The sequence below is a fragment of the Esox lucius genome, chromosome 3 (genome assembly GCF_011004845.1).
Source record: "Esox lucius isolate fEsoLuc1 chromosome 3, fEsoLuc1.pri, whole genome shotgun sequence".
Classification (NCBI taxonomy): Eukaryota; Metazoa; Chordata; class Actinopteri; order Esociformes; family Esocidae; genus Esox; species Esox lucius.
In genome coordinates, this window is record NC_047571.1 from 3,835,163 (window position 1) to 4,085,489 (window position 250,327).

Consider the following 250,327-nt stretch of genomic DNA (forward strand, 5'->3'; position numbering starts at 1 on the left):
TCTCAAAAGCAATGTTTACTAAGCCGTGGCTTTATTTACAATATTAATACAGTGCCAACAGACTTGAAATGAGTGAGTGGGGTCACCCTGGTTGTAGATGTGTTTTATGAGATACCCATAACCAGTCAGAGGTGGTTTGGCTATTAAGACATTAGCTTTGGCAATTTAGGGGTAACAGGGCTATTTGGCTAGTTTAGTTTGTATATATTCAGCATCTGGATGCTTTTTGCTGCTCTACTACAATGCTAGCTCTTTTACTTTGGCATGCTATGGCTTGACAGACAAAAAAAAAAGTACTTGGTGTTGTATTGGCACTATGGGTGGTTCAGAGGATCAAAGAAGAAAAATGCTTTAACCACAACAAAAAAGTTTGAAAGCTCTAGTCATAAATTGGTTGAATTGAGCCCTTACCTCTGTTCTCTTTGCACTGGGTTGTCTGACTTTATTCTAAGTTTAGGTTTGGGGGCCTCCATAGCTCACTGGAAATGGGGCGCCATGGAGTTTGGAGCCCAGAGCAAAGAGCCTTGCATGCCTATCAATTGGAAGACAGGAAGATAAATTAAGATTTTACCAAACAAATGTTCTGTAAGAAAATAGAAATCACTATTCAAAATAATAATTATCATTTGTGTGCGCTCCCTTGCGGTCCTTGGACCTCCATTGTGCTGCTCTGCATTGCGGTAGGTTCGTATTATCTTACTGGTTACTGGAAAAGGTTACTGGTTCGCTCTATTCAATATGTATGGCGTGATCTTGCTCATTCACTAACAACAATCTCTTATCAATCAAATCAATCAAATGTATTTATAAAGCCCTTTTTACAACAGCAGTTGTCACAAAGTGCTTTACAGAGACACCCGGCCTTAAACCCCAAGGAGCAAACAACAGTAGTGTTGGATTTCAGTGGCTAGGAAAAACTCCCTAAGAAGGCCGAATTTTAGGAAGAAACCTAGAGAGGACCCAGGCTCAGAGGGGTGACCAGTCCTCTTCTGGCTGTGCCGGGTCATGTGAGTTATTCCTCACTGTCTATAAGTGAAACCTATTCTCTACATACCTTCAACCCAGTGTGTATTCTATTTCATGACTCTTTTCTGTAAAGAGAACAAGGGAAGGGGGTGGTCCATGTAAACGCAGCTGCCCTTATAAAACATTCCTGTCATTCCCTAAGTCACATGCCACATGGAGCCAAGTCAAACATCATATAACATTAATTACATGTACAGTATATAATAGATGATTGACGTAACAAACTGAAAAAGCTCAACTGTTAGTTATTTCTGAACTTTTTGAAGAGCCATTTGTGGCTTGTCATGAAATTATTGATTAGTAATCTGTTATGCCTGGGATATGGGATATGGTTTGACCAGCGGTGTCGATTATGAATTGCAATCATGTAAAAAACATCCCAATGTGACAGTTTTCATTTGTCTAACAGAGGAGAGAGGGGGGCAGAGAGGAGCAGAGATGGAAAGAGAAAGAGAAAGGCGAGAGGGAGAGAGAGAGAGAGAGAGAATAAAGCATACAATACAGTGCTATTTGTGTGCTGGAGATATTTCAGGAACTTGGAAACAATAACATGGTCATGCTAATCAGTGCCAGCATGAAGTTTCCCCTGTTCTATCCTACAAATGAATCCACTTCCATCAACTAAAAATCCTATCGATATAATTGAAAAGAAAAAGATCAAAACGATCTCCATTTGTTCTACTTTGGAAAAAAAATCCTTGTTCATAATGGCACAAGTCCAAATGTCTGAAACATGGAACCTACACATTGATAACAGTGGTTCACTGTGCTAGTGTACCATTAGCTTTTTTACAGTAGTGTGACTTGTGCTAATGGTTAGCTCAGCAGCATTGATGGGAACAGTTTATTATTTCTCATAGCAGGCAATGTTCCGTGCAGTCTAGGCTTAACAGTTAACCTATACAGAAGGCTTTTTGTTCAAGTCCCGCAGGACCAATCTTATTCTATACTATATCCTTTTCTGACAGCAAAAGTCGGTAGTACACCACCTCAGTGCAAACAAAATCAGCTTAAAACAATATTATTACATATGAACAAAATGAAACTAGACGACCAAAGCAATCTATTTCTCAGAGGTTTACTGCCTCATCATTTTCACCTTTTCTGTTATTAAATCGTTCATTTTTCCCCTTTCTTTGCTTCTCTTAAACTGTGATTTGATATCTCAACGCAGAGTCATTTCCATGTTTATTGACTGTGGCACAAGTACAAAAACTCAAGCAGTGGAGCGTGGGATTCACTTGGGAGGACTACTGTGACCATTACGAACATACAGTAAAAGCTAGTTTCCACAACAGAACACAAAGATTAGTTCTATTGGCAAGATTACAACAGATAGTAACAGATAACATCACCTTAAGCACACTGCATTTGGAAAGAGTATTTTGGAACTGATGATTTTCATGTAGATCTGTGGAAAATGTTGGCACAGTTGATAGTACTTCCATTACAGTAATCGCAGTGACGACTACAGACCCACGGTTGCCTGTATCTGGAAATTGGAGGTTCTAACTGTGGTCAAGTGGTTTTTTGCTATCAATGCACATTGCCCAAATGGAAGGAACACTCATTCTGCAACCCATTATCATTCAGCCAGGAGATTCTTTCTGATCAAATGTGGTCGTGTTTCGTCTTGCATCCTACTCATTTCCGTGCCTAAGCAGTCTCTGTTAAAGACCAAAGTCTATGATGAAAACAGGTTGTATTTTTAAGTCTGTGATTTTGCCGTAATAACTTTGGCTTTTCTATCAGCTGCCAGTGTGAGAGAAATAAACCTAATAAACCTTCACAGTGTTGCATGGAAACATCACGGGCAAATTAAGGCCTATTTGACCTGCCTGCAGCCAGCCTCTTCCCAGGGTCATTACCAAACAACCTCCACATCAAACCCAATCGATCCCCTGATTTGTCTCTGAAAAATTCCCCTCACGAAAAGAACAGAATTGAGCTTATATTAAGAAATGATGGATAGCGACAATTTCACATTAATTACAGTAGAGGGGAAAGGAGAAAGACAGAGAGACAGAAAAGGAATGAAAGAAAAGAAAGAAAAAGAAAGATGGCGACGGATGGCGGTAAGGTTTTTCAGAAAATGTTTTCCGGGGAAATATTAGTGTAAGCTAGGGCCTGAATACTGCCTTTGAGAGATTGTTGGGGGGTGGACTTTGTCTCTGGCATGAGTCCTAGAATCACAGAGGCAGTGGAGAGGCTGGTGAGGTCATGTGGTCGTCCGCAGTAATTGCTGGGTTCACAGAGGTATGCAGCCAGGCCTTTTACTTTGAGCTCTATGACAGATGGAAGCAGAGCCATGGCTTGTGGTTTTGCCAGTGCACTTTACCATTGGGAGTCCTGTAGTTGGACCTATTGCAAATTGGCATGGGTATGGAGTATGTAATTACACAATGTTGCCTATATATGGACAAATGCTAACTTGAGACACTAATGGGAAACGCAGTTCGTCCATGAAAATCTTTCATTGACATCAATTACAATTAAGTTGAGGCTGCACTCACAGCTCAAGATAAGATCTGAACACAATGTACATTCATATGTTGCAACCTTTGTTTGTGCTTGACTATTTGGCTCTCCTATGGTAAGAGACTGATACTGTAAACCTCTTGGCAATCTACTTTAGACGCTCTTGGCTGTATATTTTTTATTTAATCCCATTTTTCTGCATACACATTTATTTAACTATTGTTTTATTACATTAATTGATCTTTTAACCCTTAATTTGTCAATGGAAATTGTATATTTACCTAGAAATGTTTTGTGTTTCATGTATTCTCAATATTCCTTTTCTTTTTTGACATTTCATTTGATAAGCATCTTTAAATGTATTTATGCTTTATAAATAATGTATGATTTATGATTGACCAAGGCATATTTTAACTTACATTTTAAATGGAGCTATAAACTTTGTGAACTTTATGGAAAGCATGAGAGCTCTTCCAAGAAGCTACATAACATGTTCATAATCAAATTAACAAAACACATTGATGAACAATGCATAATGTCATTGCCCTTTCACTTAAAACCTTTGTGTCTTGCACTGTCCTACCAATCCACCATTAAAACTCAAGGACTTTTTAACATTTATACTGAGATTATTTCTCATGGCTTGATGAAGCACTGAAGGTCAGAGCTGTACAGTAGTGCAGAATCCAAAGCCAAGAAGCCATTTTGTAATTACGGAGCTATCATAACTCATTCTGGAGCCAGATTTAAGGACCATAAAGATAATACAGAAAAGAAAATATTTCTTAGGGGTTTTAAACCTTTAAAACAGAAATCATTTTGGGGAAAAGGCATTGTTATAACAGCAACCCCCTACCAAAACACAACCCAATCCATTATTTATTAATTTAGATTCCCCCTGCCGTCGATGGTCCTTTTTGTTGAAGACACTCATCACATTGACAGTTGAGCATTAATAAAACATCACTTCTTTGCATGATGTTGTCTTTACATCCAAACATCCTCCATCAGAATGCCAGAATAGTATCCTCTCCTTTTTCTCTGTCACAAGATTATCTCAGGAAAGAAAGAGAACGAGAGACACTGGTGATGACTGCTTTCCACAAAAGAAGACCTGCATAAGCACCTCAAGTCCTTTTTCATCTAGGTACTATGTAGTGAAAGTGGGATTAACCTTTTGACCAAATTTGATAATTATCTAAAACATGCAGTTGTTTTTTTCCCAGCAATATAAAATGTATATTATTATCAATGTTTTATTGAAATTATTGCATAACACATTTTGTATTTATTATTATTATTATACAAAAATTTGATTCATTTAAACATGAGGATCAATTATCTGAAGCTGTACACTTAACATATGTACATGTATTTTTGATATAAATTTGTCTCCCAATTTTACACTGTTTGCCTCCCAATTTCCCTTCCCAAAGTATAATACACGCTTATCGTCTTGCCTCATGGCAGCAACTCACTGCGGATTTATTAGAGTTGAAGATTGAGACGTGTCCTGGGAAGAGCATCTCGCTAAGCCGTTCTGCTTCTTTTCACACTGCCAGTTTACCAAGGAATTCCTTACTAGCACCTATGCACTCAGAGGAGAATGCATTCACTGGACAAAAACAATGATGGAGTTTACACTAGTCATGTCTACCGCAAGGAGTCAGTCTTGCGGGACGAGGCAAGGCATCCTTGTCGGACACCAACCCTGAGCCAATTTGCACCGCAACAAGCAAGTATTTTCAAGGCACGCCGTGACAGGATTCAAACTCCTAGCTGCAACAACGCGTCTGTAAACCAAGGTGTAGTGACACTTCTGCTGCAGAAATCAAGAGTAAAGAAATATGATGACTATTACTTTAGCAAAAAATTATATGTATAAAAGTATACTTTTAGGTTGACATCAGACCATAGAACTGAATAAATTATTCCAATATATTCTAGTCATGGATTACACAATGTTTGAAGGTGTGTTCTCAGTGTTTGGAGGAAACAGCTGCAGCCACACACACAGACAAAGAATTTTAACCAAACCACTTTCCATGTACCCTCATATGGTTGACAGCCCTGAGGTTGAAGAGATAAAATGATTAAGAATAGTGTACTTGGTTGCCATGGTACCGTAAATTTCCTCATCTCATGGAAGTGTAATCACTACAGTTTCAATGACGCCCAATCACAAGGTATGATAATAAGAAGCAGAGACATGGAGATAGTGGTGCTTTTGTGGAGGAGATTGAGGAATGTTTCCATGGCAACAGCAATAATAATAATCCGGATGATTGATGTGCCATTCTGCTTTTTCCTGTTTTGGCTGTTTCATTCAAAAGGTATTTTTCTCTCTCTTTTTTGTTCTCTCTCACTCTCTACTTTCAGCGAGGCTTCATATAGTTTATTAGTCTGTCATGCTAGTTTATGAGATGCTATTGAGAATGCAATAACCTTGTTCCCTGCCATAATGACATGCCATATTCAGTGTTTACACAGTCCATGTTTATAAAACAAACATCAGCAAATTCATCACTCTTAAATGCATTTTTCTATTGCATCTTGGGTAAACAAACTGTTCATTACTGTAGTATAGCTAGGCTGTATGAAAGGAATGAAGTAGGATGTTGATGTTTATTTAGAATTGTCCCATCATGTGTTCTGGTAATTACATTGATTTGAATTGAAAAATGTAATGTTATTTTTAGTAGGTACATTATGTGTGTGTGTGTGTGCGTGTATCAGTGTGTGTTAACATATGTGGATGGGGGCAGTAGTGGAATTTGTGAAGTCAAATTAACAAGTGAACTCTTAAGTTCACAGTTGCAAAATCTCTGTTCATGCCCTGTATCTCCCATAGCAAACCAGGTTTGTATGTATGGACGTGCATGGACATGTAAATGCATGTAGATCAGGGCTTGTGTTGATTACGAGTTTGCCTGAGCTGAATACCAGCGCCTCATAATTTCAACCGCTTGAGCTCCTGTTCCTCTTATGGAATATTTGCTTTAAAGTATTGTGGAGCTACTGCATCTCAATATAAACAGGATAGGCAACCATAATGAATACAGACACCTATTTCATTCTAAGTCAAGCCCTGTTATAGATGCAGAAAACTGCTCTGCAGCTGAAGATGAACCGGACATGGGTAGTCCTTTTCTGACTTTTTATACCAGTGTATCTGCCTTTTCATGCAGTATGGTGTGTGTGTTTGTGTGTCTGTCTGTGAATGCATGTATGAAAATGTAATTAAATGCAGGTAAGTCAACTGAGAACTAATTGTCATTTTTAATTGTCATTTTCAAAAATGACCTAGCAAAAGGCATACATTTATAGAATGAAGAATACACAGAACAACATGCATAATTAACAATACAGATACACACAATATACAGTGGTGTAGTGGTGTATAGGATGTAGGTATACTGTAATCGGGGGGCGTGGAATTAGGGGGGTCATGACCCCCCCAATATTACAGACAGGTCAATGTGACCATCCTGGAAAAGAATGAAAATCTTGTGATTTTGCTAATGACTCATAATTGTATCCTAATTTAGTTACTTGGTATATGGTAATGAATGGCCTTCTTTGCATCAGCAACATTGACTCAATGACAAACAAGTCATTCATAAGAATACAACTGATAGCACCTTTATTCATATCAACTAGTTTCTAAGTAATTAATAATTTGATTGTTAATCATACATATAATAATAAATTATGTGTCAGACAGTCATTAATGTAATGGTATGCAAAATCATGATCCTATTAAAACAGCTACTTCAACTAGGGTACAATCATTTAGCAATCAATTATTTATTAATCAATAATTGGACACATATTTGGAAGTTGAAAACAAACATTTCAGCACTTTGTCAACAATTATTAAGTGATCAATATGTTTTGAGTTTAAATGTAGCAAGAAACATAATCAGAAAGTAGCAACAGAAATTGTCAAGGAGTATTAACCCAACTCCAACCACTGAATATATTGATAGATGCAGAATATAACTTTAGAGGACACATACACATTAATAGTGTAGTAAGAACATTTACTTAAATTCCAATAGAGAAGACTACAATAGGGAATACAACAGACCAGGTATTCCAAATCAGTTCAAAGGTTCTACCAAAAACAGTCAAACTTTTGCATGAGTGTGAGTCAGAAAGTAAGCATGTGATTGAGTGAGTGTGTGTGAGAGAGGGAGTGTATTGAATGAGAGTGTGTGCACTGTGGCCTACATTGCAGATGTCCCTTTAGTTACTGATGGCTTTAAGCACAACTAACTTTTCAAAAGGTGTGGCATACAGACGTTGTTGATGGGGCCGGTTGATCAATCCAGCAAAGGAAAATAAACACTCTACTGGAGCTGAGGATGGGATGAGGTTTAAAAAGGTTTAATACAATTTCTCACCTTGACCTTGTTCTTCGGGTATGGATGCCTTTTCTGTTTTGATATCAACAAGTTTGGGTAAATTACTGAGTAGGCACCAATCAGAGGCAGCATTTTTATGATGTCATCATGTAGACTTTTCACAAACTATTTTACAGTATTTTTAAGCTACAAAATACCAAACACTAAAGTATTTTGACACAGTATATGAAGCCATTTTCATCAAATAAAAATGACAAAATTCTATTTTGTATTTGAAATACATCTTTGAAATACATCATAAATACTGACCACCCCTGTCTAGCACCATGTAGATACATTGGAAACCAAGTCTTAGAACTACCCTAACCTACCCAGTTTCTTGCATCCTAACCAGAGGTTTTTGGACTTTATAGTAAATATTTCACTTTACTGTCTATAGTTCTGGCCAATCATTGGTGTCTATGAAGAACAAAAAAGAATACAGTATACTCAGTAATTTACAGTGAAAGTGCAAAGAAGATGACCGATATACACCACAACAAGATTGCAATATTGTATTAAAATAGCAAAATATGTATGATCCACTCTTGGCCATGTGAAAGCTGAAATGTTTTAAATAAGAAATCTAGCTAACTAGCTACCAGTCCTGATGTCAGTTTCCCTACCCGCATTTTCCAACTGAACTAGCTACCATTTCTAAAACCAAAAAATTGTCAACAGTAAAGTTAACATTGAAAAATTGATTTAAGGCATAAATATGAAATTTACCAATGTAGGTACCAAGTCCTTACCATGGAGGACTTAGGTGTTGCTAGGATCACAATACATTCAGGGCTTACCCCCCGCTCCCCGGGACAGAAAGTGGATGCATTCATTAATTATTACAATTTGTACTCTTAATATGTTCACCCGGCACAGCCATCAGAGGACTGGTCACCCCTCTGAGCCTGGGTCCTCTCTAGGTTTCTTCTTAAAATTTGGCCTTCTCAGGGAGTTATTCCTAACCCCTGAAATTCAACACTACTCTGGTTTGCTCCTTGGGGTTTAAGGCCAGGTGATTTGTAAAAGCACTTTGCTACAACTGTTGATGTAAAGGGCTTTATAAACAAATTTGATTGATTGAAAGTTCAGGGTTTTGAATGTACATTAGGAACATCGTCCCACCCCTCCGGGTGTGGCAGCAGGAACCCCTCCTCTAGCCAATCTGGTGGCGGTTGTGGCAGTGGCTCCTCGGGGGCCACCTGAGGCTCAGGCCACCTCAGAGGGACCCAAAAAAATATATTTGGGGAGGAATCAGGGCAGCAGCAGGCCGCAGAGTAGGGAGCGTGGCGTGCCTAAGGGCCAGCCTACAGCCTGGCCAGCCCACACAAGGTCGGGGAGGCTGAGGAACAGAGCCTGGAGCGGGCCAGGAAGGACTCAGGGCGAGTCGTCGTCAACGGTGGCGTCGCCTTGGTTGTCCCTGGCCAGGGCTCAGGGGTGGCCACTGGGGAAGCCAGCGCTGTAGTGGGTGACGGTAGAGGTCCTCCTCCTCGGAGTCGGAATCTGGCCATCCGAGGAGTTTCCCCTACCATCCACCTCTGCTGCCTTCATTCGGTTTGGTCGGTCATTCTGTAATGATCCATAGGGAGACGGAGACAAAGGCAGAGTTTGAAGAAACGGAGATTTTAATAAACGCAAAGGAACAACCAAAACTGAGTGCCGTGCACTGAGATATAAAACAAAACAAACACTGGAACGTGGCATTGGCATACACAACAGAATGACTGACAAGGACAGGGAGAAAATGGATAAACTAAATACATAGACTAACAAGAAGAACAGAAAAAGGTGGGGGCAAAATACAGGTGAAAGGAATAGATCGATTAACTGAAACGAGAACAGGAAAGAACAAACAAGGACATGACAAACCAAGGACACACAGAAAACACGAAGCGGAACAGTCCTGTCCGGCTGGGATCGTTACACAAAACAGTGGGTAGAAAGCGTATACCTCCGTATACCCTCCACTAAACCACTGGTAAGAAGTGAATGTACGCAATGGCAGCTGACAAAAAAGTGGGTATAGGGCATATACCTGCGTATACCCTGCACTACACCACTGACTATATACAAGATAGACAATCAATTTACACTTCATAGCGAGATACATATACAGTTGGTGATCAGATTGCAGCTCAGTTTGTTTGTCTTTAAAGAAGATAGATGTGATTGAAGAATCAAGTTTAAGGGTCTTTTGCTTGTTACAATCATTGTCTGGTGTCTACTGACGGCAATTGGAAGTGTGGGCTCTAGGATTGTTCAAGGTGAGATACAGCTCTGGAAAAAATTAAGTGACCACTCCTAATTTTTCTTAAATCAGCATCTTTACATGTATGGCAGCCATTCCATTCCAGTGTCTGTTACATTCCAACACAGGCACACCTCATTCTACTTAATGAGGTACTGATTAGGTGATTACATGAACCAAATTTAATTCAACAACGAAAAGTATAAAAACCACTGCTGTGGTCATCACTATCCTCTTGCTATAGGACCAACTGGATTTCAAAAACAGTGCAAGTAGTACCTCAAAGGTAATTTGAATAAAAAAAATACTATTCAGCATGACAAGAGTTGAAAACAAAAGCTTTGAGTGAGGAAAAGAAGGGTTCAATTCTGGCTTTACTGGCAGAGGGATACAGTGAGCGTCAGGTTGCTTCCATCCTGAAAATTTCAAAGACGGTGGTTCCCTAGAACAAGGTCAAGCAACAGACATTGGGAACAACAAAGCTACAGACTGGCAGAGGGCGAAAACGACTGTCTACTGACCGAGATGACCATCAATTCATTCGAATGTCACTCAAAAACCGTAGGATTAAATCAAGAGACCTATAAAAAAAAATGTCAAACAGCAGCTGAGGAGAAGTGCACGGCGAGGACGGTTCGAAGCTGTATATACCAGAATGCAGAATACTACTGGTATAGCAGATGAGGTAGAGAAGGATTTGCTTTTGAGGTTTTTGGTAAATTAATATCAGTATATGTCTAGCATTGTGTATTTAGCCCGGACCATTTAAAAAGAGTAAAATATGGGACAATGATGAGTGTACATGAAGATGCTTTTGAAAATGTTGGAAGGAGTTTGGTAAATTACACCACATTTATTGCATAAATTAGGAAATATATCATTTGAATTAATCATTTGAATAATACAATTCTAATTTAGAGAATGTTTGGTCAATTTATTGCAATCCTATCGTAGAATGATACAGCTCTGGAAAAAATTGAGATCACTGCAAAATTCAGTTTCTCTGGTTTTACTATACATAAGTACAGTGGATATAAAGTCTACACACCCCTTTTACAATGCCAGGTTCCTGTGAAGAATAAAAGAATGAGACAAAGAAATCATGTCAGAACTTTTTCTATAACGTGACAAATTCATTTGAAAAACAAACTGAAATTTGGAGGGGGAAAAAATTAAGAAATTCAAAATAACCTGGTTGCATAAGTGTGAACACCCTTAAAATAATAATTTGTTGAAGCACCTTTTGTTTTTATTACAACACTCAGTCTTTTTGGGTAGCAGTCAATTAGCATGGCACATCTTGACGTGGCAAAATCTTCCCACTCTTCTTTGCAAACGCGCTCCAAATCTGTCAGATTGCGAGGACATCTCCTGTGCACAGCCCTCTTCAGATCACCCCACAGATGTTCAATTGGATTGAGGTCTGGGCTCTGGCTGGGCAATTCCAAAATGTTAATCTTCTGGTGAAGCCATCCTTTTGTGGATTTGGATGTGTGCTTTGGGACATTGTTGTGCTGAAAGGTGAACTTCATCTTCAAGCTTTCTAACGGACGCCTGAAGGTTTTGTGCCAAAAACTGTTCATAATACCCTCCACACTGACCAAGACCCCGGTTCCAGCTGAAGGAAAACAGCCCCAAAGCAGGATTCTGCCACCACTATGCTTTGGTGTTCTTTGGGTGATTTTGCGCCAAACATACCTTTTGGAATTATGGCCAAAAAGTTCAACCTTGGTTTCATCAGACCATAACACATTTTCTCATGTGCTTTTGGGGGACTTGTTTTTGCAAACTTCAACCAGGCTTGGATGTTTTTCTTTGTAAGAAAAGGTTTCCGTCTTGCCATCCTACCCCATAGTCCATTCATATGAAGAATACGGGAGATTGTTGTCACATTGTAGCACACAGCCAGTACTTGCCAGAAATTCCTGCAGTTTCTTTAATGTTGCTGTAGTCCTCTTGGAAGCCTCCCTGATCAGTTTTCTTGTCTTTTCATAAATTTCCAGTTCTTGGTAATGTATCTGTTGTACCATATTTTCTCCACTTGATGATGACTGTCTTCACTGTGTTTCATGGCATAGCTAACGCTTTGGGGAATTATTTTTTTAACCTTCTCTGACTGATATCTTTCAACAATGAGATCCTTCTGATTATTTGGAAGCTCTCTGTGGACCATGGCTTTTGTTATGAGATGCAACTAAGACAATGTCAGGAAGATCCTACTAGAACAGCTGAACTTTATTTGTGATTAATCAGAGTCACTTTAAATGATGGCAGGTGTGCAATGACTTCTATTTAACATGAGTTTGAATGTGATATTCTGAACACAGCCACATCCCCAGTTATAAGAGGGTGTGCTGACTTATGCAACCTGGGACATGTTCTTCGTACGTCGCTTATTACGTCCGAGATCAAATGACACATCCAAGATGATATCATCGTGCTAATCATGATCCGGCTAATTGGGTCCTTCAAACACACCTGTTGTGTATGATTAGTATCGCTGGATTGAGTTATCTGAGATAATTGCGCGTTCATGTATTGGCTTGAAAGGGGATATGTATCGACAGTAGAAACATTGATCAGCAATGCTGCTATTGGCTGTTCAGCATGGCCAAAGAACGTGCCCAATTTTTCTCCCAAGCAAGACAAGAGCTTTTAATGGAAGGTTATGCCGAATTTGAGTCGTTCATTAAAACGATGGAACACCTCAAAGTCTGCAAAAGCCAGGAGAGAGGGCTGGCAAAAAGTAGCAGAAAAATTAAAAGCGTAAGTGCTGTCCATAGTAGATGTTTCTATCATTTTCTACAGTATGTATTTTTGCATTTTAATAATTTAATATTTACTCTCTTTAATGTCAGAGCCACCACTGGACAAACTAGAACATGGGAACAAGTAAAAGTGAAATACAAGAATATTCTACAAAATGGTAGCCTTTAATTCATTCTGTCTTTATTTTAAAAAGCCACTTTTTTTCCTTCTTTTTAAAAGCCACTGTTAAATAATGTGTTTATCTGTTTATAACAGCCACCAAGAAAAAGGCTGAAAAAAAAAACAGGTGGTGGTCCTGCACCACCACAATATACCCCAGCAGAGGAGCTGGCCCTTGGATTGAATGAAAACCGAACCATTGTGGAGGGCATCCCTGGGGGCAGCTCTTCCTCAGACCCAAAGACAGGGACCAGTAGCAGCAACACCTTCATTACTGGTAGGCTAAATGAGCTTTCAATTCTCTTAGTACACTGTAAAATTATTTGTTGCTGCATTAAATGAAGTATAATCCAAATGGCTGGTACAATCATTTCAACTCTTTGTGAAAGTGAAAACTTCTAAACCTTTAGTTAATACAAAATATGTTGCCATGAGTTATTGATCACATTATATTTTTTACAGTGTCGTTAATTGTAATGACAATCCCCCCCCCTCTTTTGTGCAGTTTTACATAATACACCAACACTTTTACCTGTTCCCATGCAAGTGGTGGCTGAAGTATATGCAGTAAGTTGTGTACTTCTTCTAACTTGCATAAAGGGAAGAAAGTGCAACACTCTGTAATATCCATTTATTTCCATTGCACAGGACAGTGAAGAAACCCTCTCAGAAGACTGTCCTTTGGAGGAAGAACCTGTAAGTGCATAAATTACTTTACACTAATTTGTATATAGCCTACTTGTGTACCTATTCTTTCTGTCTGCAATTTGAGTTGCAGGAGTCCACACCTAGAGAAAGGCCTACAGAAAGGCTTGCAGAAGAGTCTGCACAAAGAACTAATACAGAGGTGGACAGTGTTGTACTTTTACTTTTTACTTTTGTTGCATGAGGCATGTTTTGACCTTTTTTTTTTATTTTACAAAATGACAGGGTGACATCCATTCCCTCTATAAATGGCATCTTCAACAAAAAATTTAGTATTTTGAGCTGAACAAACGCAAATTAAGAGGAGAAATTGAACTTGACAACTTGAAAAAGAGAAATTGCTCTAGAGATAGGGTTGCTTCAAAAGGACCTTCAGAGTAAGTGCTAATACACCATTTGACACATAGTAGTATTGCTGACTTTACATAACTATCTCTTATTGCAGGCAAAAGATGACTTGCTGGCTTTTGTTTATAAAGAATTGTTTAAATAAAACTCTGGGAACTAAGCATATTTGTCATCTTTTATTACACATTCAAAAATGGTGTTCCACAATTCTGTCCCATGCAGCTCTGCCACTAGGTTGGTCCAAGTGCACTGGCTGGAGGTCATCATCAGGCTGCACCCCCCACCACAGGGATCCTCTCCTTTCTGATAGTGGCGATGTTATGCAATATGGCACATGCAACAATTATGTCACAGGCCCTGTCAGGTGCAACCCTCAGACTTTTCAGACACTGAAATCTTTTCTTTAGTTGTCCAAAGGTCATTTCAATGCGTGCCCTTGTCCTGGCTAGAGCTGCCTTGTAACGGGTTTGTGGTCCAGGGTTTGGGTCAGGGAAGGGTGTCATAAAATACTGCCTGCAGGCATAGCCCCTGTCTCCAAGCAGGATCCCATCAAAATCCCCTGTATAATGGAAAAATGCAGTTTTGTTAGGCTCAGCATAAGTGTGTGTAATACTGTGAGCTTGACATTTATGTTCCCTTATCACGTTCAAATAATGTGCATAAATGTGACTCTCTGAAAATTCTTGAGTCATGCACTGATCCTGGCCATTTTGCTTCCACATTTGTAATATGGAACATAGAGTCACACACCATCTGAGAGATTTTAGTCAGTCATACTTTTTGATTTCATTCCTTTTTTTTAATGTAATATATTGCTAATCTGGAATATTATAAATTGTAATAGTAACTTACCTGCACATTTACACTGTGAACCCCCTTTTGGTTCACAAAATCTCCTTCATTTGGGCCAGGTGGGGCCTTGATGGGGATGTGTGTGCAGTCTATGGCACCAATCACGTTAGGGAAGCCTGAATGACACATACTGTTAGTCATACTTTTTGGCATGGTCATGATTGCATGTCATTAACAATTATAAATTTACCTGCAATAGCAAAAAAATTCTGCTTTACAACCTGGGGTCTTGAGTGGCTTGGGAATACCACAAAAACCCCTAAAAACTGCTTGAGTGCCAGGTAAACTTTGCGAATGGCACGACAGACAGCACTTTTCTCTGCGTCTCCAATAGTATAAAGGAAAGTGCCACTTGCAAAGAATCTCAGGGCAATGCACACAGTATGTGCAGTTGTTAAAGCCCGACTCCTCCGTGTTGAACACTTAATGTGTGGTTCCAACAAATTAATGATGTAAATGACACCCTCACGAGAAAAACGGTATCTGGGCTGGGCTAAAGGATCCTGTCTATCCCGCAATACCCGATTAATTTGAAAAGCTCTGCGAATTATTCTCGCACCTTCCGCAACAGGTTGCTCGCGTAAAAATGGACAAGACATGGCTGCAACAGACTTCCCTATCTCCTCCGCTTATAAAGCCTCAATCTAATCCTGTTTACATGAAATAAGCCTGCTCCCGAGCAGGTTTAAGCTTACGGACCTGCTATGACAGCAAGTCTAGGATGAGCTTCGAAGAACCAAACGATCCAAGATCATGCCAAATCGTCAACAATCAAATCCAGCTAACTGAGTTAGCGACGTACGAAGAACGGGCCCCTGGTTATTGTAAAGTTTTTATTTTTAATTTTCCCCCTCAATTATTTCAGTTTGTTTATCAATTGAATTGTTTACATTATAGGTCACATTAAAAGTGGAAAAAGTTCTGACATTATTTATCTTTTGTCTCATTCTTTTACATCACTGAAACCTGGCATTTTAACAGGGGTGTGTAGACTTTTTATATCCACTGTACCTGATGATGTATTTCTCAAGGTACCAGAGATTTCCCCAGTTTGGCTAAATGGGTCTGGTGAAGAAGTTATTAGTGAGACTCATCAAAATGTCCTTGTTGAACAGCCCCAATCAATTAATGATGATGTAAAACAAACTCAGGGTATTGAAACTATTTCCGTTGTTCTCTTAGGCACCCTAAGAGAACAAGCAGTCCCTTACTATCTGTGTTACATTGCTTCTTCCAAGGTTTAAGTGAAGCATTCTTTAAGTCTCTAGAGGGGTTTGATTATGATGCCGAGAAACAACCAGAAGAAACATGAGTTTGAATGTGATAGGTTAATTACGAACACAGCCACATCCTCAGTTATAAAAGGGTGTGCACACTTATGCAACCAGGTTTTTCAATTGAATTGTACACATTATAGGTCACATTAAAAGTGGAAAAGGTTCTGACATGATTTATCTTTGTCTCATTCTTTAACATGACAAAAACCTGGCATTTTTAGGGGTGTGTAGACCTTTTAGATCCACTGGATGTGTTTGCCTAAAATGCACAGTTTTATTTTATTCTATAAACTACTGAAAAAATAACCAAAAATAGATTTTCAGACCTCAATGCTAATGTTTTAACTTAGTAAGAGTTCAGAAATCAATATTTGGTGGAATTAGCCTGATTTGTATTCACAACTTTCATGTGTATTGGCATGCTCTCCACCAGTCTGTCACATTGCTATTGGGTGACTTTATGCCACTCCTGGCACAAAAATTCAAGTAACTCAGCTTTGTTTCATGGCTTGTGACCATCCATCTTCCTCTTGATCAAATTCCAGAGGTTTTCAGTGGGGTTCAGGTCTGGAGATTGGGCTGGCCATTATAGGGTCTTGATCTGGTGGTCCTCTATCCACGCCTTGATTGACCTGGCTGTGTGGCATGGAGTATTGTCCTGCTGGAAAAACCAATTCTCAGAGCAGAAGGAGAAGGAGAACCTTGTACTTGGCTTGATCCATGCATCCTTCACAAAGACAAATTTGCCCGATTCCAGCCTTGCTGAAGCATCCCTGGATCATCACTGATCCTCCCCCAAATTTCACAGTGGGTTGTAGGCGTCTCCAGGTCTCTGTCTATCCATTAAATGACCAGGTGTTGGGCAAAGCTGACATTTTTACTCGTCAGAAGATGACCTCACTCCATTCCTCTACAATCCAATCCTTATGGTCTTTTGCAAACTTCAGCCTGGCTCTTCTTTGCTTCTCATTGATGAGAAGTTGGTCCTCTAGCAAGAGGATAGAGATGACCACAGCAGTGGTTTTTATACTTTTCCTCGTTGAATTAGATTTGGAATGTAACAGACACTGGAATGGAATGCCTGCCATACGTGTAGGGATACTGAGTTAAGAAAAATTAGGAGTGGTCTCTTAATCTTCTCCAGAGCTGTATATTGAAACCCAATTTCAAAACTTTAAATACAATTGTCATGAATGAACACCATACTTAAGTGTTTTGTTCACAGGTCTTCAACATGTTTTTTTCAACCGAAGAGGTTGCAAAAGTGTTTCTAGGCAACAGACACATTATTAATTAATTTGTAGACATTTTCATTCAATCTTATTTTGAAAATATGACAGAGATCACAAAATGTGCAGCTACAGCCTGGGATATAGTTAGAGAAAGCCACCAATGTTAAGATGGACACGAGGAAATCCCATGACAAAGGTTAAAACCCCTACTTTTCTGATATGTGCCATGGGAGTTTAAGTAACGAAAACAGAGTTAAGACACCTTTCAAATGTTCCACCTGGGCATGTTTTGGAACTTTTGTTGCTGAATCTCTTTAGAACAAGTGAAACTAATGTGTTTGAGTTCATGATTCCTAAAACTGTGTTCAATCAAGAGATGGTAAAAAAGGGGGTAAGTGGCAATATTACTATTGGACAGTATAGGGCGATGTGCTTAGATGCAATCTCCCAACCCAGTCCCAAGACAAAGAACTGGACGTAGCCAAATGAACAAGGAAAAACACCAAACAAGGGGAAAAAACTGCTATTGTTTGAGTCTTTGGGTTTCAAACTTAACAAGTTAATAACATTATTTCATGCGTCAAATACATTTATTCAGCAATTGAATATGAACATTGTCATGTAATTCTTTAATGTTTACATAATTTATGTAGTGTATACACTATCAGTTAGACTACTAGTTAGATCCAGGAAATGTTTTGCTTAGCTGGGAAAGCTGGCCAGAAGAAAAGCTAGACGATTGATACAAACAATGTTCTTCCCTGGCAAAAAAACCCCCATAAAAATCTGTTTGAGTTACATAACTAGCAAGGTGTTATCATGTCATCATTTCTAAACAAAGACCATTTTCATTGTAGATTGTTTGAACCCGGCCCATTCAAGTAACCTGAGGCCAGCTGCTATAATAACAATAGTTACATTTGGGGCAATAACAGGACTTGTATGTATGTATGTTCACTTGTTTAGTTTGTATCTACACGTTTGTTCTCAAGTTCAACAGTTTTAGTAAAGCAACTTAATATAGTCACATTAATCAAAATCATTGCTTACTGCAGTTGTTGGTCATTGATTTCATGATAGTTCCATAATATATTATTTTTCCATAATATTTATTTTATGCTTCAATCAGTGTTTCTAACATGGACATTTGTAGATGCAAACACCCAAACGGCATTCCATAAGCATCCATCTTGAATCAATGAATACACAATGTATTCATATCACTACTTAAAATGACACATCACTGATAAAAGGGACATACACATGCACCAGCCATAACATTATGACCACCTGCCTAATATTGTGTAGGTCCCCCTTTTGCTGTCAAAACAGCCCTGACCTGTCGAAGCATGAACTCCACTAGATCTCTGAAGGTGTGCCATGGTATCTGGCACCAAGAAATCAGCAGGCAGATCCTATAAGTCCAGTAAGTTGCGAGGTGCGGCCTACATGGATCGGACTTGTTTGTCCAGCACATCCCACAAATGCTCGACTGGATTGAGATCTGAGGAATTTGGAGGCCAAGGGTCAACTCCTTGAACTTGTTTTTTTGTTCCTCAAACCATTTCTGAACCATTTTTGCTTTGTGTCAGGGCGCATTATCCTGCTGGCATTAGAGTCTAATGCCATCAGGGAATACAGTTCTCATGAAAGGGTGCACATGGTCTGCAACAATGTTCAGGTGTGTCATATTATGTGAAAAGTATCAAAGTAACAACATTATATCAAAGTAACATCCTCATGAATGACAGGACCCAAGGTATCCCAGCAGAACATTACCCAAAGTATCACACTACCTCAGCCGGCTTACCTTCTTCCCATAGTGCATCCTGGTGCCATGGGTTCTCCAGGTAAGTGATGCACACGCACCCAGCCATCCACATGATGTAAAAGAAAACATGATTCAGCAGACCAGGCCACCTTCTTCCATTGCTCCGTGGTCTAGTTGGCATTTTTCACTGTTGAACTTGACAGGAAAGTGTGCGCATCCCTAAGCAAATTTCATCCCATGCATATGCACAGCCTAGCGGTTGAATTTGAGAAATGTTTGCAAAAGCTGGTAAAGGAATGCCAACTAAAACACATGGGAAAAATCATATCAGTAGAAATATGAATAAACTACAGGAATGCGCAAACTGTTTCCTGCAACATTGTAGGCTTATAGGCTACGGATGTAGCAAGTGTCAAAATCCTACAGCCTGTTCCAACAAGAAACCTGGAAAGCCTAATTCAGCCGGTCCACAATAAAAAGCAATAATCGTTGTCGCACACCCTGGATTTGAACCTGGGTCATTTTGTCACGCATTAACTTCTCACTGAGTGTGAATGTCGTTAGACACCATTAAGCATTGAGCTAAACTGACTAACATTTCATATTAAGTTTACCTCCACCACAAATAGCATTTATGAACTGTATGGCTTTTGCTACTTGTCGTTTTTACAGCTAATATGCCATTCATGAATGACATTGATACAATAACTATCAATATAGGTGACGATAACTGACTTTTTCGTCAAGTGAAAAGACGAGAGAATCGTGTAGCCAGCGAAGGTTTTGTCTATCCTGAACAAATCCAAATATCCACCAGAACTATTTTATTTTAGGCTTCCTATAAAATAGCTACTGAAGGTTGTAGCTAGCAATGTTTTTGTCTGTCCTTAACAAATCCTCAGGCATAAAGAGTTTCAACTAAGACGGGGATCGAACGCAGGACCGGTTGTATCATTGTCCGCATCTCTAACCACTATCCCAGCAAGCAACACGCCAGTGACCCACTGGCGGCCCACTAACTTTTTGCCACTGCGACCGGCGAGCATTTCTGCAAAGCATCCGGCCAGCGGGCCGTCGGTGGCAGACGTTTTTTTTAATGGCGAGACGTGTTTACTGTACACGTCTACACAAAGTTCCTTTAAACAAGCAATAGCGCAATAGTCAAAGTCTATTTTATTTATTAACTATCAATGTTGACCAAAATTCTGTACACTAAGATTTTACAATATTAAAATAAATCAAATAATCAGTACAAGAATAAAAGGGGTACAGCAGACTAAAGCGCACGCCCTCTTTTCAGAGGCTAGCCGCCAGCGTAATGCAGTCGGGTCGGTGGTGGAAAGCCGCCTGAGATGCAAATTGAGATCAGGAGAAAAGCGGCAAAAGCTGGTGGCCCGCTGGCTGTACGACATTATCGGTGGCCCGCTGGCTGTACGACAGCGATTGCTCACTGGGATGCTATTTAACAAAGGGCAGTTAGTCAGTTAGTCAGGCACTCACAAGGCAACACCTTGATGCTGTTCATAGAAATGTAATTGTATTCGTCCGAGGGAGCAGACACGCCAGAACAGTGGACATCCACTGTTGGTCGCTTTTATAAGTTAGCTCTGTGTTGTTAAATGTGCCGTGATTATTTAGCATTGAGTTGTTTGTTTTATATGGCAGCACCACAGAACTACTTTGCCTGCTAGCATAGTGCTCATTATAATGTGTGTTTTTATTTTGCCCATGAGTGAGAAAAATACTTTTGGTCGGTTTCATGTTAAATAAAAAAAAGATCATGAAGGGATGTCAACACAGTCCTCCCCCGCCGAAAAACAAACACCCATAGCAGATACACCCATAAGCGGCCATTTGGGGCAAGGTAGCGTGTTTGGAGGTGAATTTGTGCCGGAACAGTGGACAACCACCATAGGACTAATAGGTTAAACATAGCACTTTCAGTGAGAAGCCACTGACTGCAGTATGCAATTCGGGGCTGGGCTCAATGTGGGCGGAGTCAAACACGTTTAACCCGATCCCATCCCGTCTCCTTCAAGGTCACTCAAGCTGAGGTTCACAAAGGTATCCACGTCAACGAAAGCGAATCGTAACCTAACCTATCCTACATAGATACAAATATAAACCTAGTTGCTTAAGCTTTCATGAAGTTCACTCAAAAATTTAATAAAGAAACTGATAACCCATTGGTGCAAAATAAAGGTAACTTACAAAAATTTGGAGAATCAAGAACATGCAGGAGAGGGAGTGCGGTGATGAAGTAGCCACAACTAATAAATAATTATGGAAAACGTGTGCATGCTATCAGAAAGGAATGAAGTGGGTACCTACATTGTAGCTAAGGATTAAATGTAGCTCATTTTAGTTGTATTTGTCTACTTACATTTTAATTTGGTATTTTTGTTTCAATCCCGAAGGTACTAGTCGGACTTTTAGAGTAAGTTTCCATTTTGAGATGATTATTCATCTTATATGCCTATAGAATATTATACATGCACACATAAAATGTGGTAGTAGTTGTATTATCTGTTAAAAGGTATAACATTTTTGAAGAATAACACAATAAAAAAAAGATCCACTCATTACATGTGGTACTCTTAAGATAAGCATCTCGTCCCAGCTACTTGGATCGAAGATTTTAAACCGAGTGGGTAATAAGGGATGATCAGGTGTGTAACCAGTATAGAAACAAACGTGACCGCTTGTACTTTACACTTGTAGAGAAGTATAGAAATGATGCACCCGTCTTTCCAAAAGTGGTTTCCAAGTTACTAGACAGACATTTAGCTAAATGTTTTTATTTAATTTCAAGTCAGTTTTAGAGTTTCGCTTTTACAGCCAATATACACAATGTACACTCACCTAAAGGATTATTAGGAACACCATACTAATACTGTGTTTGATCCCCTTTCGCCTTCAGAACTGCCTAAATTCTACATGGCATTGATTCAACAAGGTGCTGAAAGCATTCTTTAGAAATAGTGGCCCCTATTGATAGGATAGCGTCTTGCAGTTGATGGAGATTTGTGGGATGCACATCCAGGGCACGAAGCTCCCGTTCCACAACATCCCAAAGAAGCTCTATTGGGTTGAGATCTGGTGACTGTGGGGGCCATTTCAGTACAGTGAACTCATTGTCATGTTCAAGAAACCAATTTGAAATGATTCGAGCTTTGTCACATGGTGCATTATCCTGCTGGAAGTAGCCATCAGAGGATGGGTACATGGTGGTCATAAAGGGATGGACATGGTCAGAAACAATGCTCAGGTAGGCCGTGGCTTTTAAACGATGCCCAATTGGCACTAAGGGGCCTAAAGTGTGTCAAGAAAACATCCCCCACACCATTACAACACCACCAGCAGCCTGCACAGTGGTAACAAGGCATGATGGATCCATGTTCTCATTCTGTTTACGCAAAATTCTGACTCTACCATCTGAATGTCTCAACAGAAATTGAGACTCATCAGACCAGGTAACATTCTTCCAATCTTCAACTGTCCAATTTTGGTGAGTTTGTTGTAACGAGTGGTTATTTCAGTCAAAGTTGCTCTTCTATCAGCTTGAATCAGTCGGCCCATTCTCCTCTGACCTCTAGCATCAACAAGGCATTTTCGCCCACAGGACTGCCGCATACTGGATGTTTTTCCCTTTTCACACCATTCTATGTAAACCCTAGAAATGGTTGTGCGTGAAAATCCAAGTAACTGAGCAGATTTTGAAATACTCAGACCGGCCCGTCTGGCACCAACAACCATGCCACGCTCAAAATTGCTTAAATCACCTTTCTTTCCCATTCTGACATTCAGTTTGGAGTTCAGGAGATTGTCTTGACCAGGACCACACCCCTAAATGCATTGAAGCAACTGCCATGTGATTGGTTGATTAGATAATTGCATTAATGAGAAATTGAACAGGTGTTCCTAATAATCCTTTAGGTGAGTATATATGCTAGTTAAATGCTGAGCACTAAATATTTGAAAACATGTGATTTGCGATGTAACATGTAGCCCCCCAGTGAGCAATCGCTGGCGGGCCACTGGCGTTTTGCCGCTTTTCTCCTGATATCAATTTGCATAAGCTAATTTGCATCTCAGGCGGCTTTCCACCAGCGGCCTGACTGCATTACGCTGGCAGCTAGCCACCAAAAAGAGGGCCTGCGCTTTAATCTGCTGTATCTGCTTGTGTTGCCATTTTCTTCCAGCAGAAAAGCTATTGTACCCCTTTTTTTCTTGTACTGATTATTTGATTTATTTTAATATTATTAAATTAGTGTACAGAATTTTGGTCAACATTGGTTGTTTATAAATAAAATAGATTTTGACTATTGCACTATTGCTTGTGTAAAGGACCTTTGTGTAGACAAGTACTCGCCGTTGCTTAGCAATATATTTTCCCAAACTAATGGCCATTTTCCACTGCATGATACCGGCTCAACTACTCGTCTATAGCCTCAACTTTAATGCTTCATGGGGGACAGTTCTTCACTGTGTTTAAACACCGCCGTGTCCGTAGATGGCGCTATAGCGAATTGCACATGTGTAAGGCAAGACAATCGCCATTGGGATTGCACGCTGTAATGCCGTGAAAAGTAGACGGAACATTCATTTTAGCGACTTAGTTCTCTCGTCAACTCTTGTTCAAAGTGTATAAGGTATAAGCTATATGCTCTGAATTGGACAATACAACATGTGGATTATCATGTTGTTTTACTACAATTTGATGAACTCCCGGATTTTTTGGACATCAGACCGAAAATTGTGGAACGCCGAGTCACCTACATAGCTATGGTGAGTTCTGTTCTGGGCTATTATAAATAACTAGCGTTAAGTGTTGTTAGGTTACTGAGAACGTAATGACTGTTTTGTATTAAACAATGACTGTTTGCAATATTCTATTAACATTCAAGTTCTTTAGTGAAGTTACTGGTAGCTGAACGCTAGTTCTAAACCATTGGCGGGAAAACAAGTTATAGAAACTGAGCTTGAAGATTAAATACTTACAGTATCCCTTGTTAATTCGTGTGCCAACAAGTTTGGTTGCTTACTATATTTTGTTTCTTCGTTTATCCTCAAGTTTCAGATGTTTTGTGCTTCTTCTCATATCAACAGTTGAACAGGTATGATAACATTGTGTTTCTTAGGGTATCAACAAGTTAGAATTTCCTTATATGTGCTTACTCCTTGTAACTTTTGTAACAGATACGTAACGTTGGCTAAATCATGTTTCTTTGTGTAACGTTATCCACATCATGTGGATAACGTTACTCTTGGCAGTAAATTTAGATAGACTAGCTAAACCTAGAGTTGTTGCAATTTCGTTACTGAGGTGTCTGTATATCCACATTGTGTCTTGTGCTGCCATGTCATCTTCTTCCGCTTATCCGGGGCCGGGTCGCGGGGGCAGCAGTCTAAGCAGGGATGCCCAGACTTCCCTCTCCCCAGACACTTCCTCTAGCTCTTCCGGGGGGACACCGAGGCGTTCCCAGGCCAGCCGGGAGACATAGTCCCTCCAGCGAGTCCTAGGTCTTCCCCGGGGTCTCCTCCCGGTGGGACGGGACCGGAACACCTTCCCAGGAAGGCGTTCCGGAGGCATCCGAAAAAGATGCCCAAGCCACCTCAGCTGACCCCTCTCGATGTGGAGGAGCAGCGGCTCTACTCTGAGCTCCTCCCGGGTGACCGAGCTTCTCACCCTATCTCTAAGGGATCGCCCGGCCACCCTGCGGAGAAAGCTCATTTCGGCCGCCTGTATCCGGGATCTTGTCCTTTCGGTAATGACCCAAAGCTCATGACCATAGGTGAGAGTAGGAACGTAGATTGACTGGTAAATCGAGAGCTTCGCCTTGCGGCTCAGCTCTTTCTTCACCACGACAGACCGATACATCGACTGCATTACTGCAGAAGCTGCACCGATCCGTCTGTCAATCTCCCGTTCCATCCTTCCCTCACTCGTGAACAAGACCCCTAGATACTTAAACTCCTCCACTTGAGGCAGGCACTCTCCACCAACCTGAAGCGGGCAAGCCACCCTTTTCCGACTGAGGACCATGGCCTCTGATTTGGAGGTACTGATTCTCATCCCCACCGCTTCACACTCGGCTGCAAACCGTCCCAGCGCATGCTGAAGGTCCTGGTTAGAAGGGGCCAACACGACAACATCATCTGCAAAAAGCAGAGACGAAATTGTGTGGTCCCCAAACCTGACACCCTCCGGCCCCTGGCTGCGCCTAGAAATTCTGTCCATAAAAATTACGAACAGAACCGGTGACAAAGGGCAGCCCTGCCGGAGTCCAACATGCACTGGGAACAAGTCTGACTTACTGCCGGCAATGCGGACCAAGCTCCTGCTTCGGTTGTACAGGGACCTGACAGCCCTTAGCAAAGGACCCAGGACCCCATATTCCCCAAGCACCCTCCACAAGATGCCGCGAGGTACACAGTCGAATGCCTTTTCCAAATCCACAAAACACATGTGGATTGGTTGGGCAAACTCCCATGAACCCTCCAACACCCCGTAGAGGGTATAGAGCTGGTCCAGTGTTCCACGGCCCGGACGAAAACCACACTGTTCCTCCTGAATCCGAGGTTCTACTTGTGCTGCCGTTTTTTTTAACTTATTTTCTAAACATCACTTTCAGGTGATGATGTTTTCTGTAGTTTTGTTCCCGGAGGAGGATGACTGTGGCAGCAGTTCCACGCCTGTGGCTCAAAGGAGGACTTTGCTACTGGCCACCTAACAGCATCACCAGCAGGAACACTTTCAGCCAAGACAAGTTTGCCAGAACTTGTTCACCACCTGAAGACACATGGGCGGCTGTCCCTTATAAGCTCATCAAGCATGCAGGTGAATTTGAAAACATAATAACAATTTGAAACTTGGAATGAAAATATGTTTTGCAGGGTAAATGCTTACAAAACTTTAACTTTTCCTAGACACGTGAGAGACTGGATGTGTGTATCGCCAGAGGAGTGAAAATCGTTCCAGCATGGGCCCCTACCACCCCAAGGACGTACATCTACACCACAACACCCTGTGGATTGCAGCCCTGGAGATATGTGAATCACATTTTGATATCGTAATTGCTGCAATGTTTACTTGGTTTCACCATATTTACATGTTCACCAACTTTTGTTTATTTTTAGGATGGAGCAAGCACAGTACTCCAAGGCACCAGAGAGTTACTCCACACCACCATGTAGAGGATGGCTACATGGGTAAGTGTGTGTTCATTCACTTAACCCAGATGCTTAACTTATTAAAGCATGTTGCTTCACATTTTATTTGTCAATTTCAATTTATTTTTAAGTGCAAGAAGGCAGAGGTAGGGGGAAGTTTTAGCCTCTGCACAAGGTAAGAACGAACATTTTGGCAGACACTGCGATTTGAGTTCTGATTGTAAAATAACCAGATATTTAGGACTGAATAATTAACCGTCTGTCTTTACTTTCAGAACATTTGGAGAAGATCAAGCGGCTGACTGAAGAGAAGGTCGAGCTGAGGGCACAGCTGGCTCTACAATCACGTAAAAACAAGACTATATTTACACTAGCATCTTGTCTTAATGAAACTGCATTTGTCTGAACGTGTGCCCTTTACTGAAATGCAATACTGTACAGCCTTTGTGATGGCAATTTCTAAACACAAAACGATTCACGAAATTGGGGTAAGACAGAGGAAAACTCGTTAATTAATTCTGCTTATCCGGGGCCGGGTCGTGGGGGCAGCAGTCTAAGCAGAGATGCCCAGACTTCCCTCTCCTAGACACTTCCTCTAGCTCTTCCGGGGGACACCGAGGCGTTCCCAGGCCAGCCGGGAGACATAGTCCCTCCAGCGTGTCCTAGGTCTTCCCCGGGGTCTCCTCCCGGTGGGATGGGCCAGGAACACCTTCCCAGGAAGGCGTTCAGGAGGCATCCGGAACAGATGCCCAAGCCACCTCAGCTGACCCCTCTCGATGTGGAGGAGCAGCGGCTCTACTCTGAGCTCCTCTCGGGTGACTGAGCTTCTCACCCTATCTCTAAGGGATCGCCCAGCCACCCTGCGGAGAAAGCTCATTTCGGCTGCCTGTATCCGGGATCTTGTCTTTTCGGTCATGACCCAAAGCTCATGACCATAGGTGAGAGTAGGAACGTAGATTGACCGGTAAATCGAGAGCTTCGCCTTGCGGCTCAGCTCTTTCTTCACCACGACAGACCGATACATCGACCACATTACTGCAGAAGCTGCACCGATCTGTCTGTCAATCTCCCATTCCATCCTTCCCTCACTCGTGAACAAGACCCCTAGATACTTAAACCCCTCCACTTGAGGCAAGCACTCTCCACCAACCTGAAGTGGGCAAGCCACCCTTTTCCGACTGAGGACCATGGCCTCGGATTTGGAGGAAAACTCAAATGCACAATAAACAGTTAATTCTTGCAAGGAGAGAATATACAGGTTACAAAGTAACAATGAATAATCTCTAAATTAGTACAGGAAAATCATGAGTATATAAGGAGGGAAAAAGGGGTGTGTTAAGATGTTTTCCATCTGTCCTATGTCAATAAAACACATTCACATGGTTAACCTTTTCAACCTTTTAGGAGCCACAATGTCTGGACACCCAAGGATAGACACTAAAAGGGTTATACAGATTTACTAATTTACGAGTAACCATCTAATCCACTGGTGCCGGTCAAGGATGCCTCCCCAGGCAAACACCAGATCCCCCTCTAACTACATTCCTTTACTTATCTAAACATGGGGACTCAGTCCTTTAATCAGTAAGAATACATCAGTTTAAGAAATTTCCCTGACACCTTTCTGAAATTACATGTATTTGGCAGTTTTTTTTATTCCACAGTTAAGCTATTGACATTTCATTGTGCTTTTTAGCTTCTGATAAACGTCTGACTGAAAAGAAAGTCAAGCCGAGGCACAGCTGGCTCTACAATCAGGTAAAAACAAGATTATAGTTGCGCTAGCATGAAGCATTTCATTTGTCTTGAACGTCATGCAATTCTCAAAATCATGTCAGACCATTTAAGTACAATATCTGATTACTGTATTACAGGAGCCATAAGGAAGAATCTTTCCAACCGGGATGCCACTGATGAGGCTGTCCAGAACCAGGTCCCCAGGTACCAGAAAGGGGCAGCTGACCGTGCAGGTGGGAGATGTCGCGGTGGTACAAGGGACCTGCCGTGAATCTGAATTCAATATTGCTGCTAAGCTGCAGGACTGTATTATTATTATTTTTTTTACTGCTGCTATGTACAGTGTTATATATATGATCGCATTATCCTCTTAATATATTTATAGCTCTGTGTGAATGTACTGTAGTTGTAGTGTTATGCCACCATTCATAAGCATATTGCACTGATGTATCGATGATATTCAATAACAATTGATTGCTGCTAGGTCATACTTATGTATATTACTGCCATTCTAGCCCTTGTTTATTTTGTATTGTATTATGTTTATTTTATATTTTCACATTCAAATACTGTAATTTTACTTTCTGTTGCTGGACACGTTTTCTTGCACTATTTGATTTAGTAAAATTTTTATTTCAATTAATTTGCACATTTTGTATGCTTGCTGTATAATGCATGTTTTTCTTGCACTTAATAAATTGTTGAGATTTTATTCAGTTCATTGTCATGTGTGATATGACCAAAATTATTATAAAGGATTATTATAAATAAAACCTAATATTGGGGCGTGAGGCATCCCGCTGGGTTTGTTACATAAAAGCGGCAAGCTGCCGTTGGGCCGCTGGTGAGCCGCTGATCAGGGTACTGTTAGAAGGCATTGTCATGAAAGCGGCCCATCCGCGGCCCAACTTCGATGCGTGTTATATAAAAAAAAAAGCAGCTGCTGCTGGCCGGACGATTTGCAGAAACACTCAGCGGCCGCAGCGCCAAAAAGCTAATGGGCCCCCGGTGGGCCACTGGCGTGTTGCTTGCTGGGCCATTGATAGAATATATTTTTTGTTCCTTTTGGCTGCATGCCGATACAGTTTTTTTTGTTTCAATTTAATTGAATTCAAAGCAGGTAAATGTACTATTTTATTTTATACATTCTATAAGCAAAATGTTTAAAAATGCTGAGCATCTGATTTTCTTGCTAGCCGATAGTGTATTGGAAATGCTTTACTATTTCGTTGTTGTATAAAATTAATAATAAACTAATAATATATTGGTACTGTGACGGTGAGGTGACGGACAGCCCCGTCATCTCCCACTTTTCTTTTCATCCATGAACACATCCCGGACTTGTCATGTGTCTCGTCTTCCATTATCACTCACACTAGGTCCCAATTCGGTCATTAGTATGTGTTCAAATTTTGCTCCTCTGCTCCCCTCATTTGTCGGTCATTGTTCCATGTCTCCGTTCGTCTGTGGTGAGTTAAGTTTTGCTGCATAGCCAGCACTTTGCTCTGTGCTTTGTGTTATTTTGATTAAATTCACAAACATCGACTGCCACTCTGCCTACGCCTGGTTCCTTCCTCTCCACCACTGTCACATTTACGAATCTAAATTAGGAATGCAACCAAGCTCAGAACAAATGTGTCTACAGGGCCATACGTGAACAGCAATGAGCTCAACACCACTGAAGGCCACAACGAAATGGAAAGACAACTTTTTAGGGATACCAATCCATTCTATGATGGACACACTGACATTCATCATCATCTATATCAATCGATCCAGCACAAAAATGTGACCAATGCACAGACCAGCACCATAAAATATGCTTTCAATCTAGGTTCTTCCTCTGGGCAAACTTTTCGATGACTTTAGTAATTAAGTCAAGTAGCTGCTGAATCAGCTGGCTTTCGAAGGACAACATGGCCAATACGTTGAGTCGCAGCTGTCCCATGGTATTGCGAGTCAAGGTTTTTACCCTCTTCAAGGTAGAAAAGTTCCTCTCTGACTCAGATGTCGTCATAGGTGTTGTTATAGTAATTTTCAGCAGAGTGAAGGTCTCAGCAAAAGCCTCCTCTAGGTTGTTCTCATGGATGGATCTTAACAGAGACAGGGCTGTCTTACCAGTGGGAAGCTCAGTGTGGCTGTACAGAGTGGTCAGCTCAGACTTTTCCTCGTTTCCTAGAGGCCATAGTTTCACCGCACAGTCAAGCTCAGATGTAAGGAATGACAGGGCAAATTATGGGAAGAGCGAGCTGTCAACCAGCTTGGCAGCGATCAGGTGGTCACTTTGTGAAAACCTCTACTCCAACTGGGAGATGACTCTGTTGGTTACTCATTTGGCCTGACTGTTCCAACGTGAACGGCAGCAGCCCATTCATCAGTTTGCTTCCGCATATTCTGGACATTCTCCTTGAAATGGGTGAACACACTGCTAATCCCACATGCATCGATGCTCCGTTTTTGCAGAGTGTTGTATAAAACAAACTTCTGGCATAAGGAAGAAACAAAATTCTAGCAGTAGCAGAAAGGCTCTGTCCCTGAGTTTCTTTGACAGGCTGTATTCCTCACTTGTGGTGGCCTCAAACTGCATTGACAATTCTAGTTCCATGGTACAGCGAGTGGTCTTGGAATGCGTCTCTGTGTTGCCTCAGCAAGTGCTGCAACAGGTTTTGGAGCGCCAGAGAAAAAGTTGGCAAAAGCAGTTAAATCTGCATAAAACACCTTCAGGATGCTCATCCTTGCTGAACAAAGTTGCTGCAAGGTCAGCTTCAGTTGGTGAGCATAGCAGTGAACAAACTGGACATGTGGGTATGTATCTTTCATTAGCGTCTGTACCCCTTGGACGTTTCCACTCATTACAGCCGCACCATCATAAGTACGAGCGATAAGCCTTTCTCACAGTTTCAGTGGTTCTAGCACACCCTTGATGCTGTTAGAGAGGCCAAGTCCAGTTTTATCTTTGACTTCCACAAACTCCAAAAACCTCTGTCACTGTATTGTCAGGCAACATGTATCGCAACACAATCACCATTTGTGATTTACAGGAGACATCAGTTGTCTCATCTGCCTATATGGCAACAAATTATTTCTCGTCCACTTGCTTTGCTATCTCCTCCCTGTACAATTCATAAATACAGTCTAACAGTTCGTTTTGTACCGTGCTGGATGTCCCTTTGAAGATGGGCTGAGTGTCATAGTGCCTCTGAAGTCTCGAATCGCCCTCACACAGTCTCAAATTCATCTGAATATTCCAGAATTCAGGGAGTCAACTGGGTCGTCGTGCCCCCGCAGTGCGGTTTCACATTTTCCACACAGTTTAATACATGTTATGATCCGACTGAGAAAGTACCTGTTTTCCTCCACCTGTTTGTTATGCTGCTCAATGGAGCACCTGTATGCACTGTCAAACTGGCGTGCAACATTTACCCTTACAAGTACGCCCAATTTCACACCATTGACCAGATGACTCCCACTGCTCATGTTTTGCAATCCTCTCAAATCTTTGTAACCCATACTTGACCAAGTACCATCTCCACCAAATAGCAGAAATGGAAAACAGAAGAGTGCCTTCTTTTGTATGATAACCGTTAGCCACTTTTTCTGCAAAAACCACTCCACATTAAACCTGCGGTTACTTTTACCAGCAGTTTGAGTGATGACAATATCCCATGGCTGATGGGCACCAAGTCACTTTACTTCAAGTTTCTCCTCCAAATTAAGGGTTTCACACTGGTGCTCAAGTACGAAATCCACTGTATTAATTTTCTCATGTTATCTGGCGTTTGTGAAGCTAACAAGCTAGCTAAGACAATCTACCCTCCTCACTCTTCTTGCAGACTAGTGTTGGCGCCCGACAGACAGCCAATCAGGTCTGAAACAAAAAGCAAATAATTACTTACAAAAAGTATCAAATGTCAACAACACGTACAGGGAGGGCAGGCACCATCCACTCATCTCTGATCACCAAAGCAGAATATGAGAGGAGAGATGGAAAACGAGGGAACAGGAGCATTAAGGGGGAGCTTAAAATACATTAGAATCATGTGTCTACTACTAGTAGGCTATATATGTATGTGTGTGTGTGTGTGTGTATATATGTGTATATGAGTAGGTTATTTATGCTTGTTTTTTGTTAGAAACTGTAATAATAGATTCTGCTTTGTAGTATCTCCACAGAGCTTTACTGTCATCACAGACCACTTTATGTACACAGTATTTGTTGTACTTTTTGCCATACTTGGACCACTTTGTTGGCGGGATCGTTTGTGGAACTGTATCTAGTGCTATGCCATCTAATGTCATGAATGATGACTCATCATCACTGCTGTACTATAGTGTATATAATATGGGTGAGGTCAAACGTTTGACTCCACCCACATTGATCCACGCCCCGAACGGCACACTGCAGTCAGAGGTACTTGCTTTCAGTGGGGAAATCCATAGTTTGAAAACGAGACAAGAACAATAGCTCCATGTGTGTAAAGCATTGCATATTTTACCATACACTACAATATCTCACTTTTACAACCTAGAGGTTATTTGTGTTTTTGAAAGAGCTACAGGGTTATAGCATGTTGGCTTACAATTATTAATTTGACAAAACTGACAATACATTTCAGAAATTACTTTTCTCAATGAATGAAAATGAATAGAACATAGGTACGCTTATTCACCACAAATTGAATAAAACAGCCAATAGGCCTACTCAAAATAAAAGTTATAGGCTATTGCTATGCAGTACTAAATGAAAAATGCATTTCACTAAGATGGAAGAATAATTTGAACCCAAGGTCTTTCCAAGAGTCATTGATCTTAAACATTTCTTGAACTGGTTATGTCTGTATTGATGCTTCTTGAAAGTGAAGTTGAAATGTTATGATTAGCCTAATTGCAAATGATAATTTACTGCAACTGCCCCACAGCAACATGTCGGTCCCCATCTACAGCAGGACTTTTCCACTCAGATCTCCCAAATGATTCCAGCAATGTGCTAGTCAGTCGGAGAAATATCTGTCACACTTTGCCCACCACCATGTAGTTTAGACATAGATCAGTGTCTACCTTGACTGATCTATGACCACTATTTACAACAACAGCTTTGTCTTGCAATGCAGAATATTTCTGACTGCTTTTTGGGCTACTTGATACGTTTTGAGCTGTTTTTAGATTAGATATCAGATTATTTTGAAGTTCACTTAATGGGATATTTATTTTCTTTTTTTTCTTACCGGTCTCCACCTTGATTTGTGTATCAACTGAAATTACATGGTCAATAGGGCTAATTTGGATACCTTATGGATAATTGTAAGCGTTCTTTGGGCAGACCATAAACTTGTTCACATACGCAAACATTTAGTATGGGTCTGAGTTTGATAAATCCCAATAATTTTGTGCATGTGCAAATCGTAGGATTTCCACATACACCAGAATTTTGTTAGAATCATACGCAAGATTTTTACATGAGGCCCCTGATGCTCACATGCCCATTGTAGGCACTTTCAGCAGTGGACAGGGGTCAGCATGGGCACCCTGACTCAAGAAAAACAGAAATGATTGTTGTAGGACCCAAGAAACAAAGAGTATTGTTAGCAGATCTCACTGTGAACCTCGACGGCTGCATGGTCGTATCCCAAAAAACTGTAAGAAACCTCGGCGTTTCTGATCTCTCCTTTGAAGAACATATAAAATATGTCTCAAGAGTTGCTTATTTTCATATTCGATACATTGCAAAAATCAGAAACTTTACTTCTAGACTAGATTACTGCAATGCTCTTCTTTGCGGTTTCCCTGACAAATCAATAAACTTCAATTAGTGCTGCACGCGGCTGCTAGAATCCTAACTAGAACAAAAAAAGTTGAACACATTACTCCTGTACTAGCGTCCTTACACTGGCTGCCTGTTAGGGTTAGGGCTGATTTTAAGGTATTATTGTTAACCTATAAATCAATACATGGACTTGCTCCTACTTACCTTGCTGAAATGATCCAGCCATATATACCTACACGTAACCTACAATCACAAAATGCAGGCCTTTTAATTGTACCTAGAATTTCTAAACAAACATCTGGAGGCAGGGCCTTTTCTCATAGAGCTCCACTACTGTGGAATGATCTGCCAATTAAGGTTAGAAATGCAAACTCAGTGCAAACTTTCAAGTGTCTACGAAAAACTCATCTCTACAGCATGGTTTATGTTTAGGTGTAGCCTGGCCCGGGGGCGTGAAGGTGACCAGAAGGATTGATACTGTCCACCCTTGCCGTCTTGCCAGGTGGGCTCTCGTCGCCACTGGGATGACCTCCATCCAATGCCTTTCGGGGGAAGAGTCACTGGCTTATTGTTGTCTCTCTACTGCGCACTTGTGCAATTGGGCTGTACTCTGCTGGCAATACTTGGCCCTCATTCAGGGTGGTTGCGGTTGGTGGGTGTCTCTTTGGTTGATGCCTGTTGGGCCCTGTCCTGTGCCTCCTCCGGGTAGGGCCACAGTGTTGTCAGACCCCTCCTGTCTCAGTCCCAAGGTCTTATGCTATACTATTGTGCTGGGGGATTGGGTCAGTTCTCCTTCCCCACTATAAATCGTTGTTCATATGAGGAATGCATTTTCTGAATTTTCCCAGTCTCCTCCAGTTTTAAACTTTAGGAGGACATGAGGTCCTGGTCCACATCTGCGGAGTACCTGGTTTGGGGGCCAGTTGCTGTCCCTGTCCTTGTCCATCTGGTCATGCTTCTGACCTAGTTTAAATTTAAATAGAATCTGCATATATCCCACATGCATTTATTAATTATTCCAGTTGGACTCTTAATATCTCACCCGGCACAGCCAGAAGAGGACTGGTCACCCTGGGCCTGGGTCCTCTCTAGGTTTCTTCCTAAATTTCGGCCTTATTAGGGAGTTTTTCCTAGCCACTGAAATTCAACACTACTGTTGTTTGCTCCTTGGGGTTTAAGGCCGGGTGTTTCTGTAAAAGCACTTTGTGACAACTGCTGTTGTAAAAAGGGCTTTATAAATAAATTGACTGATTGATCTGCGACTACGCAGCCCAAAATGCGACAAATTGCGATGCACTTTGTGTTCTGACACCTTTCTGTCAGTACCAGCATTTTTCAGCAATTTGAGTTACAGTAGCTCGTCTGTTGGATCAGTTCACACGGGCCAGCCTTCGCTCCCCACGTGCATTAATGAGCCTTGGCCATCCATGATCCTGTCGCTAGTTCACCACTTTTCCTTCCTTGGACCACTTTTGATAGGTACTGACCACCGCAGACTGTGAATACCCCACAAGGGCTGCAGTTTTGGAGATGCTCTCACCCAATCGTCTAGCCATCACAATTTTGCCCTTGTTAAAATTGATCAGATCCTTAATGCTTGCCTATTTTTCCTGCTTCTAACATATCAACTTTGAGGAGAGAAGGTTCACTTCCTGCCTAATATATCCCACCCACTGACAGGTGCCTTGATGATGAGATTAACCATGTTATTCACTTCACCTGTCAGTGGTCATAATGTTATGGCTGGTCGGTGTAGAGTTCAGTTTGTAGAGTTCAAATTGTATTAAGAAAATACGTTGTGCACACAAACACCTGAAAATAAGACCGAAATGACCCAATTCACCACAAATTGATGTTGAAATCCATTCAGGCAGTGTCGTGATTGTGAAGCATGGTCGGACGTTAAGACGGCCTCGTACACAAGGCAATGTCCCCAATTAGTGTCATGGGATCTCTTTAGACCAAAAAAAAGAGCGCCTTCTATTGGAATAATTTTTTTTCATTGATGAGATGCTCTTATCCAGAGTGACTTATAAGGAACAATTATGGTTAACAGCATTTCTCAAGGTGAGAACAACACATTTTTCATCTTGCTGGCTTGGGGATTCAAACTAGCCATGTTTCTGTACTAAATCAAATAGTCTAAACACTTGGCTAACTGCCACCCATCAAGTTGAGCATAATCTGGACCCCTATCCAGGGACCATCCAGCACCATGCTTAGCATCAGATGTAAGTGCCCCTGACCAACATCTGAAGTAGACTTAGTTTTCTTACACATGAAATGCGTGATTGGAATGTGGCCTCGAAATACCATGATTAACAATATAACACAGATCTAATGTCTCTCTTCAACACTTCTCCACTGTGTTTTGATTTTATGGATTGGTACACACTACAGTACCTCATTGATATTAATCTCTTTGGAGGGTTGTATGGCCTGTCTGGTCAGATCTGGCCTGCTGCTTTGATGGGTGCACTGGTTGACTAGAAAAGTGCACTCGGACTGTGTGTTTGTGTGTTTGTATGTGGGCAAGACCTGTGTGGTTCCTCAGCATAGAATGACATTTCACCACATTGGTTCATTCCCTTCTATAAAACTGGTAATGACTCTACACTGCAGTGAACCACACAGGTACTCCATTATTCACCTCAACAAACAACCTCATCCATTGGCTACATCGCTGGACTTGGATAAAGTTATTCCACTATTTAAGGAACTTGTTTACAAAATAAGTGTTCTTTAGCTTTTTGATGGGCGTCTCATTTAGTTTTATTCACTGAACTTCAGTTATTCCACTGGTCACTGGTGCACAGTATTATGCCCAAACAAAATGTCATGTTTTTCTACCAACCAAATCAGCCAGTGGAATTCTAGTTTCTTCCTGTTAATGTTTTAGCCAGTCAGTTGATTGATGGTCAATGTTGAATTCAATCATCCTACTACGACATCATCCTACTACAACTGATTGCATCCATCTAAGTCCAACACAGTCACGACGTAGTAATTCTTTCTGCAAATCAATATTTGATTCAACTGGGATAAGTGGACCACATTTGATCAGAAAATCTCAGATATATTGCTTTATTGCACATGAAATTATGACATTTATAAGAAAAGGGGTTTGCACAACTTGTATCTTTCCATAATGTGAGCCTGGTCTTCCTTTAATACTTGAGATTCCTTAATTGTTTATACAGTTTATAGGCATATTGCTTGGGCACATATAAAAGTAACCTTTCTGCCCAGTGCATAAACTCAGGCTGAATCTCAAATCGCATACTTGTACACTATATAGTATGCAAGTATATTGTGGGTATTTTAGTATGTGAGAAGATTAGTATTTCTCAAACCATAGTTTGCTGAAAATAGTATGACAAAGGTTCCCGGATGGTCTACTATTTCTGGTGTATTTTCAAAGTATGTATCTGTGCCATAGACTGTAAAAAAAATGGACGACGCCCTTTCGCTCTTTTCCATTGGTGAAAACTGAAGCCGCCAGTGCCCCGATACGGCGCTGACATCTTGGACTTGCGTCTGCGCAGATAGCGATCTTGGGACCAGTTCTGCGCAGTAGTTATGCGCAGTAGCGAGCAGGAAGTAAAGCCGTAAAGCCGCGAAATCAACGGGTCCACCCCTGTGCCCCGCCCTCAATCTCCCTCGCAGAATGCGCATACCGTAATCAATCGCAAGTCCAAGTACAGTACAACCTTTGCTTGTTAAACCTAGACGATATGTTATAGCCTAACTTACATCATGTTTAACCTTAATTTAGAATAGGCCTAATACAAAAATAATTGGTAACTTCTAGCTAACGATCACCTGCTAGCTATTAACGGGGCTTGTTGTCTTTTAGCTAACGTTAGCTAGCCCATTACATTTATTTACCAATTAATTAGCTTATAAACTTAACTTACCGAAAAAAATTCAAAGATCGATTAGAAATGTCAGATCGGTTAGCACAATGTACTGCAGAACAACCCATTATGTCTGTGTGAAATTATATCAATTATAGAAATTTAGAGATTAAATGTAAAGTTCCAATCTCCTCAGTTCTCCGAAGATTCAGTGGCTCCTCGGCTCAGATAGCTGTCAATCACAGCTGTGAATCACGACGTCACACCACCGTTTTTAGAGCATTAAATAACTAACTAAAAACCAACTTATTTTAAAAACAAACTCTTGAATTTACATTAGCGTGATACAAACTACAGTAAATGACAGAAACCAGCTTCGGAAAAAAGATATTTGAAGGGTAATTTAATTGTTTAGTTGGTCTCGCGTCCCATTGAATAACATGGGGAGGGCGGGGTTTATGACCTATACTGGGACCACCAGGGGGCGATCGAGACGTTTTGGCTTCACTTTTCAGGGCTTGTACGGCACGCTTGATCTGTGCATGTTTTTTGTGGTAATATAGACCACAACCACTTGTGCAGTAAAAGGGGTCTCCATGATTCTCATCTTTTCACTTGACGAAAAAGTCAGTTATCATCACCTAGGCCTATATTTGTTATTGCATCAGTGTCATTCATGTATGAAAGAAAAACAAATGTTGTTGTCCCATGAAATGAAATAGCTTTGACAGTGTAAAGTACGCTGTCTTCAGTCTTGCTAGCAATTGCTCACTTTTGACTATTCCAAGTAGTAAGATACAATGCTTAATGGTGTCTAGCTAAATATTCAAACTTGGCGTGATGTTAATGTGTGACAAAATGATCTAATAGACGCATTTTTATGACAAGGTAGTATGCCCTAATCGGTCCCAAAACAGCATACTAGCTTACTATATACTAAACAGTAGGTACTTAGGCATCATCCGCGAAGTACGTACTTGTAGTACCCTATAGTATGCGATTCCCCACTGGGCGCGTTGCGTGCGCGAGCATTTCAAAATACAATATTAAAATGTATCTACATAGCTCGTGGACGTCAACAAGCATCTGTGACTTCCTGCGCTCAAATAGAACCTGGCAAGTCCCACTCTCATTGGTTGACCCCACATGGACACTAAAATATGAACCCATAAAAATTAGCAAAAGTTAGTTACAAAAACGATATTGGTTTCCCTTTTAATCTATTTTAATCATTGTAGTACAGAAACACATTATTTTGTATGCCTCCGAGTCAACATTCTAAAGATCCATAAATTCTTCCATTTATTTTAACCGAAAGTAATCGCGTCAAATTGGCCTGCCTCTCAAATCTACTCATTGGTTCTCACAAACAGCATATTTCTTGTTATGCAGCAAGCAAACGTGAGTGCTGAAGATGGACAAGGAAAGTTTAATTATGGAAGTTGAGAAATACACAGTATTTTGAAACCCAGCTTCAAAATACTGCAGAAAAATATTATGTCTGGAGAAATATTGCATGCACTTGTTCTAGGTCTTACGCATGTTAATAATCATGAAGGAAGATGACGTTTCAACTTTCACAATGGTGGAAAAAGGAGCAAAACCCATCTTCCCGCCCGCAAAATAAACGATTGGTTCAGTGTTTGTTTGATGTTTAAATTGATCGCATCTAGTGGAGACGGAAAAAGATTGCTTGCGCACGATGGCGCACACACAGACGCTCACGCGCGTCTACCATAATGCATGTAGTCTAATGTCCCGGCGCACCCACTCCCAATGTCCCCCACTAAACCCTAAGCCCTGAACCCTCACAGACTTAACTGATCTCACCTGGTAAGTGATTTAGAGCAAGAGTCTGCAAGGGCTCTAAATACTAGAAATAGTCATAGGACAGAACTTTGCGACTTTCTGTTGTTACCTTGATGATGTTGAAACATGTTGCACACTATTGTGGGTTTTGGACTTTTTTTGAGACAGTGCTCATTATAACATGTGTTTTTATTTTGCCCATGAGTGAGAAATTACTTTGGTTGGTTTCATGTTAAATAAAAAACAACTTCATAAAGGAATGTCACCACAGACAAGAACTGCCACCTTAACGTGGTGGAGGGGTTTGAGTACCCGAGTGACCCTAGGAGCTATGTTGTCTGGGGCTATATGCCCCTGGTAGGGTCTCCCAAGGCAAACAGGTCTTAGGCGACGGGTCAGACTAAGAGCGGTTCAAAACCCCTTAATGAAGAATTCAATTTTGAGTACCGTGACGTCGCCCGGTATGGCGCAGCCGGGGCCCCACCCCGGAGCCAGGCCCGGGGTTGGGGCTCGAATGTGAGCGCCTGGTGGCCGGGCCTTCCCCCATGGGGCCCGGCCGGGCTCAGCCCGAACGGGTGACGTGGGGCCGCCCTCCCGTGGGCTCACCACCCACAGGAGGGACCATAAGGGGCCGGTGCAAAGAGGATCGGGCGGCAGTCGAAGGCAGGGGCCTAGACAACCCGATCTCTGGACACGGAAACTGTCGGGATCACCTCTACGCACGGCTTGGGCTCTGGAACCACACTCCTTGAGAGAGGATGGACTCTTCACCACTCTGGAGTTGCCCATGGTGAGAGGCGGCGGGCTGGTGTGGGTTTGCTCATAGCTCCCCAGCTCTGCCGCCATGTGTTGGAGTTTACCCCGGTGAACGAGAGGGTCGTTTCCCTGCGCCTACGGGTCGGGGATAGGTCTCTCACTGTTGTTTGTGCCTACGGGCCGAACGGCAGTGCAGAGTACCCGACCTTCTTGGAGTCTCTGGGAGGGGTGCTGGAAAGTGCTCCGACTGGGGACTCTATTGTTCTACTGGGGGACTTCAACGCCCACGTGGGCAACGACAGTGACACCTGGAGGGGCGTGATTGGGAGGAACGGCCCCCCTGATCTGAACCCGAGTGGTGTTCAGTTATTGGACTTCTGTGCTAGTCACAGTTTGTCCATAACGAACACCATGTTCAAACATAAGGGTGTCCATCAGTGCACGTGGCACCAGGACACCCTAGGCCGCAGGTCGATGATCGACTTTGTTGTCGTCTCATCTGACCTGCGGCCGTATGTCTTGGACACTCGGGTGAAGAGAGGGGCGGAGCTGTCAACTGATCACCACCTGGTGGTGAGTTGGATCCGATGGCGGGGGAGGAAGCTGGACAGACTCGGCAGGCCCAAGCGTACTGTAAGGGTCTGCTGGGAACGTCTGGCCGAGTCTCCTGTCAGAGAGATCTTTAACTCCCACCTCCGGCAGAGCTTCGACTGGATCCCGAGGGAGGTTGGAGATATTGAGTCCGAGTGGACCATGTTCTCCACCGCCATTGTCGAAGCGGCCGCTCGGAGCTGTGGCCGTAAGGTCTCCGGTGCCTGTCGAGGCGGCAATCCCCGAACCCGGTGGTGGACACCGGAAGTAAGGGATGCCGTCAAGCTGAAGAAGGAGTCCTATCAGGCCTGGTTGGCTTGTGGGACTCCTGAGGCAGCTGACGGGTACCGACAGGCCAAGCGGGCTGCAGCCCGGGTGGTTGTGGAGGCAAAAACTCGGGCCTGGGAGGAGTTCGGTGAGGCCATGGAGAAGGACTATCGGCTGGCCTCGAAGAGATTCTGGCAAAACCATCCGGCGCCTCAGGAGAGGGAAACAGTGCCCTACCAACGCTGTTTACAGTAGAGGTGGACAGCTGTTGACCTCAACTGAGGATGTCGTCGGGCGGTGGAAGGAGTACTTCGAGGATCTCCTCAATCCTGCTGACATGTCTTCCATTGAGGAAGCAGAGGATGAGGGCTCAGAGGTGGGCTCGTCCATCACCCGGGCTGAAGTCACAGAGGTGGTCAAGAAACTCCTCGGTGGCAAGGCACCGGGGGTGGATGAGATCCGCCCTGAGTACCTCAAGTCTCTGGATGTTGTGGGGCTGTCTTGGTTGACACGCCTGTGCAACATCGCGTGGCGGTCGGGGACAGTGCCTCTGGGATGGCAGACCGGGGTGGTGGTCCCTCTTTTTAAGAAGGGGGACCGGAGGGTGTGTTCCAACTATAGGGGGATCACACTTCTCAGCCTGCCCGGGAAAGTCTATGCCAGGGTTCTGGAGAGGAGAATACGGCCGATAGTAGAACCTCGGATTCAGGAGGAACAGTGTGGTTTTCGTCCGGGCCGTGGAACACTGGACCAGCTCTATACCCTCTACGGGGTGTTGGAGGGTTCATGGGAGTTTGCCCAACCAATCCACATGTGTTTTGTGGATTTGGAGAAGGCATTCGACTGTGTCCCTCGCGGCATCTTGTGGAGGGTGCTTGGGGAATATGGGGTCCTGGGTCCTTTGCTAAGGGCTGTCAGGTCCCTATACAACCGAAGCAGGAGCTTGGTCCGCATTGCCGGCAGTAAGTCAGACTTGTTCCCAGTGCATGTTGGACTCCGGCAGGGCTGCCCTTTGTCACCGGTTCTGTTTGTAATTTTTATGGACAGAATTTCAAGGCGCAGCCACGGGCCGGAGGGTGTCAGGTTTGGGGACCACACGATTTCGTCTCTGCTCTTTGCAGATGATGTTGTCGTGTTGGCCCCTTCTAACCAGGACCTTCAGCATGCACTGGGACGGTTTGCAGCCGAGTGTGAAGCGGTGGGGATGAAAATCAGTACCTCCAAATCCGAGGCCATGGTCCTCAGTCGGAAAAGGGTGGCTTGCCCACTTCTGGTTGGTGGAGAGTGCCTGCCTCAAGTGGAGGAGTTTAAGTATCTAGGGGTCTTGTTCACGAGTGAGGGAAGGATGGAACGGGAGATTGACAGACGGATCGGTGCAGCTTCTGCAGTAATGCAGTCGATGTATCGGTCTGTCGTGGTGAAGAAAGAGCTGAGCCGCAAGGCGAAGCTCTCGATTTACCAGTCAATCTACGTTCCTACTCTCACCTATGGTCATGAGCTTTGGGTCATGACCGAAAGGACAAGATCCCGGATACAGGCGGCCGAAATGAGTTTTCTCCGCAGGGTGGCTGGGCGATCCCTTAGAGATAGGGTGAGAAGCTCGGTCACCCGGGAGGAGCTCAGAGTAGAGCCACTGCTCCTCCACATCGAGAGGGGTCAGCTGAGGTGGCTTGGGCATCTTTTTCGGATGCCTCCGGAACGCCTTCCTGGGAAGGTGTTCCGGTCCCGTCCCACCGGGAGGAGACCCCGGGGAAGACCTAGGACACGCTGGAGGGACTATGTCTCCCGGCTGGCCTGGGAACGCCTCGGTGTCCCCCCGGAAGAGCTAGAGGAAGTGTCTGGGGAGAGGGAAGTCTGGGCATCCCTGCTTAGACTGCTGCCCCCGCGACCCGGCCCCGGATAAGCGGAAGAAGATGGATGGACCACAGACCTCCCCTGCCGAAAAACAATCCCCCATAGCGGTTACGCTCATAAGCAGCCATCCGGGGCAAGTCAGCGCATTTGCAGGCGAATTCAATAAGGTATATCTGCAGACTGCAAGTCGGGGACATTACTTAAAATGGGGGAACCTGAATATTAAGTTACGACCCACTGATGTTTGCCATTGGTCAGTTTAAATAGGGGTTCCTGAATATGAAGTTAAGCCCACTGATGTTCACCACTGGAGGAAGAAGAGTTAACTAACTTTACAAATTTATCTCAGAGACCATGTGATTTCATTCAATATCTTTTGTCAAGATATAACACTGGATTCAAGCGGTTCAAGCATTGATATAGAATTGTATTTTCCAATACCATTCAATTGTTTTTTGTTTCAGGATTAAAATTTAACAACCGACCAACTCTTTACTCTTGCAAGGATCCTGGAGGGGGCCTGGGAATATGCCCATCCAATATACATGTGTTTTGTGGACCTGAAAAAGGCGTAAGACAGGGTCCCCCGGGAGATACTGTGGGAGGTGCTGCGGGAGTATGGGGTGAGGAGGTCCCTTCTGAGGGCTATCCAATCCCTGTACGTCCAAAGTGAGAGCTGTGTTCGGGTTCTCTGTAGTAAGTCGGACTCGTTCCAGGTGGGGGTTGGCCTCCGCCAGGGCTGCGCTTTGTCACCAATCCTGTTTGTAACTTTTATGGACAGGATATCGAGGCGTAGTCGGGGTGGGGAGGGGTTGCAGTTCGGTGGGCTGGGGATCTTATTGCTGCTTTTTGTGGATGATGTGGTCCTGATTGCATAATCAGTCGTTGACCTTCAGCCCTCACTGGACCGGATCGCAGCTGAGTGCGAAGCGGTTGGGATGAGGATTAGCAACTCTAAATCTGAGGCCATGGTTCTCAGCAGGAAACCGATGGAGTGCCTCCTCCGAGTAGGGAATGAGGCGTTACCCCAAGTAAAGGAGTTCAAGTATCTCATGGTCTTGTTCGCCAGTGAGGGGACAATGGAGCAGGAGATTGGCCGGAGAATCGGAGCAGCGGGGGCGGTATTGCATTCGCTTTACCGCACCGTTGTGATGAAAAGAGAGCTGAGCCAGAAGGCAAAGCTCTCGATATACCGGTCAATTTTCCTTCCTACCCTCACCTATGGTCATGAAGGCTGGGTCATGACCGAAAGAACTAGATTGCGAGTACAAGCGGCTGAAATGGGTTTTCTCAGAAGGGTGGCTGGCTTCTCCCTTAGGGATAGGGTGAGAAGCTCAGCCATCCATGAGGAACTCGGAGTAGAGCCGCTGCTCCTTTGCATCGAAAGGAGCCAGTTGAGGTGGTTCGGGCATCTGGTAAGGATGCCCCCAGGACGTCTCCCTAGTGAGGTGTTCCAGGCATGTCCAGCTGGGAGGAGACCTCGGGGTAGGCCCAGGACTAGGTGGAGAGATTATATTTCGACACTCGCCTGGGAATGCCTCGGGATCCCCCAGTCAGAGCTGCCAAATGTGGCTTGGGAAAGGGAAGTTTGGGGTCCCCTGCTGGAGCTGCTATCCCCGCGACCCGATACCGGATAAGCGGATGAAGAGGAGATGAGATGAAATACATTACTTTGAAGACTGAAGTGCCTCTAAAAATAGTTTTAAATGTTTTGGTTACAGTCAAGAATGAGACACTGCTGAGTGCAGTTATAATACAGACACATGTACAGTCATACTCCTTATGCCTGCCATGATCAGTTTGTTTTTCTTTGAGTAGCCATTGCTTGGTTATATGTGATTCAGTAGTGGGTCATCATTGGAAGGTTGATGTTTGAGAATGCTGCTTATTGCAGTTACAATATAATTGATCTAAGCTTTACATGTTACAAAGTGAAACAGGCCTCCCTTTTGCACAAGTTTAAACAGGATTACCATTTATGCATTTTCCATAGATTCAACATATTACACAAATGTGAACATGCTGTGTAAGGAACATTGTGCAGTGGACCTGTGAGCAACAACTTCATTGTCAGCTAAACTGTTCTGAAGGTCCTTTGCCGAGACCTGTGGGTTCTGCTGTGTAGATGTGACCAGTTTTCATACACATTCCTTTGACTTGCACTGTTCAATTTAACAGCATTGTTCTAGAAAGCTGAAATTGGTAACTAGAAGTGTTAAATTTTCGATAGCTTGTTGCAGAAAGGTAGCAAGTTTCAATTTGCATCATGTAGAGGTCAGGTCAACATCTGTTTACAGAAATATAAATTTTTCCAGGGGTGCCTGGAACAAGCACATGTTTAATTCTAGAGTAATGACGTGTTTGTGGACTTTGTTGGGAGGAATATAAGTGTTATATGTCTTGGAATTGATTATCTGAGGTCTAATTTAACCCTTGTCCTAAAAATTGATTCAATAACATAAATTACAAGTAGAACCGGTCCAAAAGAGCACAACAGACATTTCTGAAAGTCAATTAATGTTGTCTTAAAGTTAATGGCATAACCAACAAATACAAAATTAAATGATATGCCAGTTAGACAATTAAACATTTAATCACCTGATCAAATATTCAAAACATTAAATTCCAACACTGACAAAATGAACTGTTTGCATTTACCCAGGCAACAGCATCCCCAAGGTCAACAACGCATCTTGGCAACTGAAATGAAAGATCACAACAATCGCATAGAAGTAGAGGTGTACCAAGTAAAAGTACTCAACTGGGTTTGGCTGTGTTCACCATCTAAGTAAGCAGGTAAAGGGAGTTCAAAACTAACCAGTGATCAATACAATAAAAAGTGTAAATGATCAATTAAGGTCATTGGTTAGTTATGAACTGTTTAAGTAATACACATCATCCTCAGCAACTTCCCAAAACTGGTGAACACAGTGTATATGAAGCTAAATAGTTAATGGATCTTACCTGCTTGCATATAGTGACAGGAATAGGTGTCATTTACACTGGGGACGCTGGGGACATGTCCCCACCACTTTTTGAAATGGCTGATTTTGTCCCCACCACTTTTTGAAAGCATTTGGTTAAAATGTTCTGAAAAATCAAGCAAACCAATAAATGTTAAAGGTTTATTTGCACAAAATAAAACATTTAATGCAGTTTAGATACAGAAAGAAATGATGTACATTGTCCAAAAAAAGTTACTTAAACAAAATAAACTATTACTGATTCTAAAATGACCCAAAAACATGCAAATTCTTGACACAGTTTCTGACACAGTCCAAGTTATACATTCTCTCTCTGTTAACATGACAAACAGCCACACTGTTGAGTCGGGTTTGTGACATTGAAGAGCGCAGCCAGGTCTTCAGGCGTCTCAAGGCACTGAAGCTTCTCTCTGCTTCAGCAGATGAGGAAGGAACAACGAGCAACAAACGCAGAAGTGCCTCAACTTGACTGAAGAGACCACAGACCTCGGGAACCATGTTCCTCATGATTTCTGTCACTTCTGAGCAGGTTTTTTAGGAGTAATTGGCAGTGAACATGGCCAGCTGTACCTTTAGGGACTGGAACTGTAGCTCTGGATACAGGTCAACCACGTCATCAACTTGACCAGAGAGTAGGACTTTCTCCAGCTTGACCAGGTGCTCTAGCCCTTCCTTTTCAAACTGCTTTGTCAGGAAAAAATATTTTTTATTCAAAATATTCACAAACTTGCTTACCATGTCATCAACTATCTGATATTCTGATTCTCAAATACATGTAAGTGATGAGTGTGTTTGGTCTTTTAAAAACCTTTAAAAATAATCTTGATCTATAACGTGAGATGGATGCTGCAATGTTGTCCTGTCAGTCGGATTTAGAGCAAGTAATTCATCAGTTTCTCCCGAAATACATACAAGAAAGTGGCCAGTGAACTGTGAGAAGAATAGAGTAAACTTAATAGTTACTTCCACCTATGTTTGTCTGATATAAATAACACTTCTGCAAATTATATTTGAATAGATTGTTATTGCTGCTTCCACAGCCATCAATGTGTATTTGACAAACACCAAATGTATTATTTTACTCATGCTTATGTGTATTGAAATGTCTGAAACCTAAAATAAACATTATGAGGTTGAAAACACTGCATAGTTGTGATATACAATCACCTAAAGGATTATTAGGAACACCTGTTCAATTTCTCATTAATGCAGTTATCTAATCAACCAATCACATGGCAGTTGCTTCAATGCATTCAAGGGTGTGGTCCTGGTCAAGACAATCTCCTAAACTCCAAACTGAATGTCAGAATGGAAAAGAAAGGTGATTTAGGCAATTTTGAGCGTGGCATGGTTGTTGGTGCCAGACGGGCCGGTCTGAGTATTTCACAATCTGCTCAGTTACTGGGATTTTCACGCACAACCATTTCTAGGGTTTACAAAGAATGGTGTGAAAAGGGAAAAACATCCAGTATGCGGCAGTCCTGTGGGCGACAATGCCTTGTTGATGCTAGAGGTCAGAGGAGAATGGGCCGACTGATTCAAGCTGATAGAAGAGCAACTTTGACTGAAATAACCACTCGTTACACCCGAGGTATGCAGCAAAGCATTTGTAAAGCCACAACACGCACAACCTTGAGGCGGATGGGCTACAACAGCAGAAGACCCCACCGGGTACCACTCATCTCCACTACAAATAGGAAAAAGAGGCTACAATTTGCACGAGCTCACCAAAATTGGACAGTTGAAGACTGGAAGAATGTTGCCTGGTCTGATGAGTCTCGATTTCTGTTGAGACATTCAGATGGTCAGAGTCAGAATTTGGCGTAAACAGAATGAGAACATGGATCCATCATGCCTTGTTACCACTGTGCAGGCTGTTGGTGGTGGTGTAATGGTGTGGGGGATGTTTTCTTGGCACACTTTAGGCCCCTTAGTGCCAATTGGGCATCATTTAAATGCCACGGCCTACCTGAGCATTGTTTCTGACCATGTCCATCCCTTTATGACCACCATGTATCCATCCTCTGATGGCTACTTCCAGCAGGATAATGCACCATGTCACAAAGCTTGAATCATTTCAAATTGGTTTCTTGAACATGACAATGAGTTCACTGTACTGAAATGGCCCCCACAGTCACCAGATCTCAACCTAATAGAGCATCTTTGGGATGTGGTGGAACGGGAGCTTCGTGCCCTGGATGTGCATCCCACAAATCTCCATCAACTGCAAGATGCTATCTTATCAATATGGGCCAACATTTCTAAAGCACCTTGTTGAATCAATGCCACGTAGAATTAAGGCAGTTCTGAAGGCGAAAGGGGGTCAAACACAGTATTAGTATGGTGTTCCTAATAATCCTTTAGGTGAGTGTATGACAGCACTGAACGCGTCCGACCCTGGCCAGCCCACATGCGAAAGCACAGTTTGAATCTGGCAGTTAAGCGACATCACTGAACATTCTAAATACAATGTAGGACCGTACTCTCAGGGGCAAAGAAGTAAAAATCCCACATATGCGACCATAACGGTAATTTTTTAGTATTGAGTATTTTCGTGTTGTTGACTGGCCTACGCTATGCCCATTTTTGATGCGCGGCGCCGTTACTCAATATTTTTCCCGTCCTGCTGTAATGTTTTTTTCATCTGATCTTTTGTCCCCACCACTTTTCAACACAAACTGACGCCCCTGGTGACAGGTGCATCTTGCATCTTTAGTTAGTTATAACGTACCCTAATTGACTAGAGCTGGCTAACAAGTAGCCTACCTCGTCGCATTGCTAGCTATCTTTTAACGTAGCTATAGGGTTGTCCTGTTTTCTATTTTCAAGCAATTAAAATCTCAGATTCAAATAGATTTAGTAGATAAGCGATCTTAGTGAAGGTGTTAACTATCCCTAAATATATAGCTAGAGGTTGTGGAAGCACTTACCGAAATCTTTGTAATTTACCCTATAATTCTTCCTTCATAAACGCATTCACTAAATCAAAAACACCAAACTAATGGAAACCGTCAATGGGCGTAACTTAATATTAAGGAAAAGCCATATTAAGTAATGCCCCCGACTTGCGGTCTGCAGATATACCCTCCTCGGCGAATTCGTGCCGGACCAGCGGACGTGCACGCAAAATTTTGCATAGCCAACGCTAGCATCGCCCACAGTGCTTCGCCTGTAGCATACTTGTGGGTGTGTCTTTGGGCGAACTAGCAGGTAAACTGTGTATTAAGGTTTGAGAATAGCACATTTGTATGAAGGAACGTCAGATTATTGCAATGGTTAAAATTGGAATAGAAACATATTTTAATACGTTTTGACATTTTATACATCTCTACTCAATTCATATGCGTCATTGATGTAATTATTACAACCTGCAATGCTAGCTAGCAAACGAGATTGCTAGAATTAGATGGCCACCAGTCAGCTAAGGTATATTGACACCAGAAGCACCAACTATCTTGGCCACCTGTCTCCACACTGCATTTTCTTTTGTTTGCGTCTCTGTAGGCAAATAGCGTGCAATCTTACAGCTTAGGGAATCCCATCACTGCTACTAAAAGTCATCCGTCTATTTAAAAAGGCCTGCAAAAAATTTATAATTTTTATTGTATGGGGAGCATTTCACAACCACCTACGCAAAATGACGTAATTGGTCAGTACCCAGCGATAGTCGTGATTTGCATAAAGTTGGAAAATCAGAACTTTTTCTTCACCTCTCATGGATCCCACGCATTGCACTGTGATGGTGCATTCACACTATTAGCGATGGGGGCCATTCATTTAAATGAATGGAGGGGTGGCTAGCGAAGGGCTTGTGGGGCAATGCGTGGGAAAATTGCCATTTTAATCTGTGTGGGTCACCTTGTGTGTCTGTAACAAGGCCAAACATTCAAGGCTATGTACATTTTTTGATCAGGCCATTTGGGTGAGTTCTGTTATCATTATGATTTTAATAGTGGGACCCACACCTGTGGTTTTTAAATGTGCAATTAGAGTCTGTATAAATAGTCAATGAGTTTGCTTGCTCTCACGTGGATGCACTGAGCAGGCTAGATACTGAGCCATGGGGAGCAGAAAATAACTGTCAAAAGGCCTGCGTAACAAGGTAATGGAACTTTATAAAGATGGAAAAGGATACAAAAAAATATCCAAAGCCTTGCAAATGCCAGTCAGTACTATTCAATCACTTATTAAGAAGTGGAAAATTCAGAGCCTCATAGACAACGATTACAAAAAACTGCACGCTGTCATTGATTCTAAAGGGGGCAATACACAGTATTAAGAACTAAGGTTATGCAGACTTCTGAACCGGGGTCAGTTAATTTGTTTCTTCATTACCATGTTTTGTTTTGTGATTGTGCAATTCTGTTATAACCTACAGTTGAATGTGAATCCCATAAAAAACAAAAGACGTGTTTTGCCTGTTCACTCATGTTTTCTTTACAAATATATTAACAATTCTCCAATGGTATTCAAACTTTTGAGCACCACTCTGGCTACTTCATTTTTAATTTAACAAAATATGTTTTTACGAGACAGTCATGTGACATCTTGGTCACCATAGCAACAGTTCACAGTAACATACGGAGACACATCGAACTGGTACATCCGGCAACTTGAAATATATTATTTCAAGTCAATAGACCCATTTGGATTGGACGTCACGGTTTGCTGGTGTGGATACATTGAATGTATAGGCTGTTGAACTGTTGTGAGCATTGAGGCAAAATGTTAAATGTCTGTAGCATAGCTGGAACTGAAAGTTGCAAGTAGAAAACAGGAAATGTTATTTAGGCTGTTACTGGGGAACAAGAGCAGACTGAGCTTGTGTGTCAGACTACAGGAAGCAGAGGGGGACTGTTGAAGTCAACACTTCCCCGAGTTGGTTTGTTGGAAAGGAGAATAAAACATCAGGAGTCAGGTCAATTATTGTATCGTATATCCATTTATTACAGAAGCTTCCGGAGACATGTGACACCGCACAATGTCTAAGGATCAACGGTCAAAACAGCATTTATACTTCAACTACGCCCAAAAGATAGAGACGTTAAGTTAACAAAGCAAGTGTGCCATTGGCCCAATCCCAGTTCTATGCCTTATAAGGATAATGCAAACATCTTCTTGCCCCCTTCTGGTTTCTGTCTTGTCTGTCAGACTATGTGTGTGTGTGTCTCTAACCTGTGTCCTGTTTCTCAAAAGACAGATATACTAAATATTTATCTCCCCGGCAACCGCTTGAACAGGGTTTCCTGTTCTCCTACTAGCACCTTCAGTTTCAACACAGTTACAAACACTTAATATTTTGTTTCATTTCTTACAACAGCTTACAACAGTTCACTAACTTATACAATCAATATATCTACAGGACAGATTAACAACACACACACATAGTCTGGGCAGGGCTGAATTAAGAATAGACAAGACAGAAACCACAAAGGGCAAGATGACGTTTGTGCTGCATTTATACATATAAGGTATAGAACATTAGCTGGACCAATGGCACACATGCTTGGTTACCTCAACCCCCCACAGACGTGTTTGAAGTATAAATAATACTGGTGTGACTGCTAAATCTTTAGACATTGTGCGGCGACACTCTGTCTCCAAAAGCTTTTGTAATAAACGGAATATACGGTACGGTAATTGACCTGACTCCTGGTGTGTTATTCTCCTTAAACCAACTTGGGGAAGTGTTAGACTAAAGGAGAAGTAATTCGATCCGGTCCAGCTAACCTACACGGGATTCACAGGTTCCAGCGCCGGCGCATCAAAAAGGTAAGCAGAGCCTGTTATCTAAATCTGCGTATTGGCTGTGAACCAAATTGTGAACCTGTGAATAACGTAGTGGGACTGGTTTAAATTCAGGAGGGCGAGGCAATTGGTAATTGTTTTCCGGGGTTGACTACCCCCCCCCCCACTTCCTGACGGGGACGGTGGAGATTGTAAGTAAGGGACTTGACAATCAGTCCGATGATCGGCCCGAGGAGATAGGGACACCTCAAACAAAACGGGTGAGTTAGGATCTCACACATAAACACTAGTAAGGAAATGGAGTTTGAGAGAGAAGTAGATTACGGTGGGTGAAAAGAGGAAGAAAAGAGGAAGTTGAGTAGAACCACAAAGTCAGAGAGCGAGACAGACACTGAGGAGGAAGGGAAGCCGTTTAAGGCAAGAGCAGAGAGAGAGTACGGGAGGTATGAGGAGAGAGAGTACGGGAGGTATGAGGAGAGAGAGTACGGGAGGTATGAGGAGAGGAGTGAAAAAGCTAACAAAGTAGGAAAGTGAAAAAACAGAGTGAGGTTAAAGGAACCAGGAAGAAAAGGTCAGGCAGTGCTAAAGGCAGTTAGGTGAGGACACAGGGTCGGGGTCTGAGGGGAGTGACACAGTGAGAAAGACAAAAAATAAGCAGAAAAAGGGAAATTCACACAAGGGATGACGTAGATGTAGATCTTCCGCCGCATTCGCCCCCACCAGAACAAAAACTACACCATGACGCAGTAGAATCGGCTCAAAAGACTGAAAAAATAAAATGTATACGCGATCACAAGCAGGAGAAGGTAGTTGCGCTGGGTTTCAGCTGCCTCTCTTTAGAGTGGGAGGTGATGAACCGCGGTATAAACCACTGGGGCTGGGAGACGTACAGGCGCTGGTAGATAAATGGGAGAGGGAGGTGGACTATGGTTGGCACAATTTGATAAACTCACAGCTGGTCAAATGTTGGCACTGGGGGACTGGAGGGCAGTAGCCGCCCGAGCCATGTCCGCCCAGGCTATGACTGAGATAGAAAAAGGGGCCGCCACTAGGCGGAGCCCTGATGACACCCCTTTCAGTCAGGTGGTCGGGCGCATAGCCACGGCCCTGAGAGAATGATTTCCCTTGCCCGCTGGGGGCCCGATGCCCAAGTTACCTTGGGAAAAAGAGCAACACCCTAGACAGTATCTAGAAGCATGTAAAGAAACATGGACCAAACACACAGGGCACCACCCGGGGAAGGGAGGTCTGCAGCAGGAGTGGTTTAGAAGGGCGGTCTTAGAGGGACCAGAGAAATTAAAAGAGGCAATGATGGCAAATCCTGACTTGCCGGGGAGTGAATCCCACGAATGGGAAAGACATGTAGTGCATCATTTACAGAGGGCTAAAGACGAGGAGACAGAGAAAGACAAACAGGTACAGGAACTGAAAGAGAAACTGCTGCGCTTACAGCTGGGCGAAGCCAAAGTGAGGGTCAATGAAGGGAAAAAGAAACAGACAGATTGCAGCCCTAGGCTCAGGAGAACCTGACACACCCGATTTATACCCTGTTCCCACATGGGCACCCCAACCTCACGGTGGCCGGGGGGCATTCACCACACCCTATCGACCAGGGACTCCGAGGGGAGGTTACGGTAGGGGGAGGGGGCGGGGTAGAGGCAGAGGTGCTCCAGGAGCCCAAATCCCATACGGAGCCTGTTTTACGTGTGGGGACCCGAACCACTGGTCCAAAGAGTGCCCACAGAACGCTGGGAGGGGCAGAGGATACCCAAACCAAGGGGCAGCTCCAGTTCCCAACCCACACGCCCTCCCACCACCTAGTGCACCTGGCCAGTACCCACTCTCTTATGACGGAGGGTGGGACCAGGAATGACGGTCTACAGGGAGGGGAGGGGACATCGGGGGAAAGGCAGACCCTATGCTGTCCCTGAATGACGACAGGAGGAACTACCCCTTTCTGGTTGATACAGGTGCCACTTTTTCCACCATCACCGCCCCTCCCGCCACAGGAGTACTATCCTCCAAGACAATGGAAGTTGTGGGGTTTGAAGGAGTGGGACAGACTTTGCCAGTGACATTTCCTCTTATAACGATACTGGGTAAACAGGCCCTCAGCCATCCGTATGTGGTGTCGACAAACACACCAGTGAACTTATTGGGGAGAGACTTGTTGATAAAACTGGGGGCTAATATCTTATGTTCTCCAGATGGACTAACTGTCACGTTACCAGACGGGACGTCGGCGGTGTGCGGACCTGAAACCATAAGCAAAGGGCAGTACCCGGTACAACTGGTGAAGGGTGAAATAGCGGAAATATATTGCCGGAAGAGCCGGACAAACAGGGCATTTTGTACCAGTACTTCAAGTGGAGGCCGTGGATCTCCCTCCTCGAGCCGTACTTTCCTCCGCCAGACCCCACACATGTAACCCTATTTTATGATCGGCAGGGCGATGAGGTGTATAGAGAGGGGTTTGGGGATGTAGTGTGTGGGGACACGTGGCAGGTCGGGTCTAAATTCATATATGTAGGCCGTGAGGGTGTAGCGGCAGATGTATAGTTGAAAGACGAGCAGGATCAGTGGTACATGATGGCGGAGGAGTCCGTCTCGCATGTGTCACTGGCCCTGCATCCTAAACACCAAGCAAAAGATCTGGCGCCCATGGTTAAAAGGGCGGTCAAATGTACTGATTGGACACTCACTCAGGCGCCAAACGTATGGTACTCACCTAACTGTAAGACGTATCGGTTAGAGGCACCAGGGACGGATTGGGTATATTTAGAGCAAAGGGAGATAACTCGGGATCATGGGAGGGAAAAGATGGATCACCCTGTAGCCACGGCAAGACTTAATGAGTTTCCGGACTCACTTTGGTCCAAGGGCCCCACGCACGTGGAGCTAGGACAGTGGTTAAAAGCTGGGTTTAGAACAGCAGGAGACAAACCGATTAAACACGAGGCAGAGATGAGAGAACTAGCTGAGGCCCTAGACCTGCCCGAAAAGGTAGCCATCATAAAATGCAAAGGACACGATAACTCAAATAGTGCCGTAGCTCAGGGAAATCAAGCGGCAGACGCAGCAGCAAAACAGGCAGCAGGGTACACTCCACGAGTGATGGTGGTAAGAGCAGAAGAGGAAGTGGGGTGGGGAGAAGGCCCTGAGAGAGACGAACTAGTGAGACATCAAAAGGGGGCGTCCCCACAAGAGAAAACAATTTGGCGACAGAGAGAAGCAACAGAGACGAGAGGGCTCTGGAGAGGGCCAGACGGTAGAGTAATACTGCCACCAGCCATGCGAGGAGATAAATTTGCAGAAGCCCATGGGCTGGGCCATGTAGGGCCGGCTCAAATGTTGAGGAATTTGTCCCATTGGTGGCACCTGTTTATGGTAGACATGGTACGTAACTACACTAGGACATGCACCATCTGCACTCACCACAATCCAAAACCGACGATTAAACCTGAGATGGGGGCGTTCCCCATGACGACGAGACCTGGACAAGAGATAGTGATAGACTACACGGACATGGGGGAAACAGTACGGGGGTGCCGTTACATGTTAGTGTGTGTGGACATGTTCACAGGGTGGCCAGAAGCCTGGCCGGCAAGAAGGGAGGACAGTCAGACAGTGATCAAGTGTTTTGTGAACCAGTACATTCCCAGACACGGCTTCCCAGAGAAAATCAGGTCAGACAACAGGACGCACTTTAAGAACAGTGACTTACAGAAGGTAGAGAGCTTATTTGGCCTAAAACATGCTTTTGGCACAGTATTCCACCCACAGTCTCAGGGAATTTAAAGAACAAGTTGGTTAAGATATGTGCACAGACCAAATTGAACTGGGTAGATGCACTGCCACTGGCACTCATGATGATTCTATGCTTGTTAAACCAGACCACTGGGTTCACCCCATACGAGCTGCTGACGGGGAGACAGTTTCCAGGACCAGCCGCGGGGCCTGCGGTCCCGGAAGGGGAAAAGTGGCCCAAAGATCACAGAGTGTATTTTGATGAATTGTGAGCTCTCGTTTCAGAATTCACCAACAGAGTCGGAGAACAGAGGAACCTGCACCCGCTGGACCAGAACCTGCCCCAGGCGGAGTGGGTGCTGCTGAAGGTCATCAAGCGAAAGTGGTCGGAGCCAAGGTGGACGGGTCCTCATCAGGTGGTGGAGAGAACGAGCCATGCGGTCCGCCTGAGGGACAAAGGAGAGACGTGGTACCATTGGAGCCAGTGTACACCAGCGCATGAGCCAGAGAGATCACTGACGGACCTCATCCAAACCGGGAAGGAGGAGCTTGCCCCAGTGTGGACGGAAGGAGGACCAAAACCAGCTGGACCGGTGCCAGGAGCGGACCCCAGGACACTGCGGGACTACGAGCCAGAGAAAGATACAAAGGACGGTGCCAGGGGAATAGACTTTTAGGGGAAGGAACTGAAGAATACTGTAACAAAAGGGGGTATAGGACACCGAGTGGCGCCTATCACTCGTACCAAAATGATGTGTGTTGTATGTTGTTACAGGTTTCCCAGGTTGGCATCGGTTCTTCATTCCCCCAGCGAAGAGGTTCGCGACCCCACCTGAGGACACCTGTTTGAGGATATTTGGGGGCATTGAATAATCCGCTGGAGGAATGGATGACCTCGATGTTCGGCCAGTGGAAAGGTTTGATAATGTCTGTTCTTTTATTGTTTGCTACATTTTGTGCTATAATGGTTACTTGTGGGTGTTGTTGTATCCCATGCATAAGAGGGCTCGCAATGAGAGTGATCTCTACAGCCATTGAGAAGGCTCCAGGACCGCCACCAGGTATGCTGATGCCTCTACTGGAGTAGCAGGACCTGGGAGAACTGGAGCTTGGCGAATAGGGGTGATCTCTCTGGGGAGAGATCAAAAGGGGGAATTGTGGATATACTGATTGTATAAGTTGTTGAACTGTTGTGAGCAATGAAGCCAAATAGTAAGTGTCTGTAGCATGAGCTGAAACTGAAAGTGCAAGTAGAAGAACAGGAAATCTTATTTAGGCTGTTGCTGGGCAGAGAAAGATTTAGCATGTCTGTCTTTGACAAACAGGAAACAGATTAACAACACACACATAGTCTGGAACAGGGCTGAATTAAGAATAGACACAAGACAGAAACCACAAAGGGCAAGATGATGCCTGTGCTGCATTTATACATATAAGGTATAGAACATAAATTGGACCAATGGCACACATGCTTGGCATATTCAACCCCCCACTTTTTAGGCGTGTTTGAAGTATAAATAATGCTGATGTGACTGTTGAATTTCAGACATTGTGCGGCGACACTTGTCTCCAAAAGCTTTTGTAATGAACGGAATATGCGGTACGGTAATTGACCTGACTCCTGGTGTTTTATTCTCCTTTCCAACAAACCAACTCGGGGAAGTGTTAGACTTCAACACAAAGAAGCACAAAATATCCGAACTTGAGGATAAACAAAGAAGAAAAAAATTGTAAGCAACCAAACTTGTGGACACACGAAGAAACAAGAGTTACTGTAGTTATTTAATCTCAGGCCAACGCAGTTTTTTTTCAAGGTCAGTTTCTATAACTTGTTTTCCCGCCAATGGTTTAGAACTGGCGTTCAGCTACCAGTGACTTGACTAAAGAATTTGAATGTAAATAGAATATTGCAAACAGTCATTGTTTAATACGAAACAGTAATTACGTTCTTATTCAGTAACCTAACCCTTAACGCTAGTTATATATAATATCGCAGAACAGAACTCACCATAGCTATATAGATGACTCAGCGTTTAATAACTTTCAGTCCGATGTCCAAAAATATCTTGATCTTTGTTTCGGGAGTTCATCAAATTGTAGTAAAACAATGTGATAATCCACATGTTGTATTGTCCAATTCAAAGCATATAGCTTGTACCTTACAAACCTTACAAAAAAGAATTGTTCCTGTTCCTGAACGAAAGAACCAAATGATCCAACTAGTTTTCACGGTACTACAGCGTGGGATTCCTGGCTTTGAAAATGGCGATTGTCTTGCCTTATGTGCAATTCACATTAGTTTTAGTGCCATCTACGGACACAGCGTTGTTTAAACACAGTAAAGAACTGTCCCCCATGAGGCATTAAGACAAGGCTACAGTCGAGTAGTTGAGCCAGTACCATGCAGTGGAAAATGGCCATTAGTTTGGGAGAATATTATGGTAAGCAATCGTAAGAGACAGTGTTTACTGTACATATCTACACACAGGTCCTTTACACAAGCAATAGTGCAAAAGTCAAAGACCATTTTATTTATAAACTATCAATGTTGACCAAGATTCTGTACACTAAGTTTAACAATATTAAAATAAAGTGAATACAAATAATCAGTACAAGAATAAAATGGGTACAATAGCCTCTCTGCTGGAAAAAAATGACAACACAAGCAGATACAGCAAATCAGAGCGCCAGCGTAACGCAGTCGGGCCGCTGGTGGAAAGCCGCCTGAGATGCAAATTAGCTTGTGCAAATTGAGATCAAGAGAAAAGCGGCAAAAGCTGGTGGCTGGTGGCTGTAGGACATTATAGCCGGCGGGCCGCCATCGATTGCTCACTGGGTAGCTTCAGGGTCCTATTTCTAAACATCTTAATCTGTTTTGAGCTGGACTTTACCAGAGATGTCAATGACCTCTTCCTCGGCATACATCATCAGTGAGCAAGCATCAAGACCTTCCTCTCCATCCATCTCTACCTACATATACAAAATATATAACAATATACTGTGATTAGTTGCATTGTTTCATAAATCCATAACACATAATATGAAAAAAAGGACTTTCAGAAAAATCTTTCACATGTTGCTTGTGTCTAGATAGGCGTGTCTATTACATGGGCACAAGCATCAAAGAAAGTGATACAGTAGTGGACAAAAACATAATGTCATCTTTATAGGCACAATTTGGATTTAGCAATGAATAAACAATCCAAGTACAGTAACAGTCTTACTGTGGTACTTAGAAATATATATGCCAGAATAGAAAACCACATCAGTCTTTAGATGACTGTAACTGTTGCCAATTTTGTAGATTTATTTTACATTAATGGTAGTTAGGTATTATCAGTATTATATTGCTTTTTCTAAAATAATATTTACATACATAGAGACATCAAACAGGTGCCATTTATACAGATAACGGAGGACAGAGGAGCCTCTTAAAGAAGAAGTGACAGGTCTGTGAGAGCCAGAAATCTTGCTTGTTTGTAGGTGACCAAATACTTATTTTACCGAGGAATTGACCAATAAAAAAAAATCCTGCAATGTGATTTTCTGGATTTCTTTCCATACTTTTGTCTCTCATAGTTGAAGTGTACCTATGATGAATTACAGGCCTCTCTCATCTTTTTAATTGGGAGAACTTGCACAATTGGTGGCTGACTAAATACTTTTTTGCCCCACTTTATACAGTGGATATAAAAAGTCTACATACCCCTGTGAAAATGCCAGGTTTTTGTGATGTAAAAGAATAAGACAAAGAACTTTTTCCACTTTTAATGTGACCTACAATGTGAACAATTCAATTGAAATACAAACTGAAATCTTCGAGGGGGAAAAATAAAAACCTTACAATAACCTATTTATTTTATTATAAAAATAAAAACCTTTTAGAAACATTGGTGCATCGTTCAGGGAATGTTCCTACAAACAATATTTGTATTCAAAGGACAATTGACTTTTCTGAACTAGGTAATAAATGTATTAACCTCACCTCCAGAGCAGCAGATATTGTGAATGTAATTGGACAATTGACTATAAAAGCTTTTTCATGGACAGTTGTGGGCTATTTCTTTCTTATTTCTTCATCAATTAAGCAGGTAAAAGGTCTGGAGTTGATTCCAGGTGTGGCTTTCACATTTGGAAGCTGTTGATGTGAACCCACAACATGTGGTCAAAGGAGCTTTCAAAGCAAGTGAAACAGGCCATCCTTAGTCAGCAAAAAAAATCCATCAGAGGAATAGCAGGAACAATAGGAGTGTTTGTTACATTCTGAGAAAATTGATAGCACTAGTGTGCTCTGCAACACAAAAATACCTGGACATCCACAGAAGACAACAGTGCTGGATGGTCGTAGGATCCTTTCCATGGTAAAGAAAAACCCCACAACATCCAGCCAAGTGAAGAACATGCTCCTGGAGATAGGCATGTAATTATCCAAGTCTACCATAAAGAGAAGACTTCACGAGAGCAAATACAGAGGGTTCCCCACAAGGTGCAAACCTTGGGCAAAAAACATGATTCTGGAACAGAATTCTTTGGACAGATGAAACTAAGCTCAATCTGTACCAGAATGAAGGGAAGAAAAAAGTATGGAGAAGGCTTGTAACGGCTCATGAACCGAAGCATACCAAATCATCTGTATAACACGGTGGAGGTAGTGTGATGGCATGGCCATTAATGGCTTTCAATGGGACTGGATCACTAGGGTTTATTGATGATGTGACAAAAGACAAAACAGCCAGATGATTTCTGAAGTGTATAGGGATACATTGTCTGCTCAGATTAAGTTGATTGGACAGCGCTTCACTTTATAGATGGACACTTTACACCTTGATGGACAAAAACATATGGCAAAAGCAACCCAGGTTTTTTTAAGGCTAAGCAGTGAGCATTCTGCAATGGCAGAGTCAATCACCTGATCCCAACCCAATCAAGCATGCATTTCACCTGCTGAAGACAGAAATTAAGGCAGAAAAACCCATGAATAAACAACAATTGCACACAGCTGCAGTAAAGCCTGGCAAAGCATCACAATGGAGGAAACCCAGCATTTGGTGATGTCCATGTGTTCCAGACTTCCAGCAGTCATTGCCTGCAAAGGATTCTTAACAAAGTATTAAAAATGAAAATGTTACTTATGATTGTGTTCATTTGTCCAATTATGTTTGAGCCCCTGAAATAAGGGGATAGTGTATGAAAATGGTTGCATTTTCTTAACGTTTTCATACAACCCCTTGAATTAAAGCTGAAAGACTGCACTTCAATAGAATATTGTTTATTTCATTTCAAATCTTTTGCGATAGCATACCGACCCAATATTATGAAAATTGTGTCCGTTTTCAAATATTTCCAGACCTAACTGTATATTACATTTTTCCCCAATTCCTTTCTAACAGTCCTCTATAACCCTTACCATCATATCTCTGTGTCAAAATGGATAGTCTTCTGATCCCACATATCCAGTGGAAATGTCAAAAAATATGCTTCTAGAAAATGTCTTCCTTTCACAAACTGATGTCCAGAGTTGCAGGAAACAGCCAGTTGAAAGAATTTAGCATTTGGTTTATGAAAGTTCGCTATAGCACAAGAGATACTGTATTAATACTTAAATAATCTGTCCTGACCAAACTACGATGTGTAGCAAATGTGACTGTGGAGAATATTTCATTTCATTTGGACATTTGGATTTGAATACAATATCAGATTGAGGGTCATTATTTCACAATGGAATCCACACTTCATCTGATTCACTTAGAAGCAAGGAATGAATCTTGGATATTTTCTTTTGTGAAGACCTGCAATTTAAGCTGTGTTTAATGCATACATATAATTACACATGGAAAGATGGATTGGTGGTGAGCTTTTTCCTATTTGGTAAGCCAATGAAGGGGGTATTGTTTTGATTAACTAAGTAACAAGCTAAAATTAACCTCCAACTAGCTAATGTTAACTTGCTTGCATCTGTATCATTCTGATACCTGCCTACTGAAAGTTAGCTAGTTAAGACACAGGCAAAGAAATTCAAATATATTATGTTATTTTTTACACAAATTGCTTCAGAAATAACAAAGCTAGCTAGAGCCAGCAATCAAAAGCTGGCCATAAATTCAAGTTGGCTAACACAACCCAGCATCCACCTTACTCATAATCCCACATAGTTCCATAAAATAATTCAGAGTCAGAGAGAAGAATTAACATGTGTTGATTAGGTAATATCCGAAAGTGGAAGTTGCATTGCAGGCTCTCATTCAATTTCAACTAAATAAACAAACATGCGATTGTGGGTGACTCTACAGAGAGCGCCTCTTCATTACGATTGACAACTCAATGCTGTCACCCTCCCAGAGTGCAAATAACCTTTTCATAACACTAGAAAAACACCCTGTCATTCTCTGCAAATATCAGAGTAGTGACCCCTGTGCAGGTTTGTGCTATACAACATTTGTAGTGTTCAACCTTAGTTCAAGCAGCAAGCGGTGCAGGTATGAATCCAGGCATTTCATATGCTGTCTGGACTACTGCAGCTCACTGTTGGCAGGGCTCCCTGCATATGCTATGAAACCCCTGCAACTCTTCCACAAGATTGCAGCCACCCTGGTGTTCAATCTTCCAAAGTTCTCCTGTATCACCATTTTCCTTAACACAGTGCACAAACTACAAGTTGAGGTTTGCAATCAGTACAAGACCATGGTTCTTGCCTACAGAGCAGCAAAGGGAACTGTCTGTGTCTACCTTTAGGCTATGCTCAAACACTACATCCCTTCCCAAGTAATTTGTCCTGCCAAGAGGAGGGTAGCTCACATTCAGACCAGTCAAAGCTATTCTCTGTCCTTCCATCTCAGTGATTGAAAAGGCATCTCCTCAAAGCTAGGACAGAAAAGTCCATGGCCAGTTTCTGAAGAAATCTTTATTATGGAGTATCAAAAATAATTTCCATACATCAATTTACACTCACCTAAAGGATAATTAGGAACACCTGTTCAATTTCTCATTAATGCAATTATCTAATCAACCAATCACATGGCAGTTACTTCAATGCATTTAGAGGTGTGGTCCTGGTCAAGACAATCTCCTGAACTCCAAACTGAATGTCAGAATGGGAAAGAAAGGTGATTTAAGCAATTTTGAGCATGGCATGGTTGTTGGTGCCAGACGGGCCGGTCTGAGTATTTCAAAATCTGCTCAGTTACTTGGATTTTCACACACAACCATTTCTAGGGTTTACATAGAATGGTGTAAAAGGGAAAAACATCCAGTATGCGGCAGTCCTAATGGGCCGACTGATTCAAGCTGATTGACTGAAATAACCACTTGTTACAACCGAGGTATGCTGCAAAGCATTTGTGAAGCCACAACACGCACAACCTTGAGGCGGATGGGCTACAACAGCAGAAGACCCCACCGGGTATTACTCATCTCCACTACAAATAGGTAAGAGGCTACAATTTGCACAAGCTCACCAAAATTGGACAGTTGAAGACTGGAAGAATGTTGCCTGGTCTGATGAGTCTCGATTTCTGTTGAGACATTCAGATGGTAGAGTCAGAATTTGGCGTAAACAGAATGAGAACATGGATCCATCATGCTTTGTTACCACTGTGCAGGCTGGTGGTGGTGGTGTAATGGTGTGGGGGATGTTTTCTTGGCACACTTTAGGCCCCTTAGTGCCAATTGGGCATCGTTTAAATGCCACGGCCTACCTGAGCATTGTTTCTGACCATGTCCATCCCTTTATGACCACCATGTACTCCTCCTTTGATGGCTGCTTCCAGCAGGATAATGCACCATGTCACAAAGCTTGAATCATTTCAAATTGCTTTCTTGAACATGATAATGAGTTCACTGTACTGAAATGGCCCCCACAGTCACCAGATCTCAACCCAATAGAGCATCTTTGGGATGTGGTGGAACGGGAGCTTCGTGCCCTGGATGTGCATCCCACAAATCTCTAGAATTAAGGCAGTTCTGAAGGCGAAAGGGGGTCAAACACAGTATTAGTATGGCGTTCCTAATAATCCTTTAGGTGATTGTATGTTTAAATGTTTGGCTATCCCAGTTAAAACATTTGAAACAATAATTAGGTTGTGGATGCTGCATCACACGATCCAGTCCCTGCCATGTCCATCATTACTTAGTGCACAAACAAAAAGGAAACTTGTAAGAGAAACCTTCTATAGGTCAACAATTACATTGAATGCCCTCAAGTGTCTTGTAAGTATTCAGACCTTTTTAACTTTCCTGACATTTTATAGTGTTACAGAATTATTTTATAATTGATTACATATATTATTTCCACCAATATACACACACTACCCCATAATGGCAAAGTGAAAACACTGGGTCAACTGATTCAACATAAAAAAAAAATATGTATGCCACTTAAGTTGTTCAATAAACACAGTAAATGTAATAACTTGCAAGTGAACTCAAAATGTTGAATAGTAAATGAAAAAAATTACTTTCCTCCATTGAATGAACATACTTCCATCCACAGTCAGAACAGAAATACCATACAGTAATATTTACTGAGATTCAAGCACACATTGCAAAATATACATGTACATTTATAGACACACATACACAGACACCATTTGAAACACATTAAATGTGCAGGCAAAAAAAAGCTGACACCTGCACACAGACACGCAGACTCCATTGAGTTGTTTGGGGTTAATTTGTGACTAACCTTATCCTTGGGCTATTGTGCAAGGCACAATCAAGTTGGCCTTGAGGGAGGGACTTCACTAAGTAACCCTTTTGTCACCATTTCATTTTAGCAAATACTGCGAGGTATGGCTCCCAATGTAGACAGGAATCTGATAGGAACTTGCAGTATTTACTCACAAATAACATTCTCAGTGAATTACAACTGAGAAGAAATATTTCCTACTTTCCAGCTACTTAATTTTCAAATAACATTACTCAATGAATGGTCATGGGTATAGACAAAAGACTGGCAATAAAAATATGGTTTACTGTTCAATGTTTTTTATACTCATTTTTTTATACTTGTGATGTTCTGAAACAATATACCCCAGCTTTCAGCCAACCAGCATTCAGGACTGGATCCACCCAAAAACATTCAGAAGTAACTTAATCACTTTAATATAGAAACAGACTCAGTACTTTAGTTGGCAAAGTAATCCATGTGGACCAGACTGGCATCACACTCAATCATAATTGGTTTTTCAAATTACTTCTCAAGACTACCTAATGTGGCTCTTGCTATTGTTTGTCACGATACAGAAACATCTTTCAACCAAGTGGATTTGCCTTACCTGTATGCAGTTGTACATAAATTCAAATCATAAAATTAATTTAAGTCCAGGAATCTATGTGCTAGAATATTCACCAATCAATACCCCAATCTTACCCTACTTTAATCTCCACAGAAGGACGAGACAGGGTTGCTCTCACTCTCCACTGCATTTTGCTCTGGCCATCCAGGCTCTTACACAAACTATACAGTCCCAAGTAGCAACTTTGACTGAAATAACCACTTGTTACAACCGAGGTATGCAGCAAAGCATTTGTGAAGCCACAACACGCACAACCTTGAGGCGGATGGGCTACAACAGCAGAAGACCCCACCGGGTACCATACATTGCTAAAAACACTAAGGATGCTCAAAATAATATCTCCATGTAGGCAACATTCTCTGTTAACTAACGGATTTCCAATCCATTATCCCAGCCTAATCCAGTATCCTGTCCTTTGATCTGATAAACTTATTAGATACTGTGTTTTTTTTTCTCTCTAAAAGCTCCTTTACTTTTTCTAGTCAGGAGATACTGAACAACACTGGGCTGATTCTAAACTAAGAAGAATGTTATATAAACAAAGACTGAGACTCTAGTTTCTTGTTGTATGATTCATTTATTTTGCCTCTGGCCTGCTTGGTTTTCTGTTTGGTTGACCTCCAACCTTTTGACCTCCAATTGTACTTCCTCTGGATATAGAATGGAATAAATTTTTTTACAACATTTCCCCAAGACACTCTTAGCCCACGTCACTCTGGAAAAAAATTACAAGCTGTCAGAGGATGGAATATTTGAGATACTGCAGAGTATCTCCAGCCTGGTTGGTGAGTATGGGTAGAGCACAAATAGTTGCACCTTTTGCTCATCTTGCTATTATGCTTCTGACCTTATAAAAAGGCTGGAGAAAAGGGGAGGCTGGGAAATGTGATGAGAAAAGGGAGAATACGAAGTGAGGAGAAAATCACCCAGTTTGGTGATGTAGCAGTTATGTACTTAGCAGCAACGATACATACATACATACATACATACATCTTCTTACACTTCATCCGGGGCCGGGTCGTGGGGGCAGCAGTCTAAGCAGAGATGCCCAGACTTCCCTCTCACCGGATGAGGGGAGCTGAGAAGTGTGATCCCCCTGTAGTTGGAACACACCCTCTGGTCCCCCTTCTTAAAAAGAGGGACCACCACCCCGGTCTGCCATCCCAGAGGCACTGTCCCCGACCGCCACGCGATATTGCACAGTCGTGTCAACCAAGACAGCCCCACAACATCCAGAGACTTGAGGTACTCAGGGCGGATCTCATCCACCCCCGGTGCCTTGCCACAGAGGAGTTTCTTGACTACCTCTGTGACTTCAGCCCGGGTGATGGACAAGTCCACCTCTGAGCCCTCATCCTCTGCTTCCTCAATGGAAGACGTGAAGGCAGGATTGAGGAGATCCTCGAAGTACTCCTTCCACCGCCTGACGACATCCCCAGTTGAGTTCAACAGCTGCCCACCTCTACTGTAAATAGCGTTGGTAGGGCACTGTTTCCCTCTCCTGAGGCGCCGGAAGGTTTGGCAGAATCTCTTTGAGGCCAGCCGATAGTCCTTCTCCATGGCCTCACCGAACTCCTCCCAGGCCCGAGTTTTTGCCTCCACAACCACCCTGACTGCAGTCCGCTTGGCCTGCCAGTACCCGTCAGCTGCCTCAGTAGTCCCACAAGCTAACCAGGCCTTCTTCAGCTTGACGGCATCCCTTACTTCCGGTGTCCACCACCGGGTTCGGGGACTGCCGCCTCGACAGGCACCGGAGACCTTACAGCCACAGCTTAGAGTGGCCGCTTCGACAATGGCGGTGGAGAACACGGTCCACTCGGACTCAATATCTCCAGCCTCCCTTGGGATCCAGTCGAAGCTCTGCCGGAGGTTGGAGTTAAAGATCTCTCTGACAGGAGACTCGGCCAGACGTTCCCAGCAGCCCCTTACAGTACGCAGACCCTTAGAGTCTGTCCAGCTTCCTCCCCCGCCATCGGATCCAACTCACCACCAGGTGGTGATCAGATGACAGCTTCGCCCCTCTCTTCACCCGAATGTCCAAGACATATGGCCGCAGGTCAGATGAAACTACAACAAAGTCGATCATCGACCTACGGCCTAAGGTGTCCTGGTGCCACGTGTACTGATGGACACCCTTCTGCTTGAACATGTTGTTCGTTATGGACAAACTGTGACTAGCACAGAAGTCCAATAACTGAACACCGCTCGGGTTCAGATCAGGTTGGCCGTTCCTCCCAATCACGCCCCTCCAGGTGTCACTGTCATTGCCCACGTGGGCGTTGAAGTCCCCCAGTAGAACGATAGAGTCCCCAGTCGGAGCACTTTCCAGCACCCCTCCCAGAGACTCCAAGAAGGTCGGGTACTCTGCACTGCCGTTCGGCCCGTAGGCACAAACAACAGTGAGAGACCTATCCACGACCCGTAGGCGCAGGGAAACGACCCTCTCGTTCACCGGGGTAAACTCCAACACATGGCAGCAGAGCTGGGGAGCTATAAGCAAACCCACACCAGCCCGCCGCCTCTCACAATGGACAACTCCAAAGTGGTGAAGAGTCCATCCTCTCTCAAGGAGTGTGGTTCCAGAGCCCAAGCCATGCGTAGAGGTGATCCCGACTATCTCTAGTCGGAACCTCTCAACCTCACGCACGATCTCAGGCTCCTTCCCTGCCAGCGAGGTGACGTTCCACGTCCCTAGAGCTAGTTACCGTGTCCAGGGATCGGGTTGTCGAGGCCCCCGCCTTCAACTGCTGCCCGATCCTCTCCGCACCGACCCCTTATGGTCCCTCCTGTAGGTGGTGAGCCCACAGGAAGGCGGCCCCACGTCGCTTGTTCGGGCTGAGCCCGGTCGGGCCGCATGGGGAAAGGCCTGGCCACCAGGCGCTCACATACGAGCCCCAACCCCGGGCCTGGCTCCAGGGTGGGGCCCCGGCTGCGCCATACCGGGCGACGTCACGGTGCTCGAAATGTTACTCATCATTAAAGGGTTTTGAACCGCTCTTAGTCTGACCCGTCGCCCAGGACCTGTTGGCCTTGGGAGACCCTACCAGGGGCATATAGCCCCAGACAACATAGGTCCTAGGGTCACTCGGGTACTCAAACCCCTCCACCACGTTAAGGTGGCAGTTCATGGAAGGGAGCAGCAACGATAACATCGTTAATTTTCCACATACCATCCTATTTTCTTCATATGTGTCCGTAACCCCAACTTGTGATTACAAATCCTAAATGCGTTTAACATAGCGCTCTACCTATCTGGAAACACATCAATATTAGCCCAATGTCATTTTTGCTCTCAATGGGCCTCATACACCAATATGTTCTTATACTTGAGGCGACTCAAGAAGTTTGGCATCTCTGTAAAAACTCTCACCAACTTCTACAGGTGCACGGTTGAAAGTATCCCCTCAGGCTACATTATTGTATGGTACAGCAACTGCAACGCTGCGGATCGCATATCCCTCTAGAGCAGAGGTCTCAAACCGGTTGCACGGAGGGCCATGTGTCTGCAGGTTTTTGGGTATTCCTTTAAATTGGTTCTCAGTTCAGACCTAAACAACCAGGTGGGGGTAGAAACAAACCAATTAGTGACCGAATTAGTCAAGTAAGTATAAGGTGAGAGCGAAAACCTGCAGACACTCGGCCCTCCGTGGAACCGGTTTGAGACCTCTGCTCTAAAGGGTGAAGTCTGCAGAGCGCAACATTGCCTGCCTTCTCCACTCTGTGCAAGGCATCTACAATACACAATGCCTTAGGAAAGCACGAAACATCATCAAAGACTACAGCTACCCAGGCTATTGTCTGTTCACACTGCTGCTGTCTGGTAGACGCTACCAGAGCATCGGGGCACGTACTCCCAGACTTACAAATAGTTTTTTTCCTCAGGCCACAACTTCTGATATTTTTTTGTCGTTGTTGTAGATTTCCTAAATACTATTCACTTGATATTGAAGTGATAAACATCTCTTTTTGTTTTATGATTCCATAATGATTCCATTTGTATTATCAACCAGTATGTTGCCCCACTGATGTTTAACATTTAATACCTCTACCCATAGTGTTCATACTCTTAAAGTTGCTGTCAGTTTACATTGTTATATATATTATTGTTATATTTTTGCTATATTTCTTTGCTTTACATAACTCTTAATTCTTACTACATAAGTTCTTACACCACAAAATTGTTTGCACCTTTGTTCTTATAATGATGAGTCCCATTTCCTCGTAAATTGAAAGCGTGTGCCAGTTGTTCCTTATTAGCATCTAGGTAAATGCCCCACCAATCCCCATAAAAGGGAATTCGACATCAGGGCCGTGTGCACACAGAAATCACAGAGGCTAAATCTGAAATTGCGTACGTACATACTATATCATATGCAAGATTAGTATGCAAGAACAAATAGTATGTCCAAATCCATAGTATGCTGAAAATAGTATGCCACATAGTCATGGATGATTACTATTTCTGATTGACTATTTCATACTTTTCCAAGTATGCATCTGTGCATGCTTTTTGGGGTAATATAGACCACAACCCCTTGCACAGTAAAAGAAGAGGGGTTTCCACAATTCTTTCGTCTTCGCTTGACAGATAAGTCAGTTAATGTTACCTATATTGATAGTTATTGCATCAATGTCATTCTCTTATGAAATAAAAACAAACATTATTGCGCCATGAAAGTAAATAGCTCAGGTTCGTCTTCATTCTCTCTAGCATGGGCTAAATTCTTATGACTATTCCAAGTAGTAAGATACTAGTATTACTGGCTTTTAAGCTATTAAAACGGCCAGCGGCAAAAGCCATACAGTTTATACATGCTATTTGTGGGAGAAGTAAACATCATAAGAAATATTCAGTTTAACACAATGCTTAGTGGTGTCTAGCTAAATATTCAAACTTGGCATGATGTTAATGCACAAAAAATCATTATTACTTTGAGATGCAATTTTATGATGAAGTAGTATATCCCAAATGGTCCCAATACGGATATACTAGCTTACACTAAACAATACATACTTCATCATCACTAGCAAAGTACGTACTTGCAGTGTGTAGTATGAGATTCAGACAGAAATTCAAAAATAAATTTGAGAGAAAGGTCAAGAATACCCAAAACTAAATCTAATGACAGTAGAACACTGGAATCCAATTGTAAAAACTTGGAAACTTCCTGGAAAAAATCCAGTAGTTCTGAATTGGAGGTACTGCTGCAGGAAGTGAACAGCAAATGAGCAGTCATATTCAGAACTGTCAGTAGAGGACATAAAATACAAATAAAAATGCTTGGGATGCTATTAGAAGGGCACAACGAAGGGAGTAAAAATATTGCCACGACCTACCCACTGGTCTACACCAGGGCTTGGCGCCTCGACCCGGCCAAACCCGCCATCGCCAGGGTGGAATTTGACAACATGGAGCACCTCTGCATCATTTGCCGCTCTAACAGCCCGTGGGCTTCGCCCCTCTACATCGCCCCAAAGCCTGGTGGCTGATGTCGCCCGTTTGGCGATTGCCACCAACTAAACGAAGCGGCAATGCTGGACCGTTTGCCAATGTTTTATCTCCTGGGCTGCTCATCTCATGTGGCCCTTGTACACTGACTTGAAAGGCAGGACCCCAACCAAACTTCTACGCCAGGATCGGCTTCACATGCGTATACACCGCATTGCAGAGGAGTTGGAAATAATTGAGATCAAACAACTTCTCTCCTTGACACATAAATTCGTATGTCATCAGCGGACGGAGACAAGGTGTTTGTGGACGTTAAGGCGGTTCTGGCTAACGTAACCATGCTGGCGCAACCCAGGCCCGAAGCCCTGATCGCCATCACCACGGACACTTAGGATTTTGCTGTCGGCGCAGTGCATGAGCAGTGGGTGAATGGAGCCTGGGAACTGCTTGCTTTCTTCAGCTGGCACTTGCGCCCATGTAAATGGAAGTAACCGCACCTTAGATTGTGAGCTCCTCTGTGTTTTTCTCACTGTTCATTCCCTGTTGTGTCCCACCCGCCAGCAACACCACCTCTCCTACATATCAGAGTTTACCACTGACATTCAGCATGTCACTGGCAAGTTCAACCCAGTCGCAAGCTATCTCTCCCGGTCCGTTGCGGGGGCCGTTGCGGGGGTGGCGAGTGAGTTAGCCTTGCTTTTCCTGTATTGGGCATTCAGTTTTTGGTTTGGATTAAATGACATACGAATTTATGTGTCAAGGAGAGAAGTTGTTTGATCTCAATTATTTCCAACTCCTCTGCAATGCGGTGTATACGCATGTGAAGCCGATCCTGGCGTAGAATTACCTCACAGCCGACGTCTAAGATAGCCACATAGAACAACACAACATAAATAAATTAAAGCTACGAGCAGCGTTTCAGGGGGCCAAGCGGTGCACAGGAAGCATCTCAGTACATGCTCTCACTAGAGAAATAATTTTTGCTTTTTAAAAATGCCCAATGCCGCTAGTAGTCAGGATGTCCAATCGAAGAAGAGGAAATCAAAACAAATCCAAACACGAAGACCTTGAAGGAACAATGTATGTATAGAGTGGAAAATGTGTGTGTTGTGTGTAAAGATACGGACATAGTGTTTGGGGGCGGGGGGCGTTTCTTGGATGAAAAGAAGGATTTGTCTGTATGCTGACAGGAGAATGTGTGTGTGATTTTATGTGGAGATATTAGAGTGTGTAAAGAGAGACAAGGGAAAGTGTACAGAAGTTGCTCATTTAATTCCAGACCTAAGGGGGCGGTCCGCGAAGAGGTATGCCTTGGTATGCCTCGTAAATACAGCGGCAAGTTGCAGTGCCGTGCGGCATGGACAAAAACATAAAATAAAAAATAAGAATTGCAACCAGGAGGCATCTGTGAGAATGTCGACACCTGCCTGAAACTGCTGTTGTTCAAGCCTGCTTCTATATTTATATGGCCAGAATATTGGAGGAATATTGTCTACTCTAATCCTATTCATGGATTGCTATGTTACTGTGTTTGATTCCATGTTGCTGTGTTGCTTTGCTTGATTAACTGTTATTTCTGAGAACTGAGAATGTATATTTAATTATAGGTCTACACACATTAATATTTTTTTTGTTAATTGTAATTATTTTAACTGAAATACAAATACAGCAGTTGATTACAACGATTAAGTTAACAGTTATGTAGGCTAATTGCAAACTTTTACCAAGCCAACATAACTTATTGTGTCATTGATGCTACTTTTTTGCACCAATATTTCCTGAAGACTGCATCATTTTCTATCAATAAAAACTTCTTAAAATATAAAAAGAAATTACTTTTCCCACCAGATTTCTTTGATAAATTACAATATGCCACACTAGACCCAAACAAACATATAATTATAAGTGTTTATCATAGTGAGTTTACATGAAGGACATTTAGTTAGTTTAATTGGCAATAAGCTACACTTTCAACCCATCATTGTTTCATAACTTTAGTGCGCCAGGCCACCGTCCCGCAGATGGTCACATGGGTGTCTGGGAAGGTGTGTTCTGGTTTCGCTGAGTGCCACCATGGTGGAAAGTCCAGACAGTGCCTTCGACATTCCTATTCCTATTGAGCCTCTAAATGACCACCACATCGGCCATGGGATTGTGCTATAGACCTCCTACCGGGTTCCATGCTGCCCAGGGGTCATGTGTATCCCCTGCCGCATGTGGAGACAGAGGCAAGTTTTTTTTTTGTGAAGAAGAAGGACGGTGGTCTATGCCCGTGCTTAGATTACCATGCCCTTAACAAGATCACTGTCCACTATACCTATCCCCTCCCTCTCATTGCCGCAGTGGTGGAATCTATGCACGGTACACACTTCTTCACGAAACTGGATCTCAGGAGCCCATACAATCTTGTGTATATCTGATAGGGAGACGAGCATAAGACGGCGTTTAGCACTACGACTGGCCACTACGAGTACCTGTTCATGCCGTATGGTCTTATGAATCGGTCTTCCAAGCCTTTGTTGACGAGACCTTCAGGAACATGATTGGTCGTGGTGTTGTAGTGTACATCGATTACATCTTGGTGTACACCGCCACGTGCGATCAGCATGTCACACTGGTCCGTCGGGTGATTGAACGGCTGCTGGAGGATGACTTATACGCCAAAGCTGAAAAGTGTCTTTTCTTCCAGCAGTCCATTTCCTTTGTGGGATACCGTGTTTCTGAATCTGGCATGAAAATGGAAGAGGACCGCATTGACGCAGTGCTTAATTGGCCGACCCCAACCATGGTAAAGGCAGTACAGTGCTTCCTTGGTTTCGCCAATTTTTACCGGAGGTTCATTCGCAGTTTTGGTAAAGTCGCCGTTCCGATCACCTCTCTACTAAAAGGGGGGCCTTCCAGGCTGCGCTGGACACCCGAGGCGGACAGGGCATTCATCTCACTGAAAGCCCTATTCTCCTCAGCATCTGTGTAGAACAGCACCCTGACCCGTCGTTGCTGTTCGTGGTGGAAGTGGATGCATCTGAGAACGGGGTGGGAGAGGTTCTGTCGCAACGGTCTGGCACGCCGGCCAAGCTCCGCCCCTGTGCGTTCATCTCAAGGAAACTGACACCTGCTGAACGCAATTACAACTTTGGTGATCTTGAGCTGTTGGACATCGTCGAGGCCCTTATGACATGGAGGCATTGGCTCAAGGGGGCTAAACACCCTTTCCGTGTTTGGACTGACCAGAATACATCTGGGCGGCAAGGAGACTGAACCCTTGCCACGCGAGGTGGTCCCTGTTCCTTGCCAGATTCACCTTTATCCTGTCGTACATTCCGGGCAGTAAGAATGTGAAGGCTGATGCGTTGTCCCGCCAGCGCAACGCGGGGGAGAGGACGATGGAGAACGGTCCCATACTACCGGAAACCGGCATCGTGGCGCCTATAGTGTGGGGCCTCGACACCGAGCGCAGTGCCCAGCCGGTCGCCAGTACCTGCATGTCTCTGTGCAGGACAGGCTGCTGTGCTGGGCTCACTCCTCTTCCTCCTCTGGTCATCCCGGTGTCGGCACCACGATCCACTGTCTGGAGGGCAAGTACTGGTGGCCATCCATGGCCAAGGACGTGAGGGTTTATGTCTCCTCTTGCTCTGTGTGCGTCCAGTGTAAAGCGCCAAGGCACCTTTTTGCAAGGAAATTAATGACTCTCCCGGTTCCACAACGGCGTTGGTCACATCTGTCCATCGATTTCGTTACCGATCTTCCCCGCTCCAAGGGGAATACCACGATCTTGGTCATTGTGGACCGGTTCTCGAAGGCTTGCCGCTTCCTACCTCTCCCCGATACTCCCACGGCCCTACAGACCGCAGAGGCCTTGTTTACCAATTATATTGAATATTACACCACTAGTTAGTACCCAGTAACATTTAAGTTTGGGGAAAAAAAATCTTACTGAGCTTTTCCATAACTCCACCCAAGTTCCTCCATGTCATGGTACGGTGAGCAGCAGCGCCACCATTCCATACACCCTCAGTTCCCAACACATACGAACACATCCCGGACTTGTTTTGTCACGTCTTAATAGTGCACACCAGGTCCCTATCTACTCGTTTGTCAGTGTTTAAATGTTTCCCCTCTGCTCCCCACAGTGTGGATCATTGTTGTTGTCTTGTTTGCCGTTGTGTGTTGCTGTTGAATGTATGTCTTTGAGAACCTTTATGTACTGCCGTTTTGCTGCTTTAGTCAGCCATTTGCTTTTATGTGTTTTGTTGTGCCTGGTGTTTGTTTGTTTCAATCATTAAAGAACCACACCGACTACCTCTGCCTGTACCTGGTTCCTTGCTCCTACAACACCGCAAATCATTACACTCCAGTTGTCTTCTGATTGTGATAACAGCGTTGTTGATGTTATGCCTTGATGAAAGCAGATCATTTTCACTCATTAGGAAATCAATGGCTTGAATGGTATTGCTGAAAACAATACAAAAGCAATAACAAAATATGTACCATAAAACCCAACAGTTTAGATGTTACATTTCTCCAAAGATATTTGTTAATATTAATAAGGCTATAACTGTAGCATAGGACTGTAGCCTACTGTACTTGGTAATTCTTCTTAGCTTCCGTGTTTGCCGTTTGACTGGAGTGTGATGATATTGTTGTTGAATAGTAGGATCTTTCACCGTAATTCCCATGTCTAACATTATTTTTGAAATGGCTTTAGTAATTCTTCCATATTTTTAAGCATTAATCTGTTCACATAACTCAATCGAAATCAAGGTCATGGTGCAAAGTAGCCAAAAGTGCAATGTTTAAGACTCTAACAGAGTCTTAAAACATTGAGGGGTTGAGGGGAATCCTGTATTTATGGCATATTCAAACTTTTGATCCCTCCCCTTCTGCCCAAAACCCCACCTTAACACAATTTCATTTATAAAGGGGTTGTTTAAGTTTAGAGGTTAAAAGGATCTTGTACTTCTGGACTTGATCAATATTGATCAACAGTGGCGTCGTTAGGCCTGGGCGTTCAGGGCTATAGCCTCAGATCTTTTATGAATAGCCCGGGAACTCAAATTGTTAAGTTAATTTGCATTTAACAACAAAAAGCATGGATGGATGGTGATGCTACTGAGGAGAATGTCCATGCTAATTGGGACGATTGGTATGCTAATTATGCCAAACGGCGTTCAGCTCTGGTGGACAGTGGGGGTAAAAAAGTCTTGGCGGTTCTAGTGTTAATCGGCCAATAGCCCGTGCCACTTAGCGTTGGTACTCAGGCAGCCGCTAATGGTACCCAGATGCTAATCACCCCTCACTGAATGCATGAGGTCAATGGATGAATGTGTGATACACCCATGTGAATGATAGACCCTCGGTTGAATTAACTTACAATTTAAATGCAAGATTTCCATATGTCACAAACTAATGTAGGCCTAATATTAAAAAAACCTTAAGGCTGTGGTTAGAACAACACGTGGAATCATAAACTTATTTCAGCACATGGGACACTTTGTTAGGTAAAGTGGGACACTACATTATGATTAAAATTAACTATTAGACACATGAGAAAAAGTTTTAACTGAATTAATGTGTACAGTAAATATATAATTACATACAGATAGCATATAATCACAAATATATGGTATTAAAAGATTAGTGTTTGTGAGTAGCATAAAGGCAATATGTCTTCAAATAAAAATAAACCTGGGCCCGGTTTCCTGATAGTGAAGCACTTACGATCAAACAATAGTAGCAGTACTTTTGTTTCAGATACGTGAACGGTTAATTTAGAAGACTTTCTTAATTAGCCTATTTCTTGTTTAAGTACATTTATCTTTATCCTCAGTTGACCAATTGCATTCAGTTACATTTACATCCAGTCACACACTTATTATCTAATTTGTCTAAATAAATGTGTCTACGTTTTATTCGTTCTGTTGCCTTGATATTAACTGTTTGCGATTATTCCTCTCATGTTGAAGGAGCCGCTATTTCACAAAAACAGTGAAGTGCCTGTTAAGATCGGTTAAGATGGACTAACAAGTGGTCTGGAGCACTAATTAACGAGGAGTGTTACGTGCCTCTTAAGTTAAGTCTTGTCTCCACCCCCCCACCAGGTGTTCCCGCTTCCCCTCTGTGTATTTCATCCCTGTTCTCTGTTCTGGCAGTTGCCAGATCATCTTTTCCCGTACAGCATTCCTTGTTTCCAGTGTTTTCCCGTTACCCATAACGTCTTTCTGCCTTCCTGGTTCTTTGATCTCCACCTGTCATTCCCCGGCTAACGAGCATGTCTGCCCCCTGTACCTCTGCCGTTCTGCCCCTGTCGCCAACCACCGCCTGTCCACCGACCAACGAGCCTGCCCACCCCAGTGTTCCTCTGCCGTTCTGCCCCTGTCGCCAACCACCGCCTGTCCACCAACCAACGAGCCTGCCCACCCCAGCGGTGGTTGCCCCTGTCGCTAACCACCGTCTGTCCACCGACCAACGAGCCTGCCCACCCCAGTGTTCCTCTGCTGTTCTGCCCCTGTTGCCAACCACCGCCTTTCCACCGACCAACGAGCCTGCCCACCCCAGTGTTCCTCTGCTGTTCTGCCCCTGTTGCCAACCACCGCCTTTCCACTGACCAACGAGCCTGCCCACCCCAGTGAACCTCAGCCTTTCTGCACTGTTGTTAACCTTCGCTAACGCACTGACTACGAGATTGCCTTTTCCTGGTTCTATCATAAAATTCTTTGTACGGATCCTGTCCTGCCTCTGTGTCCGCATTTGGGTCCACGTGTCTGCCTTTTGTCACATCCCCCAGGTGGGGATCCTCTTCCCCTTCTTTAGAGCAAGCCCTACTCCGCACTGTTCTTTCGCAGTGGGCTCAATGCCGCATCTTCATCTTTCGGACTGGTTAATTTGATGTTCAGACTACCAGCACAGCTAGCATCTTTCCCCGACCCGCAGATGTTGTTACTTTATAGGGTTGTGGATATTTCGTTAGTTAAAGAGCCCTCACAGAATTGGGATGTTTTAAGAAAACTCACTTTTAATAAATTGGGACGAGTAAGAGGCATGAACCGAACAATGTGTTGTATAGTTTGACCGATTTGAGACATATAGCTGGACATTTCAATTGTAAAATTTGATCGTAACAAATAATTCTGCTTTCTATTTTATTATTTCTTAAGATAATTCAAATGCTTAAACAAATAGCCTTTATTTCTGTGTAGGCTATTGGTGTATTTCTTTATTATAAAATATCAGTGATGAAGTTGCAACTAGAAACATTTCACTTTTAAAATCGTTATAACCTGTTATGTTAGGAGAACATTCTGAACATTGTGTGTACTGTCGTTTAGAAAATGGGTACAAATAGCATGTTCAGCGTTCTAGCTCCCCCATTTGTTTGGAATAGTGCAATCACAGTTTGACGCAATCTACCTGATCTTACCGCGGTCAGAAAACTCTGGAATTAAATTAGTGACATCTGTATTTGGAGGGAGGGAGTAGAGGGTAGGGATGTGTGTGTGGTGCAAGGAGAGTGTGTCTTGGCAAGCAGTGTGGGGAGTAGAGTGTGGATTGTGTGAAGAGAGACTATAATGTGTGTGTGATAGTGTGGAGGGAAGAGAGCATATGGGGGTAAATGAGAATGTGTTTGGGAGTTTGTGGAGACAGAGGAGATGATGGAAATCAAGTGTCTAAAACACACTGATGTGATTTTTTTATGTTAAAAGAGAAAATAATGTGTGTGGGGGGTATAGAGGGTAGGGGAGGAAGTGGTGATGTTTACATTAAATATCAAATATACATCATGTACTGATTAAGTAAATTTTGTCTCAAACATGTATAGGAGAATTTCGGTGAATATCTTATTATCAGTGACATTTTTAGCTGCTGTGGCGGCATTAGGATGCGTATAGGTGCGAAGTGTCAAAGTCATTAGTCACCTTGTGTTAGGTACCTAGTGTTAGCCACCCTTGCATTAGACGCCTTGCGTTAGCCTCTTATTGTTAGCCACATAGCGTTAGACACTCTGCGTTACCCACCTAGCCTTCAGCTTGCTAGCCAACTCAATGACAGCTAAAATCCTCTTCCTCTACAGACTAATCAGATGGAAAATCGGAAGTAGCGTCATGCCCATGCCAAAATGATCTGATTCCTAATACCACTGACTTTGAATGGGATAGTGTTTAGCTCAAGAATCCCTGGCTCCATCAATAAAACAATTGCGAACAATGAGTGTCTCAGTTACATCTAAAGCGCCACCATGAGTGTGCACTTTTCAGGGTTCATTCCTGACCTTGGGGTCTGTAAAGCAAGTAGCAACTTTCTTAGGTAATCCTTTTAGTATTTATAGCCTTATAAAAATAGTGCCACAACTATGTCAAATTCAATTGCAGATTGCGGCCACATCATTTGAGTTATCAACTTTCTTTATAGACTTAAAGATAATGGTCCACAGGTTCTTCACAGCAACCGGCATTCCAATCCATTCAACGGTCTCAGAGATGTCATTTAAGAGTTTATTCTACTACAAAATATTGCAAAACATTGATGAGGTTTATAGTGCCCCCTTAAGGTATTTCTGTACTTGACTTCTTCTGTCCCTTCCTGGCAGAGATTTTATTGGGTATTTATTTGTTTTGTAGCTGTCGGATATTCCCATGGGGATTTATGGCCTTAAAATCAGCGCACTGCTCACCTCAATAACATTCGCTGATTGCAGCCATATTGTTTGAGATATCAACTACCCTTATGTAACTTTTAAAGATACTAGTCCCCAGGTCCATCACACCAAACACCAAGCTAATCCGTTCCACGGTCCCGGAGGAGATGTTGTTTTGGTGTTTTTCTCACAGATCAAAATAGTTTGAGATATCAACATTTATTATATAACTTTTAAAGACAACGGTCGAATGGTCTTACACACCAATTGTAATCCAAATCTGTTCAGGGGATTCAAAGGAGATGTTGTTTAAGTGTGTTTTTATTAACGAAAAAAACGTGAGTGATGTTTATAGTGCCCCCAAGACGTATTTCTGTATGGGACTTTTTCTGTCCATTCCTGGCAGACACATTTATGGTTATTTTTCATTTCGTAGCTGTTTGATATTCCATTTCATATTAATAGACTTCTAAAGTCATAGACCCGACCACCTCAATTTAATTTACTAATTTCGGCCGTATTGTTTGAGATATCAATTTTCTTTATATAACTTTTAAAGATAATTCTTCACACCAAATGGCATGCATATCCGTTCAGCGGTCATTAATTAGCTTTTCACCAAATTCAAAATGGAGGACAATCCAAGGGATGGATTTGAATGACTTGAGGGACGTTTTTGGTCAGCATGAGAAGGGGCATATTAGGAACTTGGTTGCTTCACTCTACGATTTGGTTCATGAGATATGAGTAAAAAATATATATATTCAACTGAGTTCTACAGCGCCACCCTGAGGAGTATCGGTACCATGATGGTCCTTTAGACCTTGGCTGTCTACAATTGGGCAAAGTTTAATGTGTTTTGAACCAGAGGGCACCGAACTATGGGCATTTGAAAATGGCCCTGGAGAAGAATAATAATAATTAAAGCTGCAAGTAGCATTTAGCAGGTTTCAGCATTAAGCTATTTTTTTTCCAAAAGGACACATATCCAACTCATTTCCATAGCTTTTAACAATATAACATACAAATGTTTTTTCCTTTTCACTAGTATCCCTGTGTGGCCAAATTGATTTTTTTTTAATAGAAACTAAACTCACAACCCTGATCATGTGAACAAAATGTAATCACATTTGACATCGGTCATTTGACGATGTAGAAGTAGCGTTTAAAGCATTTTTCACATTCAGAATTGCTTAAAAACATTTCACCCGACTTAATGAGTCCAAATTGCAAATATGTTCCTTGGGAGGAGATCAACTTATCTCTTTTCAAGATTTTATTTTAAACAGGTTGAGCATGGTAAGCTTGCAAATGTGGGAAACATCAGTAGCACCACATAATGTATAATGTATATTATACATTATGTGGATGTATATTTTGAATGTATATTTTTACATTTTTGTATCCTCTTTGTTAAAATATGCACCAAGTATAATTCTAATACCATTATCCATGTAGAAAATGTGTCTATATATGTGCAAAACCATGCCCTGCACATGTTCATCTGTCAATAGCGACCATGTTTTTCAACATGCTGGCCTGACTGATATAACTTTTGAAGAGCATCGTCCATACATGCCAAATATGAAGGTACGTGAAGATTGGTCCTTAGGTGCCAGAGGAGATGCTTTTCAAGTGTTTTACACAAATTCAAAATGGCCGCCAAACCATTACAGCGAAGTTAAAGAGTCCCAATGGAAAATATGTTCCTTGTGAGAAGGTGGACTTATCTACCTCTATTCCAGAGGTTCCCAACTATGGTCCTCAAGTACCCCCAACAGTACACATTTTCATTGTAGCCCCAGCCAAGCACAGCTAATTCAACTTGTCAACTAATTATCAGGCTCTCATTGAGTTGATTTGGGTGCGCTTGTCCAGGGCTACAACAAAAATCTGTGCTGTTAGGGGTACTCTAGGACCGGAGTTGGGAACCACTACTCTATTCAATGTTGTAACTCAAATATGGTTAACTTGCTAATGTGAAAAACCTCAATAGCGCCACCGTGTGGTTGATAAAAATATCTGTGCATTTTTTCCGTATCATCATTCTCAATGTATGTACCATTATCCATTATCATATGTAGTATTATACCATTATCCTTGTAGGAGATGTGTGCATCAATGTGCAAATTCAAGCCCCTGCACATGTTCATTGTTCGATACCAGCCATGTTTTTGACATACTGGCCTGGTTGATATAGCTTTTGAGGATCTTGGTCCTTAGATTCCAAATGTCAAAGTACGTGAAGATCAGATATTTTGTGTCATAGGAATACATTTTTTTGTGTTTCTCTAAAAATCCTAAATGGCGGAAAATCCATTTTGACGGACCTTATGTGTCCCAGTGGCAAACATTTTCATCATGAGGAGATACACCTATGTACACATTTTCAAGACTGTAGGTCACAAGGGGTGGGAGTCCCCGCAAGCAACACGCCAGCAGCCCACTAGCTTTTAGATGCTGTGGCCATCAAACTTTTCTGCAAAGTGTCTGGCCAGCAGGACGCCAGCTCCGGGACGCTATTTTTTATATCATGTGCCGCAGTCAGGCTTCTTGTGGGCCGCTTGCATTACAATGCCTTCGAACAACACCCTGATCAACGCCTCGCCAGTGGCTCAACAGTGGCTAGCCGTTTTTTTGCACTAAACCCTACAGGATTGCTCATGCCCCAATTTTAAGTTTTATTCATAATAATCAGATTTTGTTCATATCACATGATGACAATGATCTGAATTTAATTGAAACAATTTATTTTAAATAGTGTAAGTGCAAGACGGATACAACAAAACTTGCATAAAAAGGCAAGCATACAAAATAAACATGCAAATGAACTGAATGAAATAAAAATACAGAAAGAAGAATTAAAAGGTTTTACACTTAACAGCTCATGTTTCTAAGTTTAAAACATTTTTATGAAAAGAACTTGCTTGCCAGTTTGTCCTGACAAATTACACAATATTCAAGACAAATTGTTTTACGTAGACACACAATGCTAGCATAACTATAGTCTTGTTTTTACCTGATTGTACAGCCAGCAGTCCTCCGCATGGTCCTCCACATGGTGCCGTGGAGTACTGTGCTTGCTCCATCCTAAAAATATAAAAGTTGGTGAATAGATAAATATGGTGAAACCAAGTAAACATTGCAGCAATTACCAGATCAACATGTAATACACATACCCCAGGGCTGCAATCCACATGTGTTGTGGTGTAGATGTGCATCCTTGGGGTGGTAGGGCCCACGTCGGAACGATATTCGCTCCTCTGACAATACCCATGTGCAGTCTCCCACTTATCTAGGAAAAATGAAGGTTTTGTAATCATTTACCCTGCAAAACACATTTTCATTCCAAGTTTCAAATTATTGCGTTTTCAAATTGATCTGCATGCTTCATGAGTTTATAAGGGACTGCCTCCCAGGTGTCTTCAGATGGTGAACAAGTTCTGGCAAACTTCCTGATGGTGATGCTGTGTGGTGGCCAATAGCAAAGTCCACCTTTGATCCACAGGCATGGAACTACTGCCACAGTCATCCTCCTCTGGGAACAAAACTACAGAAAACATCATGATCTAAAAGCAATGTTTAGAAAATAGGTTTACAACAAAGGCCAATTGCAAGTGTTACAGCAGCATAAGACATACAGGCTAGCTAAGTAGCACTGTGGATACACAAAGATACACACAATATACCTTAGTAAATTTTATTGTAACAAGTGCAGGTTTAGCTAGTCTAGCTAAAAACAGATAATGTTACCGCCAAGAGTTAGCTATCACACATGTGGATAACATTACACAAAGAAACACAATTTAACTAACGTTACGCACCAGTTGATATAAGTTACGAGGAATAAACAATAAATAGTACGCTTCAGAACTTGTGGACACAGGAAGAACACAAGGTTTAGGGTTTTCATCTCAGGCCAACGCAGTTTTTTTCACTGTTTTCACCAAGCTCACATTCTATTACTTGTTTTACCCACCTTTGTTTAGAGCTTCCAGTCAGCTACCAGTGATTTGAACTAAAGAATTAAAATGTTTATAAAATATTGCAAACATTCATTGTTTAATACGAAACAGTCATTATGTTCTTAATCAGTAGCCTAACAACACTTAACGTTAGTAATTTATAATAACACTATGTATGTGACTCGGCATTCAGCGCCATCTACGGACACGGCTGTGTTTAAACACAGTGAAGAACTGTGCCCCTTGAAACCAGTTTGGGAAATCAAATTATGGTAAGCAACAGTGAGAGATGGCTGTTTCTAACCTGTGTATGTGTCGTAAAAAACAAAATGTGAAAATCTCTTTAAAAGCTTGTGTTTAACACAGACTTTTTTTCAAGCATCTAGACTGACCAAAAACCAGCTAAAAATACATCCATGTGTTGCTTTTTTGAAAGGGTGTGAACATACTAGTTCTGAAAATGCTAGCTAATGCAAAGTAGGATGGAGTGTCTGTTTTACATTCAAGCCATTTCCTAATTCTTTACACAAGCAATAGTGCGTAAGTCAAAGTCTATTTTATTTGTAAACTACCATTGTTGACCAAAATCCTGTACACTAAGATTTAACAATATTGAAATAAAGTGAATACAAATAAAATCAGTACAAGAATAAAAGGGGTACAATAGCATCTCTGGTGGAAGAAAATGGCAAGACTACACACGAGCAGATAGGCACAACAGGTCACAGCGCATGCCCTCACCAGCCACCAGCGTAAAGCAGTTGGGCCACTGGTTGAAAGCCGCCAGAGATTCAGCAAATTAGCTGATGACAATTTTGGAGAACAGCGACAAAAGCCAGTGCACCGCCATCGATTGCTCACTGGGGTGAGCAATCTTTTAATTATATTATGTACTGTAGATTATGAGATCCCAAAACTCTTTGCAATTTTACGTTGAGAAACTTTACTCTTAAATTGTAGCATTATTTGCATGCACAGTCTTTTACAGAGTGGTGAAAACCTCCCCATCTTTTATTCTGAAAGACTCATCCTCTCTGGGATGCTGTTTTTATAGTCATGTTTGAAACGTTTCTCATTAAGTTAACCTCCATCACAAAAGCATCTATGAAATGTATGGCTTTTGCCACTGGTCGTTTTAATAGCTTATTAGCCAGTAATAGACTAGTATCTAACTTACTACTTGGAATTGTCATAAGATTTGAGCAACTTCTAGCAAGACTGAATGTGAACTTAACAGAGCCAAAACTATTTCATGCACAAAAACGTTTTCTTTCATTCGTGAATGACATTGATACAATAAATATCAATATAAGTGACGATAACTGATTTTTCGTCAAGTGAAAAGACGAGAGAATCGTGGAAACCCCTTTTGTTTTACTGCACAAGGAGTTGTGGTCTATATTACCTCAAAAAATATGCATGGATGCGTACTTTGAAAACCTAGTCAATATTAACCTGGAGTCTTTCCGTTTTATTATTTCAGGAAGAAAATCATAGCCTAATGTTTTGGGGAAAATAAAGAACTTCCATGTGTTGGTCTATGGCTTTACATTTGGAAGTAATTTGACACATGCTAAGTAACAATTAATTCCAATTTGATAGGCTCTATGTATCTTATTGTAGTGTGCTTTGTAGCGCAGAGTATTTAAAATGTTGTGTGTGGCCTCAGCATCAGTGTGACGGCCTCCATCCAAGCAATGGTGAGAGGAAGGGATCTGTAACATGGGGACAGGGAGGTAATGTTGTTTCTCTGGTGTTTTTGGAGTATATTTGTATTATATTGTATTTCTTTTTTTTAGTATTACAAAAAAATTGAAAGAACACAACAGTTATTTTTGCAGTGTGTCGTGTTTCTTCCCTTTTCTGTGTTAAAAAACCTATTTAAAACAAAGAAACAGATTACATGTACAAATAATTAATAAATAATTCAGACAGCAAAAAACAGAATACATGCCTATGGGACCATAGCAGATTGGCCCCTTCTACAACTCTAAAAGTTATATAATTTGCTTCAACTGGCCAAACATTGTATTTTACTGTAATGTAATGATAAGGGCAGGTGTAAGTCAAACATCTTAAGAAAAATGTGATTAGGGCAGCTCTTTGGGACACTTTCCTACCACAGTTCTCTGAAATATATAACATATCTTGCAAATATGGCTTGTTTTATTTGATCTTTATATACACTCAACTAAAGGATTATTAGGAACATCATACTAATACTGTGTTTGACCCCCTTTCGCCTTCAGAACTGCTTTAATTCTACGTGGCATTGATTCAACAAGGTGCTGATAGCCTTCTTTAGAAATGTTGGCCCATATTGATAGGATAGCATCTTGCAGTTGATGGAGATTTGTGGGATGCACATCCAGGGCACGAAGCTCCCGTTCCACCACATCCCAAAGATGGTCTATTGGGTTGAGATCTGGTGACTGTGGGGGCCATTTCAGTACAGTGAACTCATTGTCATGTTCAAGAAACCAATTTGAAATGATTCAAGCTTTGTCACATGGTGCATTATCCTGCTGGAAGTAGCCATCAGAGGATGGGTACATGGTGGTCATAAAGGGATGGACATGGTCAGAAACAATGCTCAGGTAGGCCGTGGCATTTAAACGATGCCCAATTGGCACTAAGGGGCCTAAAGTGTGCCAAGAAAACATCCCCCACACCATTACATCACCACCACCAGCCTGCACAGTGGTAACAAGGCATGATGGATCCATGTTCTCATTCTGTTTACGCCAAATTCTGACTCTACCATCTGAATGTCTCAACAGAAATCGAGACTCATCAGACCAGGCAACATTCTTCCAGTCTTCAACTGTCCAATTTTGGTGAGCTCGTGCAAATTGTAGCCTATTTTTCCTATTTGTAGTGGAGATGAGTGGTACCCGGTGGGGTCTTCTGCTGTTGTAGCCCATCCGCCTCAAGGTTGTGCGTGTTGTGGCATCAAAAATGCTTTGCTGCATACCTCGGTTGTAACGAGTGGTTATTTCAGTCAAATTTGCTCTTCTATCAGCTTGAATCAGTCGGCCCATTCTCCTCTCACCTCTAGCATCAACAAGGCATTTTCGCCCACAGGACTGCCGCATTCTGATGTTTTTCCCTTTTCACACCATTCTATGTAAACCCTAGAAATGGTTGTGCGTGAAAATCCCAGTAACTGGGCAGATTTTGAAATGCTCAGACTGGCCCGTCTGGCACCAACAACCATGCCACGCTCAAAATTGCTTAAATCACCTTTCTTGCCCATTCTGACATTCAATTTGGAGTTCAGGAGATTGTCTTGACCAGGACCACACCCCTAAATGCATTGAAGCAACTGCCATGTGATTGGTTGATTAGATAATTGCATTAATGAGAAATTGAACCGGTGTTCCTAATAATCCTTTAGGTGAGTGTATATCATTATTTAAAATATATATATATTGAGTTTACCATAGTAATATTCTTTATGCAGATTTGGTCATGCAATATTTTCCAATGAAACCCCTTTGAGTTGGCTGGAAGTAATGGGAAAAAATGCTTCTGTTGGGTTAATTTGCTGATTATGTGATTGTACCTAAAAAAAAAAAAAAATCTAATCCTGTTATTTATTTGTGCATTTTTTTTTGTGCAATCTCACAGTAAAGTTACAATACATAAATACAGCTGTGTGACAAACATAAAACTGACTAGGTTTCCAACATTCTAAAGGTAATTACACAATGTGGCAATTTCTTAACAATAGAAAAGTTGGTTATATTATATAACATTTGAAAAGTAATGTCTAGATTTTTCTTAATTCCTTCTTAAGGAAGGTTTCACATGTATCAGGGTTTACTTAAAGCTATTTATACAGCCAATTCTGATATGTTTTCTAGAGGTCAAAGGTTTTGTTGACCTGAACATTGTGAAAATATGCTTGAATCCAAGATTACCAATGACATATGATCAAAGGGCATTAACATGAGCAATAACTTTTTATCTACTGCCACTGTCAGAGAGTAAAATTCCTATGGGAAAATGTTATGGGATGGATGAAAGTAAGAGTGAAAACCCCTTTGGCTTGACTGCTTTCATACATTTTCCAACTGTCCAACTAGGGACATGGATCTTCAGAAAATCCCTCTGTGACATTATTATCCCAACGTGAGCCTGACTGACCCACCTGGCTCATGAACTAAGTGTGCTACTTGATCAATATGAGAAAACAAAACCTATTTAACCCGTTACAATACTTAACATAAAATGAAGAGTTTCTGTTAGGAGGAGAATATGAGTTGGAGGCAGATGAGAAGAGCAGGGAGGGTGGAGATGTCTCTTCAGCCTGAACCCATGTGACATTATTCAATCTGATGGTGATGTGCCCCATTTAAGAGACTGAATCAATCTCACTGTGTCATTGTGTTAGAGCACTCAGGCGATGGCTTATACTGTGTATGTGTGGGTGTGTGGGTGTGTGGGTGTGTGGGTGTGTGTGGGTGGGTTGCGTTTGTTTGATGGAATAAAGACAAATTGCAAAAAAATATACCCTCCACTCATGAATTCCACCAGGGCTACATATCTATCTATATTGATATGGTTACATTATCACAAAGTCCATATATACTGTATATAGCAAGTGTTTTACAGATTGTCACTCTACATAAAGGACATCGAATTAAGAACAATATTGCATTATTTATAATCAGGTCAGGCATGATTTGTCTCATAACTATGTCAGGCTGCAATGAGCTATTTAAAAAATGGTAACATATTAATCTGTGAGATAGATAAAGAAAGATTAGTGGAAGAGACGGAGCGATGGATGAACCTTCAGAGAACTCTAATGAGAATTAATGAGCCAGTGACAATCTCTGTCTCCTCTGGACTGAAAGCCTCACATCATATGAGAAGCTTTTCTGTAGCTCCTCTTTACTGTGGTAAGCTGACTGCAGGAATGATCGGGTAAAGACTACGGGGGAAAAGAGAGTCTATTACAAGTCAAGAATATAACATTTATGTAAAGTTTTTGTTGGGCACATATTGCTATTCTTGAATGGGTATATTTTTCTTTTCACTTGTACTGTATATGAAACGGCAAGAGTTTGCAAAAAGGTTTAAAACAAACAAATATCTATTGAATTCTCTTTTAAATCAAAACTGACAAAACAGAAAATGTGTCTTTCAAAAAGGTTAAGGTCTATCAAAAATGTCAAAAAGATTTTCTATGTAGTAAATAAATCACAAAGATAAATTTTAGAAAATAAAAATATAAAATCATGTAGAATTATGGGTAATTACTGTATTTTTGTACATATTTCACCCCACAATACACATAAAATAATAAAAAAATAAGGTTGTGTGCATGTTTCATTCACTGGTGTCATCTCTGTACAATTCCATATTCAATACAAACGTTTGTCTGCTCAAAGGTTTGTAAACATTCAAATGAAACCAAAACCCAAATAGAAATAACAAAAGGTAAATACAGTAGAGGATAGAAATTTGTGTTGTTTATACTCTTAGAATTAAAGTAGAACCAGGAATGTGAGGAAGGCTTTGGAACCTCCTTTTAAGAGTTTTTACCATTTTATATTTAGAAGGGTTCTTCCTAGAACAGTCTGACCAGCCTTATTATCCTTTGAAATGTAATTATTCATAACAAATAAACTATCAAACAACACTGCAATAAGCATTTCTTCTTGGATTCACAAAAAATTATTAAAATACCCTTTCTTCCAAAAAAAGTTCTTAAGAGGTTAAATGTTCTATGTAGAACCCTTTGTGGTCTCCTAAAATGGGGTCTTCAGATCAAAGTGGATCTTTGAAGAAGCCTATGATCCTGCAAAGAACCATTTTGGAAGCTGCATGAATCACTTTGCTAATCACTGTAAATATGCTGAATTTGAATGACTGTTAGCCACAGACCACAGTATAAAAACAATGGCAGTATTTTGGATCCTAATATGTATTTTCATACAGATGCCTTGCCATATCTCAGTACCATGGTGTAGATGGTGTAGAAATGAAATTGGCTTTTTCAAACCTTTTATCTCCAACGGTGTAATCCATTTTGTGAGAGTCAAGAATATTTTCATAAAGCTACCCTACCCGTTATTATTCACCTTGTTTTGTTTTCTTTCAAACTGTAGAACCAGTGGCGGACTCAGGCAGTCTGAGAGGCATGGGTGAAAAAATGTTAAGGGCACGAGCTGCATGTGGTGGGGCACCAGCATGCAGAAATTTCTGATGCATTTATGGTGAAACAGTTCAAAACCCTGGTTAAGATTAAAATTGTTTTAATATGTGACTCCAATTTTCACACACACACACACACACACACACACACGATATCACTGAGAAAGAGCTGCACAGTTGAAGTTGGAAGTTTACATAAACTTAGGCTGAAAACTGTTTTTTTTTACCACTCGACAGATTTCATGTTAACAAACTATAGTTTTGGCAAGTCGGTTAAGACATCTACTTTGTGCATAACACAAGTAATTTTTCTAACAATATTTCACCTGTAATTCACTATATCACAATTCCAGTGGGTCAGAAGTTTACATACACTATGTTGACTATGCGTTAGGCTAATTGACATAATTTGAGTCAACTGGAGGTGTACCTTAGGATGTATTTCAAGGCCTACCTTCAAACTCTGTGCCTCTTTGCTTGACATCATGAGAAAATCTAAAGAAATCATCCAAGACCACAGAAACAAGGCTCATCCTTGGGAGCAAGTTCCAATCGCCTGAAGGTACAACATTCATCAATAGTACGTTCATCAAAAGTATAAACCCTATGGGACTATGGCTCAAAAGTACAACAAAGTCGAGGTATCGGAATGGCCATCACAAAGCCCTTACCTCAATCCTATAGAAAATTTTTGGGCAGAACTGAAAAAGCGTGTGCGAACAAGAGGGCTACAAACCTGACTCGGTTACACCAGTTCTGTCAGGAGGAACAGGCCAAAAATCACCAAACTTGTTGTGGGAAGCTTGTAGAAGGCTATTCAAAATGTATGACCCAAGTTAAACAGTTTAAAGGCAATTCTACCAAATATTAATTGAGTGTATGTAGACTTCTGACCCACTGGGAATGGGATGAAATAAAACTGACATAAATACTACTATTATTATTCTTCAAATAAAGTGGTCATCTTAACTGGCCTAAGACAGGGAATTGTACTAGGATTAAATGTCAGGAATTGTGATAAACTGAATTTAAATGTATTTGGCTAAGGTCAATAAAGTATCTCACAAAAGTGAGTACACCCCTCACATTTTTGTAAATATTTGATTATATCTTTTCATGTGACAACACTGAAGAAATTACACTTTGCTACAATGTAAAGTAGTGAGTGTACAGCTTGTATAGCAGTGTACATTTGCTGTCCCTTCAAAATAACACAACACACAGCCATTAATGTCTAAACCGGTGGCAACAAAAGTGAGTACACCCCTAAGTGAAAATTTCCAAATTGGGCCCAAAGTGTCAATATTTTGTGTGGCCACCATCATTTTCCAGCACTGCCTTAACCCTCTTGGGCATGGAGTTCACCTGAGCTTGACAGGTTGCCACTGGAGTCTGCTTCCACTCCTCCATGATGACATCACGGAGCTGGTGGATGTTAGAGACCTTGCACTCCTCCACCTTCCGTTTGAGGATGCCCCACAGAAGCTCAATAGGGTTTAGGTCTGGAGACATGCTTGGCCAGTCCATCACCTTTACCCTTAGCTTATTTAGCAAGGCAGTGGTCGTCTTGGAGGTGTGTTTGGGGTCGTTATCATGTTGGAATACTGCCCTGCCGCCCAGTCTCCGAAGGGAGGGGATCATGCTGTGCTTCAGTGTGTCACAGTACATTTTGGCATTCATGGTTCCATCAAAGAACTGAAGCTCCCCAGTGCCGGCAGCACTCATGCAGCCCCAGACCATGACACTCCCACCAGCATGCTTGACTGTAGGAAAGACACACTTGTCTTTGTACTCCTCACCTGGTTGCCACCACACATGCTTGACACCATCTGAACCAAATAAGTTTATCTTGGTCTCATCAAACCACTGGACATGGTTCCAGTAATCCCTGTCCTTAGTCTGCTTGTCTTCAGCAAACAATTTTATCCCTGATGTCCTTACACAGCTCTCTTGTCTTGGCCATTGTGGAGAGGTTGGAGTCTGTTTGATTGAGTGTGTGGACAGGTGTCTTTTATACAGGTAACGAGTTCAAACAGGTGCAGTTAATACAGGTAATGAGTGGAGAACAGGAGGGCTTCTTAAAGAAAAACTAACAGGTCGGTGAGAGCCGGAATTCTTACTACTTGGTAGGTGATCAAATACTTATGTCATGCAATAAAATGCAAATTATTATTTAAAAATCACAGTTGAAATGTAGCTATGATAAAAATTACAGACCTCTACATGCTTTGTAAGTTGGAAAACCTGCAAAATCGGCAGTGCATCAAATACTTATTCTCCCCACTATAACTCTGATTCCCCCACCCTGACAATCCCCCTACCCTGACTATGTTCCTCAATATACAGAGGTTTATATACAGTATCTCACAAAAGTGAGTACACCCCTCACATTTTTGTAAATATTTGATTATATCTTTTCATGTGACAACACTGAAGAAATTACACTTTGCTACAACGTAAAGTAGTGAGTGTACAGCTTGTATAACAGTGTAGATTTGCTGTCCCCTCAAAATAACTCAACACACAGCCATTAATGTCCAAACCGGTGGCAACAAAAGTGAGTACACCCCTAAGTGAAAATGTCCAAATTGGGCCCAATTAGCCACTTTCCCTCCCCTGTTTCATGTGACTGGTGTTACAAGGTCTCAGGTGTGAATGGGGAGCAAGTGTGTTAAATTTGGTCTAATCGCCTTCACACTCCCTCATACTGGTCAGTGGATGTTTAACATGGCACCTCATGGCAAAGAACTCTCTGAGGACCTGAAAAAAAGAATGGTTGAGCTACATAAAGATGGCCTAGGCTATAAGAAGATTGCTAAGACCCTGAAACTGAGCTGAAACACAGTGGCCAAGACCATACAGCAGTTTAACAGGACAGGTTCCACTCAGAACAGGCCTCGCCGTGGTCGACCAAAGAAGTTGAGTGCACTTGCTCAGCATCATATCCAGAGGTTGTCTTTTGGGACGTATGAGTGCTGGCAGCATTGCTGCAGTGGTTGAAGGGGTGGGGAGTCAGCCTGTCAGTGCTCAGACCATACGCATCACACTGCATCAAATTGGTCTGGATGGCTGTCATCCCAGAAGGAAGCCTCTTCCAAAGATAATACACAAGACTGCAAACAGTTTGCTGAAGACAAGCAGACTAAGGATATGGATTACTGGAACCATGTCCTGTGGTTTGATGAGACTAAGATAAACTTATTTGGTTTAGATGGTGTCAAGCGTGTGTGGTGGCAACCAGGTGAGGAGTGTGTCTTTCCTACAGTCAAGCATGGTGGTGGGAGTGTGATAAAAATGTCAGACCTCTACATGCTTTGTAAGTAGGAAAACCTGCAAAATCGGCAGTTTATCAAATACTTGTTCTCCCCACTGTATGTAAGTTCCACACTTTAGCATACAGAACAGGAATAGCAGAATTTTTAACTCTAGATAGCCTTTGCAGCTAACTAGATGACAACTAGCTAAGTAATTTCTTTTGTGTGAAATTCAGATTTGTATAGCCTATCATGCTATAACTGAGCAAACAATTTTTTTTCTATGTGTCCTAGTCTAGAGGCACAGGACAAACAGAACTTTCTATGTTTAGCCATAAATTCTATTTAGCTAGGAATCATGGCAATTCTATCTAACGTTATGTAACATGTTGCCTTATTTGCCCATGGTGTAACTAACTAAGGGAACAAATGTTTTTTGTATACGTGTCGTAGGCTAGTAGTGCTGGACATATATGGGTAGCTTACATGCCAGGTTGCTAGCTTGCTACTTAAATAGATGGATGCTTGCATGGACAAAAGCTAATTTTCAGGTCAATATCAGACAGTTTTTTCCTCTATCACTTGAAAATGGTGCCTATATTTATTTATTTCCTGAACTTACACATTTATTTAAGACAGGCAGTGTTACACAACACCCAGACCAAAATAAACAAGTGAAGCACATTTATTTATGTTACTTTGGACAATCAGTCAGGACGATATACAGTGTTAAGTAAATGGGATATTATCAGAGGAAGTATTTTAACCAAATATATTTGGTTAAAATAATAACAAGGACAGCCCCTCATTTAGCAAATACGTTTTCAAGGATGTCATGTTGTACATGAGCATAGATATTTCAAAAACATGGTTTTGGGAATGATAAATTGTAAAGATTAGAAATTGCTTTTTGAAAGTTGTGACATACTACCTTTTGATTGAGAAAGGTAAATTACTAATTTCATATAGTGGTGGTCTTTATTATGCAATCACAGAGAAGTCTCCTAAACACTGGACTTGTTCTTAGGTAACTTTTGGAAATTCAGAACTACAAAAACACAGATTTATGTATCATTTTTACCCACCTGACCATCATTTCCCTTAAATTAACCATGACATAACAACCAGACTCATTAGAAGACTAACTAATGTTTTATTGAATACCTAGTAGTGGACTTATTAATTCAATGCTATTATTAGGGCTATCATCAATACTCTTTCCAAAAAGCTTTGCTTGCAAATGTTACTCAACACAACATTCAGGGTGGTTGGAGTTGGTGGGTGTCCCTTTGGTTGATGCTTGGCAATGTGGGTGGATTGATTTCCTGCCTGTTGGGCCCTGTCTGGGCCTCCCCCAGATAGGGCCACAGTGTTGCCGGACCCCCCTCTCTCAGTCCCAAGGTCTTACGCTGCTATATTATTGTGCTGAGGGAATAGGGTCAGTTCTACTTTTCCACTAAGTTCTCCTTCTCCACTATAAATCCTTGTTGATATGAGGAATTCATTTTCTGAATTTTCCCAGTCTCCTCCCATTTTGAACTTAGGAGGGCATGAGGTCCTGGCCCACATCTGCGGAGTACCTGGCTTGGGGGACCAGTTGCTGTCCCTGTCCAGAGTTCTGGTTGTGTTGCAGATCGAGACGATGCCTGACAATTTCAGCTGCCACTGTGCTGACACCTCCCCCTCCCCGTGTTGTCCCTTTCCTTGTCCATCTGGTCATGCTTCCGACCTGGACTAAGTTTAAATAGACTCTAGACTCAGCCCACACACATTTATTAATTATTACAATTATAATCTTAATATGTTCACCTGGCACAGCCAGAAGAGGACTGGTCACCCCTCTGAGCCTGGGTCCTCTCTGGGTTTCTTCCTAAATTTTGGCATTCTTAGGGAGTTTTTCCTAGCAATTGAAATTCAACACTACTGTTGTTTGCTCCTTGGGGTTTAAGGCCAGGTGTTTTGTAAAAGCACTTTGTGACATCTGCTGATGGAAAAAGGGCTTTATAAATACAATTGATTGATTGATTGACAACTTGGAAATGTAGTACTCATTTTTATCATATGACATTGCGGTCAAGCTTGCCTTTTTTATGCACTGTAGCAATTTATGATATACTTACAAATCAAGATCTTAAGCAAGGCTAGCTTGAAAGAAAATAAAATGTGAATGTTGCACAGTAATAAACCTATTTTTATTATATAATATATCTATGGTCCAAGATGATGGATAATTGTTTTTTGCGACCAGTTGTTGATTAGCCTTTTTACACATACTATGGATCTTGATGTGTCTACAGAAGATTGCTTATCCTAAATGCGGATTGCCTGATAGCCGTGATTTATGAAAAATGTTTACTGTTCAAATTATGCCTAACAACAGCTCTTACCAATGGTATATTGGCCATATACCAGACCACCTCGTGTCTTTTTGTTTTTAGAATTTACCATTGTTGAAGTTGAATTCAACTTCAAAGGCATAACATTTATCTTAGAATTAGTGTATTTTATTAACATAATAATAATAGCAATTAAAGATAAATATTTAATAAGATCAATAAGACTGTAGATTGCAGGACAAAACTGTTTCATGTGTATAAAATTTTATTTGACCACACTCCCATAAAAATATACTTTTATTGTGTCCCCTCAGATTCATTGGATGATGGGAGACATCAACAGAGTAAATGGGGAATGACTCTTCTCCGTTGCCATTAATGACAGTTTCCAACAGTTTTTTTATTCCCTGTATACGACTGAATCAGACCATAATCCTTTAAACATGCAGAACATTTTGGATGATCATAATCTTTAAGTAATGAGCTATGTAACATAGTTAAGCGGGTACTGTAAGCTCACACACAAACAATACTACAGTGACCAGTAAAGTCATGGTAGAAGACTGCAGGGGTGTACCTGGTGAGTGTGTTAGTGATAATAGTATCTATGAGAGCTGCATTGCCAAAGACTTGGGATTGAACTGAGTCGGGGTCTCAACAGTTTGGGAAAGATTTTAAGGTTCCAATTGGAACTAACATATTTTAGCGGGTTGAGTAAACGCCAGTTAAAATTTGTTTAGTTACACAAACACTAAGTAGAGATGAAGGGCTTTACATTCAGTTAATCAGCAAACTTCACACTGTTATCAACCGGCATAAAATAATTGTGAAAAGAAGAAGAATTGGATCATTGATTTTTATGTACATTACCAGGATAAAACCAATAACAGTAATTATAAGAATCTATAAACTCTGTGCATAGGAGGCAGAGCACATGAGAGAGATATTAATAATAATAGGCTTAAAGACTTGCATTTTTGTAAAACTGCTTTAATATCAGACAAGTAGATAGGGAAGTGGGATAGTGAATATCCAGCAGAGGCTCTGGTGGGCAAATAATAGAGATGATAAAGCGGAAGGTATTAGTCCAATTGGCCAAGTTTCCTTTGCAGACCTTTTCTGGTCCGATTCAGGAGTTTTTGCTGATTTCCCAGTTGAGCATGAAGTAATTCCTATGGCTGGCTCTGGAGGCATTTGAGTAGGGGGCGGTATGATAGGCAACCGCCAGTTCTGCTCTTACATAGTGTTGAATTGTTGGGAAGTAGTGGTGGCTTTTTGGGGGAGGTCAGGCTTTACTGATATCTCTGCAGGGGAAGTGTCTGTCTAGGGAAGTGCATGCTGGCAACTGTAGTTTGCCCACATTTAACAATAAATTCAGTATGTGCTTCTGGGCCTGGCATGTTCCTATCGATCCTATTTTATTAATCCAGTTTTCTGTTTTGGGGATTCTGTTGATTTTACTTATTTTATTAAATGTCCTCCCAGTGAATGTGTTCTGCCTATGATTTCAATGTTACACCTGCCTCTTGGGGAGTCCCACTGTTGTTACTGTGTGCTGTCCTATTGTGTGAAATTTTGCGTCTACACAATGACACTAGGTCATAGAAATTACCTTGAGCTCCTACCTATCATTGCAACTCTCCAGTGATTCCAATGGACCCTGCAAAACAGACAGTGCATTAGTTTTGGTGTCAGTAGGCAAAGCAGGATGCATTCCTACTCCCTGTTGCTGGTGGTGTGCTTCCCGTGGGTGAAAGCAATCGCCCTGTGGGTTAAAGCAATGTGCTTCTCTCCCCAGGTTTATCAATCCACTCGCAAATCTCTCAGTGGAGGGTCCTTCATCCTGAAGAGGTAGCTCCATCCGTCGATAGAGGTTGGGATCTGGGGGAAATTAGGCCCATGTAGATCTTTTTGACCAAACAGCGTGCACTGTTTTTTCTTGATGGCACTGAAGTGCTCGGGTCTGGGTGGAAGCATTCATGCACATGTGGTTTCAGATCCTCCCATTACTTAATTACCTTAACTCAAGGGCGGTCCATAATGTACAATATAATGACTTCTTTAAAACAGAATTTATTTTTATTTGCGTCAGATTTGAAATGTGATTAATCACTACATTTACATTGCAGTCATTTAGCTGATGCTCTTATCCAGAGCGACATACAATTAATGCATGTATTTTAAGTAGGAAAGGGGTAATTTACATTACTAGAGAGTGATTCTAGTGATTCATAGTGTTTCAATTTACACTGACATGATCGAGGCAAACCAAACTGGAAAATGTTGCGAAATCGGTGCCCAAATTTGATACACTTACAACCTATTTGTCTTCTCACTTACAAATCTCTGGAGGGGCTCAATCAAAAATGTGGTGCACACTACCTTGGAAGGTGATGTCTGGTTGTGTCTCGATATCTGGAAGTTTATGTAACAAAATAATCTAGCATATCAAGACTGCTCTGATATCTTGGAAACATTTTCAAAATGTAGTAGTAAGTAAACAAGTGTCACCTAGTTTTCAATAGGGAGGAAAGAGACAAATAGTTTTGTGTCATCTGCATAACAATGATAGGAGAGAACATGAGGATATGACAAAGCCAGGTGACTTTTGACTTGTATAAAGTGAAGAGCAGGGATATAACTGAGCCTTGGGGAACACCAGTAGTAAATGACCACAAGGGAGACCACTGATGCAACAGTCTGAGCCAGGCGCCCAGACCCAAGAGGGTCAAGAATAGGATCTGATTATCACAGTATTGGCAGTGGATGGATATAGGACAATGAGAACAGAGAGAGTTAGTTGAACATTGCAAAGAGCTTCTGTTACATAGAGGAGAGCAGTCTCGGTCGAGTGGCACATCTTGAAGCCTAATTGGTCAAGGTCAAGGAGATCGTTCTGAGAGAGCTAACAGGAGAGTTGGTTGGAGACAGCTCACTCAAGTATCTTGGAAAGGAAAGACAAAATGTAGTTTTTGACGTCAGAGGGGTATTGTTGATTTCTTTAGGACGGGAGTGACTCTAGCCATAATGCAAAGATTATTTGCAATTGATTGTGATTCATTATTGTTATCGTTTGACAGCACATATACAGCTCCGGGAAACAATTAAGAGACCACTATCCCTTTTTCTTTCCTTTTTAAAAAGTTGAAAAGAAATGTTTTGAGTGAGGAACAAAAGCATTCAATTTGCAATAATCTCTTAATTTAAACCTTTCTGTTCCTCACTCAAAACCTTCCTTTTTGACTTTTTTGGAAAGGAAATTAATGAATTATTTCCAGAGCTGTATAACAATACCAGTCACTGGTTTTAGAACAGGTCAGTTTTCCCAGTTTTTATTGAAATTCACACATTTTGTCTTAATGTACTCTGAATTAAAGAATAGAACAAATATATAATAGGAGTCAAAAAAGAAACCATGGAATAATTGTATCTTTGAATTTTTGACTCATGTAAGTTGCTACTTTTTGCAGATATAACAGCTGAACACACTTGTGGCATTCTTTCTACAATGAAAGTTGTTCCTAACACTGTTGCAGAAGATCCCACAAATGTGTTGCACTTGTAGGTTTATTTGCTTTCATCCTCCTACCCATTTCATTCCAAACTAGCCTGATGGGGTTTAGGTCTTGAGACTGTGCTGGCCATTCCATGATTTGAAGCCTACTATCTTGTTCTGTTTTTTTGGTTTTGGTTCAGTGTGCCACTCAGTCTGTGCAAGTCGCCACTCTGGATCCAGCAAAAGGGCCACAGACCATCACGCTTCCTCCTACATGTTTGACGGTTGGTGTCACAGACTGAGGAACCATCCTTTCGCCTACTCGATGGGGTACAAAAACCCTGTGTGGTGAACCGAAGATTTCAGATTTTTATTAATCAGTCCATAAGACCTTATTCCAGTCTTTAGTAGTCCACTGGCAGTGCTGCATGTCCCAGGCCTCTTTTTCTTATTTTGCCATCTTATCAATGGCTTTTTTACTGCCACTCGACCTGTCAAATCTGCAGCTAGAAGTCTTCTCTTCACAACTGAAACTGAGACATGCTTACTTTGACCAGTGTTAAGGTGCTTTTGAAGCAGTGGTCTTGTAAACCACACAATCACACAAGCTTTTGACTCTCAGAAACTTGTCTTCTGATTCTTTTGGGTCTTTCGTTCTGCCAGACCTCTTCCTGTCAGAGTTTCCTCCAGTTTCCAAATACCTTTTGATAGTGTAGAAAACTCTACTCACTGACACCTCCTGCAGTGCAATAATGTCCAAAAAATCCTAAAGAATAACACAATCTGTTCCAACATTGCTTTTATACAGACAGAAGGTTTGTCAGTAATCAACAAAAGTTGGGACACCTGTAGGGACTGTCAACTCTTAAACCTTAATTTACATCCTTTACTGCAGAACAGTTGCACGTTTCTGACCCATTACTTGTTCCCTAAAAAAGGCCTTTTTTATAACTCTAAAATGTACTCTATTTTTAAATTTTTTGGAACCTAAATGGGTTTTTTTCACCTCTAGCAGTTAAACACTTTATACAATTTCAGGTTATTCCCTGGATTTGAATTTAATAAAAAAACTGGAACAATTGGGGTCGGGTAAAACTTTTGACCAGTAGTGTATGTACAATATATATTCATTTTAATGTTCAAAAGTCGGTGAATTGACTTCCTTTTGGGAACAAGTTGTTCTTTAACTGACCGCATTCGACAGCGTAATGCAAATAAAAACCTGTTTACCCTGTGTGTTTCGGTCAAATTGCCTGTCTATGTGCTAACATTAGCATATTTTTAATAATCATGATTTGAATTTAATGGCAGTTGATGTTATTGTAGATAAATGAAGTCATGAAGGTGTTAAGACCATGTTTTTTTTTTACATTTCCTGAACTAGCTGAATACTATGAAAAAGTCAAGAAACAATATGACAATTCTATGTCAGTTTTTATGAAATAGCTGAAAAGATTTCATGAAAATATCCATTAGCATTATGATTGTCCTGTGTCACTATTCTTGGAATAGTTAAATACACATTATGACAATGTCAGTAAACATGATTTCTGATATCATTAATAAGCTGTCATCCCTGCATTGCTCCCAGTCATCAGCATTAACATGTGGTAGGTACATGTGTGACATCAGTGACTGCAGCATTACAATGGTAACAATATGGTAATTCCAGGATATCCATACCTATTTGAATGTATGGTGTAATTGAATTTGCAGTTAACCATTGCTTTTCTGTAATAGGTTAGTTTCGTCAAAGTTACAAAAATACTAACAAAAATATATATAAGCAAACCGTAATTGCTGCAATGCATAATGGTCTTGTGGAAGGTGTGTGATTGTAGTTTTGTGTACTCTGTGCATGTGGGTGAATACACACCTGCATTTACATGCATGTATTTATGTGAATGAACTCTATGACTGTCTATGTACGTCTGCCTGCCTGCCTGTCTGTCTGTTTGTCTGTATGTGAGGGGCAGACACCCTGTCAGATCATGTTGTCTGCAGACAGAGTGCACCTAAGGTCTGCTCCTTTTTGACAGGCTGTGCACTCCACATTGGAGAATCACAAGCCAAATTGGATTTGATCCGATTGATTCAAAATAATCCTCTCCTTGGAAGACCTGCATGGTTGTCAAGGTGACACGGGGGAAACCAGAACTGTGCTATCAGAATGAGCTGATGGTTTTGATCAATTGAGTGCACTAGATGTGTCATACCATGGAACCAGGAACAAACAAACAGATTTAAACAACCAAACAATAACAACATTACCATGTTCAATAGCATAATAACAGTGGGCCAATGCCATATTTTATGTAAGTACCTTTTAATAAAAGTTGTACTGTATAAATACACTGTTATTAAATATTATGCCATGTTAGAGCTCCCAAACACAGAACTATGTGCCTGTTAAAAGTACCTTAAGAGGATTGCTATTCTATAGTATTTCAGTTCAACGTTTTTAACTTATTATATATGTATATTTATAGATTGTTATGTTTAATTTGAAGTAGCCCCATAGCTACAGGTTGTAACAGGCTTGTACAGTTGGAGCAGCATTATAGCTCACTATTAGTATTCCAGTATGGATCAATGTGATGTAAATGTGTCTCACTTCTCTCTGCAGCACAGTACTGGTAATAAATAGCCCGGCATGAAATAATGATGAGATATGTGATAAAAAGCACCAGAAAAAATACCGTTGAATGATGCATGGGCCTCTGGCTAAAAATGTGCAAATGAATTCCATGTACTTGACATTCATCTATGAAGAGATTGTCAGATCACAGGATTTGGGTGTATGTGTGTGTGCGCGTGCACACGTGCATGTGTGTGAGTGTGTCAGAAAGAAAGGGTGAAAGTGTGAGGGTCATAGCAGTCAATAATGAATATATTTTCACAATGTTTGCTTGGGGTGAATTGCACTGTATGAAAACAAGGGAAAGAGATCCTCAGGAACAGGAATGCTAGCCAATGACCTATTGTGCGCCAGACTCCACACTGTATTGATTTAAAGGCTAATACCCTATCTCTTAATAAAATTGTCTGTCTTTGTCTCCCAAAGTAGAAACGTTGTGGCGTGCTTGAAATCATTCGGTCCTATCTATGACAAGTTCATGTTTAAAATATAGAAAGTATATATTAGTAAAGTATAGTAAATTGCAGTCATGGGAAATGCCAGGGATCTAGCGACACAATATTATCAGGTTAATAAGGTGCTTATACATGTGATTCTCACAATTCTCACTATTCTACTGTATATTCTGTATATTGCAATTTGATACTGGGATTATAATGTAATTTCTTGTTTTGTACATACTCACCATATGTCTGTTGCAGAAGGACATGAAAGAGCCATGAGAAAACTCATAGAAATACTTGCTGAAAACCAATTGGCTGCCAATTTAAAAAGAATCAGGGGAACCAGCTATGAAGGAATAAACCTAGAGTTTCAGTGCAGGTTCAGCCAACTAGCGAAAAAATTGTAATGCACTACTGTTTAAGCAATACGATATCATCAAAAATGATATCATGATATGTAACTGTATATATTTTTCACTAAATTAATGTACGTATCTGCTTAAGCAGGGACGTGTTGCATTGTTCTACAGTGAGAGTCAGCACTAAGTAGAATAAACATGAGAGGACCGTGCTGAAGGGCAGTTGGTTTGGTATCATTCGTAGCTAATGAGAAAAAAGTATTACAATACACAAAATGTTTCTAAGGACAGACCAGTTTTCCTTTCATTATGTTTCGTAGTGCACAAGGGCTAGCTTTCAAATGCAATGTCAGAGCTATGACACAGATCATTCAAAATCAAATCAGGATCTCATGAAAGAACTGCAGCAAACCCATTTATTGTGTGTGTGTGAGTGTGTGTGTGTGTGTGTGTGTGTGTGTGTGTGTATGTGTGTGTGTGAGAAAGAGAGAGAGAGAGAGAGTTAGAGAAAGACAGTTTATGAGAGAATATGTGGTTTTGTGGTGTGTGGGGGAGGGGTAGGCGCTGGTACATTTATACTATTTCGGTGGGGGGAGGGGTGTATGCGGGGGGATGGGTGAATGTGAGACTATGTATGTGTATGTATACTAAGTATATGGCTGTATGTGTGTGAGAGAGAAGGGATTACATGTATAAGTCTGAAAGGCCCTTGCCCATCTGGCAAGTCAGGAGTATATTTTGGTTGTCTGTCCCAAAGGATATGATTATTTGCCTAAATTGTAACAATTTACAGTATAGGCAGAAGGGCCATATATTGTCTGCCTTTACTTCAAGAGAGGAATCAGAAACATAGGTATTAGAATTCTTTGGATTTTCTGGCATATTGGTTTATAACAGTAAATAAAATTTAAGATCAGTTTAGCCGTCAATTGTGTGGAACTCTTCATTTGCATACATTAGATTATTGTTTTTAGATTTGCTTTATTTGTTTTTTAAATGAGCTTTTCTTATCATCTATCCAATTGGACAACCTCAGTGCAGGCTCAATTTACTCAACTGCTCAGTTCTATTGCCTCTGGCATAGGGGTACCCCTTAATGTAATCCCTTATGTGTGTATCTGTGAATGTGTTTGTGTATGTGCATGCATGTGTGCCTACGTCCAAAGATGCAAACAATGACCTTGATCCACAGAAAACTAGGATTAGAAAATGTGATTGTCTTACTGGATGTAAGAAATGGCAGGGATCCTATAGAATTTCTCCTCACCCACGCTTATGCACTTATGTATGTATGTGCATGTGCACGACTAAGTGAGTGTGCGACCGCATAACTGTGTGAGTATGAGCCCACGTAGTGGTGCGTGTGTGTGTGTGCTTCCATATAAGTGTGTTAGTGTGTAACACTAAACCCTGTAATATTAGTCTGCAGCCTCATGCTTTGAATGCCAGTTCATATTCTAAAAGGTTAATGGAACAGAGAATTCATTGTGCGTTTTGTTCACTGGATGTGTGCATTGTATTGTTCCTTAACCAAATGTCAGGGTAGCTCCAAATGTTAATGATTTCAACTGTTTCTAGAGCTTGGGGTGTGTGCAGGGTGCTTGGCCAGTCAGTAGTTCATAGGTTGATGGGGATGATTGAGTCTCTTATTCAAAGATCTGTGACTTGGGATGATTCGTGTTCTTAAATACTGTGTCCAGGCTGAAACTCTCTCTGTTGTTTACTTAAATGCTGATGGATTAACTGAAAGTAAATAAATAATAAGAGAAGACTTAACTAAAATGTAGCCTATAGCCATCAACCCCTGTAGGTTGTATTTCTTTATTTGTGTTTAATGGATTACATAAGGGATAATCAATGTGGGCAATGCGTACTACAGCAAAAGATGTTGGAAGTATCCCGTTTAACCATTTGACATGATCATATACCACAAAATAATTAGTGGACTCTAAAGTTCAATCAAGTGAATCAATGCTTTTCGCCGTTCTAGGTTTGATTAGGATGCCAAAATGGCAAGAGAGATTTCCCACACAAGAATGTGATAGCCCACAGCCGAAGCATTTTAGAGGCTTGGTTTGTCATATTGTATAGAGATTAACAGTCATTGAATGAAAAGGTGCTGACAAGACATGAATCGGACTGCTGCTTTGAGCAAGCATTCCACATTGCCTCCACTGCACAACACCCGTATCTAAACTCACAGGGGTCAGTTGTTCTATATACACACATTTACCCTGCACAGATATAGGTGCTATGTGAATCCAAATCAGATCAATGTAATGTAATATCACAGCAATGTCTGATTAATTAAACTAAACATTTTTATTTGTATCAGTCCTATTTTGTGTTATAATGCATTGGCTATAAGATATTTCAAGAAATCTTCTCAAATCCTCTGACCTGGGAGTCATTGACCAATTTCATAACCTCCATTTGTCTTCTCAGATCTCACTATGTAGTTCACTGTCTGTGCAACTTCCAATGTAGTGCCGGTTTGTGTCTTCAGAAAGTTATAAGGACATTAAATGACAAATGGAATAACAATTACACAACACAATACTTAGTAAGATAATGCATTATGGGTAAAATCAAAGAGATACATAGGTCAGATTGACCTCTTTGCCTCTTCACTTGGTTTTTGCAATGACATTTCACAAAAGAGAAAAAATTGCATTATCATGTCTTCTAGGAAAGCCTGAGAGATATGTTCTCTGGATTTTACAATCCAGACCTGGAATGGCAAACGAAAAACAAGTTATCTGTAATAGTTAGTGGTTATATCACTCACTACTAAGAGATTCCTTGAATTTAAGGCCAGAGGCTACCTGGCTATCCACCCTTACAACCTCCCGTAGATCCCACTCTTTGCCTTGCCTGGCTAACCATCCACATGGTTACCATCAGATGGAAGGCACATTAACATTTATTCCCCAAGATGATTCTGGATTTGCATTCCTCCTTGGCGACTTCTAGGATGAGAACACATTTTGATCATTGTGATTAGTCCCTGTTACTGGGGTTAGACCAGAGGCTGGGTGGTGATTCTGACGACATGAATATATTGAAGCCACAGTTGCTTCATTGGCATGCTAAGAAAATCAGCTAAAGTGTATGCAAAACGGAGCCACATTTTTTAGCAATACTTTTAAAGGCCTTAAGTATTGCTAGGTAAAAGCAGCATCATATGAAATAGAGGAAATAAGGAATTAAACTGTGTTTTACACCTACATTATACGTTTCTTCTAGGATTCAGCAATGGATATTTATATGTCCCCAGTGTAAATGTGTGGGACAAAAAAGCATGCTACAGTCATTACGGACTATTTTTAACAACTATTCTTTTTTTACTTTTCTAAATAATTTCATAGTTCAAATTCATGTTTTTCCCTTATCTCTGAACCAGACCTTTGAAATTCTACTATTTATTTTATAAGGAAGATAATTCCCATAATTATGAATAATTAAATGTTATATATTAAAGAAAGAGTCAAATAAATCAACTCTATATTACTATTTAATGTGAGTATGCTTTTTATATTGTTCTTTACACAAAATATATCTATCCCTAGGTAGTGGTGTCATTTCTACCGAAGAGGACACATTTCTCATTTATAAAGTTTTTTTTCAACAGAATATTTACTTACCGAAGCCATAGGCATAGAGAAAAAAGATAAAAAGTATCCAATAATATACCAGAAACATCTTAAGAAAAAATCTAAGTGAAAAATGAATTGCACACATGCTGTAAGGCAAAGTGTTGGAAGAGGTCACCCCAAAACATCCTGGGATCTTTGCATGACAAATACCAAAAATCATGATGCTTTACGTAAAGCTGAGAAATACAACAAAAAGTATGATTTAAGGATTAAGAAAATTCACCAAAGAGAGACAGGATTCACCAAAGACAAAACGACAAATACAGGGAATACCAAAGACCTTAAAAATAACCTTATTGTTTAAAAATACCATAATTGCAGAGTTAAAGCAAATGTATCAACATGCATTGTGTCACAGAAAAACTATTGGCTTCCAAAATGCAACATCTCTTAGTCATGGTACACTGGCAATATAACACATCCCCTTGTGCCTTATTGATTACATATACCATGGTAATCAGTCAATCAGCATTCAGGATTCAAACCACCCAGTTTTTATATACAACTGGGTATACTGTGTATACAGTTCAAATGTTTGGGGTCACTACTTTTTGAAACTAAAGCTAAATGTTTTCCATTAATATATTTTGATAATATATTATCAAATTGATCTGAAGTACAGTGTTGACATTGTCAATGTGTTAAATGACTATTGTAGCTGGAAATGGTTGATTGTCAATGGGATATGTACACATGGGCACAGAGGCCCATTATAAGCAACCACCAGTCCAGTGTTCCAATGGCACATTGTGTTTACTAACACAAGTTAATAATAAAAGGCTAATTGATCATTTAAAAACACTTCTGCAATGATGTTAGCACAGGTGAAAACTGTTCTGCTGATTAAAGAAGCAATAAAACTGGCCTTCTATGTACTAGTTGAGAATCTCGAGCATCAGCAATTGTGGATTCAATTACAGGCTCAATAGCCAGAAACAAAGAACTTCCTTCTGAAAGTCATCAGTCTATTCTTGTTCTGAGAAATTAAGGCTATTCCATGAGAGAAATTGCCAAGAAACTGAAGATATTCTACCACGCTGTGTACTACTCCCTTCACAGAACAGCGCAAACTGGCTCTCACCAGAATAGAAAGAAGAGTGGGAGGCCCAGGTGCACAACTGAACAAGATGACAAATATATTAGAGTATCTAGTTTGAGAAATGGCAGCTTCATTAAATATTACTGGCAAAACACCAGTCTCAATGTCAACAGCGAAGAAGCAATTCCAGGATACTGGCCTTCTAGGCAGAGGTGCAAAGAAAAAGCCATATCTCAGACAGACCAATAAAAAGAAAATGGACAAAAGAACACAGACACTGGACAGAGAATATTGGAAAAAAATTGACAGACAAATCTAACTTTGAGGTGTTCGGATCACAAAGAAGAACATTTGTGAGATGGAGACCAATTGAAAAGATGCTGGAGGAGTGCTTGACGCCATCTGTCAAGTATGGTGAAGATGATGTGATAGTCTGGAGGTGCGTTGGTGGTGGGAAAGTCTGAGATTTGTACAGGGTAAAAGGGATTTGGAAGAAGGAAGGCTATCACTCCATTTTTCAATGCCATGTCTTACTCTATGGATGGCACTTGATTGGAGCCAATTTTCTGTCACAAACAGGACTATGATCCAAAGCACAGCTCCAAACTATGCAAGAACTATTTAGGGAAGAAGCAGTCAGCTGGTATTCTGTCTATAATGGAGTGGCCAGCACAGTCACCGGATCTCAACCCTATTGAGCTGTTGTGGGAGCAGGTTGACCATATGGCATCTAAGAAGTGCCCATCAAGCCAATACAACTTGTGGGAGGTGCTTCAGGAAGCATGGAGTGAAATTTCTTCACATTATCTCAACAAATTGTTAATGAGTATGGCAAAGGTCTACAAGGCTGTAATTGCTGCGAATGGAGGATTCTTTGATGGAAGTTTAAAGGACAATAATAATTTCAATTAAAAATAATAATTTCCAACCTTGTCAATTAATTTTGTTATATGTCCTACTAAAAACAATTTAATGTGTTTTCTTGGAAAACAAGGACATTTCTTCATGACAAACTTTTGAACAGTAGTGTATATATGTATTTATACCATTTTATATAGGAGTGTATATTTTATACTGTAGATTCTTGAAAGTGGCTACCCTTTGCCTTGATGAAAGCTTTGCACACTCTGCATCCAACCAGCTACAGCAGGCAATCACCTAGAATGCATTTCAGTAAACTGGTGAGCATTGTTAAAAGTTATTTTGTGGAATTTCTTTCTTTAATGTGTTTGAGCCAGTCAGTTGTTGTGACAAAGTAGAGCTGGTATACAGAAGAACATCATTATGCCTGTACTGTAGTAATCCATATTATGTCAAGAACAGCTCAAATAAGCAAATAGAAAGTACAGTCCATCATTGCTTTAAGCCATGAAGGTCAACAATCAAGAACGTAGAAATCTGCCTCAAGTGCCTGCATATACAAACATCCAACGCTATGGTTAAACTGGTTCTCGTGGGGACTTCCACGGGAAAGGAAGACCCAGAGTTATCTCGCTTGAAGAGGATAAGTTCATTATCAGCCTTAGAAATCTGTGATTACCTGAAGTCCAGATAAATGCTTCACAGAGTTCAAATAACAGACACATCTTAAACATCAGCTGTTCAGATGAGACTGCATGAATCAGGCCTTTATAATTGAATTTCTGTAAAGAACACTACTGAAGGAAACCAATAAGGAGAGATTGGTTTGGTTTAAGAAACAGTAGAAATGGACATTAGACTAGTTTACATCTGTCCTTTGGTCTGATGAGTTCACATTTTTGATTTTTGCTGTGTCTTTGTGAGATGCAGCATGGGTGAAAGGAAGATCTCTCAATGTGTGGTTCCCACTGTGAAGCATGGAAGAGGTGTGATGGTGTGGGGGGTGTTTTTCAGGTGACACTGCCTGTGATTTATTAAGAACTCAAGGCACACAACCACCATGGCTGTCACAGCATTCTGCAGCTATACGCCATCCCATCTGGTTTCCGCTTAGTGCAGTTTATTTTTTAACAGGATAATGACCAAAAACACAACTACAACCTGAACTGAATTGAGATGGTTTGGGATGAGTTGGACCTCAAAGTGAAGGAAAAGCTAAGAAATGCTACCCATACGTGGGAACTCCTTCAAGACTTTTGGAAAAGCATTCTAAGAGCATTCCAGGAGACTATGTCATGAGCTGGTTGAGAGTTAATAGGTGGCTACCTTGAAGAATATAAAATGTAAATTAATTTTGATTTCTTTAACACTTTTTTTGGTTGCTTCATGTGTTATTTCATGGTTTTGATGTCTGCACAATTACCCTTGAATGGGAAGGAGTGTCAAAACTTTTGACTGGTAAATATGTAAAACTACTTTCATTATACATTTATTTCAGTGTATACATTATTTTAGTCCATAGACGCAGCACATATACACCAATCAGCCATAACATTATGACCACCTGCTTAATATTGTGTAGGTCACCCTTTTGCCGCCCAAACAGCCCTGACCCGTCGAGGCATGGACTCCACTAGACCTCTGAAGGTGTGTAGTGGTATCTGGCACGAAGACGTTAGCAGGAGATCCTTCAAGTCCTGTAAGTTGTGAGGTGGGGCCTCCATGGATTGGACTTGTTTGTCCAGCACATCCCAAAGATGCTCGATTGGTTTGAGATCTGGGGAATTTGGAGGCCAAGCCAACACCTTGAACTCAATGTTGTGTTCCTCAAATCATTCCTGAACCATTTTTGCTTTGTGGCAGTGTGGATTATCCTACTGAAAGAGGCCAAAGCCATCAGGGAATACCATTGCCCTGAAAGGGTGCACATGGTCTGCAACAATGCTCAGATAGGTGGTACGTATCACAGTAACATCCACATGAAAGGCAGGACACAGTGTTTCCCTGCAGAACATTGTCCAAAGCATCACACTGCCTCTGCCGGCTTGCGTTCTTCCCATAGTGCATCCTGGTGTCATGTGTTCTCCAGGTGAGTGACGCACACGCACCCTGCCATCCACGTGATGTAAAAGAAAATATGATTCATCAGACCAGGCCACCTTCATCCATTGCTCCGTGTTCCAGTTCTAATGCTCATATGCCCATTGTAGGCGCTTTCGGCAGTGGACAGGGGTCAGCATGGGCACCCTGACAGGTCTGCGGCTACGCAGCCTCATGCGCAACAAACAGCATTTTGTGTTCTGACACCTTTCTATCAGTACCAGCAGTAGCTTTTCAGCAATTTGAGCTACAGTAGCTCGTCTGTTGGATTAAACCACACGGGCCAGCCTTCGCTCCCCACGTGCATCAGTGAGCCTTGGCCATCCATGACCCTGTTGCTGGTTCACCGCTTTTCCTTCCTTAGACCACTTTTGATAGGTACTGACCACTGCAGACCAGGGACAACCCACAAGGGCTGCGGTTTTTGAGAATCTCTGAACCAGTCGTCTAGCCATCACAATCTGGCCCTTGTCAGAGTCGCTCAGATCCTTACACTTGCTTCTAACACATCAACTTTGAGGACAGAATGTTCTCTTGCTGCCTAATATATCCCACCCACTGACAGATGCCATGATGACGAGATAATCAGTGGTATTCACTTCACCTGTCAGTGGTCATAATGTTATGGCTGATCGGTGTACAGTATACTGTATGTAGGCAACGTCAGTGTATACATAATTTTTTCCCACAATGAGTTGCTCCAAGCAGACGCTGCATTCTCCAGTGCGCCCCCTAGGTGGAGTATATCGCCCTAGCTGCGCTCTTGCCCCTGCCCGGTCTGTGAAGTCCTTTGTATGAATTGCGAGCGAACAGGCAATCCCACCGTGCCTAATTCGCTTGCAGATGACTGTAAAGCCGCTGGATAGAAACAACTACTGTCGCTGCAAATGCATCTGTCAGATAAAGAAGGACACGCAATAACTTCTTTAACAATCGAGTGATAGTCTATAGATTTCACTGTTTTACCTACGTTTACAAAGTCTGCTGTTTATAGTGCGTTGCTAAGTTTTTTTTCTTTCTCCAGAAAAACCACGACCGCATGTGATAGCATTAAAGTTTGCCATTTTCGAAATCCAATCATACACTTTTCCCGATTTCGGTCACCGGTTTTTGTTCAACCTTCAACTTTTAAGGACTCGAAAGTAGAAGCCGGACTGGAAAAGCTTTTTTGGAGATTGATGTTTTACTGAAATGGACGTGAGAGTATATCCACCTCCACCACAGTCATTATCAGCAACAGATTCTTCCCGACTGGGACCCTTGCAGTATACCGATTCTCCGTACTGCAATAAGGTAAGTCGCATCTGGACTAGGCTGTACACTATAGGCCATATTACTATTTGTTTCATTACGCACAGTGTTATGGAGATGCGTAAAAACGCTGTTCGTAATGTGGACTCCAGCCGTTACGCACTGCCCTGAATGAAACATACTTTACCTTCTTAAAACAATGAAAACAGGAAGAAACATTCATGCACACAATAGTGACTTATTTAATGTCATAGGTGTAATCGAAATTATTGCTTGCTTACCCTCCTTTGCTTAATTGGATATCGATGTCAATGTGTAAACCTGGTGATAGCGCATCACTATCACTGAAGTTGCTTCTTGGGGGATTAGTTTTTTGCTCAGTTAATGTCATGAAAGAGGCATTTGTTTCTATGTCATTGCGTCACTTAAATTATTTAGAATATAATAAAATCATCAAACAGGACCTATAAAACCTCTACCTTTGCTTTTATTGACTAATTTCACCTATATAAAGCAGTTAACTCAATCCGTGTTTAAACACATGTACCCTTACTATAATAAAATCGTTGTAATTTTCACTCTGATTTCAAACCCACAGTTAAATTGACTGTCACATTCAAAATGTCTGAACAGGGCCTGTCCTGCATAATAATAATGTTCTCTCTGTGTATGCGTGTGTGCGAGCAGGCGCGGTTGTGTGTGCAAGTGCGCTTGTGTGTGTGCGCCTATGTGTGTGTGTGTGTGTGTGAGAGAGAGAGAGAGAGAGGGAGAATGGGGGTAGGGATGTTGAAGGGAGGGAGGGGTAGAGTAGAGTGGGGGTTGGGGGTTGTACTATTTCTTCCTATGCCTTTTGATTCACTGCTCTGTCTTTTTTATATAAGATCTCATAAGTCTCTGCAATGAAAATGTAAGGGAGAGTGAGCAAGAGAGAGCTAGAGATGGAGATGGAGGAGGGGCATGTGTCCTATAGATATAATCTAACAGATGAAATTGTACTGGTTGAGTCCATGTAGTATAAACACTATCTTAGATTTTCCATTTCAGCATTCAGTGTAATGAGACAGAGGTTAGGGGGTTATTCCTATACTCTAGAGAGACAGGGAAGAAAGAGAGAGAGAGAGAGTCTGAATGACAGAAAATGAGAGAATGTGTGCATTGAAGATACAGGGAAAGATAGAGAAAAAGTGTGTGGTGGAGGGAGATAGAAACATAGAAACATAAGAGTGAGATAGAAATGTGTGGTAGAGATAGAAAGAGAGAGAGAGGGGGAGAAGCTCTAATGCAAACACGTGCAATTGTGAGAGAGGAGTGAGGTATTTCTAGTGCAAACAGGCAGATATGGCCTGTATGCTGCTCTACAAGCACTCTGTATGTGTGAAAAACCTGGTGATAGAGCCAGTCCCATAATGACCCTGCTGTTATCGACAACAATTCATGGGTCTCACTGTTGTGACTGCTGCTATGTCAGAGCAGAGAGTCTGTTCACTACTGGTTTCATTCAGAAGGAAGGTTTGTTCTAGGCCCATTTCGTTTTGCAAAGCGTAAGCTGTTTGTCCTTTCCATTCATCTTTTCCACCAATTCAATGTTTTTTCCCCATCATGAGCATCAGTTCATGATCACTTGTCATTTAGTTGATGCAAAGAAAGGCCATTCCATAATTTCATTTTATGTTATTATTTTGATATTTTCTGTAATAGCAACAATAAATATAACTTTCTATGTCAGATTGGGTAGTTTATGCAAAACTGCAGAAAGTTTGAATGACACTCCAGAGCTTTTAATGAAGGCTGTGTAACATCTGTTTTCTGACAATTTTCATTTATTTTGAGACAGTTGAAGAAATGATGAGGCTTCATTTAACACTTGTGAACGTGCCTTGGTTGCACTTATTTTTGTTCTTGGTTCTTCTCTGAAATAAGTAATTGATAGTTCTGTAATCTTATCATCTATTAACATAGAATTAAGAATTAGGCAAACTTGTGACTTTGTCTCTGTTTCTATGTATATTTTGTGTTTTCGTGTGAATGTGTCATCAGTCTGTATTTGTGTGTGTCATCTATCCATATGTGTGTCTTAGCCTCAGGCATTTTCAATTAAGTGCAAATTACTGAGCTCTTTGGTGGTCCTGGCCCTCAGAGGGGCTCTGGGAAGTCGACCCCGACATTAATACCCTGTCCTTTGTGTTTACTAACCGAGCAAACACAGCAGCGCAGACCTGGGTTCAAAAGCAATTTGAAATCTTTCATTGTTTGCTCTACCTTGGTTGGAATGTTGGAGAGGCGGAGTTTACAGTTTGAAGACGTTTCGATGTGCCCTTTAAGCCAAGCAAACTCAATCGAGCCCAGATCATGTTTTTTATAGAATTTTGGAATAGTGTTTGAACCCAGGTCTGCACAGCACAGGGCCCAGAGCAGGAACACAGCAGCACAGCAGTTAGGCTCACTGTCAGTCTAATCCCAAAAGTCAGCTCGAATTTTGAATATTATCTACATTACCCATCTATATTTACATGTATGGTCCTTTTATGGTATTGACATTTGGCACCACTGTACATGTGCATTTCTCATCCTAGCAACAGAAAGAACTTTGAGCTCATAGTTGCTGTCAAACATAGTAATCTTTGTAATGCAACTTAGTTCTTGATGGAGTACAATAATTCCAGACTTGTTTAAGTAGACTTCACTGTGGCAGCAGTAGTCTCTGTTTTAATGAAACAGCACTAGTGTGACATTCCAGGGTTTTTCTGCCTTATAAAAGGGCTAAGAAGAAGACTTGGTTTCCTTTGCAAAAACAAAAACATTCTGTTTACTTTCAACTGAAAGTATTGCCTGTGTACTGCAATACCCTAGACGTGTAGAAGGAAGGATTTTAAATGTGACCTACCCACCCAGATATCAGTCTTATTCTATTCACTGACATAGCAACAGTTTAAATCTATGAATTCAAATCCCAGCAGTGAGCCACATTGTTGTCAGTAAATTGCAGATTAATGCTAAATTCTAATTCAGCAACGTTCTATAAACTTCAGAAGCCAGTTAGAAACCTGTTTTAAGGCTTCATTAATCTCTTGTGGACAAATTCTTGTTGACAGATCAAACAGCAAGAATTCTTTGCTAATCAGGGCTCATGTAGAATTATCAGATCGTAAGCAGCAGAAGTTACTGGTGTTTAGTTGTTGTGATTCATTACTTGGATGAATCCAGATTGGGTAAATCTATGCTAAACTAATGTAGTTATTTTTTGCACCTGGGTGCAGCTGATTAACGTTTTCACTAGATTCCAAACCAAAGTCAAAATGGGCTGTAAATACTAATGAATACAACATTAATTTTGGCCCTGATAAACATTGTTGAAATTATATGAAGGGAGGGGTTTTTTTGCGAGTGAGAAGACTGCTTCTTTCCTTACAATTGTTAATAAAGTAAAACTGGAAATGTCACACTTTCGCTAGGACACTAAAGTTTAAGGCTTCATAAACTATGATTGAACTGATGAACATCTACCTTGTTTTGTCTGGAGTCAAAAGCTTATGTCAATGAAGTACTCTCAGGTTTGTAGATTGTCATCCAAAATATGCATACTATTTCATTGACCCAGTTCCCAACCTTTTTTGGTTCATGTTCCTCCAATCACATTCTGCTCTGTATGATCTAACCCTGAAGTTCCCTTTCATGTTCATTTTAACAGCAAACCTCATGATTATTCTCAAGTACCCTATGTGAATATGCCAGGTACCCTGAGGGGTCCAATTACCCCTGGTTGAAAACAACTGGCTTATATCACAGCAATATTTTGACACTTGTTGGCTGTACCTGAACTTTGGTTCTGGGATCATATTGTTTTCATCACTTATTTCAAAGATGGATCTAAACTTGTTTTCTCTGACTTTATACTGTCTGGAATCGTGAGAATTACAATTTATGTTTGATCAGCACCTTAGTATTGTGATATTGTGTCATGATGTCCCTAGCAATTGGCAGGGTAGTCTAGTGGTCAGATGAAATCCCAATCCCAGCATGGTCCTGTGTCTAATGGCTTGTCTTCATTACCAGAGAGAGAATAAAACACTGGATACATTAGTTTGCATTGTCATTCCCATAGGGTTTTTAATTTACATGTTTGAAATATACCAGACAGAAATCCCAGGTACAACACAAAAATGGTGGCAGCTAATCACAGGAAAATCTAGCAATATGCGTGCACACAGCACAGAAACTTGATACAGTTCAAACAGAATTGTCTTCACACTTGCTAAACTCTGGGGGTTGATCGAAAACGTGGTGCAAGCTATCTCAGAAGGTAGCCTCTCGAGTTATCGATATCTGCATGTTTACACCACAAAATAATGTAGCGTCTTGAGACTTTTTCTAGTTCAGAAATTTAGCATAATGTGAACAAGCCCTCAGCAATTACACTCCATTTCTCATCAGATCATTGGAGAAAATAATATGTTCTAAGATTGTGTTTAGAGTACAACAACTGTGCTTCATTTAAATAACATTTATATTACATGTAAATAATTTTTCCTATTCACAATATTTAATGAGAAACTTGCACTGCAGTAAGGCTCAACAACTAGCCTCCTGTCCTGGATGGAGTATAAACTCATTGATGTTGCCCATGGCTAACCCTTGTTAAGTTGTGAAATGGTTAGCGATGTGGACTGCCCCATAGTTGACCTGGGTTCAATCCTCGCCACAGACAAAACATATTAGGTGTTTGGGTTTCTTCAGACTAAATCTTTGGTGGCTGCAAGCTTCAGTAGCAACATTACAGAAAGTCTAAATTACAACTGTTTATGTTTATATTGCTATTGACGAACTGCACTGACAATGAACATACTGCTTTTGATTTTGATTTACATTGTTGCTTTTGATTTAATTTACATAGTTCACATAGTGTAGTGGTAAGCTATTCAACTGTTATTGTATGGAAGACTATCTACAGTAATCTTTATACAAGAGTAAACTTTAGTTCCATCAATAATTATAATTATTTAATAAGAGTTCATAATAGTTTTTCAGCAAAAATGTAATGGCTGGGGTAAAAGTTGCATTTGGAGACTATACAAATTTGTGTAACAGCAAGTCCTGTGTGTCTTGTGTGATCATCCCTGACCTTAATGCACATTATTAACATTTTGACCCCGGTTCAATTCTTCTCTCAGACATTCACATTTTTGTCTCTGAAATATTTATTCACTCTGTCCTTTTCAGCTTTGCACAACAACTTATATCCACTCTGTTATACCATGAATCTCATATATTAAAAATAATAATTGTATTACATGACCCTTTCATACTGTTGTTGTTTTCAAAAGAAACAAACCAGCCATGGAGTCATTGGAGTCATTGTTTTCATTATAGGTACTGTATAGCTATTAGCTAGCCATCTACAATAATCTTTGTACAAGAGTACACTTTATTCCATGAATAAACGTTCTGTTGTCGTCGTTTTTTTCAGCAAAAATGTAATGGCTGAGGTAAAAGTTGCATTTGGAAACTATACAGAGTTGATCAGAGTACCTGCAAGCCCTGTGGTCTTGTGAGAACATCTCTGACATTGTTACATATTATTAATGTTTTGACCCTGGTTCAATTCCACTCTCAGACTTCCAATTTTTGTCAGTCAGAAATATTTATCCACTGGGTACTTTTACAACCGTTTCACAACAAGCATAAGCTAGCTAAAAATATTTTTTTATAGATTGCCTATCTATCTATGTTGTAGCCTAATACTGATCTTGGTGTCTGTTTTTTAAAGCTATTTCCACCTATATTTTCCGTTGAGAGCAATGGGCCATTCTGAAAAGCTAGATGTAATGTTTGCAAAAAACACCACTGCAACACTATTTGCTTTACACTTTATTCAAACTACTGTGTGTATCAGAAATGCTTCCATGACAGATATTAATACATAAGCATAGGCCTAACACCATAACTCCAGCTTGGTACACAGTAACTTCACTTTGATTTGCAGCAATTTGAGCATTCTGGAGGGCTGCTAAACTAAGACAAAGAACCGTAAATGATGTTACAGGATTCTGCCTTGGCTTCTCCTAGGCTTTTGGAATTTACGGCAAAGCCGACACTATTTTATCAACACATATTTTTTGACTCAAGATATTTGTCCACATGATAAAGCAGATCTTTCAGTAAAAAAATTTAGAACAAATCTGAAGTTACGGCCTTTTGCCTTTGCATGGCAGTAGACACATCACGTCCAACACTACCTGTTGTTTGAATAGCGTAATGGTTAAATACACAATCTGCTGCATAGAAAACCGCAGATTGAAACCAACATTCATCCATTCTAATTGCGGGCTGGCTGAACTAGACTTGCCTGGTTCATTTTCTGATTTCTGATTCTGTTTATACATGGATCAGGACCAGGACTTTATACGTCACCAATCACTTCAATATACACTAAGTGAAACATCCTTAGACCACAGTAGCCGCTGGGAATATCTGTCAGGAACGTGTACCACGTAGCCATAGGAAGGTGGCATGCGATAATTAAGATTGTAGTGTAATGACACTCACAAATCTTACATGAAAAAAATTGTAGAAAAAACGCATCACTGTCAGATTTCTGTATCTGGTCAATCACAGTTATTCCTTTGTACACAGTTGTGGTTAGGTCAATCCCTTAAAAGAGCTTTGGTTGGAAGCGTAGAAGTAATTGATTGATCTTCACCCACCCATAAGCCAAAAACCCTGCTCAGTGCAATGAACACTGCTACAGTTGCTTTAAAGGAGTCAATTTTAGTATAGTTAAAAATTTTAAGGAAGAAAGCTATTGTCAGCACTTCTACTTTGAGGCACCTCATCAACATGAGTCCTGGTTCTGGGTTACCCCTCTAAGTTGTGGTATTGATATGATAGATTGTCCATATGTGCATGGTTTATGTACGTACTGTAGTAACGTGTTGTATTGTATGTAAACGTTTTCAGTCACGCCATCTTGAATAAACCTGGTTTGTATAGAGCCACATACTATGTTATCAACATGCCTGTTGTGTTGGCTGCTAAGTGTTATAAGTGTAAGTGGATGTAAGTGCCATGCTCCCACTTAACCTAAACTAAGTGCTATGCACACTGTTCACACCTAAAGGATAGTTTCACCATTTTAAAAGTTAATGTTGATGTTAGGCGGCTCCTCACACTGAAAATAGACTCTGGGCCACAAGATACTGTAATCCATGGTTTTAGACTTAGAATTAGTGGTTACTCCAGTAACTCTGAAGATCCTCAAGAAAGTCAATGGTTTAGGTTAGTACCTTTAGTTGGTTGAAGGGTTCTTGATGGAACTGTTAATAGTTAAATAGAGGAACAGGTTTTAGGAGGAACTTTGTAAGGCAAGTGTGGTTTAGTAGAGGTGTGGCTTACAGATGTATATATTTTTGGACAGCTTGTTAATGTAAATGTATTTCCTTTATCTGTTCAGCTGTATTTTCATGTTTATGTTGAATAATGAAATATATGGCTCATTGAGGTGTATGAGTTTCTGAAGAACAAAAGTTGGATTAATTACCACTTTATTACCATCAGTAATCTGTAACGGTAGTAATAATCTAATTTAATTGTGCATAAATATTGAATCAACTTTTTTGGCATTGAACAAACTTGATGAACTGGAATGACAACTTAAATCCACACCTCCAACAAACCATGCCTAAATCTGCTACAATATATTATTAAAAAGGTTAATGACTCAACACCTACCATGACAAAAAGGTTTCCGTTTGAACCTTTACACAGTATTTCCTTTATTACTTTTTCAGTGGAGTTTCTTCAGAAACTCTATTGAACTGTAATGTTTCCACTAGTGGGACACATTTTAGGGGGATTTAGATTAATGTAATTTAGCAAATGCTCATTTCCAGACCTAGCAGAAGTATGTGAATACATTTTCATACATGGGAAGCAACCCACAACCCTGGCATTGCAAGTGCCATACTCTTCCTAGTTGAGCAACCAGAGAGCCCAAAAGTAGCTTCCAGACACTTTTACTTCTAAATGTTTAGTTTCTGTCAGCCTCCTTGCTAAATAAATCATCACTTTTTGACTTTGGATTTTATCTCTTGAATTAGAAATATAATGAATACATTTTACACCTGCTTTTGGCTTTACAATGCTGGAAGTAAAGGATCTATTTCAACCTTTTCCCCTTTCAGCTAAGTGGCGTGAAGACTAGAATGTCGCCAATATCAAATCTTGGCCACGTGCTGAATAATGTTAATATTTTATTTTTATTTTATGCTAGCGGTAACGTTTCTGAAACGTTTACAGGTTACACATTGCAAACACTGTTAGACCATGCATTGATGTCAAGTGCTATAAGATGTAATTAGACATTTTAGTTAAGCCAGCAGCTAAACTAGTCATAGATATTTTATATAAAACAACAGGGATGGTGCTAACCAGTGCAGAACATACAAAGTTAGATGTCTTTCACTAAAGTCAGCCAACTACTGTTGATAAGTAGCTGTTATATATTATTACTGCGAGATTTCAGAAATCCAGATTCTTGTTGTTTCCATGACACTCGCAGATGTAATTTTACGCTAGACCTCTCAGTCAGCTACTGCTGTGCACAGTTGATTGAAAGTAGCGAGTATCGCAGAGATCTACTGATCTACAGGCTGGTTGCTGAAAACAAAATGCCACCATGTGTACAACATTTTGCTAAATGATTCACAAGTTGTTTGTTTCAGACAATATAGATTTAGCTAGCTGGTAGCTAACATTTAATAATAGGTGTTGGCTGAATGCTTTAAAATGACTGATTATTTCTGACCGATTGTGCTTTCATCTGAATAGGCATCCAATATGCTCCAATAACATGTGTCCCAGTTTTGTTGATAATGTCTAAAATATTAATACCAGACATTGTATAATTAAAACTGACAGAAACAAAACAATTATTTGTTTTGTTATCATATCATTTATAATTTTTCTATTCATTTTGCCTTTTTATTCATAATTTTTTTATTCACAACAACTAAGAGTATTTAAGGAGTATGTATAACTTCTATTTTTGGTCCAGTGGCTAGCACACTTTAGTAAAGTGATGTGATCACATCTATATGTGGAGATACTTTGTTTCACCCTTTGCGAGCAAAATCTTGCATCACACGTTGCATATTGCAAAGCCATTTAGCTGAGTCTACCTTCAAAAAGCTGCTCACACACTTTCATTATTTCTAGAAATGTTTTGCTTTGCAATGGCAGTTTAAAGAACTGAATCAGGGATTACAGATTAACTTGGCACACAGTACTTTCCTCTTGAGGAGCCACACAAAGTCAAATAGTAAAACTGTGAAATTCTCCTTTAAGTAATGGTACAGAATTCCAACATGACAAATGGCCCTGTATGGTTCTTCTTTCTGCGTAGATGCTTTTCCCATCTTCTAACATCATGAGTAATGCTTGATATCAGGCCAAATCTGACACACACTTACTTCACATTAACGTCCTGCATGGGATATAATTTTTTGTGTATTTATTTATTTATAACATTTAAGTAGAATATAGAAAAGGATAAAATAGAAAAGAATAGTAGGAGCCTGGTAAAATATGTCTGTCTGTGTTTGTCATATATGGTGTTCGTATACTACAACCTATAGGTTTACCATATTGCTCCTCTCTACATTACACTGTAAATATTTACACAGTTGGATAGAACCCAGTGTGATCTCTGAGTCAGCTCTCTCTTTCTTTCTCTTAGGTTTCTTCCCTTTCTTTCTATCTCACATTTTTCTCCATCTCCCTGTCTTCCTCCCATCTCTCTTTCCCTGTCTCTCACCCTATATATACTGTGTATACATCTTTCTCGTTGGTACAGAGTACATTGGTAGACTCACTATGAGTTTAGTAAAATACAGTCAGAAGCCTCTTTGCTAGGCTAGCATCCTATGGTTCGCTGGGTGCTGTCAAAAGGCATCGTCCCTCTGATTGACAGCTTTAGCCCAATTCCAGCTGAGGATTTAATTGTGCATAATGTCTGCCTATTAACAGATAAAGCAACCACGAGGGCTATCTACGATGGACCAGTGATGCTACTGTATACACACTTGCACAAAGAAGACATAGAATAACGTAGAAATTATTCTGGTTAGTCATTAGGTCACACAGAACATGATACCTCATCAGAGGTTATTTGGTTGCTTTTCCATTTGTGGCTAAAGATATTTGTTTTTTTCCACTCAAGCATTAAAAAAGGAGGACAGCTTGTTTCTGAGTGTTGTTTGATGAGTGACTCATGGAAGCCCATGACATAAAATGGAACTGAACTGAATCATCAGCTGCTGACGTCCGGACAGGTTAGATGTGGATTGGGGTGCAAGGCAACTTTAGTGATACATCTGAAACAGACTTCTATGGTCAAATGTTAATGTGCATATCCTGGGATTTGGGATTTGAGTCACAAACTGAAATGTAGGAAAATGTATGGACTTACTACTGTAGTATCTCAGAATAATAGCCTCTGTTAAATTATTACTTGTTGTCTGTTAAATTGCATGTTCGTAAATTATTTGTTTACCATTATTTTACCTGTTTGGTAGGTTAAGAAACATTTTTATTACCTCAAAACGCTGGGAGCTATTAGGGCATCATGCCTTGCTCAGGGAGTTTTTCACCTTGTCAGCAGCAAAACCAGCAACCATTTGTATACAGGCCCAACGTTCTTGACCACAAGGCTACCCTAATGTTTCTCTTGTGATGATAATAAGCATGGTTGCAAGTTATACTAGATGTTTCTGGGCAGTGAGTGTCAGTACCTTTGGACAATGACAATGAAAGGAAAACATGGAACAGTTTAGCATTCATCAATTCATCAGCCCTGCATTGAATTGTCATTGGTCAGAATCACCATGCACGTTTACAATAGTGGTGGCTGTGTTGAATATGTCGACAGTGATCCTAATTTGGTTTTCTCCACCAAATGAGGCTAAAACAAACGCAAATTCGAACTTCAGATCTGCTACAAATGCATCGCCTCAGTCCTATATAATTAGCCACGTCTCTCTGGAATGGCCGTGAATAGAGTGTTATAGAGACCAAGCCAAAGGATCAGCTAATTAAGTCGCTGAACATAATGATCATAAAATCTGGAAGTCCGCTGGTTCCAGCTTGGCGCTGTTAACTGTGTTTTCACCCTGGTCCCTATCACAACTCTAAGAATTTCTGGCACTAAATAGTGATTGGGATCCATCCTAAGACGGCACACACATGCATAACTGAAACACACACACTCACACACACACACATAGTAACATACACAAACACACAAGCATTTCCTTGGCTCGAGTGTTCCCAAAGATAGGCCACATATGAATGAGTGATTAGGCTCCTGGTTTGACTGTGCAATCTTAACAGATGGGTTGTGATAAACGGTTCCAATCGCTTAATTGTTTGGTTCAATCTCCAAGCAAAACATATTGCAATCATTTTCACATTAAGATACATTTTCGTTCTTTTTTTTAAATGGTCGGACTGAGTGTGTTGTTGCGGTGAGTGGAGCTTTCAGAGGTATTAAGATTGGTTTTATTATGGTATTGTGGTCGAACATTATTGACTCCATTCATGTGTTTTGTGTTGAGACTGTCTTTGCCATAACCATGATTTATGTGTCTTCTTTCTTCTTAAATAATGACTGTCTTAGTGGTTAACTTGCTTCATGTGGCTTTGTGGCCCTGAATAAACCATTGTATGTTCTTTGTCAGGATTTTTTGTGTGTGCATGCCCCCCCCCCCCCGTTGTCCTATGAAGGGAATTGTGTGTGCATGCCCCCCTCCACCTGCTCTGTGGCCTATTGGCTTTGGTGTACACCCCGAAGGCTTTGTGTTCCCTAAGTGTTTAAGTGGTACCTGTCTGTCTTGTGATTCCTGCACAGGTTTCACTGATGTAAGCACTCGTATGTGAGTGTGTTTGCATCACTTTGTTTCAAAAATGATTTCTTAATTGCCATATGAAGAACACAAACATGGTATGGGCCATTCAACAAAATATGCGTATGTGTGTGTGTATTTTGGATTCAGAGAGTATTGCTCCATTTTAGTATGTTGGGCGGGGTGTTTGGAACCAGATCCCACCTGAGTGTCGTCATCATCATTAGAAACCTAACCCTACACCTTTCCGTCATACTATATTACCATTTTCCATTCTGATACTATTAGCATGTTACTGTCCTCAGCTATCGAATAGCCAACAGCAACAGTACATCTATAGGCTGTCCATAAGGCTACTGTTATGACAGCAAAGTATAGCTGTTCCCCTTACCATTCAAAATAGACATATAGAGATAGAACAGTACGCTATACTACTCTCGAAACTCGCTCCCATCCACAACTATTCATTATATAGGTCAAAAGATGTCTTAGGTCTATCCAGGTCTATATCCTTCTCTTCTTTGATTTTAAGCAGTTGTAATTCTCTCCAGCGCCCTGTCACTTGGTGTGTTTTTAGTCTGCTTCTATATACAGTTATGTGGCCTTTGAACAGCTGTATTTGAACTTAGAATTGAGCCAGAATAGCAGTCGCTGAGAGAGTAATTGCATGTTTGACTTTAAGGGAGACTGCAGTAATTCAGTGCTCATGGTGGAGTTCGCTGCTCTGAAGCAATGTGCATGCTTGCTGTTCAGTCTGAAAAGCCAGATAAACCTGTCAATCTTTTTGGTTGTTTTTGCTCTATTGGTTGGTATTATTTAATTATTTAAAATAATTTTAATCTTTTGGATAATTCCATCTGTGACTAGTGTGGAACTACTGTATGCATTATGACGGGCTTTCACGGGTAAAAGCAAAATATGCCTAACCTGTTTATTAGCTGGACATATTCTGTAAGTGTTACGTAAACGGAATTGTAATCTATACCAATTTAGAACTATAGGGCTCAGTGTTTCGCTTTTGATTGCTTGAAACAGTTTTTTTCATAGATTTTTTGCCAACATTTGATGACGGCTGTCATAGGTTGGGCATTCATAATTTTTTCAATAATTTTTTTGCTCAGACAAACCGAAAATGGGTGCTCTGATATATAAGAGGATAGCCTGAGGAAATGTACAGACGCACCCAAATTCCAATAAGTAAGCATTAGATGCAGTGACTAGGTAATAAAAAGGATGATACAAATCATGAATAGTATGTACTATCATTATAATAAACATGCTATTTTATTACGACACGGAACTGGAAAGGAAATGAAAATAGGTGGAAACTGAGAGAAAGGACTAACATAGAAGGCATCTCACAAAAAAACAGCTGAGAGTCATATCCAATTTATTTTTGCATTAGTCAGAGACTCTCAGTGGTTTAGTATGGAGGAGAGCTGGGCTTGAATTTTTTTTTCCTTACCAGGCTGCTTTAAAAATAAAAAACCTGTGGCTTAACCTACACAAGATAATCTGTCATAAGAAAAGATGCATATCAATGTGTAAGTATAGGCCTCTTGCTCACTGTCCATGCAATATACTTTACTTCTCATGTGGGACTGCTTTTCTGGGTTTTTGTTATTGGTTTTTGGAATTTTAAATGTAGCACAATGTGGAGGGAAAATCCTATTTACAGGGTTTAAAGAGAATCATATTTTCCAGAAAAATATTCCCTGCCTGACTCGATGTGACAAAAAGATCTGTGCCCTGCCCATATCCATTCTAGAGGTTAGAACTAGGGCTTGGATTTTAACCTGAAGATTTAGCTCTATAAACGGCTCAGGTCAGGTCTTGTGGTCTGGAAAAACTCCTGACCTTATGGTCTCAGCAATCTGATGATAACATCTGATCTCTCAGAAGAAATGTCTCTACCTAGCTCATGGCGCTCCTGTCCTGTTGCATACAGACACACATCGGTCTAAAATGCTAAACTGGCTTTAGATCAGTGATTAGGGCATATAGCGCAAACCATAGAGTCAATAACCACAGAGGTGCAACATTGCTATCATTTCAGTGAAGTTGTAAGTAAGTAGACTCCCCAGACCACACCCCATGAAAAAGTGGGAAAAGTGAAAAATGTGTCCTTGTTTCCTATCAAAAATAAAACAGCAAAAATAGGGACAATGTCTTAAAGATATATTCCAGGGTTTTTGGCCACAGGTTGTCAAAGTGGCGCTGTTGAGCCAATAAAGGTCCCTCAAAATCGCATACTGTGTAATGTATTGCACATGCCAATATGTGAACCATTTATTCAAAACCACTGTACATTTGTACATTTGATTGAAGAACAGTGCATTTTTTAAGTGTGACAGACATCTAAATAATGATGTTGACATTTTGCATTTCCGTTTCCTGGGTCACGGAACAACACATTTTTGGTAGGTGAGGCTTGGACTTTAATGGGCTCTGTCCTGTGCTCTGTTCTGTACAAACAGCAGGCGCCGTGGAGGCAGTGACATCGCAGATATATTACCCTCTGTGTAAACCAGCAACAGCTGCACTATTGTAATTAAACACAGGTTAAAAAGGGAGAACCATGTGCAAACAAAGGAATCTGGTTAGTATATTGTGGTGGCAGGTCCTGAAGTGTAGAGAGAGATCAGGTCTAATTCTTGGTTTATTGGAGCTCTGGGATGAATTGATCGGCATGTTGTTGCCCTATGACACAAATCTCAAGTCAGTTTAGTGCAATTGGTTAACCGACTAGTTAAGGCTACAGAAGCTTAATTTAACATATATTCAAACAGCATCAACAGGAAATGTTAATTGTTATTTGGATTATATATTTATGACTGCAGTCTGAAATAAAAAAAAGCAACCTTGAATACACTTCAAGTTTCCACTTATTGAAGGAATATTCTTGAATAATAGGATGATCCAGATCCTACATCTGTAGGCATGGGGTAGGTAGGATTGGTTTATCCTAGATTTGTGTCTATACTTAAACAATAAGGCACAAGGGTGTGGTGAGGTATGAGCTTTTCTTAGGCACGACGCATTGCAGAGTGCCTTCACTCAGCATTAGCCTGGTATATTGGCAATATACCACAAACACCCAAGATGCATTATTGCTGTTATAAACCTGATACCGATGCAATCAGAATAGTAAAAATCTATGTCATGTTATACCCATGACACATGGTCTCATATATACCACAACTATCCACCAGTCAGCATTCAGGATTCAAAGCATTGATTCACACTAAGCTTTTTTTCTTGTGACTCTCCCTAGGTTGGTTTTTGCAAAGTCTAACAACACAACTGAGTCTCATCACATCAGTGTTTATTTCTATTGCACCTATCTATATGTTAATCTCTATCTATATGTAAATTTATAGTACAAAACACTATCAGAGGTGTAAAGTGGTTCATGTTTAGCAATAGAGACTAATGTTATTATGGTGAGACTGCTGAAGCTAGTTATGGCTTAAGTGCTGCCAATGTATTAGATTTTACTTGTAGTAATTTATCTTTACAGATTAACAAGTAAAGCTGAGACATTTGTACAAAAATCCATATTGCAATACATTTCCTGAATTGATGCGATAACAATAAATATAACAATACATTTACAAGAGGATTGTGCACCACAGCTTTTTTTATATGAAATTATGATCATTGTAGTCATCATCAGTTCCATTAACAACCACATTGAACAAAGACAAATATCTGTGAAATACCTGCGATAAGTACATTTCACTAAAGTAGGTGAAGCTGAACCTCATATGAAAATGTTCACTACAAATCGTCCTCATGAATTGTTGCTAGCGGAAACATCAATGACGTAGTTTCTTAACCTTCTGCGACAGATTGTTTTGGAATTATGTCAATTCCTGTAGCAGACCTTTTTCCTCCTAATATTTTGTCTTTGTCAAAGTTATATAGATGAGTTAATAGTTAATTCTGTTCCAGATCACACTCCATGTTTTACCTATGAGACTATCTTAATCCTTTTTCATTTATGTTGATTATAACAGACATACAGTCGATTATAAATATCAGCTTCTGTCTGCCAATATGGTGTCAGGTTAAATGATGCATCAATCACTGGATTCTGGTGGGGATGCTTCCCTAATTGTTCCATGGTGATTTTCTGATTCAAAGCTTAATGACTGAACAAGACTCCACAAGGCAAATTTGCGCTTGGTAGCACATGGAGGAATTGTTTTCTACTCTAAATACAGTCTCTACAAATCAGACTTGAGTAGATGGAAATATGGCCTTCACCAGGCCCTAGTTTTGCTTTGGAGATGTTAAAATATGTTGTTATGATTTAATAAGAGCTGTACCTGTTTGGCTTCATTTAGGTGTGACAATAAGTAAGAGAGAGATTGGGGGCCATAGAGACAGAGGGCATTTAAATGGAAAGGAAAGTTGCTCATTCATATTTTAATAAGGTGTTGCTCAATGCTTTCTGCCAGGAGAAATATTCACCCAACGTGTGCATTTAATTGAGTTGGAGGTTTAGATTTAGATTAATGTAACAGGCTTCAAGGCATGGTTATGTTGGGTGAGTACAATGACTGATATGGTAGCTCTGACACTGGTCTGAATGCACTGTTATTTTTCTGTTCTTGTCATTCCACAAGAAGGTGATTGTGTGGTTAGTTCAGTTGGTATACCATAACTTCTGTGATTAGTCATAGGTCTTGTGTGTCATCACGCTCAAGGGATTACATTACAAGGGATTCAAGTTATTTTGTGTGTGTGGTTGTCATGTTCATTTGTTTCTGGCAGCCTAAATGTTATTTTTTAGCATAAGGTATACCAACCAAGTTTTGTCATATTGCTCCACACTGTTCCTCAGTATAAGTCAGCCAGCAAACCACTTTAAAGTAGCACAATTCACACTTGTTGAGATAGAAATAACCTGACCTACCTTTCAGCTGCAGCATCTGGAGATGCTGATCGACGTGATGTCATTATAAAACCATTTCACAGTGTAGTTCCTCATACGACAACAAGTACAACCACACACAAGGAAATGCATGTACTGCAGTAACAACACCAAACAAGCAAATCTAATATTTAAAATAGATTAAGAGGGTCTGAAAAATATTAATGAATGTGATACCAAACCAACTTTTACTCAAAGGAAAAGGTAAGCATTAAATCGTGAATTGAAATGAATGGGCCTGATTCAGCTTCCGGGGTAATATTCTGATTATACAAAACGTCATTAGCGTTTTTGCGATCAACACCTCCTGAATTTTAACAGAAATTCACTCTTTTACCACTGTGAAACACCACTCACTCCTGTCTTTACGAGGCAGTGCCAGAGAGGGTGATACGCTACCAATTCAATCAGAAACAGGCTATGATTTATATGGACTCGAATCCCTCTCTCTCCCTCTGTATCCAGCGATATGAACCACAGAAGGGCCCGATAGGTTGTGTAAAAAAAGCATGGCCGTTATAGTCATAAATTACAGTGCTGGGACACAGAAGAAGACACACTCAGCCCTGCTCTAGGCCCTCACCAAATTGCCATTTTGAGAAAAAAGAAGGGGGGGAGGTAGGGAGAGAACAAGGGGGGATCACTTGAAATGTAATGCGCCACAGACAAAGGTTGTTCATCAGGGCTATGATTTTGAGTCCAAGATGACTGCCACTCTTGATATTGAATACTGGGGGAGCAGATATGGAGATACAACCCCCGTCCTTTACTCCCTGTCTCCCTAGCTTACCCTTTTCTCTTGTTCACCCCCATGTTTTTTCTCCCCATCTGCTAGCTAGCTCTATCCCCACTGCTGTATTTCAATTCCTTCTCTTTTTCTTTTTCCCAATTGTCTTTAATTTCTCACTCTACTCATATCTCTCTCTTTTCCTCCCCCTCTCCTTCTCTATTCCTCCCTCCCTCTATCCCCCTCACCCCCCACCCCATCGCCCCTCCCCTCTCTCCATGGCGACCCTGACCCACTTAGCTAGCTGTTTGTTATTCAGACGAAGGTTTATCCACAGAGAGGGGGTGTGTGTATAATTTGGTTTGACAACAAACCATGCCATGCTCCTTGCAAGGTAGGGTTGCCCGACAACAGCACTCCTAGCACAGCCACAATATGATACTATAAAGAAAACACTATCAGTGATCTTAGTGATAAAAACCATGCACATTGCCATTGCTGTTGATAGAGGTTGTGTGGAAGGTATTGGTGATATAAATAGCACTTTCGTGTAGCACATGATGTTGGGCAAACAGTACCACAATAGACAATTAGTTAATGCCTTTGAAATATAAAAGTATGTGCATACAGAAAATGAAAGGGCTATCAAGTAACACAGAAAGAAGCGCTGAATTAAGCAGAGGTATTTGGGCCTAAATTTCCTAAGCTATGTGAGTGTGTCAAAAGTAAAATAGTACTACCACCCACAGCATATAGGGACATACTTTATTATAAGATAAGCCTTTGGTTGCCACATAAAAAGCTCTCAGAATTTAGGATCCTCTTATGATTTGGTTTTATTTTCCTCTTCTATGACCTCTCAGAGGAAAACCGATGAAGAGTGAAATAGGTTCAGCTGTCTGATTCACATCTGAACGCATCTGAACGAAAAAATGACAAAAAACATCACACAATATCCACTTCTTTTTTCCCTGTCACTCCCTTCTATCAGACTGAAATTCTAGACAGGTATGCCCTTAGAATCGGTCTCTTTGCGAAACCCGAAAGACACTGCAGTAAAAACCACTGTAGCATTAGCGAGCTAGCGTAGCTTTCATGCTACGGAACTCGGTTTCTGTGTTTGTCACTGGCTTTAATCATCCTCTGTACCTCTACGACTAAAAAGACTACAACAATAAAAGAGATTACGCTATGCCCATCTGCGTCATAGGAGCCTATCGAGTACAATCAGGCAATAAAGGAAAGAGCACAGGTGCAGAGGCAGAAAATAGAACTTGCTCTATTTCATTACAGTATGTATCAGCAAGCAAGAGATCTGTCAGTTCGGCACATATCATCCCGCGCCAGGAAAAGCAAATGGATAAAGCCAATTTGACAAAGGGGTCAATATACGGCATCCAATAAAAAATGGAATCTACAAGAGCTGTCAGGGGCTATAAACATCACAGTAATGACCCAACTGCTCAACAGAAGATGAAGAAAAAAACATTCAGATCAGACGGGTTCTCTCTTTCCTCTTATTGGCCTAGTCTCGTTTACTTGGCTTAGTCACCAGTTTTGCATTTTCCTATGGTTTCTGTATATTCAAGATAACAGTAGGTGGATGACGAAGACGTTGGAATCAGTGCAATATCTTGCAAAGAGGCTGCAAGAGAAATGGCAACGACAATGGCCACCTTTATTGACTGACTATTAAGTGTTAAAATGACCAAAGCTCCTGAACCAAACAATGAGATACTGCATCATGTACTCTGTCAATCGTAGCCGGACTCAACCTAATCGGATCTCTTTTGAGTTGACAGCAAATACCATCCAGTGGGTTATTGAGGCAGTGGGCGGGATGGCAGGATGTCAATAATCATAGAGATCATATAGGTTTCTATATGCCCTACGTACTAACATTATATTGTTTTGATGCTTTGCGCATTTGTCAGTCGACAGCCGGACACAGGCGGGCTCTATCTAACAGTAGCATAAGTCACTGAGGCTAACAAAAGCCGAACTCCTCCATGTGTTTGTGTGGTCTCACACCGTGTCGATGTATTGGTTTATTAGCTTTGGTGTTTAGGTTGGCTACATTGTACAGTTGACTCCCATCGTTATGTAACTTTATGGTAGAAGATGTTTGAGTGAGAGAGAGAGAGAGGGGGGGGGGGGGGCTCACTTTTGAGACCACTCCTAACATATGTTCTACTGTGCTGGGAAAAGCCAAGTCTCACACAACTTGTAGCATTTGTTTTTCCAATGCTGCTTTGGCAATTCTGCTCCATGTCCCATGGACACATGCAGCTGTTCCATGTAATCATCAATAATGCACAAGAGTTGGTTCACTCAGGGAGACAACTGTCTGTGTTCCTAACCCTGTAGACTCCCCTTTCCTTGGGCTGGACAGACGCTCCAGTCCCAACTCTGTTTGGAGAGAGAAGGGGGAATCGGGTTACAAGAGGTCAGCCATGTTTTGGCATTTTGTTGATTTAGTTATCCGATCGCTCATTTGCATCTGCGTGACAGCTGGCGAATGGAAAGCAGAGTGGTTTGTCCAGTGTCTACCTGCATTGATGGGTTGAGCTTTTCTCTCGTTTTTGTGTCTAAAGGTGGCATCCTGTATTGACAGTGTGGTCCCTTGTAGGACAGGACAGGTGCATGTGATTGTTAGAATAGAATGCTGAGGTTGAGACAGACAGTTCTTTGTCCCATCAGCTCATACAAACCTGCGCTTGCACCAATCACAACCCTGTATCTTGTATCCAGTGCAATTGTGGACCAGTACCGTATAAGGCGATGATTCACTGTGTTTTATTTCTTTAAAATACAATGGAAAAAGCTGTTTGTTGCAAGCCATTTGTGGACAGGTATAGTGAAGTGAAGTTGTGGCAAAATACTGTAATTTCACAGGTGTGCTTCTGGTTTTTGAAGACACCTTCACCATTGACTCAGCTAAAACACATTCAAAGAACAGGAGAGAGAATTTATTGAACTCTTTAGAAGTTGTACTACAGATACAGAATAGTTCCCTACAACATAACCATTTCACTCAAAGATACTGATGTCAAAAAACGTATTTGTTTTAATAATGTTTTAGAAGTCAAGCCACCCTTAACTAAGAGATTGCAGATGTTAAGACAGAAAGGGATTGTGGAGGAAAAAAAGGCACTTCAGTATGTAAATGAAAACTGGAACATTGCCAAAGCCAGGGATCTCAGTGTTTGTTCAGGAACATTTGACGGAATTAATTCATACTAGACAATATGAGTGTGCAAAAAAAATTTGCACACTCCAGTTTCTGAAGATTACTTGAATGTTGTCTCCTTACATTCTGTGGTTAGGGCTGTGTGTGTGTCTGTCTTTGATTCTTGCCTAACTGTTTAGAATGTACATTAACCTGTTACATAACATCCTGTATTTACCATCCATTCTCATGTTATGACTTGATTGTGTATTTTATGAGGGAAAAGCTGCTAAGATAGTCCAACATTTTTCTGTCGAGACTGGAGTACTTAACACCGCTGAAAAATGTCAGCAGTCACTCAAATTGTTTTGTTAGAAGGCTGCAAATCAGAAGGTGGCAGTTTCTCGATTGTTTTGCATGTCCCTTGCCGTGTTGCTAGTTGCCAGCCAATGTTAGCTAATGTGTATTTTGTTGAAAAAAGACACTGATAATAGCTAGCTAGCTACTAGTTCACTCTCCTTAATCCCATGCCGTCTGTGCCAGCTCGTAGACAAATTTGTTGTTGGTTTTAGCTCAAATTAGCTAAATGGCTAGCATATTATTAGCTACTCATACAGTAGCTAACACAAGCAGCTGTGTCAGTTATATATTTTGTCAATACTACTGGCCAGATAGCGGCCTGTGACTGGTCAATTTAGCAAACAGTAAGGGGGTAGATTGACACATTATTTTATAGCTCAGAGAGTTATGATGACGATTAGTTGCCACAGTTTTTTCTACCATTGTGACTAAACATTGTGAGTCTGAAGCTCCCTCTAGTGGTCACATTGGAGACAACAGTTGTTGACCTTACCTTAACATTACAGTCCCTCATTCTCCTAACCTGCCATGTTAATTTGCCTATCTTGCTATGTAAATTAAACAAATCATCTGTGCCAACAAATAATCACTGTCACCACACTGGAAAAAGTTATTATTTTATTCTTGCCACACTGGCAAGAGATGTTTCAGTTTCAATTCGCAAGAATCTTTGTAGGTATTTGCCGACATTGTAGCGATTGGCAAGTGACCAGCAAATCAGTCAGAGTTGTCAACGAGCAGTTGAAAGGTAGCTAAATGTCTTCAAATATCTTGTTGTAAATGTGTCACCAATTTCTATGGCTTGCTCACAACATATTGCCTCATGTTGTGTTCATGTTACGTTTAGAGTAAAGATAAGGATTTTGGCCTACGGAAAGGGTGAAAGGGTTAGGTTTAGGGATTAGGGAAAATAGGATTTTAATTGGGAATAACTTTATCTTTCCCCAAATAGATTGATATTCTTAAAATGTGTATGTGTGTGGCAAATCAATAAAGGCCTTACTCAAAGCGGTATAGGGATCCAGCATGGACCAAAAGACAGATAGAGGACCTTTTCTGTTTTATAACAGATTGCACATGAAAGGATTTCATTCAAGCCTTTCCTTTGTGGCTTGTAATTACTAGTGTGCTAATTGCTTCAAATCGCTGACATCTCGAGTCGATAAGGATGAGAACAAGGACTTCAAAGGAAAGTCGGCCCAAAAGGGAAAGACAATAACCCTGAACAAAGACAACAACAAAAGGAAAACATCAGTTAGCATGGCTAATATAACACTGTCTTCCTCTTCCTCCCACTTCCTCTACCAACTCTCTCTTTCTCTTTCTACCAACTCTCTTTCTCTCTTTCTACCTCTCTCTCTCTTCGTTTCATTTTCGTCTGTGTTTAACAAGCGCGAATAACGTTCTGACATTGTTGCTGTGTTTTTCTGTGTGTTTGCAGTACGACAGTGAGACCATGTTCCTGGGCATGCCAGAGTCTGGCCTGGACTTTGTGCCAACCAACCAGGTGGGTTAATTACTCTTCTCTGTGCTTTTGTTTCAAGTCCTAATTAAACACATTTAAGCCAACAAATTGCTAAATATGTACCCGCTATCAGTGGCCACCATAATCAGAGCCTATTATAACATGTAAACAGAGCATTTATACCTTGTTGTGGCCTAATCAAATGAAGCCAATACATGGTTGGGTTTGCTTGGGAACTTTTTTTCTACCTAGCTAGAGTAGACCAGATTGGGATTGATATACTATTTAAAATTATTTCAAAAACTATGTATATGTTTGTGCTTGATGGGTCAATACTTTTACATGTCAATCATTAAGCAGATGCTGTTATCCAGAGGGATTTCAGTTAGTGAATTCATCACAAGATTGCTAGGTGTTATGACTGCACAAACACAAATAGCGTTAACAAGGGTAAATTACAATATCATTCTTTAGTGAAAATAAAGCTCCAAAAAGCTCTCAGAAAATCCACTTAATTATTAATTGTTCTATTTTTAAATTTTTAAACGATTACAAATAGTATTTAAATCCTATTAAGTTTGAAAATTGCTTGATATACTTTCCTATTAAGAGAGGTCGAGATTTAGCTTTCCTGTGGACATGTGTTGCAGGGCTGTTTCTCCTATGTAATGGGACAGTTACAATAGCTATCTGCCCTGGTTGGATGGTGGATTATTGCAGGATACTGGTGGTGTGTCGCTGGTGTTGTTGGCGTTGACCTCAGGTGAAACTCATTTTGAGCGCAGACCGTGTAACAGTGGGCCGTGTGATAAGTGTAAATACCACTCAGATAAGGCCCAGTGCACAGGCTAATGGTTCGAAGAGGGGTTGGAATTGTGTGTGTGTCTGAGATAGTGAGTGTGTGTGTGTGAGAGTGCCTGTGCATGTGTGTGTGTCTGAGATAGTGAGTGTGTGTGTGTGAGAGTGCCTGTGCATGTGTGTGTGCGCGGAGGCCTTAAGGGACGCAACACAATCAAATATTTATAAAGAATCATATGTTCCTGAGGTCGCTATCATGGCCAGATGAAAAGATTCTTTCATGTGGTTTTAATTTCCCCTTTATTGTGTTTTAGTTAAAACACTATGTTCCTGTCTGTAGGAAATGGGTAATTAACTGAGTTTGTTAATTAAGTAAAGGCTTGGTGTTAATTAGCCATAGCTTTCCTGTATCCCTGTAGTCTGTAGGCTGTAGGCTGTAGGGAAATAGAGTGAGATAGCTGAAAGATGCTTGTAAATTGCTGTACTGCACCAATGCATTTGACTGCGTAGCTTAGTAGCCTGTTGTATTATCACACAAATTATCCAAATTATCTTCTGACAACAAGGCCAAATTGTTCCATTACAGCTCAACTTGCTAAATCTCATGTACAGTATACTGTCTGCAATACTCTCACTTATCACTGGAAGATAAGATCATTTTGCTGATACTGTAGGTGTCATATATAGCAGCACATCTATTGCTAACTTCGCAGTTAACACTTTTTCACTTAGTTTCGGTTCTTCTCATTATGAAATCAAAGTGTTATGAAAAAAAGGGTTATTTGTCATACCTGGGAAATCACATGAAAAATGCATTCTGTTCATGAAAATATTGGGTTGTTTTTGGTTTCTGTTATAACACCATAGAAATGTGTGAATGTGTCCTTTGATATCAATTTACACCTCATGCCGGCATATTTATAACGCTTATCTCCTTTGCTATAGTCTGAAACACATTTACTGAGGTGGTTCATACCTTGTACATTTGTTTAACCAAAGCACCAGGTAGATGTCTTTGTAATCTGAAAAGATTCATTCATGCCAATATTTCACATATGTAAACAATGTAAGACAATGTTTATATTACTTTATTTATTTACAGATTACATTTAATTAGGGTTGTGTACAACTGTCAGTATTATCATGCTGTCAAATAAGACAAGATACATTTTACTTACAGAAAATATTTATACTGGTTTAATTACAATCCATTACTTGGTTGTTGATAGCACCAGATGCCCACACAGACCATTCATAAGAGATGTGTTTTTATGGAGTATTTCCATTTTAGAGGGAGAGTAACATAAATAAATGATATCTAAGGTTTGTATTATTTATATGGTTCTATAGGGTATTGTAGAAGAAGTACTCAGGAATGTATGGGGGAAAACATCTCATTACTGCACAGCTGCTCACAGCAGAGCATACACATTGCCCTTATTTATTCCAAATCCGTTTTAGAGAGTGTACATGTACATGTACTACTTGAATATAGCCCACTGTGGTAAGATATTTCCTGCTTCAGTTAATATCTCCATTTACAGTATGTAGTTTAGTTCATAAATGGTATATGACTTATATTATAATATATATATATATATATATATATATATATATATATATATATATATATATATATATATATTTGTATAGCAAATACATAATGTGAATTGGTACATTTACTGGAGAACTATATTTCTTACCATTGAAGACTGCAGCCAATAGGTCTGTTGCCTAGATGTAAGGACAATACTAGGATGCTGCTTTGCTGTTTGTCATTCTTTAGACACTGATCTGACCTAAGCTCAGTAGCTTTGTTTTACATTCCTGTCCCAGTGGTTTATGGCCCTAATTTGAGAAACCTTAGCTGGTCCCACCCCTCTGTGACCCCATGGTGACCCTTGACCTCTCTGTCTCCTCTGGTAGTTCCGTGTGCCCCCCAACCCCCACCAGACGCAGCCCAACACCAAGCAAACTGGACCCCTGTGGAAACGAGACGGCCCCGCTCACTCTGATGGCCCCCGACTACCCTGGGTAAATGTACGACAACAGACACACACCCCCAGTATGACACAAGTCAGGCACTCGTCACTCGGTCGATGTAAGACTCCTCATTTGCATAAAAAAAGATAGGCTACACACAGCGACCTATCTCTCCAAAGTATGTTTGTTACAACTGTGTTTCGTCCAATAGGTCTCCATATTGAGCGAGCACATTATAGTTTACTTTGGCATATTTAGGACAGCGTATGTCAATGATTCATTACAGTGGCCTAGGGGGGTCCTGCAGTCCAGGCCGCTGCCTCTTGTTCACATCTACCACTGCAGCGTGGGTTTCACGTCTGATCCACTGCTCTTTCAGCAAAAACTCTTTCCCAACTTTCATGTCTAATAAAGCATAGAAAAGGCCTAAAAAATATACTACCATGCAAATGTTTGGGGACACTCAGAAATGTCCTTGTTTTTCAAAAAAGCAAATTTTCGATCCATTAAAATAACATCAAATTGATCAGAAATACAGTGTAGACATTGTTAATCTTGTAAATTACTATTGTAGTCTGATTTTCTATGGAATATCTACATAGGTGTACAGAGGTCCATTACCATCAACCATCAGTCCTGTGTTGCAATTGCATGTTGTGTTTGCTATTCCAAGTTAATAATTTTAATTAGAAAACCCTTTTGCAATTATGTCAGCACAGCTAAAAACTGTTGTGCTGATTAAAGAAGCAATAAAACGGGCCTTTAGACAAGTTGAGTATCTGAAGCATGAGCAATTGTGGGTTTGTTTACAGACTCAAAATGGCCAGAAACAAATAATTTTCTTCGGAAAGTCGTCAGTCTTTACTTGCTCTGAAAAATGAAGGTTCTTATATGCGATAAATTGCCAAGAAACAACATTTTATACTACTCCCTTCACAGAACAGCGCAAACTGGCTCTAACCAGAATAGAAAATGGTGAGCAAGGCCTCGTGCACAACTGAGCAAGAGGACAAATACAATATTGTCTAGTTTGAGAAACAGATGCCTCACAAGTCCTCAACTGGCAGCTTCATTAAATAGTACCCACAAAACACCAGTCTCAACGTCAACAGTGAAGAGGCAACTTTGGGATTCTGGCCTTCTAGGCTGGATTGCACAGAAAAAGTCATATCTCAGACTGGTCAATAAAAAGAAAAGATTAAGATGGGCAAAAGAACACAGGCACTGGACAGAGGAAAAAAAAATTAAAAGTGCTGGAGGACAGAGCCAAAACAATAGTATCACCGTCCAAATACTTTTGAACCTCACTGCAGATTGATGGAAAAAAAGAGGCTGAAATAAGTGGTTTCATTATTAATTGCATTGGCAGCATTGCAGCTTGCAGATTGTTATGCCAATAAATAGTATTTCAATATAATTTTATGTTTTCATGGAAAACATGGACATTTCTAAGTAATCCCAAACTTTTGAATGGGAGTGTTGGTGTATAATTATTCTTCATTACAAAAAGGTCCCCACTCACATTTACCTCGGTGTAGTGTTTTGTTTCTATGCCCTCAATCTCTGATTTGCCCTCTATTCTCCTCCTTTTCTCCATCACTATATGTATCCATCTGCCTCTTACCTTCTCTTTTCCCCTTCCTTTATTTACACCCAAAAGCACATTTCTTGCAAACTGTAGTACACACATCTCTCTCACCATACGGACGCACAAACACACACAAAATGTACTCCACACACATACTGTACTACAGACATCTCTGTCTCTCTCTCTCACACACACACACACCTCACACATGGAAACACACACCTCCCCCACACATTTTCCTTTGGGATCAGGTACTGTAATTCATTTTATTGGCAGCAACAGTTCTGTTCACCTTGAACCTGAGCAGCAGACAAGGTTTAGCCACATCAGAGCACAGTGCTGCTCTCGCACCAGGCCAGGAAGGAAACACAAGATATAATAGAATACAAAGCCCTAACACTTGAGTCTAAAATCAAAGGTCTTACACAGTTATGAATCAAACACATTTGAATGTAGAAACCAAAAGGTTTGGATTTCTGTCTCAGGAGAAAATATCATGGATTCAAAAAAAGAATTAAAGATGTACATGCTAGAAGAAAATTTTGAAGCGCATGCTAGCGGCCAATGCCCAAACATTATCATAAATGGCAATTTCTTTTTTTTCAAATCTTCAATTTGAGAACCGGGGCTATTCATAACAGATCCGGGCTATAGCCCCGGACGCCCAGGCCTAACTGTTGAACAGTGACACATCTTTTGTCGGTATGACTAAGTTCTCCAGCACTTTGGATTTAAAATCAGGTTAAAGTGTAGACTGTCAACTTTTCAGGGCATTTGCCTTCAAAACGGGTGAACCATTTTGAAATTACAGAGGCATTAACCTTATGACAGTAGAGGCTGTTTGATGCCATTGCTGTTTTATGATTTGGTTTCTCAACAAAAATTAAAATAATAAAAATGTAATTGCAAATAATGTATGCACATTTGATATTAGCTTAGAATATGTTTCTGAATACTTCTAAATGAATATGATGGCCATGATTACATTTACCCTGAATAGGCATAATGACTGAAAAAGGTACAGAGGTTCAAATATCACTACAACAATACCCTCACATGAAACATTTTAACCTTGTCATCATTTGAAATCCAAAGTGCTGGAGGACAGAGCCAAAACAATAGTATCACTGTCCAAATACTTTTGAACCTCAATGCAGATTGATGGGAAAAAAGAGGCTGAAATAAGTGGTTTCATTATTAATTGCATTGGCAGCATTGCAGCTTGCAGATTGTTATGCCAATAAATAATATTTCAATATAATTTTTAAAGGAAGGGGGTTAGTTGAAATGATAGCTTTATATACTGCCAAGTCAAAATTATCTTTTTTGGTTGTAACACAATAATTACATAATTTTTCTTTTATTATTTATTTGTTGCTTTGTAATAAATGAAGTAGTTCTTTTTTTGTCTTGTGTTTCTCTTTTGTTCTAGAAGTATAAACAATTCATCACAAATAAAAAATATATATATATCTGTAATAATAGAGTGACTTGACAGATTGGGCCGTAGGTCTAGTACTGAGTGGAAATGTTTTAGGCAAATCAAAACAAGAATTATTCATTATACAAACTGTGTGTAGGCCGTGTGGGGCCCTTAACTTGGTTGGGGGGAATTCCCCATCTCCCACCCTTCACCACACTTTTCATCTTACAGCATTATTAATAGTGTGTTGACTTGATATGAGTGAATAAAAATGAGAGAAATCTCCCCATATGATTAACTTCAGCAGTGGTCTTCTGAAGAAGGCTGCACCTCTCCATTGACATCTTGAAACAAAAAATCAGTTTCAGGATTTACTGTGGTTTGAATTTGACTTATAGGTCACAAGGTGACATCTTTTTAACGTAGGTGATGTCTGATGTATTCTGCAACTGTTTATAATCATAGGTATTCTAGTCCTTAGTGCATCAGGCTCTTAACAAACTGATTCCTGCACATTTCATTCAATGTACTAAATAACTGAATTCTTAGGAAAAAATAAATCTCATTTGAAAGGTGTATTATGAATACCATATTAGAACAGATTTAATCAAAATAGTCCCACCAGAAGGCATTTGCATAGTTCTGAGCAGAAAGGGATTCAGCATTGTTCTCCATTGAAAGGGACAATGGGCAATTGAAGGGAATGACAGGAAGAAATAAAAGATAAAATGTATTCAGGACATGGCTTGATATTAGAAAATGTGCTCACACTATGTCAATTGACGTTTTGTTTTTCCAGGACAAATGACAGCCACTAGTAACAAGGTCTTCAGGTATTGTGTAGTTAAGAAAGGTATTTTTCTTTTTGTGCTAATTAGCACAAGGCCACAGCTATGTGAGATTAATCTTTCTTTACTCTAGGGGTCGTAACTCAATCAAACAAAACCTACCCAGATTTATACGGCAAGAAAGCCAAACAAAATATACTTTTTGTTGCTTTTGTAACACTTTAAATGAATATTCACCTATCTTTCTATTTTTAGTTCCTACAGAATGTGTTTGAAAAGATGTACATCACAGAATGAGACATTGGGTTAGTTTTTGTCAGATTGTCCCAAACCTAACAGACTGAACAGTGTCACTGTATTGTCCTGTTCTCCACAGATACTGCGACCCCAGGCATCCAATTCCTGGCCATTTAAATGTTGAAAAAATCAGTGATAGACAGAATGAGAGGTTTACAATAGAGTATATCTCTGTTGGTTTTTGTCCTTTACAAAAAAAATTCTCTTTTTCTCTCTCTACTTCTGTCTTGTTTTCTCTCTCACTCTCTCACTTCCCCTGTCTTTCTCTCTCCCTGTATTTATCTCTTTCTCTCCTTTTGTTTTTCTTTCTTTTTATTGGTATGTCTCCTGTTGATCACATGGAATGCAGGACACCAACACTGTTAAATCAGACGTCTAATATTGGGCCTTTGTGTGATTAAGGATTCAAGTTGTCTCCAAACTCTTTTGGTTTGAGTCATCAGACAAAGGCGTTGGTTAGGTGTGAAGTCTACTTTACCTGTTTTCTGGCTGGGTGTGCAAAAAAGAATTAACTATACCAGGACTCTGGAGAGGTAACAATTATATAACTTCAGTGTTATTTGGTTCTTATCGACGTTTACTGGGAAACGCCTCTGACGCAACATTAACTTGGCCTTTTTCCCTACGTAAGGAATTTCAGTAGGGCTATGTATATGTATATGCTAAGCAAAACAAAACAAAATAATTTGTCAAATTTGTTATAATATGAATATCATCAAGAAACCCCCAGGCAACAGCCATTATGGCAATCTGTTTTTGTTGTTTTTATGACAGCAAAATCATTTCTCATGCCCAAAAACCTTACTGTATGAATTGTGCCAACACATTTCCAACCAACCAACGCTGACATCTGCGAGAGAAAACACAATCAAATATGCAAATGCGTGCAAAATGTTGGCTTTTAACAGAGAAGGCGAGAGAAGCAGAAGAGAGCTCATTAAAAACGATTATCGCCATCTTTTAAAAGAACAGTTGGGCTGGTATTTCAGTAGAGATGAGTTTTGGAACTGATTCTCGGACTAATTGCCTGGAGTTGGCTGTCTGTCAGCTCCATTTTGTTTTCAGCAAATAAAAGCTGTGAATTAGTGGTAATGAAAATCTTGGAGGGAATCAACGAGGAGATAGTAGAGACTGAACTCTCGAGCCCTCTGATGACGCCGGGGAAAAAGTCACTTCTGGGCGAGAGAGGAAAAGAAAACACTTCAAGTATGATTTGTTGCTCTGTCTTCTTTTGGAAAGCTTCACTAAGTTAAATGAAACCTCGTGGGCCTTATTGATCACAAGCAATTTGATATGTTGAATATTTCTCTTTCCCTTGAAAGAAGTCATTCCTCTTTCAAACCTGTGTGTAAATGTTAACTTGCACCTCACATTTCCTGTTGATTCAAAGTGAGCGCAGTTTGTTTCTGTGTTTACCGAATAATTCATGAATTTGCGTCAGATTTATTTCTCCTTTCATCCTGCTTGTTTGTTTTACATTTTTCTCTGCAAGCTTAGAAGGGGTCCTAAGAGATTGCGAAGGAGGGAAGGACATGAAGCGAAGGACATAGAGGTTTTAAAAGACAGATCATCCCGCACAGCCAAGTGGAACTGACTGTCAAGATGCATAAAAGAAGCCTTTTGTTAGACATTAATGAGGGGCTTTGAACATTTACATACATTTCTACATGCTCAGACCCTTTTATTTCGCCTGATCTTTTAAAAACATGCCCAAATTCATCTGTGCACATTTGTTGATGTGCAAAATGAGCTTATAGGCTGTATGGATGTACACGTCCAATGTGTCGTTGATCATTAATATATTAATTAATTCAAGTAATCATGATTACATTAACGAAGATGATGAATCCTCATTGTTTGTATCGTTGATCCTAACAATCGCTCACGGCAGTGTACAGCATTAGTCCTAATTGCCTTCTAATAATAGCACTAATTCAGGACGTATTTACTCTAGTCTCACTGTAGTCTTGATAAAGATTCACAGGACCATATTTGAGCTGTTAACAAGGAACAGAATTCTCTGATGTAATCAGTTTTAACCTAAGCGTTATAATATTGGAACAACAATTGGATTTATTCACATTGACAATTTGAGTCATTTAGCAGAAGCCTTTATCCCGGGTGACTTGCAGGCACAGTAATGGTTTACCGTCAAGGAGATTATTTCACCTTGCCAGCTTGGGCATTGGGTCTTGCAACCTTTCGGTTTCTGGTAACATGCTCTAGTCGCTATCTGGCGCCACTTTTTCCAAAGAGCTTTACATTGGAAACATAATTCAACGACTAACTGTAGCACCCACCTCTACAGTTTTTCAGATCTTGATGTGTTTCACCTCTAAGTTTGGTACAACCCCTGAAACAAAAACATTTGCTAAATGACAACATGTAATTTTTTGTCTGTTTTTCCCCTTGCCTCTTTATTCGCAGTCCTACCCAGTACCCAGTTTGGGGGATGAAGACTTCAACATCCCCCCCATCACACCACCCACAATCCCAGAACACATGCTGCACCCCCACCTACCTGAGTCGGAGTCAGGCTCCTACCACCCGTTGGCCCCCCCTCACTCCCAGAGTGGCCTACACCCCTTCCACCTGCAAGGAATGGACATGATGGGTCAGAACGGAGGGCTGTTGAGCCAAAATGGTGGTCTGATGTCCAGCACCCTGTCTGTGGTGAGTCTAGGCCCGATGCCAATAGACAGCAGTGTGCAGAGATTAAAGTATACTAGCTAGGTTTTTCAGTTCTGGATGGCATCTTTGGCTTAAAAAAATAAACTAATGTTTTAATGCTGGGATGGAACAAAAGCATGCACACCCTAACAGGTTTTTACGTCAAGGATGCTAGAAAGCCGTACTAATCTTCTACCCATTTTTTTCATGGTTAATTAGATGTCCTCTGGTATTTTCATTTCACTAGAAATCGGAAAATGCACTGGTGGGGTGACATTTGGAAGAAATACTCTCAGTACGAGTCTTGACTTCAAAAAGTGGAGAAATGAAACTTAGACTTTTGGATATGAGCTTCCTTTGAGAAAACCTCATTATGTGATTGGTGACATGACTAACCGTGGTCAACCAATCTGCATTCCTATCACAGAGAATCACCCAATCCGAGTCAAATGGAAACTTCTCACCTCGCTTTCAGCTAATGTTCTTTCAGTCCTTGGCCATGTTCACTCCTAAACCACAATATTTTGTGTCATCGAAATATAATGTCACATCTGTAGCTCTCAAGAGCTCCATGGTCTAGCTGTAAGGAGTCAAAATAATCTTGATGCCCCTAATGCATTTTTATTTGTATTAATCAGGCAGATGTTTTTACCTCCCAAGTCTAACCAACCAGTGATACTGGACCTCATAATCCAGCTCAAACCATATAACACAATTTCTCTTTTTGAATGTGGGACTTAATGATTTCCAAGGCTGGCCCTCTCAGCCTGTCTTCCACTTTGAGCCTAATGTTTCACTAGATAGCTGAAACATTCGAAACGTAAGTGTTTTCTATTGCTCGGCATTTCGTAAATTGCTATTATTTTTTTTCCTGTCTCTGGAAGGGGAGCAGGAGCTCGGATAGGATGACGTGCTGGCTGAAAGATTCACCAGATTGACAAAGGGCATTTTGTTCCCGTTCACCTTAATGTTCTCACAGAACATCCATTTAGAGTGGCTATGAATTATGGTTGCCTGGCAACGGAGCCGAGAGCTTGTTGCCGCGGCGAGGAATGAAAGAGGCTGGGCTGATGGATTCTATTTGGTCTAGGGCATTAGCCTGCTCTGGAATAGAGAGGTGGGTCATTCCGTGCCTTCTTCCACACGTTTAGCCTTCATTCGCTGGTCAGGAATTGTTCTAAACCACAGGTAGTTGATTATAATATAGTCAGTCCAAGGAAGCTTAGATTATTAGGGACATTTTCTATTAGAAAATCCCTATTATAAATGTGTAGCTTTTGTTCCTCACAGGACCTAGCACTAAACAAAGTGTCTTTTTTAGTTTTTTCTTTTGAGATGATATTCAGAAATATTTTGTTCTGGCAAAATGATCTAGGCCTACAGATGCGTTTTATTTTCATAGCACTTCTTTTTAAAGTGACTAAACAGAATTCATAGATAGTGGGATGCCAGAAAAAGGAATCAGTCCTGACATGTCACCTATGAGACCAATTAGCCTGCTTGAATCCAGTTCTTCCTTATCACCAACTCAGCATTTCACGAGCAATCCACCAATATTTACTTTGCTGTTCTTTCCATTGAAATCCGCCCACGTATTACATATATCATACCATAAAGTCCTGTATTGTTGTCAGAGTCAGACAGACATAAAGTTATCTTAGGTATTGATATAAAGGATGGCCTGTTGTGTGACTCACTTCTCCGATACTCCGGAAAGTTCCCCCACGTCACCATGGGGATTAGGCTGTTTTCCGCCGTTACCGAACCAGCTAGCGGTAATTCTCATCACCCTCCCTGTCTCAGTTACGACCATGTCACTCTTTTTCCATGATGCAGGGTTGGACTACAGTGTTTGGGACACTTAGCTCCGGGGTCAACTTCCTGCAAATCAGCACATTTTACCATTGTACTGAGTGAAACCTTCCGTTCTATCATTCTATCTTACACATTTATTCATGGTGCTTAATGTGCATTCTGCTTTTTTATTTGTAGATATTCTGGAAGTATACACTTTTACAATCAACCAGAGACAAACCTTTTCTGTTTTATAGCTCATTTAATGCTATTTTTCGCATTTTATAATGAGGCTGAGAGAAAATGGTTCAGTTTTAATGGAATAACATGCTTTTCTTAAATTTTGCCACAAGTCTACAATAAAAGGTTGCAGTTTTAAAGCTAAATGTCCTGGTATTCTACACATTCTGCTATCCTATGCTGTAAAGTTCCTGGGGCATGTGCTCTGCACAGCAATTTTTTAATAAGTCTGTGTATCTGGCTGTACCACCAATCCATTGAATGTAAACATGGGAAGAATATTTGTATTCTCACCAGCTTGTCAGTCTGTTTGTACAAAAGCCAACTTGTCATCTTTGGCATCACAACGATAACAACAGTACACTGACTGCTGATCAACATCTATGGCCAACCTCATCCCCATTAAACCACTGGAATGGTCAGAGCTGGAGGATTAAAAACAGGAAGTAACTGGTAGGACAAAGATTGTCATTGACGTGTTCTTTTGTTGTGGAGAAATGAAGAGATGGCAAAGCAGTAGAGGTCTCAGGGTCACTGGTGACATAAAAGGTTAGCGTTTAGTTATCTGGAGGGGATGTATGGGCTACATTCTCTGTGGAGTTGATAAACAGGGAGTCACCTGTGCTGATTTTGAGGTAAGCCCCTCCTCCCACGGGCCACCTGTCGGGGACATTGTGTAGGACATTGTGTAAAGGGACAATAGATGGCATGAGGCATCGTTCAGGTCAGCTGTCACTACCTGTGGTATCAGGTGACTTGGCCACGCTCTCTGGGAGGGAGGAGCCACACAGAAGGGGGTTTTCAGTCAAAATTTGTAAGCATGTTTCCAGGGTAAAGATATTGTGCTTTAGAGGGGCACAGTTTGCAATTTTAGTGATGGTCGAAACTACGTGGGTGTATGCGGGAATGAGTGTGAACTAACTGATGTGATTTTGAAGTGGAACAACAGTTTTGTTTCAACTGAAACGGCCCACATTGTAAACCAATTGTTGGTTTACAAGACAAATTATGAGAGACAACCAATTGTAGCCCATTGCAACAGACAGAGCTGTGAATATCCCTGACCAAACAACTTGCTATGCACCTGATTCTAAACTGTATTGTAATTGGTGGTGAGGTTACTTTTATAGGTGAGACCACATTTATGAGTAGTGTGTTTAGGAGGAGCTTCACCATTTGAATGTGGTAATAATTTCTCTGTTGTTCACCTTTAAGACTGTTTCTAAGAGTTGGTTGGTGTCAAGATGAACAGTTATTTGTTTGTAATTCCATTTACATTTTTTCTTTCAGATGCAACAAATGGTCAACTCTGATTCCAGGTATAACAGCCATCAGCCAATGGAAGCACTGAGACCCAGGAGCCAATCAGGAATGGGACACCAGAGTCAGCTGACCACCATCAACCAATCACAACTCAATGCTCAGTTGGGACTGAGCGTGAACAGCGTTACCCATAATTCCCCATCACCCCCTGGGAGCAAGTCGGCCACCCCCTCTCCTTCCAGCTCTGTACATGAGGATGATAACGAAGAGGCTATAAAGGTTAGGGGAGTGATGGACAGACAGATGCTTGTACACACAAACACACACACACAAAACACACACCTCTTTGTATAAGGGTGAGTCATCTGTAACCTTTGTACTGTTGCATTTGTTGACCCTTTTCCCTGGAGAAAAGTCCCAGTGGAGAGATGCTGAACCTAAAGCTTATGTGATTGCTCATGTAATGGTGCCAATGGTGTTGTAGGCTCATGCCTCATGTCAAATTTAGTAGGAGGCAAAATAGAATGTGGTCAACACTCAAGAAACGTGCAATGTGCTATTCAGTCAAAAAAAATTTTGTGTTTACGGCACAAATCAGTTTGTGAACATATCTAGCAAAGTGATCGGGAGTGGAAAGTCTTGCATAATTGTAACTACCTGTGACCATCTGTCAAGGTTTTTTCATAGAAAACCATTTCTATCTGTTTGCAAATTCTCACCCTCACAGGGTTCATTATCGCACAATGAGAGCAAATAAGTGCCTTTTCAGTACACAACACGCTGACGTCAGACACGGGTGCGTGTGCGTCCCAGTGCTGAACGACCGGCCATCACCATGTGCCCCTATTCATGAGAGTGAATATTTACATAGATATTACTTCTAAACAAAGCAAAAAAAAAACTTCTGGGGTTGTAAAATGTTTGTTATTATTATTGCTTGAACATTCCCTAGGCTTACATATACATATGTGTTTGTGATCTTTAAAGAATACCTATTTACATGTTCATATGGGCATTTCCGTTTTTCTACCATCCTAATTTGCGCTCATGGTCTTGCTTCATTGCAGCAACTCCCAGCAGTCTCAGTATAATCAAAGATCAAGACTTATGTCCCCAGAAGCCCATCTCGCCAAGCAATTCTGATTTCTATCACACGTCTCACTGAATCAGGAGGTTCCTGTATATACTTGTACTGTAGCACCTGCATGCTTGGAGGAGATCACTTTCGCATCCATAATGGGGCTTGCATGCACCCAATTTGCCACAAGGAGACAGCGACATGCAAGACCCCCAGATATTGTTGTCATGCCGAGACCAGGACAGGAACTCCTGGCCGCAGTGGCACAGCTTTACCACTGTTCTATTTCAGGGACCCTATTTCAAGTTTAAGTTGTATTAGTTACATACACATTATATCAGATGTTAGCACAGTTGTAGCGAATCGCTGGTGTAATGGCTCCTGCAGGCTGTTAAATAAAGTTACCATAGCATAAGACAAGATACAGACCATGTAAAAATGTAAATAGTGTTTATTATGTTTTTTTAAATCTGATAAAATGCAGTTGGTTTGCAATGATGACAGACACATATGCTTTAAAATTGGAAATTACTGTAAAATGCACACATAAGCAACATGTAAATGAGGCTATTTTTGCTGCTGGTCTATGAGAAATCCCTGTCCTGCCTCCAAGTTTCACCCATGCACAGGATCTTTTGAACTCACAGAAAGTGGTGTATGGTTTCAGAACAAAGCATTCCTATTGGCCAGGACTGTGTAACTAGAGGGAGACTTTTGAGACAGTTTTATTAACCAGCTGGTATGTTGTTATGTAGCACCTTATATATTCTTTCTATTCGGGTCATATCAGCAAAAATATCTGGGCCACAGTTTGTAACATGTAGTCTGTGTTCTTGTCATGGAGTGAATTGTAAGCTAAAGAGACTAGCACCTAGGCAATTGCAGCTGATTAACCCTCGTGTTCCATAGCCTGCCATCCTCCAATGCAGTGGTTGTCAGCTCTCCTGATTCACAGGGTTAAGGGATTCAAGTTGAATTAGGCGTGCTAACTCTGGAAAAGATCTAATCCATTGAAGAACTCGAGGTCCAAGAGGAGAGCAATGAAAATGGCTTCCCCTAATCAATAGTTTATGTGAAATCCTTGCTTCTCTCTTCATAAACACATTTGACCCTCACTATTTCCTCCAGCAGGGAGAAAAGAGACCAGCAGCAGTGGAGACGCCCAAAAAGCCCAAGACCCCCAAGAAGAAGAAGAAGAAGGACCCCAACGAGCCCTCCAAGCCAGTTTCAGCTTATGCTCTGTTCTTCAGAGACACCCAGGCGGCCATTAAGGGTCAGAACCCTAACGCAACCTTCGGTGAGGTGTCCAAGATAGTGGCCTCCATGTGGGATGGCCTGGGAGAGGAACAAAAACAGGTATGATTCTGGATCATCTTTTTTTAGGCAGGGAAAAGTTGAAATGTACGCCTTTTAACAGTTTCACAGTAGAGAAATAGCAGTCATCTCTGGTACTTGCGCTCTGCGACTGTGAATGCCCTTGTGTATGTTGTCTTAAAAATGGCCTCTCGACAGAAGCAAATGGAAGCGCACGCTTTTCCATATTTATTCTAGTAAGCGCTCTGCTATTGTCCTATTACACGCACACATGCTCACACACACCTCCAATGGGCCGTGTAGCTGCACATAGAGAGGAGAAGAGCACTGAGGGACGAAAAGGATGTACTTCCTGGAGAGAGAACAGATGGATGATGGGTAAATAATGACACCCTGAAAGACAAAGACTGAAGGATGGATGGGATGGTGAAAAGGAGCAATTTAGTGCTGTTTAAATGGGAAACTTTATTTAGATGTCCCCCTAACTACTGCTGGTATGCCTTATTAAGTGTTATAATGGCTTCGTAGGACATGCACATTAACCTTTGTAGACGGGATTCTTTCTAGGAATGAGGTTGCTTGGCAACTGAAGAGCATGTGTTAACTTTTCTCTGTTTTTATAGGTGTACAAAAAAAAAACAGAGACGGCAAAAAAGGAGTACCTGAAGCAACTGGCAGCATACAGAGCAAGTCTGGTCTCACAGGTAGGTAACCAAACATTACCTGTAAGATTGCTGTACTTCTGTCCTGAAAAACTAGTGTTCGTGAGGGCTGTGGTGAGTGTTGGTTTAACATCTTTGTGCGCCCTCACTTTTTCTTTCCCCCTCCCTTTCTCTCTCACTTTATCTTTCTCCCTCTTTCTCTCATTATCCATCTACATTACACTATCTCTCTTCCAGAGCTACAATGAGCCGGGTGAGGTCAAGGTGTCCCAGGCCTCCTCCATGCTGGGGCCCAAACCTCCCATGTTCCCCGGATCGGGCCAACAGCACCCCCACACTCACCACTCCCACCCCAGCCTGTATATGAGTCACCCGTACCACCACCAGAACCACCACCCCCACCAACACCAGCAGCAGTCCCAGCAGCACCAGGCCGGCCTCAGCCCCCACCTGTCTCCCCTCCAGGGACTCTCCAGAGGGGTAGCCCCCCGGCCTAGTGGACCCCACCCGGGTGGAGTGTCCCTGGGTAACATGGCGGCAGCGTCCCCCCCTCCCCTCCAGATCAGCCCGCCTCTGCACTCCCACGCCCACCTCGGAATGCACCACCAGCAACAGCTTGGCGGACATCCGCTGTCCCTTCACTCGCCCGCCATGGGACAGGTGGGTTGAACACATGCAGGAGTGCGTAAAGCATACAAACTCAGGCCAATGCACACATTTAGGGTTAAGTGCTTTGCTCAAGGATATAATGACACGTTTTTAAAAAGTATTGTTGGCTTTGGTATAAGAACCAGCAACCTTTAATATGCCAGCCCAAAGCACTTGAGCTGTAGGGTTTTTGCTGCACATAAAGACGACTCATTCACTTCACGTTCCCTCAGTGCCTGAGACTGAACGCAAGCCAGGATGTATTAATTTCTGCTAGCTAATTCATTTCTGCTAGCCTAGTACTGTACATTAACTTCACTCTCTCTCACACACACACACAACACACACAAGCACACACAGAAACAGTCTGTTCCTCACACTCTGTCTCTCATATACACTCACTCTATCACACGCACACACAGACACACACAATCCTCCATTTTCCATTTTCTCCCAGTAATAAACAAATGCATTAGTCTGCGGATGTGATATAAGGGCGCCAACAGCAGCACATTGAGATTGATGAATGCATCAGCAGTGGAGACAAAACGCCAGGCAGGCAGGGCTATCTGATGAAGCCAGTCTAGCAGACAGCACAGGACACACACACAGGAAATGAGATGAGTTCTGTGGAGCTAGTCAACAACACAGATTGCAAAAGGAGCAAAGGACCTCTCTTTCTGTCTGTGGCTAGTCATAAAATACACACAACAATGTGCAAACATGTTTCCGACGCACAATGGGCTCACTAGGCATTTAGCCATTGAAAAAGCATCTTTGTGGCTGAAAAGATGCTGAAAAGATTTTGAGAAGACATCTTTCAAATTATTTTGCTCTGTGGGTCGTGTAGCATAGACGTTATGCATTGTCCTGGAAAAATAGCACCCAAAAAACAACCAATAAACAGAGAACAGATAAACCAATCGATAGCAACCATAGCTTCACCTATCTAACATCTCATCTTCATCCGCTTATCCGGTTTCGGGTCGCGGGGGCAGCAGCTCCAGCAGGGGACCCCAAACTTCCCTTTCCCAAGCCACATTTCTAACGTGCCCCGCTGATTTGGCATAAAGGGGTTGGTTGTTAAAGATGCATTCCATAGTTTTTGGCTAGAAGTTGTAAAGGTGGTGCTGCAAAATGGGTCCCCAAAAATGGTGTACTATGTCATCTACACTCACCTAAAGGATTATTAGGAACACCTGTTCAATTTCTCATTAATGCAATTATCTAATCAACCAATCACATGGCAGTTGCTTCAATGCATTTAGGGGTGTGGTCTTGGTCAAGACAATCTCCTGAACTCCAAACTGAATGTCAGAATGGGAAAGAAAGGTGATTTAAGCAATTTTGAGGCATGGTTGTTGGTGCCAGGCAGGCCGGTCTGAGTATTTCACAATCTGCTCAGTTACTGGGATTTTTACGCACAACCATTTCTAGGGTTTACAAAGAATGGTGTGAAAAGGGAAAAACATCCAGTATGCGGCAGTCCTGTGGGCGAAATTACCTTGTTGATGCTAGAGGTCAGAGGAGAATGGGCAGACTGATTCAAGCTGATAGAAGAGCAACTTTGACTGAAATAACCGTTACAACCGAGGTATGCAGCACAGCATTTGTGAAGCCACAACACGCAAAACCTTGAGGCGGATGGGCTACAACAGCAGAAGACTCCACCGGGTACCACTCATCTCCACTACAAATAGGAAAAGAGGATACAATTTGCACGAGCTCACCAAAATTGGACAGTTGAAGACTGGAAGAATGTTGCCTGGTCTGATGAGTTTGACTTCTGTTGAGACATTCAGATGGTAGAGTCAGAATTTGGCGTAAACAGAATGAGAACATGGATCCATCATGCCTTGTTACCACTGTGCAGGCTGGTGGTGGTGGTGTAATGGTGTGGGGGATGTTTTCTTGGCACACTTTAGGCTCCTTAGTGCCAATTGGGCATCGTTTAAATGCCACGGCCTACCTGAGCATTGTTTCTGACCATGTCCACCCCTTTATGACCACCATGTACCCATCCTCTGATGGCTACTTCCAGCAGGATAATGCACCATGTCACAAAGAGATCATTTCAAATCATTTCAAATTGGTTTCTTGAACATGACAATGAGTTCACTGTACTGAAATGGCCCCCACAGTCACCAGATCTCAACCCAATAGAGCATCTTTGGGATGTGGTGGAACGGGAGCTTCGTGTCCTGGATGTGCATCCCACAAATCTCCATCAACTGCAAGATGCTATCCTATCAATATGGGCCAACATTTCTAAAGGATGCTTTCAGCACCTTGTTGAATCAATGCCACGTAGAATTAAGGCAGTTCTGAAGGGGAAAGGAGGTCAAACACAGTATTAGTATGGTGTTCCTAATAATCCTTTAGGTGAGTGTATGTGCCCATGTCATCAAACCCAGGTGCTTTCAAACTTAAATTTTCATAGCTAACTAAGATAGGATAGTAATCCTACTTATTTATTATGCCCATATAAAGAGCAGTTATTACACATCCAGCCTAAAATGTGAGGTTTAAAAAAGTTTGTAATTTGCAAAAGGCCAGAACTGCATCTTTAAAACAAAATAGGTGTGTGTATAGCTGAAGGGTACACGTGTTTTGCAAACGTCTTGTTGGGACTGTGTTGGTAAGCAAGCTAATATATATTTTTTGTCATATAGGTGGCATGAGTCAAAATACCTCAAAACAACACATGATGTCAAAAAGATGATGAGTTAAACAATTCACCTACACAGGGCCTTCTACCTCTAACACGCTGACATTTTTGTTTTTGTACTGCTTTTGGCCAGAGCTTCATGGTGGTGTCATTTGAGATGGACATTAGTTTGATAAGGAGACTAGGTTATCAGGTATCAACAGGAGTACGTTGTTATGGAAACAGGTATCCAGGGGAACAGGTGACAGACGTCTTGAGTGAGAGACAACACTCACCTCCTGATCTCCTGAGTGTCATACTTAGGATGAAAAACAAGGCTTGGTTGAAGATTCTAGGTAAAGGAGGTGGGTTGAGTCGTTATAAAACTGTGACCTAACTTCTATCACATTTCCATCTTGACAGGTTACATCATTATGGAAGCAGTTCAACCTGTCCTAGCAGTTAGTCTGCAAATCCAAACAGCGTTAGCTGTAGGAGTAATAACTTAAGTAGCCTTTTAACAGTAGTGAATACTTAGTCAGTGAACACATAGGTATTCAGTAAGCATTGTGGGAATCAGTGTTTTTTTTAAAGAGAGATGACGGACATTTTTCTTTTTATCTCCTACCAGCAGGCAAATTAACTGTTGCTGCGGCTGATCGAACATTTCTTTGCTGGGGGGCGGAGGTACAGAAGGGAAGGGGGTGCCTCTGTCTTCATACGGATTAGAATATGAATTTGTCTGAAGTCCAATTTTAGATGAGCTGCTTTATGGGGCTGCCTGTATGGCTGTGTCAGTCCATAGAGAAATTGTGAGAAGAATGGTTAGTTGGAGGTTTGAGTTGGGTTGCCACTAAGCCCCCAGCGCTTAGATCCCTCTTTTATTTGGGACTTTTAAATCCCGCGGGGAGTAATAATCCTCCCTTGCTCAATTTTGCATATTTTGTTCGAGGGAGAGAGAGCAAACAAAAAAAAAAAAAACGCCAGCGCTCAAACTTTCTCCGGGCCAAGAGTGTAGAGGGAGGGTGGGGGCAGGGAGGTGAGGGTGGGGGGGTGGGGGGGTTCAGGGAGAGGGAGGGAGAGACAGAGAGATACAAAAGAGGCAGATGGGGCCTTTGTGATGGAGTGAAGGAGAAGAATTTGTGGAACAATGCCTGAATAGGTGAGTGTCGGAGGAGGGGGGAAAGGGAACTCAGCCACCTGCTGTCCTCTCTCTTTTAGACTAGGGCTCGTAGTGTAGCGCCCAGATTAACTTCCCTTTTATACTGAGTCTCTCTCTCTCTCCCCTTATCCCACCCCCCCAAAAGTAAAATAAAAACACTTTTAAGAAACCCCTAGCATTAAAATGGCTGCTCCCATAATTAAAATAACTACTTTTTTTACTCCCCATCTTTACCTCCCCCTTCCCCCTGCTAGTTGGGTCCACCCCTCATATCTTCAGTTCAACCCAATGGCCTCTCCATAGGAGAGCACAGTCATTTAACCAATTCAAACAAATGACGAGGCACTCATGAGTCATCATGTTCTGACCTGTGTTTAACAGCGATTTTAGTCTCACTATAACATTGGGGGAGGTTCATATTATTCCCCAATTTGTATATATTTGCGCACAGCACTGTTATAGACAAGTCTATAAATACTTTCCCATTCCTATCATCCAAAGATCAGTTATCCACAAGCTTTCCATGTGCTTACGGACCATTGCACGTGACTTGTATTGACTGTTTTAGGGGCTTTTGTCTGAAACGTCAGTGGGATGGGAATTTTGCACCATGGACTTAAGACCCCATAACCACTTGTGAGATTCGAACCATCTGTATGTAAATGCAATGCGCTCATCCTCTTTTGAAGGATTAGTCTCCAAGTCTGTCTTATTTCACATGATATGTGCACATACTATATATGGACATTGTACACTGATGCATTTTGTCACAGCAATACATACATGATCCCAAATCCGATTTATTGGGATCTCATCATATTGTACATACATTACAGCTAGGACTGTGAACAGGCAAGGCAAGGCAAGTTTATTTGTATTGCACTTCTCATGCACTTCAAAATGCCTTACATTAGAAAGAATTATAGGAATAATATACATTTATGGAAATTACCAACTACTTATTGTAGACATTTTGCTGGTATTGTAAATTCATGTTGTGGCCAAAAGTATTTGCACAGTTGTTTTCAAATAAAACACAATTTCCTCTAGAAAACTGTTGAAATCAAAAAATATTTTGGTGTTCATGTATGTTTTTCTTTGGTTTGCAGTTTAACAAAAACAAAAAAGTTATTGACTGAGTCTTAGCTTATTCCACTAGACAATATTATTTCCACCTCGAAACAGTTTGAATTATATTTCAAGCTGATGATCCTCATTTAATGCCATTTCTGTTTATTTTGGGATTTATATGGATATATTAGGTTCTCAATTAAAAACAAAGTTTCCCTACGTTAGGAGTGAAATAAAGAATTGTGTTTACCAAGTACTTTTTTTTAGAGACAATGTGAGTTATTCAAAAAAGTGCAAGTGTCCCAATACTTTTGGCCACAACTGGCAATCTAATTCAGGCCATTCTATCAAATTAATCCTAAGAGGTGAATGAAAGTTTGAAAATGTTTTTAAGAACATCCAGGTTACATAAAGGCATCTACAGGCATCTCTTACCACATTCAATGTCAACGAGCATGAGTCAGTTTTATATAGACAAACTGGGAGGTCAGGAAGGAAGAAAAAAACACATGGTGAAGAACAATATTTTCTGGACAGTCAAATGTGGAGCTGGTTGGCCACAGTGCCAGACAGGTGAAAACAAAATACTGCCTTTGGAAAGAAGAACTCCTATACCAACTGTGAAGCATGGTGGCAGGGCTGGATAGTTTGTGACTGCTTTTCTGCCTCAGAATCCTTTTAGGTTACAATCATTGAGTCAACCATGAGTTCCACATTGTATCAGAAAATACTCGAGGCCATCAATCAAAAAGCTTTTGCCTATTTTGGCCAACTGAGGGAAGACTATGACCTAACTAGAAAAAACTTTCTTCATATCTGCAGATAAGGGAAGACAACACCTCCCCGCATTTGAAAATGCGGTATGTTTGAAGGGTGCTTTAAAATATGTCTACCATCAAGCAAATGTCTATCATGTCTACATGACACATTTCAATACGTCAATCACAGAACCATACCAGACACCACCAGAAGGTACAGAGTCTGTTAAGGGAGTTATTGCGTGGGGTTCTGATATATCGAGCGGCAGTATGGTTCAGGAAAGATTAGTCAGCATGATTCTGACTGGAAGGATCTTCACTTGACCTCTGTCTTACCTTAGTTACGTTGTACGGTCTGTTCTATTCTATCTGATAAGTACCTGGAATCTCATGTTTGACTGTTTGTATGTTTATTCCAGGGATTTCCTCTCCAATCTGAATTCCAGAACATGATCAACTCGTCTGGTGGTCAGGGATTGTCCCCATCCATGGACTACAGACAGGTGTGTCGAAATGGACCCAGCCAACACCTCGACTGGACCAGCGAGTACTGTGGCAATGGGTAGGAAAAATAAAAACTGACGCCTGCAAAGTTGAACTGAGCCATCATATAAGTTAACATTGCCTTACACGTGATGACACTCGTGAATTCCCCTATTAAAGAGTAGTGTGGAAAAAACTAGAATGTGTGGTCTAGTGGTTCCACAGCATGTGTTTGACTTCAATCAATCATGAAATGGCAAAAATATATGGCAATTTTTTGTTGTATTCTTTCTAAGCAGAATAGAGATGATATGAGGAACGTTTGCCACAATGTTTGACCTTTCTGAATCTGTGGGGAGTTTTACCATGAGATAGGGCCCCACATACTATTGAATGTGATGACATTGGGGAAGGGATAAAAAACAGGTCAATATTGGGGTATTAAAAACTAAAATGTATTAACATTATTAGTTTATTATTAATTGGTAAGTAATTCACATGGCTGCTTCCTCTTATGTTTTCTCCCAGAGCTCTTCAGAGAGACAAGCCTCTATTCCTAACCTGATCTGACCTCTAACCTCTACACACCTCCACTCTACCACCCTTGGACTGGACCATAACCTGACCCGGTCTTCATTCGTGCTCACTCTGCATTCATTGGACCAAGGCATCCAATAGAAACTTCTTGACGCTCCCGCTCCATCTTGTCAAACACTCTGAACATCACTCAGACAACAAAGGCAGACGCCCATACTTCAAAACATTCATTTTTTGATTTTGTTTATGAAAAAGGCTTACTGATGTCATGACTCATGATTTCAGATTTGTTTTATAACCCACCACACCCCTCCCCTTGTGTCCAATTAAAATTTAAAGGTTAAACTTTGTACTGTTGTATGGCCACAAAGGCACAAAGCATCATTGGGTAAGAATAGTCACCACTGTGCTCACTGCTGATATGTCATTGGAGTGTATTTTGAAGAAGTCAAGCTGATAAAATAAGCATAAGACCATTGTTCAAATCCCAGAAGTTAATTTAGCACTTAGCACTTGGGTCCTTTTTCTCTCCACACATACCAAGATGTAAACTCATACCCTAAACTGACTATTATTTTGAAAGTGAAAAAAACAATAATCTTTCTCAGAAAAAAAAAGTTTTATATCTCTCTTTTTTCCATGTTTTCCTCTCTCTCCTCTCTCTTTTTCTCCCTCTCTGCTACTGGACGGCCTTGGAGACTGTTGTGTGTCTTTGAGCAGAGTTGCGTTGCTCTTTCTAAACTGATGATGATGTTCACAGGATCCTCTGACTGTGGACGGTGCCGAGGCTGGTTAGTAGCCATAACCTCAAGCTGTACATAGAATTTTGTGTTACTCTTGCTCCTAGAGTATAAAAAATGAAAGCTTTTTTTTCAAGTGCAGTGTGATTGTGAATTGATCGCACAAGTTTTAATTTAACAATCAAAGAAGGGAAATTGGTTGAATGGCTGATAGTAGCTTGGATTTTATTGGGCATAAAAATTGTCAATATAATGATATTTGTAAAATAAAACTTGGTAAATAATTTGTTTTCAACCTGTGAAAAAGTACACCTAAGCTGCCCCTTTGTAAGGAAAACATCCCAAAGTATGAGTTTTGTGAAATTAGACCAAGAAAAATAAGTCATATTTTATAAAAGGACAGAATTTGTTTTTAATGATTGGACATATTGATTAGATGGATTGTCATTTAAGTCCTCTAACTGAGGTGGTATATCTTTATCCACAGTAAGGGTCTGATAATGAGAGAAGGAAAGTGGTACAGACAGATTGGTAGAGTGGCGATATATAACCCTGACATCTGGCTCGTTGCCTCTCTTCTGATCACTCCTCTCTCTCTCTCTGTCTCTTTCTCCCTTTCTCAACCAAGTCTGTTCATCATGCTGAGCCTATTTATGAAATTATAACTGTAGGTGTTTTTTTAAGTCCTTATGTTTAATAGCGTTGATGGTGGTTGTCTTCTCTGTTCCATTTGGGTTTCCTTCTATTTGGCAGAAAAATGGCTCCAGGCAACAACAATGTGAAGAATTTTATTCTTATTTTTAGTTTTTAATGTGTTAAAAAAAATAAAGTCAAACCTGCATTTCTGTGCAGTAATCACTCCCTTTTGGATTCCCTGAGTTTTTATTTCAACCTTTAAGTGCCTGAGGTGTTGGTAGAACATGGACAACAAAATATTAATTGTATAAGACCTCCTCTCAGATTTCAAAAGAATGTGTTGACTGGCAGTATCAATTTCAACACTATTATTAAGATTAAATTACTCCTATAAAGATGGTTTGTTTGTGTAAACTAAAGGTTAATTATAATTTTAGGTAAAAAATCTACTGTTTTACTATGTGCTGTAATAATTGCAGTACTGTGTGTAGATATACTGTTACAGCATAGTAAAACTGATCAATATGGATCACAACCTTGTTGAACACCAAGCAGGCAGCTGTCAATATCATATCAGCTCAGTTCATCAATACAATATGAGCCAATATTCAATATGACTGGAAGGAAGATTTTGGCCATTACAAAGAAGAATAGATAGCTATTATACAAGTGGCATTGACTCAGTATCTTGTTTGTTTAAGCAGAGAATAATAGTTTGTCGTTGTTTTGTGTTATGGTTGCCAGGTTGTATTGTGTTCATTGTGAATCCATTACATAGACCTACTTTTAACAAGTTATAAAAAATTACACACACATTATTTCTTTCTTTTTGGGCTCTGTATTCAATCTCTGTTTGAAATTACTACATGTTTTTTACGTAGTTTTCTATTTTGGGATACTAAAAGGTATTTGGACAGATGAATACTATATTTGCTAAAGTAGACATGTTTAGAATGTGGTTGCATATCCTTAGCATGCAATCATCACCAGATGCTTGGTATCTTCCCTAAGGATGCTCTGCCAGGCCAGTACTGCAACTGGTTTCTGCTTGTTTTGGGTCCGTTTAGCCTTCAGTCTTGACTTCAGCATGTGAAAGGCATGTTCAATTGCATTCAATCGAGTGATTGAATTGACCGGTCAAGAACAGTACACTTTAAAAACATTGCCCTGCTGGGTGATGAAGCGCTGTCCAGTAAGCTTAGATGTGTTTGGTTATATCTGAACAGGCACCATGTTTTTGTACACTTCAGAATTAATCCTGCTGCTGCTGTCAGCAGTCACATAATCTATGAAGACTAGACAGCCAGTTCAGGTAGTCTTTCTTTGCTGACCTCTGATATGCATATGAATGTATAAACTATTGCTTCCAAAAAAGATTTCTGTTTTGAAACTGCAGTTACTGCAGACCACTGTGATATTTTTAAACTGCAGTGTACTTGGGAGTTAAATGGCAGCTATACTAGTTTGACTACAGAATTACTGCAGTAAAAAAACTGTGCTATTTTGGAAGAAACATTTGCAACATACTGCAGCTATATATCTTTTTTGGAATGGCTGCCCTAGTTGTGTACCCTATAGACTATGAATTGCCAACCCTTGTATGGGTATGCAGACTTTTGTTCCATTCCTATTTTAACATACTTGATTAAGATGATGAAATTACTGATGAGCAGCAGCTAATAAGTAGAATCAGCAGATCTGGAGTGAAGGTCTGCAAACCTAGTGTGCTCTCCAAGAAGGGGGTTGGCGACCCTAGGTTTATGGCATAAACCTGCCTGAATTACACATAAGGACATCAGCAGCCATGCATTGCCCTCTGGTGGCAAAAAGAGGAACCAACGTGTACGTTATTTTAACTAGTTTTTAACAGCCATGTTACACAACAGCCCTGGCATTCATCGCCGTCTGAGGGAACGTTTCTTTTGAAATCAACGAAATGTGCTACGTCTGCAGAGTTGGGTTTTGTCCAATGGCAGTGTCGAAGTTTAAGAATCGGATAGATTCTCAGTAGCTGACGCGCGTATTAATACTATATTGTGGATGGAAATAATGAAGCATGATTTCGTTGGTTTCTGTTAAAACATGCAGAAGATCACGTTGACATGACGCGGATAACAAGGCAACGCAACTGCGTAGTGTGTGAATAACGAATAATGTAGGATGATTAATAGGCCTAATTACGTTATTAGCATCATTGTGTAGTTATTCTAAACCAATAACATAGGCAACAAACAATACACAGTATATGTTCCACTAATGGAGAAAAACAAACACTGCAAATGCGTTAACCTAGTGTGTAGAGTCACAGGTTTGATGTATTAATTGTATGATAGTTTATTATGGGGACGTATATTTTGAAAGGCTATTCCAGTGATTGTAGAAAATATCAAGAGGCGTGGCCATTTCCTTTCCCCGTATAATTTTTTATATCCCCAAAGAAGTTATGCAGCTTCTCGTTAGGTTTGCACTAATACTAAGAGCTTTTTTCTGCTTCTTCAACTTTAAGACATACAACCCAAATATGGGACAAAATACTAACATTTTTGCTAAAGCTATTTGAAATCAAGCACTTTTCTTTTATAAAAAAAATATTCCCAGTATTGTGATGTGCTGCTTGGCATTCAGGCCAAAGAGTTCAATATTTGATTAGACAGAGCAAAGATTCTTGTTTCTCAGGGTCCCTTTGACAAACACCAAGGGGTTTGGTGGAGTGCTGCAGAGACGTTCTTCTGGAAGATACTCCCACCTCCACTTTTTGTCCATTGACCAAGTAATCGGTTAACAACTTAAAGCTGTTCTGCAGCAATGGAAGTAAATTAAACCATGAATGATATGCTAACAATTTTTATTTTGATTACTTACAAACCCTCGGTCTGTATAAATTCAGTGTTGGAGCGGACTGTGTTACTACACCCCCTTAAGCCTTATTTGCACAGTATTGTACTGCAGGAAGTAGTATATTGTTATCATAATGGCAAGAATGAATAAAATCAACTATTTTTCTAACTTCACGTTTTTCATAATTTAAAACATTGAAGGGTATTATGATTTTCATTTCAACCCTGATCAAGGCCTGAAATATGCTTTATGGTAATACCATCCATTACAATTCATAAACCTAAATAAAATAAGACAGACAAGTGGACATCATTTTAACAAATTATTTCTTTATTCAATGGATATATACAGCACACTCCTGCATGGAAAAAGCAAGTCATATATCCATAATTTATTTTGGTATATTAAAAAATAAACAAACAATAAGAAAAAAAATATATAGGACATAACAGCAGGTGTGCTTCGGTTCCAACATTTAAAAAACCCATGGAGAGAAAGAATCAAGTAAATTGTGCTATGTTTAAAGTGGTAGGGGGAACAAATCCAAAAAACAAATATGGTCTAAAAATGTAAGACAATGTACATGTGGGTTGTAAGTTAAATGAAGGGTACTGCAATAATAAAAATGATAAAGAAACATTTACACATGTATGTTTAAAAGGTTGCCAGGGATTAAAATCCATAGATTGAAATCTGGTGGGATTTTTTTTATTAAAAACAAAACCGTAATTCTTGACCGGGAAGAAATTGTACTGTTATGTTATTCTGATTTTTTTTATTATTATAGTGAGGTGTGTCTAAATTCTTTATGCGGTTTTGGGCCCATAATGTTGCTTGACATGGAATAGTATGTCCAATTGATATAAAAATTTTCAGTAATTAGAAACTATAAAATGTAACTAAATCCTGTCAACATACGTTGACTGGAGAAAAAAAGCTAGCGGTTTGCATTCAGTGTTTTAATAGAAACAAAGGTAACAATTAAGAGATTAATCCCTTGATTACTGGTTCCAATCAGAAACGGAACAACAAAGACAATCTACCACAGGTTCTGGCAGGGGGAAAAGAATTGTCTTCAAAACAACATGAAACAAACAAAAACCACAGACATTGTTCTGACTCATCAGTGATTATTGCGTCGGGGCAGGTGGGGGGGCAATTTCTCCCACAGATTATGAAAATCTGTCTCAAATGTCAAACAAACTGAACCCTATTATTCGTCAAGTGTGCAACTACCGGGCACAGCCACAAAGGGGGGCGAGTGCATGTTGCTCCTGTTAAAAGCAGTGCACTATGTAGAGTTTATGGTTAAATTGTGGAATCAGGCCATCATCATACCACATTAAACAAACAACTCCTAAATGGAGTGGAAAATCATTCTTGGACTTTGGCAGCCTCGAAGTTCACCGCCAATTTCCTGTGTTTCCTCTTGGAGGCAGAGCTGGGAGTGTGGCCATGGCCCGAGGGGTTTTGCCGTGGCGTCTTGGGTGTGGAGGGGGTCCCCGCCTTCTCGGGGGGGTTCTGGGCAGCCTTTGGGGGCGTGGAAGAGGTCACGGGGGGTGCGGACGAGGCCGGGAATAGGGAAGGTTGTGAGCGAGATAGGGTCTCGTTGCTCGAGGCTTGGGTCTTTGTCGTGTGAGCAGCACTGTAGAACTCCTGGGGCTTCCTCCCCGACGACACACGCTTCTTTGTCACCTAGTGGGGGTTAAAGGTCAGGATTGTAAGAAAACCCATGGGGAACCCACAGACAAACAAATCATGGGCATTCCTTTTTGGTAATCAGTGGCAAAATCCCCAAATAAGACCTAAATAATTTTTGACACATTACACTCATCCTAAGTGGTTTACAGTAGTGAGTGCATACATGTTCTTTTTTTGCACGGACGTCCTTGAGATTGTTTATGTGCAGTGTGTGATTTTCATCAGACATAAGGCCCATGCCGCCCAACAAGTTCCACATTTGACTAATCAGTCCATAAAACAGTGTTACAAAACTGAGTTTTTTTTGTGATCGTGATATAATGTGGTTTCGGAATTGGCCAAAATCAGGCCTGATTGCTTACATTTTCCATAGGGCTACACCGGTGACTTATGCAAATGTTGGCACAAAATGTTCCTGTTTCGAATGATACGTTTGGTACCAAGGACTTCAATGGCATCGTACCACCTTTGGTCATTCCAACTCTTTCCGTTTTGAGTCTTTGCTTTCCTGTACTATTGCTTTATCAGGGATCTGTTTGTTAGATCAGATGAAATCCATTATGAGAAGCCTGAGACTAAGCAAATGATATACATTCGAATAGAACAACATGCTGCATTTTCACAGCACGTAACACGTCAACTAGTTAGGGGTCGTTCGCAAAAGTATTTGTTCTATTTTTTTTGGTGAATCATGATTCCTGGTTCACCTCAGTAGGATCTTTGAATCTCCTTGACCTGAAGGAATAATGAACAAAATGAATGGTGATCCATGGCTCCTTGAGAACTTCGAATCTCGTTCACCGGAAGGAACAATGAACGAAATGAACGGTGATCCACGGATCTTCGAATCTCATTCACTTGAAGGAATGATAAACGAAATGAACAATGATATATGAACAATGTGTTGTGCTTGTGCGACTTCTGTACAACAATACATTTTTAAATCTTCTAATAATACACATGTCAGTAGAGTCGAACTTCCCATCACTAGCCCCTAAAGTCCGGGGCTTGGCACCAAATGAGAGCCGGGCTAATCAGCCAGGGCCTAGTGGCTGACTGGCGGTGGCCCGTGTCAATGGAAACAGAAACATTTCTGGACTTTAGGGTAAAACAACAGTATTTGGCACCAGAGGAAAGGAGGCACAAGGTCATCAAACATCTGACCTTATTTCACTCAGACACCCTCTATTATTAGAACCCACAGACAGATCTGATTGAATTAAATGTAAAAAATGTGCAACAAAGCAGAAAATCTGACGGGGTAATTACCTACTCACACAAGTATACATTCACATAAAACCTACCTGAAGGGGGACAAACTGGTTGTGTGATCCGATGGCTACAGAGGGTGCCTGAGGCCGGGCACCTGGGAAGGTTCCCCCATAGAAAGGCTGCCCCTGTGGAACCGGGAGGGGCATGCCCCAGGGTAGGGGGCCGTAACCCTGCGGTGGCCTCAGAAGACCACCTTAGGTGAGAGGAGGGAAAGACAAGAAAAAAAGGGGGTTTAAGTGCAAATTCTCCAAAACCTTACAGGAAAAACTGCACCTAATTAGGTCATGTAGTTGCAGTATACCATGGTGTAAATACAGACAACCTCTGTGATGCCTGGACTCACCGGATTGGCTGAATACGCTAGGGATGGTTCCCATGGGGCCTCTTATCTGGCCAACCCCGGAGAACAGAGGCGGAGTCAGGGAGAATCCAGACCCCACTGAATTCTGAAAAAAACAGAAAACCAATCTAAGAAGAAACAGCAATAAAAGCTGAACAGCTGAATGCACTCCCACGCTTACTCACGCACTCCGACGCTTGCCCACATGCTCCCACGCACTCCCACGCTTGCCCACGCTTGCCCACGCACTCCCACGCTTGCCCACGCACTCCCACGCTTGCCCACCAACTCCCCCGCTTGCCCACCAACTCCCACGCTTGCCCACCAACTCCCACGCTTGCCCACCAACTCCCACGCTTGCCCACCAACTCCCACGCTTGCCCACGCACTCCTACGCTTGCCCACGCACCATGCAGATGTACAGGAAGGACACACACCACACTCACAAGGCGCTGCAGTGTGAAGAGGGCAGCCTTCTCTTTGGCTTCATTCTCAGACTGACACTGTGGACCATGGACCAAGAGACCGGTGGACAGCTTGACTTGACATAACATCAGACCCTGTGAGAAAGACAGTGTGAGTCAAAGTGGCTGTGTCTGCATCCTACACTTCACATTGACACAATGTAATTTGCCATATGCTATTATCTTATGTGACTTACAGTAGTAAGGGTAACCATTTGCATGCATTTTTTGTACTGGTCCACCATGGGAATTGAACCAGCGACCCTGCCATTTTAGGCATTATGCTGTAATAGGGCTGCACAATTTGGATAAAATATTGACAAATATTGCAATAACGGTTATGATTTGTGATTTTCAAACAGCCTAGAAAATCTCACTCAAAAATAGAGATCATAGCCTACATAACATGCTATTAAACTGAATAATAATCAAGTTAAAGTTCAGTGTTTTCTAATATACACTTATTACCAATTTGAAGGTGCAGCCTGTGTCAAACTATTCATTTAACTGCAATGGCGTTTGCAGCGTTTGCTCTGCTTGTGCCATTGCCATAGCTGGTTAGTCAACATTTCTCAACCCTTGAAATATATTTTCTCCCATATTAAGTTTGTTTGTAGGCACCGACACTGAAGCAGAAACTTTTTATAATTATACCATGTGCATGAGGGACAATATCTTGGTGCCACTCGCTAACTTGAAGCAGACATCTTCACTAGCAGTTGCAGCGTAACTCAAACTATCATTGAAAAACCCTAAAGTATTTAAACAAAATTAGTTCAGGTACTTAATTAATCTACAAAAAAAAATACAGCACCCGCAAAAAAAAACAATTACAGACGTACGATGCTTGCCCGTTGCCTCACGTGAAGCGCATATCCTTCACCTTATCACCTTATGACCCTTGTCAAAGTTGTTCAGATCCTTACACTTGCCCATTTATCCTGCTTCAAACACAAACTTTGAGGACAGAATGTTAAATTGCTGCCTGAGATATACCACCCACTGACAGGTGCCATGATAATGAGATTATCAGTGTTATTCACTTCACCGGTCATAAGATTAAGGTAGATAGACATAATATACATATAGGTAGATACAGTTGTGCTCATCTTTTATTTAAGCACAGTGATCATATGAAGCCATTTGTTATCACAAAGTGGGGAGAACAAGTATTTGATACACCGCCGATTTTGCAGGTTTTCCTACTTACAAAGCATGTAGAGGTCTGTAATTTTATCATAGGTACACTTCAATTGTGAGAGACGGAATCTAAAACAAAAATCGAGAAGATCACATTGTATGATTTTTAAATTATTAATTAGCATTTTATTGCATAACATAAGTATTTGATCACCTACCAACCAGTAATTCCGGCTCTCACAGACCGACTGGCGCAATTATTAGAAAATGGAAGAAGTTCAAGATGAAGGTCAATCTCCCTCGGTCTGGGGCTCCATGCAAGATCAGACCTTGTGGGGCATCAATTATCAAAAGGAAGGTGAGGGATCAGCCCAGAACACACAGCCAGGGCAACTAAAGAGTAGGTCCGTAAGAAGCATCTCAAGGTCCTGGAGTGGCCTAGCCAGTCTCCAGACCTGAACCCAACAGAACATTTTTGTAGGGAGCTGAAAGTCCGTATTACACAGCGACAGCCCCAAAACCTGAAGGATCTGGAGAAGGTCTGTATGGAGGAGTGAGCCAAAAACCCTGGTGCAGTGTGTGCAAACCTGGTCAAGAAGTACAGGAAACGTATGATCTCTGTAATTGCAAATAAAGGTTTCTGTACCAAATATTAAGTTCTGCTTTTCTGATCAAATACTTATGTCATGCAATAAAATGCAAATTAATTACTTAAAAATCATACAATGTGATTTTCTGGATTTTTGTTTTAGATTCAGTCACTCACAGTTGAAGAGTATCTATGATAAAATTACAGACTTTTACATGCTTTGTAGGTGGGAAAACCTGCAAAATCAGCAGTGTATCAAATACTAGTTCTCCCCACAGTAGTTGTTTGCGCGTGAAAAGATAAGTGTTTTAACCTGGATTTAAAAATGTATATGTTTGGGGCACATCTAAGATCATCTGGTAGTTTTTTCCAATTGCATGCGGCATAACTACTAAACGCAGCTTCTCCATGTTTAGTTTGGACTCTGGGCTCTACTAGCGGACGTGTGTCCATGTATCGAAGAGCCCAGCTCGGTTTATATTCTTCAAACATATCAGAAAAGTATTCAGGGCCTAAACCATTCAGTGATTTATATACACAGGTGAAAACGGCAATTAAAGCTGAATTTCCCACACCTGTTGCATTTTAAATTGCAATTAATGTCGGTGTATAAATAGTCCATGAGTTTAGCTGAACTCACGTGGATGCACTGAGCAGGCTAGATATTGAGCCATGGGGAGCAGAAAATAACTGTCAAAAGACCTGTGTAACAAGGTAATGGAACTTTATAAAGATGGAAAGGAATATAAAAAGATATCCAAAGCCTTGCAAATACAGTACCAGTCAGTACTGTATTACATTTTCACTTACTAAGAAGTGGAACATTCAGGGATCTCTTGATACCAAGCCACGGTCAGGTAGACCAAGAAAGATGTCAGCCAAAACTGCTCAAAGACTTCTTCGGGATACAAAAAAAACCCCACAGGTAATCTCAGGAGAAATACAGGCTGCTCTGGAAAAAGACAGTGTGGTTGTTTCAAGGAGCACAATACGATATGTTTGGAGAGGGGTCAACAAGGCATATAGTGAACAGAACACCATCCCCACTGTGAAGCATGGTGGTGGCTCACTGATGATTTGGGGGTGTGTGAGCTCTAAAGGCAAGGAGAATCTTGTGAAAATGTATGCCAAGATGAATGCAGCATGTTATCAGAAAATACTGGCAGACAATTTGCATTCTTCTGTATGAAAGCTGTGCATGGGACGCTCTTGGACCAGCATGACAATGACCCTAAGCACATGCCAAGTTGACCCTCCAGTGGTTATTGAAGAAAAACTTGAAGGTTCTGCAGTGGCCATCGTAGTCTCCTGACCTTAATATCATCAAGCCACTCTGGGGAGATCTCAAAAGTGCGGTTCATGCAAGACGACCAAACACTTTGCATGACCTGGAGACATTTTGCCAAGAATTCAGAATTCATGGTTCTCTTGATGACGTACAGTCAGCCAGGTCCACAGGAGGAAAAGAGTAAGAGTAAGACTAAACTGAAAAGTTGTCTTGTCTCTATCAGGGTCCAAACCAAACACTTTACCTAATATCCCTCCTTGCTTCATTTAGTACACAATTATTTACCCACCTGAGTGGAGTAACATGGGCAGTAATTCCCTTTTAAAAAAAGTGTTTTTGTACTACACGTATGATTTCCTCTAATCCAACATATGGAATTTGTAACTCTACAGTCAGAATTATTATAATATTTTTTTCAGAATAAATCAAGATTTCAGAGAGAAAACACAAGAACTTTCAAGCAGCACTGCATATACACTTACTTAGGTGTGTGTGTCACTCTGCCTACCTGTCTGCTGCGTATGAAGGTGAAGTCGGGTGGGGCCAGACCCAGGCCCACGCAGATCCTCGTCAGCTCTGTGGCCACACTGGGGACCATGGAGGGGGGCTGGGATGACGACAGGGGAGGAACTACTGCTGCCACCGCTGGGGTCATGGGTAACACAGAGTCCCCCATCCTCTCCTCTTTACAGGAAAATGGTGAAAGTTAAAGGTTTTCTTGCTGAAAGTGCCGGGGGACAAATTTGAACACATGCTGTAGCGGTACCAGGGGCAACATCTTTGATTGATGGACGAAGGCCACTTAGGCCACTGAAATCCGTTTTTCCCATCAATTAAGTACACAACAGCTGTAGCTAAATAAGTGGCTAATCCCTTGAATTTGAGCTTACCTAGCTTCTTGGTGGGTCGTCTCCGGCTCTGTGGCTGTGTGCTGCAGGAGGCAGGATTAGAAGAATCAGGGGCAGAGCCAATGTTCAGCATCTCCTTCAGGGCTAGAGTCCCCTTCTATACAAAGGAAAACAATCGCAAATTAGTCAACTGACCTTGCCTAGCCAATCGTAATGGGAGTGGACAAATTGTATTGAAAAGAGTTTGATATGGGCACTAAATGCACTGCAATAGAAAACCAATCAGTTGGCGCTAGCGCCCACCATAGCAAATGACTGCGGAGACAGGGGTTCCTCTGATGGGCGCGTAGGGTTCTTGGCTGGAGGGGGTAGAGTTGTCTCATTGCCCTTGGAGATCTTCAGGTTGGCAATTAACTCCTCAAATTCCGTCTGTTGAAGACAGGTGGGTAAATATGAGTGTTGTTGTGTATAAATACAAATGTACATTATGTATATAGGTGTGCCTACCTTCTTTGCGGCACTCTGAGCAGGAAAGAGAGAGTTGGCATCTTCATTTCTTTTCAGCAGTCTGATACTTCCCGCTGGACCCTATAACAAAATTTAAAGTTTAAAACACACACACATACACACAAAAGAATGAAAATCACAACCAAAAAAACACTCAGGGCATTTTAACTGAATATTTATGTTTCTCTAAGAAGCAATTTAACTTAGTCTCAACTCACAGCCTTTAATTTGTAAAAATCAACCGCTACACAGAATTCTGCTTTAAGTTTCTGTTTTCCGGACAAGGAAACAGCCTCAAGGTGTGTCATATCCTTCCAAAAGGATGTGTCTGTAGTTCTATTTTGTGATTTTGGTTTTACTTGTTGCACTAAGTTAACACTGGCTGAGAAAACATGATAAGAGGAGGAAGCAAGTTAGCCACAGAATTATAGAGGCCTCTAGCGGTAGCGGCCTTGAAGGAGAATTTCACCATGCAAGCAACCAAGCAAGCAAGCTTATCTATATAGAACAGTTCATACATATAACCAATTCAATGAGCTTTATAAAGGAAAAGAAAATGTAAAAATACAATAGAATAAAAACAATAAAAGGAAGACTAAACACCTTTAAAAAAAAAAACACCTAAAAGATATAAGGGGGATAACATTATCATAATAATAAGAGAATAAGAAAATAGAAAAAGATTCCGTAGAAAACACCATGAGGAAGCTGTAAAACCCATAAGGCTAACAGTGTGGTTAAGATTAAGCGCTCAGTCATAGGCACATGAAAAAAGTGTTTTTAACCTGGATCTAAGAACTTCTAGAAGTTTATTCCAGTTGTGTGCTGCATAACTGCTAAATGCAGCTTTTCCATGTTTAATTTGGACTCTGGGCTCTACTAGCTGACCTGAGTTCATGGATCTAAACACCCTGCTCGGTTTAAAATCTTCGAACATTAAAAATGTATTCAGGGCCTAAACCATTCAGTGCTCTATAGACAAAAGCACCACTTCAAAATCTATTCTGTAACCGACTGAAAGCGCAAAAGTGCAAAGATTTAAGAACCAGAGTGATGTGCTCTGTTCGTGGTTAACATCCTAGCAGCAGCATTCTTAATATGACTGGTGAACATGACAACTGAGTTTATCAGAACACCAAGATTATGTTCTTGGTTCCTGGTTTTTAGGGCCTGAGAATCCAGCTCTTTACTAATACTAATTCTCTTAATTTTGTTGCCAAACACAATCTCTGTTTTATCTTGGTTTAAATGTAGACAATTTTGGTTCATCAAGGTATTTATGCACTCTTCACAGTGACACAGTGAATCTATTGAGCTGTTCTCACACAGTGCGAGAGCCATTTATTAGTATCATCTGCATAGCTACGGTAGTTAAGGTTGTTGTTCTGTAGAATTTGTCCAAGAGGTTACATATAGAGATTGAACAGAAGCGGTCCGAGAACTGATCCCTGGGGAACACCGCATGTAATAATCAGATTCAAGATTGCCACCATTGGCAAAACAACTCCGGTCATCTAAATAAGACCTGAACTCTCTCATCTCTCATCTTCATCCGCTTATCCGTATCGGGTCGCGGGGGCAGCAGCTCCAGCAGGGGACCCCAAACTTCCCTTTCCCGAGCCACATTTGCCAGCTCTGACTGGGGGATCCCGAGGCGTTCCCAGGCCAGTGTCGAAATATAATCTCTCCACCTGGTCCTGGGCCTACCCCGAGGTCTCCTCCCAGCTGGACGTGCCTGGAACACCTCACTAGGGAGACGTCCTGGGGGCATCTTTACCAGATGCCCGAACCACCTCAACTGGCTCCTTTCGATGCAAAGGAGCAGCGGCTCTACTCCGAGTTCCTCACGGATGGCTGAGCTTCTCACCCTATCCCTAAGGGAGAAGCTAGCCACCCTTCTGAGAAAACCCATTTCAGCCGCTTGTACTCGCGATCTTGTTCTTTTGGTGATGACCCAGCCTTCATGACCATAGGTGAGGGTAGGAAGGAAAATTGGCCGGTATATCGAGAGCTTTGCCTTCCGGCTCAGCTCTCTTTTCGTCACAACGGTGCGGTAAAGCGAATGCAATACCGCCCCCGCTGCTCTGATTCTCTGGCCAATCTCCTGCTCCATTGTCCCCTCACTCTCGAAAAAGACCCTGAGATACTTAAACTCCTTAACTTGGGGTAACGTCTAATTCCCTACCCGGAGAAGGCACTCCATCGGTTTCCTGCTGAGAACCATGGCCTCAGATTTAGGAGGTGCTAATCCTCATCCCAACCCCTTCGCACTAGGCTGCGAACCGGTCCAGTGAGTGCTGAAGGTCACAGACCGTTGATGCCATCAGGACCACATCATCCGCAAAAAGCAGCGATGAGATCCCCAGGGCACCAAACTGCAACCCTTCCCCACCCCGACTACGCCTCGATATCCTGTCCATAAAAGTTAGAAACAGGATTGGTGACAAAGCGCAGCCATGGCGGAGGCCAACCCCCACCTGGAACGAGTCCGACTTACTACAGAGAACCTGAACACAGCTCTCACTTTGGACATACAGGGATTGGATAGCCCTGAGAAGGGACCTCCTCACCCCATACTCCCGCAGCACCTCCCACAGTATCTCCCGGGGGACCCGGTCATATGCCTTCTCCAGATCCACAAAACACATGTAGACAGGATGGGCATATTCCCAGGCCCCCTCCAGGATCCTTGCAAGAGTAAAGAGCTGGTCGGTTATTCCGCGACCAGGACGGAATCCGCATTGTTCCTCTTCAATCTGAGGCCTCTCCGGGAGCCATCACCTTATCGTGATGGAGAGGTTGGTGTGTTCCTATGAACCTGAGGGCTGTGTTGTCTGGGCCTTAGTGCTCCTGGTAGGGTTTCCCATGGCAAAGTGGTCTCAGGGGAGGAGCCAGACTAATAATGGTTCAAAAATACTCCATGTTTAAACGAGGAAGAGTTACCCTGCCCGGAGGAAGCCCGGGGCCCCCGCCTGGAGCCAGGCCCAGAGGGAGGGCTCGCTGGCGAGCGCCCGTTGGCCGGGTTTGCCACGAAGCCCGGTCAGGCATAGCCCGAAAAAGCAATGGGGCACCCCCCTCTCCATCCTATGGGCCCACCACTCATGAGAGGAACCGCTGGGGTCGGGTGCGCTGCCATATGGGTGGCAGTGAAGGCCAGGGGCCTGGCTCTGGGGACGTGGAACGTCGCCTCTCTGTGCATGAAGAGATCCCCGAAATGTCCACTTCTTAAGTGATTGAACAGTACTGACTGGCATTTGCAAGGCTTTGGATATCTTTTTATATCCTTTTCCATCTTTATACAACCTCAGACTATTTATACACAGACACTAATTGCAATTTTAAAAGCCACAGGTGTGGGAAATTCAGCTTCCATTGCCATTAACACTTGTGTGTGTCAACTTGTATGTCTGTAACAAGGCCAAACATTAAAGGGTATGTAAACTTTTGATCAAGGCCTTTGTTTTCATTATGATCTAAAAAGGAGCTAAACAACTGTGATAATAAATGGCATCATATGATCACTATCCTTAAAAGTTTTTTTTTGTTTTTTGCATGATCAATCATATTTTCAAAATCAATGCCAAAATTTCACAATTTCTGCCAGTGAATGCAAACATGAGCACAACTGTATTTAGGAACTCTGAGATAAAGAAAAACTGTTGGCTACATTATAACCAGAAAAAAAGTTGTTCATTATAATGGCTCTGACTTATAGTTTATACCTTTGCATGTAATAGTCTACAAATGTGGGTCAGTCAAGTTGTACATCAGTCAGACAGTTAGCTGGCTAACAAATATATGCAATGTTTGAAAGATAATTGTAGATAAGATAGTTATTGGTAGGTAAACAAAGACCAATATACAGACAAGCACAGAAATTATGAAAATTACAGTGAATGCTCGCCTTCATAGTTTCCAACATCAGCCTAAACAATGAACGGTCACAATAAACAAATGTGATTTCATCTTAAACACACAACTCAGTGAAGATTAATATTATTTGGGCTTTTGTAATTGCTAAACGCAACAGTTCCCCTGGCATGTAACCTTATTTTGGCAAGGTTACATTAGAAATATTAGATGTTATTTCTACTGGTGAACGTGTGTTAATGTTAGTCTTTTTTTAGAGTTGTGGGATAAACTCAGCCACGGTAGTGCACTCGGCATGTACAGAATGTCAGTGTTCGCAGTACATATATAATCCAATATATATGAAACACCATAAATTCACATGACAAAAATAAATAAATGGAAAACGTTGTTTGGTTACACTTCATTTTGAGTGTCAATTTCTGGTTCATGTTCTATATACATTAATACTATCAACAAATGCTCAACAAACCATCTGTTAATAAATAACTGCTTGCTAAGAATATGGCTAGGTTTAGGGTAAGGGTTGAGGTTTGGATAAAGGTTAAGTGATAAATGCGTGTTAATGTGGTTTAAACTAGATATTTAGTTCTAGCTAGGTATATTTAATCTATGCATTCAGTTACTTTATATTTCAACTAAAACAACATTTGAAAAGAGCACTATTTGTCTATTACTTTTATCACACAATTGCATTCTGAACAGATATCAGCCAGATTTTTTAGACCTTACTGATTCTGTATTGCCACAACTTCTATCTCCCCTCAAAGTAAGTGGAAAAACATCAGCTATCAAAAGCAGTCACAGGACTTGGATAGTCCTAGAGATGAAACTCATTCTGAAATAGGAAAAAATGCTTAACTATGTCACCAACTCCTGGAATGTCTTACAAAGTGACCTTCAGTTAGAAACCCCAGTGCCTGGAACGCAGTTCAAATACCTGATAAATGACAATTTTCTCTTAATGTTGTGTTTCATTAGCTGGGCATTTTGTTTGTTTTTATTGCTCTAATACAGACTTCAACTGCAAAAGAGATCTAGGCATCCGTTGAATTTCACTGTAAAAAATAAAGGGGAAAACAAAACACCACACAGGTATCATCAACATTGGAATTTCAAAACTGACCAACTGTTTAAAAAGTTTGGTCTTCCATTTCTCCATAGAATATTTCCATGAAGTAAATTTTGTTAGGTGGCCAGTATTTATGTTCCCTTTGAATGCTGGACTTTGGACCTGGTATTTTATGAAGAGGTGAATACACTGACACTTCCGCATTCTACCGCTAAAATCAAATTCAGTCAGTCATTCTACTTTGTGTTGAGTAGGGATATTCGAATAACCAAAATTAAGTATTTGAGTATTCGAGATTCAGGTCTGGGCTCTGGCTGGGTCATCCCAACACATTAATCTTCTGGTGAAGCCATGCTCTTGTGGATTTGAATGTGTGCTTTGGGTCATTGTCGGGCTGAAAGGTGAACTTCCTCTTCATCTTCAGCTTTCTAACGGAAGCCTGGAGGTTTTGTGACAAAATTGTCTGGTATTTGGAACTGTTCATAATTCCCTCCATCCTGACTAAGGCCCCGGTTCTAGCTGAAGAAAAACAGCCCAAAAGCATGATGCTGCCACCACCATGCTTCACTGTGGGTATGGTGTTCTTTGGGTGATACACAGTGCGTCTTTTTGCATCAAACATACCTTTAGGAACTATGGCCATAAAGTTCAACCTTGGTTTCATCAGACCATAACACATTTTCCCACATGCTTTTGGGGGACTTGATGTTTGTTTTTGCAAACTTCAGCCGGACTTGGATGTTTTTCTTTGTAAGAAAAGGCTTCAGTCTTGCCACCCTACCCCATAGCCCATTCATATGAAGATTACGGGAGATTGTTGTCACATGTAGCACACAGCCAGTACTGGCCAGAAATTCCTGCAGTTCCTTTAATGTTGCTGTAGGCCTCTTGGAAGCATGCCTGACCAGTTTTCTTCAAGTCTTTCCATACATTTTGGAGGGACATCCAGTTCTTGGAAATGTCTCTGTTGTGCCACATGTTCTCCACTGTGTTCTATGGTATATCTAATGCTATGGCAATTATTTTGTACCCTTCTCCTGACTGATATCTTTCAACAAAGAGATCCCTCTGATGCTTTTGCTCTGAGATGCAAGGAAAATCCTACTAGAGGGTGTCCACACTTATGCAACCAGGTTATGGTAAGGTTTTTATTTTTCATTTATACCCCCTCGAAGATTTCAGTTTGTTTGTTTGTTTGTTTTGAATTGTTCACATTATAGGTCACATTGAAAATGGAAAAAGTTCTGACATGATTTATCTGTGTCCAATTTTTTTATATCACAAAAACCTGGCATTTTCACAGGGGTGTGTACACTTTATATCCACTGTATGTAGTCTACTGCTAGCAAGTGGATAAAACAAATAGTAAAAGATGTAATATATTTTTGGAATTGTTACCTATAAAAATTATTTGGGTAAGAAACGCTACGTATAGTTAGGTTGTTGGGAGTGCAGAAAATGGCAAATCGCTTATTGCCTGCTAGCATAGCTAACTATCTAGCTTCATTATACTTATGCATCCAATAAACTCAATGTGATTTCTTGATATATTTTGGCTTCAGCTTTTTACTTGTTTTATTGCATAATAAGAAGATATACATGCAAGTATAAAGTATACAAACAGTGAGGAACAATAGTGTAAAAAAAATTATATAATAATGAGGTTTAAAAATCTTTTGGCTTCAGTTCTGTAGCAGAATAATGATTCCACACTGCTTCCTCCATACAGTGGGGCTAAAAAGTATTTAGTCAGCCACCAATTGTGCAAGTTCTCCCACTTAAAAAGATGAGGCCTGTAATTTTCATCATAGGTACACTTCAACTATGAGAGACAAAATTAGTTTTTATGAATTCATTGGTAAATTCCTCTGTAAAATAAGTATATGGTCACCTACAAACAAGCAAGATTTCTGGCTCTCACAGACCTGTAACGTCTTCTTTAAGAGGCTCCTCTGTCCTCCACTCGTTACCTGTATTAATGGCACCTGTTTGAACTTATCAGTATAAAAGACACCTGTCCACAACCTCAAACAGTCACACTCCAAACTCCACTATGGCCAAGACCAAAGATCTGTCAAAGGACACCAGAAACAAAATTGAAGACCTGCACCAGGCTGGGAAGACTGAATCTGCAATAGGTAAGCAGATTGGTGTGAAGAAATCAACTGTGGGAGCAATTATAAGAATGGAAGACATACAAGACCACTGATAATCACCCTCGATCCGGCGCTCCACGCAAGATCTCACCCCGAGGTCACAAGAACGTGATCACAAGAACAGTGAGCAAAAATCCCAGAACCACACGGGGGGACCTAGTGAATGACCTGCAGAGAGCTGGGACCAAAGTAACAAAAGCTACCATCAGTAACACACTACGCCGCCAGGGATTCAAATCCTGCAGTGCCAGACATGTCCCCCTGCTTAAGCCAGTACATGTCCAGGCCCGTCTGAGGTTTGCTAGAGAGCATTTAGATGGTCCAGAAAAGGATTGGGAGAATGTCATATGGTCAGATGAAACCAAAATAAAACTTTTTGGTAAAAACTCAACTCGTCGTGTTTGGAGGAGAAAGAATGCAGAGTTGCATCCAAAGAACACCATACCTACTGTGAAGCATAGGGGTGGAAAAATCATGCTTTGGGGCTGTTTTTCTGCAAAGGGACAGGACGACTGATCCGTGTAAAGGAAAGAATGAATGGGGCCAAGTATTGTTAGATTTTGAGTGAAAAACTTCCATCAGCAAGGGCATTGAAGATGAAACGTGGCTGGGTCTTTCAGCATGACAATGAAAGTCCGTGTTGTCCAGCGACAGCCCCAAAACATCACTGCTCTAGTGGAGATCTGCATGGAGGAATGGGCCAAAATACCAGCAAGTGTGTGAAAACCTTGTGAAGACTTACAGAAAACGTTTGACCTCTGTCATTGCCAACAAAGGGTATATAACAAAGTATTGAGATTTACTTTATTTATTGACCAAATACTTAACATTTTCTGGAATTATTTTCCTCATTTTGTCTCTCATAGATGAAGTGTACCTATGATGAAAATGACAGGCCTCTCATCTTTTTAAGTGGGAGAACTTGCACAATTGGTACTTTTTTGCCCCACTGTATACGCGCTCGCTCTTTTCACTCACAACGGCCACTGAGCCAGTGTTAAAATTAGAAAGACACCTGCTCCTTTGCACATCACGCAGTACAGTAACGCCCATGTTGTATTGGTAATTCTTTTTAAAAACATGATTTTCAGGTAACTGAATACTATTCAAATAAATACTATTTGGATAAAAACAAATATTTCCAGTGCACATCCCTAGTGTTGAGATGTATTTTATGATAGACATGATTGCTAACATTAGTGATCAGTAATTATAGTTAGATCCAGAAATATTTGGACACTGACACAATTGATGTGCAGCTTTAATTCAAGAGGTTAAACAAAAATGAAACGTTTAGGAATTGCAACCATTTTCATACACATTCCCCTTATTTCAGGGGCTCAAAAGTAATTGGACAAATGAACACAATCATAAATTGTTCATTTGTAATACTTAGTCGAAAATCCATTGCAGGCAATGACTGCTTGATGTCTGGAATGCATGGACATCACCAAATGCTGGGTTTCCTCCTTTGTGATGCTTTGCCATGCCTTTACTGCAGCTGTCTTCAGTTGTTGTTTGTTCGTGGGTCTTTCTACCTTAGGTACTGTCTTCAGCAAGCGAAATGCATGCTCGATTGGGCTGAGATGAGGTGATTGACTCGGCCATTGCAGAATATTCCACTTCGTGGCCTTAAAAAACACCTGGGTTGCTTTCGCAGTATGTTTTGGGCCATTGTCCATCTGTAAAGTGAAGCGCCGTCCAATCAACATTGCTGATGTTGGCTGAACCTGAGCAGACAATATATCCCTATACACTTCAGAATTCATCCGGCAGCATCTTTCTTCTGTCACACCATTAATAAACCCACAACACTCCTTTGACCCCATGTGGTGGGTTCAGAGCAACAGCTTCCAAATGCCACACCTGGAATCAACTCCAGACCTTTTACCAGCTTAATTGATGAAATAAAGGAATAGCGCGCACCTGTCCATGAAACAGCTTTTGAATCAATTGTCCAATTAATTTTGGTCCCTTGAAAAAGAGGGGGCTACATATTAAAGAGCTGTAATTCCTAAACCCTTCCTCCAATTTGGATGTGAATACTCTCAAATTAAAGTTGAGAGACTGCACTTGAAGACAATATTCACTATTTAACTGTACCTTGATTATATTTTGATAAACAGCCAAAATAACAAAACTTGAGTCAGTGTCCAATTCTTTCTGGACCTAACAGTAGTAGCTATGGTGAGATTGCCATCTGTTTTTCCAATTTTCAAAGCTTCCAACTGTTGGGGTCATTAGGAGATCAGCTAGCTGTGAAGGAGATAACTGACCAATAAAAAAAAAATTATTCTCACACAAATGCCATTATGGAAGTCTTTCTTGGAGTCTTTCTCTATCCTTTTCTATGGTCAGAGTCATTATATTGAAGTATTTCTGCCAGATCTTAATGCCAGGACAAAGATATGGTTGGTGTTTTGGGTAAAAGGTTAAAGCTGGAGGGGCATAATGGTTTAAAGGTTAGGGTGGAGCGTTGACTCACAGGTTTTGGATGTTGCTGATTCTGTGGTTGGTTACTGCCTGGTTGCCGCTGGATCTGTCCTTCCTGTCTGGGAGACCCTGTACCCCAGGCAGATTTACACGACTGGGGATTGACACACACACACACACACACACACACACACACACACACACACACACACACACACACACACACACACACACACACACACACACACACACACACACACACACGGGTCAGGTAACACGCACAGCCCGGAACAAAGTCAAGCACTCATTCACACACATGCAAAAATGAAAAGTACTGCATTGACAATGCGAGTATTGTAACACAGCGCTGACAAAATGAATGAATAGACTCACATTGTTTTGTTGCCAGTGAGCGGGGGGTTTCTGGGGCATTCCGGGGCTCTGTAGAGACTGCCACACGTTACTGAACTCCTCATCTTTACCCTATGGACACATAGTCAGACATTACACACAGAAATTGTATTGTGTAAAGACAAACAGAGAGAGACAGGCAGAAAGACCAACAGACAGAAATTGACACAGACAACATACCCACACAGGCTTACCTTTGGCTGGTGTTTTTGGCTGAGCGCTTTGTATGGAGAGTTTAGGTTGCCCTGAGTGTCTGCTCTGACTACGTTCTGTCTGCCGTTCTGCTGCTGAGAAAGAGGGTTAGATAGAGACACAGAGTGCGTGTGAGAGAGGGACAGGGAGAAAAGCCAGGCAAGTAATTACAGAGTTAAATTAAGACACAATAGAGGCTAAACTGCGGTTAAAGCACTGGTCCAGAAACCAAAAGGCCACTGTTTTGACCTGCTGACAAGGGGAAGGGATGTCAGGGTCCTTGAGCAAGGACTTAAACCCCATTAGCTCTGGAAAAGAGCATCTTTTAAAAGACTAAAACGTTAATTAGAGTGGGCTAATGTGACAGAGGCAATTCGCTAGGATCAGTGAGGGTATATTCTAAACAACATTTGTTATCATTATATATTTATCTTTAAAAAGGTGGTTGTGTGGCTATCAAATTACTGATCTCAATCTGCCAAATGTTGTAGTCCATATTGTACCGTGCTGTTCAGCTACATCTATTAATGAAGGGATCCAATGCTTGGCTCCAGGACAATTTAACCTATTATGTGTGTGTGTGTACACACGTGTGTGGTGTATAACTGTGTGTGGTGTATAACTGTGTGTGGTGTGTACATGCTCTCCTCTTCTCTTACCTGTGTGGGTACAAAGGGGGATCTTGGTGAGTGGTTGAGCCCAGACAACTGGCCTTTGTCCTGGCTATGGTGTTGGGAGGAGGAAGCCGGCTGGGGCTTGACAATGGCAGTGAGTTTGTGGGAGCCCTGGTCAACGCGTACGCCGTGGCTGATGTTAATTAAGGCACAGGGAGGCAGCCGGTAACCACAGCCTGCGGTACACCTAGAGCCAGGCAACACAACGGAGTCAGGCAAACAACAGTCACCAAAAAAACAGCAATAGTTCCATCAGATGCAGGGCAACAGAGACAAACACAGGCTGCAAAACCTATGAGACTGGAGTGAAAACAACTTGACAAAATATAAGGGAATCATTAATCAAGGCTTAAAAACATACAACATTGTTTCTTATAAGAAACAAAGACTATTGTTGACAGCACAGGACTCAAGGTTTGTTAGCTGTCAACATTTCTATAAATCTGATTGTTTCCAGAAATTCATACTTATTCCCCAGTGATTCTAGGAATCGGGGACACCTGGATCTTGGGTAAATATAAAATTAAATGAAAGGAAATGTGGCTAAACAAAAATATAGTAAGCCTATAATAAACAACTAGGGACCTATGTCCGTACCTGATAGTAAGTCCACCAGCAAACTCTTCATCGAACACAACCTCATACAACACCTCCGCCTCACGATCAGCTGTTACGGGAGAGGTTTTCAAATGAGGTTTAGAGACTGTTTAAAGACACCACGAAGGAAGATGTCAAAAGCATACTCCTCTTGTCCTCCCTCCTTGTCTCCTTCTCAAAACCCACTGGACGAGAAAGCCAGAGGTCCCTCCCTCTGACCGTCTTCTCCAATGGGTTCGGAGAAGGGGGACACTATACCGACAGCGAGTGCGTGTAACAGCTCACCTCCCTTGATACCAATGACGGTTCCTCTGAGGCCGAGGGGGACGGAGAAGCCGTCTCTGACATTGACCACTCGGTCAAAGAGGTGGTACTCTGCATCCGGGTCAGGGATCACACCATGCTGCTGCTCTAAGGGCTGGATGGAAAGACATGTTTTAATATCATTTTCGCTGGAATTAACAAACCCAGGATGCGTTTACACAGGCAGCCCAATTGGTATCTATTTTTTTGTACTGATTGGCAATATTATTCAGAGCTGATTTAAGGATATATTAACGAAGATTCCTGGTTTGACAGGCATGCCTATGTCAATGGACGAGGTAATCTACAAATAAGTTACCAATTGGGCTAAATTCAGAAAGGCATAAATTGGTCTTAGGATCCAACATAAGATCAACTACGGTGAAAAGATCAGTATTGGGTCATTAGGTCACCAATGCCTTGCCTTCCAAATGCTATCATAAGGACCTCCTGAAAATAGTATGTTTTACATATGGCACTGTACACAAATATATTGTATTATTTCTGGGTTTGATCTCTAATATATATTTTTAATAAGCAAATAATCAACAACAAACCACTCACCCTGAAGAGCAAATGTGGCTTCACAGTCACACGCACTTTCTTGGTGCTCTTCTTTACCTGAGGGAGAGTTGATAGAATAACTGAGTAGGAGTTGGTATGTTGTGTGTACTGATCTGTCCTGCTTACTACATTACATAAATAAAAAAAGGCAGCATTAAGACATAGTTAACATTATCACGATCTGAGTGCAAAGATTCGCACAATCCCGAAGTATAGTGATTGAATACCAGATTTATTTATTTTTTTTACTAAGAACTATGACAAAGAGTTTGGATCAGTTGTGGAAATAAACCAAAACAATATGATAGCTGGCAAAAACTATATTCTGATATGTTTTCATTTCAAATCCATCATTAGAAACATTTGACTGATTACAGAAAATTATGGTTTGGAACATAAAGGACTGACAGAGATAATTTGACAAACAGAACAGAGGGAGGACAGATCAATGGTTGACATGTACCTTTGCCTTCTCCACCTCCTCCTCAATTCGCGCCACGATAGCAGAATCCAGGATCTGCAGGTCACATGAAGCGCGAGCGATTTCGGCAACTGGATGGGTCTTCAACCAGGAAGTGATTTCCTTAACCTTATCCGCTCTGCCAGAAAACCACAACTACCATCACCACCATTTTTATTATGACTATGAGGACTTATATCTGCTGTGCAGTGTTACATACTTGTCTTTAAGAAAATCTAAAATCAAAAGGGTTTCAGTGTAACTAGCATAGAAGTTTAAAGGATAATTTCCCTTTTTATCCTGAAAGAAGCACAGTGGATATAAAAAGTCTACACACTGTAGACTTTTTATATCCACTGGATATGAGCAAGTTGAAACTGTAATCCATATTTCAACAGTCATGACAAACTCCTACCTTTAGCCAGTACTACGTACAAATCTATAGATGTAATACTTGAGCAGGAATTGCCATTCTTGAATTGCCAAATAAAAGAAAATGGAAACAGCACACACACATCCATTACTTCTATAGCTATTGAGGTAGCGGTGGCTAAAGTAAAAATAAGGCTGTTGATTTTTTTTTTTACCACATTCCATTTATTTTACTCTATAGATTTCTTTCATGATGACGGAGAATTTAACATCAATTAAAAAGTAATCATTGGTTAGTCTTACCCGTTGTCATCCTCTCCAGGCCAGATGTCATCCTCATAAAAGACATCATCATGACTGTTTCGGGAAACCAAGTCAAACACCTCAGAAAACCTACAGGAGGATGCCAAACACAGGTTACTAATCGCACATGCAAACACACACACACACACGCACACACGCACGCACCTTTCCAAGTACTCGGCCAGAAGTTCCTCCACTGCGACTGAGTATAGCCACTCCTTCTCTGTCCTCTTAGTGTAACCAGGCACCTCTTCATTTTTCTTATTGAACTTTAGGTTCAGACCCACATTAGCCTTCTGTTCCCCATGGGGACTGAGGAGGGAGGCAAAGAGAGAGAAAAAGGAAGGGAGGGAGGCAGATACAGCAAGCACATAGAGAAAGAAAAGAAACAGACAAAGTTTATTTGACTCATGCAAAACAAGGCCAATGAGAACAGAGAGAATCAAAACATGTTCACTCACTTCTTTTTGGATCCCCGGCCAATGAAAATACTGCCAGAGAACCTGGACACGAGGTAGCTGGTGATGCCAAGCCGAGAGGCCAGGACATAGCCGGGGCTGTACCTAACACAGTATTTCTTCAGAGAAAGAGAGGAAGACAGAGCTTGGCATGGGTGTACATGTCTGGTTGTGCCCCGGGGCGGGGGGAAAGCAGTGTGAGAGGGACGTTGGGTGACAGTGGCTTACGTGCTGGTTCTGAATCAACGCTTCCATCTGAGGTTCACAAGGCACCGTAAAGACAACTCGCACCCGTCCTTCGCTGATGACATCACTGGACTCCTGCACCTGTGTGACCGACAGGAAATTGTGTTACTGAAGGGGTGACAGGGGTGCAATGCAACTGATAAGCCGCCCCCGCCCAAAAGCTGGGGAATTCAGAGTACCCCGTTAAAATATTACTGATAGCACACAGCCGGGGTCAAGTGGAAACACTCCTGGCTCCATGCACAAACACAGATCCCAGCTGAAAACCAGGGTCCAATATCAGTCACCCATTTTCAATTATCATTTCTATTCTGTCATGAGCATCTGACCAGGATATCAAATTGCTTTCAATATGACCTGTGAAATCCAACATTACTTGGACTGGCCAAGTTGCCATTGTACCGATACATGCATGATTGGAGCCTGCTTGGGTCCAGTTGGCACGTTAAACAGGGTCCCGCCTTCAGAGAATTACTGAGAGGGCTGTAGAACATGAAAATGCAATCGCATTGCAATGTAAAGTAAGGAAAACAGCGTTAGAGCGTGGAAATTCAGTCGCAAAGGTTAGCGCTGTTTCTCATATTTCACATTTAAATTTAACCACAAATCGGGGCATCACTTTGAAAATTAAATGCCAAATGGCTTTTCATTAACATTTTAATATTGACAGCGAATGTGCATACCAGTACATGAAAATGAAAATCATATCGCATTCTAATTTTCATATTGACTGCAGAGAGACTCCTGAAAGTAGCCAGCCGTTCACATAAATACTGCAGTATTCCCTTGTATAAAAAAAAACAATTTAATTGGCATTTTATACTTTATTTGACCGAGTCTGTGGTGAAAGATAGAGACGACATTATTTGCAGAAATGTAGTAGTGCATCGTAGTCAGAATTTAGACCCAAGGACCAACCCCAGGCAAATACTTATTTTTTTTATTAGAACAGAATCTGTTATGCAGCCCAGGTGCCATGTAAACAATATTGTTTTCCCTCTGAGCTCAAGAACCAGCGGAGTAAAACAGATTTAATGTAGGGCTGCCAAAGTAAACATTTGAAATACTAAATACCGCTTATTTTCTTTCAATATAGCATTGGAGAGAATGCATTCGTGTTGTGAATCATGTTTACTCAACACTCGTTTAAGAATCCTGCCTAACAACGCGTTAGTCGGCTACACATCCATTAATACAAAGGATTTGTGGAAATTGGAATCCCGTTCAATATGTTGCTCGTAGCATGGTAAAGCATGGAAAATTACCATTATTTTATGTTTTTGTCAATTTAAGCGAAGCAGTAGTCGTCACCAATCTCACATCCACCAAAATACATTCTACAAGTTCAAGCTCTGCATAGAGTACAGATTTCCCCTGATCTACAAGTAATAATTGTAGATTAACATCTCGTCACCTTGATTACCATATGCCATTGCCTATTCAAGTAGCCTTCATATTTATGTTTCATGTTTACAGGCCCCCACCTGAACCCCATTCTAACAACATTCAAAACACCAAAGGAAAATATCTTGAAAAGTTAGGTGCTACTTAGTGTTGGATGAAACACTGGCACACTGTGCAGTTCTCCAGACAAAACAGACTGATAAGCATACAGTAGCCTAACGTAGCAGTTATTTTTGTACTTGGTACCTTAATCAAGAAAACAATGGTAGGAGATAGAACTATTTGGGCTACATACAGATACTGACTATTATTGTGGAAAGTTAGGGGTTGTCATTTAAAGGCTGCGAAAACTTGCATTTATTTAATTCCAAATAAGGCACTGTCCATAGTTAATAAAACACAGAATGTCATTAACCTAATGCACTGCATTTAAAACAGAAAGTGGGTATTAGGGGCAGAATTTGAACAAATGGTTTGGTTAAAACAAATAATTGGTTCCAAAATGTTGTCCCTGCATTCAACATTATGGCCCATACATTTTTGCTCAGAGATAGTACCAATGGTCAACACCATGGCCGGTATTCACCCCATACTAACTTTGTTACCTCTACTGATATAATTGTTTTTCTTTTAGAAGAATTACTTAAACAGGAAACCAAGTCAGGAAGTAGAGACAGGAAGCAGGATGTGGTACAGACCTCTCCCATGGCACCGTAGTAGGGGTTCCCGACCATGAACACTGTGGTAGTTGGGGGAAACAGGTCCTCCAGGGTCTTGAAGTGAGACGATGATGAGTCAAAGGCCTTGATGTCCTAGAAGTGTTTGGAGGGCGGGGCGGGGGGGGGGGTAAAAGAGAGTAAGAGATCAGTAAGCAAGAGATATGAAATTACAGAATGTGTGTGTGTTTGTGTGCGCGCGTGTGTGTATGTATTATGTGAGTGACTTCAGTTTATTTTTCCCTGGGTGTACGCATCTATGCGAGCTGGCATTGTTACCTTCACGATGGTTTGGTAGGCGAAAGGCAGGATTTGTTTGGCCCACTGTTTCTCCAGGTGAACCTGTCCATTTGGTCCTGGGACATACTTCCTGCCTGTTAGCAGCTGGCCGTACAACACCACCACAGTCTCATTGATTATGATGCCCTTACGCTTCCCAAAACTAAGACAAAGAAAATAGGCAGATGCATTCAGGTAAGTGGGGTAGAAAGAAAACAGGGCAAACCAAAACATTTTAGTTCCTGGTTGAATACATTCTTTAAAGACGCCTCAAAGAACAACTATTTTGCCAAAGAACAACCCAGAAACTAAACATATAAACAAGATGACAAACTCTTTCCCTGATTGAGAGATTTGTATTACTACAGTTGGTATTATAACTGTTAATGTTCAATTACATCTTTATATTATTCTCTTCTATAATTTGGGATGGCTCGATCTGATACTGGTATCCACATTTTCTCTAAATTCTCCCTCAACAGGCTAGAAATATGAAATCGGAAAACTGAGGGTCCATGTACTGAGCCGATGCAACAAAAGAGATTGTCCTAACAACGTGTAGCAAAAACACAAGTAGAAACATGAGGGTTATGCCAAGTGAACTCAACAACAAACCTAAACCCAGCTAGCTCAGAAAACAAACTAACGCCAGCTAAGTTAGCTAGCAGCTAATTAAGAATACACCACTTTTAACTGTGCAATTCATATTAATTGCTAAAAAAAAAAGCCTACTGGTTAAATACTGTACACCCTTTCCTTTTAATTCCATATTTAATTGATTAGCCAAAAAAACTATGTATTCAAATGCCTACAGTTAATCTAGTGCTCATGTTGTGATGGGACAACAAGGCGAACATGTAAAATAACTAGGAATTTGATGATTTTAAACAAATATAGATAAGGAAATGCCTGCCACTTACCCCTTATACATTGCTATAGAATTTCCACAAATACCTTACACTGGAGTGTTCATGGAATGTATTTGAAGATAATTTAATAAGATTTCATTTTGCTGAAATATTGTGAAAGTTGTTAATAAAATGTTGTTTGACATACAACTCAGTCATGTACAATAACATGACAATAATAGCATGCCAACTAAATGAAAACAATTGGATCGATACTATGTATCGGCAAATATGTAAATTTCAGGACTCATAATCAGTATTGAAAATGTAAAAGTGGTATTGGTGCATCATTAGCTAAAATCAATGGAGACACTAACCAACTAGTCCAGCGGTTCTCAAAGTGTGGGGCGCCCCCCACTGGTGGGGAATAGAGACGTGACATGTGGGGCGCGCCAAACGGGAGGACATTTTCCTTTTTATGCCTTTATATCTTTATCCAGACATCCCAATTGTCCCGGAAGTTCCAGGACTCTTCCGCATATTGATAGCAGCTCAATGACGCCTGCAAATGAGATCCCGTAATTTGGAGCAAGAACGCGCAATAGACTAGAGAGTGACGCGTGTGTTTGTGTGACTATAAATGCAGCGCGCGTGAGAGCAAACCGTACTTACAGCTGTGTGTTGCCGCTTATTAGACCGATCACCTCGGGGGCGACACCAAGTCTAACAGGAATTCCCACCCCCACCAATTTGGAACGAACCTCCCTGAAATGACTTTTTGCAGGTTAGAATGTCTGCTTTATCAACGCCTTTCTTTAATGACAGCAAAGATCATACATTCAAAACAAAACACCCACAAACAAAGTAATCATTACTAGCCTACATGCAGTATAAATTAAAAGAACATTAGATATGAGACCCCAAGAAAAATGTAACCTGGAACCGAAGTGCCAAAATAATGATTGACATGATGTCGGCATATTAATTGGAGTGGAACAAACTTGTGCGCCCATTGTGTATATCTACGTTTCGCGCCGATGGCTAGCAGGCTAGTGTGGGCAATAACACAACATGGATACATTTGTGACACGGACCTCGAAAGTTTTTGAGCCAGCACCAGCAGAGAGACACAAACCAGACGGGCCTAATCAACCAAAAAGCCAACCGAAAAGAAAATATGATGAAGGGTATCTTGCTCTTGGATTCACGGCTGCGGTGGTGGGGGCAGAGGAGAGACCAATGTGTGTTCTATGTCTTAAACCGCTAGCAGCAGACAGTACGAGACCCAACAAATTAAGAAGACAATTATAGAGACCACACACCCAAGTCACGTCAATAAGCCACTTGATTTCTTTCAAAGAAAACTGGCAGAATACCGTCAACAGTAGACTCGCATGGTAAAAGCTGCATCAGTAAACAGTAAAGCACAGAGGGCTTCATATAGAGTGGCATACAGAATTGCACAATGCAAAAAAACACACGATTGGAGAGCAGCTCATTCTCCCCGCTGCTCTAGACATGGTGTAAATTATGCTTGACGAGACAAGCGCAGCAAAATTAAAAGCTGTCTCCGTCAAACGACACAGTTGTGAGACTAATATGCCACATTTCAAGTGATCTTTAGGAACAACTCATAGAAAAATTAAAAGACAGCCGTTTTGCATTACAAGTGGACGAAGCTACTGACAGCAATAAAGACTGCTTGTTCATCTCGTAAGTCCGCTTTGTGAATGGCAAGTCACTGTGCGAGGATTTGCTGTTTTGCAAATACATAAAGAATAGAGCCACAGCTGATGAGCTGTTTAAGATCATGGACAGTTACCTCAAAGAACACTGCCTTAAATGGGAAAACTGTGTGGGCTTTTGCTCTGATGGCGCACAGACCATGGCAGGGTCAAGAAACGGGCTGCAGGCACTAATAAAGAGGGTTGTGCCAGATGCGCACTGGACGCACTGTGTCATTCACAGGGAAGCGCTCGCGTCAAGGCAGCTCAGCCCTGAACTACATAAGGTTTTGACAGAAGTTGTGAGCGTGGTAAATAATATCAAAACCCGACCCCTGAAAGCGCGACTGTTCTCCGCACTTTGCTTACACTCCTCTCACGCCTCTCACCGCCTGATTTAAGAAGCTGTGCGTACCTTTAAAATCCAGGTGTACGCAATACCTGCCCTTGATAAATGCCGCGGCTGAAAACGATCGTCATTAGAATAACACGCCCCTATATATTCAAGTCTCCGCTTCCCCCCACGCCCTCATTTTACGCCATGGACACACGGAAGACGGCAAAAAAGAGAAACTTCTCTGACGTGGAGATTGAGACGATCACCAGGGAGGTAGAAAGAAATAAAATTGTTTTATTTGGCAGTTTAAAAAGCGGAATAAAAGATGATGTGATGTGGAGTACCATTCATTCACATTAATAATTGCATGACAATTTGTAATATTCGTCTTATTATTTCATGATTTTTATTATTAATGACGTTTATTGTTATTTAGAAGAAAAATGTCGTTATTATTATTATTTCTATTATCATTATTATTATTTAAAAGAAGAAGAATGTCATTTTTTTTATTTTGTCAGTCTGAATTATATTTTGTTCATTAAAAGCCTTTTATTACTGAATCCAGTCCGTGCGCAACTGCCGGGCCTAACCCTGAAACGTCATGTAAAGCGCACAGGCTCGCATCTGAAGGAATACATATAAATCAAATGCTTTGGTAAAGTCACAAATTAAACATTGAAGTCCATGTTGCACAAAAATATTTCATATCTTTTAGTTTGTCAGTGCGTTAGGATTTTTTTTCTTCGCATTTCCGCACTAACTCAAAACGTGCGTACACCACCTCCTGAGCTGGCGTAGGATTTGAGAGTGCCGTACGCCAACGTCCATATTGATACATCTCAAAGTCACCGTGGTTTTGGGTGTACGCCAGGTGTACGCTGGAAATTTGGTGTACGCACTTTTGATAAATGAGGGCCTTTGTGAGGAAATGGGAGCTGATCACACATCTGTGCTGTTTCACAGTGAAGCAAGGTGGCTCTCCTGGGGCAAAGTGCTGTCGCGCGCCTTTGAGCTCAGGGCAGAGATTTGGATGTTCTTGGAGGAGGAGCGCATGTATGAGGCTGCAAGCAAGTTCAGTGATGAACAATTTCTGGTTAAACTGGCCTACCTCAGCGATGTGTTTGGCAAGCTGAATGAATTCAATCTTCAGCTTCAAGGCAAAGACAAGCACCTACCTCACCTGGCAGACAAGATCACTGCATTCACCCGAAAGCTTGAGGTATGGGGCAGGCGCCTCGATCAGCAAAACATAGATGTCTTTGAGAACCTGAGCGACGTTGCTGAAACCACTGATTCTGGAGCCACCACAGTGATCCCATGTATTAAGCAGCACATCTCTTCCCTGAGTGGATTGTTTCAAAAATACTTCCCGAACAAAAGTGCTCAGTATGCCTGGGTTACGGATCCATTCAATGCAGCAGGTTGGTATTTTGACATTTTATAGAATACTTTACTCATTTATTATACATGCCTTTTATTTATGTTGTATGCTACTTACTAACTGGAATGGATAAACACAGATTTCTTTGTGTTTATTATGCAATGACAAATAAAGTAAGCCTATTTATTTAAATTCTGTCTGCAGCACCTGCTGATTTTAGGTCTGCTGAGGAGGACCAGTTTATTGAGATGACATCTGACTCCACCCTGAGGATCAGGTTTAAAGCTCAGACTCTTAGTGAATTCTGGTTTGGAGTAGAGAGGAAGTATCTACTCATCGGGCAGAGAGCTGTGTGCATTCTTCCCTTTGCCACAGCATATCTCACTGAAAACAAAGTACAGATCTCAGCTGAACATTGAGCATGACTTGAGAGTGGCAGTATCAAGCCTGCAACACCGTTTTGAGAAATTGTGCAATGCAAAACAGGCTCATTGCAGCCACTAATGCAGGGATAAATAGACCAGTCTTGCCAAATGGATTTCTCTTCTTTTCTTTTTTTTTTTAAACAGATTGCAAAGGGGCACTTTTATTTATTTTCTATTTTTAAACTTGATAGAAAATGTTGACACAGCTGCACTATTTATTTCTCTATTTTTGAATTTCATGCAAGTTATGAGACAGCTGCACTTTTATTTTCTTTATTTTTGAACTTGCTGTTATTTGATGTAGATAGTTAGTTTGTATTTAGATAAAACTTGTTACTATACTGATACTACTTGTTACTTCAATAAATTGGAACATTTTAATCTTGTTATTTCATTAGCATTGTGTTGCGGCGATGTGGGCAGGTGGGGAATGACCGAAAAATGACCGAAAAAGTTTGAGAACCACTGAACTTGTCCAAGGCTATCACTGACACGCAAACTGTAATTTAGGGTAATTAACTTTTTGAAATGTGTGTCATAATGCGTGCCATTCCAGGACATCTTATTTCTTCTGTTTTGTTGTTTGTTATTGCTCTTAATATTTTGCACTGCAAATACAAAAAAAATATATGGTCTTAGAGTGCCCTTACTGTTCCATGATGCCCTGGACATCCTTCACCCAGTCCTTCTGCTCCTTATCACTGAGGTAGATGACCTTGGTGGGGGGCGAAGAGCCCCTGTCATACAACTTCTGCATCGCCACAGGCTCATCCAGGAAGAACCTGACAGAGAAGAAAGAGTGTGGGACAGAAGAAGATAAAGATGGTTGAGTGGAGAGTTGAAGGTGAAAGACAATGACGTGGATTATTATTTAGAAGTTTGTGTAGTTCAAGTTTTGGTCCAAAGGGAACAGAAAGTAGGGACAGACATGTTTTCAACTGATAGTTCAGGTTTTGGGGAATCAATTTTTGATTCCACAATTTACCTACAAAAAGTAAGGTGAATTGTAACCCCACATTTTCTGCAAAATATTGGATTTCTTTTCTTGAATGGAACTAGAATGGAGCTGACCCGAAATCTTACTAGCATAGTCCTTATTATGAGACATAAATAAAAGCAGATGGGGCTCTTACTTGCTTTCCCCGTCAGATACTGCCACCACCCTAGCTTCCTCTAGGTGGGGCCAGTTCACAAAGACAGAGCGACCGAGGACTTGGGAGGCCACGTCACCACAAACCTGAGGACAGAAATCAGGTGAAATGAAGAGGGTGAACAACAAAAGAAAATACTTATTCTGGTTTAGAATATATAATTTTTTGACTCAATTGAAACAAAACTAAGTCTTTCCTCACCGGCTCCTCTTTTTCAAGCAGGATCTCAAGTATCATGTTCTCACCACGGCTGCTTTGTTGGAACACCACCACTCCATGCTTCTTCTTATAGAACTATAGACACAATCAGGAAACCTGTTAAACATCCACATTTCCCTGTTCCTGGGTGGCCCAACGGTCTAAGCCCCAGCCTCCGGCCCACATGTACTGCAGCAGCATAGGTTAGCATCCAGCCCAGAAACACTATCAAATCTATTCAGGCCTCCATCAACAAAGCACAAGTACTTGAAAATGTATCTTTATTAAAAAAAAAAAAGTTTTTTTTATCTAACAGTCTTTTGCTTGGTGTATAAATAGCCACCTGATCATGTTGCCTGATTCATACTGGTTGGTTCTAGTATTACTATCACAGTTCCAGGTGGTCTCTCTGTCCGCCCACATTACCTTGTGTCTGATGTGCTTCAGAGTGGGGAAGCCGCAGAAGTAGAGCTGGCTGCTGTTGATGGAGCGTCCCACGTGGCTCAGCGGAACGTGCCACGCATCCATGGGAATCAGCATTGCCCTGAAAAACCACCAATCAAGTCACATCAGGCTCAGGGAAGACGCGTTTCTATCACGTGTGCACACGTACATCAGTGTTTCTCACCTGACATGACAGTGCGTGATGTTGGGGAACAGTTCAGGCAGGGTGGAGGGGTAGGGGTGGTCGACCCCGGCGTCATAGCGGTATTCAGCACACTCTGTGTGGCAGTTACGAGCCTTCTCAGACTTTGTCAGGTGATTGCTGTATGGCTCCATCGCAGCAAGCAGACATCTCTGGAAAGGAAAATAAAAAAACACTAGTAGATGAGAAACAAAATGCACCCACGCGTACAAAGTATGTTTCTCCTATGACCCGGTGATATCCGGTACATTTTTCTGGCAAACGATTTCTAATTTCCTTAGTTTTTTTTTGGTTCTGGCTCTCAAAACCAAAAATAGAAAACTACAACGCTGCATTTTCTGCATCAATTCTTTATAAAATTGAACAAATTTACCAGAAGCTCTTATTCAGGGCAACAATAGTAATGCTGATCTTGTCATTCTTATTTTTTTGTCCTGGCCCCCCATAGGAGTCAAACCCACAACCCTGCCGTTGCAAATGTACTGAGCTACAAGGTATTGCAGTGATTTTATTTTTGTGTTAACAACTAATCTCACCGGCAAGAGCCATTGGTTATATCGTTCAACAACCAAAAATCTAAACGGAATGCTAAGAGATTTATTTTCCCTGATCAACATACAACACCCCATGATGTCATCATCGAAAATATAGGATATGGGTATATAACTACTTGTACACGGTTTAGTTTAGAGATAGAGAAGTGCCATCATTATGAAATGTAAAGAAACATTAAGCAGTGTTTCTATAGCATACACATGATTGCGGAGCTAAATTAACTGCCAGTGGATTCATGCAAATAATCCTAGTCTTTATGCCAGGTACACAATAGCTCCTGCGTAGCGAACATGCAATAAAGAAAATTTTGGGGAAAACCTTTCCATCTCACAGAAAACATTATTAGCATAATTGGCTACGGCTTATAGAAAAACAGGCAAACCCAGAAAGGGGCATTCCCTCGTTGCCTTTTCATAAAGGTGAAGGAAAATGAGTCACAGGCACGTATTTTGTAATAATCTTGGGGAAATTAATAAAGGGTCTAATAGGTTTCGAAACATTCCGTTGACCTTCCTACCTCATCGATGAAGGGGATGAGCACGACGGCCTCCCACTCCTGCTGTTTCCCGTTAAGGTCTGTCTTGAAGTCTAGAGGGTAATATTCAATGATGCTAGAATTCTCTGATGTCATCAGGTGCTGTGGAAAGAGCCAAACCGAGGTATCAGAACTGTGTGTTTGTTATGCGGACGTGAGTGTTATGCGATAGTGTGTGTGTGTTACCCTGTAGCATTCTGGGAGCAGGTCTTTGCTAGCAGCAGGCAAGACTGCCAGGAGCTGCTCAAACGGCATAAATGGCTTGCCCATGTCAAAGGTCAACTTCAGATGGGAAATGTTCCTTACATCTGACAGGAAAGGGGCGTAGTGGTAAGGGTAATACCTATAAGGGAGGAACGTATTAGCACACAAACAGACACATACACAACTAGTGACAGGCAAACACTTGACCAGAAATGCAGGCACTTGACCAGATAGACAGCCAGACACTATCCAAACTGACATGCTCTAAGCAGACAAGGCAGGCAGAGACACAAAGCAGACAAGGCAGGCAGAGACACAAAGCAGACAAGGCAGGCAGAGACACAAGGCAGGCAGAGACACAAAGCAGACAAGGCAGGCAGAGACACAAAGCAGACAAGGCAGGCAGAGACACAAAGCAGACAAGGCAGGCAGAGACACTAAGCAGACAAGGCAGGCAGAGACACTAAGCAGACAAGGCAGGCAGAGACACTAAGCAGACAAGGCAGGCAGAGACACTAAGCAGACAAGGCAGGCAGAGACACTAAGCAGACAAGGCAGGCAGAGACACTAAGCAGACAAGGCAGGCAGAGACACTAAGCAGACAAGGCAGGCAGAGACACTAAGCAGACAAGGCAGGCAGAGACACTAAGCAGACAAGGCAGGAAGAGACACTAAGCAGACAAGGCAGGAAGAGACACTAAGCAGACAAGGCAGGCAGAGACACTAAGCAGACAAGGCAGGCAGAGACACTAAGCAGACAAGGCAGGCAGAGACACTAAGCAGACAAGGCAGGCAGAGACACTAAGCAGACAAGGCAGGAAGAGACACTAAGCAGACAAGGCAGGAAGAGACACTAAGCAGACAAGGCAGGAAGAGACACTAAGCAGACAAGGCAGGCAGAGACACTAAGCAGACAAGGCAGGCAGAGACACTAAGCAGACAAGGCAGGAAGAGACACTAAGCAGACAAGGCAGGAAGAGACACTAAGCAGACAAGGCAGGCAGAGACACTAAGCAGACAAGGCAGGCAGAGACACTAAGCAGACAAGGCAGGCAGAGACACTAAGCAGACAAGGCAGACACTAACCAGCTCCATGACTGGACTCCATGGTAGTAGTAGTGAAGGATCCACTGGATTCCCTCCACATAGCAATATGCTTGGTTGGCTAGAAACTCACTAGAATCAACACAAACAAAGTTGAACAGGTTAATTCAGCCCGGTGTTTAGCAAAACATTTAGTGTTGGGAAAAAGTAGATGCTCACTCTGAGACGACCTCCACCCCGATCTTGGTCATGTAGTAGGTGCGTTTGTACTGTCGAAACTCAGCCTCAAACATATCCTCCTCCTCACCATCCTCCTCAAAACCTCTGCTGGGGACTATGTCCTTCTCCTCATCAAGAGCAGCCAGGCACAGAGTGTCGTCCTGTGTGCACGCACGCACACACACACACACACACCTCAGAATGTCTAACTCTACACATGCATCTGAATGTGTATTGATTGTCCATGTGCACAAAAACATTATTCTCTATCTAGGGGCCAATGACTCCTACAAGCAGTATCTGAAATTACGTTCTTGGCCCACCTGCCAAGGAGACTGGTAGATGAAAAAATCCAACAGCAAAGCCTATACGGTTAACGGTCAAAATATTGTATGTGTCTATTCCCCAACAGAGCCCAGGACACAGACAGGGAGGCAATGTGACACTTGCTGTTGTCATTGTCACAAATGTTCTCCAGCTTCATCGTTTTATTACTAATGAGAAATGATCTGTTTCAGCTTTCATCTTTAGCATACTGGCAACACACAAAACAACTCGTCACCACAGCATCATACTGCAGTCAGCCTCTATTTCCTAATTCCTCACAATTTCTCGTTGGGTTTTCGTTTCAAAGTTTGGCTTACTCCAGGTAAATGTCACCCCATAACAACTACTTAATGAACCGTAGCTAGCAGCAGACTGGTGGCAAGTGAACAATGTTGAGTAGCTTTACCTATACGGTAAACAGGGTGACAAAACAAAAGGAGCACTAGAGACCGTCTATGGCTGGCAAACATGAGTAATTTCCTCCAAGCCATCACGCCAGATATTATATTACATGACTATTCTGATACAAACATTAACCCGCAGGTTCATTTTGGACATGGCCTACAAGTTTAGTAAAACAAGGAACAGTTGACCTTTTGAGACCCCTTCACCATAAGGAAAAAGGCTATATTTGACAGGTTTTGTTCAGAGTAAGTAAGTTAGATTTGGGTTTGGGCTTGGGCTTAGAATAAGCAATTAGGTTTCTGGGGTTAAATATAGAAGAAATGATTTGGAACAGGAATAATGATGGGGAGTCCCCACAAGTATATCAAAACCTGAATGTGTAAGTCTCACCTGGTCGTTCCTCCAGGAGTTCTTAGACTTGGCTTCTTCTGCTGCCAGCCCGGCTGCCTCGTTCAGGTACTTGTTGCCCACCTTGCTTTCAAACCACTTCAGGTCCACAAACACATCGTTAAAGTGCTCTCTGTCAAACTGAGGGAAACACAGAGACAGAGTAGGGGAGTGAAAAACAGAGTCAGAGCGCGAGCTAGCGGCAGACAGCGGGCGAGCCAGCGACAGAGAGCCCATGGACGACAGAGCGAGCGACAGAGAGCCCATGGACGACAGAGCGAGCGACAGAGAGCCCATGGACGACAGAGCGAGCGACAGAGAGCCCATGGACGACAGAGCGAGCGACAGAGAGCCCATGGACGACAGAGCGAGCGACAGAGAGCCCATGGACGACAGAGCGAGCGACAGAGAGCCCATGGACGACAGAGCGAGCGACAGAGAGCCCATGGACGACAGAGCGAGCGACAGAGAGCCCATGGACGACAGAGCGAGCGACAGAGAGCCCATGGACGACAGAGCGAGCGACAGAGCGAGCGTGCGGGCGACAGAGCGAGCGAGCGGGCGACAGAGCGAGCGAGCGAGCGAGCGTGCGGGCGACAGAGCGAGCGAGCGGGCGACAGAGCGAGCGAGCGGGCGACAGAGCGAGCGAGCGGGCGACAGACAGAGCGAGCGGGCGACAGACAGAGCGAGCGAGCGGGCGACAGAGCGAGCAAGCGGGCGACAGAGCGAGCGAGCGAGCGTGCGGGCGACAGACAGAGCGAGCGAGCGTGCGGCCGGGCGACAGACAGAGCGAGCGTGCGGCCGGGCGACAGACAGAGCGAGCGTGCGGCCGGGCGACAGACAGAGCGAGCGTGCGGGCGGGCGACAGACAGAGCGAGCGTGCGGGCGACAGACAGAGCGAGCGAGCGAGCGTGCGGCCGGGCGACAGACAGAGCGAGCGTGCGGGCGACAGACAGAGCGAGCGAGCGAGCGTGCGGCCGGGCGACAGACAGAGCGAGCGAGCGAGCGTGCGGGCGACAGACAGAGCGAGCGAGCGAGCGTGCGGGCGACAGACAGAGCGAGCGAGCGAGCGTGCGGGCGACAGACAGAGCGAGCGTGCGGGCGACAGACAGAGCGAGCGTGCGGGCGACAGACAGAGCGAGCGTGCGGGCGACAGACAGAGCGAGCGTGCGGGCGACAGACAGAGCGAGCGTGCGGGCGACAGACAGAGCGAGCGAGCGAGCGTGCGGGCGACAGACAGAGCGAGCGAGCGAGCGAGCGGGCGACAGACAGAGCGAGCGAGCGAGCGAGCGTGCGGGCGACAGACAGAGCGAGCGAGCGAGCGTGCGGGCGACAGACAGAGCGAGCGAGCGAGCGTGCGGGCGACAGACAGAGCGAGCGAGCGAGCGAGCGTGCGGGCGACAGACAGAGCGAGCGAGCGAGCGTGCGGGCGACAGACAGAGCGAGCGAGCGAGCGTGCGGGCGACAGACAGAGCGAGCGAGCGAGCGTGCGGGCGACAGACAGAGCGAGCGAGCGAGCGACAGACAGAGCGAGCGAGCGAGCGTGCGGGCGACAGACAGAGCGAGCGAGCGAGCGTGCGGGCGACAGACAGAGCGAGAGAGCGAGCGTGCGGGCGACAGACAGAGCGAGAGAGCGAGCGTGCGGGCGACAGACAGAGCGAGAGAGCGAGCGTGCGGGCGACAGACAGAGCGAGAGAGCGTGCGGCCGGGCGACAGACAGAGCGAGCGAGCGTGCGGCCGGGCGACAGACAGAGCGAGCGAGCGTGCGGCCGGGCGACAGACAGAGCGAGCGAGCGTGCGGCCGGGCGACAGACAGAGCGAGCGAGCGTGCGGCCGGGCGACAGACAGAGCGAGCAAGCGAGCGGCCGGGCGACAGACAGAGCGAGCGAGCGGCCGGGCGACAGACAGAGCGAGCGTGCGGCCGGGCGACAGACAGAGCGAGCGTGCGGCCGGGCGACAGACAGAGCGAGCGTGCGGCCGGGCGACAGACAGAGCGAGAGAGGGGTCGAGCGACAGACAGAGAGAGGGGTCGAGCGACAGACAGAGGGGTCGAGCGAGGGGTCGAGCGACAGACAGCAACAGAAAGAGAAACGAAGGGTAAGTAGATTATTCTGATAGCAAAAATAAGCGGTCTCACCTCTGACAGTTTCTCCAAATACTTCTCAAAGTTGACCAGGTTCAGGTGGCCATTCTCGTTCAAGTAACCTTCATGGGTCAAATATTTACAAGTAGTCGATTACTTTTTCCAGACTGAAGTAAAAGGGAATGTTTTACTGTGAGTTAGAGGAATGCCAGAGGAAATTGTGTGTGTATATTCCAAGTACGGTGTGTGTTACATAGTGACTGAACGAGGTTTCATCTGTTTATCAGCATCGTTTATGGCATTGGTCCCAACATGGGCAGGGCCACCTCTGTGTTAAAGCAGTCAATTTCTATTTAATTAATAAGCCGATGCTTCCCGATGACCGGTTGGAGTTCAGATCACATAATCAACCTGATCCTTGGGAGGCAATGCTGTCTCAAGGCCCACCCAGTTGGCCAGAATAAAACGGCAGACACCTTCAACGGCGATGTCAGTGATAGCATGCGTTTTCTACCTAGTTATGGCCTCTAAGCATCAGAGGCATGTTCTCACCATCCAGTGTCGGTAGTACCGTGATGTAGGTCCGGTAGAGCAGAGGTAGGGCATCGTGGTTGATGTGGAGATTAGGAAGGTGCGGGATGAAGTCATTTCCCACAAGGAAACCCATCAAGATCCAGTCGTCAATGATTCGCTCCAGGTCATACTCAAAAGAGATCTTGTTCTGTCAGAGCCAATTAGAAGAGGGCATTGGTGAAAAACAACCAATAAGAGGAGATCTTACGGGCAAACAACCAAACGTAGAACTTTAGAAGATTTTATTTGACATAATCTGACAAACTGTGTCAAAGGTGCAATTTGTATCTCTAGTGTTTATACATACAACCTTTGGAGTTTTTTTAATCCAATTTGAATTTCTATCTGGTTTCAAATGAAACATTTAAAATATGTACATATGCATGTGTTACCTTCACTTCAGAGAACTCATAGTCTATGTACTCCCTAAACAAAGAGAGGTGGAGTAGATGGAAAGTTGTTTCCTCTGGCGCTGTTATTCTGTAGGACAGGAACACAGCTTTAATACTCTGTCACAAGAACGCATGCACGCACATGGTCAGTTCCACATAATTCAAAAAGCCACCTGAGCTCCAATTTAGAATCCAAGTCATCCTCATCGAAAAAGCATTTTACAGAATAGGGACAGTAATTGGAATTTAAGAGTACTTAAAAACTTTCAATTCACACACACACACCTTTTTTGGTTTTTCTTCCCCCCGAAGCGGACCTCTTCTCGGAGTAACGAGAAGTGTGGCTCGTGGCTGGTCAGACCTAACATCATCTGTAGGAGGAACAGACTATGTATTTAACACAACATACCTTCACTAATGAAATCTACTTCGGGCAAGGTTATTCAGTGATTACAGACTAAGGATGCCTTTACAAAAGCAGCCTGGTTTGCATGTTTTTACATTCGACCAATCAGATCTGGCCTTTGGCAATTACCAGGGTAAAACCTGGCAACCTTTGTAAAAGCAGTGATAAACATTCAGGGCTGCCACCATTTACATGTCTCACACAACAGACGCACACACACGGCACTCACCAGGTCAGCGTCCAGGCCGTAGAGACAGTGACGCACATTTGGGTTATGGCCCGGCTTGGCATTTTCTGAGCGGATGAACTCCATGATCTTATGCTCTCCTTCTCCTGGTGTCTGAGGGGCGAGCAGAGAGGTACAGTCACAGATTAGTTCAAGGAACATCGCAGTCGATATCAGTCGCACACCACAGCAGCTGTGATGATTTGGGGAAATGAATGAATTTGAACATGTAATAAGATGAACGTTTGTGCCAAGCACTGACCTCATGTCCAGACAGGTAGACACTGACTCCCTGCCAGGCCTTGTCAGTGGACAGTTTGCTGTTGACAAAGTACTTGAGTTGCTCCTGTAGCCTGGCCATAAAGTCCGTCCCTAACGGAGATGGGGTCATTTTCATTAGGCACAAAACAGACAAACAGGACTATCTGATCCTAACATACTGTAGTGTAATTTCCAAGTGCCAGAGTGGAATCTTTACAAATGTTATAGTTACAGCCAATTCTATAGAGAGAAATTAGCATTCGAGACAAAATTAATCACAGGACTCATATAATCTACTATCATTGCCAATCACCAGCAGAGAACAAAGATGATACATTTTCACAATTCACCCTATTGTTAATGCTTACACATTGAACCATAACAAATCCAACTCTGGAGGTTTGATAAGCCCATGAAGCAAATTATGTTTAAAAATATATTGGAAACATTAACCAAATTGAAAATAGAGTTTAGTTTCAGTATTAATAATTATATTTGCCAAATCCTTCTGTCAAATAACTATTTTGTGGATTAAAGTCAGTGAAAGTCAACAAAGGTTTTGTCTTGCACATGCAATCCAACCCATAGGAAATCCATCAGGGAATGAATTAAGACATTGTTGAAGTGGATGAGTTGTGTTAGCAGACTGGGCAACATACCCGGGGTGATACAGTTGGAATCAAAGCGGGCCTCTGTGGGTAGGACCTCGCCTTTCTCCAGAGCTTTTTTTATCTTCTCCTCAGCCTCTTTGGCCGACCTTAACAAAGAACATCAGTGATTGACTGAGCTACAACTTTTTGTAATGTATAGGTTTGACAGTGTCAATGATACAGCTTTTCATAATCACAACTACCTAAATCTCCTGCCTCTCTGCTGGTTCATCTTTGCTCGGGGAGCGACCCCATCTACAGCCATGAAGAACACTTTCCTGGGCTTAATGATTCTGAAGAGCACCTCCAGGTAGTGAAATATGTCTGCAAAAATCTTTTCCTCTGAGATACGAAAATGGACATCCTCATCATTGGGGTGGGAGCACTGGTGGATGATGCCATTCATATCCAGGTAGAGGTTATCAAACTCAGGAATCTGGAAGAGAAAGGGTGAAGTTATTCTGTCTGTCAATAGTAGGACAGTAACAGCATGCAATAGCATGAACATATCGGCTTCTGGCCAGGTCAAATAAGTTTGGATGCTGCATAACATGTAAATTAAAACAGAAAGCAATGACGTGCAAATCATTTAAACCCTGGCATTGTCCTGTTGAAATAACCCTTATGCCACCCTCTGACATTGTTGTCTTTTTATTTTTTATTTCTTTTGTTGATTTGGTGATCATTTTTTCTGTGTTGCAACTAGGGGCATGATTTTTTGCCAGAATTCTTATTTTTAGTTACATTTTTGAAATCCAATGTCTTTAACTCTTACATATCTTTCATACTATTTTTACGAATTTTACACCCTCTTGACACCTTCGTGGACAAAAATGTCCCATTGACTTCAATTAAAAACATTTTTTTTAATCTCACTGCCATTACAGTATAAAACCATGCATTCTGCAATGTAAGCACTTCATTTTGAAGAAAATTAGTGAGATAAAGTAGTAACCAGCAGAGAGGGCACAAGGGATAAGCAAGGCCTACCCTGAAAAAGGCATCTGGATAGCAGCATATGTTGCTCCAAAACCTGTACATATTGTTCAGCATTTATGGTGCCTTTACAGAAGTGCAAGTTACCCATGCCATGTGCACTAATGCACCCCCATATCATCACAGATGCTGGCTTTTGCATTGTGCGCTGATAATAAGACAGATGGTCCCTCTACTTTTTAGTCTCTATGAAGCAGCGTCCATGATTCCCCCCCAAAAATCAAAAATTTCAGGACAGTTTTCCACTTCGCCGCAGTCCATCTAAAATGAGCTTGGGCCCAGAGAAGGCGCTGGCATTTCTGGATCTTGTTTTTGTATGGTATCTTCTTTGCATGGTAGAGATTTAACTTGCATTTGTGGACGGTGCAAAGTACTGTGTTCACAGACAGTTTTCTGAGGTGTTCCTGAGCCCATGCAGTGATGTCCACTACAGAATTGTGTCTGTTTTAAATTCAGTGGGCCCAAAGATCACGGCCATCCAACAATGGTTTTCGCCTTTGTCCCTTGCGTACAGAGATTACTCCAGATTCTCTCAATATTTTAATTATATTGTGTACCATAGATGATGACATCCCCAAACTCTTCACAATTTTACATTGCGATATGTTATTCTTTAATTGTGGCACTATTTGCCAGCATAGTCTTTCACAGAGTGGTGATCCCCTCCCCATCCTCACATCAGACAGGCCCATCCTCTCTGGAATTATCTTTTTATATCCAGTCATGTTACTGACCTGTTGCCAATTGACCTAATTATTTGTGTGATATTCCACCAGGTTTTGTTTTTTAGCATCACACCTTTTCCAGTCTTTTGTTGTCTTTGTCTCAACCTTTTTGAAACATGTTCCTGACATTAAATTCAAAGTGAGCATGTATTTTCCAAGAAACAATAAAATGTCTCTGTTTCAACATTTGATATGTTGTCTTTTCAATTGAATATAGGGTTTAAATGATTTGCACATCAATGCATTCTGTTTTCCTTTATATTTTACACAGCATCCCAACTAATTTGGAAACTGGGTTTTACTTCATAGGAGTTATTGAATAAAGTAGGATGATTTTGTCCCCTTCTTCTTTCCTTTAACAGTGATTTTGGACACCACAGCAATACTCGGGATGAGTTTGACTGGTCAAGATTCCAGTCCTATACATTGAAGACCTACATGCCAAAAATAGGTAGTTTAACAAGGTGAGCCAGGTCGACAAATAAAGTTCTAAATTAATTACTTATAAAAGTATAAGTGTTATAGGCTTCATCCACCCCACTAAAGGTAATGTGATATGATGATATAGTTCACAATAGCATTACTAGCTAACTTTAGTAAGTTCAGATTAAATAAGAATAACAAAATCAGTAGCTAGCAAGTTAGCTTGCTAGTAACATTAGCCACTAGCTATCAAGCTAAATTATTTTATAACGTTCAATTAACTACAATACAGTAATTGGCTATGGTTAGTTTACTTGTACTATCTAGAACCTTTAGGTAGCCTATTTACAACGACATTAATAATACTATGAGTAACGATAGCAAGTGTGGGGAGAGTGAAAACAAACAGCGATACGTAGGGGTGAAACTGTTAAGGGCCTGCTCGTGCTATATTTAGATTGTTGCAACAGTCAATAACATTAACGTTAGCTAGCTAGCAATCGAGCATACCTGATGTTCCTTGACAACTTCACTAAGGCAAGGGTACCGCTCTGAAATCCATCGATAGAATTTCGGCACTCCCATCTTGACCGCAAAGTTTTCCCGTTTTTAATTTAAGGTCTAAAATTTCAGAAGAGAAGTTCTCTTTGTGCGGTGTTCGAGGTTTTGTTTCTGTAGCTAGCTGTTACTGTACAGCCGATAAAACAAACCGGGTGGAATCAATGACGTAATAACCATAAAGTCAGCTCTCAAACACAAAGTAGTATCATTTTCTCATTTGTTCTGCAATTCTATAGTTAGTATTTCAATAACTAAGAATTAAACACAAAATTAAAATATAAAGGATGGGCTTTGTTTTTCGTTTAGTTTGCTGCTTTCATTCCTGTGCAATCATGGGTTTGTTCCGGCGATACTCGCCGTTAGAACTTAAGTTCCACGTTAGCAAAAATAAAATCGACCTGCTCATGAAGAACAAAAGAGAAAGCTCTCAGACTTGGTTATTACATTTACCCTAAGACTTCCTCACCCATTTACACTATTTTCACAAAAGTTATCAATCTACAAAGCTTGCTGACCCGACTGAGGAAGAATGTAAACAATAAGGCAATCTCTCTGAATGTAAGAAAAATGGCTGTTTTAAATTCATTGTGTTTCAAGGTAGGTATTTAATGCCGCCATAGAAATTTCCCAGCGAAGTGTTGCCTCGGCAATTCAAATTGGGTTACACAACTACCTTGCCTACAGCTCTTTGCTATACATGTGTTTGAGATAGTGGTTATAAAATAATTAATGCTGGGCTATTAAAGTATCACACAATGTTGTTTTATTATTTTGGAACCCTACCAAAAGTGAACATGCTTATGAAAAATATATAGTAATGTATAATGGATTAACTGATATCAACATTATGATGAATTCAGCATTTTCATTTTCCATAAAAGATTAACTAGGTGTATTCCAATACCACTAAAATAGTATTAAACATATAACTTTCTTGAATAAATCTTTCGATTCGATTCAACTTTATTGTCATTAAACAAGTACAAGTACAGTACAACAAAATGCAGTTTGAGTCCAACCAGAAATGCAAATAGAAGAGGGCAGAAAATGTACTAAGTATTAAGTATATGTATGTACAAGTGGAATGCATAGATGTTTTAATTAATGCAAATGCATTACATATAGCAATTCTAAATTGTACAAGTGGGATAAATAGCTGTGCGTTACAAGTGGCAATTCTCAATGTCATACTGAATTTGCAATCGAGGTAAATTGAAGGAATGGGATAGCATGTGCAACTGAAATGCAGTGATAGCAGCAATGAGGTTCCCGAGGTAGACATGTGTATGTAACAATTGAAAATGCAAGTACAGTGGCAGTTCTAAATGTGCAATGAAGGCAAGCTTGAGGTGCCATTCGGCATGTTCAAATGAAATACAAGAATAGCAGCAATGACACGTGCCTGTAGACAACTAAAAAAATCCATATCAGACTTGGTAAGGCAGTGACAGAGTCCAGTAGTACAAAGGGTGGGTATGGTTAGTGATGGGTCACAGAGTTCAGCAGGGAGTAGATGGAAAGAAACTGTTCCTGAGCCTGCTGGTGCGAGAACGGAGAGACCTGTACTGCCTGCCTGATGGGAGAAGGGCAAACAGTTTGAGTCATGGATGTGAAGGGGTTCCTAGTGATGCCGCGTGGCCTGCGCAGACAGCGCTTGCACTGGAGGTCTACGATGGCTGGAAACTGGTTGGTGATGCGCTGTGTAGTTTTTACCACCTGTTGCAAGGCCTTCCAGTCAGCTATGGAGCAACCGCCAAACCACACTGTGGCGCAGTTAATCAGAATGCTCTTGATTGTGCAGCGGTAAAAGTTCACAAGGATCTCGGGAGACAGGTGGGCCTTCTTCAGCCTCCTCAAGAAGTACAGTTGCTGCCATGCCTTTTTGACCAGGGCTGAAGTGTTGAGGGACCAGGAGAGGTCCTCGGAGATGTGGACTCCCAGGAATTTGAAACTGGACACACGCTCCACCTCAGTGCCATCGATGAGATCTGGGGTGTGACTGAAGCCTTTAGATTTAGTGTAATTATTTAGTGTAATTGTTATCAGCACACCATGCCACCATATACTTGACCTCCTCCCTGTAGGCTGACTCGTCATTGTCACTGATTAGGCCTACCACCGTTGTGTTGTCTGCGATGTTGGCGATGGTGTTGGGACTGTGTACAGGAATGCAGTCATGGGTGAAGAGGGAGTACAGGAGGGGGCTCAGCATGCAGCCTGGTGGAACACCAGTGTTCAGTATCAGGGTGGAGGAGCTGAAGTTGTCTAGCCTGACAGACTGGGGTCTGTTGTTTAGGAAGTCCAGAGTCCAGTTGCAGAGAGAGGGAAAGTCATGTTAAGTTCAACAAAGTTACAAAAGCTGTAATTGTTCATCCCAGATAATCGGTTTAAATATACTATCAAACACATCATAATACAGTAGAATGAATAATTATGGTAAAATGTGAAAAAGCTGTTTATATCAATATTGTGGTTGAGGCATGATCATTAAGTGACTGAATACATCAATATATAAGTAATTGAAAAGTAAACACACAGATCGATTGACAGCAGAAGTTTGTTGTGTATTGTGCATCATTCTGTTTTTTTCAGTTCTTCGTGTGTATGTCTATGGTAATACTTTATATGCGCATGCAACTATGTGTTTGTGTTGAATTATAGGCTGTAGAACATTGACAGATAGCTCTCTATGGAAATCCACCAGGTTGGAATCCACATGGGTAAACTGAGCAAAGAAACATAAAATGCATGAAATGGTCTTTATATCTTTTTCCACTACTTAAAGAGTTCACACACAGGTTTAATTTAACCATATGCAAAAAAGTATATATTGGAATATATTTCAACAAAATGGAAGCACTTAAATGTATTGATTGAATATATGTTTAAAATGCAGAAATAAATATAATACATTGAAATATATTTATTAAATGTATGGGTAAAATACACCCCCCAACCTTCTCTATCAAGATTGTCATGTCTAGTCTCCTCTATAATGATATGAATCAATAAATCAACATCATCATTATAAAGTGTGTAGGAAGTGTTGGAAAACTGACCCTGTAGGCTGAAGAAGGTCTGTAAAGGGATATTTTGTTAGCAAGCTATACCCACCTGTACAGTTACAAGAAATTTTATTTTGGTTAAAGCTCATTTAAATAATGCAGCTACTACCCATGAGGTATTGATACAGTACTGGTGTGGTAGAAATGTTGTTATTCCATAGTACAATAAAATCATATGGCGTATTACTATATTAGATGGACATTCTAAGTATAATCAAATAATTTAGTAAACCCATTGTGTCTGTGTTTCTGCTTTGCTCACTTGTACAGGATGTGCCTACACCAGATAGGTATAGTTTTGACTAACATCTCAAGGGCTGTAGACAACTTGTTATGCCGTAGTTCGCAGAGCAGCTGGTGAGACATGTAGAGGGGGACACAGTGGGCTGTACTGAATTTGTATAGGCCTGAGCTCAACAGAACCTTCAACGGAAAGTTCTTGACTTGACATTTTTATTAAATCAGCCTCTCTACATGTATGGCAGCCATTACATTCATGTCTGTTAAATTCCAACACAGGCATCCCTCATTTTACTTAATTAGGTACTGATTAGGTGATTACCTGAACCAAATTTAATTCATTGAGGAAAAGTATAAAAACCACTGATGTGGTCATCACTGTCCTCTTGCAATAGGACCAGCAGGATGGTAAAAACAGTGCAAGTAGTACCTCAAAGGTAATTTAACAAAAAAAAAAGACTATTCAGCATGACAAAAGAGTTTGAGTGAGGAAAAGGAGGGGTTCAATTCTGGCTTTACTGGCAGAGGAATACAGTGAGCACCAGGTTGGTTCCATCCTGAAAATCCCGTTCATAACAACAAGGTCAAGCAACAGACATTGGGGACAATAAAGCTATAGACTGGCAGAGGGCGAAAACGACTATCCACTGACTGAGATGACGTCAACTCATTCGAATGTCACTCAACAATGGTAGAATGACATCAAGTGACCTACAAAAAGAATGGCAAACAGCAGCTGGGGTGAAGTGCATGGCAAGGACGGTTCGAAACAGGCTCCTAGGGGCAGGGCTGAAGTCGTGCAAAGCTAGATAAAATCCCATTCATCAATGAAAAGCAAAGAAGAGCCAGGCTGAAGTTTGCAACAGACCATAAAGATTGGACCATAGAAGAATGGAGTAAGGTAATCTTCTCTGACGAGTAAAATGTTCAGCTTTGCCCAACAACTAGTCGTCTAATGGTTTGACGGAGACCTGGAGAGGCCTACAAGCCATAGTGTCTCGCACCCACTGTGAAATTTGGTGGAGGGGATCAGTGATGATCTGGGGATGCTTCAGCAAGGCTGGAATCGGGCAAATTTGTCTTTGTGAAGGACTCATGAATCAAGCCAAGTAGAAGGTTATCCTGGAAGAACACCTGCTTCCTTCTGCTCTGACAATGTTCCCCAACTCAGAGAATTGTTTTTTTCAGCAGGACAATGCTCCATGCCACACAGCCAGGTCAATCAAGGTGTGGATGGAGAACCACCAGATCAAGACCCTGTCATGACCAGCCCAATCTCCAGACCTGAACTCCATTGAAAACCTCTGGAATTTGATCAAGAGGAAGATGGTCACAAGCCATCAAACAAAGCTGAGCTACTTGAATTTTTGTGCCAGGAGTGGTGTGACAGACTGTTGGAGAGCATACCAAAACGCATGAAAGCAGTGATTAACCAGAAAAGGAACCAGGCAAGCCTAGTTCAGCCGGCCCACAATTAAAATTAATAAATACTGTTGCCCTCAGCAGATTCAAACCTGAGTCTCCCGCGTGAGAGTCACTGTATTTAACCACTACACCACAGCACTACACGCTTATAGAATGGCTAGACACCATTAAGCATTGTGTTAAACTGACTAACCTTTCTTACTAATTTTACCTCTAATTTTTATATGTTATGTGATGGTTGAGAAAGCATCAGATTGTGTGATACGAGCAGTGTTGGAGTTGTGTGGAGTATGGAAAATGTTCGCGATTTATTACAATAAAAACCTCTCAGAGTCTGGTATAACAGTTGATTATTTCAAGTTTAATTACGTGACACCACGGGAACAACCATCATGACAAAAAGAGTACAAAGACCAATACAGAGTAAGTCATGACAGATTGTTCTGATTATGCATTTCAAGTTTCAAGCTTATATCCTCCTCCAACATAAAAATGCAAGGTTGCACAAATAGCTCCAGGAGACAGAAAATCTGAGAATGTCGGTTGCCTAGACAACCCGGTCAAAGGTCTGAGATAGGACAATCTGGACAGTTACTATATGGGGACTTAAGTTGACTCTGCTCTTCCCAATAAGGAATAGAGCTCTGTTCACCTGTAGGATGTAAGTAATAATAACCCCATGCTGTTCAAGAGCTTCCTCCTAGAGAACAGTTTCTTATGGCGGTTTTATGGTACAGGCAGAGGCCTGTTTCTCTTACTGCTTAAAGGAGCCAAGGCCCTGCTCAGCCGACATTCCATTCATCCCTGCCCCTGAACACAAGACACTGGCCTTATAAGTTGGAGACAGAGAGAGAGACTAGCTTTTCAGCATATGTGTAATTGATCAAACATACAGAGTACAAAACCCTTTTATAAAATAATGAATGAATAAGAATGCCAATAAATAAAATGTCTACAGTTGTATAATAGGGTGTGGAGGTCTGGGAATGTTCTGGCTGGGTGGAAAAGAGCAGTGATAAGCCTATAGCATTGACGTCCATTTTGTGGCTTAGGCTGGAGTTTTTTCTGAAGCAGAGGGTTGGGTGAGTGAGGCCTTGCGTGAGACTGACAAAATCGGTTCAGGCCTTGCAAGTAGAAGTTGGGGAGATGCCACTGGAACTGAGGCGGGATAAACTGGTATTGGCATACTGGGCCAGATTAAAGGGGAGTGTGAAGGGGAATCCAGCAGTCAAGGCAGTGGATAATTGCTGGGAGTGGGAAGTGGGCAAGAATAAGGTGTATGGGTGGTTAACTGGAAAGTTGGTGGAGTAGTATGGATAAAGTGAGGACGGGGGAATTTAAAACGTTGATAAAGGGGGTAGGTGTTGACTATTTGCAGAGGAAGTGGGATGGAAGCAGGAAGGGGAGGGGGTATTATGGGGTGCAGCAGACAGTGAGGGTAGAGGTGAGGAATATGGGGTGTAGGAGAGAAGAGGTGATGTGGTGTCGACTACGGTTAGGGCATACAGGACTGAACGCGTCATTGAAGGTAAGCATGAAACAGGGCTGTGTGATGGGTGTCGAGTGGAGGAAACAGTTGAACATGTGTTGATGTATTGTGAACAGTGTGATGTTGAGAGAGAAAGGTTGTATGAGAAGGTTAGAGGGGAGGGGAGGAAGTGGGATGTAGAGGGGTTGCTGGGGGGCGGGGTGGTGGATAAGGCTGTATGTCGATTTCTCAGGGCTACAGGTCTGAGCGGGAGGATTTAAGAAAGGCAGGCCGTGAGCGGCCTCACACTCCGGTACAGTAGGTATATGCACCTTCAATGGATGCGATCATCCATTAATTTAAGAGAAGAAGAATGTTGCAGTGGCAGTACAGTAAGCAATTGCATAATCCATTAGTGATGGGCAACTGAGGCTTTCTGAAGCATTTGAGGCAAGAGTGTCATAAGATACACAAAATAAAACAAATGATTATACAATACAATAAACAGTATCGTCTGCACTCAAAAAGTTAACAACTGCGCCATTGCTGGCCTTGCAAAGCATACAGTACAACTTTTCTGAAATTAATTATTAAATAAGGTGACCAGTAGAGGTTGCTGTTCAAAAGAAGTATAAGCCAGTGAAAACATAAGTAAATGATCAGATTTAATTAAGATTTAAACATTAACTCCAGTCTATTGTACGGTCTTCTCATTTTTCCTGAGGTCACGGCGATAGGCTTTAAAGGCCTGAAAGAAGCAGATCGGTGTGACGTGAAACAAGCCCCCCACAATATTGACCAACTCATTTTAATCATTTCCCCCATGTTTATTGATTGTATACTGTTCAGGGTTTTTCCCTTCTCAAAATAAGTAATTTTTTTACCTGATCAGTACATGCGTATTCATTAATAATACGTTTAGGATAGCTTTGCCTGATTACTCTTATTTCCGTCCCTGTATTCAGACTGAAACAAAGGGAATATTTTTGGGTAATCAGAAGAGATTTTCAGTCCTCCCATGGTTTAAGGATCTTCACAGTTGGACCATAAGTAACTAACTAAAGAGAGAATATTAAGAACCAAATTGTTATAGTTATACATGCTAAAATCTCTGGAAGGACTTGACTTCTAAGGTATAAAAATATGCATATTTTTACTACAAAGAAAAGGCTCTTCTAAGAGCCAAATAATAAATATATGGTTAGACATTCATCATGTGTAGTAGTGTTTTTAATGAAATTGTTTTGGAATGACTTGCCTATTACATTTTATGCTTGAGAAGCCCTTTTTAAAAAATATATAAAATCTTATTGTTTATACCTCCCAATAAGACAGATGGGTAATTCATGTTATAACCTATTGGTGTAGTTATATGGAAAGGACTGTAATCAACAAATATTTTTGGTCATGCAGGGGCTTATGCTTAGTGCAACTTTATATGAAGCCAAAGAACTTTACAGTGGGTTAAGGGGGGATTGATCTGTTGCACTGAATGCTTGATGGCTGGAGTTTGGCTTCTAAGTAAGAATCAAAGGTGTTTGCTGAGCGCGGGTCCCCACTCCTCGGAAAGTCTTCCCGCGCTCCCAAAACAGGTGCACAGCAAACCCCCTCATCAACATGGTTCATTTTCCAGAATCTTCTATGTATAGTGGGGAGAACAAGTATTTGATACACTGCCGATTTTGCATGTTTTCCTACTTACAAAGCATGTAGAGGTCTGTCATTTTTATCATAGGTACACTTCAAATGTGAGAGCCGGAATCTAAAACAAAAATCCAGAAAATCACATTGTATGATTTTTTAATAATGAATTTGCATTTTATTGCATGCCATAAGTATTTGATCACCTACAAACCACTAAGAATTCCGGTTCTCACAGACCTGTTAGTTTTTCTTTAACCATTAGTAACACACTACGCCGTCATGGATTAAAATCCTGCAGTGCATGCAAGGTCCCCCTGCTCAAGCCAGCGCATGTCCAGGCCCGTCTGAAGTTTGCCAATGACCATCTGGATGATCCAGAGGAGGAATGGGAGAAGGTCATGTGGTCTGATGAGACAAAAATAGAGCTTTTTGGTCTAAACTCCACTCGCCATGTTTGGAGGAAGAAGAAGGATGAGTACAACCCTATGAACACCATCCCAACCGTGAAACATGGAGGTGGAAACATCATTCTTTGGGGATGCTTTTCTCCAAAGAGGACAGGACGACTTCACTGTATTGAGGGGAGGATTGATGGGGTCATGAATCACGAGATCTTGGCCAACAACCTCCTTCCCTCAATAAGAGCATTGAAGATGGGTCGTGGCTGGGTCTTTCAGCAAGGTTTCTGTACCAAATATTAAGTTCTGCTTTTCTGATGTATCAAATACTTATGTCATGCAATAAAATGCAAATTAATTACTTAAAAATCATACAATGTGATTTTCTGGATTTTCGTTATAGATTCCGTCACTCAGTTGAAGAGTACCTATGATAAAAATTACAGACTTCTACATGCTTTGTAAGTGGGAAAACCTGCAAAATCGGCCGTGTGTCAAATACTTGTTCTCCCCACTGTATACCAATATTGCAGACTTTTGCCCTGTCCAGAATAGTTAAAACAGTTAAAAAGTAGTTTATACTAGAAAAAGTCTGATCGGATGAGTTTTTTAAAAAGAAATAATCTAACTAATTGGTTTATTCCCTTGACATTAAGGGTAACCATTTTGAGATCAGTCATTATTACCTTCAGGAATTAGGAGTCACACGCAGGGAGTCGCTTGCTTGTGTTTATTTCACAGATAGGCAAGTGTAAGGAACTGCAAAGCAGGCAATACATAAACAATGGGCAAAAGTTAACCCAGTAAAAGAAGAAAACCTTCCCAACCGGGCCATAGAGCCGGGTCTAACAGTTTTCCACAATGACGTGTAAACAAATAGAGAAACCCTGATGTAAACCAAGATAGAACGGTGCCAACAAACAATAACCCACAACCCCTTCCTAACCAACAGACAGACATGTATCTGAACTAATAATGATCCTAGCACAAAACAGCGTCTGGTGATTACTGAAGGGGGGAAGGAGGTGGTGGCTTCAGAAAGCCAATGACGCTGACTGCTGGAGCCACTAGCAGGGGAGCCACAGGAGAGGGAGTCGTGGAACCTAGCAGCTTTGCATATAGGTAACTGAAGAAAAACATGCCTTACACTAGCCCAAAGAAAATGAGCAGGATAGCAGAGAAGGATAAAACAGTAGGGTCTTATGTCTCCAAACAACACTTACAGATGACAAATTAAAGGAAAAACCTAAATAAATGAGTGGAGTAATATAACAAATGCAGATTCTTCCATATATACAGTGGGGAGAACAAGTATTTGATACACTGCCGATTTTGCAGGTTTTCCCACTTACAAAGCATGTAAAAGTCTGTAATTTTTATCATAGATACACTTCAACTGTGAGGGACGGAATCTAAAGCAATAATCTAGAAAATCACTTTGTATGAATTTTAAGTAATTAATTTGCTTTTTATTGCATGACATAAGTATTTGATACATCAGAAAAGCAGAACTTAATATTTGGTACAGAAACCTTTGTTTGCAATTACAGAGATCATACGTTTCCTGTAGTTCTTGACCAGGTTTGCACACACTGCAGCAGGGATTTTGGTCCACTCCTCCATACAGACCTTCTCCAGATCCTTCAGGTTTCGGGGCTGTTGCTGTGCAATACGGAATTTCAGCTCCCTCCAAAGATTTTCTATTGGGTTCAGGTCTAGAGACTGGCTAGGCCACTCCAGGACCTTGAGATGCTTCTTACAGAGCTACTCCGTAAGAAGTAGCTCTGTAAGGTTACGGACCTGTTTAAGGAAGACCAGGTCCGTAACCTAATGAACAAGACTTTCTAATGCTGCAATAAATATGTGAATTACTCTCTCCCTTGACAAACGGGTATGCGATAATTATTACAACCACTATACGAAATGGCTGATTTCTAACAGTATCCTGGCTGTCCCTGGCCCTCTTCTTCCATTGCAGTTGACCTGGGCCCATTGTCAACCTGAACATTAATTAACTGATAGCTAATAAAAGGTGACTGACAATGGTGTATCAAGGACTGAATTATGTAAGTAGCAGGGCATTGGGGTGGCCATTCAGTTGAATAGAACCCATTTGGAAGTAGGTACAGAGACAGAATTCTCTTGGCACAATTAGCAGATTTATTATTTGCAAGAAGAGTGGAATCATAGTTCACAAAGCAAACCGTGAGGCATCTCTAAGGTAGCTCAGAGAATCATCCGTACTTATACAAGAATAGGTGGGGGTAAAATGTTGCATAGTCAACACCTTATCCTTCCTACACCCTGTTATGTCTTCCTCCATCCTGTCCTAAAGCTCATTGATCTGTATCTATGCCCATTCTGACAAAAGTTTTACAGCTACATCTACATCCACACCTCTGGCATTGCTCACAGGGACTCAGTACTTTTCCATTAAGCTCAATACTTAACTACACATTTCCATTAATACACCAGTTCAGTAAAATGACCACTACAGCATCAAAGACATTAACCTGCTGTAAACATTAAATGTAATGTACATTTTTTTGCCTCAACAGACATCGAAAGCCACAATTTTTAGGGGCCGTAAACAAAACCCTGAGAAAAGATCCTCGCCTCCATAGTGGGTTACTGCATATTACTAACAGCAGCATTAATACAAGCGAGGTGGCATCACCACCGAAAAAATGTGTTACTTTTGTAAATGTGTCTACAGGCTCTTTTGTTCTGCGATTTCCAGTCCATTACTGCCTTTCACTCATTCACAGAGGTGTCCCAAAGCCACTCCACCAGTCTTGGCTGTGTGCTCTGGATCATCAGAAAAATTTATCTTAGCCCCAGTCTGAAGTCCTTTGTGCTCTGGATCACGTTTTCTTTATGGATCTATTTGTTTTAAAATTTTCCTCCCTTCATTGTGTAATTTTATTTATCAAAATAGTCCACTAGATGGCACCACACACCTAAATGTCATCTAGGTGTGGAACATACCTTGTTTTTCAAATTTTGGAAGGCCTGTTCCCAATCAGTCAAGGATATATAAATATATGAATAGGCTGGGGCAATTTCTTTTCCCATTGTGGCCGAAAGTCGCTTTTTTGTCAGGCCAATTTTGAGAAGAGAGGATGGCTTCATCAGGTTGCTCCTGATCTTGGTATTTTTGGAAAATATTCTTCACTGTCTTGAGGCCAAATGATGTGTCAATTTGGATATAAAGAGTCACTATCTATACATAGGAAAGGACATCGCTTCTGCAGGCAACATCTATGTTATTACGTTTATTAACATATTTGTGTCTTTGATGTAGCTTGGATGTTTCTGAGACAGGATAAAGGAAAACATTTTTACAGACTGCACCTCTACCGGACTTGCTGTTCTTCAGGCAGCCCTAAATCAGTAATGGAGTAAATAGTACCATTTACCAGTAGTATATGAAGAGTTTTCAAGTAAAGAAGGAATGGAGGGGAATATCATTTGTGTGAATATGTGTTTAAGGGCACCAAAGGTATTGGGACAATTTGCTTGACCTGTTTTTCTGGTTAGTCAGGGCTGTTCTATCACATTTTTTGTGCAGGCCCAAAAGAGCAGTTTATGTTCATGTCATTGCCCATTTCCTGGACATCTAGAGGTCAGTGACTCCCAGACAACCGAAGTACATGAAAGACAGTGATGTGCCTGAAAATCTGCACCAGAAAAAATGCAAGGCTGTTTGATAGACTACATCAAGGTGTCATTACAGAAGTTGAGGCATGCATTTATAGCACATCACCTTAATCTAACAGGGACATAAAAGTTGCTTGCACAATATATTGTCTATGCAGACATGACAGACAATTTGTTCCTATTAAACAAGCAAATTTAAGCCATATTTTCATCTAACCAAATCACAAGGTATTTGTGGCAAACAACATGTTCTATAAAATAACTGTTTAGGTTAGTCATTTAAGTAAACCAAAACCAGGTTCTGACTTAAAAACTAGCATGTAATTAATTTGATTTGCATTCTGTACCAACCCACAATCTATAAATAAGATTTGTAACTGCTGGAAGTCAGACTGCAGGTGTGCAGCTTGTTAGGGCCAGTGTAGATTAATTTTGCTTTAGAGCAGGGGTGTACAAGCTGTTCCACGGAGGGCCGAGTGTCTGCTGGTTTTCGCCATCACCTTGTACTTGATTGACCCTGTTCTTGAGGGTCTAGTCTTCATTATGTGCTTGGTGTTTGCCTTTGGAGTCTGCAAGTTCCATTAACTGATTAAAACCAATTAGAAAATCTATAGTTTTGCCCAAGACCAAGACTTGAAACCATTGTTACTCCTTCAAATTGCTCAGGATAAGTGTCTGCTAAATGACTAAACATTTGAAATTGTGAAGAAAAATATTTAACATTATTTGGTAAGTATGTGTGAACGACAAAGCCACCGCAACACACTTCAACAGAACTACAGGTTTTACATTGCAAGGGGCAAACCACTTTAAAAACAGGATGGCCAGATGACAGTACTTACAAGAGCCTTCAGAGTTCTGTAAAAAGGACTCGCTGATAGATGACAAACATATATATACCAAAAGTATGGCAAAAAGAAATGCCCAAAATATGCAGTATATCACCTTAAATATTCATAATCCATAAATTTGGATAAACATTTCTGTTAAATGACAAAGAAAACACACTGAAAATGGGGTTATGGATTTGGTACTTAAGTGTGGATGCCAGTGCAACTATCTGACTTCAGAAACACTTCATAAACACTTACAATGAAAGATGACCTCGGAATATTCCAAGACAAGTACAAAGGTAATAAACAGATAGCTTTCTTTAATAATGTGATACACATCTGTATGTTACATTACACAAATGAAGTGACAAAACCTGTAATCAGAAATCTCAGCAAATCCCTGTTTCATTATACATTCAGATGCCTTAAAATACAGTAGCTCTTCACACTAAGGCAACATGTGGTTTTTTAATAGTGTTTTGGTTCAGGCATGGTCATTAAAATTGATTGAATATATCAATAAAGTAACAAAATTCTACACACAAACCTTTTGACAGAATTGTGTTCAGTATTGTGCATCTGCTTTTTTGGATCTCTGTGTGTATGTTGATGCCTATGTCTGTGTATATGTGCATGCATGCTGTGTCTGTGTATATGTGCATGCATGCTGTGTCTGTGTTGACATAAAAGGCTGAAGAGCATAAGTACAATTACATGAAAATGCACAGGGTTAGAATCCCACCCAGGGAAAAAAATCGATTATAAAGTGCATAAAATCGTATTGATATCCTTTACCACTAAGATTTCAATTTACAGTAAGTGTCTAAATTTACACAATTGGTGATGCCACAATAGTTTCTGTCATACTCTCAATTACAATGTTTTCTCACTCCGGGTCATTTAAAAATATTTAACTAGCAAAAGTGAGCATTTTCCACCACATCAAGGGAGAGTGTACATATTTTGAGGCAGATGGTAGAAAGTCAATCCACACATAAGGCATTTTATGGTCACCAGACCAGATGGTTGTGAAGTGAGAACCAGTGAACAGAAGGAGGTTGGGTTTTAGAGGACCTGGTACCCTCTTCCTGGATTAGGGCTGTGTGATAATTCTGAGATATTATGAGGATAGTGAATTATGGAGCCAATGACCCCTGCAGGGAAGAAAAAAACTGACTTAAAACATTAAAATAAATCCCTTATTTCCTGAATATTATTTTGCTCTACAGCCTAAATTTAAATTAAAAAATGTTTCACTGATCTACACAGAATACCCCAGGATATCAACATTTTATATTTCTAAAGATCCCAGGTGCACATGGGGTCCATCATTATTAAAAGGCAAAAACTAAATTAAACTACGCAGACTCAAGTTAATCCATTCTAATTTAACAAAATGTGGAAAAAGTCAAGAGGGTTTAAATACTTTGTAAACTTGTATGTCAAATGATAAATACATGTAACATAAGACACAAGTAACATAGTCCTCCACCAGGAACAACATTCGGAGGGTCATTTTTGAATTGCAGTCATATTTGTATAGCAAGTCATTGGTAAGGCAAAACACAGACCTGTACGCATTTTAGAAACAACTGGAGGATAGCAAACTGGGTGCTAGTTAATATAACACAAATACAAAATATATATCTTAGAAAATGGCACTGGAGAGATTTTTAAGAAATGTTTTGTATTTGTGTTAAATTAATGACAAGACCATAAGGAGGAGAGGCTACAGAAACAGGTATGTAGAGGGAGACTGAGAGGAGGGGCATAAGAAGAAGAGCAGGGGATTGCACCCCCATGCGTGATCTGGAGTTAGGAGCTTAGAGAACTACACCAGTGTAAAGATATCTATCTATTATTATATTAATGTTATACAGTAAAACATTAAATGTATTATGTATCAATAAAATGAAAGACTCCTGTCCCTTAAAATACCTTATTTAAACTAGTATAATATGTGCTATTTACAATGCTAAGATAGATAAATGAACTCCCTCCCAAGATACCATGCTCAAACACCACCATGATTGATAGAATGACAGGATTTTCCACAATAGCTGTTTACAATGTTGTTTAACCAGTTTAAACAACAAGTTTTGAATGTAGGAATGTCCAGAAAGAATGGAATTCCAATTCAAATGAAGCAAATTCTTAGTCAGAACTCTTCACTTTCAAGGGGATTATTTGCAATATATGCTGACACCAATCTCTATGATCATGAATAAGGGCCCCTAGAACACAGGACATAGAGGTGCTCACTCACAAAAGTTAGAGATGCCCACAAAAACCAAGTAACATCAAAAGACAAGGTGAGTATGCTAAAACCTATGGTATACACTGTCATGTTAATGTTTACAGGGTGCGGTTAAGGAGGGAGCACTGTCCAGCCAACAAACTAACCCATCTGTTAATATTTAATCAAGAAAACGAAAAGCCAGCTGAAAAAATATCCTTACCTCCAGGATGTCCTGAAATGGTGGGATCTAAAGAGAGGAAAAAAGCTTGCTCTTAGTTGTAGAGTAACTTCTCACAGAAGATTATGAGGGCAATGCCTTTTATGAAGTGCTATTGTATGCAACAAAGATGCAAAGGTCAAATATATAAAAATGTAAATCACATAAAAATTGCCCTGCATGCAATAACCTTTCCCATTGCTGATACACGTTGATCTAAACTTGGTCGGTCAATATTAATACAGGTTATGAAATTATGATTAAATGTACCAGACTGGGCCTTTAAACACCAGGAGCAAAAAGAGGCCAACCAGCATGAATAATGCTACTCACCTTGTTTCTTTGAGATGAGGAAGCTAGCAATAACCAATATAACAAATCCCAGGCCTGCAAGCAGCGGAGCCAGGGCCGTCGGAATGTCCATCCCTGCTGGAACACGACAACAACAGGAATTCACCTGATTGACTGAGACCCACTTACAAATAGTTAAGCAAGTGACTTAAAAAAAAGGAACATTCCATGGATCTTTTGGCTTGTAGGCCTGAGGGCTTTCGCACTGACACACAGACAAACACACACTGTTAACTAAGATGGGTGGCAAAAACTAGGCTTCCTTCTGTAAACAAACATTTAATGGACAAGCTGTATTAACATACAGTTAGGTCCAGAAATAATTGGACACTGACACAAGTTTTGATATTTTGGCTGTTCACCAAAATATATTCAAGTTACAGTTAAATAATGAATATGGGCTTAAAGTGCAGTCTCTCAGCATTAATTTGAGGGTATTCACATCCAAATTGGAGAAAGGGTTTAGGAATTACAGCTCTTTAATATGTAGCCCCTATTTTTTCAAGGACCAAAAGCTGTTTCATGGACAGGTGTAGGCTACTCCTTCGTTATTTCTTCATCAATTAAGCAGTTAAAGTTCAATAGTTGATTCCATGTGTGCCATTCGCATTTGGAATCTGTTGCTGTGAACCCACAACATGCAGTCAAAGGAGCTCTCAATGCAAGTGAAATAGGCAGGAACATTAGGAGTGGCCAAATCAACAGTCAGGTAGATTCTGAGAAAAAATTAATGCACTGGTGGAAGACAACATGGAAGACAACAGTGGTAGATGATCGTAGGATCCTTTCCATTGTTAAGAAAAACCCCTTTACAACATCCAGCCAAGTGAAGAACACTCTCCAGGAGGTAGGCTTATAATTATCCAAGTCTACCACAAAGAGAAAAGCAAATAGAGGGTTCACCACAAGGTGCAAACCGTTCATAAACCAGATTAGACTTGGCCAAATAACACCTAAAAAAGCCAGCCCAGTTCTGGATCAGCATTCTTCGGACAGATGAAACTAAGATCAACCTTTGCCAGAATGATGGGAAGAAAAAAGTATAGAGAAGGCTTGGAACGGTTCATGATCCGAAGCATACCACATCATCTGTAAAATACGGTGGAGGCAGTGTGATGGCATGGGCATGCATGGCTTCCAATGGCACTGGGTCACTAGTGTTTATTGATGATGTGACAGAAGACAGAAGAAGCTGGATGAATTCTAAAGTGTATAGGGATATATTGTCTAATCAGATTCAGCTAAATTCAGAGAAGTTGACTAGACGGCACTTCACATTACAGATGGACAATGACACAAAACATACTGCAAAAGCAACGCAGGAGTTTTTTTAAGGCAAAGAAGTGGAATATTCTGCAATGGCCGAGTCAAATCACATGATCTCAACCCGATCAAGCATGTATTTCACTTGCTGAAGACAAAATGTAAGGCAAAAAGACTCACGAACAAACAACAACTGAAGACAGCTGCAGTAAAGGCCTGGCAAAGCATCACAAAAATGGAAACCCAGGGTTTGGTGATGTCCATGCGCTCCAGATTTCAAGCAGTCATTGCCTGCAAAGGATTCTTGACAAAGTATTTAAAATGAAAAATTTATTTATGATTGTGTTCATTTGTCCAATTACATTTGAGCCCCTGACATAAGGGGACTGTGTTTGAAAATAGTTGCAATTCCTAAACATTTCATACAATATTTTAGTTCAACCCATTGAATTAAAGCTGAAAGTCTTAACTTCATTTGCTTCTCAGTTGTTTCATTTCAAATCCATTGTGGTGGTGTACAGAGCCAAAATTGTGTCAGTATCCAAATATTTCCGGACCTAACTGTACATAGTTTGTGCTGTTCTGTGAAGGTAGTACACATCGTTGTACAAGATTTTCAGTTTCTTGGCAATTTCTCGCATGGAATGGTCTTCATTTTTCAGAACAAGAATAAACTGACGCGTTTCAGAAGAAAAATCTTTGTTTCTGGACATTTTGAGACTGTAATAGAACCCACAATTGCTGATACTTCAGATACTCAATTAGTCTAAAGAAGGCCAGTTTAATTGCTTCTTTAATCAGCACAACAGTTTTCAGCTGTGCTAACATAATTGTAAAAAATTTTCTAATGATCAGTTAGCCGTGATATACTTGGATTATCAAACACAATGTGCCACTGGAACACAGGTCTGATGGCTGCTGATAATGAGCCTCTGTACACCTATGTAGATATTTAGTTGAAAATCAGCCGTTTACAGCTACAATAGCCATTTACAACTTTAAGGACATTTCTCAGTGACCTAAAACTTTTCAATGGTGGTGTAGATGTTCTAAAGATACGTTCTAATCACTTGGGTCGGATCATATGCTTCAGGGACCACTCACTTTAAATGGTCTCTCTGACTTCCCTTGTTAATTGCCTTTTTCTCACCATTATGATAACAATATACTACTTCCTGCAATACAACACCGCCCACATAATGTTTAAGAGGGTGTAGTAACACAATCTGTTCCAACACTGCTTTTATACATACAGAGAGTTTATAAGTAATCAACAAAAATGACACTTGTAGAAATTGTTAGTTTCAACTTTCAGGGCTTAATATACATCCATTGCTGAAATGTACATGTGACCTAACCTCTTTTTTTGTTTTTACTTCTGGCAGTTTACCGCTCATCTTTGCACCATTTCAAGTTATTCAATGGACTTGAACTTCTTAAATTCCAATAAAAAATGTAAAAATGGGGATGTTCTAAAACTCTTGACCGGTAGTGTAAATCGTATCATAGATCAGTCAAGAAACAACGGTATACGTGAGTCAACAAGAAGCATCCGTTATTGGTCGTTGAACAAATTCACATTTCTCAGCAGCATCTTTAGAATTTTGGAAGGGGAGTGGGCATCTTTTAGACAGAGAGATAAAGAGGGAGAACTACAATCTCTTTTCTTAACACACCCAGAACTTAAACATGCATCCGATCAGTAATGGAACACTTTAATTATGTACCTCCAGTAGCGCCGGGCTCAGAACATGTGATCTCCTCCAGTAGTTTGGTACAGCTTTCATGGAGTTGCATAATTTCCCGCCTTGTGCGTGTGCTCTCCCGGTCCCATAGATGTTTCAGAGGGAGAGCCTGTGGTCCCTCTGCTGTCCAAGTGTCCGTGGCTCGGTCCAGAGTAAGGAAGTTATTCCCATCAACTAGAAGACGGTCTGTCAAAAGCAACACTCCAAAGCTATCCAGTTTGCACTCTCGTACACGCATGTAAGTATGACTTACTGGGAAGAAATTGAAAAGCAATAATGGAATCGTTATGATGATTATCTCTGAATGCATGATATTTTACAGAGCCAGCCAATAAAACCCGTTGTAGGTACATGCTTGTGCAGATAACTCTCGGAATGTTTGCTGTGTGCTGCAGTGTAAGTTCATATAAGTATGTATTAACTAGCCTACTTTTCATTGTGTTGTTGCCACTTTCTTCTATCGTTTGAAAAGATTCGTTGTAGTTGATCAGCAATACAGCATTGAGAATGCTGCTGACGTCTTTCCCGCAGCTGGAGAGAGGGGCTCCGTTGACCAAAACCTGCTCGACAGTCTCCACCTTGCCGAACACTCCCGAACGCAGAAACTGAATGACCGTGTCTACAAAAAAAACATAATAAAGACTACTAAGCTATAATGAATATCATAATATCACGAGAAAAACGGTTGATGTTTGTAAAATTACAATTTACAATAAAATAGCGGAAAAGGTAGCAACAAAACACGTACCAATTTGAAGACACAAACATGACTTGAAAAGCAGGATGGTTATAAGTGGAAGTTGCATATTTGCAATCATTCTCACAATTAAGAAAACGTCTTTTAAATGTACGCTTCAGACGTCGCCTAAGACACTTTCGATATGTTAAGTATAAATAGAACAGTCCCGCTCTTCTCGTTATCTTAATACAACACAGAATAAAGGATATATCGAGATCAGACTTATCCATCAACGCTTCTTAGGTAAGTAATCTTCAAAATGTCTGTGGACTGAAGTGGTCGCTATACCTGCAGTCCGACGATGCGCACTGTGACTTTCCACTGTTATAACGCGATTGGCTAATGAGAGGTCACGAGAACGCTTCAAGGCGTGCGTCTGGAGAGTACCATGCAATCAGATTAAAGACAAGACGGACGTACTGGAGGAGCGATACGGACACTAAAAAAAGACAGCACTATTCGTTCCCATATTATCGAGTTCACTGTTTCTCTTAAGATAGAACTGAATGTAACCTATTTGTTAGTTGCTCGGTTGACTTATATTATCGTTGTCTCTGTTTATATGTAGTCTGTCTATGAGGGATAGCCAGATATTAGACACAGCATGACAAAAGGATAAATGTCCATATATGGGCATTTCTATGTAAAATCACTATGACCATGTGAATGGCATACATACAGTGCCTTCGGAAAGTATACACACCCCTTCACCACATTTTTAGACTTCATAAGAGATTGTTTTGCCATCTACACACAATAGCACAACCACAAAGCAAAAAAAGGTCTTAGAAATGGGTGCCAGTGTACCAAATTGAACATCCTTAAGATGTCTCTAGTGGTTGATTGTCCACCTATGGCAAATTCAACTGATTGGACATAAGTTAGTCAGGCACACATTGGGTGGACACAGTCTTCTAACAAAAACATTCAGCTCAATATTCTTCATTGAGCTAGAGTTTTTCTTTTTGGCCGGCACGCAAGCGTAAGCAGAGCTGGCCAAAAAGAGCAAATGTCTCTTACTGAGTGAGTGAGTGACTCTTTTTAAATAACTGTTAAATAGCTCAGTGGTTAGAGCATTAGGATTAGCTATTTTATAGTAGGTTTAAAATAAAATTGTTTGCGGTTATATGCTGACAAAAACAAATTATGCATTAAGATTTGTTCACGATAGATAAAAACTTAGTTGGATACAAGCTTCAGTACCTATGTTTTAGTAAAATGAAACTGTTTACGGTTATATTGCACTATTTCTGTTGGGTTTTCGGCGCATGCATCTGTGCATGTTTTTGGGGTAATATAGGCTAGTTATTGTATCAATGTCATTTACGAATGAAAGGAAAACAAACGTTGTTGCGTCATGAAATGTAATAGGTTTTGTCAGTGTAAAGTTCATCTTCAGTCTTGCTTGCAATTGCTACATTTTTTATGACTATTCCAAGTAGTAAGTTAGTAGATACTAGTAAGCCTATTTCTGACTAATAAGCTGTTAAAACGGCCAGTGGCAAAAGCAGTACAGCTCATAGATGCTATTTCTGGTGGAAGTAAACTTATTAAGAAATGTTAGTTTAACACAATACTTAATGGTGTCTAGTAAAATAGTCAAACTTGGTGTCATGTTAATGCATGACAAAATGATCTAATGGAGACACAATACCAATACGTAGCGTATGTATAGCTTTGTGGCATACTGGTTAAAGAGACAGCCTCTCAAATGGGACACCCAGGTTCGAATACAGTGAGGGTAATAACATTCATCCCTTCTAATTGCAGGCCGGACAAAATCGGCTTGCGTGGTTCCTTTTTTTGTTTAGTCCAGGACTAGACTTTATCTGGGTCCACAAAGCCGGCACATAAGGTCCCACTCAACACAGAGCCTTACAGAGGCAAAAATAAGCCTTGAAGTCTAAGGAATTCTCTGTACACCTCAGAGAATTGTGTGAAGGCAGGGCCGATTTAAGGCATAAGCGACATAGGCAGTCACCTAGGGCCCATGACCACTAGGAGGCTCCTGACCGCCAGGGGGAGAGGGCCCAAATCAAGTTTCACTTTTGGGGGTGCCAAAAGACCCTGTATTGAGGCATAATGGCGCGTTCCATTTGTATTCAGAGGTCGGAATTTCCGAGTTCCAAGTCGGAGGTTTCAACTGGAACGCCCCCTCAAGTCGTAATTCCAACTTGGAAAGTCAGAGCAACCCCACTAGCCCCGAGTTCGTAATCCAAGATGGCAGCACCCTATGCCATTTAGCAGACCAGTGTTATAAATTATATAGGAAACTGACGTTTATAATTACGTTATAATATTCTAAAGAGAACTCGCCTGTCCAGGTTACAGGTTAGGTTACCGGTTACTGAATGGCCGATTAAAAAGTGGTCAAACTCTCATGGTCTGTCTCCAGAATGGGACAGGCTTTTGAACAGAGGCCTGTCCACTGCGGTGGTCCGCACCATCCAGGGTGCTAGGGCAGCATCTACGTCCAAAATGTATTCCACTCGCTGTACTATGTTTGCGATGGGGTGTGCGCGGAGGTCGTCTGACCCTTCATATTGCCTTGTGGAGGAGATCCTGTCATTTCTGCAATATCTTTTTGATATGGATAGGTCGCCCTCAACTATCCATGGATATGTGTCGGCCATCTCTGCGTGCCATAAGGGTTTTGCTGGAAACACTGTTTTCAGCCACCCTCTCCTCAGCCGTTCCTTTTGGGTACGCCAGCTCTTTTCAGTCTAGAATAAATCGATTTACAGACCTTCTTCCCGAGAGGCTCCACCTTCTGTGCCCGGTACGTGCTCTGACTCTGTACGTAGAATACACCATGTCTATCAGACTGACTCCCCAGCTGTTAATCTGTTCTGTCGTTCCGGAGGGTCTCCGTGCACACTCTACGAGTTATTAGCAGAGAGGGGAAGATGCGGGGTGGAGGGTTGAGGAGAGAGGAGAAGGTGGGTTAGAGTTTCCTTGGGTGAGAGGAAGAAGCTAGGAATTTTGAGTAATAGAAAGTGGCTTTAGAAGCAGATAGGGAGAAAGAGAAGTGAGGAGGCTGCCCGAAGTCCACTTCTGCAAGTCATTTAGCCATGGAGCACGAAGGGAGGGCTGAGCCGGCAGAAAGAAAGAGTGATGATAAAATACTGGAAAGTACCGTATTGTTTCCTAAATATCTGAGTAGTACGACTGTTGATATACTCAAGTCAGACAAGATAACACTTTCAGCATTGAAAACCACATTATTTCAATTAATCATGGTCAGAGGATGAGTAACTTCAGCATCAGTTGCTCAAGTCAGCAAACCAAGCAAAGGGATTGTTTGATTTCAAATGATGGAGCTCATTCAGGACTTCTACCAGGCAGATCATCACTTGGAATACCTGACACTAATAGTCCCCATTTACTAGCTGAGGAGAGTTAAGCTGTGTTTGCACAAGCTGACGTCAAGGCGGTACTCTACAGCAATCCTGTCACGGATGCAGCCTTTATTGTTGAGGATGGTTTTAATCCAGAACAGTTGAGAGACACTGTTTATGCTGCAATAATAACCTGGGTGCTTCACAATAGTGGATTTTATGAGAGAGTGGCAAAAAGAGAACAACTCACATCAATCACTCTAAGGCAACGTAGAAGAAGATTCTATGGTCTGATGAGACCAAAATAGAGCTTTTTGGCCTTAACACTAAATGCTATGTATGGCACAAGCATAAATCCTCAAATCATCCTGAGAACATCGTCCCTACCGGGAAGCTTGGTGCTGGCAGCATTATTCTTTGGTAATGTTTTTCAGGGCCTGGAAAGCTTTTGAAGATATAGGGCAAATGGATGTAGCAAAGTAGAGAGAAATCCTGGAAGGAAAAATTAACAATAGGCAAACATTGCAGTTTCCTAATTTGCAAAGCTGGCAGACACTTATACAAAAAGTGTGCCTCAACCAAATATTGATTAAAGGAGGTGAATAGTTATGCAATCAATTGTTTTCTGTTCATAGTTTTAATTAATTTTAATTAAGAGATTTTATTTTAGATTTCGACATTATGGAGTTTCTTGTATTGTTGTGTGGCATAAACTCAAATAATCAAATCATGTCCATTTTGATTTCAAGTTATATTACAATATAATATAGTACAAAGGGCCCAAGGGGTGGAGTACTTTTGGGAGCCCCCCCTCCCCTCCAAATTCGACCATCTCCCTGTTCTTTTTTCCAGCCCACAAAAAAACTACTTAAGATGGGGCCACTTAAACTTGAATACCAACTGGAAAATTTTCAGAGATTTGTGACCCAGGAGTACATAGTGCACAACATAAGCTTTTATTTGTATTTTAGTACTTTTTACTTCTTTAGTTTTAATTGAAATAAAACAATTACTAGGAAATTAAAGTATATTGTCTAAGGTTTTAGTTACAAGACCATTTATACTTAAAATTCCACAGCTGCAAAAGCATTGGGACATTTGGAATGAGAGGAATTTCTGGTAGGTCGTGGGTGTTCTTATTTTGTGCAGGAATAAGAGAGCTGTTAATGTCTAGTCTAGGCTTTGTGTTTGGCTTTGGAGTCATAAAGACCAAATAAGTATCCATTAAAGACAACAAAACAAGGTTGCTGGTTAAAATCCCTGAGCCGTTAAAAATAATAACCAAATCTGGTTGTTGTGTCTTTGTCCATGACTTCTTCCCCTAACTACTCCTGTGCGTAGCTTTGGATAAGAGTGCCTGCTAAATTAGTAAACATTTATAATTGTTACATTTTAGAAACAATTAAAAAATGTTCAGAAGGCATGTAGATGTGTCAGCCTTTACCATCCAAAGAAGTCTTCACCTATGAAACTACAGAGGCTACACTGCAAGGTGAAAACCACTTTAAAACCAGAACGGCCAGGTTACAGTACCTAAAAGAGCCTTCTGAGTATGGGAGACTGGGGATAGTTAACATTTGGGGTGAGGTTATAAAACAAAAAAGGTTAGGTTAAAGTTTAGTTAGGGTTAGGTATCACAGCACTGGGTTTAAGGTTTGGGTTACGGTTTGAAAAAACAGTCACTTGTAAAATTTTGTACCGACCTTGGTTACTACTTGCCTCCCCTTACAGGGAGCCCCTGTTTGGAGCTTTACTGCTAGCTGCTGGATCATAACAGTATTCCCCCCTTCACTTGAAGTTGCAATGCTGCTCCCGTCATTGTAAAGTCAGGTCTATCCATCTTCTAATGCTTATGCTGCTCAACAACTTTACTAAAGACGTTTCTTTAAAGGCACATATTACATTTTATTTCCTCTGAGTAGCAGACCTATTTACATTCCATTTTTATGTTTTATTACTTAAGCTAGCGATCTTCCACAGTTCAAAACCTTAGCAAATGAGCTGACAAGATCCGTAGTTACATTAAGGTGCTGCCATATTTCACTGACAATATACTGGCCAGTCACCCTGCGGACTCCACATAAAAACAGCACAAACGCCATTTCTTCTATACAACAATCTGGAAACCTCAACATCTGGCAACACTGGTTACAGCCCCACAGTCACATACTGGTCGATCATTATGGAATAGCAAAACAACACCCCTCACATTTCTGTAAATATTTGATTTTATCTTTTCATGTGACAACACTGAAGAAATGACACTTTGCTACAATATAAAGTAGTGAGTGTACAGCTTGTATAGCAGTTTCATTTGTTGGCTCTAGACTTTCCAGTTTCCACTATACGTACGAATTCAGGACTTGGGATTGGGGTTCCCAGAATTGGGGTTCAGATAGGGAGAGTTAACTATCGATGCGATTTGGTTTTCGGGTTACGAAAAATAAAAGGCGATATTTTTGTCGCAGTAAAATAAAATAAACAATAACGCCATGTTCGGTTTGTTTATAATACGGTGTTTGAACTTAATTTGAACTTAATAAAACGAATTTCTTCCGCAAACTCCTGCGTCCGGCTTCTTCTCCACCTATAGGCTACTCGTGACACTGCAACTGTAAGCCAGTGTTTTCATTATTTAGTTAAATAAGTATTTTGTCAAAACTATCTACCTTTAATATTAGGATTTGGTAGATTTTTGAGGTAATTTTGTGTTATAGGTTCTGCAGGCTGCGTCTCGGTCTCTGCGCTCCGTTTTTCTTTTGAGTCAATGGCATGGTTCCACTTTAGGACATCTACTTTGTCATAATCGAATTATAGAATAATATAGATCACGGGCTATTTTTATTATTATTTTTGGTAAATTTTAGATTGTCCAGGCCTAACGACGCCACTGCTGTGCACTGATGCTTTATTTTCTTAATTTTTTCAGGGATGTTTGTTAGATCGGTGGAAAACAATTACTTGAAGCCTAAGACTAAGCAAATTATACACATGGCTCGATTAGCACAACATGCCGCGTTTTCGCGGCACGTAACGCGTCAACCCGCAAACCTAAAGTCCAGGGCTTGGCACCGAAAGAGCCGGGCTACTCGGCCACGGCCGGTGTCAATGGAAACAAACATTTCTGGTATTTAGGGTAAAACACCAGTGGAAACGAGGCAATATGGGCAGCTGACCCTTGCTGTTTAATTTACAAAATGTTCATCATTGAACACCCTTAAAAAAAATGTTTATGTGATTTTAAATATTTTACAGTACGCAGATAAATGGTCATTTTTTTGCCAGTGGCGCACCCAGAGTCCAAAACATAAATGCAGCCTTGTAATTGGCTGAGGAGATTGTTAACCAAGGGGAGGGTTATCGGAAGCAAACATGGCTACCCTGTCTGTTGGAGAGCCTCTAGAGATGGAAGGTGAGTGAAGATTGAAAATGAGCCAACACAGATGGTTCATCATAACATAGATATATCAACGAATCTTCCCCCCGAATGTATGTCGACGGGAGTGATATTTTGGGCCAGCGGGACTATGCCCCAGTTAACTGGCTAACGTAACGTTAATATTGTTAGGTAACGTTAGCTGTTAGCTTTCCTAGTAGCTAGCTTTATCGTTCAATACCCGTTTGTTTTCGTTTGCAAGTATTCAGCCAGATACGTAGCATAACGAGCTAGTTTGTCTAATTCTGCAAATGTCATCCGTATGTTTATGTGCGTAACTAACTAACAAATACACAATAATGACCAACTCATCCACTTACAAGGAAGTTACGTTAGCCTAGCAACTGTACTTGAAGTGGGAACATCTCATTTGGTCTGTCACAGTGTCATCAGATGTTGCTAGAAAGATGGTTGGTCCCTGCAGTGCTAGCAAGCCGAGTAGCGTGGACGTGTTACACAAAATGTTGTCGTATTTCTAAACATCTAGGTCGAAAATAATTATTACTTAGTAATGATTAACTTGCTACTAATAAGCTATAGTAGCTACCAGTACATACCCCCCACCCCTCCCCCCATTTCAGATCACCTAAGCTTGTTCCGTTGTGTTCACATTTTCGTAAATCACCAAACATCATTATTTGGCTAATTGATTTACACTGACTGGCTTCTCCCGATTCCCTGTTTTGTAGTGGACCGAAAAGGAGAGTCGGAGGAGTCTGGAGATGATGAGACCCGGAGGAGGAGCATCAACGGGGAGGTTGACCCTAGCCAGACTCCTTCGACAGGTGATACCTCTAACACGTTGTTACAGAAGCAATCAGACTGAGTGTTTCAGTACCTTCCTCTAGAGCTGGAACTAACGGAAAGCTATCCACCCAGCTACTTATTGCATACATTTTGCCAATATTGTTAACGTTGATAGGTAGACTTACCTGTAGTAGTAGTTCAAGTTAATGTTTTTAACACTGGCATTACTATGGCTTTTTAGAAATTCACAATCTCTATTTTTATTTTTTATTGAAGAAAGTACAATGGTAAAAGTTGGGCAAGATGGGCAGTTAGTTGGTAGTGGGCCGGATGCAGACTATGTAATAGTTTAAAGCGTCACACACACAAACATTATTGAAAGCTAGCATAAAAAATATTGTATTGTAAATATTGCTGTGGATTTGGTTCATGTCATCCAACTGTGCCTTTTTTCTGTGTTTGTATTGCAGATGAATGATTTAGCTTTTTGCTGTTAAAAACCCCTCCTTAATAATGTCTGACTTTGTCATTTGCAGTGAAAGAGGAGTCTCCTGTTGATATGGATACCATAACCCTTGACCCAGAGGAAGAGGTGAGGTTATATACCTTAGGGAGATATGGATGTTATTTGCAATACAGTTCTGTCTTAACACACCCACCTGTCATATTCCCAGGATGTTGACCTTGTCCACTGTCGGATTGGGAAAATCGAGGGACTGGAGGTGTTGACGAAGGCTAAGGTATGTACATGGACAAATTGAAGGCCCTTAATTCATAGTGAAAACATTACATACCTATTTATAGAAAACATATGGGATATTATCACCCAGGAGTTCAGTCGTCTGCAACACAGTATTTAAATGCTGCATGTTTCTGGTGCGTGCATGCGCATAGACACTCTCTCTAAGGCAGAACCTGATCAAGAAGATTGAGAACCTGGATACGTTAGTGACGCTGAAGGAGCTCGACCTCTACGACAACCAGATTCGGAAACTGGAAAACTTGCAGACCCTCACTGAGCTACAGTGAGTGATTGGTCCAATCATTGCTAGCACAATGCAGCTGACTTGAGGTTGTGTCGATGACCAGCCTTTCATTACTAAACGTTAATAATCTCAATGTGCATCCCTCCCTCAACTTAAGCTGACTAAACCTTGTCAATTCCTGCATAACCTTTTCATGGAAATGTTGGTGTAAATTTGAAAATGTAACATGTTTTTATTTTTCACTTTGATCTGCAGTCAGCTGGATGTGTCCTTCAACCTGATCAGGAAAGTGGAAGGTCTGGAGCGCCTGACGTTGCTGAAGAAGCTTTTCCTGCTACACAACAAGATCAGTCACATCACCAATCTGGACCATCTCACCAACCTGGAGATGCTGGAGCTGGGCTCCAACCGCATCCGGGTGAGACGGCTGTTAAGGGTCCGAGGTCATGAAGGTCCCACGTGGTCGCTTGCATATTCACAAAATTGAAAGATGTACATCATATGTCGCCACACAATGAGTGTCTTGGAATATATTTATTTAGCCTGAAAGCCCACTGTACATAGAATTGGAATGTGTAGGCCAAATAGGATACATGTCCTCCAAGTTTCTCAATGCAATTCTGATGTTCCTTCACATGGTTTATAGTTTAAAAAACAATCCTGATAGGTAAGATGGTATGTTCACAATATTTTTATATCCCGTATGTTAACAAAACATGCAAATAAATAATGCATGAATGCTGGGTAATTTTAGCACACTCGTTCCACCTTTTGAATGTTACATTTTTTAAAGGGGTTTCTCTACTAATACATAACCTATGCCAAAACATTTTATAAAATCAACATTTCCATTCGTTTTATCTTCTAATAATCTGTTGGTTGAAAATTCTGGGATTTGTAATAGTACAGTTCAAGCATTGGCTTAGTTTACATAACTACAAATGCTTTTTCATTAAACAAGTCAGACAATGAAACCATAGAGAAAGCTGAACCCTGAGAAGAGGGAAGAATTGTGAGCCACCAGTATGTGTGTTTGTCTGAGTAAAGGGGAGAGGCAAGCGGTTTGTTAGGGAGAAAATTATTTACAATCTTGTTTAACACAAACTAGCTTAATGGTAAATCATAAATGTTAATCACTGTCAATCAGTAATCTGAGTAACAATATAGAGCTCTGGGAAAAATTAAGAGACCACTGCGCCTTTTTCTTTCCGTTCCAAAAAAGTTGAAAAGGAAAGTTTTGAGTGAGGAACAGAAGCGTTCAATTTGTAGTGGTCTCTTTATTTTAACCCTTCTGTTCCTCACTCAAAACCTTCCCTTTGAACTTTTTTGGAAAGGAAAACGTGCAGTGGTCTCTTTTTTAATTTTTTCCGGAATTGTAGGTTTAGATAAAGAAATTGATAGAGTTTATCACTGTGACAAATGGTTCAAAGTGTCTGCAGGGGCCATTACATGCATTTGTGAGCATTTCTCTGTAAAAAAGACAGGAGGGGAAGCACTGGTTATTAGAATGAAATCATAACAGCAGGCTCAACGAACACCCCACTCTCGTTTTTACTGACAGCGAAATCAGCCAATTGAGCGCCGAGCATTCCGTACCATGTGATTGACATGACAAAATCTGGTTTTCAGTAACTTACTCTGGTCACGGATAATGTCACTACATCATGAGATTATATTTGCAGGATACAAATTCCTCAATCATTACAATACTTGTTTTGTCCAATCGGTATGCACACCAAATTGAATACCTTTGGAATGGAACATGTCTCACAGTTGATGTAAAGAGGTGAGGAAAGTGACTGACCTACCTAGATTACAAGCTTTCCTTTGACATACGTTTGAGTGTGCGTGCCTCTTTGTGTTTCCAGCTAATTGAGAACTTAGACGGGCTGACCTCCTTGACAAGTCTGTTTCTGGGCACCAATAAGATCACACAGCTGCAGCATCTAGAGGGCCTTCACAACCTGACAGTCCTCAGCATCCAGGTACACATGCTGTAGCTCAGGGCTACCCAAACCTGTTTCTGGAGATTGTTTTCCATCTGACCCCAGTTATGACTAACACAATTTATTTTCTTAATGTTTACCAGGTACGTATACTAAAAACAGATTCTTATTTATAGCAGCAATTCTTAACTGTCTCATTCATTAACAGAACAACAGGGTTTGTTACCTCATCGGCTCATGTATTAGAACCAGAAACCTTTTGTTTTCTCTGGCTAGGCTACATGGCCTCTGATTCATCTTTTCATCCAGCTAATTATTAGAGTCAACTGTATAAAATCAGTGAGACGGAACCTACATGACATTGCTCTCCAGGAACAGGGTTGGGCAGCCCAGCTGTAGCTTATGTACACTTCAGATTGATAGTGCCTACTCTCCAAGCTCTATGATTTCCCATGCTGACTGGAAGGTGAGTACATTACAGTGCATTGAAAATTTATTCAGACTCCTACAGATTAGCAAATATTTTCAATGAAAAACTGAAAAATCACATTTACATAAACAAATCATGCCTTTTGCTAGACACTCAAAATATAACTGTGTAATTTTTCCATTAATCATCCTTGATATATAGTTTGTGAAAAGGAACCCTAAAGGACACTTTGACCATGAGAAACAAGATATTTTGATGAAATCAAGATGAAGCTCTCTAGCCTGACTGCCTACTGTTACATGGAGAACCAGGCATCGTTCATCACCTGGTCTGTAGTGTCTCTACGGTGAACCATCATGGTGGCAGCATATTGCTGTAGGGATTTTATTTAAGGGAATAGGAGAGTAGTTCAGATCAAGTGGAAGATCAACAGAGCAAAGAACAGACAGATCCTTGATGAAAACCTGCTCCAGAGTGCTCATTAACCCAGACTGGGACGAAGGTTCACCTTCTAACAGTATAATGAGGAGTGGCTTCTGGAGAAGTCTGTGAATATCCTTGAGGGGCCCAGAGTTGAACCTGATTGAACATGTCTGAAGAGACATGAAAATGGCTGTGCAGTGATGTTCCCCATCCCAACCTGAGTAAATGGGTCTGAATACTTATGTAAATGTGATATTTCGGTTGTCATTTCTAGTGAAAGCGGACACTTTTTTTAAATTTAAACATTTCTAAATCCCTGTCTAGTTTTATTCTCGGCCATTATGGGGTATTGTGTAGACTGATGACGGGCAAAAATACATTTAATCCATTTTACAATAAGGAAGCAATGTAACAAAATGTGGAAAAAGTGAAGGGGTCTGAATACTTTCTGAATGCAATTCATATAGACTGTCACATTTTTCTTTAACCAACCCAATTATATTGTCGAACTGACAAAATATAAGTTGTTATGTAGACTATACAATCTATTTATATTTCTGTAATTTGATGGTGACACTCTAAAGACAGTGTAATCTAATTCCCTGTTTACAAAAAGGTAACATATTTATATTTTTGAAATGTTGGTGTCTGAGGATATGTTATTTTTATTTTGTCTTATTTCCAGAGTAACCGCATCACCAAGATGGAGGGCTTGCAGGGTCTGGTCAACTTGAAGGAGTTGTACCTCAGTCACAACGGCATTGAGGTCATCGAGGGTCTGGAGAACAACGTGAGTTAACGGGAGCTGTTGGGCTGCCTGGAAATAAACCAATTGAATAATATACTCCAAACTCTGTACACACAGCCAGTTTATTTTGTCATTTGCAATGTAGTTGTGGCTGAATGTTAGTTCAATGGTAAATATTCTGCTGCAAATTAATTTGAAGTACTGTCTCTATTTATAAACTTTGTCCATATACAGAAAAAGCTGACCACTCTGGACATAGCAGCTAACCGGGTGAAGAAAATTGAAAACATCCGTCATTTAACCGAACTACAAGAATTTTGGGTAAGCATAAAGATGGGAGGGATGTGGTGAAGTATTGGAGACAGAGGGGATGAAGAACTGATGGGTCATTTAAAACAGATATCTGTCACTTTTCAGACATGGATGTTTAATGTTGCAGATGGGAAAACTTTCTGAGTTGTCATACGTCTAATGTAATAACATTCTCTATCCTTGATAGTGTTGGAAAGATGCTTCCTTTGTGTCTATGGTGTCATAGTGCTAGTACATGCATGGGCAGCACCTTTGAGGCTATTTAAAGTAGTTAATTTCAGTGTACTTTTCCCATCCTAGTGACTACAATAAAATGGCAGATACCATGTGTTTTCTTACAAGTCCTCTAACCTGCTCCATGATTACCCCCTGCCCCCCTTTCCAGATGAATGATAATCAAATAGAGAATTGGTCAGATCTCGATGAGCTGAAGAACGCCAAGGGCCTAGAGACGGTGTACTTGGAGAGGAACCCGTTACAGAAGGATCCTCAATACCGCCGAAAGATCATGCTAGCTCTGCCCACCGTACGCCAGATCGACGCCACCTTCATCCGTTTCTGACCCGGCCTCATGCCCCAAGGTTCAACCACACAGTGTTCCACCCCACCACCTTATGGACCTCTGCTCACTGCTCTCATTGACCACAGATGCATTACATACACTGACTTAACACCAAAAACACTACCCACCCCCCCCCCCCACACACACACACACACACTGTCATACTGAGAGACACTTAGCTGCAAACCACCTTACACACATGTAAACGCTTAAATTCATCCAATAATTGGGCTGGGAGGAGCTGGGGGGTGTCAAAAAGATCCCTTAACCAATTTGATACACCCCTGCCCTTTCGGTTTCCCACCTCTCCTCCACTTAGTGTGTAGGACGTCAGGTATGGAACACCAGCCCCTCATGTATGTCTGTCCTACTTTGCCCTGAAGAGGGAGAAAATGTAGACAGGCTGTTTATTTTTTGTTTGTAGCTGGAATTGCACTGCAGCTGGCTAGAAGTGGTCAGGTAGGGGGGGTCTTTTGGACAATTTGAGGGGTCGTGCAAGTGTTGACTGTTTTCTTCAGGAAGGTCTACACTCACCAGACATAAGTCTTATTTTAAAGAATGTAAAATTATCAGATGTGTAGGATGTGATGCTACAGTAATGGCTGCCTTATCGCTGCAGGGTCCGGTGTTGGCGAATCCTACTCAGTTGGTTGCCATGGGGATATTTAACTCTTAACAATAAACTGCCCCCCTGCTGTAGATGAATAATAAATATATGCCATTTAGAAGACACTGTTATTCATAGTGACTCTGTCATGCTTGCATGCATTTTAAGTATCGATGGTCCTGGGAATTGATCTCAGAATCTGGGCATTTAAAACATCAGGCTGTACTAACAGAACTAGATATGAACCATTACATTACACACAGAGCAATGGGTACATTACATTAAAGACATTATGTAATGGTGGTATTTCAAATTGACGGACTGAACATAATTCACACCCTGTCACATCAAAGAGGGGTACTATTTGAAGTTGATTTATAACTAGTTAGCTTCAGGAGATTGATTGAAAATGTGCTACTGTGACTGCTAAATTATGGCCATTTGAAGGAACAAAATATTAATTAGGTAAAAACAAATGCAAAATGGAAACAAGATCCTCTGAATGGATAGGTTTAGATTAATTTTGAGCCGTTTCACGCTTAATGGACAGGAATCCGTTGCTTTACACAGTAAGATGTGGAGAGAAGCTGTTTTGCCATAGGATTTGCCTAAAGGATTTCACTTGTTTCTGTGTTGTTTTTTATTTTACTTAGTTTCTCAAAGTATTTAACATCCCTGGGAGATGTTTTACTTTCGATTGTAAATATTAAACATTTTATCTTACATTTAACCTCCTAATTGATGTGAATCTGCAAATCTATCAAAATTAACCAACAATTAGTCAGGGTGGCATTCATTACTGAATCCTCATACCTTTTATTTAATGGGGGAATTTATTTCAAAGAAACTGACAATCTTATAACACTTCCATCCAAGTGAATTGTCCAGCTAGCTTTTTTTGGATCATCTTTATTTTACACTTCAGTTGAAGTTTCTGAACAGAAATTAGCTCAGATTATTTATTGACCTTCCTGAATGGGGTCTGTTTGTGTGAAAAAGCTTGTACCTCTCTGTTCATAGGTTAAAGCCTGACAGATTGTACAGGTGGGCAGAGAAACACACCCTTTGACTGTTGAATGTGGAAACAAAGAAGTGTGTGGCGTGAACCATTTTAAACCATATTGCACGGCCCGTCTTTATGCAGTGCATCAACGGGTTTGGAAGTTGTGTGTAACCACAGATCTAGGGACTGATGAATCTTCTGTACCCCCAAACTGATTTGTTTTTAACCTTAACCATTAGATTAGTGGAATGTCTGGATCAGTGGTTAGGGACAACACATTCCTTCCTGCAGATTGAAAAGTAACAAGAGTGCAAAATATCCAATATTAAATGTATATGTAAATGCAATGTAAATGTTTTCAATGACTGACACCTCCCCTTGCTATAAAAGTGGTCAGTTCTATGTAACATCAGCTCAACTAGTCCTAGTCCCACTGAAGGATTCAGTGAACAATGCCACACAGCTACATTTTGTTTTCTGCATATTTTTAAATACATTTGAACAAGCGCTTGGTTGACTGTTTCTGAACTGAATGTATTATAAAAGACTAAATAAAGTTACTTCAATTTACATGATTGTCAAAAAATTCTTATGTCACAACTGACCTATTAAATTTTCAGCAACTATTGTATGAGCGGTGTACAGTTGTGCTCAAAAGTTTGCATACCCTTGGAGAACTGTTAATATATGTACCATTTGTAAGAGTGAGCAGGCAAAACATGTCTTTTATTTCTTATGTGATTCACATTCAACTGTAGGTCATAACAGAATGGCACAATCATAAAACAAAACATAGCAACAAAGAAGAAAATTAACTGACACCTATTCAAAGATCTGGATACCCTTAGTTCTTAATACTGTGTTTTTCCCCCTTTAGCATCAATGACAGCATTCAGTCTTTTGTAATAGTTGTCTGAGGCCCTGAATTCCTGCAGGTGGTATAGCTGCCCATTCGTCTTGGCAAAATGTCTCCAGATCATGCAGTCTTTAATCGTCTTGCATGAACTGCACATTTGAGATCTCCCCAGAGTGGCTTGATGATATTAAGGTCAGGAGACTGTAATGGCCATTCCAGAACCTTCACCTTTTTCTACTGTGACCACTGGATGGTCAACTTGGCCTTGTGCTTAGGGTTCATCGTCATGCTGGTCCAAGAGCGTCCCATGCGCAGCTTTCGTGCAGAAGAATGCAAATTGTCTGCCAGTATTTTCTGATAACATTCTGCATTCATATTGTCATCAATTATCACTAGATTCCCAATGCCTTTAGAGCTCAAATAACCACAAAACATCAGTGAACCACCACCATGCTTCACAGTGGGGATGGTATTCTTTTCGCTATAGGCCTTGTTGACCCCTCTCCAAACATAGCGTTATGTTTGAGACCATAAAGCTCTATTTTGGTCTCGTCACTCGAAATTACAGTGTGCCAGAAGCTATGAAGCATGTCAAGGTGTTGTTGGGCATTTTGTAACTGGGCTTTTCTGTGGCATTGGTGCAGTAAAGGCTTCTTTCTGGCAACTCGACCATGCAGCTAATTTTTGTTGAAGAATTGTCGTATTGTGCTCCTTGAAACAACCACACAGTTTTTTTCAGAGCAGCATGTATTTCTCCTGAGGTTACCTATGGGTTTTTCTTTGTATCCTTAACAATTCCTCTGACAATTTTGGCTGAAATATTTTTTGGTCTACCTGACCTTGGTTTGGTATCAAGAGATCCCTGAATTTTCCACTTCTTAATAAACAGTACTGACTGGCATTTGCAAGGCTTTGGATATCTTTTTATATCCTATTCCATCTTTATAAAGTTCCATTACCTTGTTACACAGGTATTTTGACAGTAATTTTCTGCTTCCCATGGCTCAGTATCTAGCCTGCTTATGCATCCATGTGAGAGCTAACAAACTCATTGACTGTTTATACACAGATACTATTTGCAATTTAAAAAGCCACAGGTGTGGGAAATTCACCTTTAATTGCCATTTTCACCTGTGTGTGTCACCTTGTGTGTCTGTAACAAGGCCAAACATTCAAGGGGAGGGAAACTTCTGATTAGGGCCATTTTAGGTGATTTATAAATAATTGTGATTTAAAAAGGAGCCAAACAACTATGTGATAATAAATGGCTTCATATGATCACTATCCTTAAATAAAAGTAAATCTTTGTTTTGGTTATACCCCCAATGGGCTCCCTGCACAAACGCTTCCGTATTCTCCTTAATACTGCTCCTGTATTTCCAGTTGTGCTGCTCCGTTATTAAAATAATGGTGCTCTTTTTATTCTAGGTGTTTAAAAGAGTTGCTTAAAATGAACAATGTTAATCGTATTTGCAAAGCTCCAGCTAGCAAGTTGAAGAAAGGATTTAAGATGTATGCATCAACATATATAAACAATTACGAAGGTACTAATTTTCATGAAATTACATGTCCAGTGAAGCTGGTTCGGTTACAGCTAGGGGACTCATTCTGAATCTCAAATCGCATACTATGTACGTGCGCGTGATGTTAAAGTACGTACTGTTTAGTATATAGTTAAGCTAGTATGCTGGAAGTGGGACATACTACCTCTTCATACAATTGCGTCTCAGCAGATCATTTTGTCACGTATTAACATCACAACATGTTTGAAAAATGTAGCTAGACACCATTAAGCATTTTGTTAAACAGACTATCGTTTCTTATGAAGTTTAATGGCTTATATATTAGCCAGTAATAGGCCTAGTAGTATATATGAATTGAGCAATTGCGAGCCAGGCTGAACACGAACTTTACACTGTGAAACCTACCATTTAATGCCACAACATCGTTCATTTTTCCTTCATTCGTCAATGACATTGATATACCTGCGATAGGTGATGATAACTTTTTTCGTCAAGTGAAAAGACGAGAGAATCGTGGAAACTCCTCTTTTACTGCGCAATTATTGGAATCAAGTGTGCTAAATTAGAGTTGGAGTGAAAGCCTACAGGACAGTAAATCTCCAGGAACAGGGCTGGGCAGCCCAACTAGCTGGTCTGTGGTGAAATACCTGCTGCATACTTTAGATTGGACTGTAATATAGTGAAGTGGTCCCAGCATATTTGCACCAACCACTTCTCCAGCTCAACGTCAAGCGGGAAGCTGTGCATACTTATAACCCCATTGCATTTAGTAGATGCGGTGCACAGAGGTACAGAGCAGTGTTGTGAATATACACTCACCTAAGGGATTATTAGGAACACCTGTTCAATTTCTCATTAATGCAATTAACTAATCAATCAATCACATGGCAGTTGCTTCAATGCATTTAGGGGTGTGGTCCTGGTCAAGACAATCTCCTGAACTCAAAACTGAATGTCAGAATGGGAAAGAAAGGTGATTTAAGCAATTTTGAGCATGGCATGGTTGTTGGTGCCAGACTGAGTATTTCACAATCTGCTCAGTTACTGGGATTTTCACACACAACCATTTCTAGGGTTTACAAAGAACGGTGTGAAAAGGGAAAAACATCCAGTATGCGACAGTCCTGTGGGCGAAAATGCCTTGTTGATGCTAGAGGTCAGAGGAGAATGGGCAGACTGATTCAAGCTGATAGATGAGCAACTTTGTCTGAAATAACCACTCGTTATAACCGAGGTATGCAGCAAAGCATTTGTGAAGCCACAACACGCACAACCTTGAGGCGAATGGGCTACAACAGCAGAAGACCCCACCGGGTACCACTCATCTCCACTACAAATAGGAAAAAGAGGCTACAATTTGCACGAACCCACCAAAATTGGACAGTTGAAGACTGGAAGAATGTTGCCTGGTCTGATGAGTCTCGATTTCTGTTGAGACATTCAGATGGTAGAGTCAGAATTTGGCGTAAACAGAATGAGAACATGGATCCATCATGCCTTGTTACCACTGTGCAGGCTGGTGGTGGTGGTGTAATGGTGTGAGGGATGTTTTCTTGGCACACTTTAGGCTCCTTAGTGCCAATTGGGCATCGTTTAAATGCCACGGCCTACCTGAGCATTGTTTCTGACCATGTCCATCCCTTTATGACCACCATGTACCCATCCTCTGATGGCTACTTCCAGCAGGATAATGCACCATGTCACAAAGAGATCATTTCAAATCATTTCAAATTGGTTTCTTGAACATGACAATGAGTTCACTGTACTGAAATGGCCCCCACAGTCACCAGATCTCAACCCAATAGAGCATCTTTGGGATGTGGTGGAACGGGAGCTTCGTGTCCTGGATGTGCATCCCACAAATCTAGTCTGTGCTTGTTTTCGGCCAACAGAGCCCAATATAGTCTGTAGTAGTAGCATAAGTCACTCTTCTAACCGCGTGCTCACGCTAGTTTTAGAGAAAACTGCTGTGGGAAACTCGGGCAGAAGCTAGCAAGTGTATATCCCAGATTGGTTTCAATCGTTGTAATTACTAGCAAGTGATTTTTTTTATGTCACAATGTATAATTATTAAATAATAAATACATTATTAAATAAACTTTCACATAAAACACATGCAGTGGACGGGCTATTTTGAAAATATGATCATATTTAATGAACGCACAATTAATTATTAGAATATTTATTTGTAGATACATTTTTTATTGATTTGACATAATGTGAAAATATATTTAGAAATCTTAATGGATAACATTCGCATACTATTTTCTGTTAGAGAGTGGATAGGAAGGAGAGGAGGAATACTTGAAGGAGATATGATTTACAGAGCCTGCCAATTTATTATTACACACAATGTCTTTGAGATAAAATACATGAATGGGGCAAGCAAATTTAGGGAGTAAAAAGAGGGAAGCGAGTAGAGTGTGCAAGATAAGGTGGAAAGGTAAAGTGAACAAATATGAGTGAACAAAAGAGAAGAGTGTAGTAGAACAGAACGGCTATTGTCTCTGGTTTTCAGTTTTGTTCATGTTCTCGTCTGCCCAGACAACCAGGACCACTGAATGGCTGTTCAGATTGGACAGTTCAGACTTGTCTGTGGTGTTTCTAAAACTGTTGTTTTCTCTGTCTATCACAAGTTAGACTAAATACAAGAAACCGGAATTGGCCTCCTGTTTTATTTCATAGGTAATAACATCAGATACTTTAATGATATATTGACTGCCAAACTGGAAATGTTCCCTGTTTTCATTTCAGACATCTGGACACCTTAATATAGGTGATAAAACTGACTTCATCAAGTGAAAAGATGAAAGATTCGTGGAAACCTCTCCTCTTTTTACGCGCGCAAGGGGTTGTGGTCTATATTACCCCAAAAAGCTACTATGGATGCGTACTTCGAAAATCCACAAGAAATAGTAAACCATCCGGGGAACACTTGGCATACTATTTTCAGCATACTATGGTTTGAGACATACTAATCTTCATATTAATCTGGCATACCATATATTATGCAAGTATGCGATTTGAGATTAAGACAATCGGGTTCATTCAGGTAGCTAAACTTGCGCCGCCTGAGGATTTCAAGATGGCGGAGTGAGTGGCAGCACTTTTGCAGGCTCTCGTTAAAAGTTTTGTATTTGGCCATGAATGACAATTTTTTTGTAGAAATCCGATAGAATTGAACAAGGCAACCTAGCGTCACTGCGCACTGACTTAAACGTAACTAACATCAACGTATTTTGTGACTACCGAGACGGCTTACCTGCTAGCATGATTGACCATGACTACAACCTGGCTACTCGCCGCGAGGCAAGTGAGGAAGGCAATATGGAAATGGATGAACACGACACTTCCGAGGAAAACAGAATTAATTTGGCCCACACGCCAATAAAAAGCCCCTGGCCCCAAAAAAACTGAAAGCAAAAAGCGAAATGAGAGAGCAAGAGAGTGGCAGTGTTGCGATTCTCCACGCATTGCAAGTTTTATCTTGTAAGATGGATGAACAAACTGAATTACTCAAAAGTTTTGAGAGACACATTGAAGCCAATTTAAAGGCAGTTAAGGAAAACAAGGAGGAAATAGCAGTGCTTCAGAAAATAATTTATACTCTTCAGATAGAAAGACAATCGCTAAGAAATTCATGTGAGGAACAAGCCCGATACAAAAGTAGATGGAACCTAAAGATGATTGGTCTTCCAGAAAAAGATGGAGAGGACACGAGAGAAATTGTTATCAGGATACTCGCAAGAGTCGTGCCAATATCAGTGGAATGGTTACGAGTGACTGTAGATACGGTCCATCGCCTGGGAGGAAGGGCAACGTAGCTACCTCAAACAACACACCGTTGTTCTTCATAATCCAGTTTGGAATGAGAACAGTTCAGGATTATGTCTGGAAGAGATAGAGGGATGCGAGAGTGTGCAGCGAGATGCACATACGCTTCAGAGCAGATTTCTCCCAAGAAGACCTGAACGCTCGTACTAAGCTGTGGCTTTGGTCGAGGAAGCCAGGAGAAAGGGAAAGAGTGTTCTTGAAGAAGGGGTACGCACTGATCAACAATCGACGAGTAGACCCTGAATAATTGTACAAATATAGAGTGCTTTCTTAAAAATTCCTCTGTTCTAATCAGGTACGCTGATGCAATTGTTTTTTCCGACCACGTAAGCAAAAGCTGGCTGAAAAAGAGCGAATGTCTCACTGACTTTGCTGGCTAAACCCTGAAACTGTATAGGGTTATATTGCGACTTTTTCTGGCATGGAAAAGTTCATCTCACTAGCAAATGCTCAATTCTTATGATTATTCCTGCGGAAGTTAGTAGATACTAGTAAGCCTATAACTGGCTAATAAGCTGTTTACAACGGCCAGTTGGCAAAATCAATACAGTTCATAGACACTATTTGTTGTGGAGGTAAACTTAAGAAACGTTAGTCAGTTGAACACAATTCCTCGGTGGAGTCTAGCAACTGCTGAAACGTGTAATGCCCTGGCATAGTGGTTAAAAGGACAGTGCCTCTCAAGTTTGAATCTATTGAGAGCAATGACATTTATTAATTATTTCTGGTAGATTCCATGATTCTCTTGTCTTTTCACTTGATGAAAAAAGTTAGTTTATCGTCCGCCTTTATTGATAGTTATTGTATAAATCTAATTCACGAATGAAAGGAAAAAAGTATGTTTGTTTTACCAAGAAAGAAAAAAATAAGTTCTTATGCCAGTTTCTTATTGCCATGAAATGAAATGACTCGCTAGCAATTTCTCATTTATATTATGACTAATTCCCAGTGAGTTAGTTGATACCAGTAAAGCTTAGTACGCTGTTAAAACAGCCAGTGGCAAAAGAGGATTTGACCAGAATAGAGATGTTACGCATGCCTCCCGGAGGATGAGAGCGCAACACCCCGCTACACGTAAACACCCCTATGACTTGACAGAATGGGTTAATGGGGTCGTGGGTGCGAGAACGGATGACAGAGACAGGACTACCGTTTTAGGACTATTTAATGAACGTAACGGTAATTCAGGGAAAAGGGGCTGGACGGAACCAATAGCAAAGAAACATAAAAGTAAACCCAAACCCTCTAACACCTACCTTGCCTGTCAAAACCAAGAACTTACCTGACTAGCACCTCTTGCGCCGGTGCTCTAACCAAAATACAGGGGGTGGTCCGCCCAGGTCTTACCTAGTGGTTTTAGACAGAGTAAAGCAACAGCATGTGTGACTTCCCTGTGAGACACTAGAACTGTGGCTTATATGCAGGCAAAAACCAGCTTGCACCCACTGACGAGCTGGCATAGGGGCTCTCCAATCAGCCCAAACCCACCAATCAGCTGCAACCGGCGATCAGGAAGCACAATTAGGCCTGCAATCACCACATAGAACACAAAGGGACAAACCACATACGAACACAGAAGCAAAAGAAAGCACTAGGGACGTAAAACAAGAGACAAGAAGCTATAACTGACCACCCAGCAAATGAACAGCTCTGTGGTCTAGTGGTTAATGACACAGCCTTCATGTGGGTTGACCTGGGTTTGGATCTTGAAGTGGCAACATTTTCTATTGCGGACCGGGCCTGGTTTCTTGTTTTTCTCCAACTCTATTATTCAGAGATTGAAGGGTTTTTGCACTAATTTAAGATAATTAGGACTAAGTTATTCATTCCTGCGCATCAATAATAACATCTAAGGGAGTTCTTTGCGCATTCAAAAAAGTTCATAAATGTTATCTTTTATTTCTTTAAATAGTTGGGGATTTAAAAATAATGTGAAATGTAAGGGCAATTCTTTTTTTTTGTGAGGAGCAGGAGAGAAATTGTGTTTTTTTGTAAGAGATTAATTCTGCAGAGGCAGATACCAAATTCTGGAAAACTACAATAGGGGGACACATTTTCTTTAGTCATGGAACCTAACCCTTTAATAAGTTCCCATGTAATGTAATGTAATGACTACAAGTAATACAAATGGTCATTGGCTAATGGTGGTGTTGGAAATGTATGGGGTAAACTATATTTTGCTATGTGTATGTAGATATTACAAACAGGCTCTGAACAAAAACGTATTTTCATCCTTGAGCGAGTTGATTGAAGAATGGAAAGTGTCTTATACATCAGACAAGATCATAATTGGAGGAGATTTTAATGTGGTTCCTGATCTCTGACTAGATTGTCTCCCATCAAGGGGTCAGTGTCATAATTATAATGAAACTATAGTTGAATTGATTACAAGTGCAAGTTTGACTGATTAATGGAGAATGATAAATCCAACTACTACCCAATATGCTTGGTTTAATGCATCTAATAATATCCAGTGCTCAATAATTTTTTATTGGTTAATTTAAAAAAATCTAGTCAATGAGTATCTAAATGTGTAATTTCAGCATCACCTTTGACTGATCACTGTTCAATATCAGTGTATTTTTCGATGTGTAGGTGTGACCTTCTTAATCTTGTATGGAAAATTAAATAATAACCTTTTAGAAAATGACTTTTGGCCAGGAATCAATCAACTGTTGGAAGATATTGTGTCATTTGGAAATTATTTCCTTGAGTAAAAATTAAATTAAACAGGTTGCAATTAGGTTTCAGCAAACAATGTTCCAAACTGAATAAGCAGAAAACAGCAAAACATCCACTAGTGGGAATTAACTCCTTTTGCAACAAGGCTGAATTATCTTTGGAAGAAGCACATTAATTCAAATCGTTTTCAATCCCAATTTAGACAATATGTATTTGGAGAAATCAAAAGGAGCATTTACACGCTCAAGAGCTCACTGGATTGAAGATGAGAGGAAGAACTCTTTCTTATTGTTTTGGTCTGGATAAACAAAGACAAACTAAATAGAAAATTCTAAAGTTAGGTATTAATGATGTGATTATTGAAAGTTCTGATCTAATAAATAAGGAAATACTTTTTTCTTTACAGTAAATTGTATAAATCCTACTTTCCTAAGGAAAACTGTGTTCTGTTTTTTCATAAGGTTAGGGAACTTTTAAGCAACAGTTGGAAGATGAGCTTGAAATTGAAGATCTATCAAAAGCTGGATAGAGCTATTTTGCAGATGTCTAAGGGGAAGTCTCCAGGACTTGATGGTTTAACCCTGGAGTTTAACAAGTTTTTCTGGAATAATATTAGACAGCTGCTCTATACTATTTCTTACAATGTAATTCGGAAGGTAATCTCTCCACTATGAAACAAAGCCTTATTACTCTTATCCCAAAACCCAACCCAACATTTAAAAAAAAGATAAATCCATGGTAGACAAGACCCTTGATACAATTTCTTTATTTTCTAAAGCATCAAGACTCTCCCTTAATATTAATAAGTGTGAATTACTTCCCATTCATACGTGCTCAGACTCAACTATTTGCTCAAACACAGTTGAGCCTGAAGTACAATATTTAGGTATACTGATGGCTAAGAATGCGTTTAGAAGAGAGGACATAAATACTGCTAACCGGAAGGTAGAAATGAAAAAATCTCTCAGTCATTATTTAACCAGAGACCTTACTATTTTTGGTAAAAATATTCTATCTGAAGCTGAAGGTATTTCCAAAGTCATTTATCCATGCCACTCTTCTTTTAAAATGTGCATTTGAGGCAAATAAGATCCCTATTAAGCTGTCAAATTTTCATTGACATGTTCTTCAATATTGGAAGATATTTACCCATAGTTTTTCTCCCCATGGATCAACTTTGTGGAACAATAGAGTGATTACAATTAATATAAAGTATATTTTTAAAAGGGCATTTTGTTTGTTAGCGATCTGTTGGACTACAATGGTGACTTTTGGACTGTAAGGCCCTTCATAGATAGATTTAGTTTGAATTGCACTTCAGTAAAATATGTAAAGCGATCCCCTCTTTCTTTGATTCAGTTAATTCCAAAATACCTTATTGTACTCTAATGTTGAATCTGTGTTGCCAAATCTAGAGATTAATGTTTCAAATTATCAGATCTTAAGTGTAATAACAAATATATTTGTGTAGCCTTGAAGTCCAAGAGTGTTTCATGTTTACAATAGAGGGCTCTGTGCTCAAGTTATTGCCGAACAACCTTTGTGTATAATGCAAAAGGCACATTCTAAAGTGGCCTATTTCCCCTAAGGTCAAAGAAAAGTATTTCAAAATAATCCATAAGGTTTACACAGTTGCGCAATTTCTTAAAGAAAGGTTTAAATTTGATGTAGAACCTTGTGCCTTTTGCAACATGGCAGACAAAACAGTAGAACACTTGTTTTTCTCATGCCCTCTGTCCAAAAGATTTTGGTCATAAGATTAATTTGGTATCACTTAAGATCGATGACATCCGGACTTTGGACATCTCTCATATCTTACTTTATGTGGACAGTCTAAACTGTTTCAGACATGGTTAACATGATCATCCTTATGGGTAAATATCATATTCACTGTACTAAATGGAGAAATGGGACGCCCTCGTTTGTATGTTTTTAAATGACTTTACTTGTCTCTTAAGAAAATATATTTCAGTAAAATTGCACAGAAGATTTGAAAAGATATTTCACACTTTTGATTTATAACCCTTTTATTCCTCCTCACAATTTTATGATTGCATATTATTTATGCCTTACTATTGTGAGTTACGGTCTAATAACTGATGTTTTCCTTATTTCTAGCTTATAAATCCCCCTTTTCTATTTTCAGTTTTTATGTCCGTATTCTCCACAATAATGTTTGTTATTGTGTGTTCAATAAAATAAAAATACAATAAAAAAATGTTAAAGGGAAGTATGTCACCACCCTGAGTGCAAGTTGGTTCTGTGTATTAGTTAGTTTCTGTCCTAGTCCTTTTATCAAGTATTCAGGAGATTTTAACAAAAATTTTAACTGCACAAACCAGCACAAACGAAGCACAAACAAATTAGCATATTTTGACTCAATTTGGAGCATGTTGGGGGCTGAGTGACGACATCACCTGTAATTAAATGTCTAATATATAAAATACCGAAGTAGCAAAAATGCAAATCTTAACAGTACAAACCGGCACAAACGAAGCACAAACAAATTAGACAATTTTTATTGATTTTGGAGGATGTTGGGGGGCTGAGTGACCTCAGAATGACCTATAAAATATTATTTAATATCTATAAAAATGATAGCAGCACAAAACAAATATGTTAACAACACAAATGAAGCCCAAACGAATGAGTCTATTTTGACTGAATTTGGAGCATGTTGGGAGGCTGAGTGACGTCATCACCAATAATTAAACGGCAGCACAAACAAACATTTTAACGGCACAAACCAGAACAAACGAAGCACAAACGAATTGGCCTATTTTGACTCAATTTGGAAGATGTTGGGGGGCTGAGTGACCTCAAAATGACCTATGAAATATTATTTAATATCTATAAAATGATAGCAGAACAAACAAACATTTTAACAGCACAAACCAGAACAAACGCAGCACAAACAATTGAGCCTATTTTGCCGAGGTTTTACATTGGGAGGGGGGCCAACTTCTCGCAGGTATATATAACCTGGGATAGTTAACATGTTCACTAAGATCGCTATCTACTAAATTCTTTGAATCTGAGATTCGATTAGTTTGCCAGTGACAGAACAGAGAAAACACGACAACCCTTGTAGCTACATTTAAAGATAGCTAGCTACGCAACGAGGTAGGCTACTTGTTAGCCAGCTGATGCACCTGTCATTATATGCAAGCAGGCAATATCCATGTATTTTTTAGCTTCATATACACTATGTTGTCATTATTTATAAATGTAAACAAAATAATAATTTGCCATGGCCATCTTCTATGCGGTGGTATAATATGTAAAAAGTAAATGTGATTTTGACTGTGTTCACCAGTTTTGGAAGTTGCTAAGGATGAGCTAAAATACTAACTAACCAATGACTTAATTTATCATTTACAATCTTGCCTTTTATTTTATGATCAACTGGTTAGTTTTGAACTCCCTATACCTGGTTACCATAGATCTTAATTAGATACTTCCCTAAAGTGGTGAACACAGCCGAAACCCAGTTGAGTAATTTTGCTATTGGTACTTTGTACAACCTCTACTTCTATGTGATTGTTGTGATTATTCATTTTAGTTGCCAAGACTGCGTTGTTGACCTGTGGAATGCTGTTGCCTGTCTAAATGCCAAAACGAGCCTCTTCTGAGACAAGTCCTCACCCCTGAATGATGAGGAAATACAGGGTGGTGTGCAGATGCTCAGAGAGGCCTCAACTCTAGAGAAAGAACAAGAAGCTCTCTCCCCATTCATGTTTTTGTTTAATAATTTTGAAGACACTTAAACATTCATGGATGAAATAGACAAAATGAGGACTTAGGTATTTATTTTGAGCTTCTCTTAATTATTTTTGTTGATGAGGACACTGTCTTTAAACCATCAGCTAATGATGGTTTCCACACTAAAAAAATTACAAGATCCGGAAAACACAATACATTTTGATGAGACAAAGAGACAAGTAACATCAGTTGTTTAGCAAGAGTAAATTGGAAAGTGTTTTGGAAGTGTTCACCTGGCCATACAACATATTAGGATGAAACCAAAGCCTAAAGAATCTGGGCAAAGCTGAATACACAGTACATAAAGAAACAGTTTAGTTTTTGTCAGTGTTGGAATATAATGTTTGGAATATTTGATCGGATATTTGATTAAATGTTTAATTGTTTTACTGGCATATCATTTAATTTTGTATTTTTAGATTATTGCCATTAACTTCAGGCTTTGGACTACATTAATTGACTTTCAGTAATGTCTGTTATGCTCTTTTGGACCTGTTCTACTTGTAATTTATGTTATTGAATCAACTTTTAGGATAAAGGTTAAATTAGACCTCAGATAATCAATTCCAAGACAAGTAACACTTATATTCCTCCCAACAATGTTTTAAGGCCACAAACACGTCATTACTCTAGAATTAAACATGTGCTTGTTCCAGGCACCCCCGGAAAAATTATATTTCTATAAACAGATGTTGACCTGACCTTTACATGATGCAAATTTAAACTTGCCACCTTTTTGCAACAGGTTATAGAAAATTCTACACTTCCAGTTACTGATTTCTACTTTCTAGAACAATGCTGTTAAATTGAACAGTGCAAGTCAAAGGATATTATATGGTTTATCACATATAACCAAGCAATAGTTTCTCAAAGAAAAACTGACCATGGCAGGCATAGTGAGTATGACTGTGCATGTGTATTTATGCATGTGTCTGTAGTATAACTGCACACAGCAGTTTTCTAAACCACCAGTGTCTCATTCTTGACTGTAACCAAAACATTTAAAACTATTTTTAGAGTCACTTCAGTCTTCA

The 250,327-nt window shown here is 41.1% G+C and overlaps 4 protein-coding genes across 9 annotated transcripts; 2 read left to right on the forward strand and 2 right to left on the reverse strand.

Annotated features, from left to right (window-relative positions):
* The first annotated feature begins 110,044 nt into the window (after nucleotides 1–110,044).
* tox (thymocyte selection-associated high mobility group box) lies at nucleotides 110,045–157,856 on the forward strand. 2 transcript variants are annotated; one of them, XM_010883608.3, is made up of 10 exons: nucleotides 110,045–110,537; nucleotides 133,026–133,091; nucleotides 135,774–135,887; nucleotides 142,354–142,599; nucleotides 145,921–146,172; nucleotides 148,100–148,327; nucleotides 148,909–148,989; nucleotides 149,185–149,607; nucleotides 155,653–155,795; nucleotides 156,245–157,856. In XM_010883608.3, the coding sequence occupies exons 1-10, from the start codon at nucleotides 110,436–110,438 to the stop codon at nucleotides 156,279–156,281; spliced, it is 1,692 nt and encodes a 563-aa protein (XP_010881910.1). In that variant the 5' UTR covers nucleotides 110,045–110,435; the 3' UTR covers nucleotides 156,282–157,856. The 2 variants fall into 2 exon arrangements, with proteins under 2 accessions (XP_010881910.1, XP_010881920.1); XM_010883618.3 differs by having other exon boundaries at nucleotides 110,046–110,537; nucleotides 135,774–135,881.
* A 2,920-nt stretch (nucleotides 157,857–160,776) lies between these two features.
* Nucleotides 160,777–203,167, reverse strand: xrn1 (5'-3' exoribonuclease 1). Of its 3 annotated transcripts, none has more exons than XM_020045438.3 (41): nucleotides 202,761–203,167; nucleotides 200,310–200,542; nucleotides 200,116–200,213; nucleotides 199,458–199,567; nucleotides 199,199–199,309; nucleotides 198,849–198,934; nucleotides 198,564–198,651; nucleotides 198,151–198,319; nucleotides 197,653–197,720; nucleotides 195,519–195,656; nucleotides 194,397–194,557; nucleotides 194,220–194,309; nucleotides 193,116–193,272; nucleotides 192,912–193,031; nucleotides 191,822–191,991; nucleotides 191,620–191,737; nucleotides 191,197–191,289; nucleotides 190,978–191,081; nucleotides 190,495–190,626; nucleotides 185,127–185,289; nucleotides 184,830–184,943; nucleotides 182,710–182,808; nucleotides 182,485–182,600; nucleotides 182,189–182,335; nucleotides 182,024–182,113; nucleotides 181,352–181,487; nucleotides 180,889–180,945; nucleotides 180,307–180,439; nucleotides 180,022–180,091; nucleotides 179,410–179,611; nucleotides 178,753–178,845; nucleotides 178,541–178,630; nucleotides 178,200–178,301; nucleotides 168,617–168,697; nucleotides 168,413–168,538; nucleotides 168,152–168,266; nucleotides 167,770–167,945; nucleotides 164,218–164,340; nucleotides 163,784–163,886; nucleotides 163,473–163,633; nucleotides 160,777–162,162 (listed from the first exon to the last, which is right to left on the reverse strand). In XM_020045438.3, exons 1-41 carry the CDS (start codon nucleotides 202,833–202,835, stop codon nucleotides 161,842–161,844), a joined length of 5,139 nt encoding a protein of 1,712 aa, XP_019900997.1. In that variant the 5' UTR covers nucleotides 202,836–203,167; the 3' UTR covers nucleotides 160,777–161,841. The 3 variants fall into 3 exon arrangements, with proteins under 3 accessions (XP_019900997.1, XP_012994610.1, XP_010881900.1); XM_013139156.4 differs by having other exon boundaries at nucleotides 178,753–178,842; nucleotides 202,761–203,166; XM_010883598.5 differs by having other exon boundaries at nucleotides 164,227–164,340; nucleotides 202,761–203,166.
* Nucleotides 203,168–215,847: 12,680 nt separating this feature from the next.
* Nucleotides 215,848–222,428, reverse strand: LOC105018268. 3 transcript variants are annotated; one of them, XM_010883582.3, is made up of 6 exons: nucleotides 222,108–222,428; nucleotides 221,790–221,978; nucleotides 221,342–221,545; nucleotides 218,334–218,429; nucleotides 218,004–218,030; nucleotides 215,848–216,698 (listed from the first exon to the last, which is right to left on the reverse strand). In XM_010883582.3, the coding sequence occupies exons 1-6, from the start codon at nucleotides 222,175–222,177 to the stop codon at nucleotides 216,610–216,612; spliced, it is 675 nt and encodes a 224-aa protein (XP_010881884.1). In that variant the 5' UTR covers nucleotides 222,178–222,428; the 3' UTR covers nucleotides 215,848–216,609. The 3 variants fall into 3 exon arrangements, with proteins under 3 accessions (XP_010881884.1, XP_010881876.1, XP_010881869.1); XM_010883574.4 differs by having other exon boundaries at nucleotides 218,334–218,426; nucleotides 221,342–221,611; nucleotides 222,108–222,427; XM_010883567.4 differs by having other exon boundaries at nucleotides 221,342–221,611; nucleotides 222,108–222,426.
* A 6,313-nt stretch (nucleotides 222,429–228,741) lies between these two features.
* On the forward strand, nucleotides 228,742–237,206 carry ppp1r7 (protein phosphatase 1, regulatory (inhibitor) subunit 7). Its single transcript, XM_010883555.5, has 10 exons — nucleotides 228,742–228,848; nucleotides 229,562–229,657; nucleotides 230,156–230,211; nucleotides 230,294–230,359; nucleotides 230,514–230,644; nucleotides 230,861–231,023; nucleotides 232,474–232,590; nucleotides 234,090–234,194; nucleotides 234,387–234,473; nucleotides 234,850–237,206. Exons 1-10 carry the CDS (start codon nucleotides 228,809–228,811, stop codon nucleotides 235,024–235,026), a joined length of 1,038 nt encoding a protein of 345 aa, XP_010881857.1. The 5' UTR covers nucleotides 228,742–228,808; the 3' UTR covers nucleotides 235,027–237,206.
* The last annotated feature ends 13,121 nt before the right edge of the window (nucleotides 237,207–250,327 follow it).

Bases quoted from the DNA above. Each gene is read 5' to 3' on its own strand.
- LOC105018268 (XM_010883567.4), bottom strand. From the start codon at position 222,177: ATGATTGCAAATATGCAACTTCCACTTATAACCATCCTGCTTTTCAAG. The intron at 221,979-222,107 runs GTACGTGTTTTG...TTTTTTTTGTAG, and splicing joins ATGTTTGTGTCTTCAAATTG to ACACGGTCATTCAGTTTCTG. The intron at 218,430-221,341 runs GTACATAATTAA...GTCGTGTTCCAG, and splicing joins TGAGCCCGGCGCTACTGGAG to CAGGGATGGACATTCCGACG.
- tox (XM_010883608.3), top strand. From the start codon at position 110,436: ATGGACGTGAGAGTATATCCACCTCCACCACAGTCATTATCAGCAACA. The intron at 135,888-142,353 runs GTACGACAACAG...CTTTATTCGCAG, and splicing joins CCCGACTACCCTGGGTAAAT to TCCTACCCAGTACCCAGTTT. The intron at 146,173-148,099 runs GTTAGGGGAGTG...TATTTCCTCCAG, and splicing joins ATAACGAAGAGGCTATAAAG to CAGGGAGAAAAGAGACCAGC.
- ppp1r7 (XM_010883555.5), top strand. From the start codon at position 228,809: ATGGCTACCCTGTCTGTTGGAGAGCCTCTAGAGATGGAAG. The intron at 230,360-230,513 runs GTATGTACATGG...GCATGCGCATAG, and splicing joins AGGTGTTGACGAAGGCTAAG to ACACTCTCTCTAAGGCAGAA. The intron at 230,645-230,860 runs GTGAGTGATTGG...TTTGATCTGCAG, and splicing joins CAGACCCTCACTGAGCTACA to TCAGCTGGATGTGTCCTTCA.
- xrn1 (XM_020045438.3), bottom strand. From the start codon at position 202,835: ATGGGAGTGCCGAAATTCTATCGATGGATTTCAGAGCGGTACCCTTGC. The intron at 191,290-191,619 runs GTAATGTGGGCG...TTGTGTCTATAG, and splicing joins TGAAGCACATCAGACACAAG to TTCTATAAGAAGAAGCATGG. The intron at 167,946-168,151 runs GTAAGCTCAAAT...TTTCCTGTAAAG, and splicing joins ACGACCCACCAAGAAGCTAG to AGGAGAGGATGGGGGACTCT.